This window comes from Agelaius phoeniceus, chromosome 1, assembly GCF_051311805.1.
Source record: "Agelaius phoeniceus isolate bAgePho1 chromosome 1, bAgePho1.hap1, whole genome shotgun sequence".
NCBI lineage: Eukaryota > Metazoa > Chordata > Aves > Passeriformes > Icteridae > Agelaius > Agelaius phoeniceus.
The window spans coordinates 46447222-46735579 of NC_135265.1; the positions used below are offsets into that span (position 1 = coordinate 46447222).

Here is a 288358-nt window from a genome sequence, read left to right on the forward strand (position 1 = left end):
AATGGGAGATGGAGGCAGTAAACCTCTAAAGGGATCTGGAATTACATCTAGTGGGTCATCTCTCCAGCTTCCTGTTGCACCAGCTAGAAGGTGCTTTGAGAGTCTCTGCTTCTCCTGACATGACAAAATGGCCCCCGTGCCACCCATGTGTGACAGCCGGGAGAATCACACGAGCTGGGAGTTTAACTATGTGTTTTCTTTCCCTAAAATAACATTCACTGGTGCTCTGCATCCTGCAGACCTGGGAAATAAAACAGATTAATCTTTGCTAGTATTATTTAAATTTTATTCCTATGGATTATCTTTCCACAGAGCCATAAGCCTTTGAAAATTTGGTCCCAATGTAACTTGCCTATGAAGTCAATTAGCTCCTAAAATGACAACACATTAGAAAGAACTCAGAAGCTGATATAGAAATACCTTGTTTTATTAAGCCTAGCCAATTTTCTGTCAACAAAAATTATGCTTCTGAAGTGATGTGGAACAAGAATCAAACATGAAAGCATACAAGTATCCACTTTTGAGCCCTTGAACAGCTATAAGAATCCACTTCTTCTTGGTATTTCTGCTACACAGAATGAATTTTCATTACGTGAAGTATCTATTATCTAATGAATAAAAAAACCTGCATTATGCATTAAAGTGTAGTATGAACAAAAGTGCTGGAAAAACTTACATTACTTCATGGTGAATTTTTGTGGCAGAAATGGTACTTTTATGGACTTCTGCAGCACAGATGATGTGCCACCAACCATACTACTGAGTTTGCAGTCAAACTTCAACTAGACTTCTAAACCACAGAAAAAAATAATTCCATTAATAAGCATGTGCTAATCAGGGAACACATATTTTTTTTCATCAGGATATTATGCTCCGGATCCTTGGTTGTGTTTGAGGAAAGCTGTTCCCAAATCCTGGGTGGTTCATATGGAGTCCAAATTGAAGACACAGAGATCAAAAATGGCATAAACTGACCAAAATACCAAGTCCAGGTTTAAAGATGTCAGGCCACCCCTGCTCTGGAAGGAAAGAATTGTGTATTCATCCAGCTGTAAGCACAAAATTCACATAGTACATGCTCTGCATGCTCTGGGGAGCCTCTGAATTCCAGGACCTCCCTGATGGCTTTGGTCTTCTCTTTATAGCACTTTAGAGGAACTTTGTTAAAATACATACCTTCATCTCCCAAGGAAAGAGGTCTTTTAAGCCTTGAAAGATCCATCTGTTGTTTGAGCCTTTGAGGATGGTGTCCCACATCCATGTTGTGTTCTGCTCCCTTGGTAGCTGGCTGTGCCTTTCCTACTGGCAGCAAACTGGACAGGAGGGTTTGCCAACACATTGGAATTTACCACGAGGTGTGCCACGCTTAATCCCAGCCAGTCCACTCCAGTTTTGTGCACCAGGAGGTAGGGCCAAGTACTCTCCAGCTGTGCCCTGTCCTGGAAAGGCAGCCTTAATGGCAAGGTAGTCCTACAATGTGCTAGGCTAAACACAGAGATGGTTAGTAGCATGAAGTATTTTGGCCTCTGTCAGCTGTAAGAAATAAAAGCAATTTAGGTGTTTGAGGAACGGTGGCAACAGCTTGGACTACACAAAGAGCACCTTGGATTACACCTTGGACTACACAAAGATCAAGCACAAAGGCCGAGAATGGCACAGCTCCAACAGAAAGAGGAGTGGCTGGGTCATGGCTGGGTCAAGAGCTTTTAACCTCAGGTAGCACATGTGCAGATGTGCATGGAGCAGTGCTGTTAGCACTGAGCTCTGAAGAGGTGAAAGTAGCCATAAAGAAGAGGAAAATGTTTATAGAAACCAAAGAGTTGGGGCTGAATCTTCTGTGCTAATAAATCCATAAATTTCCACAGGAGCACTAGTCATGAAGAGTGGGAGTTTGGAAGAGTGCCTGTGGCTGTGGAAATAATTGATATTTTCAGTGAGATGGCCAGAGCAAAACAAAACAAAAAAATCCATTTGAGCTGTCTAAAACCTGTTTTTAGAAAGAAAAAAGAGAAGGTCAGTGTAGGGCTGGTTTCCTCTCTGGGCTCCAGGGTTATTCCCCATACTGAGGAGGATGCAGGTGGTCAGAAGGCTGCTCCTTTTCACCTCCAAAGGTCTATGGTTCAGGCCCTCTCTGCAGTAGGGATGGAGCATACTGAACCACCCCCAGAGCAAGGAAAATGAGCAGGAGATACATGAAAGGCCCCATCCACTCTTTCTGCCTCGTGCTGTAAGTTCTGTGAAGAGATGCACAGGGGAACAAGGTGACTACCACCAAGGAGAAGTGATCCAGAGAGCAGGCATCCTTGGGTGCCTGATTTTTGGTCCAGGATGTGGTTAAAAGTCACGTGAAGAAAAGCCTGGGGAAGGGGTTGGGGCATGGGTTGAGGAAGCACTTGAGGAAGAACCGTGGCACAAGGTCAGGCTCCAGAGAGGTAGATGGGAAATGTGGGGTTACTCTGTGGGATGGAGTGGATGCAAGATGATCTGAAACACTCAAGACAGTGTGGGCAGAGACAGTGTGGGCCCAGTTTTTGGCAGTGGGCTATAAATTGGTTGTGGTGGAGGGACAAAAAAAGGGGAAATTTAAAGCATTGGAAAGTGGAGTGAGACTGAAATGGGTAAATACTCATTGGCTCAGACAAGGTGAGAAGAATTGGGTGCTTTTCCAGCAAGGGTAGCTGAGTGTCAGGTTTTGGTCCAAATATTCAAGCACATTTTGCTCTGCATATTCAAGTCTTTTTAACTTGAGTGAAAGAATTTCAACAGAAAAGACAGTATCCAAAAATATCCTAAAGCTCAATAGTGAAGTTTCCTTTCAGAACTGCAAATCAGACAGAGAAGGCCCTGGAGCTCAGCATTCCCTTATCCCTAATATGTGTCCTCACACTTGGATGGCAAGTATGCATGTAAAGATATATGTAAGGATGTATTGGAGGGGAGAGGGAAGAAGGAGGTAAAAGTGGATTTCTTTACCAATAAATACTCCAATTGTCAAAGATTCTGTCAAATCACAGAAAGTGCAAAATAAAAATCTCTGGGCTGAAAATGTTACTGTGAGGTCCATTAAATACATCTGCTTTTTATGTTTTCGTATTTCCTGAAAATATTTGCTGAATTGTTTTTCCTGTCCTGACATTAAAATGAATGACTTCCTGATAGAAGTATTTTCTGAGACTAGAAGCACTGTATATTTCAACTAAATATTATTAACATCAGCCATGTAGAATACAGCACCAGGCCCCTGGCCCAAAGCACATACATAGAAACCCAGCCTCTTTAGAAAATCATGCAGAGGGAAAAAGCACAACCCCAATTTTGATTTAAGTGCCATAACTCTGGCTACCTGGCGTCTGTTCAAAGCAGTGTCTTGTTGCACCCAGTTCTCTCTGCCCGATAGCACAAGGCAGCTGCCCAGAGTGTGGGTGACAGTGGCACAGTCAGAAAACAGCTCCTGGAATTGTACAAATTCCTTCATTTCTTTCTCCTCCTGCCAAATTGTGGTAATTCAGATTATCATAAATGACTTCTTCCTAGGGAGTGCTGAAAACCCTCTCCAGCAAATATGATTTTGTACATTATGATCTGGTTTTATATAGCTTAATGAAATTTTTTAAATGGTTTTCAGGAGAAAAGCAAACACAAATAAGCTCTTCAAAATCCTCCTCAAATCCAAGTCTGTGCAACCTTAATTAGCAGCAATATATAATAGCACTGATTTTGAGCCTGTTGTGATTTTGTCCACACCATTGAAAACAACACAGTGCACTAGGGACCTAATCCCAGCCTGAAGGATGTCTAGTAGCATCATCTCATTTCCCAAGCCAGGCTAAGTGAAACCTGGATTTCCTGTCATAGATGGGTAGCAAAATGGATCTTAAATATTAGGGCCTCCCTTTCAATTAATCAAGTCATAATAAAGAATAGTCAGGTCTCATGAGTTTCTGTGACAATCTTTTTTTTCTTTTTCCCTGGCACCAGAAATGATCATGCACCATTTAAGTAGAGAGACCAGAGCACCTTTACAGCCCACACCTGCTGGAGGCTCCACTCCCAGAATGAGCTGGGCACCACTTAGACCATTCCACTCCCAGTACTCTCCCTCTGCTCCCACGGTCTGCTCTGAAGAGGAGGAGCCCTGTTTCTGTGCATGATCCTGTTTTTACCAGTGTGATAATTAAGATGGCAAGTCCTGGTTTTCAAAAAAAATCCCACTGACTTGAGAAGTAGCCAATAAAAAAAAAAAAAATCTGTTTATTTCCTGTATCCTACTCAGATCAGTCTGAAAATGAAACACTATGCAAGCACAAAAAGTTATTATGGGACTTGCAGCCTCCAGCTATTCTGACCTCACTGGATGCCTTACAAGCATCTATTGTTCTTGGAAATAGTCTGAGATGTGCTTTCCAGAGAGATTATTATATATTCTTGCTACAAGGAGGGAAAAATTTTCTGATACTGTGTCACGTCATTTCTTCAGTAGTATTTGGATGCAACAGACTGTGGAAATGTGACAGAGAAGAAAACAAACCTGTTATATGACTAATAGTGCTGAACCACTATGGACCCAAGAGCCTGTATTTTACTTAAGGCTGACTGACTCCACCTCCATGCTCCTTGCCAGCTCTCAGTACCTGTACTCTCCAAAGCAGTACACCTTTCTAAAGCCAAAGCCCCTTTGTTGATTGCAGAAGATAAATCCTTCCTCACCTGCCTCCTCTCAGCAGCTGCACTTGCATCCTCCAGGATGGCTGACTCCATCTCCAGCTGCAGAGCTGCTCCTGCAAAGGGTGAGTCCCCTGCTGTCACTGTGCCCTGGCAAACCCTGGGAGAGGGGCAGAAGCTTTCGTGCAGACCTCACCAAGGCCTGATTTCAGCCTTCTGTTTGTGGTGGGGAGGGTTGCTCCTGTGGTTGGCCTATATGTGGGAACATGTAGCAGATGCTGCCAGTGGGATGCTCTCTGAAAGCTCGTGCAGAGCATTTCACACAGCCAGCCAAAAGCTTGCTCTGAGAGACAGTATCCAAATATTTAAAAATGGGCTATGACTGCACACCACAAGATCCAGCACTATGATAGGCCAATTTCAGTGACCTTGAAAGAATAAGGTTTGATCCCTCATAATGCTGTGTGGGTTGCTGATTTATAAACAAGCTTTCACACCTGCTAGAACTAAAGATGGAACAATTTTCCTTTTGAGAACTGGCTTTTGGGGAAAGGAAAAAAACTCCTCAAAGAAGGTGGGTATTATCTTGGTTAAGAAGGGCCAGGAGCTAGATCCAGGCAACCCAGTGTTATTCTGTGGTGAGAACAAAGGTTTGCTCCCCACCTCCCTGATGATTCTCACAAAGAAAACACCTATTTCCAGTGGTTGCAACAGGCCACCAGACAGCAGCATTCCGTGGAGTTATTGAAAGCAGTAGGGCCAGAAAAAGGCAGCAAACAGCAGGAGACAGGGCTGCTTTCTCCTTCACACCAGAACTTCAGCTGTTTGTACTGGATCCCACCTCTCCCACACACCCTGTTCAGAGATGGGCAGCAGAATGCTCTCAGCAGTGGTCCTGGTTGTTCCCACCAGGCTGGTGTTCGCAGGATGGATGAAGAAATGCTACAGGCTCCTCTTGCCTGGTTAGATTTAATCTAGAGAAGAGATGGCACATATTGTATCATAGTGGATTATGATTTAACCAGCAGGTCATGCTGAGATTTTATATTCTGGATAATAGCTAAATGCTTTTGAAGTCTTGTAATCTCACACAGAGCAGAGGTGGAAAGCGAAAAACAAGAAAGTGGCAAAACATAGCAAAGGAAATCACAGTCTCTATAACACAATAACAGCAACTCTCCCTCAGATTTTGTTTTTGTGTTTCTTTTAGGCCACAGGTCAGAAGAGCTTGAAGAAATCACAACAGGCTCCTACAGGAGAAAATCAGGCAGAGAGGGAAAGCGAACCAGACCAAAGAGGGTATGGAAGGGTGGGGTGGGTCTTGCCAAACCTGTATGTGAGAAAATGGAGCAAATGTCTATTTATTCTGCCCATGTGAATCTCAGGACACAACACGCTGTGAGGGTGGGCATATGGTTGGCAGCTGCTGGGGAGAGATGATGACTTTAAAACAGAAATATTTGCATCAAAGCAAAGGCACTGCAGCCGAGGCAGGAGTTATGCCCTGGCTAATCTCAGCTCAATCTCAAATGGGAAAGCCAAAAGGACAAGAACCCAGTGCCTCCCTTAGAGACTGTTCACAGACAGGGGGATTTTAAAAATAAAATTTTAAAAATTTAAAATAAATTTTAAAATTAAAATAAATAAATAATAAAATAAGACAAAATCCAGGCCTTGATAAGAACAGGGAGAGAAGCAGGTTTAGGGTAACTGAGTGGGAATAATGAGTGGCCTGATTTGTTTCCTCCAACAGACTGTTTTTGAGTGTCTATGAAGACAAAGTAACCCATGTCTCCCATCCCAGGGTGCTTGAGGTAGAATGAATCCCCTTAACCTGCAGCACTACAGAGTACGGGGACCCCTCACTGGTTCAAAACACTTAATACAAAATGTCTTGAAAAGCCTTTATGGACACTCCAAACTGATCTGCATCACTAATAAGACATTATGAACTTTTATAGCTTCTCTTCTAAGACAAAAGGCCATAAAATGGTCCCTCACAGAACCCCTGTGAGATCAGCAGACATTATAATCTTTATTTTATTGAAATAGGAACAGGCAGGGAGAGGGCATGGGCTGCTTCAGAATTCACATCCATGTGATAATTAGGTGTCACAAACATAATGAGGAAAAATGACAGGAAATTAAGGACCTACACCAGTGCTTTAAAACTCAAAGTGTCTGGGCAAAATAGCTTTTTTTATTTTTTCTGTAAGTCTCTGACACAGAAGAGATGTCCCATACCCAAAAGACCTTAACCAAAAGATGTTATGCTAACAGCAGCCTGCTTACATGAGCAAGCCCATCAGCACTGACATGAGATTGCAGCCTTCTGCCCTGGCTGAGAGATCACTGATCTAAGCCTCCCTTTTCCAGGTGACAATGACCACTACTCTACATTAGACATTTCCACATTATTTTCACCCCACCCATGCTGTACTGAGAGTCAAGAGGCACAAATGAGCTTCACCATCCAAAATGTAGGACCTTTAATGGACTAAGTCCCTTGCTGTTGCTCTGACACAATGCAAAATTAAGCTTCACGTGATATTCAGCAGCAAGAGAGGTGAAAGGAGAATGACCGAAATACCTTGACAATGAAAGCCCCCTCCTGCTCTGAGGTCACTTTGGAGCTGAGGGAGGGCATGAATATTCACAAATATTTTAATTAAAATTCCTCTGATTCTATGAGTCAGGTAGAGGAGTTTATAGTCTGCCGTGCTGGAACTGAAGGTTATTGGCCTGTGAGTAGTCAAGGTGCCTCAGAGACACAGGAGTAAGAGCTAAAGCTCAGCAAGCCATTTGCAACTAATATTTTTTATGATGAGTTTCACCTTTATCTGACAACTCTCTATAAATTTGCATCATTCTCTAATTTATTCATTATTTAGGTTCAATAGGAACATCAGCAAACAGTGTCTTCCCTGTAGAGCAGTCCATTATAAATTATAATATGCAATATTTGCTATATCCATCTATTTCCCTTTCTATTCCCTGGTAAGTGGAGTGAGGTAACAAAACCGAACAGTGTAAATTTTACAAGAATACGTACTATTCGGAATTCACTGATGGTCAGTACTTTAACATGTCTGTTTAAAATTCACTTGGCAAGCCCCTGTTCTTGTAGAGTTTGAATATACAAATAAATGCAGAAGTCAAACACAGAAGGACTGCTGAACTCAATCAAATCAAAACTGACTTTCAAATTCAAATTATTACATACTTTTCTTTTTTTCCATTTTCCTACTCAGCCAACTCTGCTGAGTAGAAAGAAAGTACTACATACAGCAACTTCAAGTTCAGAATCATCTCATGAATTTTTTCCAGACTACAGACTCTCCAGGCATGTCAACAAACTGTGGTCTGTCCACTGGCTCACCTACACAAGCCACACTATCTGCTGTGAGGATGGATGTGTCCTACCATGAGGTATGTGCAAGGACATGCCTGGAGGCTGAAAGTGAGCTTGGGAAACCGGTGGCTTTCCAGATGGTTGTGACATACTCTGCACTCTCAGGCAGTAGCAAGCCCCATGTATCTGTGATAGATGAGTAATGTGATGATTGACTCTCACAATTAATGGACAAATATCATGTATATAGGTTAAGAAAAGTTTATAGACTTATAGTTATGTTGTACCCCCTCGCATGGTTATCAAGGGACAAGGGGAGTTGGGACATCTGGGAGGGCTGGCTTGTCACTACAGCAACACCTGACCTCCAATGAGGATTTGAGGAAGAGATCTCCACCACTGGACAGCGAAGAAGAGGTTGATGGACAGAACTTTGGGAGGGGTTAAAGGGTAAAAAGGATAAAACCTGCATTGAGAAGGGGCTGAGCGCATGGTGGGGAAAATCTTGTGCTCCCAGCACTGTAACCTTTTTTCTTTATTCAGTCTTTTGTTGTATTTTTGATAAGGTTTAATAAATCTTCCTAAACTATGAAAAGTGAGTAGCTATCTCTCACGTCCTGATACCTTCCTGTATTTGCACTGTAACTTCCCTGTTACTACACTGCACACTGGATTTCAAACATTCCCATGTGAACGATGTCATCCACCCAAGCTCACAATTGGGCACCAGGGCGATGTTAAGTCCTTTTAACTACAAGGAAATATTTAGCAGGGCAGGGTCTTCCCTGCATGAGCCTAGAAAGGCTGAATCTTCTTCTATAATGCAAATTTATATGCACCATTTTGCTCCAAAGAACTCCTGAAGTAAAAGCAGTTATTGTGGATAAATATTGTATGTTCTTGGTTAGCTGTAATTTGTACAAATGTTCCTCTGCCTTGAGATCTTGAGGCAGAAGGTAGAAAAAAGAGAGAAATATAAAGCGTAGTACTGTGAAAAATGTGTATTTTATGATTGGCTTTTCGCAAATATTAAAATGAATATTATATGTGTTGTGTTAGAAAGTAATGTATTTATTCTCTTAAGTAGTGTGTTAAATATAGTTTTAGGTTGTAACAAAATGTTAAAATAGAAACTATGCTATGTAGGGTACTTTTTTTCTAAAGAAAGGACTTGCACTGAGATAGCAGCCACAGGACACCTTAATCTTTCAGAGAAAAAGAATTTATTGCTCCATTATCAGGAGAAACGAACTTCTTCCTGCCTCACTCAGGCAGGACGACACCGTTAGGATTATGAGGAAGAAGTTGAGGATGACCAGACAGAATACTGTCCTTGAATGGAATTTATGCATCATGTATGAAGTGTATGAATATGCAACAGGTTATTGTTTTTAAGGGTTAATCCTCTGTTAAAGTGTGTCCATTTTTGGGCTCGTGCTGCCCAGAAAAAGGTACCTGGATGTCTGTAACTCTTTGTTGCTATTGTCTCATATTGTCCTAATTCAAATTGTCCAAATTATTATTATTCAAATTGTATTACTATTTTAATAGCCATTTTATTACTATTAAACTTTTAAAATTTTAAAAACAAGTGATTGGCATTTTTCACAGTCCTTTTTTTCCAAAACAACTACGCTTTTGAAATTAGTCACACAGATCCTAATCCAGTGCCTGTACTACCTCAGCTGAAATTCGGAGATTTTGTTTAATTGAGTGACTTGAAAGCCCAGCTGCTATTTTAAAATCAAAGCAAAACCATGTAGTGGTCTCCAGCACGGCCCAGCACCTGTGTAATTGTGATCACAGGACACCAATTTTTTTCCACTGCTGTAGCATAATGTAGTTTCATAGACAGACTCAGCTCCTTTGTGCTTCAGCGTGAGGAGTAATGACTGCTCACTGGAGGCCAGATTTCACACACCTTGAGCTATCCCCACTGGTTTCAGGCTGTCACTGTAAGTTCCTCCACCTCCTGGTAGGGCTTGCATCAGCACATGTGCTCCAAGCGTGTTTGCTGGGTGAGGCTGAAGATCAGAAGTAGCAGTCACGGCAGAGCTGTCTGCAAACACCGCTTTGGGGAGGAAATGTTGGAGTGGAGATGTCAAAAAGTGATGAGCCTTACGAATATTTTTATCTCACGCCGCAAACGGAATGCTGGCACAATGGAGATGCTTTCACAGTAACTCCAAGAAGCCTGCATGACAAAAGTCTTTGTTGCCATGTGAGCTATCAAAGCTCCCTCTGTGTTTAAAAAAAAGCGTTACAAAATTTTTAGTGTTGTTGAGTTGCTTGGGTTCATTCACTCATTCCCCTGCACTTGTGGCCCTTTGAATTCTCTTTCCACCAAAACATTCAGGCTTAATATTCCCAAAATAGCTGTCAGCAGGAAATGTTAGGAGTTTTCAGTCTGAGAAATAACAGGGCCGTCTGTTGATCTGAATCACCGAGGGTGGGATTTTCAGTCTGTGTGTTGCTGAAGAGGAGGAGGGAGAGACAGCTGTGAAACAAGCGCCTCTTCCAGCAGCTCCCTGAGGGGTTTTGCAGCCGCCTTCGTGAGGGTGGAGGTGGCTGCAAACCCTCTCAAGTTACTCACTGTGGCTCTCAAGCACACTGTGAGACGAGTAAACTGTGCACTCGTTATGAGCAGAAAGCCCTCTGCACCTCCTGAGCAAAAATAAATAAATAAATAAATAAATAAATAAATAAATAAATAAATAAATAAATAAGCTAACAAAGAGGAACTGAGATCAGGTCATTCTTGGACTCTACAGGCAACCTGCTCCTGTACCTGCTGATGCTAGAGAAAATACTCTTTTGGACTTCACCATGGTTTGAAACAAGCCTTGAATGTTCATTTGTCTCTTTTGCTTTGGAAAATAACTAATGGCATGTGATCTTTACTTGTCAGCAAATCTGCTTTTCCCATGTGCTCTTGAAGCTGGTCTCAGCCATCCAGAGTTTCTGAACTAATAAGTATGGCACCAGCATCTCCTTCCTTGCCTTAGCTCACTCTCTCCCTCCAGCAAAAAAGGTGCTTGCCATAATAAGTCTTCTCCAAAAGTGAAAATTTTTGCTTTGTGGGAATCTGAATAAATGTGTTCTTCACCTTTAACTCACACGGCTCACCATTCCCAACTCATGGCAGAGATCTAGTTAAAAAGTGGTGAATGGGGCAGGAGCGAGCTGCCAGCTGCTCTGCAGCCCAGGGATTGAGGTGCCATGTGTGGTCTCAGAGTCACACTCGGACATGGTGCTGGCTGGCACCGCTAAACCCCTCCTCCCACTGAGGCTGTGGTGTCCTGTCAGTCAGCATTTACAAGGTGTTGTCACACTCCAACGCAGTGTACCTGGAAAAACCTAACCTTATAGATTTGTGCTGTGACCCACTACAAGCTCCTGGAAATAAAGCCATTCCCAGTTATTATCTTGGCACTGTTTCACTGCTCACCACAAGTGCTTCCCACGTTTCTGAGCATAACAGTCACCTTCTCATGCACCCCATCACCTTATTGAAACCAGACACGGGTCAGATATGGCAATGATTAGCACGATGCATTCCCCTTCCCAGACTTAGCACCTCAGCCCGAGCAAGAAGCACTCAGTTGCCTGCCAGAGCTGAATTAATCAGAGGGGAGATTGCAAGACAGTCAGATAGCAGTCAGCTCAGCAAAGGAAGGAACAGACTGTGCCTGAGTCGTTGTGTGCCTGATAATAGAAGTTTCCAGCTTCATGAGGAATGTAGGAGAGGATGGACGTCATTCTAAGCCTCAGAGAAAACAGAGTGAGAGGTACATAAACACCTCAGCAAAAAACACTGAGTGCTTACAGTCATCAGTGACTTGGTGATCTGTATCTCGGTTTATTAGGTGAGCCCCAAGATCACTCATGGCTGCATTCCCCTTGGCAGGGCAAAGCAGCATCCTGAATCTCATTCATGGATGGGAGCACATTCAGAGCACAATACTGGACTTCCAGGCACTTTCCATGTGCCATGCTTTCCCTCTCTGGGGTATAAGGTTTCTCCAGATGAGTGAGCAGCAAGGCTCCTGCTAACTGCGTGTACATCTTAATGATCACGCGGAATGGTAATTAGGTGCACATACATTGCAGAAAATTATCTTTGTTAATTAGAGAAGGATGTTAGACATCAGCAATGCTATTTTCCGCTAAAACTTTCCCATTATATACAACAGAAGTTTAGTTATGCTAGGCATATCAGATTCAAGAAGGTAATGTAACCTGTTACATATTCATAAAGGGCTAATCTTGCAAGGAATAGAGATTCCTCCTCAGAGGCCTTGTTACAAGGGCTTTATACAGGGGAGGACTATGGCCAAGTGCAGTGGCAGTGCTCAGGAAAAGTTCACATGTGGCGGAAAACAGGACTGCCCACACCACTGGGAAAGCCCTACTGACATTAGTGCCCAGGCTCTGTGAACCCCCACAAAAACCATCACCACTTACATGGGAGTAGGTCACAGGTGTGGACAAGATGTTCCAAACTTAACATGGTTACCCTTGAGCATGCCATGTTTCTGTGCCCTGTTTAAGAGCAGGAATAACTCAATGAAGATGCATCATCATTTAGCCATACTGCAGGAGATTCCCACTAATTCTTCCTCCTGAAGGATCCAGGTGTGTAGAGAGAAACAGAATTACGTTTAGATACTTCATTCAGCACAGAGCACTCCAAGGAACTCAGAGATCCCAGTGCAGAAGAAGCTGAAGTGCACAAGTTTGGATTGAGCCCAAGAAAGAAATATTACTTGTGTAAAGTCTTTCTCCAGGTGTTGGAAGGAAAGAGCTTTTGAAAACAGCAGATAGTATCTGGGTATTTCCTCCACTGCCACCATCTGAGTCCTTCCAAAAGAGATACCAGATGGAGTCTTCTCCAGTAGACAATCCCTGGAGAAGGCGGAGAAATTATCTGCTCCCTACTACCCAGGAAGAGCCAGAAGGGAGCAAGGATTGTTCTTGTAACATCTATCCTCCTCTGCTCCCTACATAAGTTAGTCCCTCTCTTAGTGCTCACTGTAACCACCCCCAGTTTGTGATCTTCATCCACCTCTGCCTCTCCAGAAACTCCAACATTTCTTTGGAAAAGGTGCCATTAAACAGCAGCACCAAGATGGGTGAATTACCTCAGCTCTGTGCTGGGATGAAAGAGCCTGAAGCATCACGGTCCACTTGCCAGGCTTGGCTCAGAGCATGGTATTGAAGATTTCCCAGCAGTTACTTCTGGAGATCAGAAGGGCTGGAGAGCTGAGAAGACCAAGGGATTGCTGTTTCTTGCAGGACAACTCTTCCCACAGCATGCCGAGAAGAAAGCAGTATTTATAGCTTGTGGGACAGAGCGTCAAGGTCAGCCGGGGTCTGGCTTGTACTCAGCCTGCCCACAGCTTCTCTCCCTGCTCAAAAAGCCCTGAAAAGCCCTAGGAATCCAGCCAGACTGTGCTTCAGAGGTACAGCCCAGGCGCTGGAAACCCGCACAGATGGTGTCTTTGGAGAGCAGGCTGTATCTGAATGCAAGCTGAGCAAAGAAAGGAAACGTCCCTGCGTGGGGTCTGGTGGACTCATTGTATTGCCAGTCACTATTCTCTCTGACTTTGCTTCTGCTCCCAGGTTGATATATCCAATATTAATGAGGCATTTATACTCCATCATGGAGCCCTCTAAGAACACAAATATACTCCTAATGGAGCGTGCTGTTAAATTAATTATTATTATTTTAATTTTTGGTTTGGGTTATTTTGGGGGGGAGGATGATGTCTAGCAGGGCTTTTTTTCTCCCCTCTGGAGCAATACAGCAAACAGCAGCAGGCTGGATATTTTGTGCTGCCCACAGTCTGGCTAATCATCAGGGCTGGCTCTAAGTAAGCAGGAGCATGTGCTTGCACAATATCATGTGCTTCTCAGAATAATTTGGGAATATCAGTGACATGGGAAGTGACAAAAGTATCGGTGACACTGGGACAAAGAGAAATTAACTGTGAGCTGGTGAAAACCACAAAAGGAAATACATTTTCCACTCTAATGTTCCTTCCTGAGTCAAGTGTCCGAGCCATGGAGTTTGTTGACCTGCAGCATTTGTTTTCACAGATGCTAAAATACAATCATAGCCAAACATATCATGTTACACATGTGTGGTGGCTGCCATTTCACCACTGTGGGTGGGTACTTGCCCCCCTACACTGAGATGAAGAACCACTACATCAGTTCATCCCATGTGACAGAGAAGGCAGTTCTCACTCCTCTAAATACTAAAGGAGCATGAGTCTTAGGGAGAAATAGCAGGGGTAAATACTCCTCTCAGAAGAGTGGAGCTGGAAAGAGAGCTCAGGCTCAAGAGGGCTTATTTCATGTAAGCAAATATTAAAGAAAGCCCCCAGTTTTCATGCATGCACTATGGAAGAAGCAGGAAACAATATGGACCTAGAGGCATTTCTGGCCACAACAACGCAGAGATTTTAAAACACACAGGCTCATGTGTTCACAGACCCTAGCTGGAGATCCTCCTGGCCAAAGAGACTGTCAGGGATGTGGAGAATTATTTCCTTTCAGTTTTGCATTATGACCTTGCGAGTCTTTAACACTAGGATTTCAATAATGTTATCTAGTGAGGAAAAGAGAGTGCAAAGTTCAAACAGGCTGGAATATCACGGATGATTTATACTCTGCTTGCCAAGACTCTCACTCTTGCAGCACGCTCCTCCAGAAGGCAGCAGCAGCAGCCAGTTTGTGCATCTGATTTGGTGGGGTTTAGAGGTGGGGACAAAGGATCATCTGTGCATCTTTCCATACCAAGCCTGCTATTACCTGCCTGCTCAGGATGTTATCATTGCTCTCTTAGGAAGCATGCCTGGACTACAGAGGAGGCATGAACTGCATTAATTCTGCCCAGCACCTGTGTGTTCAGTACTCCTTAGTGCTAATATTTACTGTGCATAATTGTATCACAGCAGTGGACACTGAACATGCCAGCAGCTGTGCAGGGAATACTTGGAGACACAGCTCTTAAGGGAAGGGAGGAGTTTCCAGATTGAAAGCCAGAAATTTTGGAACAGATAGGTTAGTGCACAAATCAGTTCACCACAAACTGTCATTAGATTTAAGAGATGGAGGGGACTTCAGCGCTATCTAAAGATTTATTTGATGTTGAAATGGAGTTAAATATTTCTTTATAGCTGTGATGACTTCTTGTTTTCCCCCATTGTTTTTTGGTTTTTTTCTTTAATAGAAGTGTGCTTTTTGAACTATGAGTCATTGCAAGAGGTGGAGCTGGTGGAAACTCTATCAGAGGAGTAACAGAAACCAGCATGAGCCCTGCTGAGGAATGCTCGTGGTCTCAACATGGAGAGCAAACCACGAGACAATTCCATTTTTCTCTCCTGTCTCCATCAGCTCAGGCTGTGGGGTCTGCTCCTCCCACTGGGGACTTTGGCCAAAATCCCAGACATATGGTAGCTGTGGGGGGTCCCCCACAGCACATCCTCACACTGCTTTTTTCAGGACCAACTGAGTTCTCATCAGAGCTGGCTGTGTTGCCCCTGAAAATCCTCAGATGAGTAGCAAAACTTTTTTCCCGTGTGATTTCCAACAAAAATAATTTGTCTGCACCCATACACAGCACACCATCACCTCCCTCCAGCAGATCTGAACTGGAAGATTTCTGACCCAGCACAGAGCAGGGTCCCAGGTGCTGGTGGGGTCAAGAGCACTGCCAAGGTGCCATGGCAGCCCCTTGCAGCTGCTGTCCTGCCATGTCCTCAGTGCCATCAGCCCCTTTGCAGGCAGGTGCCCGGCACGATGCTCAGCCCAAGCTGTGCTCTAGGGCTTTTTTCTCCCTCACTGCAGGCAGCATGGTAATCTAATAAGCAAACTGATGTTTTGAAGGCTACAACGTCAGCAGAGGGAATGTAGTAGCAAGGAGGGGAAAGTGTTATGCCAGTGAGCAGCTTTCACTGCGTGATGTGAGGCAGGGAACGCTTCCAGAGGAAAAATGCCACTCCCAGCTAAAAATAAAGTCAGCCCAGGAAGGCTAAATCCAACAGCCTGTCTGCTGCTAACTGAAGCAGCACTAGCTGAGAGAAAAGATATTGATCAGCTTCTGCAAGGAGGTAACAGAATGCCTTCTGCATTTGAATACATTTCATATTTACTAGTTTGTGATGGAGTAAAAATTGTGAGGACTTGGCTGTTTTGACAGCCGGATGAGATCTTTTCATGCAAATAGTAGAGTTGAAAGCTCGAGACGACACCTATCTAAAGGGAATGATTTCCTACCTGAGAGATGGAGACTCTGGGTTCAGAAACCCGAGTTCTGCTTCATCCTGCAAGGATGGAATGCAGGTGCTTTACTCTCTCCTGAGACTGATGCAGGATTTCCCTCTAGCCCCCCACCTCCACTGCATGGAAAACCAGGACTTGCCTGCCTTGGTGTGGTGGAGGCTACAGGGTGTCCTCCTTCCAAAAAGAACTCTCTGAAGGCATTAAAACCTGCTTTCAGTGCACAGCCATTATTGAAATAGTGACAGCATCACCCTTTCGCAGGCTTCTCAGGGACAGTGACAATCTCACTCTTCATAAATGCCACTCAGGGGGGAACTTAAAAGGCAAAAATCTGTGAGAGACGTTTATTATGCAAACAAGCCGAAAATAGCTGATGTACACATTGCATTGGAATGAATACATGACCAAAATCACTCTGGGGACCTCCCTGTCACTTAATAGCCACTCAAAGTTATGTCCTCAAAGTTTATGGAGCCATTAGCAGTTCCCAAGTGCGTTCTGGCTCTCCACTCATTTGGGAGCTTTATGAAATACCTACAGTGCAAGGTCCTGTGTACACCTGCAGCTTTCGTGGACTGCCTGTAATGACACTCACAACAGTGAGGGGCCATCAGACTTCTACATACAGAGAGCCAAGTGACAGAAAGGAGCAAGGAGACTACATCATATCTGCACAAAGGACAGAGCTTCCTTTTATGTTTAGCAGCTTGTGTCGGATATTCACATCCTATTTTATCCCAGAAAAGCCCTTAAAGAAAACCGCTGTTGTGGTAGAAATCAGCACCACAAAATTCACCAGAAACGATGCACCTGTTTCCGTGCACTCCCTCTGACAGCGCAGGGTGCTGTGAACAGGAGAGGCTCCTTGAAGAGAACAATTTGCAGCGAGATTACTGCTAAGCCTTTTTCAGAAACACAGACATTTCCTAGGGCAAAAGAGGTTCCTGGTACAAAAGGTGTAGGGAACCTTTTGTCATGATAATCTCAGTCATTTTCGCAGCACACCAGATTCCCCGGCAGCGTGGCGAGTACAAGCACACGAGACTCGACGCCTGCTGGAGTTGTAGCAATGGGGAGAGAAAAGCTTAACACTCATGGCACTGTTCCCTGTATTCAAAGGCTCTCTCAGAGGAAACTGCCAGGAAAGCAAATATGGTTTTAAGCGGGGATGTCTCCAGAGACATAGGAATCTTTTTACTGGATGTTCTGAATACAGTTGCGAGTCTCAGAAATCCTGATAAGAAAGTTCCTGTTGAGATGTTCTGTTGAAGTTAAAATGTCTGTACGGAGCCACGGGAAATCAGCAAATAAAATGTGCATTAGAGACTCACGCTGCACATTTTCAAGTCTTTGGAGAATTATATTACATGCAGAAGAGGAAGAAGAATTTATGGAGATTTACAGAACTGGTAAACATATTTATTTTGATTATGAATATCATAACCATGTATGTTGTACACGAGTCCTAATCCATGCATTAAGCTGTGAGGATTTTGCTGTGTTTTTCTTGGCTGTTTATAAAAAATAAGAAAATTGCTTCATCGATTTGTGACCTCATCCCCTTTACTCAGCCATGACCCCTTTACTCACCTCCTGCATTCAGCTGTGACTCAGAGATTTCCAAAGCATGAGGACTCTCAGTTCCCAGGATCTACCTTTAATCCACCTCTAATTTTAATGAACCAGAAACAGAACAAGGAACAGAAAAAGGTGATTGAAAACCGTGTCAGCTTCTCCAGAGGTTCTCTGATGGCTGAGGACTAAGAAACCCAGCTAGAGCATAGCAGTCTGCTGCTGTCATGGTGCCTGCAACTCATTTTAGCACAGAAAACTCATTTTAGCACAGAAGCATCTTGTATTTCAAAAACGCGCTTTGGATGTGCCTCTAGTACATGAGGCAGATAGTGACACTCTCAAAGCGCTTGTATGCATGCCATTTTTATCTACTGTCATCAAAAATGTAAAAAGGGGACAGGAACAGGAAGAGATTTGGGGATTTCAGTATGTGCAAAATCAGTTTTATGCTTTGTTCATGAAGGGAGAAACTGACACAACTTCCAGGGCTGTGGGCTAGGTAGACGAAATCCAATGGATAGAATCACAGAACCATTAAGGCTGGAAAAGATCTCAAAGACCATCTTGTCCAACCTTGCCCTAGAGGGTAAGCCCAGGATCTGAGAGAAAGAACAAAACTGAGGTCACAGCCACAAGGCTTCTGCCTGCAGTGGCAGAGAAGGGAAGACAAGCAGGAAGGAGGCATTTACACCATGCAGTCCCGTGTTGAGGGTAATGTGGTGCTGCCTGCACCAGCTGCCTTCCCTTCCTTCCTCCTCCACCCTGTCCTGATCCCACCTTGGGCAAACCACTCCCTGTGCATCTGGGCAGCTTCATTCCAGTACAGGAACCTCTTCATGGCACAGGAGTGGGAAAGAAAGGGACAGCCAGTAACAAATCAAGGTCAAACAAGTGCAGGACAGCAGAAATCACTGAGATATTTGCAAATACACCAATGCAACTGTGGACTGCAAAATGTATGGCGTAAAAACCAGGCCTTGCTTCATCAAACTGGTTTTTGGAGAAGAAAATGGACATTTGTGGGGAAAGGAATGCAAATTATGAAATAAAGGTGAAATAGGATTAAAATACTATGTATTTGTACATATTTTTGCAGAGATGGGACAACAGAGGACTTTGCTAGTCCCTGAGGAGGCTGGCTTTCCCTCTGAGGCACAGGAAATTGATGCAAACAGGAAACTGTGAGCAGCTCTGTCATCACAAAGGTATAAAAAACTGCTTTGGCCTGGCCCTGATCTATATAATGACACATCTATATGGTCCAGATAAGACAATCCAGAGGCAGTGACTTTGCTCTAATGTGGCCACCTGATTAATATGTCTGCAGTTAGCAGGACACAGGGGCCAATAAAGGCAGTGAGTGGGAAGGAGATAAGCAAGGGTGCAGCAATATGTTTGCTCAGGTGTTAGCATGACAAACATTTTACACCTGCAGCCTTCCTTTGTTTTTAATAAATTCCTCTCTCATTCGCTGAAGGTTCAGGTCTCCACTGCTGCCTCTTCAGAGAAGCAAATAAATGGCTTTTCTAGCATCAGGAACAGGCAAAACAGCTGGAGAGGCTCATTTATGTGCCCCATAGGCATTCCATCACCAGGGAGCCAGGCAGCCTGAGAGACATCTCATGGGCCAGAACTAATACAGGAATGGGAATTTCTGGGGTAAACTCTGCCTCATTTTATGAGCCAGTCTCTCATTCAATCCACGCCAGTAAAACCCCTCAGCATGGTAGAGTTGACATCTGGGAGAAGCTGTGCTGCCTCCAGTCCCAGTGACTGATGGGAGCCCTGGGCAATAAAGATCCCCGAAAATGAGACTAGTGGCTTTATGCTTTCTTATATTTTGTTTTCAGGGGATTTCCTAAAATGGAAACATTATCTTATTAATTCTTCAGCCACAACAATCCTGGAGAAGATTTTTGGCTTATTGAAAATAATGTGGTATGTCAGGCAGTGCCTAGTTAGGATCAAATAAACTCTATTTAAAAAAACTAAGTTGATAGAAAATAAAACCTGATTTTCTAGATCCTTTATGTACTTTAGAATCACTTAGCATCACAATTGTGGTATAATAAGTGGTGTAAAATTTACTAGGCTTTTTAAAATTGTTTCCCTTTTGTATCAATGCAAAAGTCTGCAGCTGCCAAGAAAAGAAAACTGGACCACAATAAATATCCTGTATCTCTGTGGGACCCAACTCTGCTGTGGACCTCCTCTCTTCCTGAAGTCCACCTGAAACTTTTTAAGATTTCAAGGTAGACTGGACCTCACTTGCTTCTCCATTCTGGGGAGGATAAAGAAGCAGGAGAGGGAATGATTAACTCTGGCTCACTGAGGCTTCAGGAAATGCCAAAGACAAAGCATGCATCTGCAAGTGAGTAGGCTTTGGACAGCCCATAGGAAGGGATCATGGATGACTTGTTATCAGGCTGCTCCCCAGCAGCATTCCTTCCTCCCTGACAGAGAAACTGTGTAAGGCCTGGCCAATGTGGGGGACAGACTGACAGTCCCATCAGCAGCAGCTGAGTGGGAGGGCAAAAGAAACACTAAATCAAAAATCTTCAGAAAGGACTTGGGGAAGACTAAATTTTTAATCTTAAAAATGCAAGAAGATTTAGGTTAACACAATTTCTCTTCTCCCTATCATCTTTTGAGTAAGTTCAGTGAGATCCTGTCCCTGGTTCTGACAGGAAGATTTATACTGATTTTGGTGGGGATCTACAGTGTCCCCTCTGCATGCTCAGACTTTGTGTCTGCTGTACTTCTGGCATGACTGAAGACTGTGCGCCCTCAGTGAGGGCAATCTGGTGCAACAGCCATACCCAGCTCAGGATCTGGTTCTGCCTTTCTTAATTGCCTTTTGTGACTTCACAAAAATTCTAGCAAAACTGAGCACAAAAATGAAAGAGTGTGAAGAAGCAATTTAAACTCCAACATCTGCTGCAGCTTTCAGCAAGATGTTAACAAAAAAACTTACAGCAGGATCTAATCTCTCCTTCCCTCCCCTTCCACCCAAGAGGCTGCCTTTGCTCTGTATCCCATGCAGGACAGTGACCAGGGCAATCCATCCTGCTCTTGGCAGCTGTGGCCCCATAGGAGCAGTGGTCATTGCAAGCTCTGGGTATGTGCCTGCATGCCTCTGCTTTGATGTGAGTGCTTAGAACTAGCTTCCATCCATCCTGATTTGCTGTTGGTGTGAATTCAGAAAGGAGCGACGTGACCAAGAGATGATACAGGGCTAATTTAGTGAACTGGGAATGAAAGCAGTGAAAGAAACAGGAGAGGAGAAGAGAGTTTCTCCCACAACAGTGAGAGCTTCACAGCAAAATCTGGGACATCTGGCCAGGACGTGGTTTCATCAACAGAGATACCAGCAGCACAGCCTGAGCTTCCCAGCAGCTGGAAAACACAGCGTGTATCCCTGGTTCTGTGTGTCCCTCTGACAGCTCACTCTGCAGCCCCACGGCTACATCTGCCCTCCTATTGTTTTCCATGCTCAGGAGATCAGTCTCACAGAGATAGGCCTGTCCTCACTTCACAGTGCAGTCGTGCCCATGGATCCATTCAAGATCTGGCCTTTCATACTGGCTCTTATTCAATTGTATAATTTCTTCTAAACAAAGCCACCCATACTGCTGGGGGAAGGGCAAGCAAAATGTGCCTTTACTCTGCAGATAGATAGAAAACAGAACAGGATTCCCCACTAAGTTATGAAAATGCCCAGAGGTTCTGACCAGAAGAGATCAGAGTCATGGTGTGTGTGCACAGTGCCCAGTCCCCGGTGAAAGGCTGTCAGTGCTCTGGAGATCTTTCCAACACCTATTCCAGCCTGGATAAGGCAGCCAGGCACACTGCATGGGCTGCAGCTTCTGTAGTACCTGGGACTGGGGTCTGTGCTTCAGTAAGATACTATTTAAAGCCAGAGAAACTTTAAGGCTGGATAACAGGGTTTACCAAAATACAGCATGTATTTACCATGCATGGCATGGTAAGCCTTGAAGGGCATGCCATGTTTTTCCCAAGTGTCTTAACAGCCTGCAACCAAGACATCATCTGTCTTCTACCCAAGCCTCCTGGAAAAATGACCACCTGGTTTCACCAGCCTCTTTCTTGGATGTTGAGATGAGAATGGAAGAATTTTGGCAGATCAGGCGCTGAGCTTTCCCCAGTGGATTTTCAGGACATGACACTGCAGTTCTGGTCCCTTCTTTATCTAGCTTTGCATGTGTGAGTGTGTCTGAGAGACAGAGATGTGTCTGCATGTGTTCAGCAAACAGATAGCTTTAATTCACCTATTTCCATATCAATCATGGCAGAGGCTGCAATTGCCAGGCAGCTGCAGTGGATGTGAATGGCTTGCAGCAACACATCTGCAGGGGAGCAGCTGGGCTGGGTGTTGCTGGGCTGGATGCTGCCCCAGTGCCAGTGCAGACACCTGCAGGTCCCCTCCGGGTGTCCCTGCACAGAAAAGCAGTGGCTGCAGGGTAGGCAGGGCACAAAGACAGAGCTGGAGGTGATGAGCACCTTCACAGAAAAAGGGGGCTCTGATTTGGGATCACCAGGGTGGGCAGCAGAGAGGTTCATCCACCTTCTGGCTGTGCTGCAGCTACATCTCTTCAGGGCCAAACCCTTCAACAGCCACTCGGGGTGTCTGAGATTATGCAAAAGCTGTGTTCACGAAAAAGCAGAAATATCTGGTCCAGGGTCCACCATCTCAAAGCAGACATCACAGAGTGACCCCAAAAGAGCACAGCATCCTCGCAGAAGACATGACATGCTCGCTTTACAGCTACACACCTTTGCAGCACTCATCCCCTGAAGTGAGGCTGAGGATCAGATCTCCATAATTGGGTTTTTATACAGTAAGAGGATATTCTTCAAGTGGTGCAATCAAATTCCAGCTCAAAAGAACATGTACAAAGAAATAAGTAATCTTCCCAGTGTTTACATTCATTACACTGAGTAACTCTGCACTGGGCACTTCTAAGACCTAAGTTTTGAAGGGCAAACACAATTTGACTGGGTTTGTTCTACTGGAAGAAAGAAAACAGTTTGGGCAAATTAACAAACCTTAAGCCTCAGCTGAGATCTAAAATTAGGTTTTAAAGTGAAAAAAAAAAAAAAGGAAAGATCCAAGCAATTATTTTGTCTCATTTATTGTTGATTGCCTCTGTCTTTCCAAACCTCAGGTTGTTCTGGAAGCAGAACTAATAGGAAATATATCTTTAAAAAGCTTATTGAATTTATGAAGAAGACAAAATTCAACTGAAGATTGCAAGTCCCTGCAATAAAATTCAGTAAAATCAGAATAAAAATTGACCCAATTTCTTTTTTTTTTTTACAAAAGATGGCCCAATTCTACTGCAAAATTCAGATCTGAGGAGAGATTTTGGATACTGTAAATGTGCTAGCTTTGCAGTCAAAATTCACTGTATCTTATTACCAAAAACAGAGCGGTCACAAAGTTTTGACCTCGATCAGCAGGTTAAATTCCTTTTCAAGGGCTACAAAGTCCTTGAGGGATCTTGGCAGCTGGGGATACCAGGGGTCTGCATCTGATTCTTCTGGTTCTCTGCTGTTTTTGTCAGAAGTAATTTCCCCTTCATTTTCTGCAGTGGGGCAGGCTCATAGCCCATGCAGTTACAGGTAGCACGAGCAGACCTGACTTTGATAGATTCTCCCTGGGTGAGATGAAAGGAAGGGAACGCTCACCAGGTGATGCTATCATTATCAGCCAGCTGCCAGAATCATAGGGGCACATTGCACTGGACTTTCAACTCCCAGCAGAGAGCACGGGTAGTTTTCCCATGTATAATCTGTGACTCACATGCAATGAGTCACTCCTAACAAATAAAGTTTTTTTCAGTGGCAGCAACACCACCCCATTACTCTCCTGAGCACAACAGCAAGATAGTGAAGCCAGCCTAATTACCTCTTCCCCCCAGCCAGTGATCACTCACTGGATCTGAAATGACTCACAGCCGGCCTTTGATCCTCACCAGTCCTGCACACACTGCCTTCCCCAGAGCTGCACAAAGGGCCTGGCTGGCTTGTGACACTCTAACCAGGCCTACAGGGACAGGTGGTGGGGACACAGGTTGTCCCTGTCCCCTGGCTGTGTGTGGTGGGGATGTTTTGGTGCAAACTAAAAGCACCTCCCCACCATCAGACCTGGGTGTGGACAGGTGATGGGTGGGTGCAGCTGTGGAAGGCAGGAGGAAGAAATAAGGCTGCTTCCAGTCTCTCTTGGCACAAACTCACCACTTCACCTTTGCAAGCTGCCACAACCATGGCAACGAGGACAGATGATACACTGAAAATGAAATGGATTCGAGGTCCAGCATCAAAGGGGAGCAGTTTCTACCCGTGCTGCTCTCAGAAGGCAAGGCTCCACAGTAAATCTGTGGTTTGCCTCCTGAAAGCCCCTGGGCAGTGCTCAGCCAGTCTGATCTAGACAACAAGGGATATTCCTGTCCTTGGGTTTAGGGATCCTTTGCTTTTCTAATCTAGGGGAGGGTTTGGGGCAAACAAGGCAAAGCTCACGTGCCCCTGGGCTCTCTCCTCCCATATGCCCTGCAAAATAGCAGCACTGGAGCCTAAGATCACACAGCTGCTGGATAGCATGACTGGTGTCAAATGTCCCCTCCCTTCATAATCTTTAATAACTTCACACAGCTGTGATCTTTGTTTTTTCATCCATTCATCAACCAGTTGTGCATGAAGAAGACAAATGAAGGTGCTATTGCCCCTCACTTGCACTGACCCTCAATATCTGTACCCCGAGCAAACTTCACAAAGGTCAGTGAGGAAAAGCAGACCTGAACACAAGGGAAATCTAGAGGACTAGGGAGGGAGGAAGCCCTCATTGCCTACAGGATAGGTCCTTCTGTACAGCAGTGTTCCTCTGTGGGTTAATGAAGGATGCTCTCTGTCATTGCATTACAAAGCTGGCTTTTCACTAGCCCTGAGCTGGGGAGCATTGGAGGAGGTCCTCATGCAAGTGCTCCTATGCAGAAGTTCAGGGCTGCATCCTGCTGTACCTTCAGTGCTGAGAGGAGCACAGCTCAAGGTTAGCCTGCAGCCTTGCTGCAGAGGGGAATTTGGGACATGACTCAGGGATTCTGCATCAGCTAGTCCTCTCCCCCTCTCTGCCCAAAGCAGCATCTTCAGTTTCAGGAGCCTTTGAGCAGGTGCCCAGCAAATCCAGGATTGAAAACGGTACAGCAAGGAAGACCTGGAAGACATCAGGGAAGAGGAGCACATGCTGCAGTTCACCTGTACACCCCCAGACTCCCCTGTAGAACAGGGCACCCCACACACACAGAGCAGGCTGGGGGAAGAGTAGGCCTTATTGTGATCAGGAGACATGGTGATGAAAGGCATCTGCTCGTGTCTGTAGCTGTGTGCCATCTTTTCAGACAGGATGTTATTGTCTTTTGTATTCTGACTTTGAGACTCTGTCCGATTTTTTCTGAACAGCAGCATCGCGATTAATTGCAAAGCACTGTGTGGGAGTACCAATTAGCACTTTCACTGAATGGCACTAGGATATATTTAAAACCCTTTATGGGGTTCTGCATATTTTTAACTCTTGGAAGAAACTTTGTTTCCAGGGAAGCACATTGCTGATGAGACCAGCTCTGTAAATAACAGCAAACCCAGCTTTTTCAAGGTGGGAATAATTTGATACTCAGAGTGAGGAGGAAGCACAGAGCTTCACAGCGTATTTGTGTTAGTGCCAACCTCCCCAGGAGCACAGAATGTAGCACTGTGGAGCAATATTTACTCTCTGAAAGCAGAAACATACCTATATGCTATGGCAGATGCACAATTTTTAAAGAACAATTTAGCTGATATTGAATCTAGCTTCTGCTGTGAAAATTAACTAAGTACTTTGGACACTTAAGTTTTACAGTTTCTAGCTGAAAGAAATACTGCTTCCTTTGAAAAGCTGAACTAACTCTCATCTGTCTCTCTGGGTTTGGAAGAGGCTGCTGAGAAAGCCAGGAGACAAATGTTGCGAGATGCCACAACTAAGCTGTAAGTATGACAACTCTTGTGCTTCTCTCAAAGTCCTGACTCCACAGACCTTTACAGAACAAGCTCAGCTCTCTAGAGAGAAAATTTTGTTTTTTTCTCTCAGTTTCAGAGAAAGGTTTAAAAGTGCTGGGGCAAAAAGCTCAAGAACTAGAAAGTAAATGAAAGTAAATGAAAACATGATTATCACCTTGGTTTTGAAGGCATATAGTAGGTAGACTCCTCAGTGTTAATCCTCAAAGCTGAGTGTGACCCTATGACTTTCAACACCCTTACATATGGAAGGATCATCACTTCAGGAGAGCTGGGCTCCTCACAGTGCCCATCCCAAAGCTGCCCCCTCATCCCTGCTGTGAGAGGAGCCTGGCTCCTGGGATATCCTGCCTCCCTCCCCACACAAGCTCTGCCACAGCACTTGGGCACGGGCTGCACGTGAGGAAAAAAGCAGCACATGATTCTCAGCTGTGGCACGGGAAATCAAAAGTGCAGGGAAACAGCATAAAGGGACACTGAAACAGGGATGAGAGACAGGACAAGCCACATATTATTATTATTATTAACACACCAGGCTAATTCAAAGGATGTATTGGTTTTGTGTTTTTTCTCCTAATGAGAAGTCAACTGCCACTGGATTTTTAATTTTGTGCATCAGAGCCCTCGTTACCATCTAGAAGAGGAGACCTTTATAACAGGGTCTTGCTGTTGTCACATTCAAGGCAACAACACTCAAAGGCTGGTGTGAGCAACATTTCTCCTGGGTGCCATGCAAGGCATCCTGATGAGCTGAGCGTGACAGAGGCGTCACTCCCTTGCTGGAGAGCTGTTACCACTGCTGTGCTACTGCTCTGCCATGTGGGTTTGTTGCCCCTCCTTGCCCCAGGCTCAGCATTGCTGCTTGAATTTAGTGGGGTGGGACAACGGAGAGTAAACACCAAAGATTCACTAATTAAGGATGGGACCAGCAGGTAAATCTATCCCTATCAACCCAGAGGTGCAGCCTGGTAATTTTCTGGGCAGCATGCAGAGAGCATCAGGGCTCTGGCAGGCTGCAATCACCTTAACCTGTCAGAGAGTTAGCTCACATTGCTAACAGGCTGCAGCCCTCCTGGAGCTCTAACTTACAGTGACTGCACTGCCAGTGATGGCACCTGAGCACTGCCAAACCTAGACTGGACCTTGTTTACTGGATCCAGTCATGCTTTGGGATCGTGGTGGTCTCCTGTCTGCAGAGTGAACTGAGGGAAAAAACCCCACAGCCTCAGAGAAGGGCATGAAAATCTCTCAGAAAAGCAGTATTTGCACTGGTTGAACTACCACCTTTGGGCTTCATGAAAAGTTGGGATGGATGAAGGTTCAATGCAGTGGCAGAAGGAATAGACTGGAAAGAGGGCAAATAGAAAATAGGAAGTGGTCAGGCAAAAAAAGGGAGAGGGTGAGGGAGGATCATGCCACTAACAGGAAAATGTAACTGGAGCTGGAAAGCATCACCAGTGTACAACCACAATCTCAATCATTCTCATTTACTTCAACATTTTTTTTGTTGCTCCATCACAGTTGCTGTCCTGTTCCAAAACTTAGCAGTTCCTGTAAAAAAAAAAAAAAGTGTTTAGGCTGACTGACAGGGTTTTTTTAACTAGAAAATGTGGATTTTGGTCTAGACTGCCTGGAGACAAGCATTTCAGAAAGCACTCCTTTTTCCTCTCCAATCCTTCCTGAACCCCAGCTCTGCCTACTTGATGGGCTCTGCATCATGGCACCTGCCAGAAAGATGGTAACACAGGTTAGGTTACATTTCTGCTCAATCAGCCCTTTGGTTCTGGGAGAGAAACAAAAGTAAAGAGAAAAATTAACATGAAGATCCCTGCTATCTCAAGTGCTATCTCAGGAGTCACAGAATGATCAACGCTGATTTTTTGTGACTGCTGCCCTCAGCCCGGGCTGCACTGGAGCCCAGAGCCTGGGCACAGAGCATCACTACAGCACACTCACCTCTCCTGCAGCCAGACAGGCTGTCCTGAGCTCTCCCATCCCCCAAACCCTCCTTTCCTCAGAAACTGAGTATAATAAATTCCTGCTCTGCCTGAGCAAAGATCAACCTCGGGATTCACACCATTAAATGATAAAGTGTAGGAAATTAAACTTTGTTCCCCGGGAGCTTGTTCTGCCCTGTCTCTCTGCTGTTCCCAAAAGGGCAAGTTCAAAAAAGTAGAAAAAGCAGCACAGTGAGCTCAGCTGCATTTCTCTGCTCTAGATGCTGCCCCAGAGTACTCAGGGAGAGCTGACTCCCCAGGGCAGTCTGCCTGACCCAGAGTATCCACAGCACTCCCATCTCCAAGCTGCTCCTGGCACTCCTAATGGAGGAGGACTGGGAAAACTGGTGTCACAGACCAGGCTTCCTCATCCATTCCTTCATCCCTGTCCTCAGAAGGGAGTTTTCCTTTCTCCAGGAGGAGCTGGCTGTGCAGGTCACATTAAGGCACTCAGGCAGGGAGCAGAGAGGGGATGCCCTGGCTCTCCCAGGGGGTCTCTAGGCGTGCAGCAGGCTGAGATTAACCCAAATGACCCCGTGTTCCCAGGAGATGTGAGTCACAGTGAGTCAGCTCCCATGAGACCGCCCTTTCCACTCTCAGCTGCATAAGAACCACTCTATTATTGATGGCAAGCTTAATGAGGGGGCGGGAGCAGCCATGGAAAACAATCACACTCCTCAGAGGGGCACAGCAGCCTTCAGTGCTCACACTCACTCGTCTTCCTCTCTGCCCCCAGAGAGACATGGTGTGTATCCCAAGGAGATTTCTGAGCAGGGCTGCTCCTCGTGAAAGCTGCTCCTCCAAGGGGAAATGTTTCAGGATGCAGGATGACCAGCTTTCCCCTCTTCCACCCGCAAACTAACTGGGACAGGACCTGCCACCTCTGACAGGACCTGTCACCTCTGACCCACCATCATCCTTTTTCCAGCCTGCAACAAGTTTGTGATTTCTCCTAGTGAAAGAGGGGAAAATCACCTAGGCCAGGCTCCAAAGAAGCACACCATTGACCCTGCTGTGGCTCAGGGGAAGTGATGAACCCACAGGAATTGATTAGGCTGCTCAGGAGCACAGCAGGCTTGATCTTAGATCCACATGCAGCACAGATATTTTTGGGGAGAGGAGGGGCCAGCCTGGTCTGGGTTTTTTAAGGTTGTATTTCTGCCTGGTTTAGCAAATATTAGTCTATTTGTGTCGATGGCAATCCAGCTGCCCCGGTTTGGCCTCTCTCACCTGGAAGCAAAAGTCAGCTAGCTCAGTGTCTATGAGATTGTGGAGTAAATTTGAAAAGATAGAGAAATTGCTGTTTATGACCCTGCTTGGGTTTTCCAGGCGGGCCAGCAGATTTTCCTTGTGGTGGCTGCCGTGGCACACTGCAGAGCCTTTTCCTTCAGAAGCACAGCAGTTTAAATTGGAGTTAGACTTACAGCACCTGCCAAGTTCAACATGCCTCTGAGACAAACACAGCTCTGTCCGTGAGAGGCACCCGACTGCTGGGGCTGTGCAAAGGCCAGCTCAGCTATGGAAAACATCAGGGAGAGGACTTGGCTGCCCCAAAGTGCAACTGTAATGTAGACATAAACTTTTCAAGGAAGGGTTGCTGGAAGGGCAGAGAGAAATGTGAAATACAGGCCCAGCTATTTTATTTTTATTTTTATTATTATTATTAGTGCAAGAGTTCATTCACAGTTCCCCTAAGCTGCACACAGACCTTGCTCTGTGTGCTGGCTGTCCCTGTGCCAGGACTGCTCTGCCCTTTCCAGAACTCACACCACATGTCCTAAAGCTGGACCCCATCTCACTCTGTCCCTGTCCCCACCAAGCTGCATTCCCAGCAAGAAGGGACAGAGAAAAACTGGGACCCATAGGCTCTCCAGGATCTCTGAGCTGCCTCTCCTGGGTGCCACTGGAGAAAAATTGAAGCATCCTGGGCAACATCCTGATCCAGGAGTTTGGGGGACGATCCTTCAAAAGTTGGTCTGAGCAGCATTGATTCCTTCCTTGATGTTTCAGGGAAAGAGTGAGAGCACCCCAACCTCCCATCCAGAACCAGCATCCTGGTGGAGAGCATCAGAAGATACAGGACCTGCAGCAGTGCATGGAGAAGAGCAGCTTGCTGCCCCAACCCATTCCTACTCCTGTTTCTCTCATGGGAATGACAAAGGTTTGCCTTCTTTATCTTTAGAGCCTGCAGTAGCCCACACGGGAGAGCCAAGCTCCCATCCTCCACACAAGGCTAGGATCTGTGGTTAAAACAACCTGGCCATTTATAAACCCATTCTGCCAGCCTCATTATCTGTCCCAATTAGCTGGCAGCTCCCACCAGGGAAGGTGTCCATGAGCAAAAGAGAGCCATTCCTCTCCAGGCAGAAAACATTTAAAAGAGGCCCTTCACAGCCACACAGTGTGGGGATCCCCAAAATCTGATGCCAGAAGAAAGAGCAGAAACCATGGGTGATGGCCTATAGGTCTTTTTGTGAGTCCTTTACATTTTAGTCCTCTGGAAGCAGCAGCACAAGGGCCTGATTAACAAAAATGAATATAAAAGCTCCTTGTGCCACAGTAAAAGATGAAGCTGAAAGGAGGACTTTTTCCAGACTGGTGCATGAATTAGCCCTACAGCCTGGAGAGAGGGATGGAGTGAAAAGGGTTCTGCTGCCAATGCTAAATCTGTTGCAAGGAGCAGTTTTAGGAACACAGTGGCAGCTTTGACCCCTTATTCTCACTCCCAGGACTGTGTTAACAAGCTCAGCCCTAAATCCTTCAACATTCTCTGTGTGAGCAGATCACCACTCCCAGGCAAAACCCATTTGATCTCACTGGCCCTCCTGGGGTTGGTCAGGGAACAGGTCATGGTCAGAAGAGACAGAGAGGCTGGGAAGGGAAAGGAAGGGGAAATGGGTGTGGAAACCTTTGGGCAAAGTGCAGTTGAGGCCATGCCCATTCAGGTGCCATAAGTGTACCAGGGACTTAATGAAATGCAGAAGTGATGGAGTTGAACTGCTGGGCAAGTGCCTTTGGACAAAATGGCCTGGCTTTTGAAAACTCTGACTCAAAGAAACTGGGATTCTCCTTGAAAATGCATCCACGTCTAGAAAAGTTTCCTAAGGTCCTTACCTGGATCTGGTCTTGACTGACTTGTCTTTCTTGTCCTCCTCTGCATTGTTTTGCCAGGAAAGACATCAGAGCAGCTTCACAGTTTGAACACTGCTCTGCCCAGGTCCAAGCAGGAGCAAGGTAGATCTGTGTCTTGCATCCCAGCTGAGTGCCCCAGCTGTTCAATATTTTTCTGCATTTCTTGCCTCCTTCTTTTTCTTTCCCTGCCATCCAGCACCCAAGAAATCCATCTGATTTTCCTTATTTTCTCTGTCCCTGGAATTCATTCTCAGTCCAGTAGATCCAGCTGAATTGTTCACTGAAATCATTATCATTAATCCAGCCTATTTGCTGAGCCAGCCCTGATGGGCAAATATATTTTTCATTCCTAAGTATTTGCCAAAATAACCTGGGTGAGCCATTTAGCCTGGGGCCATTCACAGTAGCTATTTGTGTTCCTTTCCATTAAAACTCATCTCTTCCATAATGGCCAGTACAAGTCCTGTGTAGTGTCAAAACCCCACCTGGCTGCTGTTTTGAGCACCTTGATGCTGGGCACAAGCCCCTAAACCATTTCTGCCTTAGCAGCCTTTCTGTGCTGCCAGAATGGCACAACAAAACTTGGCAGAGTGCAGCACTGGAGGCAGGGCTGTAACTCCCCAAATTAATGCCTTTTCTCTTGATAAATATTACTTTTTTTTTTTTATTCATTCTCCCCAGTCATAACTTTTCCTGGCCATGGACACCAGAGTTACGTGGATTTTCTGTTTGCTTCTTCAAAAGTGCACATGCATATGGGTGGAGAAATTGTACAGAATGCCAAAGATTATATTTTTGCAAGTGTTGTAGTAGTTCTATGGTTACGGTCACAGAGAGCAGAGGAAATGCAGACGTTCAGCAAAGTGGCCACAGCAGCTGGAACTGAGCCTCTGTGCATGAGAGTGGGGTGTATTTAACACAGGCAGCCACAGGCTCAGGGATCTCTTTCAAAATATAACCCAAGCACAGTGTTGAAGCCTAATCTGTTGGGAGAGTAATTTCTGGGGAGGGCTGTTAAAAACTACACATTGTTCTGTTTGCTTATTTCCATTTCCCAAACCCTGGTAAGAATGTGCAGTGTCCTCAGATGCACAGAACCCTTTAGTCACTCTGTAGATCATTGGTATTTGCTAACAATGCAATATGTGTTTAATATAAATTAAGCTGTTAGCTATGCGTGCATATTGCAATTTGAAGGATTCACCCCCTGTCACATATGGGTCTGTTAGTAATTTATTTGTTGTAAACCCTGACAAGTTAAAAAGCTCTCAGCTACTCAGTCAAGTTTTTATCAAAAATACTGACACTTAACCCAGAAGATTATAAGCTAAGCCCAGCCCAGGCCCCACAAACATAAATAAAATTCAACTTCTGAGATGTGTAGTGTTTAAAAGGAGCCCTGGATTAGCCAGACAACACTAACTTCATTCCTTCAGACTCCACAATCATGAGGATCCAAGTCTGTGTCTGTTCTTACAAGCAGCATGACAGAGGAGAAAAACTGCTTGAAACCTCTTTCAAATTTATGCCCAAGAAGCCAAAGCTGATTACACCAGATATACATTTGGCCCATAAACTGCTGAAAAGCAAATAAGAAGTTATTTTCTTAGCTTACAAGACAGAGGATGTAGCCTTGGACAGAGCCATGGTCAGCACTAAAGCCATACCTCCCCTGCATCTCCTCTGCTATCTTTTCCCTTCTGCTGTCTGCCACAGTCATCTTTGGATCATGCAGCCTGTCTCTGACCATCTTCTTCCACCATCTTTTGATTAAAAAATGATCATCAGCCTCCCATGTAGCATTGGTGGCAGGATGCAGGCAGGCAGGTCCTCTGGAGCTGCCAACCTACCTGCAGCTCACAATGATTTATTTTCTATCCATACCTTGACAGTGTTCCTGTGCCTGGCCAGAGAGGACTCTGCTTTCCCTGTGCCTCTGTCAGGGCTGTAAAGCAAACAATAAAAATACTGTGTGTCAAGACATCAGATTTAGGGTGTTCTGCCTGTAAATTTTTTAGCCTCTAGTAATGAGTTTTTGCAAACAGGCGATAAAATGTGTTTGCACCCTCCGTTTTAGGTAAAAACGATGCACAATAAGCACACCTGAGGAGAAAAAAGATATTGTTCCACAGCTTGATATATTCATCGTTTTACACCTACACACTGCATTAAATGTGTTGCCATCAATCAGCTGGGAAATGCTTTAGGTGTGAAGAGTGCCATGTTTTAGAGAACCAAAGGATGTGCTGCAGAGCCTTTCATCATGAGGATGAGGACACTGCTCTGGGAAATGGTTGTTTCTAAAGATAAAGCCCCATGGATCAAAATTCAACCCAAGAAAAAACAGTAAAATTATACTGATGCTATGAAACGGCCCTGGAGCAGCTCCCAGAAACACCATTAACAAAGGAATTGCACAAAGCCTCCACTTGCTGCTCTGCATGCTGTTCCTCACCTTGCTCTCCCTCTACCCCCACATGGGCAGGAGCCCAGCTGACACAAGCAGTGATTCTGTCCAGCTCAAAAGACAAATTTGCATCATGAGGAGTCTCATAAGTAAAGGGAGAACTCTACCACAAGGCCTATATTTTTTGGATGAATGAGCCAGTCTTGAAATTTGTAGTTGTTAAAGTTTGATGGCTAGGGCTCATATTTGCATGAAAATTGTACCAGCTTTGTGCACCAGATCTCCAGGCAATTTTACTTAAAACTTGGATGTTAATACAAGCTAGGAATACATCTATGAGGAGAATCAAATCCTGTTCAACCTGACCTTGGATGTTTCCAGGGGTAGGGCATTCACCACTTCTCTGGGCAATCTTTCCATTGTTTTACCGCCCTTATTGTAATAAACTCTTCTTTATATCTGGTCTGAATCTACCTTTCTCTAGATTAAAACCATTACCCCTTGTTCTATTGCTGCTGGCCCAAGTGAAAAAGTTTATCCCCATCTTTCTTATCAGAAAGCACCCCCTCAGGTACTGGAGGGCTGCTATAAGGTCTCACCAGGTCCTTCTCTTGTCCAGACTGAGCAATCCCCACTCTGTCAGCCCATCCTCACAGGAGATGTGCTCCAGCCCTCTGATCATTCCCGTGGCTGTCTTCTGGATTCATTCCAACAGGTCCAAGTCTTTCCTGTCCTGAGGAGTCCAGCACTCCTTCCACCCTGGTTACACTATGCTGAGCAGGTATTGCTAGAAGAAAACAAAAAATTAATATGATATGGCCTTCTCTAGGTATGGTTCTGATGTAAATCTGAATCAAGGAGAGCTTGTGGAGCCTGATAGTCTGAATCCAGAAACACAAAGCAAAGCAGTCAGCTTTGGATGGACACAGGGCAGGCGGAGAAGACAGCCAGCACAGATTTCCTGCCACTGCTGTACATTGACTCCTACTTAAAACACATGATTTTTAAATAAGAGATCTCAGGAATACATGGGAATCATGCAACCTCAGCCCCAGGTTGCCAGCACCATTTCTGCCTCTGTCCTGGATTGCCAAGCAAATTGTATTCTATTTGCCATCTGTACGGCAGTTGCCTTCTGTTAAGAGGGCAGTTTTCCTTATCTCTTCCACAACCACTCCTCCCTCTGGGGAGACATCTGCTGATAACAGGCTATTGAATGTCACTGCATGACTGATAAGAACTACAGCATCCCATTGTGAGATGCTCTGCCCAGAGGGACGAGCCAAGCATTCCTACCTGGATATAATCTTGAGCTTCTGGAACACCAGCACTGATTCTCCACTGGATTTCCCAGAGGAACAGCTGCCTCTTCCACTGCATCTTCAGAGGAAAACTGCACCCTTCTACAGGATCACTGCTCCAACAGAACCACACCTGACACTCCAGGAGCACTGCAGCCACAATTCCAACTGGACTGTTACCAACGCCCTGACCAACAGGGTGTCAGGTCATGTTCTCACTCTGTCAGTGCTGTTTTGATTTACTGTATTGTTTATTTTATCCTTTTATTTTCTTCCCTATTAAAGAACTGTTATTTCCTGCTCCCATATTTTTTGCCTGAGAGCCCCTTAATTTACAATTTATAACAATTTGGGGGGTGGGGTGCAGTTTACATTTTCCATTTCAGAGGAGGCTCCTGCCTTCCTTAGCAGACACCTGTCTTTCCAAACCAAGACAGCTTCTGACCACTGCAGTGTGAGGAACCTCCTCACTGCCTGCCCCATGGGCACATGGATGCTTCCAGATGTACAGAGTGGGGCTAGGGATGAGGAGTGCCATGGGAAGGGGCCAGCATCTTCTGGGAGGAACAGATGGTCTCAGCCTTCCCATGGCAGCTGCAGTTGCACCTGTTCAGAAATTGCTGCAAAGTGCCAATTTTCATTATGCAGAGCACTGAAAACTTGTCTGTTGGAAACCACATTTCATCATAAGCTACACAAACTTGATCTTGAATGGCAACCGGGTGATTAAATGAAACTCTATTAGCCTGGGTCTATTTTTGTATCACATTTTAACCACCTTCTCATTTTTACACCTGAGCAATTTTCATGCAGACCATCTCCCTGCTGCAAACACATGGGAAGCTGAGCCCAGCAGACTAACACAGGGGAAAGTTACAAGATTTAAAGAGGATTTGTGCCTGTCCCTCTCTCTCTGCAGAAATCCTGCCTGGGGACCAAGCCCAGCTTTGTTTGAGGGTAGGGTCAGATGACTGCACTGTCAGAAATTGCCATGCTTTCTTGCTGAAATACGGTATCAGTGCACACTGGTCACCTTGGAAAAAAAATTACTTGAAAGAGGTTATTCTCACAGGAACAAAACTCACCTTGCTGCCTGCTCTCTCTGCTCACTTCCAGGCAGTGATCTGCAACCAACTGCAGGAACAGGAGGGGCCGGTGAAGGAAGGGAATTGAATGCTTAAACACTTGGCTGCATACTATGAAATGTTTTACATGTAAAATAGGTTAAGGAATATCACAAGGAGGAGTGAATATGGAACAGCAGGTTCATGATTACTGATATTGGTCTAACATGCATTCCTGATAAAGTCAAAACACACAGGAAAACAGCATCTTAAGGAAAAAGAAAAGCTCAGATCAGATTTTTGGGTATTTTAAGGACTTCTAAGCCTTGTAAAGAATTATGATTAGCCTGAATGACAGCATTCAAAGCACCAGGAGAGCTCAGTGAAGCAAATCACACTGAACTAAAATTAGCAGCAGCATCTAAAATTCAGCCATCTACTTGGCATACACACACAATGCTTCCCTGGCCCCAGACCCATCACATCACTCAGCCTTCCCAGTGCCATCAGCTCCTTGCTTTCAAAAGCACTGCTGAGTGAATTGTTGATGTTCACATGCAGCCTGCACCTGTCTGGAGGCAGAGAGCCCAATTGTTAGACACAGGTTGGATTTTTTTTTCCTTAATGTTTCCTCCAAGGTTTATTTGCTGATTGTTTTCCAGGCAGCTAGAATTCAACATGTAAAAGTGGGGACTGTCTGTCAGTGAAAGGATGGGAAAAAATGGAGATAATGGATGAGATCATATGTCTAGAAATAAGCTGGAGTCTCACATGGCTTGAAAAGGACATGGACCATGTCCTGAGAAGAGCAAGGAGGGATTTACCATGGTTCACAGGCTATGGGGCAGTAAGATAAGAGTTAAAGTCTACTTCTAGGGGGTCTTGGCAGACAGAATCAGTGTGGAAATAAAGGTTTGTTGCTATCCCCTAGATCCTGTGTGTTGCATCCATTTGTGCATAGCATACACCGGACTCACCCTACACATCTTTTCAGCTGTAGGCTCACTATTTCCATTTGATGCCTGCAGTCCCACATGCGCACAGGTCAAGCTCTGAGCCATGCTTAGGCACTCACTGCCCTTACCCAGAGCCACATTCTTGCACCTAGGATCTGGAGGAACTGGTGTGATTGTGCTACAGACTCATTTGCCTGTAGTAATCCCAAAGCCAGCTTTTGGAAGTTGGAAACTTTGAGCCCAATCCATGGATTAGCTAAGAGTCAGCAGTGTAGATGGAAAGTATTCAGGTGAAGGGATCCAGTGCTTGTCACCTTGCAGAGTGCTTAGTTTTGAGGGCCAACTCCTCCTTGGGATCATGAAAAGGATGACACAGGGCATTAGGACAGAGTGGCAATCTTCCTTCCTGTGCAGCATTCATTTCCATCTATACAAAACCCCTCAGAAACTGATGGATTCAATGATCTTGGAGGTCTTTCCTACCTAAATGATTCTGCAAATCTATGATTCTATGAAATACTGGGAAATGCTGAATGTGCTTGGGGCTTTTTTTCTGAAGAAACAGTAGGGTGGGAAATATCTCCCATGGCTCATATCACAAAATCTTCATATGCATAACCAAAGACCAAGAGAGTTTCAGGTGCAATACAAGCCCCATGTCCCTTAACTACACTGATGTAAATAAGGGACATGTAGAAGCATCCCCATTTACCTTTTGCAAGGGTTTTTCACTTGTTTCCATGAGCATTTCACATCAGGTAAAACACTGGACTGGAGAGGACACCAGACTTCCCTAATACAGTAATTTCCATGCTACTATTTTTTCTGACAGCCTTGATCTTCTGATGTCTCACGGTGAAGTTTCTTCTCACCCATATCCCCTTTCTGCACAGATATGTGCTACCTGCATCCTAGTGATAAGGCATATTCACAGGCTTTCCTGGATACAGCCTTTAAACAGGAACTACAATCAAAAGGATGCATTTGGGTGCTAATGGAGCCTGCCGTGGACCACCTGGTGGAAAAAGACAGAATTTATGAACAAGGAGCAGTGGAAGCTGCGAGATGAGAGAGGGTGAGGAAAGGAGGAGGTCCAGATGCTGGTCTGGCTTGGGACAACAGCCACCCATGTGCTTTGTTTACTTGATCTCTCTGTGTCCTCAGGCTCCATTTTAGGTTCTGCAAAAGCCCTTTCCTGATACCATCTGCCACTGAACAAAAAGGAATTTGTCCTGCTCCCAAGCTCCTCCAGAACAGCTTCCCAACCCTCCTGCATCAGGCCCACCACCCTATTTTATGCATCCTCCCATCTCCTTGGGGTGGTTCACAGACCATCACCAGTGCTGACCTTTCCTACTCACCTTACCCCAGCTGGAGACAGGCAGTGACCTGAGGCCCTTTTTAGTCACCAGGTTTCCATTACTACCCTTGTGCTAAGTCATGACAAGCCAGCACTGACTTCCAAAAAAACTTCCTGCCCTGATAGCAATCTTACCCTGCCATTCCATGGAACAGGAAATATAGACACACATCATTGGGACCACCAAATTAGAAATCTTTGGCGTGCAAGTAGCAGGTAGGATCCTCAAATGCTGATAAGCCAGCAAAAGTAAAGTGGGGGAGGACAGCACTTGCTTGGAGCACATAAACACTGGTTCAGAAACAGGCATAAAAAGCAGTTTGAGGCATGATCATTCAGGCTGTTAGTGCTATGTTTTGCCTGCCTAACATTTTGCATGATAAACAAATGCTGAAAGTTTCCTGAAATGCTTGGAGATGACTATTATTTGCAGCAGATCTCAAATGCAGCAGGTAAGAGCCCTCAGGCTAACGCCATGCCTTTTTCTAGACTTGCACACTGCTATCCCAATTTTGTCTCTAGATAAAGCACTAAAAATGAATAACTTTTGCTCCCCCTCATTCTTTTCCTTACTTCTCTTCCCCCTGCTCACTTGAGTTTGCCACAGGAACCTTCTAGCACTGAGCCAAAACACCCACGGCAAACCAGTGCCCTTTTTTAGGGATGCTGGGATCCCACAGTGCTTGAACACCACTGCCACATACTGCACTGCAGGTACTGGGGACTCAGGGAAGAGGAAAGCAAGGGGGAGGAAGACAAAAGCAAAGGACAGAAGATGAGGAACAAGGACTTTGTCATGGCAGCTATTCTTGGGCCTGGCTTGAGGGATGTTGTTTGCCATTGGGAAACTGCACACAAAAAAACTTCCCCTGCAGGAATGTCAAGAGGGTTATGAACACTTGGGACTTGACAAACATTTCCATAACTTTTCCACAACACTTTTTCTTCCACATACACACATGCAATGAAATGCTGTGTTTTTCCACAGAAGCCCTGCCTGATCTTTAGCCCAAAATGGAGGCAAACGGGAGCAGAGCCTAGATATGAACAGCCACTCACAGCATTCCCTAACTTCTGATCAATGGACTCCATAACTGCAGGAGCCCTCTTTTCCAGTTTGTATGTGTCAGGATGTTGATTCACATACATACATGGACACACACAATGCAAGTTTTCAGCCACCACCAGCATGCAGAGCACTGCTGGGAGCAGGGAAGCCACGAAGGTTGTGCAAGCCAGACAGCAAACTACAGAGCAGAGAGATAAGACATCTCCCAGGCAGAACAGAACCACACCCATCATCTGAGTCATGGAGATAGGGTACCCAAGCAATAATATCAATGGTTTTGCTCTGGTGAGGCTTCTGGGAGGTTTGGGAAGAGGCAGCAGAGTTACACTGGACACAAGTACAGAGCAACAGTTACTGCTGCCATCTTCCTAAACCTTTCCAAATGGACCAACCATTAGATATGTCCTCTCAAATCAATTTACTGGGTTAGCAGGCAATGAAGGAATGAGCTTCCCCCTCTGCTCTGCATGCTTAAAGAGAGGGTAACATTGCCCAGAAACATGTTACCTGACCAGACTAGGCACTCATCATGCATCAGCCTCTGGCAGATTGCAGCCTCCCAGATTTGTATGAAGATACAGGTATTTTTCCTGCTTTTAGGGAAGGACTGCCAACAGTTTCTTTTGCAAATATCCTCTCTGGTAGCAGCAGGCCACCCAAGTGCCATGGCAGAGTTAGTTTCCTGCCTGGATGAGCACAAATTTAACAATCAGGAGAAGGTTTTGCAAAAGGCCCTTTGGTGGTTTTTGCTGCTTAGGAACAAGGGGCAGATAAGCCTGACTACAAGTTTTGCATAGACCATTTTCAGATTTTTCTCTCTAGCCACACAGACTTTTGCCTGAGGCATTGTTACTTAAAAAAAAAAAAAAAAAAAAAAAAAGCCAAACTTAATCTGCTCCACAGATTTGTTGGCAAGATATGGATCTTACAGTTAATTCTGTCTGAGTACTTGTTAGACACACTTATGTACATGCATGTTTTTATTTACAAAAGACTGGCACGCCCATGTCTGGCTCACTTCATAGCCTTTGTTCCAGAGACCTGGTAGGGCTTCCTAAAAACAGGATCCCCTGTTAAAACCTAATATTCCATTTGCAAATAATGAGGTTTAATTTTGCTTTTGATAGATACTTGGAGGAGTAGATCTTGACTGTTTTGAGTCTTCACAGCTCATGAACACAGGAGAGGTGTCAACACAGATAAGAGAAGCATGCTTTTAAGTCAGAGCAAATGCTCACAGAAAATGCACTGCATTCTTCCAGCCTGGTAACCCCTGAGTGCACTGAGCTGCTCTGTTTACTCTGGAAAGGAGTGACTCCCCTCTGTGCAAGAGTTAGACAGAGGCTCATAGAACTGGCAAAGTTATTTGTTACAAATAATTTTAGAGATTTCAGCCTTCAACATTGACAGTTTGTTTGCAAGCAAGGCTCGTTTTTACACAGACCTCTCTTCATTGCTAACCTCTCCTGGCAAACAAATTTCAGCCTCCCAATTGTTTGCATGCTGTGCCCATTTGCTGTTATTAGTTCTGTGGAGAGTGGTGGACTCCAGGTTCCTACATGAAGAGTGAATTCCCTCTGGTCTAAGCAGAAGGAGGGAGCCCAGCCTCGATCAGCATTGCCCTGGCAGGAAGCACACCATGCCTGGACAAATTACTTATCCACCACCTCCTCCACTGTAAGACTACCAGGTCTGCTGGAAACTCCAAGACACTGAGGAGACACTGGTTATGTTGTGATAGATGCTTATGGTATTTTTGGCAGGTGAATAATTTATTTGCTGGAAACTAAAAAAAAAATAAAAAAAATAAAAAAATAAAAACTGCTGTTTCAGGGTAGCCAAAGTTGTTTGTAAATTTAGGCAACCCCACTCTTCATGGAGTATTTGAACTAAAATTTAGCAAGCCAACCAGACTGAGAGCAAACTGTTCCAGTTGCTGCTGAGATGAGAAGGTTACAATTCCCAATCACAATTCACTGTCCCAGCATTTCCCCACCCTAAGGGAAATTATCACACTGACCTTTTTCATCCACTTTAAACAGATTGTTTGATTACTTCCAAACTCAAACCTGTAAACTCTCCAACTTAATAATTAAAAAAAAAAAAAGACAATATAGTACTATTAAAAAGATTTTAAAAAATTTGCTGCATGTTTAATCACTGCACAATTCAAAGTTACACAGGTATTGTAAAGTTACACAGCAATAACAACTGATGGCAAGGATGTGGGGAAAAAGTTATGACAGCTGGGGAGGAGAGGAGAGGAGAGGAGAGGAGAGGAGAGGAGAGGAGAGGAGAGGAGAGGAGAGGAGAGGAGAGGAGAGGAGAGGAGAGGAGAGGAGAGGAGAGGAGAGGAGAGGAGAGGAGAGGAGAGGAGAGGAGAGGAGAGGAGAGGAGAGGAGAGGAGAGGAGAGGAGAGGAGAGGAGAGGAGAGGAGAGGAGAGGAGAGGAGAGGAGAGGAGAGGAGAGGAGAGGAGAGGAGAGGAGAGGAGAGGAGAGGAGAGGAGAGGAGAGGAGAGGAGAGGAGAGGAGAGGAGTAAAAAATTTGGACCAACAGCTGAAATAAGTCATCAAGGTCAACAGCTGAAACAGGGATTTAAGAAGAGAGCAGGCAAGTTCGTGGAAGAGAAATACCTTGGGTGTTACTAAAACATAGAAAGCACGTTTGATTGAGGAAATCCCTGAAGATAGTTGAAGGCGAGGAGCACTCTCAGGAAATGCATACTTGACATGCTCAAAGGCTTCCTCAGGCACCCACATCTGGCCACTGCTGGAAGCAGGGCACAGCACTAAGCAGATGCTTGGTCTGGCACTAGAGAGATACTTGACACCTGGCTAAACAGATGTGGTGGGCAGCCTACCCACCTGAGGAGCAGGATGCATAATTCAAATCTCTGTGTCAGCTCCAGATGAGGAAGTCTGATGAAGAGACAATTCATGTGGGTAGTAAGGATGTAGGGCTAGACTGTGGGATGAAGAGGGGCAAGGTGGTAAGGGACCTTGAGCACTACCTGTTACATATACACCCATTGCATAGTCAAGCAGTGCTTTTTCAGAGGGTCTTTAAAGACCACAGAGCAAGGTTCACTGTGAGAACAAGTGATGCCAATATGTGAGGAATATAAGCTGATGACAAGTCTGTTTTCTACATCTCCTCCCAAGGATACAAGTGTCCCTGTGATCAAGTAGCATTTGCTAATACATGCTTCCAAAGAAGCACTTTTCTAGTCCTTAGAACCTCCCCTAACAGTTTTACAAAAGTAACATCACCTCCACTTTTTAAGGTCAAAAAGACTAGTTTTTTCTTTTAACAAAGGCTGTTGGAGCAAGTGGGATAAGTGACAGCATCTAGACTTGATCTGCATCATTAATACTGACTTCTAAAGAAGGCAGTTCACACAGGACAAGTGACAGGATCAAATATATTGTTTAGGCAGGCACAAGAAGAATAACCATCCATCTTCCCTGCATCCTGAAGCTCTCCAGAGTGTGTAAATGACAACACTTTCATGTCACTAGATCAGCCAGTTGGAACAGTCCTGGGACCACTTTTTTCAGCAGTTAGTATGGCTTGTGCACAATCTCCCTGTAGGGGAATCACAAGGTCTTTTTCTAGACGTGCTAAGAGAACTAAAGCATCATCTCTCAGAAATCCTGTGGTGACTCAGGTAGATTTGCATACACTATTGGCCCCTGCTGGGTAAATTTTGGCTGCTGGAATGTATGTTGTTGGCCACACGTAATAAACAAAATCTGTTTTCCTATGGCATGGTGGAATAGAGTTTTAAGAGTACCAGGAGTATGTTGAGCCCTTGATGTCCTATTTAACTTCTGTCTGGCACTGGCAAACAATTAAATTATCACAGATGTGAGGGCAGATGAGGAGAGGTGAAAGGTTTGGTAGGAACTGCAGGTTCATCTCAGTATGTGTCCAAGTCATGGAGATTTAGTTTTTGAAAAACATTTGGGATTTGCACAGACAAACTTTGATTGGTCTGCATCTTGCACTGAGCTACCAAAAGCCAGGTGCCATGTTGAAACATAAGCTGAACAAAGCCCACGGGTCAAGCACTGGTCCTGGGAGCAGCTTGCCAAGTCAGCCTCATGTCCAGCCTTTCCAAGGTATCTGAGTTCACTGCCATTGCAAAACTGCTGTCCTAAGCCATTAGTAATGCCTGTCTTAACTGAGAGACCTGTGAGCTCAGCACAAATCACAAAACCACAAATCACATTTCTGTTGTGATTTCTGTAGGAGAGTATATATCCCCCCATGCCAATTTGTACAGACCATTCATGTTTGTCTTTGCCCAGGAATTGTACCCAGAGCTGAATCAACAAGGATTGGCATAGCAAAGGATGTGTGCACCCAGCACCAGGCCCAAAAACTCTCTTGTACTGCAGGCATGAGATCTTCCCTCACCTTGCACACTGAGGGTTTGAAAACTTCCCCTCTCCACATCTGATTTTCCTTCATTAGCAGTGTCTAAAGTGCTGCAAGGTGCAGCACTGACCCTTTCTCCCCCATGGAGATGGGGTGTGGTGGTGTGGAAGCCCATGGGGACAGGGCTGTATAAATTAGACCCTCTCTCTTGCTTCAGGGAATGGGCTGAAGGGGTCTCTTTGTTCCTGAGAGGACCGTCCCTGCTGGTGGCAAGAGCCCTTCAGGCAGATGCTGTGGGCAAGCTCTTTCTGCAGCAGCATTAATGGTGAGCCTTGCCCACAGGGATCCCAACTCATTTGCTGCATGTCAGCTCCTGGGGCTCATTCACTAAGAATTCACTAATCTATAGGGTAGGTTTTTCCAGTCAGAAACCCTAACAGCTAGAGATAAATTAAAGCCAGAATTGGAGCTGGACCAAGAATATTTGAGTAATCCATCCAGCCTAAGCAAGATCCCCCAAGACAGAAAATCTCAGCAAAGAGATTATAAAAGAAATTAAGCCCAGGCACCACAGTTGTGATGGTGGGATGGCCCAGCAGAAATGAGAAAACATCAGAGGCTATAAAGCCCACTACTTCTTCTGGCTGCTGTAAGTGCAAGTCAAAGTATAAGGCAACTTCAGCGGTGAATAGAACTTCTTTTAGAAATAGAAAAATGGCATCTTTTGGGACTTACGGTTTATTTCTTGTGGCTCTATCCTACAGCATCTTCTGCTGTTGCCTGTCCCTGAGTACCTGGCAGAGGAAAGCTAATGAACCCCAAGCATGAAAGTGCAAGCTCAGACTGAGCTGCAGCCTCTTCGTTGTATTTCCCTGTTACCACTGAGTATGATGATACCAATCCTGTCCTCAGAGGGAAACACACAGGAAAAAATGTACCTGCCATGGGCTTAGAGCTACATCCAGGTACTGGAATGCCCACAGATCCTTGCAGTGGTGTTTCTCACAGGCTAAAACCACATTACAAGTGTCTGACCAAGGTGTCAGGGACATTTGCCAGGTAGCAGAGCTGGGATTTTACAGGCCATTTCTTGGCTCAGCCCTGCTTTGCCTCTTGTGCAATAGTGATGTTCTTGAGGTCAGAGCTTTTATCTCCATCATGTAACTCCACTGACATGACTGCTCTGACTCTCAGTTTGGGTTCTTTCCACATTAAGAGGGTACATTGCTGAGGACCAGGGCTGGCCAACACACTTTCATCTCCCCCAAAGGCATCGCTGGCTAACAGCATGCAGCACACTTCCCATCACAAATCCCACAAAAAGCTGGAGCAGCTTTGTCTCTTGCTTGCACACAGACACATCACAGCCTAATGCAGTGACTACACAGGACAAGTAAATTTCTAGCAAAAATGCCTTTAACTGTCCTTACTAGAGCACTGCCTTGAGGCTTGGGCATATAGGAAGGTGAATAAGCATAGAAAGCATGAGAAATCTGAGTGCAGGCAAAGGGGACTTGTATCAGAAATAAGTGGGAGAGAATTAGGACTGCCAAGCTTTTAAGAGGAATTGGAATTTAATGAAGTGATTGAACAAAGAAATTGAAAGCCTCCTTTGCCTCCTGTAAGGGTCGAATGGATCTGAGCAATACTCAGCTTGGCTGCATTACAGGGTTGTTATTTAATTTTAAAGAACTTGGAAGCTTTCAATGTGCTTCATAATTCTATTGACATTTATGATTTGAGATACTTAATCTTGAAAACACAAACACAATGCTGATCTGTCTCATACCCAAGAGAACTGGGAATCAGTGTCTGCAGCTTTTAAATACAGCCATTCTAGGATCTGCCTGCCACAGCCCAGCCTTTACCTTGCTCTGATGATTCCAAGCAGGGACCTTGTGCTTTGCAAATATGAATTATTCAATCCTGAATAATTTTTTTACTTTAAAACCACTTTGATTCATATTTACGTTGCAAGGCTGGGATTCAGGTCTTGCTCCTGGAGAAAGCCCCTGCCCTTTTCCTGCTGTGTTTGGGGTGGGACACTTATAATCCTAGCTGGGATGAGTGGAGACATGGCCACATCATCTACACATCAGCAGCAGAGCTGGTGCAGCTTGTTTTTAGACTCCTGACTCCATGGACAACCTATGGACATGACATCCCAGGTTAATTCCTGGCTGTCTTAGGGCATCTGCAAAGCTACAGCTGAGCCTCTGTGTGTGTTGGGGGGTGTGCACATAAACACACACTTGTTGTGCATTGTACAGCTGGCACTGGCTGGTTTCTTCTGGCTCATTCTCTCTCTCTAGGCAAAGGATCCCACAGAAACCGTGAGAAATATTAAGTCTCATATTAGGACCAATATCCAATTCATATATTTCAAAGCTCAAGTCTGTTCACATGTGAGGGCAGATGTTGCCAGTAATCGTGTATTAAAATGGAAGAATATATGTATCGAGCCTGAAATTAATTAGGATCTGATTCTGCTCTCATTAACAGGCATGAAATTCCCATTGACTAAACAGGACGTTATACCCTTACAATGGACTTTGGTCCTTAATTTTCACACCACGAAATTGGCACCGACATTTCAAAGGCATTAAAGTAGCAGAAAGCTTGACCCTTTGTCTTTGCTACCAAATGTATTTTCAGAGTATGACCAATTTGTAAAGCTGAACATTACACTCCTTAGTTAGTGAATGAAGAGCCCTTTGAAGATCAAAAATGCTATTATTATTTCCATATTTTTGCCAAACCAAAGTTCCCATGCTGAAGCCATCTGTGTCAAATGCAAAGTGTTACCTCCAATACTTTCTGTCTGAGCAGAGCATTCCCATGTGCCCTGGTTGTTCTGTTTCCACGTCTGGTTTCAACATCATTTTGTGAAGATGCAGTCAACAAAGTGGCACTGCTTCAGGGACAATGGGAGGTGCAGCTGGACAGGATGGCAAAGCAAGCTCTAATTTGGATTTCACAATCACGTTCGGGAGCAGAAACCCAACAGCCATCTCAGGTGTCAGCAGAGATGGAGGGTGTGCTGGAAGTGAGGCAGTGGATCACTGGTGCTCTGGGATGGGTGGGCTTGAGGCAAGGAGGGTTGGGGGGGACCAGGGAGCAACAACCAAAGATGAGAGAAAAAAACAGCAGCAAAAAAACTTTTTCTCAACTGCCTTGCACTCAGCACAGTGCCTGGCTGGTGGTGGGTTACAGTGTGAGTAGAGCAAGGGAAAGCAGATGAATTGCAGATTTGGAGCAAGTGGAAACCTCAAGAGCCTCATGCTTTGCAAAGGGATACGAGACTCCCTTTTGTGGGCTGCTTTGCTGAAAATCCTCCCCTCTGAGCTCCCACAGCCGCCCTGCATGCCCGTACAGTCAAAGGGCTGTAGCCAGAGGGGGGCTGGAAATAATCTAGAGAACAGCAAAATCCACAGGAATTTTTCCATTGATTTTAGTGCATTTTTGATCAGACCCTGGGTGAAGCAGAACTCGCATGTTTGATACCAAACTCTTCTGTCTCCAGAGAGAAAGAGGAGGGTTGGGTAGAAAAATGGGAAGTATAGGAGTTGAAGCTGTCTCTCCTTTTTTTTTTCCTTTTCTGTAAAGCTTCTGCTGTTTCACAAACTAGCGGGTGCAGAGGAAAAGGGGGACGAAAAGGGCCAAATCACTCTGTGGAGGAAGAATCTGCAGTGCTGAGATGAGGAAAGTCTGCCCTTTGTGAGACAGTATTTCTGATCTGCAGGCGTACAAAGCCTTCATAATTGCTGGAGTCATTACTTGCAGTAGATGGCAGAGAGACATGACAGGTACTGCAGGACACATAATAAGCTGGAATGAGCAGTGATATTAATCCAATACCATCAAAGATCGGGCTCATCACAGGAACCCATTTAGAGTCCACAACAGCAGCCCTGATATTGCTAAGGAATATGTTTCATCTAAGTGCAGACCTCAGTTCAGTCCACGGCCGTACATTTGTTATTTCCTCCTCTGCTCCCAGATGCTGTAGCTACAATTTATCCACCCCAGTTTATCCCATCCACGGATCTGTGGCACTGTTCGTTAGAGCCTGGATTCCCGGCTTTTATTTCACTACCTAAACTACCTCCCCTAATGAGGAGGCTGCTAACAGCCTTACATAGTGTATGAAAAGATTGACTTATCTTCCAGCCCAGCTTCTGAGGCTGCAGGTGCTGAGCTGCTCTGGTGCACTTAGGGGCTGTAAGCTGAGTTTCAGTTGTCAAATATTTTCTATTTATCATGATTCCCAGATGGAGCATCAGTGAACACTCCAGAATACCCTCTGACTTCCACAGCATGCCAGGTAAGGAGAATATGTTGAGACTGAAGGCACGGCTGAAGCTGGGGATAATTTTTCCTCCAGCAGCCCCATGACAGCTTTCAGCACAGGAATGACAGCTAGGGATTTATGGCTAAGTTGCTGAGTCCGAGCAGCCAGACACCTTACTCAGGGTGCTTTTGTAGGGTTGGGAGACACAGGAAACAGCTGCCGAAACAGCATGGGAGGATGTGTTTAGTCAAAGTTTTGTGAAAGATATTCCTGAAGGTTTATTAAATTCAAATTTGACTGTACAATTTATGGCCACTAAGCCTGATACAAGAGTTCCTGCAGGCAGACGTAGGCAAGAGCTGGAGCTGAGCTGCGTTTGACTTCAGTGGTTATTGTGCCCAATTTTGTGTTGAGCATTTAACCTGTTCTTTATTTTTAGCACTTGAGTTTTGCACTGTGATCTCTCTGAACTTTGCTCCTTTGATAGTAACTAGAGTGCTCCATGCAAACAAAACAGGAGAATAAAGCAACCACAGCTTTTAACTGCTGCTGTAGGGGAAGCTGTGAGACACAGCAAAAGACATGTGAATTTTTACCAAAGAATTTAATTAGCTGATTGCTTATTTAGAAAATATAACAGCATGACCAAATAGCCCCAGCATTCAGAGATTTGGTAGCAAAGGCCTGGTTTGGATATACAAATATACCACAGCACTGTAAAACCAAAACAGCACATGTTTGCTACATTTCTGGAATATAATGCATTTTCCTTCTCAAAAAGCAGAGTGACAAATTCCATGGACTGAAATTAGCTTCCCATCTAGTTTTGTGGCTCTTCCATTTATTGGCTCTTGTCAAGGCAAACTTGTTCAATCAGGGTTCAACTCTGCCTTGTAAACTTGATTAATTTATACTTCTCATATAAGGACAGATAAGGGACTGCTGTTTGTGCTGGGGAAGCACGAGCCACGCTTTGATCTTCAGATACCAGTTCCCTCCTTCTGCTGTAAAGTGCAACTCCATCTCCTTACCTGTGATTAATGCGCTCACACCTCCGAAAACCTGCAGCACGTCGAGTGTCAAGTGAATTTTCAGGAGATTTACAACAATGCTTTGTGTTAAAAATAAAGTCTTGGTCTCTATGATGCTTAACCTTCTGCAATCCTCTGTTCAACATTCCTATACAGTTAAAAGGGAAACCCTGGTGTTCCCAGACTGAAGACATCAGCCTGTAACTAAGATAAGATGGTAATGATTTATAAAGGTGTACATAAATCTATATAAGGTTATAGATTACTGGCAGGGTCCACCCATCTGATCAGTCATTTCCACAGCTGCCTGAGAGTTTGTGCCCAGCTACCAGCAGCAATGCTGCCTTGGCAACAGTGGATGGTAACGTGCTCCACTTGCACCTAGTCTAAATGAGCTTCCAAAGTTTTCTCCAGCCGTAATAGAGGGAGAACATGACACCACGTTGGAACCACACAACCATACAAGAGGGGACTTGATCACTTACTGCTCCAGATCAGTTTTTTTACTTAAAAATTTAAATTTCTTTTGCAGGGCAAAGTTAGGATTTTTTTTTCAATTGGTTTAATCTGTATCATTTTTGCAGCAGCACACAAAGATTTCTTTCAAATGTTCCCTAGAATGCTTTTCATCCTTGAATTGCTGAAATAAACACTCCATCTTAAAGGACTGTGTATTCCTTGAGCTCAGAGGAGCTGAGCTTTTATTCAGTGGTAGCAGTGCCATTGGCACTGCAATTAGAAGACGTCTTCAGTTGGATCATCAGAATTATGATATTCTGCACAATTTCAGATAGAGGTCCACAATGCACCTTAATTTCCAGGAAACTGTTTGCTTTATTATAATTATTTCCTTATTTCAGTATTCAAGACTTACATAATGGCTTTCCAGGAGCAGTGTGTGCATTTAAATCTGTAAGGAGATATAGCATCCCTCCTCCAAACAGCAATGTCTTGCTGCCTGACCTCTACCATGCTTGTAAATCCCATGTCTCTCCAGAGCTCACGTTACCCTGTGAAAGGTGGGAACAATCAGTAGCCACAAATGAAAGCTCAAAGGCCTCTGTCATGTACTCATATATCTCATTATCACTCTCAGAGGAGAGGAAGATATACGCAGATGACCCCTTACATTTCAGAATCCAGTACAATGTGCTTCCTAAAGCATTCATCCAGAAAGACTTTCTCTACCATCCTCATGAAGGGCTGCCCACGAGCTCTGGAACTGATGGGAGCCCATCTTTTGCATTTTGGGTGCACCCGGAGAACCAAGTGAACATTGTTACCCTGCAGTGATCAAAACCTACTCATAGTTTCTGAGTCACAGATAAAAACTAAGATCTAACAGTTAAAGCTATCTAAGTCCCCATTCCTCCTGACCCTGACACCTGATAAAATGCTTGGGGAAATAGGATCAGAACTCAGATAAACAATCCACACCACAAGCAAGGACTTGCCTTTCCAACTCACCCTTACTGCTCCAGACCACTCAAGCTGCCAAGGCTTTCAGAATCCTCTGCCATGCCATCTCAGCCACCATCTCTAAATGAAAGCTTTGCCTGCCATCCTGGTGCTAATAGATCCAGACTACTACCTGGCAAGCACAGAAGCTGGCTTAAAACCTGGAGGCCCGTCAGTTGGTCAATAGCCATTTACACTTTTTTAACCATTTGCTACTTTGTCCAGCTTCTGTCAACTTGGAAGGTCCTGCCTCCACTGCAGTGAGGGGCTCTCCCCTTCTTTCCCTCAGGTATGGCAAGCTCTGATCCTAGGGAGCTCAGGCCTCCATCCCTGCCCATTTCGACGACACCACAAGTGCAGCACAATTTTAGTTTTTTGCTGTACCAGCTTCCTGTATACAAACTACATCCTGGTGTGGCCCCTGGAGCTGAATGGTGTGAGAGCACAAGGCACATCCATCAGCCCCAGGAAGTGCTGGTGGGAAAGCTCATTGCATGGGGAACAGGTTAGAACACTCCATCAAAAAAGCAGGAGCAGCAGGAGAGAGGCAGTAAGGGAGAGAGGAAAGAGTGAGGGGGTACAGGTTAAAATTGGCAGTGAATTGCATTTGGAAGTTGCAACACAGGTCCTCCTATTTTGCAGGGGCTCACACTTGTCCTTGAAACCTCTACTTCTACCTGCATACACATTAAACACATCCAAGTCATAGCAAATCTTGCCAGAAAGTGCAGTATTGGGAAGACAAGAGGCATTAGGAAATTCAATCCAAAATTAATTGTTTCAAGTCCCACAAAGGGAGCTGCTTTTTGGGGCTTTTTTCCCAGTGTTGAAACATTAATTTTCATCTTAAGAAGTATTTAATTCCTTTCAACACGTCTTTCTGAGATGGCATTTTTCATTTGAAAAGCATCCCAAGTTACAAGCAAAAAGGCTAGGCACCCCAAAATAAATATTTTCCAAATAAAGTGCTACAGGTCAACCCAAAATGATTTTTCTGGTCTTGTATTTTCCCAGAGAGCTTAATAAAACCTTAGGAATTTGATTCAAGATCCAAATTCTTTTAGGCCAGCTGGTGCCCAGACAAGCCCCTTTTTTTTCCAAGCTCTATTTGCACAGGATGTTTTCACCACCAGATTTGTGCTTAGTGCTATCAGCTACTCTGGATTTATCACATGTAAAGTATTTTATCCTGGAAGAACACAAGAAATTCCATCAATCTGCAGGCCTCCTAACATGTACTGGCTTCACAAGAGGACTCGGTCACAAGTACTATAGGATATAGGGAGAGCCAAGAGGATATTTTGGACAGAATACAGAGCAGTGGAAATAACTGGCATTTTTACATGCCAGAAGGCAAAAGTGTCAAGTCTGTGGCTGTTTTGTGGCACCAGGCACAGTGAAAGGTCCCCTACAAGCCTGCTGAACCTTCTATTGGGGACAAATGTGGCTCTGACTCTGCCACGACCTCAAGACAACCTCTTCCATTCACACTTCCCCATGTAACATCTGCCAGACTTTTCTACCTCAGTGATGTTGGGATGTTTTTAAAGCAAGTTCTCAGATATCATATCCATGGGAGGAGGAAGAGGGGAGTTAATTGCATTTCTTTAAAAATTAAGGAAGTTAGGCTTATCTCTTTGCCTGCATATGGGGAGCTGTGTGTCCTGGATGAGTGAGCTGACGCGAGATGGTTTCTAGGCAACTTCTGCAAGTCATGTTGGAACAGGAATATGAATTAAAAACAAAACCCAAACAAGTCAAAACTAGCAGCAGCTACTCCCTGAAAAACCAGTCTTGACTGACTCGTAGGGTTCATGTAAGGCCTTTTGTGGAATTAATATTTCTTTACTCCTAGGGACAAAGAACCTGGCATCCCTGTGCCAGCATCTATTGTGAGACACATGATAAGCAGAAAACACACATAGCTTGTGTGTGATAAGAGGCCTGTCATGCCACGTCATTGTGATGATATTACTTGATTGCTGAAATTCCATAACATAAGTGTTCCAGGAACCTCAATCTGAGTAAATCCAGAAGCTACAAAACAGTGTCAATAACTCTGGTTCTTTCCTCTTTTCCAAAGAATTTTGCTTTGTATTTATCAACTCACCATACTTGTGTTTGGGTTTTTTTTGTTTAAGGAATTGGTAAAGTTTAGGCAAAAAGAAGTGTTCTTGGAAGCTGCCTTTATTTGTTTCTTTTCTCTGTAGTACAAAAATGAGGAGGACATCTCTTCTTCTTGGATTATCCTGCAGTATTAGGAATTGATCACTGTACCTTTTAATCTCAGCTCACATTTCAGAATTAAGGTAAGCTGATCCCCTTCCACTCAAAAGTAATTCTTCCCGCATCTTCCCCACTTTATTCAACTACAAAGGGTCCAGACAAAACATAACCTCACTCATGTAAATCCAGAGTTGCACCATTTTTCCAGTGTCAGAGTAAAATTTAGTCCTCAGTGCCACAGAAGAAAATTAATGGTTTCACAGCCCACATTTTCTGAGCCAGCATAACAAAGAGTTTAGGATGCAGTGTTTACAGCCTTTTCCCTTAAGTTATGGAGGATAAGGAATGCCTTACAGAGATTTTAATTTTCAGGATGCCGTTCTGCTCCTGCAGTTGCCAGTGTGATTGAAAAGCTACTGCCAAAGTCTGAACTCAACTGAGACTGGGGAATTTGTGTTGTCAATAAAGTTCAGAGCAGGTATTTTAAAAGACAGAATCTCCACTATTATTTCAAAGCATGCATTCAGGTTTCAAGGAGGGAAATACCAAAATCAAGTGTATAATAATCAGACCATCAAAGCAGTTTCATTTAAAAAGCAACCTTTTCTATCCTCAAAGTTTGTATGGCGCTGTTTTTCTGACTCTCCACCACATAAGTAGGTAGCAAGATGTGACACTTAACAGATTTTGTTGTCCATATGAAGTTAGGGCAAATCAAAGTTATAGTAAGAAAACAAAACCTCAAAGCCCTGAAGAAATGATTGACCAACACAACTGCTGGGATTTCTTCCAAAGCTAGGTTACATATGGACCCAACACTGACTTTAGCAGTGGTGTTTTGTCTTCTAAGAACCCAGAGCAGCATTCTAGATGCTTCAAATTGTTCCACGTGTATCCAGCCCCCGATCCTTCCCAGCTCCTGACAGATGTCCGGTGACTGAGCACTCCTGGGTCACCAGTGGAAGCAGACTCGCCTCTAGGGACCAGGCTGTGCTGGCTCAATAACTCTGGTGGTGACACGCTCTGGCTCCTTCACCTCTGGCTGGCAGGAGTGCTAGGCTGCCCTGCCACAGGCATCCTGTGCAGCAGGACCCAACCCTGCTGGTTGTTTCTGTGGCTGCTCCTGTCAAGGCTGGCTAGCTTTTGCCAGCCCAAACACAATCACACCAGCACGTCATTCCCGTGCAGTTGGCCTCAGTATCTGGTGTGAGATAGGCCCTAATACTGCTGAGTGACAATACACAGATGTACTTTTTTAATCCCTTCCAGATTTCTTCATGCCTGCTTTCTTCAGAGTTCCTGGGACTTGCTTGGACCTCCGAGACTCCAGCCTAAGTGAAGCTGAGGCAGAGAGTGGGACTGGCCCCCTTTGTCCTTCAGTCTTCCCATGTGTCCCCAAACCAACAACTCTGCTGCCTTCAGTAAATACTGTGGCCTGCTGTCATCACTGAAAAGCTCACTGCCTGACCTGCCTGCAGACAGAAAGGAGCCTATATAAGTAATGGAGGAGGAAAAATTAGCAATAAGGCTGTGCTGTGACACAAATTATAGGCAGTAATGATAGCAGAGCCATCCATGGTGTAATTTGTAGTGACACAGCACTGTCAGGCTCTGCACCTTACTGAGGGATAAACACCTAGACCACATGAAGTTACTCACAGTGTTAGATCTGAAGCATGTTACTTTTTCAGAGGCTCCTCCACTTCTCACTGCCTTTTATCAACTCTCAACTATCCAGAAGATACAACAAGGGAAACTTCAGGTGAGGCCTTGGATTAGTCAGAGAGGTTGCTTCAGAACGAGGAAAGACAATTTCTCCTCTCAAGGATTCAGGCTACTGCCCTAGTTAGACTTACAAACAGCTCTTGGAAGCCCAGAACAGGAAAAACACAAAAACCAGATGTCGCTTATTGTAGTTCTGACTCATAATGAAGGACACCAATTAGGTTTTCAGAGTACTATTATTATTACTATTGTTGTAATTGGTAATTGTTGTTGTTACTGTTATTGTTGTTCTTATTACTACTTCTACTATTAGTTGGTGGTATCCAACATTGCTCACATATTAAAGAAGATAAGTGCTGTTCTCCATTATTTTTTCAGATTTTAGTGTTTTCCAACGGCACTAGCTTAGCCAAAACGAAAATTTAGCATCAGAGTCGATGGATCTATGGCTGGTGTAGCCTTCACCCTTCCCCTGCTATCTACTAGTCCCTACTGCTGGATGAAGGACTGAACCACAAGATCACCCAGCATGACAGAAGTCACACGTTTATAGATGTTCCCTTTGCTCACGGTGGATCCCCACAGCCCTGGCCAGCACAAGGGAAAATCATACATGTGATAACGTTGGAAGATGCTCTTGGGAAAGTTCAAATGGGAGAGTCATGTTTTGCAAAATTAAACCTCAAACCATGGATGACTCATATCCAGATCTCATCATATCTGTATCCCAACAGTCCAGGGAAAGAGACTTGAAACAAGAGGTCTTAGTTTACCTCTCAAAAAGGTCCTAGTTTACCTCTCCAATGTGAGGAAATACATGGACAAGTGTATCAACAATTACTAGATTTGTTTCAGAAACCTTTGGTGGTTTTAAGAATTTTAAAGGTTTGGTCAACCATGAAAGGCCTTTTCCATACCCTCCAAGAAGCTACCCAGACCTTTGTCAGTTCTGTTGCATGAAGGGGGAGTCTGACCCCAAGGCATGGTGGTGCTGCATGGGTCTCACTGTTTCAAGGATTTCACAGAAGAAGATGGCTGAGGTTCATTTATTAGGTCTATTGGCCACCTGTAACATTTTCAGGATTCTCTGTCATGACATAAGCAAGTGCAATTATATTGCAAATTAGAAATCACCATGTTGAATTTCAGAGTAAATGTTTACTATTTGTTCCTGCCTTCTTCAGGAATAAGGGAGATCTACTTTTAAAGTAATTTATCTTCTTGATCTTTGAAGTTTGTCTCCTTTAGACACCTGAGGACATTGCAAGACACAGGCACATCTGTTTCTGGAATCCAAATTTACAGACAGCTTGCTCTGTCTCATTGTATGTATGAATCTCTGTGCAGTAAAAACACTATTGTGTTATGCATACACACAGAATGATATGTAGTTGGTGGTTTAATCTGAAGCCTTAAATCAAAACCATAAGAGATATCAAGATCTCAGTTCTGCAGGCTCACATTGCATGGGACTTCGGCATAATTTTACAACATTTTCCCTGAAGGGTTGCTCTTAATATCATTTTTCTAAATGAAAATTGTGAGCAAAGTAGAGTAGACAAGGGCTTGATTAACTTCTGGAACATGGTGCCAAATTTTCAGCAGAATCAGAGTTAAAATAGCAAGAGAGGAAAGATGAATCATAGAATAATTTTATTTGGAAAAGACCTCTAAGATTGAGTCCAGCCATTAACCTAACACTGTCAGGTCCATCACGTCCCTATGCATCTATGCATCTTTTAAATACCTGCTGGGATGATGACTCATCCGCTTCACTGGGCAGCCTGTTCCAATGCTTTACAACCCTTTCCATGAAGAAATTTTTCCAAATATCCAATTTAAAGATCCCCTGGTGCTACCTGATGCTATTTCCTCTTGTCCTATTGCTTGGTACCTGAGAGAAGAGGCCAACTCCCTCCCTCTTCCTTTCAGAAAGTTGTAGAGAGTGACAAGGCCTCCCCTGAGACTCCTTTTCTCCAGGCTAAACAATCCCAGTTCCCTCAGCCACTTCTCATCAGACCTGTGCTCCAGACCCTCCTCCAGCTTCATAGTCCATCTCTGGACATGCTCTAGCACTTCAATGTCTTTCTTGTAGTGAGGAGTCCAAAACTGAACACCATATTTGAGGTGTTGGCCTTGGGACTGTGCCATTGCACAAGCACTTCAGCCCATGGTACAAGTTAAACTTCATGGAGTGATGGCAGCAGCTGCCAGCAGAGTTATCTGATCATCAGAATAAACATGTAGCCCTGGTGTGAAGACCCCGTGTAAGCCCATGGGCTCTCAGTGTATCCTGCTATATCCCAGAAAACAGCCAAGCTTGTGTCTGCACAAAACAGCTCAGTCCACATGCAATGCCTTCAGCAATTAGCTTTTACACGTTAATTATCTATTTTTACTGTCATCAGTCCGCTTCATTACAGATTTTTTGCTCTTTCATGGCTCAAATCTTAGCAAGGCACCTACTTGTCTTTTTGTGGATGAGAAAGTAAGCAGCCTGTCTTGATCACTTAGAGCATAGCACTAGGTGAGGAGTCCCAGGGGGAATTACTGCTTTGCTACTGCTGTCTCCACTGAGAGACAGAGAGGAGCAGAAGTTCAGGCAAAACACCATTTTATGATGTTTTGAGCAACTAAGCCTCAAAAGGTCTGCAAAACACTTCCAGGCAAGATAGAGATGGGTGACCATACTGTCACCTCTGAGAGGTTCTGAGCTGTTCAGTGTCACTTTCTGAGGTGAGTTGGACTGCAAGAAGGAAATTCCTGTAAGAGTGTGAATAGCGATTAATTAGATATCTTCTTGCCCTTCCATATCAAACCAACATAAGAATCCCAAAAAAATTTTTAAGGCTGAAGGATTGGGCAACTAAGAAGTATAAAAATGTATTGCTTTAAAAATGTTTCATTTTCATTATACATGGATTTTTCTAGAAGAATCCCACTGAAATTCACTAAAATCTACTACTCCAGGTTTACACCACTGGGATCAAAATCTGGTCCCCCTCCATAGGGAGGGCTCATTAAGGTGTCTGTGATGACAATCACAATGTACGGGGCCTTCTTCTCTTAATAACTCTTTAGTATCAGATTTTTGAAGCATTCCAGAGACCTGAAAGATGACCAGAGCTGCCTGGAGCTGCAAAGGAAGCCAAATTCACAGTCCCATCTTATCTCAAAGTCAACTGCTTCTGCCCAGTGAAGTGTCTGTGGTTTCATTTAGAGTAAAGGCATCTGCAGGTAAATTGCTCTCTGCTCAGTCTAATGGACCAATTTCAGTTTTCATTTCTGAGTGCATAAATCTTGGGCTCCCTTTTCTGACAACACTGGGCATTTCAGTCTAAGAAATTTCACCCAACAAGCTCAGGACCCTGAAAGTTTTCCTCACTTGGTCTCTCCTTTTGGAATCATAGATTTGATCTTAGTGTGAAAGCAGTGTCTCAAGAGGCACAGCAAACTTAAAGCAGATGTCAGAAGCTTGCCCACATGAGACATTTCAAAATGGAAGGTGCAACACACCAGCATCATCTGTCTGCAGCCTGACTCTGCCTTTGGAATTGTGCAGTCAGTTGAGAGCCAGAATGGGCCCAAAGTGGCTTGGCTTGGTGCAGGACACAAACAAGGAAGGAAAGGGAAGACTGAAAAACATCTACCATGTGGGCTTCTGCTTTTATCATCTGCAAAAGAACGCCCTTTTTCTAACAGCTGTTTTTTTGCAAAAGGCTTTTGCTGCAAAGATATTCTTAAAAAGCTTTTCATGAAGCACTTTCAGTAATTCAACAGATGATACCAGGAAGAGGTAAAATACTTTTATGCCACTGTTTCTGTCCCTTCCTTGTGTCTCTCTGCTCTGGTGGCTGACACTACCAGCGTGCAGAAGGAGCACCACCATCCTGCACTGAGCAGCACAAATGCTGAGCTTTCTGAGACACACAGGCGCTGTTGTTTTCCCCAGCAAGAGGGTTATACGTGTGGATATATGCAAAAAGGAAAGGTTTGTTTGCTACTGCTGATTCCGTGAGACAAATGTAACACAAAAGAGAGATCACAAACAAAGCAGACAGATACTGTGGGCTGCAGAACCCCACTGATACCTGTGCAAAATGTTGTTGTTTATCCAGGCTGGATGGCTGCACTTTGAAACTCAATTCCATGCTTTAAAAGGGGGGCTCACTTTGCTCTCTGCATTTCTGTTTTCTGACCTTGATGCTGGAAGGAGGGCAGAGCAATTAGTCGCTTTTCCACACCAGTACTTGTCAAAATAAGAAAGCCAAATAAGCAGCAAGTGAACAGCTGTTCTTTAAAAAACCAGCTGGGATGGGGCTGGGGGGAAAAGAAGGTACCTCAGCAGGGTGTTCAAAGGTCTTGCATCTGATAGATCAATTAAGGCTAAATTCAAAGACAGGTATTTAAAGACTAAAATAATTTCAGAAATTAAGGCTTGAATTGTTAGCACCTATCATAAGACATTTGTATGAAGATCATATATGAGCAATCAAGAAGCATTCATCATTGGAAAGTAAAGGGAGAGCTCCCTCCTCTCCACTGAACTGCCAAGGAGGTTCCAGGAGTGCTCTTCTAATGGAACACAGAGCAGAATGTTTGAGGCTGCAAGTTAGCTGCAGAGGACATGATTTGTAAACTTGTCTGTTGTATTCAGGCTAGAGATTAGACAAGAACTCAATTATAGGCCTCATTGCAACAGTGATGGTACAGCAGGAATCTGGTTGCTATGCAGATGTGGAGGCTCTGTCCACTGCTCTGGAATGTGCATGGGGAGTTAAGTGCAGAACAAGGAGCTGGTCACCTTGAGGAACGGAAATAAGAGAGCAATAACCAGAAAGTACGGAAGAAATCCCAGGCAGTAGAAGACAGGTCAGCATTTGGGAGCCCTCAAACTACGTGGTGTGTCTCAGTCCAGCTCCCTGTGCCTGACCTTCATGGTCAGTGATGCTGAAATGAGAGGGCCATTCCCTGTTAGAGTGCCTCTTTCTTGGGACACGCTTCAGCTCTACGGTTCTGTCTGTATACACTTCTGTGGAGGAGGAGACTGTGAGTTCACAAAGGCACCCTGTGAACTGCAGAGAATGGTCTTGTCAACACCTGTCCTTCCAAACCCTCACTCCCACAGTGCTTTTTTTCAAGTTTATTTAAAACTCCCTTTCACGTAAGTGGCAATCTCCCTTCCCTCCCTCCTACAGGTTAGGTAAAAAGGGGCAGGAGGTCCTTTTCCATATTGATTTGTTTTCCTGACCTTTCAGATACATGCAGAGAAGATCAGCAAAAAGGCACTGGAAAATGAGAAGAACAAAAGCACAGGGCTTGTGCTCATTCAAAGAAGTAAGACAAACATGAGATTTAGCATTGGGTACAAAATAAACTGTCTTCTGAGGAAAAGAAGAAGCTGCCTGTGCAGAGAAGGGACTATGAGGAGTAACACTCTGCACTGCAACACTGATGGAGCAAGCCATGACAATGGAGAATAAGCCTTCAGAGGGCTGTCATCTTTTCAGGGTTTTTTTTCCCCTCTTTAATTTTTTTTAAGGAATTTAATTTAAATAGATAAATTCTCCTTTTGAACAGAAGAAAATTAGAGAAATTATTTTTACATCTTTACGATTATTTTGACAATATTTACACCCTGCTATTAAGCTGGTCCTCACCACAGTGCACTGTGTGTGTGGCACCCTCATGTGTGGATTTGGTTAGACATAAAGCAGACACCCTGATTGCTGAAACTCCCCCAACATTTTCTCACAGTGGCTTGACCAAATTCTAAGATGGGCAGTAACCTTTTTTTACTTGCTTAATTCCTCCCATGTGTCCAGTAAGATTTGATTCTCCTCTTCCCTGCTATATCTTGTAGCACTGCTTTGCCTTGCTGTATTCCATGCTAAAAGCAGACATAGCACAGCAATGAACAGAGAAGTTGCTACAAAGCCTTTACCAACCTCACAGCGACATGGTGGGGATTAATTAATTGCTTATTCAGATATTTCATTTCCTAATGTTATAAATAGTACAATCATAATAAAAACCGATTTTTACATTACCAAAAGCAGTTACTGAAATCCCCAGCAAAGACAATACAAGCTTCCTACTAACAAAAAAATCCGAGACTGTATTCCAATCTCACCCCTGCTGGGAGACACAAAAAAATTAACCCAGGCTAAGTTTTACAGTCAGTAAGTTCTATCTCATTAAAGGCCAGTATAACATTCCCTTCCATAATTATACTGAAACAAATTAGGATAATTTTAATTCTGAAAAGAAGAATTTAAGGAATTCATCCATTTATATGGCATTGATAATCCACTTTCCATTCATGTATTTTGTTAATTCAGAGTAAGTTTTTCTCAGCCACTCTGCATAAGCAAATCCTCACTCTAAAGCTACCACCTCCTTTCACAGATACTCATCAGCAGTTTTTCTAAGTTCAGTAACCTTGTGGATTTATGAAGCTAGGAATGGGCGATGATTTCTTCAAATCCTCAGACCTCTGGGAGTCAGATCTCAGCACCAGAGAGATGAAGGAACTGAAGAGGAGATTCCCATATCCTCTTGCTCAAGATGTTACATAGGGTTGCTCAAACCATACTCCAGAGGCAGCAACCCTTGATGTCTGTCAAGCACAGAACAGTCAGGCTGCAGGTCCCCCAGTGCCATTCCCTCTCCCACTTCACTCATGAACAGTGCTCAGAGGCAGCAGAGATCAATCTCACCCTGCAAAATTACTTCTTCATGCACAACATCCATCCTAAAGGAATCCTCCATGGAGCATTTATCTTCATATGGTGGGATGAGATGCAAGATTGAGACTTCTGTCCAATTTTTATACCAAGAATACCTGCCAGGTCTTCAGGACCTCCCTGTGGGAACAACTTCATTGTTTCAGAGATAGAAAAACTCTGCTAAGTTTCAAACCCTCTCCAAGTTGTGACTAACCCACTCCGCTATTGCAGTGCTACCAGGGAGGTCTGCTGGAAGACTCCAGCATGCACGCAGAGAACCCACAAGTGGGAAACCTAAGCAGAGTACCCTGACATGCAAAGAGCCCACGATCAATTCAAAACAACCAAAACAATCCTTTGTTTTTGCCCCCAGGCGCTGAAATTCTCTCTGAGAGTGGCATTCTTTTCAAAGAAGAGCAATCAGATATAATAAATCTTTCCAGTGCTGAAGCTGATGCCTGGGCCCACGATGGGATGTGCAGGGATGAATTCACCTGTGAGGAGAACACCTCTGTTCCCTGTGGGCTCACATCAGGGTGATGTGCTGAGCATGGCTGCAGCTCCTCTGGCTGAATGTGGAGGCAGCACCCTAAAGAAGGAAAGCAGCATGGCTTTGTGCGCAGTTAAATCTGCCTTGCCACCAGGGATGTGTTTAAGATACAGGGGGTCCTGAGGCTACATGCCACTGATGTATTTTGAAGTGAGAGCAGATCTATTCACTGCTAAGCAAACCTTTACAAATATGTTAGTGTACCCTGCATTAGCCATGGGAGGTGTTCAGGAGGCTACAAAAGAGCATTCATTAGAGATGCTCAGTGGTGAGGAACTGAAGCACACGTGCATTCTGCTGAGAGAGGAACAAACACACTGCTCAGAGCAGGTTTGTAGATATATATACACTACTATAAAGTGCACATACCGCAGTGTTGAGTCCTTTTCAGCTTCTTTGTTCTAGCTTTCCTTGCATTTTCTCCTTCCTTTACTCTCATTCCTTATCCCTAATTGCTCCTCTGTCTTTATCTCACTTTTTCCTTCCCACCTCCAGCTGCAAGGTCGTTCTTCTGCCTAGGTCCCAGCAGTGCTAGGAATACAACAGCAGCTATTCTGACACTTCACTACCTCCATAGCCCTCTCTGGCAGGACCCAGACACTTTCAGACACACAGGCCTCAGTACATATCAACTCCACACATTACCTGTACTCTGTTTACTGACTGGCCACCTAAAAGCTCTATTTTACTTCTCCCTAGATAGATAAAGAGGCACTGTAGGGTGATGCATCCCAATCTCATTGCCCTCTGGAGTGATCTTACTTACACTGGCTGTAGGTATTGTAGCTCTGGTGATATTCCTGAACCAGCCACCTCAGTTAGATTTCCCTTCATTTAAGGGCACCCAGAATAAATCTGGGCTTCACACCCTGCCACCCTGAGGTACTCCTTGTACTTGAGGTTGATGTATTTTTTGATAACTTACTCTAAGGATAAATATGGATTAAATGAAGCTGTACACATGCAGTCTGTACTGGTTTCAGTCTTTCCTAGCTATGGAGAAGCTCACAGCCACACTCAACTGCATTAAAAAAAAAAATCTATGAATTCATAATCTGTGAATTTTTGAGGATGGGGAACAATTACTGTACAATGCTTTCCATGTATTACACAAACTCCTGAAGCCACCCAACTGGCAAGACAATGAAAGAATAAACATTTTGCAATAAAGTTAATTTTATTTGAAACCAAAGAGTCACATGTGCTCTCCTTTTAGCCTTAAGGACAGCAGTAAAACTAATGCCTTTTCCAGAACCACTGCTATTAAAAAAGAGGTGAGGGAGTGCTTTGTTTTTTTAGCTGTCAGAAAGATACATTCACTTTTAATACATGTCTATGCTACTCTACCATTATACAGGGGAGTTTCATTTTGTGAAACTGGTGATGTAGAATTTGCCTTTTATGGATTATATGGCCTGTCATCTCTACTGTTAATCTAGATATTAACAGAGAAGGCATAAGCACAATAAAAATCTGTTTCTGTAAACTTGTTCCACATTCATGACACCACTCTACAAAATTACTGCTGGGTGTGGAGCCCTTTTGCTTATTATCCTTGGCATAAAAAATACTCCAACAACTAAATTAACTTAGATTCTCTGATAGAGAGACAAACATATGAGTTTGTCCTTCAGGACAAACTCATGTACTAGGCTAGGTGTCAGGACGGTGACATATTGTGCTTTTTCTTTTCCTGGTTTAACAAAGAGCTAATGACAGTTTTGCACTGTTCATGTCTGCAGTTTTGCACAACTTGAGGCTGAAGCCCCAGAGTGACTGGAACTGCTGGTACAGCCTGTTCCAAGTGTATAGATTCATGAGGACAACTCTTGTGAGAGCAGAGAGACCCAGATGAAGCAAACTAACATCCTTCAACAGGCATGAAAACCTGTGGGCTATACCTATCACCCTCCTCATGCATTCTCCTATTAATAGCCCACTACCATCAGGGCCCAGCATGCAATATCAGAGAAAAGGAATGTGCTCCTTTTTGGAAAAGGCTGGCAGCTAGTGTGTTCCCTGCCCAGCTTCTCTGAGCTTCTTGTGGTGCTGTACTCTATCTGAGCAAGGGCAAATTTTGCAGCCCCCTTCATTGGTTTGAAAGGGTGTGCAGCAGATGAATTAGGTAGAAATAAAACATGGATACACTGTGGTGGGATGGTTGCAGTAGATACTGACTTTCATGCCTTCTGCAATCGGATATTCTCCTGGGCAGCTGCAGTTGGACACTGCTCTCCTAAGGCAAGAAAAAGGCATTCCCTGAAGACATGAGCTTTGGCTTCTTGCCAGGACAACAGGATCTGCTTGATTAGACAGAGGTGTTTTGCCCACAACTTGCAGGACATTACATCTGCTTTGTTGAAAATCTAAGTCCTTTATTTAGGTCTGACCTTTGTTTGACCAAGTCAAAAGCTCCATTGTCTTCAAGTAGCATGTAATAAAGCTTCTTAGTCTTTTAACACATTCAGGAGCATGAAGTTCATTGAATTTCAGTATTTTACAAAAATCTCTGGATAGTGAACCACAGTTTGCTCCGTTCTGAGCTCCCCGTAGTAATTTGTTTCAGATCTTGAAAAATGTTTACCAAATTTAAAATTGTTCAGAATCCTTTTCACCTTTCTTTATAAAGGGTGGAAGTTTTCTACATTTTTGTGTTGTTTATGAGTATCAATTGCAGCATTGATTCCTCCCATTCTATCATGCAGAGTGAACACAGACACCTTAATAATTCTTCAAGGCTTATTACCAGAAACCACTTCTTAATTTTGTTCTACAAAATATATATGTATTGCTTGCTGTGTGTTGGCCTCTGGTCAAAGAAAATAATAAATGAGCACAATACGTTCAAGAGATGAGAGAAGAGAGATCTTTGGGATGTGAAAGTATTACAATGATAAAAATTTCAAAACCTTGTTCCACTTGCCCCAGCCCCTCCAAACCACATCCCCGTCCTGCCTTCCAGGATATCACCAGTCCTGGAGGCTGGGAGAAGCCAAACAAATGACAGCTGCTGAACTCCAGCTTCTGCAAACAGTCCAAGGACAATCTGCTCCTTTCCAGATCGCTTCCAGGGGGAAAAGCCCCCTTCAGTTTTTAAGTGTACATTTGGTATTTGCCAAAAGACCAAATACAGTCCAGAGCTTTAAAATTATACTGTGGCATTCAAAAGGGTGTTTCCTGGCCATGATGATTTATGGTGCTGCATCAGTGATCAGAGCCCTCTTTGAAGAAACAAGGTGAAGCCAAGTGGCTTTGTCAGGAAATGAAATGCTCTGCTGAATTATCCCAGCCTATGTGGATGAGTGCTGCTGGCTGCCAAGGCAGGATCTCTCATCCATTGGGTGTTCAGAGGTGTTCAGTGGACACTAAAGCCAGAGGAGGTGGAAGGACACATCCTGTGCTATGCTCACTCAGAAACAGAACAGGCACATGCATCCTAACCACACTGCCAAGAGGTAACAACAGATACAAGAAAATGGTTTCACCAGGACTTCTGGAAAAAAATATGTACCCCAGCAAAGTCTTAAACACTGAAGACAAAACTGCAGTGTAGTCAGCAGACTCCATAAATCCAAAATACAGGAAATCCCAGGACTGAGAGTATAGCAAAAATATCCTCACTTACCTGGGTGGAGAAAAAGCATGGGGAGAGCCGCCAAAGTTTCAGCCGAGAGGTGAAGCTGGGCTGAGGAAAGAGCCTTCCCCCAGGCATTTGTATCTCACTGAAGAACAACCCAGACATATTTTCAGAAGACATCAGACTTCAAAAACATCCACTGGCTTCTGCAAAACAGAAATTCTAGCCTTGAGCAGTTCCCTGCATGATGCCAAACACCTGGTGTTGGTGTAGACCCTGCCCTGATGTTACCAACTAGGCAAGAAGGGGCATCTTCTTAAAGCCTATCTGCCTTCTTAAACAAAAAAGCATTTGAACATCTGGATTCTGGCTCAAAAAAATCCACTGACCAATCTCTGCATTTTAACAACATAGTATAACAGAGTATGCATTTTGAGAAGCTGGGGGTATTTTTCAAATGAATGGTCCCTATCTAAAACCTTATGCAAGCAGACTTAAATTCTGTATAGCACTTGTAGGCCATCTGGAAGGTAAACAGCTACACAGACACAAGCAGCCTACCCCAAAGTTATGGCAATAAGAGATAATGATCCTGGCTGCAGAGGCAAAATACTATTCTTGCCACCATCTTTTTAAAGACTTCTCTCAGCTATAAATCTTCTCCTGTCACCCGGCCTCTCTGTCCTCATGTTTACACAGGTGTAAACCCAGGAATAAATTCATCATAGTTGGTAATGGGAATTTTCCTCCTTTCTCAAACAGTGGAGTGGCATTTTACCAACTCGATGGCAAGGTCACTTTGTTAGCTGGCAAAAAAAAAGAAAAGGTTCTCTCAGAACAATATGAGACTGTGCTTTGGCCCACATGTCTTCCAGCACTCAGTGCCACTGCAGAAGGAAACAGCAGCACATGGCCAGATGGTCAGCACATTAGTGTGGTGCCAGGGGGAAACATCTGGAGCATGCCCAGCCCTCTCACTCATCCCCTCCCTGATTCCTACAGCCTGTACCCAACCATAAAAACAGCAGGCACTGCCTACGCATGAGGCAACAAAGCCTTAGGAGAGGTGAGAAAAATTATGTGATGACTAAAAGAGGCACTGTGGACTCCAGCGCTGTGGGTGCAGTTCAGCCCCCAGTTTTGCACAACTTCCCACACTGCAGAGGTGGTAGGAGGCTCAGGAATCCTACAATGTTTTTTTGTAATTAAATTGTGCTGCACAGTGAGCTTTTGCTATAACAGGTCTGGTTGACTTGCCATGCACAGCAATCTGTTCAGAAGCCACCTCAGCATGAAAAATGACTGGAAAAAATACATCTAGAATTCATCTTAAGGTGAGTATTTTTACTCTCCATCCTATTCTATCTGCCTTTTTCTATCTCTTTTATGCCAACACAGACTGTAAAAGGCTCGTCTGGGTCTTTGACTTCTGGTTCCTGTGCTGTATGTCTTATGTTGACATCCCCAGGTGAGAGCAGCAAGAGGGGTAGAAGCAGATGACTTTTTCAAGTTTTGTGGGGGTTTTAAACAGATGTGAAACCCTTTATGGATGGTATTATATGCTTTTTCTTCCAAGGTCCTAAGGACCTTTTAAAAGCAAGAAGTAGCCAAAGGAGAGGAATGATTTCTGTTCAAATGAAGCAAAGTTTTAAATAAAGGAAACGAGATTTGCAGACCAATTCCCCAAACAACGTCTGGGCTCAGCCAGGTTTGCCAAATGGGCAGACACCTCAGATTCTTGTGAGCTTTGAGGCAGCCATAAGAGGAGAAAAGGCTCATGTTAGGTCATCCACTGTGCTGATAATTATGAAGGCTGTCAGTATTTCTCCAGTCTCCTCATCCAAACAGAGATGTGAGTGGGAAGGAAGAGCAAAGAAGCAGCCATGAGCAATGTGTGTTCCCAGAAGGAGTAAGGGGTGCAGTTAGGAATTTGAGGATGCTGCAGTGAGGCTTTAGCAGGCTTTGGGAAAATTTGCTACAGCTCCAATAGCCAGGTGGAGAGCACAGGGTCTGATTCTGTCTGTCAGGAGGCCAGAAAGCACTGTATTTGTGCTTCTTTTTCAGATAGTAATAGCAGCGCCAGTAAGTGCTGGTAGGACTGTCAGAGGAAAGGCTGTCATAGAAAGGCCAGGGATGGCCCTCAGTCTCATAAAATCTATCCCAATGGGAGCAAATAGGACTCTTTCACTATTCACACTGCAATGCAAAAGTCTGTTGTTAAGCTGCTCATCCCATCTCTATTTATAAAAAGGGGAAGAACAACAGAGTTTAGGGTTGAGGACAAGAAGGGGAAGACCCTACACTATATTAGTTTTGTGTATCCTGACTACAATGGAAGACTAGGGTCACTGCTGTAGAAATTTGGGATGGGGAAAACCTTCCTTGGGTGGGTAAGTCCCGCTAACCTCTTTTCATTTGAACCTGTCATCCAAAAAGAAATGATACACCACCAAGCAGGTGTTTTCAGCAGAGACGGGGAGATCCCAAACTCCCTCAAAACACTGCACCTTAAACACAGAGAAGTGCTCTCCTGTGTCCACCACCAGCCAGTTCCTCACTAGGACCAAAATGAGTAACCACTGCTGAACACAACTCCTGCATGCCTGACTTTAACAAGACTTCAATAATGCCTCTGCACCAAGACACACTCTGACTTTGAAGTCAGGGCTCTTCCAGACCTGGACCTACCACAAAGGATTGCAGGGCAGTGAACTGTGGGACCTCTCCAACATTCCTTGCCTCTCTGCTGCACTGCAGATGAAGTGCAATGCACTGAGTTTGGTGCCAGATCCCACCTTCTGCAAGCTCAACAGACACAACCCCGGAGAGACACCTCCACTGGAAAACACACAAGGCAGGGTAGAAGCATGCCACAGATACTCCTTTTTTCTTCCCCCCATGCCTTTCCAGACTCTGTACATGACACATAGAGCTAATCATGATTGCATCCTTTGAGAGCCAATCAGTGATTTGCATTCTTTCTGTGATTATCCCATCACCTGCACAACGCAGATAATTCCGTGGGCCTGCTGGTGCCGTTCAGCAGCTACGTCCCCAGGTTATAAAGTGAAGTGCTGAGTGGAAAATTTTAATGACTAGGGGCTGGTAAAATCTTAAATTGATGGCAATATATGGTGAAGTCACTTAAATAGTGTGAAATGCCCTTCTGGCTGGAAAGGGCTGGATGAAACTGTGGTTGATAAGTCGTTAAATTACATCCCATGGCTGGCTGCTTGTCTTGGGAAGGTACTGAATGATAAGTGCGCAAATTATCATTACTGCACAGAGAGAAACTATTTCCAGCAGAGATGATTTGATAAAAGAGAAGTTATTTATCATGATTAAAACTGGTACATTTGTACTTCCCCACATTGAACAGATCCTGAACTGGCAATCATCCTCCTGAAAGGTACCTCAGCCTGATTTAAAGGGTTTTATGACTTTTTTAATGGATGGGGTCTTCTCTCATGGAGAAAGAAGACTTTAATGTCTAAATTGCTGTATTTCTCAGAATTATTTCCTCTTTCATTGCAAGCAGCTTGATTCCATCCTTTTTCTTCACACCCTTTCATCATATTTGACTTTTCCTAAAAAGACCTCAAAGAAACATTCTTTCAGAAATAAGGAGTAAACAGGCTGCTATATACAATAGTAGCAGGAGAGAGCTTTGCCTTCTGCACATTCATTTTGGGCCCTGCAAGAGACAGAAAATACTTAAATTAATTTTCAGTGGTTGGCTGCTCATCAATGGAGGGCATGAGGTGGTAAAGTCACTTTTGTTGCAAGAGGTGGATTCAGCCAGGTCCAGCTATCACAGCTGGCAGACAACCATTGGCCACCACCCAGAAATGGCCTTCTGAACCTCTCAGGAGGTAACTCAAATGGACTTCATATGAGCTCCTATGAGCTATCATATGAAATACAAGCTCCCCACACAGTTCTACAGGGTAGCACAGCTATGCTGGGCAAGGTGAAGCAAGCAGAATTCAGTGAGTTCAATGGATAAATGAAGGGTGCTGTTCTCCAGTACTGTTATTGGCAGGATCTTTAACATCAGGTCAGTTAGGTGGGACTATCTATGGAATACCAGGACTGCCAATAGAAGGTGGTGAGATCCATCTCTAGCACCATTATACAGCACTCCTTGTATGGGGAAGTGCCCAATCATACTGCCAAACCATTCCCTTTACCATCCTTGAGGCCACAAGGGGCTTGGTCCTATTTTCTTCCTTGCAGGATAATGTTAAGCTGATAGTCCACCAGGATAGCTAAACATGGCTCAGCCAGGAGACAAGAATAAATGCTACACCTTCAGTGGGATTGCCAAACGTGCACAGAGTTTGGGAAATCTAATTTGCTGGACTAAAACCCCTTTCCAGTATTTCTTGAAGTGCTCTGAGGAACCCATCATTGTTGATATCTTGGCATTAACTTAGGTGTTTGCTGTCTCCTATTAGTTCAGCAGTGGCTGGTTTAAGCTTGATTATCAAATCACCTAATCTAACTTCCTGTCTGATACGGCCCAAGGAATAATACACTTGATACATTTACCCCTCTGCAGTTCAGCCAAGCTTACTTCTATCTGACTACAGTTCCCCTTCCAACACAGTCTCAGACTTGCCCTGAAGTCTTCCAGACTGGTGGTTCAGTACCAGTGTAGGCATCTCAAGAAAAGTACCATTTTAAAAGGGGAGAGAAATTCCATCCATAACTATATCATGACAATGCTGCCATACTTACAGCACCAGTGCTTTCCAAAGCCCTGCTAGCACATCACCAAAGGGAAAAAAAAAATGTCACTTTGCTCTGACATGATCCCTTCTGGCAAGATGCACATCCAAGGACCTGGAAAACTTTTTCTCCTCTTGTATTGCAGGAGTTGAAATGCAACTACAGATTACTCCTTTCAGCATTTTTTTCTTTCTCTCTCTGTTTGTTCATTTATTTATATTTCAATCCAATTCTCTGCCCACAAAACTTTGAAATTCTTTAAGATTTTCTGAACTCTCAGAACAGGTTAAGCCCCAACAACAGTTTATTCACAGGGAGCATGTTCAACAAGACAAGCTTAAAAGAGTTGAAATTAAAGATCAATTAGATAACCAAAACATTTTTCTTTAAATCAGCATGCTTGCTAGACAAACAGGCACAGGGCAGCAGTAGGACTTCATAACTAACATCTCACAGGGCTCCTCTCTCTGCCCTGACAGGAGACAACATGGAATACTTGTCTACAGCTGCACTTCAGTATCAAACTCAGATCTATCATGCCTCAGCAGAGTTGTGTCTTCTCTATCCAGGAACAAATTCGGCCAAGACTCTTCACTGAGTGTAGCGCAGATAGCCCTGAGCAAAATTCAGTCCTGTCAAAATGTCTGTTTTCCATCTCCATTAAAAAATCATGTCCCAGTGTATAATCACGCAACTGGCAGAATGTGGATCTGCTTTAGCATGCAACTCATCAGAGACCCGCTCCTTCTGTCCTGACCTCTTTTACTTACAGCAAAGACCAGATCTCTCAGCTCATCACCGGCATACCTGGGGCTTGTGCAAGAGCAGGACACCATCACCAAGAGCCTTCAGTGTTATATGGACTAAAGAATAAAGTGGTACCTGGGCCTTGCTGCCCTTACAGACATCACCAGGAAAGGGGGTAGATCCTAAGAGAAGAAGTTGCTATAGGGACATTTTTGTTGATTTCTTTGCTTTGGGGAAGCCCACCTGCTTTAAGGCAATTCACCTTCCTTAAGGTAAGAAAAGTTAAATGAGAGAGAAAATACTTGAGAGCTGTCACAGACTAGATTAAGTCCTTGTGTTCAACAAAGATTGCATGTAGTGGTGAATAAAAACAAGTGGGTGAGCTCACCTGTTCACTGTCTCTCAAAAGAGACCACATTCTGTATTGTCTAAATCAGGTTTGGAACAGCACTGTTTACCTCTTTCCCTGTTAGCCTTGGGAAAGAAAAGCCAGAAAAGCCAGAAAAACACAGCTCTGGACAGAAGACAATAACCCAATAACCCAGCTGTCCTTTGGTACTTCACCTGGGCATCTCCTCATCCATCACCATCACCACGTTGGATGGGAAGAATAAAAATAAATGGCAAAACACAGAAGCTTCTCCAAAACTGTAATTTTCCTCCTCCACTGGCTTAAATGAACAAATACTTTATCATAGTATGGCCTCCTTAAAAAGACAAGACTCAGAAATATTAAGATAACTCCAGAGTTAGAAGAGTGATTGGAAAATACACCTAGGTCTGGTTGAGAAAACTACTCCCCTGCATGCTCAACTTGACATTTGTTTAGAGGACTGGCCCTGGATGAAAGAACATGTTTAAAATAACACATCTGTATAACTGGCTTCCTACCTTGGTGTTTTAAAGTTGAAAGGGTCCTTTCATGAACTCATAAAGGAGATATGACTCTGGTTTCCAACAGTATCACTAAGTGTAACTGCTGTCAGCTATTTATGTCTGGTGAATATACATGCAGCAAATAACCTAAAACTGCAAACTATACACCATGAGTAGCAGTTTCTGTGTTCATGCCCTAATAAAAAATCCTGTGCTTCATTTATGTCTGGTCCAACTTTTCTGGTCCAACTGATCTCCCTTGTAGTAACTCAGGGCAGAGATGGCAAACAAACTAATACCTGCCCCAATCTGCTAAGATTGCCTTTTCAAGACCCCAGAGCAACAGGGCAATTCTTGGCTGCCCTCTGCATTAGTATTTCTGTCCCCATGTGGAATGAAAGTGACTTTTCATTGTCTTGACTCATGGAGATGGAGAGCAAGGGCCTTGATCTCTGCCCAGGTGTCCACAGTGTTACCTGCAATAGAGGGAATGCCACTGAGCGAGAAGCACTGAGTATGCAAGAGTACGCCCTCAAAAAGATTAAGAAAGGCCATATTGCATCAAAAAAAGGGTTTGTTTAGCCCAGTAGCCTCTCTCTGACAGTGGTCAAGCAGATGTTTAGAAAGAACTGAAGCACATTTTGTGTACAAGGATTTTTCCCTTATATGCCCTCACATCTTCTGCTTGTAAACAGCTTAGGCACCCTGTGGGTCTCAGGTTATATTTTAGGCACCAGTAGATCCTTCATCCCCACTTCTATGCTGAATTTTGCTAAAACCATATCCGCCCAGGGCTGCCATAGCAATCGCTGGCTGTAGCTCCATGAGCCATTTCTGCTGTCACTGAGTACTGGAAGGTGAAACTGAGGACTATGTTCCACCATTTCAGGGAATCCAAAAAGACCAAGTTTACAGGCTGAAGTAGCTGATCAAGAATGAGCCAAACAAAAGGGACCTGCTACTTATCTTGTCAATTTATTATCTCTCCATTCTGCCAGTGGACCTTTGCTGAGCACCCACAGTCTCGTGCTGATGTCCATGTTCCTCCAGGCCTTTCTCTTCCCCTATAGCACCTTGTGTCAGCCTGCAAGGTCCTGAGCATAGAGAGAAATGTAGTTGTAGTCCAAGAGTCTAACAAGCTTCTGGTATGCTTCTGGAAAATGTTAACTACTGATAGACATCTTTAGTCTGTGCTAATAAAGTGTGCACAGCTGTCTAAAACTCACCCATACTCTGCTAGGAAATTTACTTGAGATGGTTAACAACCAGCATCTAAATATCAGTTACTTTGTTGTACAGGAAAAGCATGTGGGTACTTAAGATATTGATGAACTGGACTATAAGCAGATTATCCCCAATGCTGTGAGTAGAGACTAATTTCCCAGTAGAAAAAGCCTTTTGAAATACAAGACAAAATGCCAATCTATTTACTAGTCACACATACTCGAAACATTTGGCTTATTTTGCTCCCTGCTACCGACTCAGCCTTCAAATGATACAGAACTAAGAAGAATGTCTTGCATTTAAACAATACGTAACTTTCAGATGATCTGCATCTCAAGATCAGAAATCTGGGATTTGGTGGAAAAGTAAACACTTTCATGCAGTTCCACAGTGTATCCAAATTCCCTCTAGAGTCTAAAAACACAGAGACTTTTTCCTTGGAGATGACTGCTTCAGGGCAGGAGGATTTCTCCTGTAGACTGATGGAGTAATCCAGGACCTTCTAGCTATAGCTTGAGGGCCTCTTATTTTATTCACATATGAAATTCCCTTTGATTTTTGTATGACAAAGAGAACATGCAGCATGAAACCCTTACTGGAGGGACCTCATTACTTTTGACCATTGAAATACAATGGCCAAAAGAAAAAAATAAAATAAAACTGGAAGGAAGTTGTGGAAAACCCCTAGTGCAATTCTAAACATGCAAAAGTCTCTGTTAGAAGAGATCTCTCAAATGCTTTAGAATTTAGGGGCATTGCCTCTTCTTTGGGCAACTCACAGCTCACCCTTGGCTAGATATAGGAGGATCACCCAGGCCATGGATTCAGCACCCATGTTCATGAGGTCACACACTGGCCACTCAGACCAGGTTCTACCCTTCCTGAAACTCTGCTGCTGTGCAAAGAAAATTTCGAGAGTTCAGGGCCAAAGAGAGCACACAGCTCTGGCCTCTCCAGTTACAATCTCTGCATTTGATGGGACAAAGTTTCTGGTGTTAGGACCGGTTCTGTGTTTTAGCAAGTGGCCCTTTAATTTAAAAGAACAGGTACTGGAGCAGGACCCAAAGTACTGTGCTCTACAATGGTACAGCCACTTTTGAATAAGAGGCAGATGTCCAAGGGCCGTCACAGGCCAAAGGCCAAATGCTGCTAGAAAGGCACAGAAATCACACAGGGAGGGCTGGGCAGAGGAAAGTCTGACCTGGGGAATTTAATGGCAAAGCTCAAAGAGTCTGCTCCAAAATTAACTGAAGACATGGGGAACATTTTCACCCATGTCTTTAGGTTAAGGTTTGGGAGACATTTCAGGAAAATGTATCAGCACATAATCCAATTGAAGCTGATGACATTTAATCACATCCTTAATTCTGACCTCACACTTACATACAGACTTGTATAGGAGGCCAACAGCAGCATTCTCACTAACTTTCACTTTTCAAACTTTCCAGATGATCAGATCCTTACATCACCAGGATTGCCTAATGGGGCTGAACAATACACAGGTTGTCTGTCTAGACATAAATCTATTACATGGGAAAAAAAAGAGGGGGAAAAAAAGGAGAGACAGGGAAAAATGAAATTCTTTAAATTCATTTTCACATCCCTTTCATACTTTCAAATAATGTAATTTCACAGCTGATTTTGGGTTCTGGGTTTGGTTTTGCCAACAAAAGCAGATATATGACATTTAAAGCCATTTAAAGGGCCCCTCTGAGGCAAAACTTGAACTGCTATGCTGGGCTGCCATCCCAGAGGATCGGGCTCGCTGGCGGAGCAGGTGGTGTGTGGGTCATCCACGCCTGTGTGACAAACTGTGATAATTGGATTGTTTGAGGAGCGGGGGAGGGATGTGACCGCTGTGTACAAACCTCAGAAGGGAATTAAAAGCAAGTCTGCATCCCAGTTAATAGTGCTCTATAAAAATGCAAAGTGGCTAATGATAAGCAAAGGAAGTTCCATTAAGCCATGTGCCTGGCGCAAAGGGGCATCATTGACCCCGCAAAGGATATTTGCTGGGAACAGTCAGGCAGCAGAAACAGGTGCAGAAATAAAAGCAAACTAATGGCTTGTTTTAAACTTCCCAATCTGCAATGTTAATGAACATGCAGGCCAGGGACAGCCAAAGAGTCTAAAGTGGCCAAAGCATGATTTTTCCTACCCATTAAAGTCACAGGCATGCTCCAAACCAGAGGAAAACTGGGAAATGGCTTTCCTAGCACTAGCCATTCATTAACCCTGCACAGCAGTATGCTGTACCAATAGCTTGCTGAGATTATTCGGGGTGGAGTGGGATGGAGGGCAGGGAAGGAACACAGGGAAAAAAGTTCCCCTCAGCCCCATGCACCATCAAGCTGCAATGTGGTCAGTGGGGAAAGGAACTCTCGTTGGGCTGATAATGAGCTGTCCTCATTATAAGCTCAGATGCCAGAGTGAACAACACCCTCTTAATAATGCACACATCACTATGACAACCACAGAGTTTGATACCTGAGGACAACTTTATTGTGCTTGTGAAATTTCCTTATTTTAAAAACAGTATTTATAGGTATCAGACATTGAGTTGCCATGTACAGTCTCCTCCTCATCTCTTTGCCCTCCTTGTTTCCAAGGCAGGATCAGCCAAAGTGTTTATGTGCAGCTCCTAAGGTTAGCAAACTGCTGTCAAGTATCAGCGCCAGAGTCTGCTGACATAATTATCCTGCTAGCCCATACATAATTAGTAAAGCTAAGCCCAAACTATATTAATACCAGGATTAATTATGGTGGAAGCATAAACAAGGATATTAATGCTATGAAAGTAGCAGTACGGCTATTCGACAGCCCATATGCTTGTCTGTAGGACCACTAGGGATTGTGTTGAATCGGGAGCTGTGCGGTGCCCTGACTGTAATGAGAAATGAGAAAACTGCTGAAAAATTGATGCCGCCTGCAGATTGCACAATCCGCTGAACAGCAGGGGGTCGGCTTCTTACATCTCCCACTCTCGGTACAATATGCTAATTTCTGCATGCATACGAGTGTAAAAGGAAAGAAGAAAAGATTTCACAAAAGGAAAAAAATGCAAATGACAACCACAAAGATCACTGCAGAGAAATCCATGAGCTTTATATGGATTAACTGTGTTGGAGCTAGTGCTCGTCTGAGTTTAACTCTTTCTGTCCTAGACCCATTGGCAGGTCCTTTTTGTGGTGCAGAGGAATACTTGCAGCTCCTTTGTGGGAAGGAGTGGGGGGGAGGGAGGGCAGCAGGGAGCCAAAAGGATGGAAAGGATCTTTTTTGCTCTTTTCCATGCTCTTTTCCACTCCTCTTGCTTTAACATTGACAAGGAGATAAGGGTCTGGAAGCAGAGAAAAATGGACTGGGAGGGGAGTTGAGACAAGGAGACTAATGAAATGTTGGTAGTGTTTGAGAGAAGACCACTACAGCCCAGTCTGGTCCAGCTTTGAGTATGGGGAGCAACTGGTAACAGACCCTCCTTGGTCCTTCAATCTCGGGTCGGCTGTCTGTTTTCTGCCCCAAGATGCGTGGGATGGTTCTGCAGCAGCCCGTGCTCTGAAGAATGAGTCTGGACTCTTCACTTTTTCGGTCTTCAGGTTGTTCATTATTTCTTATCTACAAGATTTTCTTTCTGCCCAGCCGAGGTCCGCTCAGCACGGCAGCCACAAGCACTCTGACCGCCCCCGAGGCGGTGTCGTCCTTTTATACTACAAACTACATATATCATATTTACTTTTAATTCCCAATACCTATCACCTATGTTAGACAGTGCATTTCTACTCTAAACCAATCCCCAAGTGCCAACATCACAGCAGAAAATGGAGAACAAGAAGAAAGAAGAAGGACTAGACACGCCCTGATTCCTCCATCTTGTCCCCATAACCCCTACACCAAAATTCCCAAAATCTGCATTTTCACCCTGTGAACACCTTGTTATTACACCATTCAAACCTGTGTGGCTTTCACATCCCCATGCCAAGCTGGCAATTCACTGGAAGGATCAAAATCAAGCCACCAGGTGTTCCAGGCAGCATGCCAGGGTCTCCAGGCTCCCCAACGGGGTTCTTGGCAACTCTGGACATCCGGGGGGATGTGCTGAGTTCCCACACTTCAAGAGCTCCTCTAACTCCCGGTGCCCCTCAGAGAATGACTTTGCAGTGAGTGGCCAGGAAGGTCTTCCTAAAAACGAGCTACAAAATCCTCATCAAGAAAACATTTTCCCCATGATCATTTTCTACTTTGGATTCCCCACCTCTTCCTCCCAGGCAAAAGAAGCATGTGTGCTTTTGGCATGACGAGCCCATCTCTCTGCTGGGGACAGCCGATGTGCCGGTGGTCTTGTGGCTCCCCAGCATGCCCGGAACACACAGCACGCCTGCAGACGTGCGGGCTCCAGCCGTGCCCAGACAATCCTGCTGCCATTTGCATTCACCTTGCTCCTAGAGAGAGCCTAACCCTGCCTCAGCCTGTCCTCTTTGCTGCCCACAGGACCCAAAGGAATTGCCTCAAGCACAGTTCCAGCAAGCAAACTGGCCCCTCTCTCTTGCATATAGTGCTGACATTGTAGGATAAAACCCATGGATGCCAATCCTTTCAAAGATAATGGAGTGGTGAGTGTTCATACAATCCTACTCTTCCTTTGGGTGCTCCCGGTGGAGGCCACCCACCCAATGGTTTAAGCCCCTCACTCATGCAGCAGAACAGGAAGGCAAAGAGCATCTTCTTCCCAGCCTGCAGGGGGGGGAAATATCTATGTTTCTGTAATAAGAAAAATCAAAGCCTTAATTCTTTTCCAATAATTAAAGAGATTAGTTGCTCTCTCTTCAGTAGCAGCAGGAGCAGCAGCAGGTGCTGTTACGCTCAGTCCAATGTGTGCATAATGTGGCTTCTGTAAGCAATTGCTGTGTCCAAGCATAAACAGAAACCTCAGGAAATATTTGTCATTAAAAAGTTGCCACTGGACCTGTGTAATAGAATAAGAGCCTGGCAAAAAGAAATTTTTTGTTTATTTGTTTTAAATAGTTCTGGCAAGAATTTAGCACTCCTGGAAAAAATATTACTGCTCTGGCAGCCCAGAGCACAAAGACCAAAATGCCTGTCCCACATCCAGCAGGAAGAGAGATGTGCATCTTAGGATGCTTTGACCTGGACAGACATTTGTAGTGAAAAGAAGAGGTAACAGAGTAGAAAAATATGAAGAAGTCCATCCTCCCTCTCCATCTGAACGTGGCAAAGACTGAGAAAGAAGGAGGACAAGTATTTTGGGGGCTTTTTTAATGGCATAAATTTACCACCGGAAAGTGGGACAACAACCAGTGAACACCCTGCAGATTTCAGCAGCTATCTGAATCTTCAACCCCCAATTGAAAAATATTTCTATCCCACTGTAAAGACTCCTATCACCTTCTGAGTGTACTTCCATCCACTAACCTTCTGTCTCAATATGTCAACTCCCCTCCTCCTCCAAGCCTCTTTAACCCCAGCATTGCTTACATTGATTGCTGATTTGTTTTCTTCATTGAGACTTATCAACTTGATTTTAACCTTTGAATCTGTGATTGCTGTGATTGCTCATTTGTTGACAGGAATACTCCGTGCAGGAATTCTTCCTGCACGGAGTATTCCTGTCAACAAATGAGATCTAGTCTTTTTACTGATCTGGTGCTGGAACCTGTAAATGCGGGAGAGTTCTCACCTGGGAGACCTTCACAGCAGATCCTCATTCCCATAGGGCTGGATAATGCCTGCTGCTGACGTACAGAGTTAGATCACCTAACTCAGCAAGCCAGAACAGCTCTCACCCAGGTCACACAATAATTGTACCCAATTGTCCAAGACCGTCTGACTCTGTAGCAATAGGAGTAATAGCAATAATTGATGAAGAAGAGCAGCTGGAAAGCAATGAGAAACATGCATTTCTTGTCGTTTCTCAAATACTTCTGCTTGAAGATAAACAAGGGCATTGGTACAAAGAGCAGCCATTCCCTTAGTATTTGTGCAAGAAAAGTGAAAAGTCTCTTTAGGTAGATGTTCAAATAGCAAACAAATAAGTAAATAAAGTATGAGTTGTTGTTGAGTAGTCATCAGTTGGAATAGCAATAAATATTTAAAAACAACATTTCTACTGTATTTGATCAACTCTGCCATTACAATAACCATTCTGAAGTCACACAAAGTCTAGGATGGCACTAAAATTTCTTTTTCTATTGCTCTGTTTGCAGCAGCCTGATACACTAAGAATATGAATGCCAGGCTTTAACCTTGTTGAAGTTAAAAGGTGTTTGGAGAAAGAAGGAAGCAGTGTGTTTCCAGCAGAAAGACTGTCCCCCTAAATGACAGAGTAGCACAAGAAGACACTACCATGAACATCATAAGAGGGAAAACCCACGACAAAAAATCCAGTCTGGCAGTAATTTAGAGCTGCTATGTTTCAGGAAACAAAAGCTGCCTGCTCCTGAGATCCCCCAGCCAAAGCTGTTAGCCAGGCCTCGCCAGCTGAAGAAAATGTGGGGAGAGAACAGAGCAGAGAAAAATACCAGAGTCAAATGGGGCAAGTGAGAACCCAGGGGCCAGGTGTGCTGGTAACACCCGTGGGGCACACAGCCACACATGGCAGTGGCACCAGGGGCACACAGCAGATCTCATCCCCCACACAGCTCAGCAGTGCCTGTGCCAAAGCCACCACAATCAGCTGAACTACGTCAGATTAAAACAGCTCATTAAAGTGGCCTCTCAGACTTATAATGAAGGTTTCTCCTTTATATGAGCTAAACTGGCACCCCTGGACTGTACAGCCATTTGATTTGAAACAGAAACAATGCCTAATTCTCCTATCTGCGATGGTGTGGCTGACGAGCAGTTTAATTTTGGCTCCTACTCCAATTTAGTACTGTGGCAGCAAATTTCAGTTTGTCATTTTTACTTCTCCTTTGCTTTTTTCCATCCCTGCACAGTAAAACCAACCTGACTTTTTTATTATTTAAACTTGGATTAGGTCATTAGCATAGTCAAAAACCCAGCACCACAAGCTATCAAGTTGAAGGAGAAGCACAGATGCAGGGACAGAAGGCCTGAAACTAAACATCGCTAAAACAGGGGCTGAGAAGAAAGTAGGGGGAGCCACACATCATCAGAGTGTTCTAGAAACACCAAATACTGTTTCCACTGGGGAAACTAGTATTTTAAAATCTGCAGCAGGGCAATGAAGGACTTATTTTCATGAGGGCATGTCCATTTGAATTTGTGCTGAGCTCAGGAGGACCAGGTGAGTTTGCATAATTAACAACCTGACTGTGCAACCTGAATGCAAATGCAGATCCCAGTGAAGTCAACAGGAAATTGTTGTGTGTGAAGAAAACAAGGATCGTATATGAGCTTCATATGTGACAGTGATGGATTCTGCCATAAAAATATTTAAAGAATGGTGATATTTCTTTCTTTTCTTTTTTTAAAAGCTTCTGAGGAATTTGTGATGGCAATCAAGTACAGAAAGTCAGTGACCATTCCCATGACAGCACCATGCTGCTGGTGCAAAAAACACTCATAAATAAGACTTTGCAGAGCAGCTGTGCTGCCATAAGACCCACTGAAGGTTTTGAAGGAGAAAAAGATGGCAAGATCCCCTTCTGGAGGCTGTGGCAACAACTTGAGCCATGTGGAGACACAAGCCCTACCTTAGATGTGCTAATGTTCTGGCTCCCATCCAGGGAAGCAATGGTACCACCAAGCCTCCCCTGCCCTCTCTCTTGCCTGGAAAGTTGTGTAGTGCTGCTGCACGCCCTGTCAGACAGACACCCCTTGCTGCTGCAGCCCAGGGAAGCCCTGCATGGCATGGGGATGTGTGGATGTGCACAATATGCTTCTGCCTGTCACTTGGCTGTGGTGGTGCTTTGAGTTGTGCAGGGTTTTTTTTCTGGATAAAAGGAGATCCGCAAACATAAGTCCTGGTTGCTACCCTGGGTTGCGTGCAAGCCCTCTGAGCAGGACTGATCTGTCACAGTGGGCAGTTCTCTCTCTGATGTGACCCAAAGTAATTAAACGTGGCCCAGCAGGCTGGTGCCTCCCTCCCCCATCTTTCCTCTCTCGTCTCGCTCTGTTTGCTGGCATTTACCCAAAACAACAGTGACTGATGGCTCTGAGAGGGCTGTCACTGTTTTCCTTGCCATGATATGCCGATTGATCCGGTGGCGTCTGCCAACTCATCAGCACTTACTCTAATTCCCTGCCTCCAGGTCTGGGGTTTTTTTCCTTCCATTCCCCTTCCCTTCCCCAGGCAATAATTGCTGGGAAGTAGAACTCCTCTTTGACCAGCCCAGTGAGATCCAATTTCCACCACATCAGTGCTCAACTTTGGGAGGGCTTGTAGCCACACACTGACCTTAATCAAGGATGTTCAGCAGAGGGGCAGTCATTTAGCTCAACCCACTTGGGCTCCAACACCAGGAACCTTCCTCAACTTTAATTAATGGTATGACCCTAAATATCTCATTTCTCCCCCCAAATGAGGCATGGGGGAGAACCACAGCAACCACCAAGATGGAGTTATACTCTGGGATTGCAACAGTTGCACCAATGTCTATTGTCAAGAGACTGGGCATGGCCTTTTTACAGTGCATGAGTGAACTGTTGCAAGAGGCACCTGCTCTAGCTTCAGAGGTGTGAAGTGGGTCTGACCTGAGTCAGTTCAGAGTGTGCAAGAGAGTGTGAGCAGCTGCCAACAAACTTCCCTGGTAGCAAAGCAATCATCAGCACTGGAGCCAAAAGAACAACCACCACCGTGGACATGCTGCTTTTCATGTGGTCAGTTTATTATAGGTGAAGCCTTAGACCTGCAAGTTACATAAGCAGTATGGGAGCTGCTCTGCCCTAGAGAGAGGGAATGACTTTCACCTTCTCACTAAACATCTAGAAAACTATTTTGGTCCAGGTCTTTCTTTTTCAGTCCCCATTTATCCGTATGACCAGCCTATCAACTTCAGCTGAAAATATCTGACCTTCCCGATGACAAGCATTTACACATCATCAACTGGATATTCAATTATCTTGAGAGCACATTAAACATGCTGGGATTTGGGAGGAATACTGCAGCACCAATTTTCTGCCTATAGGGAGCTCTGTTTTTCCAGTGGGGAGGAAATCAGGGTGCTTGGTGATGTGTCCTCTGCTGCTTTTGGCTCTTCCTCCTCTGCCATGATGCCACATGGAGAGGAGGCAAGAAGGTGAGGTCACATCTGGCTGCCACGCTTCAAGCCTGCTGGGGGTTTTCACCAAGTACCATGAGCAGCAGCAGCAGATGCACTCAGGAGCTGCATGTGGCCCCTCAGCTGCACTTTTGTCACCCGGCATGGCAGCTCATGTTGAAAGGAACAGTCAGCTGTGCCATTTCCTTCAGGCTGAGAATGCTCCATGAAATCTGAACCTCACGTTTCCTCCAGATGCTCCACTGCTGCTGCTGAGGCAGGCGTGGCAGATGCAGCCCCAGGAGCCTCACACAGCCCCACAGGCGTCTTGCAGGCTCCAGGCTGGCAGACCCCAAGTGCAGCTCACACTCTGGGGCCAGGGGCCATCTGGGCTGGGCACAGATGAGCTGGAAAGGCAGACTGTCTTGCCTTTAAGGACCACATGGAGGTCTTGGATAGCATTCAGGAGAGCTCCTGATCAGCACCACTCTACAATGAGCTTTTTGATGAAAGTTTGAATTCTGAAGCAAATATATAGCGATATACTTTGAGGGGATGCAGGAGAGAAATGGATCTTCTCCTTTCTCATAGAGTTTTTTGGCTCTTAGACTAAGCTGACCCACATGCAGAGAGCCCCCAAAAGAGGTGGAGGGTCCTGCCCTTATCCCAGCATCTGTATTGCCTCTGTCCTGCTAGTGCATGGCAGTGAGATCACACAGAGCAAGGACCCAATCCACCTGGACACTACTCCCACCAAAAAGCAGTGATGGCTTTTCAACTGAGTCAGTCCTGACAGTCTCCCTCATCCCAAATGAATGTTGCTCTAGAAGAATAGAGACAGGGAGAGGCAAGAAAAATCTTCCACGTGCAAAACTTGGAAGAGGAGGAAGCACAGAGCTTTTAAAGAAATCTAGCCATACTTATCCAAATATTTCCTTTTTTAGTTACCACCCTTTCACAATCTAACAACTCAAGTGGTAAATGTTTCTTAGGATTGCTTGTGTGATCTCCTTATCTAGTGATCAAAAGTGTCCTAAGATGGTATCAGTTTCACCTGAGGGGAAACAAACCTTCAATTTATTTTCTACAGCTAAGGGAGAGGCTGCATTTTTTACAAAATTCCCAAAGAGTACTTGGAGACATCCCTGGTCTGGTTAGATTACAAGACAAACACTTTGTTCAGAGCCAGAAGAAGAACTCTGCTGACTCCCAAAAAATAATACAGGAATAATGAATAGCAAATGTAGGTCAGATGCTCAGCTAAGAAAAATGATCATTGCTTGTCAGCCCTTTGCAGAGCTCAGGTGGTTTACACCAGAAAGGAGCAAGGTTTCTCACTCTATCTGAGGATATCTATAGAGGATTTCTTATTTGCCAGGGTGGCGTAAAGCTGTTATTGACGTGAATTTCAGATGCCTGCTCCACTCATGATTAATGAGGCCACAAGTGAGTTATATTAGTCATCCTGGCATGACTGACACTTGGATTTTTACTGTGTCATACCACTGCCTCTTGTTTATGCCACGGAATCTACAGGCACAAGCCCTAAATCTGAGACTTTATTAAAGTCTTCTTTTTTAATGCCTTGATCTATATTGCTGTCGTGGTTTGAGAGGAAGTTTTCTGGGATAAGCTGTGGTCACACCAATGGGTGCTCAGATTTGAATATTGGCACCTGGTGTGGCCACTGGGGACATTGGATTTGCCTCTGTGAACACAGGGGTTAAAAAGCAGAGCACTCCCAGGGGAAGCTCTCTTGGGTTCTGGTGAGGGAAGCAGGTCAGGCCTCCCCTGGCCCAGCTGCTGCCGCTGGGCGGGGAAGGGGAAGCCATGTGGCTGGTGAGGTAGGCCTGGCCCTGAGGGTGGAAGGGTGGAAACAGAGAAGCACCAGGAGGCATCGGGCAGCCCCCCCCAGGAGACAGAGAGAGAGAGAGAGCGAGCCTGTGCCACCTTGAAATTTGGTATCATGTGCTGGCAGCACAGCCCGGCCAGCGGAGAATGGGGGCGGGGGGGGGGGGATGCAGCGAGAAGGTGTCCGGCCGCTTGTGGGAGCTTTGGGCGGGCAGAGCCCGAGCTTCTAACCCTTTTTTGGACAATGAAAACTTTGCAGAACATTAACCTTTCCTAGAAGAGAGATAGAGTGGAAGATGAAGAAGGCAATGGCCAAGTGTGATGAAGGTCTGGGCAAGTGAAAGATGCCAGGAGAGAAGAATCTTAGGTGGGAAGAGATGATAGAGTGGTTTTAACTGGACTCTTCTTGTTATAGCCATGGATAGAACCATGTTTCCTGTGACACAGAGACTGCATCCAGGGGGAGGCAATGGCTCAGAGCCAAGAGGGTTCAGTGTTGGTACCCCTCGGCACCAGGGGGTGAAATTTGGAGGGGAAAGGTGTCCCAAAAGTGAGACTGTGCTCTTTTTGGAACGGGACAAAGCATCCTTAAAAGACAACCCTAGAAGCAGCTCTGGTCCATGTGCAGTGGTGAGAGCACTGGACATGGAAGGAAGAGGTCACGATGGCAGATGTTCTCTGGGCGGTGCCATGAGTGACATGGAAACACATGAGGGGAAGCCTATGGCACAAGAAGGACTCCTCTCCTCTTGATGAACTGAGAATTGATTGTCTGAAGGGTGGTGCTGGACCAAGAGTTGAAATTTGGGGGATGGATGTATTGGAATTTGGTGGGGGAAGGAGGAAATGTATTTGTAAGGTTTTCATTTTTCCCGTGTGTTCCTTTTTACATATAGTTGTAGTGTAGTTAATAAAGTTTTCTTTATTTCTAAGTGGGGGCCTGCTTTGCTTATTCCTGGTCACATCTCACAGCAGAAACCAAGAAGAGTGTATTTTCATGGGGGTGCTGGCATTGCGCCAGCGTCAAACGATGACAACTGCTAATTTGTCTTAGCAGAGACCTGGATGGGAAAATAAATATAAATGGTGCATTTTAAAATGTCTAAGTGTCTCCCTAAAACAGCAGTTCTATCAGTCATCTTGACTTTTTCAAATCTTATGTTTTCCAGCCTGCTGCAATTGGAAACCCTTGCTGTGTTCCTCTGGAAATCCTCAGACATGCAGTAGCAGGAAGTCTTCTTTTCAAGCACTTATAATGATATATATTGATAATTGTTTCTTACGAATGTCACTTTTCAGGGGATTTAATATTGTGCATACTGCAAAACCAGCAAACAAACTAGTTAATTGATTGGATGGTTGATTTTTGAGTGGAAGTAGGATTTTTTATTTGAAAAAGAAATTTTTGCTCTTGGCCAGAGCATGTACAGAAGCTTAAAGGAAATTGTCTGAGGCATGAAATCTCAGCTATATGTTCACATTTACAAGTAGATAAATTTGTTCTAATTAGAGTTGAGATTTCCAGCTACCTAATCCCAGGGGACTTCACAACCAAAAAGTTGTTCTCAAAGAAAAGCCTTCCCAAGCAACCAGGGCTAAGCACTGAGGTGATCAAAGGTGAAAAGTTAGATTAAGCACATGGGTATATGAGGGTATAAATATGTACATGTGTGCATATCAAATACCAATATAAATCTGAGAATCAATTCAAGTTAACATTTAAAAGCTTGGCTCCACAGGAAAACTACAGTGCTATAAACCTAAGTGTGAATCTAAACACTTCCAAGCACTCAGGCACTGTCCTCTGTGGATATCCTTGCTCGGGGTGTACTGCGTTGTGAGAAGCTGCTAACATTTCTCCTCCACAGCCAGTTCTTAACTCTGTACCTCAACTCTAAAAGACAGTTTAAGTGATCTAAACCACAGGCAGAAAATATCTATTTATTTACACCAGCTGCTTCATTTCCACCATGACATGGAGTTAGTTAAGGCTGAATTGAAAAGTGACCACAGGTATCCCAGGAGATAGCTCAATAAATGTATATTGCACTCACAGCCACAAACTCGTTTTCACTCAGGTGATTGTGCCCAGGAGAGTGGGTCTGAGAACACTCTTGACATTTTCATTCCATTGGCTGAAGGGAGAGGCTGAAAAAAGAGGTTGAAAAAAGAGGCTGAAAAAAGAGGCTGAAAAAAGCCTGAGGAGATGGAAGTCATGTAAAAGCTGCTTCCAACTGTGTGTAAAATGTTTAGCGACTCTGGTGTCATAACAATTCGACACTGAGCTGGCAGTGTGTGCCTGTGTGCCACTTTCACAAGAGGCAAAGTACAGCTTTCCTTGAATTGCCAAGCCCACTCCAGTGATCAGGTATTACTGAAGAGGTGACAGAGGCTGGGACCGCAGGGCTGGTTTGTTTTCAGAGGTAGTAGGGATGTTTTACCCAGTTCCAAGTTAATGACATCTGCTTGGACTCAGAGCCTCATGAGGCTCTTACTCCTGTATATTATTTACAGTGTGCTGCTTTTCCAGGGGCAAATGTCTTAAAGATTTTGTAGTTGATTTTTTTTATAGAGAAACAGCTCTAGCATGTAGAATAATCTCAGTGAAATGAAGGCTGGAAATAGAGGCGAGAAGGGTTAGAAGAAGAGCAGATTGGAAAATATCAAGCGTAGCTAATAAAGTAAAGTGTCCAGATGATTTATTTTCTTTCTTTCACTGATGTTTTTGACAACAGTTAAATATCAAAAAAGGACATAGACCAAAACTTCTGATACAAACAGTTCCTTCCTGCTCCTCTACTAAACTTCAGGGAAGTTCAGATCCAAATTTTGCAGCTTCCTCCTTTTTGATATTAAATAAAAAATCCTAGCATTTGCCAACAGTTACATTCCTCAGCAAATCCATCTGCTGCTGTGCTGTTTCCATGGAGGTTGAGATCATCAGCTTTTGCACTATTTTGATGCCCATGCACATTTTCTGCAAGTTGAAGGCACACCTGAGAAACTGTAATGACCCTCTCTTCAGAAAATATTTTGTAGCTCCGTACGTGACCTACACCCTACAAGGCCCACTGCAATGCTGAGTCTCAAATCAGTCACTGTCACAGTCAAATCAGTGGCAAGGAGTTTAGCTAACAACTTAGCCTTTGTTAATATGCAAGCACATAATGATTTTAGGAATTAACTTCTAAATCTGTATACTTCCCACCTATTCTCATTGTCAGGAGAGGACAAAAGACTCAAGATGCCAAAAAGCTGCTGTGGGCTGTCCCTTCCTCCCAGGTTTGTTTATTGTGTACTTCAGGGAATGGTCAGCCTGCTGTCATGGCCACTGGCACCCCTGTCCTGCTCCACTCAGCCCCCTCTGGAGCTCACTTCCCCCTCAATTTTGTCAGCATAACTGCACATGAAAGGGCTCTCTAACCCAACTGCTGAAGTGATGAGAGTTACTAAAATAAACATAGTACTGGAAGTGTTGAGGCTGACCCAGATTACTGTGACAGAACTGGGTTAGGGAGCACCTCCAACCTGCAGTTATGGTGGCAGATACAAAGCAGAGATGATGTTTAGCAGAAAAGGAAAAGGACAGCTGGAACACAGGAGTGCCCTGAAACTGGGTTCATCTGAGGCCAGAAAAGCACATTAACCCCTGCTTTAAGCAGTGCCTGCTGTCAAGAGAGCATCTCATTTCTTAGCTCTGTGAACACTTTCCTATGGCACAAGCATTCAAGGAGAGTTTTCAGTGATAATGGCAGCAAAGCTAAAACAAGCCACAAAGAGGAAGAGGGACAATGAGAAGCTGGTTAGAAGTGAAGGTTGTCCTTGTTTTATTATCTACTCAAAAGACTCTTCTGAATTATTTACAAGTAAGAGAGAAAAGCCCTCTTCTTCTTCCAAAACTTTAGAAGGAGATGAGTTGTTCTTTTCAAACCAACAGAAGCTCCAGGCTAGTGATGAACTCTGCCATCTCAGCCAACACCTGTGAACTGAAGTCCATCCCTCACTCCACATTAGCATATTCCCCTCTCCTTGCACTTCTTATAGCAACCACTTGAGTCAATGAATGTTAGACCATTTCACATCTCTGGGCCTGACTCTGGTCATGTGTTAGAATAGATTATTACAAAGAGAGGGACAATTATTACAGAGAAAATAAGCTTTCAGTTTATTGGAAACCCTTTTCTGTGACAGGTTGTAAATCAAATGGTATCAGAAGTAAATGTTTTTTTACAGAAAGGGACAAAAGGACAAAGCCTCTGCACTTTCTAATTTGGGATAAGGCTGGGTGGAAGAGCAGGAAAACTGGCACTGGAAAGTAACCAGCCACCCATAAGGGGAAACTATATGTCTTTGTGGAGAGAGGGCATGTGTCAGATCCATCCCAGAGGTCAAACTTGGGAAAAAAAGAAAAAAAAAGGAAGACAAGACAGAAAGACTAGCTCTATTTTTCAAGAGCATCTGGAGCTTTCCTGGAAGGGTGCTTCTTATGAGAGGAGTGTCTTGCTCAGCCCGATTCAAGGGAAGTGACAACAGGCAGGAAATGTGGTCAGGAAAAAATCTTCATCAGCACTGGAATACAATCAAAACATGAAATTAAGAGGAAGATATATGCATTTGGTAAACAGGTTGTATTAGTGTAACAAAACCCCGCAATGTTCTGGACATCACCCACTGATGACTTCTCTGCTGTTCCTCATGAATAATGAGTACATATGGTCATACAAAGCACTCATTTAATAGCAACTGCAGACCAGTTTGAGGGTGTTGGTTCTGTAGTCACCCCTGGAAAGACTGGGATCTGAGTCATATCATAACAGGGTCACTACGCTGTAACTGCTTAAAAGCACCTCTCATTCTTGGCAGCACTCCCTCAGGTCTCGACTTTATGATTCAGGTCATGAGAGCAAGGTGATCAGAGATATTAATAGACATTACATCCAGCTGGAAGATGGAAAGCTGACTGCACACATGAACATCTCCCTTGAGTGAGTTTTGTCTCTGCGCTTGGTGAAAGGACTGAAGTGCAAGGGAGAGAACGTCATTCTCATTCCCAGCAAGATTTTATTGATTTACTTCATATAATGTAGTTCAATAATTTATCCCCCAAACAGAGGAAACTCCAGCTCCATATAAATAGGTATTAATCTCATGTAAATTACTGACAAGTCTTAATTAAGCAATAAGATGGAACAGCCCATATAGTCTGATTAACGGCACACCCAGGACACGAACCAGGGCACAGGGAGGCACAGGGCAAAATAAAGGGCTTCCAGTCCATTCGTGGCATGAAATCAATCAGCAGAGCTGTAAACCCAAACACATCCTCAGGGTATTGTCATAGTCAAGGGCTTGACTGTTGCTCCAGCCTTGACCATGCAACTTCCAGGAGTTTAAAAGAAAACATGCCAGAAACTGAGTCTCTCCAATTCTTCCAAAGCAGCAGACTACATGATTGCATTGCTGTTTGAATCTTTCTTACCCATCCAAATACAATATGCCACTAACTGCACGAGAATCATGGGAGAAGGTCTATAATGTGAGAAACTCACCGTGCAGAGACATGCCTTTGCAAATCCCTGGGACAGGCTCCTCAGTGCAAGCCAGAAACAATTCTGCACATTTTAGGGGGCATCGTTCCGATTTTGTTTATGGCGCTGTAAATTAGGAGGGACTCTATGGAGGTCAACAGAACTAAAAGACTGTGAAATTGATGTGAGGGAAAGAAAGTGGGAAAAAAAGCTCCATATGTTTCTCTCCCTGCACACTAGTGTCAGAGTCTGCTTCCTGGTTTATCAAAGCATGCTATAGCCCTTTCTATCTCCCACTAGAGAAGTACACTATTAGCATACAGCTGCACCTCTTAGCAGAGCAAAACCAGAAAGAACCAGAGTTTTGGTGGAGTGGGGGTTTTCTGTTGTTTTGTGGGGTTTTTTTCACAACAGGCAATACAAAATACACAGAAGAGGGAGACGTGACAAAGCTGATTCTCAGCTACAGTAATTCAGTTCATTTAGTCAGTGGAATTACACTGGCTTACTGTAGATCATCAATTCACCTCAGTCTGCCCCCACTCCTCCTTCTCTCTGGGTCCAGAGAGGGTGAAAGCAAGCACTGAAGAGAAAACAGCATACAAGGCTAAAGAAATTCAAGTGGCAGACAACTTTGTGGAATGAGAATGCATCAATATTTAACAGAGCAAAGACTACATGCCAGAAACGGAAAAGGGAGACAAAGGACATTCCAATAAAATTGGGAGAAGTTTCCAATAAATAAGGCATTGCAGCTAAACGGTTCTGAACTGAAGGGGAAAACATAGGTTTAAGTGAGTAAATGAGCGAGTCCCACTCTACTCTACATGCTGAGATTATGGGTTCATAATAATGTGAGCCCATTGATCACAGGTTCCCATTCCCTCCTTGCTCAGGATCTTCCTAGTCTCCTGCATCCTGGGGTTCTGCATGCCTCCATTCCCACTGTTGTCCCTTTGGCCCTCCCACCACCAAAGGGGCTGCCTAGCATCTCCTTTTGGCTTTTTTTTCCTTTCCTCCTATGTCCCTTCACCACTGATTTTGTGGGTTGTGCTTTATAAAGGTGGGAGGAAGGAAAGAACCATTGGCCATTGATTACTGTCACTAAGGACTTCTGCCCCAAGGATAACAGTCCTTGCTGATTAAAGTCCTTGCTGATGGCTGTGGCCATCAAATCACTGTCTAGCTTAATAATACTCTTCCTGTGTGCTCTGTTCACCCTTCTAATCCAACTGAAGAAGCCCAGAGCAGGCAGGAAACTTTGACATCAAAAATCAAATCTTTTACAGGACTGTTACGAATAAAGCATTGGTTGAGAACAATTTCTGTGAATCAAATATGGTTGGTTATTACTTGGGGCAGCTGAAGGAACAACCAGGTCAGTTGTTCCATCATAACCTGCCTCAGAGAGCAGAAAGCTCTAGCTGAGGTGAGGTGAGCAGGCAGAAGTCAGCAACCTCCTCAGACACCTCCACCGAATCTAACAGACAGCAGAAGTCAGTGGGTCCTGGACATGTCAGGATGCCCTACTAATTTTTCTCCTAACTTCAGCACTTTGGGGGCTTTCACCCAAACACCAGAATAATTAGACCTATTTTTTTCTTTCATTCTGCACTTCAGCTACCCTCCCTGCACACATGCATAGATACACCACACCCCCACTCTCCATCTGAGCTGCTGGCAGCCCAGCTATGTCCAGGCTAGCAAAGCCCCCTAGGGCAGATGTAATAAAGCCAGTGCTTTGGATAGTGCACCTTTTAGTCTGGTTCACTGATATGAATGAACTCTGTCAGGAAAAAAAAGTGTTTGTTTTTATGCTTCATGTTGGTTTAACTACAGCTACCATAAAAATATAGCTGAAATTGTCACAGCAGAATCACACCCTGACTGACAATGAAATACCAGCCAACGTCTCCAGCATAAATCTTGCATAAAGTACCAAGGTTTAATTTCCAGGGCAAAGGGAAGCAGGCAGACCTGGTAGGCAAGAATTTAAATGAAAAGAAAGGAAAGGAAAGGCACCTAAAAGAGAAAACAATTCTAATATTAAATAGATATTCATTCATGTACATTAGCAGATAGTGCTGCATCCCATTAGCAGCCACTCTCAAAAGTATGAATTTTTCTGGTTAAGGCCTCTGGATAAAGCTGCCAATTGTTGAATGGAAAAAGCTCCAATGAAAATATTTCATTTTGGCAGAGACAAGGCCACCTACAAGGCTTTCGTTTCCCTTTTTTCTCCTCGTTCTCCCTCTTCCAACCCCCTTGCAGCCATTATTTTACTAGCAGCAGCTGTGATTGTCTGAGATATGCAGAGAAGCATAAGACCATCCAGTGCCTCATGCCAATGCTGTTAGTTCAGGAATATTACAGGATTATTTTTAAGATGTTCCTCCTCCTGTATGCAAGGCTGGAATTGAAAAAAAAAGGAACTTAAGAGGATTTTCATGCAGCATGTTTGTTATTCATTTTGTTGTTGCCACAGCATGTGGGATTTGTGTGCATTTAAGATAGCAATTTAACTGTGTTCCCTTCATTTCATTACTTGTGTTTGCCAGCTGATGGGATGCCAAGGTGAAGTAACTGAATCAAAGAAGATTTAAAGTAAATACCATTTAGAATTTGGGGCAAACAGTGTAATACTAGTGAGGTGGCTGGAGAGGAGAGGAGAGGAGAGGAGAGGAGAGGAGAGGAGAGGAGAGGAGAGGAGAGGAGAGGAGAGGAGAGGAGAGGAGAGGAGAGGAGAGGAGAGGAGAGGAGAGGAGAGGAGAGGAGAGGAGAGGAGAGGAGAGGAGAGGAGAGGAGAGGAGAGGAGAGGAGAGGAGAGGAGAGGAGAGGAGAGGAGAGGAGAGGAGAGGAGAGGAGAGGAGAGGAGAGGGTATAATGTGCTGTTTTAATAGAGGGTGCCTCTACAAAAGACTAATGATGGGAGAAAACAGCTGTCCTTACAAAAATCATCACAAATTTTGCCAGAGACTTCTGTTGTCATCAGTCTCTCCTTTCAGAGGACTGCTGCACTCAGGTTTTATTTTGTTCCATCTTTTACTGTGTTCTGAAAAACATTCCAATCATTAGTTTCCTTAGAAAGATTACTAAAATAAACTGCATGGTGCCGTAGATGTTTTTGTTGTTGTTCTATTTGCTTTGTCTCTTTACCAGATAGGCCTTATCAGTGCATGACCTTGAGATTTTGTCTTTCATCCTCCCAGATTTTTTTCTTTACAGGTACAAGGAATGTAAAGACTAATGCCTAGATGCTTGGTGTATAAGCACTGACTGCTTACTCTGTGCCCTTCCCTCCTTGTTTTGGAGAGCTCTAGTAAGACCATTTGTTATTCACAAGGGGCAGCCATGTGACATTACTTTCACTGTTTTCTAGCCAGGTAGATGAAACCACCTACTATCACATACCTATTTAAAACTTCATTCTTTGAAGAGAGTGTATAGTAGTAAAAGTTTTAGAGAAAGGAATGAGATACTGTGTTCCAGAAAATATTGAAATAATTTGGTTCTTGAAGAGCTGACTTCTATCAGGAATTGTCACTAAGTGCATTTTGGGCACTTCAAGGCTACAGCCAATTATTTTCACTCTTTTAAATAATGAAACAATATTTTGTCTGGGAAACACAGTATTGTGGAGAATTCAGAAAGTTATCTCTTTATAACTCCCTCCTTCCTCCATCCAGATTTTGGAAATGAGAATATTTATTAACAGTGGCAAATTGGAAAAGATACGGCCCGGTGAAGGGGAAAAGCCATTGCTACTCCTTGCAAAAATCTTTTCTGAACAGTTTCAAAACTCATGGACCTGCCAAGACAGCCTTAATTTGAAAGGAAAGGAACTGCAGCTTCTGGGATCAGATAAATGCCCTGTAAAGCATGAAGAGCTGAGCTACCATGCAAAGGCCTGATTTCAAAATGGCTCACGTGGTGCCCTCCAAACCTTTCTGCCTTCTGAGTCCCTGCTCCCAATACTGGGTTTAGCCATAAAACAGCCCCAGAGAGCTGGACCCCCATTTTACAGCTGGAGGGGAAGCACAAAGGCTGAGAGCAGGGAGGAGATGGATGCAGATCTCCCAAGTACTAGGTTGGTGTCTCAACCACAAGTGAAACCCCACCTCCCAGACCCCTCTGGGCGGCACGTCCCACCTGACAGTCACAGCTGTCACTGTGCCACGGTGCCACCAGCTGTGCCCAGCCTGCAGCTGTGCCAATGTACCTGCCCCTCTGCCAGCAAGGGACACCACAGCAGGGAACACAGGGGCAGCAGGGGCTTCGGCACATGGTGGGAGTCAAAGACACCGCCAGGATCCCCGGAGTGTTTGTGTGTTGGTTGCTAGCAAATGTTTGAGTCCCAGCAGTGACACAGGCACAGCTGCTGTCACCCACACCGCTCAGGGTAATGTAGGCTATGACACAACCACACCTGGGCTCTTCAGACTTCTGGCCATCCCTCCTGAGTCGCAGCCCAGGGGCACTGGACAACATGCTAGGAGACCTGGCTGCATGTGGCTTCAGACAGGTCATTCCACTTCTGTGCTTCTATTGTTCAAACTTTTACAGCTTTAATAATTACTCATACATTATCGCTGAATCTTTTTGTTCTCCTGTTTACAGTACAGCTTACAAGGATGCTGTGTATTGCTCTCAAGTAGTTTCACTTTTTTAACCTCTACTGTTTACAAAAAGCCACTTAAAAGGCTGAAAATAAAATTTCTTTATTGATTTTTCTTCTTTTTCCATTTGGTGAACATTGATTTTTTTTCCTTGTGTTTTTAATGGAGCTTGAAATTAACATGAATCTGTTTGTTCAGATCCCTGTTTGAATTAGTACAGTTTTAGTAATAAAGTTAGGTAGCTGTTACCTTGGAAACAGAGCTCTCTTTTAGCAAACACTTTAACTAACATTAGGCACTACACAAACAGAAGTAGTAAAATCAAATTCCTCAATAAGAGATTGCTGGATGTTGGTATCAGTATTTACCTTCAGCCCAGAACATGCCACCTGCCTGATGGTGATTGTATAAAGAAAGCATCAACTCAGGGGCTTTGGCTGTTTCACAATCTTCACGTTTTTGCAAGTGCTTTTTTTCCCTTCCCATCGACTAGTGCCATGTTGTCAGTCAGCATTAAGGATTCCCTGCTTCTCACTATCCCTTAATTGCCAAGCTAATCTGAACTACTTGGCTTAGCTGTGTGATCCTGTAAAGGTGCAGGCATACTGTGTGTACCTCTGATTCCACAGCAGTATAATATCCAAGGCACTGGGCACGATTGTCACGGCAAGACGGCCATGGGGAGCCGATGATTAGTGGCAGGGATGTACTGTGCTACTGCAAATACACAGGTTTGAACAGTAGCCCACGTACCCAGAAATGTATTAGGCCTTATCTTCTGCACAAGTGCAGGAGGGAGCCTCAAGACAAAGATACTGAAATGTATGTGACAGTTCAGAGAGCAGTGGCACAAACACAGAGGCAGAATATGTCCCATAGCCAACACCAAAAAGTAGCTGTCCATATACAACAACTTCACTAGACAAAACAAGAAATAGAGCAGGCTGAACCAGCTGTGTTAAGCTTTATTGCCTGAAAATTGTTATTTACACCAATTAGATAATATTCCGTTTTCTCAATTTCTCTAGTTTCCAGTAACATCCAGTTGGTGCACCAGGATAGTGCACTACCCCTCTTCCTTCTCTCTCCCAAAAGAAAAATTATTTAACAAAGACTAAAAATCCTCTGGAAGAGCAGAATTGTTTCAACACCTCCTTCAGAGGTATGATTCATGTATGTGTGACTTTCTTTCACCATGAGGCTAAAGGTGTCTCAGCAATGCTTGCTCAGATTCCAATTAAAAATAAATAAAAATAAAATGCTGAAGGAGAGATGACATGCTGTTCTGCTGAGGTTTGTTGTTTTATGATTGTTTCTGGCTTCCAGGATCACCTTCAAAAAATCCAAAACTTGTAGCTTTGCAAAAATACCAACTGGCAGGTTGCTTATTTAGCTCCATGTATCTCTTGTGGACAGGCAGCAGAACAATGAAGAGGAAAAGATAATGCTTAGTGTAACCTCAGCATTAACATATGCAGCATAATAGATGAGTAGCCACCACATTTGAAGAGCAGTTCATGGAGCAAAGCAGAAATGATGTGTGTGCAGGATATAATTACAGCAGTAATGTAATAATATTCCATGTTAGATTATTAGGGGTCTATTCTGCCCTTGACATGCCTACATAACTCTCATTAATGGTAATTGAGGTTATGCACGTGAATCAGCAACTGAGCAAATCACTAAATTAATTACATGTAAAGTACCTGTTTCATTTTTTTAAACCTGCTGATATGTTTGGTTGGTGCAAATGCCTATAGTCCAGAAATGAACTGCCATAGAGAGGAGGAGAAGGGATGGGGAAAAGACTACCCAGATTTTAAAACTCCATTAAATAAAATTAAGTTTTGAAAAATAGGCAAGGGATGGTGGGACTATTAATTCCTAGATAGGCCTTCCTGTACATTCTTCAGAAACCCTAGGATTCTGAATAAGCTAGGAGAGACTCTTGCTTTTCTGTAGCACCTCCTGCAGAGAACTGGAGCTTTGGTTATCTGGAGCTCTAGTAAACAAAGGTGTTAAACACTGGCTCTGCAGGCAAAGGCGGCAGCTTTTGTGAGTGCAGCCATAAGAGCAATGACAGGCTTGGATAAGGCAACAGCTACTATTTTTTTTTTTCTGCTTGGCAGTCACAACCCCCACTTTCTGTCCAGGAACGCTTTGATCAAACAGATGTGATGACAAGGATCTGTGTGATGACAAAGTCTTTGCATATGGTGGGAGAAGTTTGGGCTTGAAATTCAAAGCGGGTGTTTCACTGAAGGGTCTCATTCTGCCAACATTTATCCCAGAGTTTGAAGGGTGGAGATTGTTATACAAGAAACTGATTCAACCTTCTCTCATTCTTTCTTTGTTTCATTTTTGGTTTAAGCACCAAGGGCTCTTGATATTTCAGTACTCCTGAGCTGCTGAAATGGGGTGCAAAGAACAGAAAGGGCTTCCTGGAGAAAACAGGGTGGTGAGGAGCAGTAAATACCCTCCATCATCTGCATCTCTAGTATTGCCCCCTTCTGATGTTGCAATTAGAGCAGAGCTGGGCTGTCAGCCTTTTCCACAGTCGGAACCCCCTGGAATCCCCTTCTCAGCTGGGCAGAATCTAGAAGGGATTCCCCCACCCATTTAGCAACCTGAGAAGGCCCAGATGGTCATAAAACTCTGCCACCTGTTTGTAGTCCCCCACTGGGAGGAGGGACAACTGCCCCACACTGAGACTTCCTGAAATAGAGCAATATACCCACGATACAACCAACAGAGCCCCCCTTGCTCTAGATTAGAAAGGATGCCTGAGCTTTTAAACCTCTATTTCACATGAAGTAAACAGCCTCTCTGGTTTCATCTGGAGCTCTCTGAAAGAGCAGCTTCTGGAGTGGCTTTAGTTACTGGGAGCTCTGCTGTCCACGCAGATAGTTTGGGGCCCAGCTCCCTGTGTGTGCAGGGTGGCCCTGGAGCATGTTGGCTGTGCTTAGCCATGTAAAGAGGCCTGCCTTCAAAGAGTTACACTTTATAGGATCACTGCCTGCCAGACAGACAAAGAAGAACTTAAGTTTCACGTCAAGACAGTGTGGACACAGCTGCTGAAGTAAGGCGAAGCTAACCCTGGTCAGCTGCACAGCAGATGGGCTTGCCAATTTAATTATCAGTAGCATTACTTTCTGTAATTCTTAATATATATTTATGCCCATTTATTTGCAATAATATGCACTTAGGAGTATCTTGTCATCACTGGGAATATAAAGAGGGCCAATCAGAGGAATATGCAAGGTGAGCAGTCACCTTGGCAGAGAAAGCAGAGTGGTAAAATTCCAGCTTTCAGTGAGATCTCGGTGAGATCTCACCTCGGTGGCTGTGGCATCATCCCTGGCCTGCAGTGGTTCAGTGGCAAAGGCACAGCTGCTCCCACAGGTCCGATTCCTTGTGAGCTGTGAGGAGCAGTGATGGCCCTGCTGTCTTAGTGTCTGGCTTGCCACTGTCTCCCTCACTCACAGATGAAGACAGACAGCCTGTACAGAAATCATGCTTCCCAGCAGCAGGGAAAGAAAAGTGGAACAGAATAAAGATATCTAGAGACAATATCATGTTTCTTCCTCCTCTCTCCCTGCTCTTTGGTAGGTATCTCAGTGTTTTCTGGGTGAAATAGCATCAACAGGACTGTAGCAGCCAACTGTGGGGCTGGGAAAGCTGTGCTCAATGCCTCAAAATGCTCAAGAGACATGGTGCTTAAAGAAAGTGCTCTGCTGAAGCAATTGGAGGTTGTCATGGAGAAAGGACTGGTCTTTGCCACGGAAAGCTAAAAAGCTAGCACCTAAAAAACTAATGAGAGTACAGAGAACAGATGCTGAGATACCAAGAAAAGATTTTTGATGCTTAACTTCAGACATCTATGTTTAATAATACAGATGTACTTATTTGCTTGAGAAACAAAATGGCTTGTTCATCCCTTGCTTTCATTCACTTAAGTCTACAGGTATCTCCAAAAAGCATTCAAGGTTATGGGACTGATATTTTAAGAAGGAACCTTGGACATAGGACAAGAAGGACCTTGTGGACATAGGACTGGCTTTTTTCCTACATCTACCTTCCTAAGTGTTCAGCTCAAAATCTCAGTGTCTGCTCACTTCTATTTAAAAATACAATTACAAAACAAAGAGAAAACAGCATGTGAAAATGCTCATTGGCAGGTTTCATCATGTTTTGCTAAGGACAGCTATCTTACTGTTCTCATTTCAAAAAGGACTGGGCTGGCACTCAAGAGAAGCTGTGAGTAGTCAGGCAGCCGCCAGATTCATTTAAATGAGCTGTTCCATATCATGTGCAAGTTTCATCACCTGATGTGTGCATGGATCCTATTCCCATAAGAGGTCAGATTCAGAGATATCAGAGCATCTTATCACCTCCAGAATGATTTTATGTCTCCAGCATGATTTTATGTCTCCAGCACATACAGCCTTTTTTAGACGGCACCTATGCGTCCAGGCTCTGTAAGTATACATGGTCTAATGATTAAATATCCAGGTATCAAACATCCAGTACTTGGAAATTTTACTCTGCAATTCCACAAATATTGATTAATTGACCTGAAATCTTCTGCACTTTATAGCATATTAGAAATCACACCTTGCTAGGGCCACTGCTTTTGCATTACCAATTGCACTTCAGCCTAAATATTCAACTACAGTTTGTTCTGCTTAATAAAATTCTGGGCACATCTGTGCCGGGAGATAAGTGATAAATAATGTGTACAGATAACAGGTCAAGGCACTGCAAACAGACCCAGCCAAATCAAAGAGAACTTGCAAGATTCAGATATTGATGATACTCAAGTTTCAACAGTAGCACACAGAATTCTGCTATGCTCCCTCACACCCATGAGGCTGTTACAGAGGCTCCTGCTGAAGCCAATGGAGACTTTTCAGTTAAATAAGTTTCCAACTGTGTGTATTATAATTGCAAGATACAGCCCATAACCAGTACCCTACCTCAGAAAGGAGTCTCTTTTCCACTATGGCTTTTCTTCATTGAATTTTAAATGTCTTGCTAAGCTCCATTTTAGGTCTTTTTACTGGGTGCTCCACAGACAGTCCCCCATTCTCTTTGCAGTTAATCTCTCACCCATCCCTAACCAAGATGAGGGGCCTCACTTTGCCTTACCCATCGGTTAGGTCACTAACCCTGGGTCGTGGTGGTCAGTGGCCAGAGCAGTGTGCAAGCCCTGGTGTGCCTCATCCCCATCCTCATCCTCATCCTGGGGCTCACCAGCCTTGAGGCCCTGACACGCTGGGCTCCAGCTCCTAATGGCACCAACCCATGGTGGCACAGTGCACGGCAAGAGCCAGCAAAGGTAGAACAGTGGGAACTGGGAGTGCAGCAGGTGCCCCCACAGAGCAGCCCTCAACAAGCAGCCACTGCTGACAACTTGGGACAAGACCTGAGGGAATGGCCTGAAGTTGCCAGGAGAGGTTTAGACTGGATATTAGAAAAAGGTTCTTCACTCGAATGGTGGCTGGGGGCTGGAACAGGCTCCCCAGGGAAGCGGTCACAGCTTCCAAACCAGGCAGAGTTCAGGAAACGTTTGGACAATGCTCTTGGGCACATGGTGTGATTCTCAGGGTGTCCTGTGCAGGGCCAGGAGTCGGACCCGATGATCCTTCCAACTCAGAATGTTCTGTGCTGCTGTGATTCTGTGAACCAAAGAGCACAGCTTTTGCACCAGAGGAAAGCATCGCTGCTCTAACTTGTCCCTTGCAGCACTTTGCTCCTCACTCATCCCAAATCAAGCACGAACCCGAGCTGCAGGTGTTACCCTAGCTATGATGTAGGAGGCGAAGGGAAGGAGAAAAAGGGAATACAGGGGGAAATAGAGAAACCCAAACAGAATAACCCTGCCAACCGCGGCCCAGCGCCGTGCGCTGGCAGGGCAGGGCAGGGCAGGGCAGGGCAGGCCCGGGCGGTGCGGCGGGCGCGGTACCGCGGGCGGGCAGCGCCGCCGAGCGCTCCCGGAGCCGCCACAGCCCCGCGGGACCGGCCCGGCCCTGCTGCCGAGCCTGAGGCGCGGCCGCCACCTGCTGCCGGCCGGAGGCAGCGCCGGGAAGGAGCGGCCCGGCCAGGCCCGGCTGCGCGGCCTCCTGCCTCGCCTGGGGAGGCACAGCCTCGGCGAGCCCTCGGGAAGAGTTTGCAAAATCCGTCTCTGACGCTGTGCTCGACCCCGACTCATTTCAGGCGTAAATAAAGGCAGAGTCTGGCTACAAGGCGAGAGCAAACCTGGTGTCTCTTGCCAAGGAAATCATGAAAAACCCCAAATGGCACCAGCAATTGGTCATGAGCATCTGGAACTGGCCAGTGGAATACCCCTAGAACAGAGCAAACTCCACTACTTCTTGCTATTCTATCCCCTTTCTTTTGCTTTTTACATGCTAATAATACTCGTTCTGCAGAACAGATGCCAGGCTGAAGCAAGTAACAGCACATCACTGTAATGTCCCATCACATGCTCTCTCTTAAACGTTTGATGTCTCTGCCATTCCCAAGGAGGCACCAAGGCTCTTCAGGAAGGGATTTCTTTCTTCTGTGTTGGTGGTAATAAATTGATGACAGACAAATAATTATCACCATTGCAGTCAAAGAGTAGACAGAGGCTGTTTAGGAGTGAGTGATGAGCTGGAGTATGGGAAGAGCCAAGACTAGGAGAGAAGTTTCTCTCTCAATCCTCCTCTGGTAACAAGATGTAAATGCTATTGCCCCTCACTGCTTTGTTCACAGGATACAGACCTGTGGGGTTTAGAAAAATGAAATAAGGCTAGAGAGGATGCTTACTTGGTTAGAAAATATTTATTCCTCTGTACCATTATTGATTACCTTTAGGTGTGAATAGCAATGGCATTCTTATCCTCCAAATGTTCATTCTAGTCAATAACAAAATTAATTTGTATACCAACAAATCCACAGCTATCCAGGAGGCAAATGAGCTCAGTAGATAATAGATGGGAGAGTTTTGTCAAAAGGGAGAGGGTAGAAAGAAGACTGCCCATAAGAATTATTGATAAAAGAATTATATGTTTAGAGAATCCAATTCTCTGTCTTGAAGCACTTTATACATTCAGTCCTCAGCGATAACTGCAACCATTTCAATAATCACTGTTTGCTGAAGGAAATTGATTTTAAAATCTCCCTGATTCATTTACAAATCACTATTATATTTTTGTACTAAAGTAGCACCCCAGAGTCTGTGGCTCACATTAGGGCACCACTAATGTAAGTGCCATGCAAACTTGTGATGCAAGACTAAGAAAATGGCTTTCTAAACCTCAGAGTTCAACAAGATTCATGGGTATGTATTTGTGCATGTGGTACTGAATGACTGCACTAAAGTCAACACCTAAGACAAAAGCATTTATTTATTAGAACCTACATAGGCTCTTAAGCACTGAAAGGTGACTTTAAAAAGCTTGCATCCACACATAAAAGTCTCTGACTCACTCAAGCCCCAAATTCAGCTGGTGTTGCAGCCATTGTGGACTCTGAACTCCCTAGAGGTGCAGAGGAGCTGGGGAAATTGATAAGAGTGCAACTCACAGGCATGATTGGCCTCTGTCTGTGCCAAGCCAAAGCTGAGGGAGAAGAGAGCAACACAGGAGGTTTGCAGAGGTACAACACCTTAGACCAGTGAGTTTGAGAAGCAGTCTCACATTGCAAATGCTCACTCATGCTGGTTCTGCTCAGGAGGTGCAGTGAACAGCCCCTTCACTCCTTGCAAGGCAGATTTGCTGCATGATGTGCTAGCTTCTGTGCTGGGGCTGTTAGAGGTAGGAAGAAAAGAGCAAACAGCCCAAGAGATACATGAAAAAATATACTGAGGCACACACGATTCAAATACATTGCCACCAGAAAGTGCCAATATGGAAAATAAGATATTAGGAAGCACTGTTGCACAGGAAATGTGCAGGAAACGATCACAGTTGCTGTGTCTAAATAACAAGATTTACCTTCCTTTCAATTTCAGTATTGTCTAGTGGGCAGAATGAATGAAACTGCATTTCAGGGTCAAGAAAGGGTACTGCCACAGACAGTACCCACAGGAAAGAGAAAAGGGGTGTGTTGAGCAATGCAAAGCACAAAGCAGAAGCAATGACGTGGGGGAAATCTGTCCTCAGACAAAAGCCTTTGCCAAGGCAGTGCACCTCAAGTTGAAACTCTGGGGGCACATGGGTTCTGGAGCAGTGACCTGGAGGTGCACTTTACCCTCTCCCCCTGCCCACCATATACAACCACAGCAGAAGCTGGGGAATACACACACAGAATGCACAACATGGACATTTGGATGTCCAAGTGTTGGAACCCAGGACATTCCTCTGACTGCCCTGGAGGACTCGAGACCCTGGCGAGGGGCTCAGAGACCTTGGCATGGAATCAAAAACACCTGTGCCTTTGATTTTAACCATGGAAACAATTACCAACTTTGTGCAAAGAATTACAAGCCATAAGGGTTTGAGTAGAATGATAATGAATTTATCACAGGGTGAAAAAGTAGAATTTTGGGGATTTAGAATGGGGGTTCAAGAGGCAGACGGAGGAATCTGGGAGTGTCCTGTCCTTCTTCTTCTCCTTCTTGTCCTCCATCTTCTGCTGTGATGGTGGCACTTTTGGATTGGTTTAGAGTAGAGACAAACTGCCTAACATAGGTGATAGGTATTGGAAAATTATTGTAAATAAAGTACACGTAGTTTTTCGTATAAAAAGATAACACCGCCCTGAGGGCAGTCAGTGTGCCTCAACCCAACCTGCTGGACAGAACTCCACAGGTCTGAAAAAGAATGTTTTAGATAAAAGAAAATAAAAAACCTTGAGAACCAGAGCCGAGGAATCCCATCTTCTTCTTTGAACACAGGGTGGGGAAAAACAACTTTTTAATACCTTGGGAGCCTTTCCAACAACAGCAAACCTGACAGACAAGGAACATAGCCATGTGACCTGGATGCACCAGAGTATCTGTGTTGTTTGTCCATTTACCTCCAAAATATGTGAAGGACAAGTCTTGAGCAAAAGAAATGAACAAACACAGCAAAAGCTACTCTGGACTCTGATCCAAAGCCCAGGGCAATCAAGAGAAATCCTCTTGGGCAAACCACATGCAGTACCCACAGCTGCAGTGCACATGAACATCTCTAACAAGGAAATGGCAAAAATACATAGAATAATGGGTATTTTAAAGCATCCTGACAAGCATTTCACCATTATGAAAAACAACTGATAACATCTTTCACCCTGAAGGATGCAGTAGTAGCCAAATATTTAGTGGCCAAATATCCAGTTATAGAACTACCAGATTTCATGGTATAAGTGGAATGTTTTCCATGTCTCAGCTTCTAGAAGCATTATGTGAGTGTGCAAAAAGCCCAGCTTTATTCTGGTTTTGGTTTTATTTTTACTTCAGTTTTTATTCTCCATGTAGCTGTAGAGAAAAACTCAAAAGTCATGAATGCTGAAAGGCCAAATTCAAACTCAAATTTATAGTATATAAATACATATATATCTATACACACACACACACACACATGTATACATACCACTTCATGGTTTGACAATGAATTTTTTAGAATCTAAGGGCTTGGCAATACTGTGATCATCAGTGGCCAGGCGTGGCCTTTGGGGATAAAAACACATATGGTTATTTAGCTGAACACAAAGGTACTACCAGTCGCAAACGTGACAGCAACAAATTCTTGGCTGCTAGAAACTGGCATGGTTCCACAGAGTTTCAGAGATCAGCAGCTGGGTCATGAACTAAATCCAGAAATCAGGGAAAATAGAAAATCCTGGGAATGCAGACTTTTCAGCTTGCTTCACACCCCTCCATCTTTTGTTAAGCATTTTTTTTCCTTTTTGGCATTTGCACAGAAAACATGTCAGTGTGTCTTTTACAGCACTCCAAGGAAGAAAATTCAAGCTGCTCTGCCTGATATTAAAAGATGTGGCATTTGGTAATATTTGGATGCAATCCAACTGCTAAACTGCTGAACTGCAGTTTGTAATGCAAGCACATCTTGAAGGGAAAGCAGCAAAAGAGATGAAAATGGAATTTATCAACAGGAATAAAAGAACATGTGAGCAGAAAGCAGCAGGAGGCATATCCAGTGTCTGAGGATGGAAAGAAGGATACCAAGCACATTAGCAGTCGCATTAGTTTATTTAAACACAGCCACATAATGAAGCTGAGCATCAGCACCATAATAAATTGGAACAGAGGAATGAGCTTTGGAGTGAGGGAGTGAGGGAGTGAGAGTGAGTGAGTGAGTACATAGCAAGTGGCCAAATGTGTCATGGCATGTGGAATGAGAGTGACCCACCTGGAACATGTTAGATGCCAAATAGCACTGCCTGCTACTTACTCAAGTGACAAAAAGGAAGTTGCAATATATAAGATTAATACACTTTACAAGAAACAAATTCTCATGCCATTAAAAAGATCATAGTCTGGTCACAAAAAATTCATAGTAGTGTAACCCACAAGTATTTAGCTGTTGAACAAGTCCATCTGCATTGCATATATTCAAGTGTTAGTATTTAAAGGTTGGGATATCAACCTTTGGCTGATACCTTTTCCCAGATACTGTCAGTTTAAATCTGACTCTTGCCATCACTATAGCATGTTTTTGCTTTTGAAAGGGATGGTGAGGTTCTAGGAACATGACATCAGCCTTTCTAATAAGAGAACCATCGAAAGCAGAACTGGAAGGGACCTTGCAAGGTCATCTAGTCCGGCCCTCTGCCCTAAGGCAGGATCAATTATACCAAATCATTCCTGACAGAAGTTTGTCTAACCTGTTCTTGAAAACGTCTGGCAATGAAGATCCCACAACCTCCCCAGGCAATCTGTTTCAATATTTCACTACTGTTACAGATGGAAAGCCTGTCCTAATGTCTTCCTTAAATCTCTTTGGCTACAATTTAAATCCTTTCATTCTTTTTGTATTCCCAGAGGACACAGAGAACAATTTGCAACTTCCCTCTTTGCAGCAATATGTCTGAACACTGGTATCAATTCCTATTCCCTTCCCTGCATCTCCTTTCTCTAGTTGTACTATCCACTTCTTTCAGTCTTACAGTTCACATTTTCTAGACTCCTGATCAATACCACTGCTTTCTGTTGGAATTTCCAATTGGCCTGTATCTTTCTTTTTTGAAATATAGTGCACAAAAGTAGACACATCACTCCAGCTAAGTTCTGAAGCAGAGGATAATTAAGTAAGATTATTTCTCATTTCTTCTCCATGACACATTAATTTTTAGAGCTGAAATTCCATTAGCTTTCCTCATACCATGGACTGTGTTCAGTGTTTAATTCAGAGCAGTCACAAATCCCCTCCTGCAGAATAATGACCACTGAGTAAGAAGCTCCCATTATTTATGTATACTGTTGGCTATAGAAATTCAGTGGCAAGATCCTGGAGTGTCCCACACTTAACTACTTTGAATTTAAACCCACTCACCTGAGACTACCTTGTTCAGGTTTAGTAAGGAGCTCAGTATCTATCAGTGTCATTTCACTGAAAGCAATGCAGTAATATCAGTAAATAATTTACTCCAAGTTGCCCATCCATTTTAGAGGAATTCAGCAGTGGTTCTTCCTATTAGTACCGTGTTTAGTATATTCAGTGTGAAATAATCTGAAGCACAGTGATGTCAGTTTAGAGGAGTTGGAGCAGCTTAAAATACAGAAAATTATACATGAAAATTGTAGCTCAGAGGGGTCCCAATTAGATGAAAGGTCTCCAATCTACCTGTATCCTGATGACCATAATGCCCAGGGAGAGGAAAGCTCTTTAAATCACACCCAATAATACCCAAAATTATGACAAAATGGGAATGGCATGCTATCAGCTCTTTAGTTACTTGTCCAGAAGGGAAGTTCAGTCTCTATTAACTTCTGTAACATATGGAATTATATTTGTCCTATTATATAATCTTGAAATGTGCTATAAGAAACCAGCTAGCTTCTCTTTCTGCTGTACAGGCAGATCCTGCTCTTTAGCAGCTGGAGTAATTTGCAGACACAGTGTGAAGAAGACAGGACAAGGTTCCTCAGTGAATGGGGCCTAAACAACCCAAAAATACACTGTCGTAAGAAAAGGCTTAACTCTACAAGTGCTGGACTGGTTTGTCACTTGAAGTAGAATTACAGGCTATCCATCCACTGTTTATAAGCATATGCAGCATTTAAATGAAATGTCAAAATTGCTGTAAATTTACCCCTCCTCTAGTTTTGATTTTTACCAAGTATTTTAAGCAATTTGGAATGATTAAAAATTTACATTGGAATACTGAGTAGCTCAGAGGGACAAGTCTTCTAACTCACATCAAACTCAGATACGTAATTCCCACAGGTGCCTTTGAAAATCCCTATTTTCAGTGTTGTTTTCCATTGGATAAACAGCTCAAACATCACTGGCTTTTTGCACAAAGTTCATCTGCCTGAAATAATTTATGAAAATCATAAAATTGATTTAAGCTCTTCTCAGTGCTCCATAAATTTTATGTAGCCCTTAAATTATAAAGCTGCTGCTTCTGCAGCACTCATCAGAACAATGCCTAATCTCTTCTCTCAAGACAGTTGGCTTGTCAGAGGAGAAAAGAAGGGACTCAGGCAGCTGAATTGTTTGTTTCAATTTAACAGGGCAGAATAAAACAGCCTAGATGCCAGGGCTCTAGTTCCAGTGAGACTGTGTGCATGAAGGTTTTATTGCAAAAATAAGTTGTTCTAACCTTCCCCTGCCTTTCCTTGGTTTTAAACCAGAAAATAGCTTTCATTGATTTCACAGGGACTCTTTTTGCACACATCATCAGGTTTGTGATACTTGAGATGTTCCCTGCCTAATTTATAATCAGTGTGTTCTTGTTCTGATGTAAGACAATAAAATTCCACATCTGCCCAATTACACATAGGTGTAAAAATGCTGTGCAAACCTCACTTCATCCTTATCAGATAGTCCCTCTCAGACCAAAGCTGTGTGAGAACAGGTTGAGTTTTTTCTTTTACTAGGGTTTCATGTAGGCTTTTTGCTTCTACTAAAATCAGAGTTTTTAGGACTGTTAAATTTTTTTTTTAATCTCTTACCTTCTTCAGCGAAGATTGAAAGCATTTTTGGCACTGTATAAAACACAAGGTCAAAATAAAGTCCTAGCATAGAGTAACTGTGACTGAATCTACTCCTTTACTCTTACATTTGGCCCAGTAACATATCAAAAATGTAGACTGCTTTAATAAGATTTTGGCTCCTGCTAGCTGACTCAGATTAACAGTACTCTGCTTTTTCTGGTTAAGTCTCATGTGGAGTAGCCCAGTCTTCAGAGGCAGAGTTGTCTGGACTTTATTAGACTCACCCTTTTTGGTGTTTCATCCTGGGGCTCCAGAGTCAGCAGCTGCTACAGTCTTTTCCTTGGCGCTAACATTCCAGCTCCCTCCACTCTCCTGGTAACACTCCCTCATCTGTCATTCACACAGTCATCATCTTTAAGGGATGCATTTCAGCCTTTCTATACTCACGCTTTTCTCCCACGTAACCCTGTGAGTTTCATCCTTCCTCATAGGCTGTTTTTGCTCAGAGGTATACAAACCATCTGTGCCTCTAATACAATGTTCTTAAATAGCCTCCAGGCAGATCTCTATGGTTTTTAAGTACTTCTCTTTGCCCTTCAGCCTGCTGTTAACCATTTTCCTCATAGTTTTATAATCTGCCCTTTTAAAGTTCGTTGTTAGTGTGCTGTCCCTAAGGGAACAACTCTTTCATGATATCAAAACTAAAAGTGTGCAGTGATCACCGTTAACCTACAGAGGCTTGACAACACCTTCCTCTAATAACTTCTGCCTCTTACAAGGTAGCTCCCACTTGCCCACGGCCTTAACTAATCAGGCATGGCACTGAGGACTGCCACCAGAGTCAAGGAAAAGGAATCCTTTGCCATATGGATTGGAATGGCACCAAAGCCACTTCTGATAAGAGGGAAAGACCTGATTTACCAGCTGTTGCTTTATCTTCAACAGAAAATACACTAACAGTGAGGTAAATAACAGTAAAATTCAATCTTGTGTCATTTGCCTGGCTGGTCCCATTCATTTTCCCCAGGAGGAAATTACTTCCCAGAGGCTGCCTCTGAGATTTTATAGGTTCTCAATATCTTGAGGAAGTCTACAGGAGGTTGCAGTCACATCTAACCCTATGGTGTGTCTCCCCTGGTTTTAATGGCTATCTTTGTGACTGCTGCCTGTGAAATGCTCTCAAGGAACTGGGGCAGAAGGGAAGGTCGACAACATGAAAAATGTCTTTGCAGATTGGTACCTTGCTCTAGGAATGGGAATAAAGGGATGATACTGAAGCACACAAGCCTTTCTGTTTGCTGAATGCACAAAGGATTGATTTATGGCATCCTGCCACAGGACAGGCCTATAGGTTATTAACCAGCCTCAATGGACAAACACTCGCTGAGGCTGCACATCATACCTCGTGTGCCGCACAAAAGGTAATGACTCATCTGCAGGCAAGCCTGATGTCCTTGAGAAGGCAGTTGGCTCTGCACAGCCAAGTGAAGCATTACTTAGTTAATACACTACAGCATAAGGGAAACAATCAGCTGAAACGATGACATTGCTGCTTCCTGCTTCATTTTAAATCTGCAGCTTCCTAACAGGATTATATGCTGAAGCACTGTAAAAAAGGACATTAAGTCCAGTGATGAAACTTAAAAATGTGCAATTAAAACCGCTAAATACAGGCTTCTTGTGCTCAGTGTCTGCAAAACACAGCCTTTGATCCTCCAAATGATAGGAAAAGTGCTAGACAAAACAAACTATCAGAATATAATTCTGATTCATCCCTTCCTCTTTAGCCCAATGAGATGAACTTTTTCAGTACAACAAATCTGCTTTTATTTCAGAAATACAATCAATGGTATGAACTTCTGGGCCATCTGCCCACACATGCATTTTCTTGTTTATTCTATCTATCAAGAATGCAGCATTCTTGATGATTCACCTTGATTCCTATCATTTAGAGAAAAATCCTGGTTCTTCAAAAGAAATTAAGGTGACAGAGCATCTCACCTCTCCTACTGACATCCAAGTACCTTTGCAGCATAAAAAGCCTCCATTATAAGCATCTGCTGCTGCAATGCTACTACAGTTCACCAGATTTGTTGCACTTCACTTCTCAGCTAATACCATCAATAAATGTTTTAGTCTTAATGAACTAGGAAATTTCAAGTATTTTATTAATAGAAACAGTACAAGATTCCCATATGAGGTAATAGGCTACATCTGACCAAGATTCCTGTATTGGGTAACAATCTTCAGCTACTCTCACCTCGCTCCTCCTTCACTGCTCTCACATTTAACTCAGCAAACTCCATGAGAAAATAAAGGCATATACATTCTCCACTACAGGAGGGGAAGAGGACAGGGAATGTGGGCAAGCAAGAGCAAGAGAAAAAGAAAACCCAGGAAAATTGTCCTTTTCTGTCCTAGCCTCATGTTCCATGTACTTAGCTTTGGCTTCCCCTTTTTAAGAAACTTGTGATTATTATTTTCCCATGGCCCATTAGAACAGGTGATTGCTTAAGAGTTTCAGATTTCTTTCCTAAATGAACAAGTAATTGTTCTCTTTAACCACAGGTTTCATGGGAGTCGATAGTGTGTGTGATTTTCCTGGTGTGTCATGGTAAAAACACTGAATTTTCACATGACTACCTGATTACAATGTTTTTGTGCATCACTCACACCTCTTAATAAATCTATTCAATTAGTTATTGGCGGGTGAACTGGGAGTGAAATACAATGAATATAAAGGTCTCCTCCTGGTCAGAGCACTTCAAATCAGTCAGAATGAAGGAAACTGGGTTTCCATATCCACCTTTCTTTCCCTTGCTGTGTTGCCTAAACAACATACCTTTTAATTTATTATTTCCAAGTACACTCAATCCATTTATTTGCATTCCAGACATCTGTCATCGAGGTTGTAGAGCAAGAAACATGATTAACCAAAAGTACCACACTCAATAACTAAAAGTACTGCACTCAATACTTTAAGGTAACCCTCCCTTTACTGGCCTTGAGTCTCCTGAGTCTTTCACTAAAAATGGTAACTTTTGTTTAAATGCAATTGCTATCCAGAATCAAACAAGATCACAATCTTATTTTGAACAGGCCAGATCAACTGCGTATTTGAGGGATTTTCTAATTTTAAGGTAAAACCACATTCCCCCTGGCCCTTGGCAAGCATTTACCTCAATAGCCATGTCTCCTAAACTGCCTCACAGCTCAAGTTATGAGCTTCCAGGCTGTGCAAGAAAAATGTATGCAAATATATTTCTGTACTGACAAACAGAACCAGAAAAGTTTAGGTAAGCAGCCAATGGTTAATTCATTCTTTCAGATGAGTCTCAGCAAGTCAGAGTATTTACTCCATTGTTGACATATCCCCAAATATTCCTTTTGTACACTGGAATGCTACAAGATTACTCATGGGTGTGTATGTATGCATTGGTATATATTTTTAATGGATTCAAACAAGTTTTAAGTATGCAAAATAAGTGGAAATACTAATTCCTGGGAACCTTTGGTTCTGTACTTTTTCTTTAAATTTATTTTTCTTTTATACGTAGAGATTACAGACAAATTATGTATTTACAAATGTAGCATGTCCTCATGGGAATAATCAGATTGTCCCACAGGACCTCTCTCACAATTCTAATATGAAACCAGTGCAACAAGACTTTAATATCCATTTATAGGTCTGGTTTCAATTTTCTAAAAGGACAACAGATATATTCATTTTCAAAATCAGGGTAACATGTACTCACACAAACAGTGCAAAACAGTGTGCAGAGTTGCATCTGATATTATGCTGCAGGAAGCTGGTGTGTAGGGAAACAGGCAGCAGGTACAGGAGGCTCCAATATCAGGAGGCAAAAAAAAAAAAATCTCATTTCATGTACTGAAATTTTTATTAAAATATCTTTGGACCACTTAAAAGAAAGCATAATTTATCATTTACTACCAGATGAACAAACTAAAACCAGCTGTTTCACACAGCAACTTGAAATTTGCTCCTCGATGAAGCTTTACAGGCCAAGTAATTTCAAATGTCCTGTCACACAGCAGAACTGGTTTCATATGGTTACAGAACACACCATACATCCAAATAATTTCAAAGTCACAAGTGACACTCCTACCACGTTGTTCTCCAAAATGCCATCAGCTCTCAGGGTTATTTCTGTCCTGTTACAGAAAAGATGCTGAAATGGACACTTTCTTTCTACCCCCCTCTGCCCAAGATTTTTACTCTCCCTTTTTAAGACCTGGGGGTCAGAAGCAAAACCAGAGGGTCTTGCCCCAGGTTCATGGAGGCAGAAGATGCATTTAAAATGAGACAACACTTACACAGGCCTCTCTTTCATTCCCGCTAGCTACTGAGAAGCTGAGGCAGTGCAAGGCAGAAGCTCCTCTTTGTTTTGGTCTCTGGGCCAGGGAGGACTTTCTCTCTTTCTCCTCTGACCTTTTTTCATTGCTGTCACCTGGGCTGGCCAGCCATGGCACCACAGTGGGAAAACCAGAACAGCCCCTGCTCCATACTGTCACTCCAGCCCCCCAGCAGCGCTCAGCTGCAGTGGGGAGGGCGTGGAGCCTGGGCTGCCCTGGGCATCTGCCTGGCATCTTCTGCTGAGGAGGAGGCCAAGTCCCCCCAGGAGTTCCAGCCACTGACCAGTTCCAGCTGCCACTGGATGGAGCTGCTCTGCTGCCAGGAGAGAGACCTTGTCCAGTGATGTGGATGGAGCAAACCGATCAGCAGCATTTGACTGGTTTTGGAGTCCAGGTTTCTTTTTGTTTTGTCCTTGTTCCTCGTTGGTTGTTGTTTGGAGAAGAGGGACTGTCATAATCACAGAGCTTCAGATCCTGTGGTGGCTTTTTCCCTTTGTTCTCTCTCCAGCACATGGTTAGGAGAAGGGGCTTCTCCACCAGATTGCCTTTGTCCCCTGAACTACGTGGTCTTCTTTGGAGGCCAACATTTTTGAGGAGGGGTTTCTCTGCCATCTTGTCTTCTTTGTTTCCAAGCAGTCCATGGGATTCAGCACCTTTGTATCTAGTGATGATTACTGTTATCCTGCCTGTTGCTGTTTCAATTTTTAGTATCTTTAATTTTTTCACTTATATGTCCTTGCTTTCATCTCTGCTTATCAGTGAAAGGGAAGCAGTTAAAACTAAAAGGGGCAGTAACTCATTTTGGAGTGTCTGCCCCAGAAACTGTCTTAAACCAAGAAACACACACCTATAATGTTTCTTGGCTTAAATTCCCTGTTTACAACTTCCTCCCTACTTGAAGAATACTAAATTAATGCTTTTCCACAGCTTAAAGATGAAATACAGTTTTTAAACAGGCTGTCTGAGATCCCAAATAATTGTGAACGTGTAAGTAGTTAACTGGAACAAATATACTTTAAAAAAAAACCCCAAAACACAATCAAACCACTGAGCCCATCAGTGTTAAAACCAAAGTGCACAATCTTCAATGGTTTAGGCTACTTTAGCATTAGTTGATACCATCAACTAGAATCAAAATCTTTATACCTTGCTATTACAACCAATTCAAATGAATTTGATGCTTCTTAGACTGCATTCACCAAACAAAGGATCAAGACTACATGAATTTAGCAAATGCAGCCTCATTTCCTACAAGGCTCTGCAAGAGCTAATCTTGCAAATCACAAATGTAAAGGCTGTGTAAACTTTTGTTAAGCTGTGAGACAGAAAACTTCAGTCTCTGTTTCACAGCAATGAAGTGTCTCTCTTTTCAATGTCAATAATAACAGGTAAAAACCATAACTGTCAACTAAGGCTACTCAATATAGACGAAATACATTTTAGTAATGGAGGGCATTTTAAAATTGACTGAAAATTTGTAAGCTAAATATATACAGGTATAATTTGCTACTCATTTGTGACCTCAAATAGCTTTTACATACATGGTTAAATTCTCCTTTAAAATTAAGACATGACATACAGTTCCAACTAACTGCAAAGACTTAGCTCATGCTAATTTTATACATTATTTCTCTAGTTGGACTATAGCAAAGTAAGAGAAGACTCAGACACCATGCTTCAATTCCTACAAAAGCCCTCAATGTTATCCAGGTCTCTAGACAGGCAAGTTAAGCATAAAAAAATACAACCCCTAATCATCATTTTCCTCATCATCAAATGAAAGAAGACTGCTGTTTTTCACTTGCTTAGCTGTACTCTGAGAAGTAGTTGCTTCCCCCTTGGTTTTCTTTGCTTCTTTCATCTTCTTACTTGAACTTACATTGAAGTCCAAACACTTCTCTGATGAACGTTTGGCTGGTTTCCTGAACATAATTTTTCCATCAGCAGGTTCTGGTTCATCATCTGTAATAAAGAGAGTAAAGTCAGAACTCATCTGCATATGTTCACAAACACATACAGACCTTGAACCAAAATCAGTAAGGCCTCTGAGAGAATACAACAATCATGAAAATATACATTTGGCCATAAACTCTGTATCAATGAATGGCCTTCATGTACACACACCTGCTTTATGTCAGCAAGCCCTTGAAGAAAATCCTCCTGCAGTTCCTATTGAAATGGGGTTTCACTAACCAGAGCTCTAACTTAGAAGAGATTGTGAGCAGTTCTGTGAGCAGAATGAGAGCTCTTCCCTCACATTCCATTCACATCCGCTTACCAAAAGGGAGAGGACAACTTCATAGGATCCTCTCACTCTGCTTCAGTATTTGTAAAATTTATGACAACAAATGCATTTATTTCAGAATTATAGCATCTCTTTGAATAACAAAATGGCACATATACAAGAAAAACTTTTTTCCCTAATATATTCTGTCCTGTTGAGACAGCTGAAAAGATCACATGGCAATAAAGGTCCCCTTTTTTATCGTAATGGATGAAAGTTTCAGGGTTTCTTTGTATCTGCAACATCACCCAACTATTCCAACTGACCAATTTTGCTCTAGTGCATGCAGAGGAGCAGACAACAATCTTGAAAACAGGAGAAGTCCCTTCCATGATTATCAGGCAGAATGGGAAAGCTACTGCATAAGTAACAGCATCAGGGCAGTATTTCTGGAAGATAAAGTGTAATGTAAAGTTGTGAATCAGACACAAAGGTTCATGCTGCAGTAGTTTGCAATTTTTATAATGTATCTGTGACAGAATGTTAAGGAGCTGTAGGTTCTGTGCAAGATATTTTTCCTAAATTACTTTTGTGAAATTCATTACTCAACAGAAATGTGTTTGACAAGATTATGTGCTGTTTAATTAAAACCAATAAATAACTTTTCTCTTTAGCACAAATTCTTTCCTTGGTATATCAGCACTACAGCAAAAGACTTAACGTTTCAGTGTTATCTACACAGCACTGGGTGAAACTCTCTTCAGTGCATTCTCAAAACAATACAACTAATAAATCTGGTACCTTAAGGGTTGTGTGGTACAAATGAAGACATCAACTTAGAATGCCTTAAGTTTCAGAGACCCTCTTAAAGAAGAAACCTAGCTTGAAAAACTAGGCAAGTCTGTCAATAGCTTCTACGGAATGCATCCTTCCAAAAGGTGCATATGGTGATGAGCTGGAGCACAAGTCCTGAGGGAGCTGGGGTTGTCCAGCCTGGAGAAAAGGAGCTCTGGGAGGCCTCATCTCTCTCTGCAACTGCCTGAAAGGTGGCTGTAGTGAGATAGGCATCAGTCTCTTCTCCCAAGTAACAAGCAATAGGACAAGAAATGGCAACATGAGGAAGTTTAGATTGCATACCAAGAAAAATTTCTTCACTGTGAGAGTGCTCAGGCACTGGAACAAGTTGTCCAGGCAAGTAGTGGAAACATCATCTCTTGCAGTGCTGAAAGAACTCGTGTCACTTGGGGACATGGTTTAGTGGCAACAAAGCAGTGCAAGGTTAGTAAGTGGGCCTCCATGGACCCTAGATGTCTTTTCCAAACCAAACAATACCTTGATTCTATGATTCTACACTAGTTTATGAGAAAATACTACTGCAGAAAATAACCAGGTTTGGGGAAAAATACTTCATTCTTGGCACATTAAAAAAGCATTACCATTACAAGGAATTAGCAGCAATAATAAACTGTAGTTATGAAAAGCATAGTTCTCAATGGATTCATTGTGAACTCTGCACAGAGAGCTTAAGTGTTTAGATGCTGTACATGTGATACAGAAGTTTATGAAGTGCCTACAGTAAATTTTGGGAGGGAAATAGAACTCCTGAAAGCATATTACACCTAATGAATCAGAATACACTATGCATCCTTTTTCTCAGAAACTGGGCCTCCATTTTTGGGCTAAGAAGTTTAATAGCAAATGATTCCTCTTACTAATTATTGCATAACTACAGTGTTTATTTGGAAATAGAGATCTTTTAATTTAAACAAGGTCTGAGGCCCAATTAAGCCAAATTCTGAAAAAAAAATCTATCTATAAGATAGTCCCTTATGTGCAGACACAACTGCCTATGTGCTGTATACAGTATCCATACTGCTGTGGAAATGACACAATCAGCTACTGGATAAGCATGAGGAGCAGAAAAATCAAAGCCCCACTGGATACTCTTTAACAAATGGATTACTACATTTTCTTAAGAGTGGTAAATTTGAAAACCCAACTTCTAAAAATATAGTTCAAAGTATATCCATAAAAGAAAAGAGATAAACAGCTACATAGTTTTAATCCATGGAAAAAGAGAGGACAGAAATTTTAATTTTACTCACAATTGGCCTGCTACCCACATTGTGAACTGCCAAAATAATTTCATTTTGCCAACCAGATGGAGAAACTGATAAGTATCTTTGCAATATGAATTTCAACTTGTAATAAGCTAAGGGCACAAACAGCAAAGCTCAAAAACTCCACCAAAATGGCAACTGGCTCAGCTCTGACCTCCAGGGCTACAATACTATTCGCAGGTCATTCCATATCAAAGGAAATTATTTTAGCTCTTGGCCTGCTTAAACACTGTCAAAATTTCATTATATGCTCAAGGACATTCCTTTCAGCAGGAAGCCCGGGCCAGCTTCAGAGAGCAGTGTGTGCCAGCAGTACTTGACAAAGAATGAAGCAGATAAGGAAACACAGTAGGCCTGGCCTACATGTGGAGAGAGCGAGGACAGACCATGCTTTTTGAAAAAATTTGATGAGGCAGTTCAAGGAATTTGTGTTGATGTGTTAAGATTGTCTTTTTCAGCTGGTAAAATGACTTCACTTTATCCTTTGTAATTTCACCAGGTTCTTATGTGTCAGCTATCTTTTTTGCTCGCATCAAAGACCTACAAAAAACTGACTTGTATTAAGCAATGCAAAAAAAAAAAAAAAGACTAAAGAAACAATCTCAGTGTTTTTTTTAAAAACAGATTCCCAATAAAAGACTCTGTTAGTATTATGAATTATGGAAAGTGGGATTTCTGAAACACATGAAGTAAAATACATAAAGGCACTACAGGAGAAATAATAAAATCCACTTCTCAAAAATGAGTCAAAAACTACACTAGCAGTTCAAATTCCCATTGTTCTTAGTCATTGCTGCTTTTTACCTGGCTCACAAACCACTGGCTGACCTGCATGAGCACAGTCAGATGTTGAGCCGAAAACTTACTTCACAAGTGACATCAATTTAAGAGACCACAAAATCAGAAATTTCTTCTTTTCTAATTATTTCAAGGTATATATTAAAATAAAAGTAGAAATGAGAGCCTGAAAATGAAATACCGCTCCTCAGTTTGGAGGGATTTTTATTTAGTAGTCATTTGTGTAGTTAGCAGCAACACTTTTCAGCAGTTTCTGTCCACATATGCCAATGAGGCAACAACAGGAAACACAAATGCCACTAAACTGTCAGGAGCAACAGGAGGAACAGTGGAACCCATATATGTCTATTCAAAGATAGGAGGGTAAGAAGGAAATTACAATAACCTGGCAAATTTCTTAATGGTTTCTAAGGTTAGAAGTTCAGGTCAGTCATTTCAGATGCTCCTTCCAATGCTTTCTGGCCATCCATTCTCCATCCATGCCTTTGGAAGCATTTACTCCAGGAATTCAGCACACTTGTGGTTTGAAGATAGGAAAGGTCACTCTTACTCCATAGTTAGTTTAAATTGTTTATGAGAACACTTGGGAAAATTTTCTTTACTTAAATACTGCAAAGTTAGCTTTGATTTAGGTTCCTGCTATTTCACATATATGTGAAATATTTCACATTTCACAGAGCAGCATTACCTCTGTGAGATGTATCTGATACATCAGCTGCTTAAATCAGAGGAGCCTGTGCTTATTCAGAAAGGGCTCCAATAGCCAAGAGAGCAGGGACTGTATTCTCCTTGCCTCTTCCCTCTACTGTCCTTCCCCAGAAGCCAGCATATAGAATGAAACAAGAAAAATATTCTAAGGCTTTGAACAAGAAAGGATACCTTTTGCCAAATTTGGTCATCTGCATATGTCAGTGTGTCCCAGAGGCCATATGAAGTAGAAAAGCAGTAGAAAAAAAAATCTATAGATTTTTTTATAGACTGTAATGAATGCTGAGATAAACTATCTTGCAGTAATTCACATATTTTCTTTTGTGCAAATTTCATTTTTCATAAGACCATTTTTCTTTGTCTCTGAACCAACAGTGACACATTTAAAATTATGCATAAAACACTAAGCAAAATCACTGCTGATACACAAACTACTTCTTTTTTAAAAGTCTCTGAGTCTCTGCTCTATGGAGAAAAATGATTCAATATAGAAGTGTGTTTTCTCATATAAGAAAGGTTTGGTCATAAATAAAAAAGATCCCTGTGACTCTACTTGCAAAAGCCAACAGAAAAGCTAGGATTTGCTCTGCTTTAGGAAGCAATTAAGTGCAGCTAGGACATTAATCAAGTGGGTTTACCAAATTAATGCAAAAATGTTACTCATCTATAAAAGAAAATCAAGTCATAGGAACATCTGTCTAAAAGTAAAAATAAACAAAACCAAAATGAACAAAAGCTGTAGCCGTGTCCATGGTTATAGAAGATGGTTAAATGGTTATAGAAGAAAACAAAGGTGAAAGTATGTAAATGAGATATGGAAAATTCTGGAGTAATATCCTAAACCTGAAGACAAGGTCCTTCAAATGAAGACAATCACTACAATATAAGAGAAGAGATGGCAGAACCTCAAAACTGAGTGCTTCACGGGTTCTGAAAAACTGTCTGTATCACAACAGATAGTTAGTAACACATTTCTAAGGATCTATCAAAGTGCCTCACCATTGATGCATGCTGGAAAGGAAGATTATCAGTTGGGAAATTTACTTTCCTATTACCTTTTTAGCTTCATGTAATTTCACTAATGATCTGATTTGGGACTATATAATAAGGTCTAGTAGCTATTAAATTAATTTGACTTTCAACTCTGGGATTAAAATCAAAGTAACATGAAATGCAACCAAATCATGCAGCACCAAACATTCTTTATACTTCCCATTTTCAGAATTGAGAGCCAAAAAAAAATAAACTCTCAGGTTACTCAAAACTCTCTTTATTAAGCTGGAAGTAAACAGCTGTCTAAATACCTGTCTCAGACTAGAAATCAAAATTTAAATCTAGAGATCAGACTGACAGTGCAAAAATGGCCCAAAATGCAAAAAAAGCCTTCAGCAAGTTCTAGCATAGTCACGCTCACCTCCCTTCATTGGAAATTTCACACTGGGTTCTCTCCATAGCAGAGGAACACAGTAGTGTGCACAGTGCTTACCCTGTTTATTCCCATGGGCCATAAAAAGGAAAAGAACACGAAGACCTCATATGAACTGCAAAGATGAATGAATAGTAACACAATAATGCAGAACAGAGGGCAGCAGTCCCCAACACTCCTGCTACCTACTTCTGTGGATTTTTTCCTCCAAATGCAAGCTATTACTGAAGGACTGAAGGGGTAATAAGCAGAGGTGACAAAGTTCTACAGGGACTCAATACTGCCATCCTCACTACTTACAATTATGTCTTAGGAATGTCTTTTTCCACCAAGTAAGTTCAGTCACTCTATTCAAATACACTTCCATTTCACACTGTGTATTCAGCTTGGTAGCTCTTTTGGACTTTTTTCACAGCATGGACTCCACCTCAATAGATTCTCATGGACAACTACTTCTTTTAGCCAGCCTTACAAAATCATTTTTCCTCCTACTGTGATCACTCAAAGTTCAAGTTGCTTATATGAAAAGGAAGCCAATGCTCAGAAAGAATCATGATATTTCTTTCCAATAAGTTGAAACTTCTCCCAATACTAGGAGGGTGAAAAGAAATTTTGTGATGATTTAAAAACTGCGACACCAAACATCTATATGCATTACATTTCAATAACAAGACACCAGGAAGTAAGCCCAAAGCTGAGCATATATTCTCAGAGGAGTTCAAGTCATATACCTGCTTAGACCTAACAAATACAGATCTATCTACAAAAAATAGGACGTGCTTTATTTAGTTTCAAGCTAACCTACGTTATTAAAAATTAAGATTTCTCATCAATCTGCTTTTCAAAAAATATAAGATTTTCAACATATTTTCTCCCACTTCTGTTACTGACTTCTCCATTTATACCATTTGAATTTTAACATATACATCTACACAGAGACACCATGAACCTGAATTTTCAAATCCAAATGGCAGACAAAGAGAGAGGCTAAGGATGTCATATTGACAGCCACGTGCTAGGCCTCACAGTGTGCTCTAAATTCAATTGGCAGCTTTTGTAAATAGCCATAATGGCTAACCACAGAAGATGTCCAGTTTCTATGATTCACCTTCCTATTTTATACTTGTGGGGTTTCAGTTTCTATATTCTTAATTGTCAAGACATTTCCACGAGAGACAACAGTAGCTACATTCAATTTGTCAGGTCTTCTGTCAGCAAAAGATAAAGCTACATTTCATCACACCCTGTGTGATGATTGAAGCTTCTGGACACTCAAAGCACTTATGTCAATCACACCTGAATGATGAATAGAGAGAAATTCTTAACACAACTGTATCCATCAACTGTAGTTTCTCATCCTTATTGTAAAACTGCAGCAGCCCCTCCCACACCACTTCCATCTTCCCATTCTGTGTAATTCTTTGTGGCAGAGTGTCCTAGGGTGACTTTATGATGTTTGCATCCCCAATCCTCTGCTGTTTATGCTGGGTATTACACTATGTGCCTTCAAGACTGGTTCTGAGAGCAAAGGCAGAGAGAAGGAGCATGGAGTTTGTAATCAGAAACTGCACCGCTCCTCTACATGCTCTGCTGGATTGTTTTGTTTGGGCACAGATGGAGCAGAACAGGACCCTTCTTTGCTTTTTAGTTAGTTTAGCTAGCTGAGCAGGGAAGTCTTCCCTGAACTGTCTTTTCTTTTCCTTTTCTTGGAACTGTTCAAACCTGCTCTGGACTGGGGCCCCAAGGAGCATTGAGAGTCTGCACTTTGTGGCCATGGGGCCATTCTCTGGGCAGCGGCCATTCCCAGTGCCAGAGGAAATTATAACAGAGCGACCACCCCAGGAGAGACTTTCTGAATTTGCCATCTCTTCAGAGCGGTGAATAAGTTTTGTCATCTGATATTGTTCATTTTTTGTGCTGGGGAGTGCTTTACCTGTTAAATAAACAGGTTTTTTCCACTTCTGTCCAAGGAAATTTTTCCCAAACCGGCTGGGGGAAGGGGCTGCATGAGTTTGCTTTCTGGGGGTGGGGTGGGGGGGCCCTTTTGGAGGTTTTCTCCCAAATTTGCCCTAAATCAGGACACAGAAAAACATTTTTTTTCTGGACCTTGCTGGTTTTTGGCACTATTGTATCATCTGTTTATCTTGCTTAGTGCATTTGCAAGCCACAACACATACTGGGGTTGATTTTAAGCAAGTAATCACATGGAGCAGTCAGGTAAGTGAACATGTTCCCAAGCCACACATCTGCAATTCTTTCCACAGACCTGAATCCCTCTACCCTGACAACCTCTTTCATGAACTCATACAATTACCTTTTAAACATCCACTCCATTGTCAAATTTGACTGAACTACTCAATGAGTTAAAAAATGATCACAGGTGATGTCAAAAGGCTGTGCACTGGAATAATACAACAAAAAAGTTAATTTACAAAAATACAAAAAGAATTAATTTAAGGGAGTATTTAGAGGGAGGATGGTGCACAATCAAGAAGCACAGAACTACATCATTATAAAAAGCCAGAGAGCCTGAATATGTACTTAACGACTTGAGATTAGCAACCAGAAGTGCAAATTATTTAGGTGAAAAATTCAGAACTAATCAAAGGTAGTATTAAACAGTAGAAAGCTGAGCAAGTATCAGACCCGCTTTTGTGGGTTATCTCTTTGACTACACAAAGCAAGAAATTAGTAGTTTGAAATTCACCTGATTCTTTTGACTTTAAGGCCTCTTTGATTTGCTGTTTAATTTTCATTGCTTCTTCTGCAGTCAAGTCTCCTTTTTTCAGTGTCACCACTTGAGGCTGCTCATCTTCCTTGTCACTGCCGTTGTCACTGTCATCGTCGGCAAGTGGAAGCTGCTCTCTCTGGACAAGAGAGAAATAAAAGCCATCCTGATCATCATTCCAGCTGTGGCCCAGTACTCTTTGGTTTCACTTTTACAGAAAGGTTACTGAGGAGACTTGGCACAGCTGCCAGTGCCAGGCCCTCCCAAAACACGCTATCCAAAGGACACTCCAATCCTATCACTGAGACATGGCTTCTCATTGAAAACATTAGCATGGGAGTATGGGCTTCTTCAATTAGAGACCAGAAGGAACTTGGAAAGCAAGAAATTAACTCCTTTTCTTTGCCATCTTGACTGTGCAGCACTGTCTGCTATGCAACACTAAGAAAAGCTTTAAATGCAAGGCTCCAAACTTGAACCTTCTATGCTGTACTGAAAGCAGCACAAAGGGAAATGTGGGTCTATGGCAGCTGGGTTATTAAACCTGGCTAAATAAATCACTGTAAGCAGCACTGACACAAGGAATATCATACTCCTGTTTCTGCTCTCTCAAACTTGTGCACTGGGACAGAAGAATCAATTTGGTAATTTTTGGGGTTTTTTTTAAATAAACCTTCTGGCATGGAAACCTCAGTGCAGCAACCTGAAGTTTGGCAATATTAGAAGACCTGAAAACTTTATATTGTAAGGAAAAGTATAGATAGTATTACTGTAATCTATTGAATATGTATATATATAAAAAACGAGAAGTTCATTTCTTTAGGTATCCTGTAAAATCCTATTTAGAGGGAAACACATGCAAAATCACATTGGAAGCAGAAAAAAAAGTGTGCCTCAGGAAAGGCTGCCCTTTAACCCCCTACCTTTCCAGCCACCACAACACAGTTCATGACCACGGACCTCCAGCAAGATGCTTTAGGAGTCCCTCCCTTTTCTTTAGGGAGGGACCTTAAAGATCATCCAGTTCCAGCCCCTCGCCGTGGACAGGGCACCTCCCACTAGGCCAGGCTGCTCAGCGTCCCATCCAACCTGGCTTTAAACAGTTCCAGAGACGGGGCATCCCCAGTGCCCTTAGGCAGCCTGTCTCACCACCCTCTAAGAATTTTTTTTCTATGTATCGAACATAAATTTCTCCTCTTCCAGTTCGAACTCACGTTAACTCCTTTACAGTAATTTTTTTACCGCACTTTTGTAACATTTTTTCCGTACCACGCCCCTCCTCCACCGCCCTGGGCTTTTTAAAGTCCCGTTCAAGCCCGGACACCACGGCTGCTCGCCCCGTGCCCCCACAAGGCCTCTCAGGCACGGAGAGGCTGAAGCGGCTGCTCCGCAAGGCCGCCACAGCAGCCTTGCAGTTGTCTTGATCCTCCAAGACAAAGCAAAACCAAGTTACACGTAGGATTTCAGTCAGTTTAAGCGAGTAACTACGGCTCCCCCTTGCATTACAAACGCTGCTTCCCCACAGCCCACAACGCGAGCGGGCGGGGACGGGCGGGCACCAAAGCTCGGGAAGCGGGCGCTGCCGCCTCCCACCCGCGGGCCAGGGCGTTACCTTGGTGTCCACCGTGGGGCCCTCCCGATACCCGACCCGCCGCTTGAAGCGGCTGAGGAAGGCGGGCTCGGCCGGCCGCACGTAGGACACCTGGTTCCTCTTGCTCATGGCCGCCGCCGCCGCCGCGCGCGCTTCCGGGGGGGGTGCGCCACGCGCTCTCCGTTCCAGGGCTCCCGGCCAATGGCGGGGCACGCGCGCGCCGGTGGAAATGGTGGCGCCCGCGCTGGGCTCGGGCAGGGGGCGGGGCCGCGGCGCTGAGCGCCAAATTCGAAGGCGCCGCCATTTTGGAGCGGCGGGCGGGCGGGAGTCGCCGGGCTTGGAGTGACCATGGCTCCCGGCGAGAAAGGTCAGGGGGAACGGCCGGGAAGGGGCTTGGGGATGTGCCCGCGGTTCGGGGAGCAGGGGGATTGAGGGACGGCTGTTCCCGGGAGAGCCGCGCTGTGCCGTGCCCTGGCGGGGAATCACCCGCGTGGGAGAAGAACCAGTGGGGCCGGGTGCCAAGGGGCTCGGTGTCTCCCGGGGTTCCGTCCTGCGCTGCCCCGCTGGTGTCGGGGTACCTGGGAGTCGGCCTTTTCCCAGAATTGCAGAATAAGCTGAGTCCGAAGGGACCCCAAGGAGCATCGAGTCCAACTCCCGGCCCTGCACAGCCCCATCCCCAGCAATCATACCGTGGGCCCGGGAGCATTGTCCGAATGCTTCCTGAACTCTGCCAGGCTGGTGCTGTGACCACTTCCTTGGGGTGCCTGTTCAGTGCCCAGCCAGCCTCTGAGTAAAGAGCCTTTTTCCAACCCAAACCTCCGCTGACTCAAATTCAGGCTATTCCCAGGGCTGTGCAAGTACCTATCAGTCTGATTTCAGTTTTTAACTGCACCACTTTCCTTGATAACTTGTTTAATTGAAGAATAAATTGCTTAATTAGAAGCTAAAATATTTCTCATATGTTGAGTAAATCAAAACAGCGCATAAAAAGCTCACGCAGCAGCAGGATGTTTAGGTAGTGTGAACGTCAAAGAGAAGGTAGGCATCTTTGCAGATCATTGTTCGTTCTGCTGTTAAAGGTGATCCTCTTACAAAAAAAACTGTGTGCTTATAAAGATTTTGTAAATACTTTATTATTGGAATGTTTTAAGGCATTGTCTTTCATTGTTGCTTATTTTCCAAATACAGTTTTGTTATTTTGTTAATGTTTTGACTATATTATGGACTTTGATGTCAGCTTAAGTAAAAAATAAGTCCCTTAATCTACCTATGGGGTAATATGTGCTGTCTCCTTGAAATCTGAAGCTGCACAAAATGAGCCTCACTCACAGAATCCATGAGGTTGGAAAAGACCTCTGAGATCATGGAGTCCAAACTATGACTGTCCAGCACCTTGTCAACCAGGCCATGGCACTGAGTGCCATTCCAGACACCTCCAGGCATGGTGACTCCAGTACCTCCCTGGGCAGCCCATTCCAAAGTCTAATTAGCCTTTCAGTGAAGATATTCCTCTTGATGTCCAACTTGAACCTCCTCTGGCACAGCTTGAGGCTGTGTCCTGTCCTGTCACCTGGGAGAAGAGTCTGACCCCAGCCTCCTTCCAGGCAGTTGTAGAGTGATATGGTCTCCCAGAGCCTCCTTTTTGCCAGAATAAACAAATGGCACATTGATAAGTGTGTGCACATTCACATTAAGGGAATGAAGGTTTCACTTCCTCTGTAACAAACTGAAATCTTTCTGCCAAAGGAAGATATTTACCAAATATTTTCATGCAGTTCTGTTCATGCACAAAACAGGTATTTATAAGGCTCTCCATTTATTTCCCTCTGTACTGCTTACAGTATTTTCTATTTAAGTCAGGAGTTTTGAGCAGTAATTTTAATTTTTGTGTGTCTCTTTTTTCTTTTATAGGAGGTCTGCGTGACTCTTCAATATCTTTGCAGAACTCATCTAGGTAAAATAATATTGGCCAGTTCCCATATTTTATTAATCACATTGCACAGAAACAAAACCTAGCATAACTCTGTGAGATAAAGTTTTTTCTTTCAATCTTTACCTGCCTAAGATTGCTGCCTTTCTCTCCTAATATCCTTAGAGGCTTTTAAAAAAATGTATTCATAACGAAACTGTTACACCGACATGTTGGGTTCCTCTTGGAATGCTGCCACGCAATAAATTTTCATTTGTCCACTAATTCTGCAGCTGCACTTTAGAGTTTATATGAAGAAATATCTCACTAGGAACTTCAGTCCTGTGAGGAAGCCCTAAACTAAAACAAAAACCAAAAAGCCCTCTTCCAAGTGTAAACTGTGCCACAAGTCAGAATTATGAAAGCACATTTGGCAAACTAATTTGGCGTGTCTTAGGGAAAATGTTATACTGGATTTTTCTCAGGTGCTGCATATGTTCTCAGCCCTTTCCTCTGCCACTACCCAACTGCACATTTCATTCATGAAGACCCTTCCCCACTTTCAGAACTGTTCTCCTCTTTTTACCAAAAGTAAAAATAGCAGTTAAAACACCCTCCTGCTAAAACCTTTGGAAAAGAATGAAGTAAAGTAAATCCAAGTTTCCTACCACTTCATGTAAGAATTTAATTCTTTACTATTTTATTGGTGTATTGGTATTTATGGCAGAACTCTTCAGAGCCTTGATGGAAGTCATGCACAGTTACTTATTAAAGCTGATAAATGTGATGAAATTGGTTAAAGATGTTTTTGATGCAGGCACTTGCTATCCTTTATTTGATTCATTGATCAAGAATTTATTATTTTTCCCCTTCTTGTGAACACCAAATAAAAATGCTGACAACTTTTTTGCTGGACCATAGCACTATCTGATCCATTATTCCATTAAAGCTTCCAGGAGTAAGAAGGGCATCTCCTGTTCACTGTGCAATGTATTCTTTTAGAGCTAAAGCTAGGTGCCACAGCAATGAATTGCATGTAACTGCATGTTCTTTGTTTTTTAAATCTGCTACATTTTTACCTCTGTTGATTTCGTCTACAAGTAGCATGATTTTCAGACAGACCTTTGTAAGGCTTCATATGCTTCATCTGATGGTTGCAATTGAATTTTATCAGACAGCTGATCTATTTGGAAGTAATCTAATGCATAAACATTTATTTAGTGTTGAAGGTGATGCTATCAAAGTCTTTGTACGGGTGCGCCCCCCTTCAGACAGCACGGCATTAACCGATGGGGATCATGGCCTGTGTTTATCTGTGCTTTCATCAAACACCATCCGCCTGCACTCAAAGCCTGAGCCTAAGATCTTCACTTTTGATTGTGTTGCAAATATGGAAACAACACAGGTAATCATTTCCAGAATCTCATAACTACTGCTATTTTCACCCAAGTTTTGGCAACTATTATGCTAAGCTTTTCTAAAGATATAGTGCATCATCATCAGGTCTAATTTTTTGCAGTGGTCAGATTGGAAATATGTTGTTACAGTATACAATGCAGCACTAAATTCTGTTCTCTAACAGTTTTGATGAGATATTTTTTTAGCTGTTAATTTCTTTAATTGTAGTTTGAATTAAAATTGAAGGTTCTGTTTGTAAACATTATGGTAATGCCATTGAGACAAATGTATAAAAATAACTGGCAGTCAGTAGCTGATATTAAGATGTGATTTCACAGAATCACAGAATATGCTGAGTTGGAAGGGACTCAACAAGGATCATCAAGTTCAACTCTTGGCCCTGCACATTTGTACTTAAGGAACTTCAGAGTTTATATTCTATTTATTTACTTCTACTTTTGCCTTTTAAATGGATGCATTGCTCACCTGGGACAAGTAATACTGGAAAGAAAATCCTTCAATTTAATTTCTGTAATATGGTGATTGACATTCTGAACGTAATTTTAATTCTGCTAGGACTCCCAATTCCATTTAAATTCTGTTAAAAAAACAAACAAAAAAAAACCTCCCAAAAACCTCACCTGCTCTAGGCTATTACTTGTAGCTAGGCTCTTCTTGCAGATCTAAGAGAAAAATGTGAAGACAGATGAGACTAAGTTGTGCAGCTCTGCTGAATGTGCCATTGTGCAGTGGCAAAAGTTGAAAGCTAGATTTTTTTAAGTGTCACAGGCACCTGGCCTACGGATGATATAAACTGTGTAACATAATCAAAACCGCTGGATCAAAATTATTACTATGTATTTGGGAGCTGTTACTATGATGCTGAATTTTATTATTTTTCTTTGAGTTTATCGAGGAATACAATTTTTTCAGAGCGAGTGATTTATGTCACAAAGACTTAGGATGTATCATTTTACTGTGAGAATTCCAGGGCTCATCATACATGTCTACCCTTAAGGAATGCATCTATTATATACTATAAAGTTATGGCATAGGAAACACTGGTATAACAGATACTTAAACAGGTGGTGCCAAGTGCTTTCTCTTTCCCTTGTCCCCAGGAGTCTGTGTTCTCGAGTGTGGCTAAAAACATTGTTGAATCTTGTATGAATGGCTACAATGGAACCATCTTTGCATAGTAAGTGATTTTGTAGCAATTACAGTCATTTCATAGCAATGGTGACACTTAAGGAGATCCTGCTAATAAGCAGTTGGGGTTTTAAGAGCCAGAGCCTGCCTGATGTTACAGTGAACTTTAAAAGTGTTTCCTTGCTGCAGCACAGCATAAGGAATGTTCTTGCAGTATTGGATGGTACTCCTTGCCCCTCTTGTGGAGGAATCGCTATGTAGGTGTTATGCTTTTAACACTTAAGGCTAATAATGCCCATGTAAACCCATTTCAGTCTTACTATTATTATTTATTTTAAAAGTGGGAAGAGAAAGCCAGTGGTTTTAGAAGTTACTGTACTGTTCAAGAGAAAGCTAGTGGTTTTCAGTATGTCCATGGTAAAATGAAATGAAATTTGTTTTAACTTGACATTTGGTCAGCTCAACTCTTCAGTGACTCTTGGCTGCCTGTGGGAAAACCCATGAATGATAATTTTAAGTTTTAGAATATTTTTAAGGTAGAAATATATCCATGACTAGTAATATGAATATCACTATAGTAACTTAATAATTTTTCATTTTGAAAACTGAGGAAGCACTTTGGTCAGAAAATGCTGACTTAAAGGGCTAATCTAATCAAAATCTTACTGGGGCATTTTTAGTGTAGCACAGCTTTTGCAAAACTATGAAGTCCACTTTGTTACAACATACAAATGTGGAAAAATGAAGTGAAATTGCCCTGAAGTTTCTCTAGCATGATTAATAACTACATTAGAAAAAAAATCTCAAAAAGAAAAAATTACTTTAAAGTCAGATATATCCTTATATCCAAATATATCCTGAGTGACATAAAACTCTAAAGATTGACCCAAAAATTAGTTTTATGTATATATTTGAACACCTTCATTTTAATGCTAATTTCCCTTTCCAACAGAAATGAGGAAGGAAATGGTGGGTGGTAGGGGAGACAAATTGGGATTTATCTAATGGGATTTCTTGGTAAAATTTGCAGTTCTATTTTTATACCTTTTTAGCTGACTGATTTCTCAGCTTGCTTCTCTATCCTTATCTTCAGTTTAGAAAATTTTTTGTTTGCTTGTTTTAAGCTTTGACTTTTCCTTAAAAGTTGCAGATAATTGAAAAATTCAGATTAAAGTTTAGTCACACTTTTCTTTTTCTTTTTGTTAGTGGCCAGACTGGGTCAGGAAAAACCTTTACTATGATGGGTAAGTGCATGAGAGATTAATCTTTCAGTGGTTTCTTAATTTTTTTTTGTCTTGAGATGTATTCCTCATGTCAGCCACTACTCTTGAGTACTACTAATTAATTATTTTTCTAATTAAAAAAATCTCTTTAGGACCATCTGATTCTGATAATTTCACTCACAGTCTGAGAGGTGTAATTCCACGGAGCTTTGAATACTTATTTTTTCTAATTGAGCGGGAAAAGGAAAAGGTACATTTATTTTATAATTATTACTGCAGTAATGTCTCACAGTAAAGATTAGCTAGGGTTGGTAAATTGGTGTGCAGCCGTTAACTTACCAAGATTATTGCCTGAAATGTATTAATGAGAAATGCTTGCATCTAGTACTCTACCAAATTATAGTACAGTTTCTTCAGACACAAGCGTGCTCATATTTTGAGTCTAAAAATGCATCTAGGTTTCTGGATGTTGGGTGTCACCTGGGCACCAGGAATGTCTAGTGTGCAGAATATATATGCAATCTAATAGCTTTAGGTACATGTGAAAAGAGACTTGCTGCCATACAATGACAGACTTCATTAAACCAATCTGTTTATAGTGTAAATTACTGTGTTTTTCAGGCTGGCAGTGGAAAGAGTTTTCTCTGCAAATGCTCATTTATTGAAATCTACAATGAACAGATATTTGACTTGCTAGATTCTGCTTCAGCTGGACTCTTTCTCAGAGAACACATCAAGAAGGGAGTCTTTGTTGATGGTGCTGTTGAACAGGTGGTGTCATCTGCTGCTGAAGCATACCAGGTATTTTTTGGCACTTTTTAATGCTGGACTATTAATCTTAAATCTTACATGGCAAATATTCCTCTTGGATTAAAGCGCATTTTTTTGCTTATTTTTGTCTGTAATGCTTTCTCCCCCCCTTTCTCCCTACTTCAAAACACAGTGTAAAAAAAGCTGTTTAAGTCAATGCTTCCTGACTATCCCATACCTGTAAGAAATCAAAAAGGTTTGGAATACCTGAATGGCAATTACAGAAATCTTTCCCCAATGCTTGCCCTACACATCTCTGAAATAGCAGGAAATGTAGTTTTCTGTGGCTAAGTGGGCTCCATGTGTTCCAGAATTGTCAGGTTTATTTCTCCATGAATGATACACATACAGATAGTACTTGTGTGACTTTAATTTTTTTTTAAATTATTCTTGTGTGTACTGCTTTCAAACAGCAGTGGCACTTTTGGAGAAAAGAAGTGAATATTATAACAAGTTCTGCTACTAAGCTTGACTGCAGCTGTATCTTTTTTGCTTTTAAAATACTTATATTGGAGAACAGTAAAAAAAGTCCTTGTCCTTGAGATTTTTAAAATCTGTTGCATGGAATTGTGCCTATGGCTGCTCATGTCACCTGTGTGTGAAGTACAGTCTGACACAGCTGAAATTGTGATTTTTTTTCATGCTTAGGTATTAACCACGGGCTGGAGAAACCGTCGTGTGGCATCGACCTCCATGAACAGAGAATCCTCCAGATCCCATGCAGTTTTCACTATCACAGTGGAATCCATGGAGAAAAACAACGAGGTTGTTAACATTCGGTCCTCCCTGCTCAACCTGGTTGACTTGGCAGGATCTGAGAGACAGAAAGACACTCATACAGAAGGACTGAGGTTAAAGGTTGGTTCTGTAGGATCTGTGGCATCTTTCTCCTTTCAGATGCAGTGCCCTGTTCCTTCCACCAAATCCATTCACTCTTATTCCCTCCTCTTTTCCAGGAAGCAGGCAACATCAATCGATCACTAAGCTGCCTGGCCCAAGTAATCACAGCACTTGTTGATGTGGGCAATGGCAAACAGAGACACGTTTGTTACCGGGATTCCAAGCTCACTTTTCTGCTACGGGTAATGTATATCCTCTGGATTTTACCTGCTACCTGGGATGTAGAAAAATATATCTCATTGGGCTTTTTAACTATTAAAAGCTGAATTCCAGTGCATTAAAGTTGTTTCATTACTGGGCAAGTGGAAAAAAGATTGAAAATTACCTTTTTAGCCTAAGCAGATTTCTGATCAATCCATTGCTGTTAACTGAAGACAAATCTATTTATTTTCATAAGCAACTGCTACATACATATTTGGAAATTTTAATGAAAAAAAAGCACATTTTCATCCTTATAATTTGGGAAATAATGTGCATCAAAGTGTAGTATTTAGACGTGTTGATACATTTGCTGTGATTTCCAGAATTAGTGTATGTGGGCTTAGGTTTGGTCTAGTGTCAAAGATCAGTTAGATTTAGTCTCCTGCCTGAGAGCTTATAGGCTCTTTTCAAAATGAACACAAAACAAAGACATAAGCAGTCAAAGATTTGTTGCACTCACCAAAATTCTGTGAAGTGTGCATGAATGGCTGTAGTATATTTTTGTAGTATAATATAGTATTTGTACACATAGAATATTTGTATTACAACACAGTACTGTGATCAAAGCAAGATTTCTCAGTGTTCCATCCCATTCTGTGTAGACTGATGAAACTCTGAGGAATTATGTTCTTCCAATGCAACCCAAAATACATAAAAATTGGAAGAGAATTACAACTTTGTAATCTATTACTTAAGTGGTTATTTTTTTGAGGTGTCTATACTGCAAAGAAGTCCACAAACATAAGCTTCACTACTACAGAGCCAGAATGCCATCAAGGCTTGTGGACTATTCTGTAGTACCAGACTATTAGTCCTTAGCTTCTCTTGAGATTTGAGAGCTACTTATTTAACAGCACAGAAATGCTGTGCATGTAAAAGGGAGAGTATCCTTGGTCAAGAATCTGTTGGTTTGTGATTTTGTTTGATAGTTGCAACCAGAAGGAACATAGGTTGGAACAACTAACTGATGATGTTGAAAGTAGTGTAACCACAAATCTGTAATTACCAAAATTATTTTTGCAGTTGTTTAGAATTTTTTCCTCTCCCTGCTGTTCAGGTGAATAAAGTATCTCCATATAGTCTGGGTTTTGAAGCCACAAATAAAATCTTTATTTAAGATCCTTTATACCCATATTTGAAATAAAATCTAAGAAACTTACCTTCTATGTGGATATTTGTTAAACTAAATTATTTCTGCAATTTGTTCAAAATTATGCATAGTATCTTTTAGGAGATGGCTTTGTATTGTCACTAAAAGCATGCAAATAAAACTAACTTCCATGTTTCTAAATAGGATTCTCTTGGTGGTAATGCAAAAACATGTATAATTGCCAACGTTCACCCAGGATCCAAATGTTTTGGTGAAACACTGTCCACTCTTAATTTTGCTCAGAGAGCAAAGTTGATTAAAAACAAGGTAAGAAAGTTACTTAATGTCTTTATTGTAGCAAGAGACACTTGTCATCTGAGGTACATATCTGCAAGCAAGGTAGCTTCACCGAAGTACTCCTGTGCTTTCACTAATTTAAGTTGATTTCGCTTATTCGAAAACAATAATTTGCATTGTGGTTTTTTTAAAGACAAATTGTTTTTGAAAAGGGCTTTTTTGCTCTTGGTTCAGAATAAAGGACAACAGCTGGACACTAAGTAATGGCTGCACACAGCTCTTATTCATTGCTTGCTCTCAGAGCACTTCATTAGAAAGGAAAAAGTAAATCTATAAAAATGCAAATTGACAAAAAACGTTCTGATTCAATGTTGTTTCTGTTCACTTGTTCTATATTAATTCTAGTGCCCAAAATGTAATTTTTCATGAGTGGTGTGTAAAAGCATGCTGTCATTTAGCTGAAACTGTCTCTGATGTATACTGCTTTGTTGGTGAAGAAGGTCCAGACAAAATTCTGCAAAAACATTACATTTTTTAACATCTAATTCTATCTGAAGTGCAACTTGCTGATCTCTCAGTGAATGGAATTTTGCTTTTTCAAGGAATTCTTCCTTTTCTAAGATGGAGGGAGTGCTCAGTAATTTTACTGGTTTGCATTCTTTGAGTTTTCTCTTATCATTTAAGATTTTTATTTACACCTTTTCCTAATTTTCTCCTATTTATAAAAGGCTGTAGTAAATGAAGATACACAAGGAAATGTGAACCAGCTGCAAGCTGAGGTCAAGAAGTTGAAAGAGCAGCTTGCTAAACTAACTTCAGTGCCATCTGTGTGCAGTATTTCTGTATCACAAGGTAAGATTTGGATGTGAGGGAGAATTTGCTACTTCTGTAACCCAGAAGGTTGGGGGCCTTCATTAATTTTCTGAATTAATGTTTCTGTAGGGAATGACCTACAGGGGTCACATTTTGCTTACGGATCCTATTTCCTGTACTTGTATCTGCTACCTTGCAGAAATTGTTCATGTGGTTTTATTTTCTTTCTCATGATTTTGGGTACTGGACTATGGTTATATTATATGACACCTAGATATTCTTCCACTTCTTAAGATATATGCTGCCTAATCCTTTAAGTAACCAAAAGTTTGCATGTGATTCCTTGTACATTTCAGTCAGAGGGAAGGCACAATGTTCTTTTTAAGCTCAGGGCAGGATTTTCTTCCCACTTTTCCTTTTTTGCCCCTTCCAGAAGAACCTAAAAGGGATGCTTACTTCCAACAGACATTTGATTTCAATATAAGGTGGAAATAGAGTTTTTAGGTAATCTTCCATAAGCTTCTCATTAGGCCATTTTATCTGCAATACAGATCTCAGCAGAGCTTCCCAGTCTGTTTCTCACTGAAATGCACTGCTTGATAATGTTTGATTGTAAGGCAGTAAACTTTGTCTTGTAACTCCTACTGTTTTTGTGAGTCAACTCTTTCCTGACCTTGCCAAGAAATAGAAGATAGAGCAGAAGTTATGACAGAAGCTAGAAAGCCTTGTCTAATATAAAGCAACTGGGCTTGAGTTTTCCCAAGGAAAAAGTACTTCTATGTTAGCATACAAGTTCAGCCAGTAAAAACAAGTCAGAGATGAGGTAGGACACTGAATCATGGTTCATAAACATATGAATATTGACAGAGGGCTCAATGTTTAGACCCATGATAGAATTCTGAGGGAAAACAAGTGATGATGGTTAAACACTGAGGAAGAGTTTTGAGAAGAACCGAATATATCAGAGCTGTGTTTGTTCTGTGCAGTTAAATTATGTTTGCAATACTCAATCACAGAAATACAAAATCTGCTTTCTGTGTGTTTCAGAAACATGATGGCATTTTAAAATATATTAAATCATGATAATGTAGTTATCATGCACATAGATACTATGGTGATTAGTATTCCATAAATAAGTAGACTTGCCTGTATTAGAACATTCAGACATGCTATTTTGAATTAATTTCTAAGTGGATTATTAAGCCCTCTTAATCCCTTGTGTGGACACTTTCCTTCCAGATTAAGCCACTAATTGTCCACATAATTCAAGCTTATTTTCCTAAACTTCCTTCTCATAAACCAGTCAGTCCACTTTTAATATGTACAAACTGTACTAATAATGGCTTAGTGTTATCAAATTAATTTCAGAGGGATTTTGCATTTTATAGATATGCTTAGCTGAACAGACTGATTCTTTTACTTTTATTAAAGTCCATTCCAAGGCTGTTTGATGCTTGAACAACTTTGTTAATTATACAATTATGTAAATTAGCTCTGTTCTTTATCAGCACTTGCAGGTGACTCGGAATGACTGTCTAAACAGTGTGCCCCTGGGTATGGCACATGATCTTTGTGGAAGAATTACACTGTTTAAAGAATTTATTTGAATTTACTTTGCACAATTGTCATGTTATAAATGTAGAAAAACCTGTCTAAGTGGTATTTTAATGAATATTGCATTTGTTTCTTTGACTTCCCCTACAGATGCTGTTGAAAAAGGGAAGAACAACATAAATTACATGAACAACTTTCTTGAAGCAATGTTGTTCTGGGAGAAATCAGAAGGTGAAAAGAAGGTAAGAAAACACTGATATTTCTAAGTGCATTCAGTGTACTTTCTGGTGAGAGACCAGTGAGCATATTGAAGCTGACTCTCTTAAAGATTTTCCTTTATTTTGAATAAAAATAGTCTGTCCAAAGATAACAAAGTTTGGTAACAAGGGAATTTAGTCAAATGACATTTAAGGTAGCATCTACAGTGGTTAAGGACAATGGCTTAGTAGTGGACTTGGCAGTGGTGGATTAGTGGTTGGATGTGATGATCATAAAAGTCTTTTCCAACTGAAATAATTCTGTTTCTATTCTGTCTTTCAAATTCTGACAAGCCATAGGATAACTTTGATAGTGTATTTAATTTTAGGGAGTGGGGGCTTTATTGGGGTTTTCTAATTTAAAAAAATTGAACAGAACAAGCTTCTGTTTTACTGAATTTGGAGTGTTTTAATCAACAGTGTGTTTTTTTGAGCAAATTCCCCAGTCATTCTCATTTTATTGTTCTTTGGTGATGGTATAGTACTGAAACAGACAAAATGGATTTTTTTTTTTCCTAAAGAAAATTAACTGAAACAGGCACTCTAGTGATGTGCATCTGAGGTTCTTAACAGAATACTTACTCTACTAGATCACATTGGAGTTTCTAAGTACAATTTTTGCAACACGTGTACGTTTAGTTCTTGATATGAGCTGGTGCTCTACAAATCTGCTAAAAATGATAGTTTGTGTATTTACAAAATTACTGTTAACTGAGATTTTGCATGATTTGTCTGCCTGGCATATGTATGTAAGATGTGCACCTTAAAAATTCACTAATCTGTCTATGTACTTTCTAAGAATTTATTAGAAAAAGTGGCACAGCTAGAAGAGCTGTGTGCCAAGAAGGAAAAATTTGTTCAGTCCAATAAAATGATTGTTAAATTCCGGGAACACCATATTGTTCGCTTGGAGAGGTTGCATAAAGAAGCTGGTGGAATGTTATTGCCAAAAGAGCAAGATGATCTCCTCAGTGACTTGAGGGAGGAAGTGCAGATACTCAGAGAACAGGTAAAGTCTTTGTTTTTTCTTTTCTGGAACAGTTTGGTTTTATTTTGTGAGATAGCTCACGTGTTGTAGTCCTGTGATGGGTGAATAGGGGCTTTTTAGGAAGTTCAAGCAGAAAAGCAGAGGATGGGTGGTGGGTTCCCTTATAGAAGCATCTCAAACACATGGGGCTTCCCTATGGGAGAGACAATGGCTGGGTTTAGAGTTTGAGTTTGCCTAAGAGGAGAGTTTAGTAGGAGTGATGTTGTGATGGGAGCTTGCCACAGGCCACCTGATCTGGGTTAGGCAGAGGACCAGATTTCTTTTCAGCAACTCAAGGAAGTCTCCAAATCACTAATCCTCATTCAGATGGCAGACCTTAAGCTCTGTGACATCAGTTGAAAGGGAAAGACAGCAGGATGGCAATAATGCTGTGGGTTTTGAAAGATAATACACATGCCAGGTAGACATATAAAGGGGCATGTGGTCCTGGAGCTGTTTGAAGAACAGCTTTGGGTTATTCAGGTGTCTGCTAGGTGTGGTATCATTTGTGAGGCAGTTATGAAGAGCAAAGAAACACAAGAGAGAAGGCAAATTCTTGAAAAGCAATTTCCTCCAACACAAAGAGGGAAGAGGAGTAAATGTCTTGGCAGAGTAGCATAAATCTGTAGCTCATAATTGAGCTTCAAAGGAAAGGGAGGAGGAAAAGAAACAAAGTTCAGGACAGTCCTTTATTGACTACAGAAACATTACTATGGCTTGCAAGGAAGACGCCATTACTGTGGTGTTGAGAAAGCCAAAGTTTAAAATTAAAATGGAAAAGGGTATCAAGAGCAGCAAGAAAAGCATCCTACTGCTTTATTACCAGTAAAAGAGTAATCACGTAAGATGTAAATTCACTGTCTTGAGAATGGATTCCAAGGCAGTAAGAAAACTAACCAAAGAAAAACTGAGTAGTTATAACCACTGTGGGAAGCGCCTCTTTTCCTTTTCTATTACAGTTTAATCCTTATTAAAGGTAGTAGAGTAACAGCTAGATAGCTATAGCATTGTCTGGAAAATAAAAACTGTTGAATAAAATATTGATTACCACAGATGGAGCAACACCCACGAATTGCAAAGTATGCCATGGAGAACCATAATCTCAGAGAGGAGAATAAAAAACTTCGTTCTTTACAATCAGTTAAAAAGGCCCAAGAAATTGATGCTCAGACCATTGCAGAGCTAGAAAAAGCTTTTTTGGAAGCTTCAGCCACAGAGAAAAGTACTAAAGGTAAAAATATGCTAATGTTTTCCAGATCAATGTGCTTACTGTGTTTCTGCTGTGTGCAGCATAGTGTTGAAAATGTCTGTCTTGATGTATTTTTGCCTTCCTCAAAGTGGTACCTGAAGACTGATAAAACAATTTCACTTAATTGTATTCATGTTGGCCTTCCAGCAATAGGGAATTTTGATTTGCATTTTGTGAAACTCATCTATAATCTCATTTTGTGCCCCTTAGTTATCATGAAGACTGCAGTAATATTAATTATTACTGGTTTTCATGTGGACTGTTGCCAGTACCTATTTTTGTCAATTTCAATTGCTGCTGTGCTGTTCAAAAGCTGACAAACACTTTCATTCTAGTGAAACTTTAGGTATTTGAGCTTCTGTGTGATTTCAGAGGGTCTGTGTTTGTTCTTTAGGTCACCGCTTACATTCCAGCACCATGTCAGTGGAAGGCAACTCGCTGGCATCTGTGGAAAGGCTGAAAGCTCATCTGCTGCAGACCCAAGCTGAACTGGCATCTTCAAAGCAAGAATATGAAGAATTTAAAGAGCTAACCAAGTGAGACAAAGCAGTATTGAAATATCTGTAATTAAGTGGTTTTAAGTCATTATTCATATCGATTTTCAAAAGACTCAGATCCTGATTATACTGACTAGGCTGGTTCTTTGCATGTAAGAAAGGGCCAGCTTGAGGATAATGGTATGCACACACAGGGTATGTTCCTGTTGAACTTGCTAATTCCCAGTCTAGGGAACAGCCATCATTGAAGCTGAAGGTATATCTGCACTGCTGCAGGTTTCCTTGTCTTTTCCAAAGCCACTCTTGATAGCAAGATGCAGAAAAATGCTTCACACCATGCAGGAGATGGACATACCCTTTAATTCTGGTAGTCACCTCCTTAACAGCACTGGGAGAGTTTGGCTTAGTTTCCATGCAGAGCAGATGTTCAGTAATTGAAATATTACAGGTGGAGGTACTGACAGGAAGTAGGAGTTGATGGGAGAATGAGAGGGGTATTTGGGGGTTTGGTTTTTTGCAACAATAATTTTTAACATAAAAGTCTGCAAGTTTGAATCAATATAAATGTAGAATCCAAGCACCCGAGAAAACTCTGGATGACCTGTTGGTTAATTTTTTATCTCAATTTCAAAGATTTTTAAGAAGGCAATAAAACTGTTATCTTGAGACTTGTTATGGGAACAAAGGTTTAATTCAAATCAGAGCCAAGACATGGTGTCAGTAGTACATTTATATCCATTATATCCATAAACATGAGGTAAGGCTCTACTTTGCCCTTATTAATGTAGTAAAGAATTTACTGTCATTGTTCTCCTAGAGGGCATCACAAGATAATGGGAATGGCCTTACTAATACCTTCAGTGTTCATATGCATGTGAATAATACATTACTTCACTTGATTAACCCCATTTCTGAAAAATTCAGATCTTGTAACTGCAGATAGAAGAAAAATAACATTTCCAGCAAATGTAATGCAAACCTGGAAGGCAAAAGGGACCTGATATTTTTAAAATTTATTTTAATTGTACCTAACAATTGCTTTCTGTTGTTTTCAGTGAAACTAAAGTGTAATTCTAAAAGCATCAGGCACAATTTTGCCTCCCCACTTCTATTTTTACAAAGTAGCTTTTAAATCCTTTTTGTTCTTTTAGGCAATTGTGCAAATCTGTATTTTTATTGTTAGGTTTCTGTGTAGCAAATCCTATGAACTTTATAAATAATAGTATTATGATCTACTGAGATTATCAATTCAGCAGTCCATCAATTGTTCCATATCATTAATTGCAGTAATCTCTTTATATTTTTATATAGTGATTACTTTATTTTTCTGCCCATTAAATAGATTTTTATTTTATGTATTGCATGTTTTGTGAATGTCTTACTTTCTTGTTAGTATGTATACACATTATTATCAATTACCAACATTGGTGGAGTGCAGTCAAACAGAAATGTGTTTTTCAGCCTTTGGAGTCACTAAATTTCACTAAACTTAAACTTGTTTCCAGTTTCAGAGTAACTGAAACTTTACATACAGGTTACATATGCTGTAGCTGAATAAAAGTAGAGTAAAATAGCCATTTCATAAAAACAACATATGCTAATTTTTCTGCTGTCCAGTTGCAGTCAGAACTTCTACTCTGTTCCCTAAGTTTTGCTGCAGATGCCAAGAGCATGAGGGAAAATGATTGCATTAAACTGCCAAGAGATTAAATAGCATGTTTCCATTTGTGCATAGACTTTGACCCTACCATTATGACAGTAATGGCAACTATCACAGTAAAGCATGTAGTTCTGCAAAATACCTAGTGAAAATTATTCCTAAATTTGTGCTCAACTGTTGGATTTCAGCTAAAGGGCAAAATAATCTTAACAGAGCAGCACTTTGAAAAAAAAAAGTCTTTAAAGGATTTTCTTTAATCCTGGCAAGCTCCAGTTTAGACTTCTCATATAACTGGATAACATTTTTAAAGCTTAAAACCATATTGGTATGGGTGATATCACTTTCTCATAAAAGGAACTGCAGAGCTCTCAGCTTATTTCTTACTATGTAACGGATTTTTTTTCTGACATGTTTAGTTATCCATCTGCTTGCTTCATTATGCAGGCACAAATAAGCTCCTTAGCTTTTTAATTTTTTAGATGTTATTTTTTACTTTTTAATACAGCAGTAGTGGCTTTCTTCTCAAAATAATGCATTTTGGTGTTTGGGTAAAAGTTCAGCTGCAGTTTGCTCATTGGCAATACTGTAGTGTATCCTTACTGATAGGAAGGCATACTCATGGAGTCATTTTGACAGTAGCAAAATACTTCCTAACAGGAAAAAACAGATGGAACTGGAATCAGAGCTGCAATCCCTTCAGAAAGCCAACCAACATCTTGAAAACATTCTGGAGGCAACCAAAGCACACAAGCGCCAAGAAGTCTCTCAGCTCCATAAGCTACATAGAGAAAACCTTAAGGTATGAGAATAAGTTTATTTAAGGCCACACATACTTACTCCTGAGTTGTGCAAGAGTACAGACTGTCCTTTGTGTGATCTCTTAGCCTAACTAGTTTTCTGGAATGTTTTCCATATGCGATAAACCAAATAGGCTACTTTTTGTTCTGGAGTTTTAACTGAATGACTGCTACTGTCATCAGATGACAAATCTGAAGAAGTAATAGTAATTCAGAACTAGCCACTTTAAGTATTTTATTTAATTATTCTGCCTGTAGAATTCAAAAAATACAATACCAGACAAAGTTTTAATTTCATTTTACAGTTAAAATAAAGGCTGCTTTGTAATCTTTGTAACAGAGCATAACCACTCCAACTAGAGCTTACCAGCTAAGGTCTCGTCTTGTGCCACGAATAAGCCCAGATTATAATTTTGAAGATTTTCAGCATTGTGAAGAGATGATGGATGACATTCTAAAAGAGCCAGTTCCTCCAGAGATAAGTGAACAAGCATGTGAAGCCATTGCTGAGGAGCTCAAAATAGCACAGGTGAATGTTCTGAATAGAAAGTGAAGTGTATGTGCAACTTAAAAAGCAGGCTTTGCCCTGAAGTACCTCCCCTGCACCAAGTGCATTTTGATTTGCATGGGAAACTGAAGCCCCTCATTAATACTTAACACTAAATAGTTCTCTATACATTGTACTTGAAAGAGGATTTACAACAAAAATACTGAAAGTGATTTGAAGGTTGAATATCATAATTAGTTTGTTGCAGGATGTCCATACTTTTTTCTATTTAAACCTGATAACTTGTCTCTGAGGAATCCTCTTTATAAGTTGACAGCTACATTTGGAACAGTATATAAGCTTAATATATAATACTGCATTATTTGAAGAAACCTGCCAAATAATGCTTTTCCACCATTATACATTGTCTTGTATCTTTTCTAGTGGGCAGGGAAGGTCTTTTGTCACATAGAAGAATACTACATATTTATCTGAACTACTCTCTAGAAGCTGGAGCCAACTTCAGTGCATGAAAAACCCTGGCACAGCAGCCAAAACCTCTCTTTGATGCTTACCATAGTACAGAGATCCTGTAAGAAGTTTAACTAGTCTATGTTTTGACTAATTTCTTTTTAAAGCCTTATTTTTCCAAGATAAACATGTGTCTGAAAGCTAAGTGTTTTTTGGATTCAGTCCTTGTATTCACTGATGGATTTTCTTGTGTTTTGGTAGTTAAGTTAGAAATAGGAGAAATCAGCTACTTAAGATACTAGTTGATTTTTTGAGTGTTCTGTTTTCTGTTGGTTCAGGTCAGAAAAAAAGAAACTTGTTGACTTTCTATATTTAATAAACACAGACTGCCATATGGCATGTGAAAAAAAGTGCAAGATGGGTGCTCTAATTTTGAGTGTCTGTTGTGTCACAGGAGCAACTGAGCACAATGCAGACAAAGCTGGATGAAGAAGAAAGCAAGAATATGAAACTCCAGCAGCATATTAATAAACTGGAGCATCACTCTGCACAAATACAGGAGGTGAGAGAACAATGTAATATAGGGCTCATGTAACTATCCTACAGTCATACTGCTCTGTTGTCTGGTGAGGTCCTGCAAGGTTACTCGCATTTTGACAAATTTACATAGCATCATAACTCAGGGCTGTGCAGGAAGATAAGGATTTAAAATCATGGAATAGTTTGGTTTGGTTTAAAGGTCATCTAATCCAACCCCCCTGGAGTTGGAGTAAGCAGAGAAGGTTCATATAATGTAACACTGCAGTTTTGAGTTTGGTTTTGTTGTTTTAAATCTTGTGAATCCAAGCCTGCTTGAGCTTAAAAATAAGCAAATAAACACTGTTGTGGTTGGGTTTGGCCAACTTCATGATTTCTGGAAAACAGCTATAGCAACGAGGAGATTTTAAATTTTGGAATGCTGAAAAAATTCATCTCAGTCAGAACTACCTATCAGTAAGTCTTTCTTAATTGCTAGGATTGGTTTATCATAGAAAAGGAAATAAGGCCTGTATTCTTTCCACATCAGTCTCACTTGTGATATCTGTGATATCAGCTCCTAAGCTGTGGGTTCCTTTTAAATGAACTTTTTAGATAAAGTAATGTCTTCAGTTATATATATTATTTTTTCCTTGGACTTTGAGGAATTTCAGAGTCACCAAATACTGAATTTAAAGAAAAATGTGTTTATAATCAGTTGATGAAATGCTTTAATACATCATTATATTATTGTTACAGTGTGTGGCCTACCCCACTCCCACACTTCCTTCTATTTAAAAGATTTTACTTTTCTTTTCAAGCTTCTTTCATCTGAAAGGAATGAGTGGAGTAAAGAGCGCCAGGAGCTCCTTGAACAGATAAAATCACTTGAAAAGCAGCTTCAGGAAAGTCAAAACAATGCTGATTGTAAGTCTTTGTAATACTAAAATTTCATTAAAAGTTTGGAAGTGTCTTACTGTTTTAAATCAACAATAGCACATGCTGAGTAACTATTTGGCATGTTAGACATTCTGGTTTGATTTTTTTTTTTCTTATAAAGAAAGCAATTTTTAATACTTGCATATCATCTTTGCCTAGTCTTGCACAATATCCAATATTCAAAATGGTTCTGTCTTTGAATGTGGAGGAGGTACAGGATACAGTATTTAAAATGAAAATGTTAAATAAAAACAAAGGATTAAACCTCTATTGTCTATGGAAATTACAGTGATATTGTCTGGAATGCTTTTGATTCACCTTTTAAGTCAGTGTTTTGTTGACTCTTTCCGATCATGAAGCCTTTTTGTGTGTGACTTTTGAGATTAATTCCACTGAAAACATGCAGAGCTTTGTGATCCCAACAGGATCTGTAGCATTCTGTGTCCTATATCTAGCACAGTTTTCCAAATAACATGTAAATTATTTTGGGGTTTTTTGACAGTATTGACAAGTGAAGTCCATGACTTGCGCATTGTCCTGCAGTCTGCAGACAAGGAGCTGTCTGATGTAAAACTGGAATATAATGCCTTTAGGGAAAAGCAAGAGAGAGAAATAAGTCAGCTTTCTGGTAGACATATGGATGTACAGTTCCAGCTGGACAGTGTCAGGTATGTTGGCAGTTTGGTACAATGCCTTGTCATCCCTTCTGGATGCATCCAGCGATTTAGTCATCCTCTCCTGTGTGTGAACTTACACTTCACATGTTTTCTTTAAAGTTGCTGGTTTGTGTTTGTCCTTTGTTTGTTTGTTGGGGGGTGTTTGGTTGTTTGGGTTGTTTGATTGGGGTTTGTTTGCTCTGTTCTTTCATGCCTATTTCAGACAACATGGTGGAATTATTAGAAAGAAAACAAAATGTGCCTGCCTTAATTTTGCTTTCCTATATAATTTTCTCATTAAATAGGATATATCTATAAACTTGCTGCTCTCCAAAATTTAAGTGGACAGTTTGTCAGTTTGGTCACATGAAGCCGGTGACGTAATGACACCGCTCTAAATTACAAGCAGAAAGAAATCACAAAAAATAACTGAAGTTTGAGTATCAAAGCCAGAAAAGCTCATTGCCTTGTCTGCAATAATTGCAATTATCATCAGGAGAGGATAATCAGTATGATTTTTAATCACTAATGTGATTTAGTTATGTTGGGTTTTGTTGCTGTTTTGTTTAGTTTGTTTTGTTGTGCTTTGGTTTTATGTTTTGGGTTTGTTTTTTATTCCTGGAAAACTTCACTCATTTTGTGTGCAGCTCATGTCTTAGCTGAAGTAATTTTTTGAATGAGGCATTGTAAGACCAGGAACCTGGAACTGAAATTAAATGCTGTGGTTGTATTGGTGCATTCTGTGTCAGCAGAAATACTGTTTGGAGAGTATTCTTTCCCTCTGTATATTATTTGAATATTTTAAAATACAGTTGATTGGAGTATTTTTATAAGGACACAAACCCTTACTAGATTATTTGGTCTGGGTTTTTTTATGAAGGCTAGAACATGAAAAGATTCTTGAAGAAAAGGCAAGCCTGCAGGATGACTACGACAATTTGCAGGAGGTGGCCAAGTTTGAGACAGACCAGCTGAAGCAACAACTTGAGGAGGGGAAGCAAGAAGCAGAAGCAATGAAAACTGAGCTGAGTGTAAGACAGTCAAGGATTTTAAAGGACTTGATTGTACAGAACCCAGACTGCCTAATTTCTATTATTGTATCACTGATAACATTCCACAGTAGTAATAGGTTTCTTAGTGATTTCATTTGGAAGATGTACCCAAATTCTTTTTCCAAACTTAGTGCAAGATTTTTGCAACCACACGCTATCAGAAATACCCAGTAACACCATGAATAGTAAGTTTTTAGGCTGAAGAAATTGCTCTGGAAATGTTGAGGGAGATGGATTAATTACTAAAGGAATAAGATGCTTCTTTGGAAAAGAATCTTGACATTGAAATGCTGAGATGACCTTTTATCTCAGGGCTAGCCAAGACTAGCCTAATTATTCTATCTTTACAAAGCAGTTTCTTAAAAATTTTCATAGTGGATGTGATCTTGTTAAAATGATCTATGGCTTGTGGTGGATCACTATGCTGCAATTTAGTTGATACTGTCCTTGAAAGCTTGTCAGACTGCAGTGACTGCAAAACAGCAGCAAGGTTGCTCAAGGGATTTTGCAAATAATTTTGCCTGTGTTTCTGCAGGGTATGTGGTGCCTGCTCGGCAAGTTTGATATAAATTTTCCTTGTTAGTGTTTAAGAGAATGCTGACAGATTGAATATTATTGATTTAAACTCTGTATATTTCAATATTTTGAACAAATACAGAAATTTAAAATGCCCCTAAATTAATCTACAATTGAAAATTCTAAATTTTCCCTTCACAGCCTTGGATATTGAGGAACATCATAGCTATATGAAACTATTATTAATGGCAGGTGAAAAGATTTGATTACTTAATAGAAATAAGACTTTACTTTTGAATGTCTTCACGACAAACTAAAGATCTTCCAGTTTCCAGTTAAGGTTTTCTGGGGTGGTTGGGTTTTTTCAGTCATCTTAAGGATTTGTTTAGATTTTTATTTTGTTAAATTGCTTTAGATACCTTATATTGTAACTTCTTATAGCAAACATATATTTTGATATTCTAGAACCTTTTGCAGCTTCTGAAAACAGAAAAAGAACATAATGAAAAACTAACATTACAATTACAAGAAGACAAAGAAAACAATTCAAGGTAAGCTTTAATTAGCAGTAGGGTTTATTTTCATCCGCCCTCATTGGTGCTATATGTTATATTCAGATGGGGATCCTATTTGTAGAGGTGTTTTCTCCAGATGGGTTTTTTATTTCATCCAAATCAGAACAGCAATTCATTTTTATTTAAAGTAATTTCATTGTATAGTTTTTCATGTCAAAGATAAAATTCTGCCACTGGTAGCAGTGTAAGGCTAGTAACTAAAGTATTAGACTTTTGTATAGCACTTGGGAAGGTGATAACTGAAGAACTTAAAAAAATTAAGTGCAAATAAAATAAACTCATATCACTTTGTTCTTCTTAAAATTTCTCTTACATTTCTAGTGAGAAATATAATCAAAACATGTTTTTATTTTTACCAGGGAGCTGTTGAAAGTACTTGAAAAGGGACAGGTGGAGAAACCATTTTCACAATTGGAAACACAGTGTGAGCAGCAGGTACAACAGCAGATTTGAATATGTGAATTGTGTGTTCGTGGCTTTCCTTGGGCATTAATAACAAATTTCATTGGTGTACTGACTGTTAGCTTGATCACTAGCAAAATAAATGTAGAGTGCTCAGGCTACATACTGTTTTGTTAAGCTACTGGTTAATTTTTTTAGGTAAGGTTAAAAACTTACTTTTTTTTTTCATGACTTGGTGCTTTATAAAATACACCAAAGGCAGGGAAGACATTCCTTCATAAATATGATTTCCTCTAGGAAGCAAAACTGAGGACATTGGAACAGGAGCTGGCTGCTGCTGAAGAGACTATTGCTTCTTTGAAGAAGACAAATGATACAGATAAGGTTTGGGCTTATTTCTGTGTCTGATACACACTCTTGTGGGTAACTATGTTCTGTAATAGAGATGAAAGACCAGAGCCTTCCTGTGCTGCTCAGTAATTTTGTGCTTTTAGGCAATCCTGGCTATATAGCCAAGTAAAATAAATCCTACTTTTTCCTAGCACAGACTTGGTAGGGAGGTAGGAAACTGGCATGCATTCAGAGAAAAGACAAGCTGACTGAAAGTTAAACAAAAACCAAAAATGAAGGTAAAACTGTCTACTGGGCAAAACATTCAATGCCTAAACAATGCATAATTCCCCAGATGATTAATAGAGCCTTCCACTCAGGGCTCTGCTGTAATGGGCAGATGGAAAAGGTAAGGTCTTGTAAGAATGTGATTGTGTGTCACATTATTAGTAAAATCAAAGCACTTCTTTACACCAAGACTGTTGTAGTATGAAAACTGAGTTCCCCTAGTGCAAGCATATGTGCTGTCTATAAAACAGGCACAAGAAATCACATGGTGTGTTTACTGCCTGACATGATGCAACGATAAGTATTGCTTTTTCCATCATAAACCCAAAAATCTGACATGCATAAGGTCAGAATCACCTGGTATTGTCAGTGCAGTGGTGTTTCTTTTTCCATTACAAACAAACATACCCTTAAATTATAGTAGTTCTGTTCTCCTATTAGTAAAGCATTACTAAGACTAAATCAGCAGGCCAGTCTTCTCTTCTAAGGAACACTGCAGGATATTTAGCTCTTTCTTTAAGTGCTTAGAACAAAAGCCAGTGATTTAGCAATGAATTTTCTGTCTATTTTTATATGTGCAGTTTGAGGACTCATTTTCACCTGATTGATTAATGTTTAGGATTGACAAATTATATACCAAAAAAGTCCAGTTATACATTATATGGATTTTATATGTATTTTATCAGGATTAATTTTTTTATGTTGCAGGAAGTTGTAACTGACTTGATGAGACAGATCCAGGAGCTGAGGTCTTCAATTAATCATAAAACTGAGTCCATAGATGGGCTGACAAGAGAGCTCGAGGATATAAATGTATGTTCTGTCATTTTGAAGGACGTGGTATCGTTCTTTAGAAGGGGATGCAATGGCATGTCTTATCACAGGTCTCAAACAGTATAACTTGCTGCAGTGTTTTAGAAGGAAACTTCTTTGTTTTGACATGTTGAAATCTTCTGAACATTTTATGCCTAAGGCTGTCTCAAAAAGTGAACCCTCTCCATGTGGTGGGTAAAAAGCTGCGTCTCTAAAGGGACCTATTCACATACTGTAAACTCCTCTCAGCTGACAGTCACATTTAGATTTTCTCAGAAATTGGCAATTTAAGACCTCAGCAATTGAAGCTGAATTGTAAATTTATTTTTTATGGAGTGAATTTTTATGTTGCTGGTATTACTATGTTCTACATCTGAAAACAAGTATAAAGAACTAAAACTGTGTATTTGAATAACTATGAATAAATATGATGCCTCTGCTTTATTAAAATAGGCCTGGTTTGAAAATTGATAGAGAAACCAACAGAATGCTTTACATAATATATTATGTGTGAACTATGAATGCCAAAGGTTCTAGAGAAGAAAAATGTTGATGAGACAGATTTCTAAATAAGGCTATCTCTTTAATAATGGTTTTAGTGGGTAATATGTATTGTGGTGGCTAATTCACGTTAATAATCTTTTTATATCATTCTGACAACTAATCTCTACAAACAGTTTGTATAATTTAGCAAGTAAAATATATAATTCTGGTTTTAGTCATTGTCACTAATTTCTAAATGTAATTGCCATCAAAAGATTTGTGATCTACATTTATTTGGCTTCTGTTTGCCAACTTTACCTGATAACATGTTTTTCTAAAATATTTTAAATCTGATTGAATGCTTTTTGTAGTACAAGTATAATATTGTTCTGGCTGCAAAAGAAGAAAGCACAGGAATCATAGAAGATCAGGAAAAGAAGATTGAAGAACTGAAGGAAGCCTTGGAAGGAAGAGAAATAGCTGATAACATTGAGGTAAAAACATTAATGTTGGTATCTTATGATTATTTGTTCAACCAGACCAATTGGATGTGGTTTTGCTTAAAATGCTCATGTAAAACTTAACCTCATTTTAGTTCAAACTACAGCTAGTTAAGCTGTTCGTAAAAGAATTTTTCTTGAGATACCTGACAAATTCTGTTAAATTACCATGTTACTTGACATAAATATTTTATAAGCTACTTCATAAAAGCCTATGCTAAGAGCCTGGTTTAATTTTGTTAAGGCCACTAAGGAATCATCAGCTGAATTTAATGGCAGCTTTAGATGATGCAGCTGAGAAATTAAAATACATAGAAGAATATATTATGTTCCACAGTGTCTCTTCCCTCACTGCACTATATTCAGCAATATCTTTTCTTTACTCATAATTTTAACTAAAAGCTCCACCTGCTGGAAACTGATCTAGGGCACACATATGATTCAAATGTGGTTTTGCTTTTTAATATTGTATCTTTCTTTAACTCTGTCTTTTCCATTACTGCTGTCACCATTATTTTGTTGAACATGTCAAGCAGTCACAAATACTAGCACCTCCTTACGTGTAATTCGTACAAGATCATCTGTGATTAGATTTGCTAGTCCAATCAGATAGCACCAATAAAGTCTTCCAGGGAGGTGTGTGTTTCTCAAAGGACATTAAACATAATCATAACCTGTTTTAAAATAAACAGATTGTGTTCATAATCATATCTAAAAGTGACATTCTGAAACCCAAAGCTGAGTTGTCTTGCAAATGGATTACTTAGGGGCTTTTGGCTTTTTTTAACTTAGTGCCAGTTCCTGTTTCAATGTTATCCTTGGGTATATCTGGCTCCTGATAAAATTATAGTGTTTCTCCTTTACTTTATACTTCAGTTACTAATTTCATCATGCGTTCTTAACTGGAAAAGAACTAATCTGAGGTGGCATTTAAAATACTAGATGAAGTTTCTCCTTATGTGTTAGCACATCTTTAGGTATGATGCCCCATCAGATAGGGTGGGAGTATAGATCCTAGAATAGATGCAAAGGTATCTGTGGAATATCAGTGCACTAAAAAAAGCTGTTATCACTTCAGTGTGATTAAAATCTATGCATTCTTTTCTGGTTTCTTTTGAAGTACATATTTTAAAATAGTGACTAATTCTAAAGATCTTCCACTAGAATCTTAATTGTCACTATACTGGGGAAAAGTTCTCATTTTTGTTCTGTAACCAAGACCAAGGATATGAAAATATGCTAAAATAAATTTATAGATAAATGCTTGCTACAATTAATGATGAAAAAGTAGAAGGAAAAAGGAGATGCTTGTAGCTGTTAGCAATCGCAGCACCAATGACAAAACATCTTGAAACAACTGACTTAGAGCAATAACTTTAACATTTCTTTTTTCACACATCCCACGACTTAAAACAGAGGGACCTTCTGTGTGAAGAATTGCGTCATACTGCTGATCAGCTGATCAGTCTGACAGAGGCCTCTAAGAAACACCATGCATTGCTCCAGTGTGCACAGGAAGACATAGCAAAGAAAGAAGCTGTAATCCAGGAACTCAGGGAACAGGTAAAACAAAGAAATATTCACAGTTAGCTCATTGAGAGGGAGCTATGGTCAATTGTAGCCTCTGAAAAAGGTTTCACTTGTCATTTTAGAGCATCTGGTACATAGTCCTCTTGGTGAAGAGAAATGCTCCTTCTTGTAAAAGGAAAGTAGTAGCTCAGAAACTTCTGAACAAAGATTAGGTAACTTTTAATGCTTTGGAACTGTTGTCTAGAGATCACAAAAATGTGTACTCTGATAGCAGAGTAAAATTATCAGTATCTGTAAGAGCAGAGCAACCTCAGGTTATCAGCAGTGTAACCTAGGGGATTACTTTTTCCTCTGCTTAACACTTCTCCACAAACAGTATCATTGTGCAATAGAGATAACTGCTGAGCTCTGTAAATTATGCAGTGGTTTGGAGCTGCTGCAGACTAAATAGCTATATTAAACCTTTGTACAAATTATAGCTCTAGTTGTCACAACTATCATAGTGCTAAGTAATATATTTGTGTTGGCAAAGACTCTAATAAGTTGTTTTTTGGAAGAGGAGTTCTTTTGTCAAGTCACCATATTCTCTTGGGGAAACTGATCAAATCTATATCACTAAAATCTTTGTATCAAATGAAGTTTTGACCAGTAACGTTTGCCAACCAAGTTCATAATAGCTTTTTTCTGTGTTAGCATGCCCTTTGAAAGGTAGATTGTGTTAGCAAGGCAAAAAAAAATCAAATACTAACAAGAACAAAATTCAGATCAACTACAAAGTAGTTAAAAGTATAGATGCTTTCAAAAATGCTTTCAAAAATGCTAGCCTACAACTATTGAGAGTTTAACAGTGATTGAACTAAATACAGAAGAGTTATAAAAAGTGAAGTCTTTGTTAATCTAAAATAACTTGTGTTGTACTTAAGCTTCCTCAAAATATAGATCTGAGTGCTATTTTGTTTCCTATTTTATGAGTATTATGAGTTACTTTAATTCTTCCTGTGTTTCTAATAGTTAGACAAAATGACAGTGGAACTGGAGAACAGGAAGAGTGAATATGAACTGAAAATGAAGCAAATAGATTGCTTTGTGGACTCATCTTCAGTAACATTTCCTCAGGTATGGCATTTGAGAGAAACATTTTCACACGTTTTGTAATTATTGATGATTTGTCTGCCAAAAATTTATTAATTTATGTCTCCAATGAAGTATTAAAACATGTAATCAATACATAGGGAAAACAGTCCTTTACTAATAGTTTGTATGTTTGGTTTTTTTCATTTGCCAGTGTCCTAAAACTCCTCCTAATTTTGATGTGAATTTGGCCAAGCTTTTGGAAACTCATGAGCAAGAAATAGCTGATCGCAGGGCCTCTGCAATAAATCTGGAGCACCTTGTGCATGAACTGAATGAAGAACGAAGAGCAAAAAATGAAGAAATTCTAAGGCTGAAGGTACTATGAGTTAATCTTTGCTGGCAATTTGCAAGGTCAAAATGAGACAGACTGAAGAGTTCAGTTTTTTTAGTGAGCTCTGCTTTAGTAGTATGTCCATTAAAGCAGGAAGGCAGTTTTTGGTTTTCCCTTTACCTAGGCTGGGAACAAGTGGTGACAACTTGCTTGGGATGTCTGTAAATCTCATTTTCCCAAGGACTGTGCCGGTTTCTGTTCATGAATGTCAAATGGTAACATCACTTTTGCTGCTGAAACAGTTCTCAATATTTGCTGCTGAAACTATTCTCAGTAAAGTTTCTAATACAACTATAGATGGAAGGGTGATGCAGATATTTGCCAGGGAACCATGCCTGTTTTCTGAGAATTATTTTTTGTCTTCTATTCTACTCAAAAACAAGTTCAGCTAGAAATGAAAATAGGAATTGCAATTTGGTCTTCAAATAAAATGGTTTGGATTTCACTTGCTTAGGAACAATTAAATGAACTGGAGAACTTGCGTCTGGAAATGCAGGTATTGGTGGAGAACAACAGGAGTTTACAGAGCCTTGTAGAAGCTCAGAGACCAAGCAAAAACAGGTAAAGTAAAATAAAACACAAAAAAAATCTCTCTTAACTTGAAATATTTAAGATAAAGTTTACAGGTTTTATTTGAAGTATAGTCTTATGTTGTTTGCCTATTTAGAGACTGACTCAAGCTTTTCTATGAAGATTTTTTACTGGCTTGTAAATTTTATAACCCTTAAATCACAAGTTCTTAAATGCAATAAAGTTTTATAAAGGAAATGGAAACAATGTAAAATCATTATGTTCATTGTAATTCCTGGGTATTATATATTGCCGTGTCACTTGTGTAGATAAGGAATGTCCAAATAAATGCAACACAAGTTTCAATATAGACATAAATGAACTTTTAAAGCCTCCAGTATACAATTAGCCTTTGGTCTATTCAAACCACAACTCCTTTTAGTTAAAGGAGCAGGGAATTCTTAGTGCATATCCAAATTATATTCCAAAGTCCCAAATCAGGAATCCAACAAGTGAGGAACATAAAAATAATCCTTTTATTGTGGAAAAAATTGGTCTAGAAAACCTATATAAACTGAAAACAAAGCCACAGAATCCAGTGTTCCATGGCAATGTAACCATTGTTGTTTGACTCTGATTTCCATTTCAATTCAACAATTTCAACACAATTTCAAATGTCTGTTGCAAACTAAGCAGAACACCTTAGAAACAGCATCATTGTTCAGTAACCTACCTGATCTATTCACAAGATTTTAAGTTTATGAAAACAGTGGTTTTATTGTAATATGATGCAATTATAAAACTCTTAACCAATGGCATACTGTATGGCACACAAGTGAATTATTTTAGTTGTATGTGTTTTCTTATTTCCATCCATGTTGATTAAAAACTACCAAAATAAAAATTAGTGAAGTCTTTTGAATACAAGAAGCTTTTACCTTCTTAACTTGCCAAGACCACTAAGCAGTGATCCTGTAGGAAGTCTTCTGCAGTCTCCATACACATGAACACTGTGAAATAATAAAATATGTACTTCCATCCCAAAGCTGTTCTTGTAGTTTAACCCCAGCCAGCAGCCAGGCCCCACACAGCCACTCACTCACTCCCCAGCAGTGGGATCAGGGACAGAATCGGGAGAGCAAAACCCAGAAAACTTGTGCATTGAGATAAAGGCAGTTTACCAGGGAAAGTGAAAGTCACACACACATACAAGCAAAGCAAACCAAGGGATTTATTCAGTGTTTCCCATGGGCAGGCAGGTGTTCAGCCATCTCCAGGAGAGCAGGGGCCCATCACACACAACACTGACTTGGGAAGACAAGCACCATCACTCCAAACATCCCCTCTTCCTCCTTTTCTCCCCACTTTATTATACACTGAGCATGATGTCACATGGTCTGGAATGTCCCTTTGGTCACTTTGGTCTCCTGTCCTGGCTGTGTCTCCTCCCAGCCTCCCACACAGCCCCAGCTTCCCAGCCAGTGTGGCAGTATGGAAGGCAGGAGAAGCCCTGCTCAGCAGTAAGAAACAGATCTCTATATTATCATCCCTGTGTTCAGCACAAATCCAAAACACAGCCTCCTAATGGCTGCTGTGAAGATGATTCATTCTACCCCAGCCAAAACCAGCACAGCTATCTAACAAACATAAATTGCATATTTATTACATTTGTAGTTGTTTCCATTAAAACATTAATTTCTTTATACTCTGATGAAAGAAAATGTGTTCAGAAGTTTAAACCCTTCCATAGTTTTTTATGATATTTTTGAGTATGAACAGTATTTTGAGTATGAACATGTGTGAAAACTGCACACACTTACTGGTTTCATCTGGATAACATGTTCTTACAACTGGCTTCCTCTGTTTGTGAGAAACTTTTTTTCTCATTCTTGAATTTCATAGTGATCAGAAACATCTTGATGTTCAGTACCTTAAAGAGAAAGAGGAAGAGATTGCTGAAGAGCGACTTGCCAAGGTATATTATCCTTCTCATGTCAGTTGCTGTTGACCTGCTGTGAAGTATTAATGTGATTTTTTTTGTTGATTTGGTTTGATTTTTTTTGTTTTCATAGCAGCAAAACGAACACCAATTTCTAGTGAATTCTAAGAGGCACAGCCTGAGACTTATCTCTTAGGATTTCTATCTTGGCCTAACACCAGTGAACTGGGTGTCAGATTGCACAATTAGCAAAAACAGATTCAGATTGCTAAATCTGACTCATCCCCAGAGTTGGAAAGTGAAGATTGTGCCACTTGCTAATGTCAGGGCTCTGTCAAAGGGAAGTGAATGTCACAGCAGAGGTTTCCATGAATGTCCAAGACAGAAGAACCCCCTGTTAGAGCTCTGCTGTGTGTGTGTGGGCAGAGAGACACCGCTGTGAGTCAGCTGTGCTGACATGAAATGGGAAATAAGTGCCTACAGCAAAGAGATGAACTTAAAGTGAATATTAGGGATGTGAACTACTGGGCAGCAGGATGATCTGGAATGAGATATGTAGCATCAATTAAGTAACAGATATTTTTAAACATATATATATATATGTGTGTGTATTCAACATTAAGACTGCATCTAATGTTTTTGAACTTTTCCAGAATAAAGCAGTGGAAGAAATGCTGAAAATCAAAGCAGAGTAAGTCTAAGTATTGTTCCTTGAACTGGAAGCTAGTATTAAACTAATTAATGACAGAAAAAAAGATACATTTAAGCAATAGAAGTCCAAGATCTGAAATGACAAAAGACATAATTTGAAAGTATTTACACTTCTGCAAGATACCTTGAGTTCTTACTCTTTCTCATCAGTAGGTGGTAGTAGCACCTATTACTAGATAGCATTATATCAGGACAATACTTTAAAGGGTAGAACCATAAAAACTTGAATTGGAAGGGATGTTTTTAATTGTTTAAAGTTATTTATATGCAGTGAATTGTAATAGCATTCCTTTTCAAATTAAATTGAAATACTGTTCATTTCTTTATTAATATTGCAAATGTTTTATAATTTTAAACAAAATGTAATTATTTGGGGTTTATGCTATTTGTTTAAATTTCTGTGGCTCAGCTTGAAAAATTAATTTTTTTTTTTATTATAGGCTTCCTAAATAGTGTTTGCACTTTTGGGCAAGTAGTCCTCAAAACTCAAGTGTTTTGTACCTTGGGTGGATAATAGCAAAGAAAGAAAATACTGAATCAGTAGATAAAAATTACTTTGGAAATGTCTGTCCTGCTGTTCTTTTCCTAATCTGTACTGCTTCAGGATTTATTGTGGCTGAATCTCCTAACACAAGAGTTATTTTCATTTGATGGAATGCTTTCTATGCAAGTAACTTCTTTTAAGGAGGAAGGTAGTTCTTATGCACATGGTAATTTCAAAAGTAATTTGCATTAAATTTTCCAGAAACCCTAGTCTGGAAATTAGGGATTATTTTGCTATTTGATGCACTGATTTTGCATTCCTGTCTGATCTCTGAAACATACTTCATAGCAGTGCTACAATGTGTCCTACAGGCAAATAATGGACAGAGGGAAAACATTCTTTTCTCATCAAGAAAACATCTTTCCAAATGCAGCAAATGAATACTGTTCACAGAGCAGTTCTTAAACACCATGCTTCAGTAAAACAAACTGGTGACAGAAATTTCATGTATGCAATATTTGAATTGATCTGCAAAATTACTCAAGTTCATGGAAGCAATAGACAGGCTGCTAAGTTTGATGGCACAGTTTAATATCCTGTGATCTCATCTGCTGAAAATGTTTTAATTCTGTCAGAAGTGGTACTCATTCTCTTTCCAGGCCAACCAAGCAGGCTCAGACCATCTGAAGTGCTCAGAGATGTTTCTGAGCAATGAGGCTGTCAGGGGGGAAAAGCCACAGACAAACAAGCATTTTATCGAGGGAACCTGTAGAGCAGCTGAGTTTAGCTGGAAAATTTACATTCCTTAGGTGAATTAATTGAAAGTGTTCTTGTAGGTGAAGCTTCTGTTTTCAATCATGAGTGGAGTTGTATATCCAGGATTGCAAACAGCACAGTTCCCAAAGAGAAGAGCAGCTCCAAAACACTTCCTAGTTGATAGTCTCAAACACAAGAACTGTGAAGCAGAATGAATTTTTTCCTTTCTTTACCACTAAATTCTAAGGGAAATACAGTATCTCAAAATAATGCTTTTAAAGGAGCTTCCCTCCATGTCCAAGACTGACTTAGGAATTCAGTTGTATGACATTTTTGTTGGTTTTTAATGTTTTATGATTCTTTTATATTGGCAGATTAGAAGAGACCAAAAATATCCTCAAAATCCAAGAGAAAAGCTGTCGTGAAATGACTTTGGAGATGGAACGAACAAGGACATTGGAGCTCAAAGCATTTAATGAGAAAGAAGAAATTAGATCAAAACTGGAGGAAGCATATGAAGAAAAAGACAGGATTGAAAAGGTTACATAGACATAATTTTTTTGTTGTCTTCACAGCAGAATCTTATTTAGCAGAGGTACAGCTGGTTTGTTTTGCAGTTTAGCTACTGAAAGTCTGGATACAGAAATCACTTAGTAGTACAAATCAAATGGTGCTCCTTTTTTGCCTTTTAGAGGAATATAACATAGTGTCTAAGGAGACATAAGACAAACATATATTTCCTGAGTGAACCAACTCTTGCATCATATGTTACAACAAACCTGAATGTTAGTATGATAATAGCTCTAAGAATTGCTTCTGAAAAGAGAAGGAGAGGCTACTGCTAAGAGGTACACAATGTATTTATTACTACAGGAAATAAAATTGCTGAGGAAGCAAGTTGACTCGCTTGCTGAGGAGAATGGGAAATTACTTGGTCATCAAAACCTGAACCAGAAGATTCAGTATCTTGTGAAACTGAAGAAAGATTATGCTAAACTTACAGAGGTAAGTTGCAGAGTAGATTACAGATGTAGTAATGGCCTGACATAGCAAAGAGCTAAGCTTTGAGAATGAAGACTAAAATTCCTGCTCTTCTGTGGGAGAGGAACAGAGATACCTTTGATCTCCATTTTACTTCCTCAAGTAGATAGTGTATAAAACACTTGAATAACTCAGCATCACAACAAGATACTGCTTGTGTAAAAATAACAAAGTGAGGATAATTTCCTTAATATATCCATGTTTTTTCTCTGTTTTACAGGAGACTGAAAAGCTACGAGTTGAAAACATTTTTTTGAAAGAATCAAAAAAATGTGACATTTGTAGACAAAATCAGCGGTAATGACCCAAATAAAACTGCAGAGCCATATATTTGAAGTGTACAGAATAAGCAAAAGTCAGTTGTCAAATCTGACTTTTGCTGTGGTTCTGGAATAATCAAGTATTCTAGTTTGTAGATTTTTTGCTGGTAATAACTCTAAGTGAATATTGTTATTCCAGCTCTGTGGGCAGCTTTCAATAAAATTTTAACACCTTTTTGTAATTTTTTTTCAATTTAAAAACCTGATTTTTATAGATACTAGGTAGATACTTCCTTGAAACTTCTGTACCTTGCCAAGGAAAAGCTTTCTCCCTGGGAACACACCTGGATTTTTCTCTCCCTTTGTACTTTTATTCAGGTTCCTACTACTTCTGAAATGCTACATTTTCCATCAGAGCCAAAATTCAAAAAGCACAATTTCTTTGTGTTTGTTTTTTTTTAGTTAAACATAGAATGATTTTCCTGTGTTGCTTAAAAATAATTTTCATATTAAACTTTGTTCAATAAAGCATAAATGTGAATTTAGTAACAGGCTTGTAAATAGTACTATAAATACTTTTTTTTTTTTGTTTCTGTTCTTTCTTTATTTGAAAATAAAATACTTTTCAAACCTGTTTTCTGTTAGTATAGACTTTGAGCTCTATATTAACACTATAGGATTCTGAGGGTTTTGCAACCCTTTTTCTTATCAAAGAAGTGAAAAATGTTAGGAAAGAAGATGTGAAAATATGCAGAAAATTTTACAGGAGTACACCATAAGTTCATTTAATTGCACTTAAAGATTTATTGCAAATAACTGAAATGCTTATTAGTGGAACACAAAATGTTGATTTCTATAGCAATATCAAACTAGGGTGTTTTCTGCTTTCTGGGTAATTCATACAATAATAGTTTTGACCACAAGCACTGGGGCAAAAGGGAATAAAGAGGAAATATGTGTCTGGTAAAGGGTAGAATATACCTAATGATTTACTACATTATTTGGCTGAGGGAAAGAAGACTTTCCACTACCTTACCTATTTTAAGCTGCAGATTTGTTTGCACTTGAGATGTGGAGAAATAAAAAGCTGACCTTAAAGGGAAGATGTGCTGGGGTGTGAGTAGAGATCAGAACTAGCACGGATGAGGAGCACACAGGTCGAGAGGGGCTAAACAAGGGTGTTTTTATTTGTGACTGCCCTGTTCTAGGTTTACAAGTATTAATTTCCTGTCTGTTTCTGGACTATCGTCATGTCGGCAGCGGCTTCTGCCCTTTGTCTGTGTTGTACCCCGGCCCCGTGCTTCCCTGCTTGTTCCCATAAATCCTTTGTACACAAGTGAAAACGGCCCACGGGCCCTTCCGCCGCTGGGGCCCGCCCGCCCGCGCGGGGCGGCGCTGGCGCTGCGCGGGGCCGCCGGGGCCGGGCCGGGCCGGGCCGGGCCGGGCAATGCGGGCAGGGGCCGGGGCGGCAGCGGCGGCTGCCGCGGGGGGCCTGGGGGCGGCGGCGGCCGCCGCGGCGAAGCTGGCGCTGGGCCCGGGCGGGGAGGCGGCCGACGGCTCGGTAAGGAAGGAGCGGGAGGCACTCGGCACCGGGTCTTGCGCTGCTCGTCGCGGCGGTGGAGGGGAAGGAGCGCGCTGGTTCTTCCTGCGGCGCTCCAAGGGGCTGCCCTGGATTTGCAGGGAAAGGCGGGCGGCCTCGGCGGGCGGAGCCGTGACTCAGCCCCGGGGAAGCCCAGCCTTGCGGGGCTGAGTAAGGCGCGGTGCCGACGTAAACAGCGCGGGGCGGGCAGCGGGGCTGCCGGGTGTGAGGGGAACGAGCGTGGTACGGGAATGCCCCGAACCAAGCCCAGCTCTGGGAGCTCATATCCAGCCCTTCCACGTCAGTGTTACTTTAAAGCAGGATGTTAGTATGAGCATCAAATGCTTGTTCTCAGCCCACTGTTTTGCTGATGGCAGCGCCCTTCTCTCATTTATTCTCTCTCAGCTCGGCCCTGAGCAGAGCAGAGAGGTGCAGCCCTTGATTTCCTCTTGCTTCTCTTTGGGTGTTCATGATCTTTATCTGGGTCGCGTTTCACAAAGCTCCGCGTGCTTGAGGTTACATGGGAGTGCTGGCCCTTCAGCTCAGAGGCGGTGTCCTTACCTCCAGCAGTGACCCTGCCACAGCCACGGCAGAGGGGGACATGGGCACCAGGCTGTGTGTGAGTGGGGACGGGAGGAAGGCAGCATGCATGTATCCTAAAAGCACTTTGGGGATGTTCATCTAGGCATGGGTTGTCACTCACATGGCAAATGTACAAAAGGGAGACCACAAGGGAAGGTAGAGCTGAAACAAATCCAGCCTTGCACAAGGGAAAAAAAAAAAAAAAGAAGAAATTGACATGTGTGATTATTAGAGAGAGTTAAAAAGGCAAAACCTCAGTACCTGCCAATCCTGTTGATCCCTTCTGAGATCTCCGAAAGGAGAAATAAAAAAAAAATCCTGATACTCTTCACTGTGCCCAAAAATCACAAATTGTGCTCTGTACTGAGAGAATGGCAGAGCATGAAATTACTGAAAATGCTGACAGCATCTTTTCTCAGTATTTTTCTCTGTTGAAATTTATAAAAATATTGCCCATTTTTGGGGTGGTAGGGGTGGGAGGAGGTTGGTACTTCTTTTTTTTTTAATGTGCTATGACAAAGTATCATGTCGTTGATGTGAAGTGTTGCCAGAAGGTCAAGAGAGATTATCCCTCCCCTCTACTCAGCCCCAGTGAGGCCACACCTGGTGTTTTGGGTTGAGTTCGGAGCTCTCCACTGCAAAAGAAGAGATGGAGCTACTGAGAGTCCAGCAAAGGCTCATAAAGATGATGAAGGGATCAGAGCATCTTTTTTGTGAGGAGAGGCTGAAAGAGCTGGGACTGTTCCTCCTGGAGAAGAGAAGGTTCAGGGGGATCTTTTCAATGCGTAGAAGTACCTGCAGGGAGGGCGCACAAAGGATGGAACCAAGCTCATTCCAGTGGTGCCCAGTAACTAGACCAGAGGCAAAGGGCATGTACGGGAATGGGCAGTTCCTTCTGAACATCCAGAAACTGTGAGGGTGACCAGGCACTGGCTGGCCCAGGTTGCCCAGGGATGTGGTAGAGTCTCCATCCTTGGAGATACTCATGTACTGCCTGGACATGGACCTGGCCAATCTGCTGGAGTGATGAGGTTGGACCAGATGAACTCTGGAGATCCCTTTCAATCTCTGCCATGCTGTGTTTCTTTTTTGTGGGCAGATTGGTTTATTTTGGTTTTCAGGTCCACTCCAGGTGACAATTATTAATCATCTTAGCTGTAAAACTAGCCAAGTTTTATGTAAATGCCATAATCTTCCTAGTAGCTTAAATTGCACAGGACTGTAGATGCATAAGTATTTCAGTGCACATATGTGGCAAAGGCATTTCTGCAGAGCAGCCACAAGGTGACAGAGATTTAAGGGGTTTTGTGTTGGAGGAAGAGCTACAGAAATCCCAAAATAAGTGAGATAGCAGCCATCACTTGTGCAGTGTGGAACACGGCAGCAAAAAATGTATTGACACTTCTAAGAGCTGATGATGCAGGGTAGCAGGATACTCCATGGCACCACAGGGATGGATTTCCTGGCCACAAGGATGTGTTGTGGTCTGAAAGCCTGAGAGCAGTGTGACCAGGAAGGGTCATTGCACTTGAACAAAAGTTTTTCTTTGCTTTCTCCGCTCCCCTGCCAATCTTCATCTAAAATTACTTCTGCCACTTCAGGAGTGATTCTAGATTATCTGAAATGTACACTGAAATTAATCTTTGCTTAGAAAAGCAATCAGAACAGTAATCCTTGACTCACTGGGGTGGCTCAGCTAAGTCCTTAGCAGGGGAGGAATTTATCTCCCTTCTTCCTTGTAGGGAACACGTGGGGATGTTCCTATCTGTCTGTCTGCGTACCATTGCAGTGACCACTCTGCTGCCCTGGGCACAGAGAAACTTGACCTTTCTCTGATAAACTTTCCTTCTGGGCATGTGCCACCTGCAGCTGGTTTCCCTGGCTCTGCATCAGGAGATCAGAAGAAGCCGTGGGTTCTGGGTCACTTTTGAAGGTGGCATAGTTGCTGTGACGGTGGGAGCCAGCTTTGCTTCGTCACCAGTAGTCTCAGACTAGCTCAAGTCTGGCCAGATCTCTGGAGGTCTCTAGTCCAACCTTTGTGTACACATGATCTTCTCCAGTTAAGTTTTAAGTACTTAGAAGGTCTGAGAGCCCATGACCTTTGTTCCATACTTCACTTGTTGCCTCTTGTCATATCCTAATGGACCTTGGAGAAGAGCTTGGGCTCTATCCCTCTACACCCTCAGGCTAATGGTTGAAGGCAGTAACAAGATTTCTTAAGGCTATTTTTTTTTTTTTACCTCAGCAGCATGGGTCTCTTTCTGCTCCAGAAATACACTGGAGTTAGGTGAAACACAGAGAATTGTTTTCCCCTCTCATCCCCACTCCCAAGTCTGCTTACTCACTAGAGGTGTGTGGATGTACGTAACTCCCTGAGGAAAGTCAAACTGCCAGGTCATACAGGCAGAGAGTGAAACTGGGAGGCAAACCCCATTCTGTGGTGAGCCCTAACAGAGCAGATGTTTTCTTCCTCAGAGGAGCACTAGTAGCTAGGCATAGTTGTCCCTCTTACCCATCCACACAGGGTTTGCCTGTCAGTGGGATGTCAGTGGGAAAACAAACTGATTCACTGGTGGGAATCATTCTGAATCTTTACTGTTGTCCTGATTAGTTGCAACCTTTGTCCTGAAAAGTTGGCAACCTTTGCCACAACTGGGGCAAAATGAGGCCACATGAGGCCACACACCTGCACCATCCCTCACTGGAGTGAGATTAGTCTCAGAGAGCTTGTGCCAGCCACCTAGCATGGATTTGCTTTGCATTGTTTTCCTTTTAGCTTTGTACTTACCATATCACTTGCTTCAGAAAACTGTGGGCTCCCCCACTGCTTGCAATTAGTAATTTCTTCTTCTGAGTGGGAGCAGGACACAGTTGGTGGACGCTGTTGATTTGGGCAGCTGGCAGGAGGACACTGCAGCCATTCCCACAGGGCAGGTGCCACCTCTGAGCTGTGGCCTCAAACCTGCATTTCTGTCTGCCTCAAGATGGATCCCACTGTGGACTGAAAGGTGGCAGGCTATGAAGCTCTGATTGCTACGGCCATAGACAAAGCTTTGCTTTCACTTGTCACTGTGAGAGTTGGGATCTGCCTGCCTGTGATCTCCCTTGGGGTCTTCACATCAACTACATGGTACCCAGGGGCTGGGGAGATGGCCTCAGCTGCTTAAACAGGGAAGGGGTGGAAGGCACTGAATGGTGCTGGATTTTTAGGTGCAACTGTGCCCTTTTTTCAAACTGAGGCAGTTACACATCTGGTCAGGTTGTCTAAGGAGGGAGATCTTTCTTGAGGCCCTTGAATTCAAAATTGGATTTATTGCTACTAAATGTTAGAACAGAGACCCCATCAGTAAACTTCCCTGCTCTCCAGTGAGTAAAACAAGGCAAAAGCCACTCCTGGTGCAAAACAAGGCATGAAGCCACTCAGCTTGCTCTTTCCTCCCAGAGATCCTGCTCTACCCTCACTGCAGCAGTAGGGCAGGCCAGGTCCTGGGAGCTCATAAGGACCAGTGCTTTGGGCCGCCCAGGTCCTGGCTCACATTCACAGCTGGGTTCTGGAGCACACACAGTGCCAGCATGTACATCTCTGGTGTTTGTCAGACTGAATTTGACCCTTTTCCATACATCAGGTGGTAAGTGAGGGGCATTTATGGGCATTGTGTGTGGCACCACTTCGTGAACTGGAGAGCTTTCTGCAGGTTGGCTTCTGGCATGGCAGCTGCTGCACATTATCCCAGCACTTCTCAGGTTGTCGTGTGAGGCTGGGCTTGCAGCAGGACATGGCAGGCTCACAGTCTGTCCAGAGCTGTTTCCTTGTTTTCATTTCCTTCTGTGATTTAATATATTCATCTTTGTGTAATACCAGCCAGCCATAATTCAGTTTTAAAAGCCCACACCATTAGGTTTGGCTCCAAAGTGTGCATGAATTATTGAGGTTGAATAAGTAGGGGGTGAAAATACACAGAATTTTCCATTTTGTTCTGCAGCTGCCAGTGTTGCTTCGCCTCAGCTGTGTTGGCCTGGTGTTTGTGTGCAATGCAGTGATGTGGACAGTCTTCACAAAAGCCTTACGACTCTCCTCCTCCTCAGCTGCTGCCTCTGTGACAACAACAGCCTCCAACTTCATCTTTTCGGTGAGTAGACCCCTTCCCCAGACACTGAAGCCTGAGTAGCACAGCCAGGTGAGAATGCCCACGCTGGTTGTAACTCATCTCCCAGTGCAACCAGCATCTCTGGCCACAAAGGGAGAGTGGGAAATGATTGTGTCAGGCATCAGCTGCTCTGATAGCTGTGGTGGAACTTTCCTGGGTGGTGCAGGAAGAAGGGGGCTGCTGCATGCCTTGCAGCAGCAACACAGTTTACTGAAGTTTTCTGATTGCCAGTGGGAGCTGGGGCTGGGAGCTTTGCTTCATTTTGCTTTTCCTTTGCAGCACCTCACTTGTGACAAGCCAGAGTCATCCTAGCTGAGTCTGAAGATGCAGCATCTCTAGTGACAGCAAGAGAGTCTTTGACCCGCAGGTTTTTTTCCACATGCTTTTTTGCTCTTTACAGCAGTCCACCTTGTTTCTGTGCTCCAGCTGGCAGACAGCTCATGGTGGTGTCCAGTAATCAACAATCATAATAAATGCCCAGTCAGTGGGAAATTTGGCTCCTGAAAAGTGCTGGGAAGGCAGCAAAGCACATGTGCATCTGTCAAATTCTGCTTGGGGACCACAGTATGGCTGTGCTTCCAGGCTGCTGGTGGAGTTGGTCATCTCCACCATCATCTTCAGCAGCCATTCCTGTTGGCCATCCCAGTAGGAGTTTCCTCAACCAGGTCTTTTCCAGGGCTGTCTCTCCCAGAAGTCCTCACAGCTCTGGCAGCACAAGAGGCCTTGGGGCAGCTCAGCCCAGCAAAGCTTTGTGTCTCTCTTTTCCTTCAGGCTGTCCTGGGAAGATTGCTCTTCGGGGAGACATGGACACCTCTGTGGTGGGTCGGCCTCGCCATGACAGTCTGCGGGCTCATGCTGCTGCACACGGCTGCGCCCCAGCTGGTGCCAGTCCCAGCGGAGAAGAAGGAATGGTAGCTGCTGCAGGGGCCACGGTGCCATGCTGCCTCTCTGCAGCCTGTCTCATGACAGCACCCCCAGTCCCCACCGGCCTCTCAACACGTCGACCACCGAGGTGCTAACCCCTGCTCAGTGCTCATCTGCTGACTTGCAAAATCACGTTGGTCACATCTTTCCTGGTGGTGGTATGGTGGCAGTGACAGCTCGGAGGGAGCTGGTCAACTCTGAGTCAGTATTGTGAAAATCAGGGCCAGAGGCTTATCAGCCACTCCTCCTCTTCGCACCCTGTGGCTGTGGAGCTTTCCTAGTTAGGGGAATGCTGAAAGTAAATATAGTGGCTGTGGAAGGTGCTTGTACATCAGTATTTTTCCATGAAAGGACCTATCCCAAAATAGAAGAGCAATCAGAATTAGATGCTGAAGGCAGCTGTTATTTCTGCTCTGCTGTTCCTGACTTTTTGTCTCTTGAAATGGTTCTATGCCCACTGCTACCTATAAGGCTGTAGAGACTTTCATTAATTCCTTCAGCTTCCTCTATCAGTCACATACACCCTTGAACTTGGCATTTGTATCTGACTTCTAGAATTTTCACTTACCCATTCCTGACATGTTAGTCACTGTAAGGTTGCTGCTCTTTCCTTTAAACCCTTACCCAGAATAGGGTTTTGATCACCATTCCTGCTTTGTGTAGGTTAAACTAATTTTGGGACAGTTCAACAGGCAACCTGCTTCCACTTGGAGTGTCCATGTTCAATACATCCCTCATCCCCACTCAAGTTGAAAATTGCTTTAATGTTTGGTAAAAGGAAGTTTCTCAAGTTTCTCATGTTTTTTCTACACTTCTGGATGATGCTTATTCCCATTGATGTAATGTGATCAACCAGATCACTGGTATCTGCTAAATTTTGCATCAGTGATTACTCCACGTGTCAGTTTGGTGAATGTGTCATGAATCATCATTTGTAAGGCACTGACCTAATTCCCCTTCCCCCTTCTTTTTTTTCTTCCTTGGAAATTCTTCAGTTGGAATTAACAAATATAATCATGCCTATAAATGTATGCATCATGGTGGTGATATTGCTTGCTTGCTCTGGGCTTGCCAGGTTGTCTCTGTCATCTTGTAATGACAGAAGGTGAGTCACGGTTGTGGCATGTGCAGAAAACCTAAGGAACTGTGAGCATCTGTATCTGAACCTGTCAGGTCTGTCATGACTGGCAGATCTGTGCTGTGTCAAGTGGGTAAAATAGACTTGGATGGAAATGCCACTGGAGTTGAGTTTGTGCCTTCTTTGAATCAGAAGAGTCACTGTCTCCCAGAAGAGGCCAAGAGCCATTTTTTCTGTTCCCTGCCATTCTAGCTCACCACATCTGGCAGGCATGTCTCAGGAGGGGCAAAGCCTTTGCCTCTCCCCCTCAATATGCTCTCAGGTCTTCCTGTCAAAGAGGGGAGCTGCGTATGTGGTGGGAGAGAGGGCAGAGTGCTCTGAGTGTCTTCCCTCCCTGCCACCGTGGGTCTTTGAACCTGGGGAGCTCTCTGGGTGGCAGCAGTGGAAGCTGGGACCTGACACAGGGACCTCATAGGTCTGCAGACATGACAGCCAAGAGCCATGCATTTCTAAGTACATCAGGTCTCCTTAGATCTTCATAGATAATGGAAAATTAATGAAGCCTGATTTATTTGCCCTTGTTATTAACCCTCAGCCAGCTGTAAGCCATGGCTGCCTTCGTGCAAACGGCAGTAGAAGGACCAGGCACTCTGGTTAATTTGGCTGTTGTCCCATTTCCTAATAAACCATTTGGAAAGCTTTTTAACGTGGACTATCTCAAAACTGACGTTTCTTTATTACAGTCATTGTTGGAGGTCAGGGTTTAGGAAGTGTTTCTTCGAAGTGGAATGTGTGCAGAAGGTGTGAGCAGCACTTTGCTTTGTGGTGTTCCCTTTAAGGGTGAATATAAACCAGGGCTGTAAATTCTCTCATAAATACTTGAAGGTGGAAACAGAAGGAAGTTTTTCACCAATTCCCATGGTAAGGAAAGACAGCCAGTCAGGGTTCATTTTATGGCAGAATCCCACCCTTCTTGTGTACACAAGAGTTTGGCCATGTCTGCCAGTGGAGCCACAGCTACAAGAAAAACTGTAATCACTGTGTGGCAAAGCAGTGTACTTCTGGTAAACCATATGAGATCATCCAAAATGTGGCTGAAGGTAATTTAAAAAAACGGGGATTTCCAATATAAAACTGTGTCCAAAGCTCAGTGTCTGATTTTTTTTTATTTTTAGATATTTTAGATCTCAAACACACACACACACACACACACACACACAATAAAGCAATGTGAGAATAACAAATGAGCTGTGTTTGGCAAGTCAGTGGTTCAGATGTGGTGGACCTTATAAGGTGGCTGAGAAGATCATGGCCAACTCCAAGACTTTGGTTAACCAGGGCAGAAGATGGGTTACCTTTATGTGGGAACTACAGCAGTGTGCATACGTGAAGTTTTTGCTCAGTTGAGGTGAGGTATTATTAGAGAAGAGTCTTGGGCACATATTTCCAGCCAAATTCCAGCAAAATCTCACAGAAACACAGTGCTGTATCTACAGCAGTGGTGGGTAGGGACAAAGCCATGGATGTTGTCTGTCTGGGCTTGTGCAAAGCATTGGACACTGTCCTGCACAACATCCTTGTCTCTAAATTGGAGACATGGATTTGATCCCAGGCACACCTACAAGCTGGGCAGAGACATGACTGACAGCAGACTTGTGGCAAAGGACTTTTGGGTGGTGGCTGACCAGAAACTCAACATGAGCCAGCAGTGTGGGCTCACAGCCCAGAAAGCCAAACAAATCCTGGGCTGCATCTAAAGGAGTGTGGCCAGCAGGTGGAGGGAGGTGATTCTGTCCCTCTGCTCTGCTCTCTGAGACCCCACCTGTGGTGCTGCATCCAACTCTGGTGCCCCTGATGTAGGAGGAACATCCAACTGTTGGAGCAAGTCCAGGAGGCCACAAAATTCATAAGGAGACTGGAGCACCTGCCCTAGAAAGACAGACTGAGAAAGTTGGGGCTGTTCAGCCTGGAGAAGAGAAGGTTGTGGAGAGACCTCATAGCAACCTTCCAGTATCTGAAGGAGGCCTACAGAGAAACCAGAGAGGGACTGTTCATCAGGAACTGCAGTGATAGGACAGGGAGTAATGGGGACAAATTGAAAGAGGGGATTTAACTTAGATAAAAGGGAAAAAAATCCTACTGGAAGAGGTTGCCCAGAGAAGCTGTGGATGCCCCATCCCTGGCACTCTTCAAGGCCAGGTTGGATGGAGCTCTGAGCAGCCTGGTCTAGTGGAAGGTGTCCCTGGTCCTGATAGGGTGTTTGGAGCTAGATGATCTTTAAGGTCCCTTTCAACACAAACCACTCCATGATTCTCTCACCTCCCTAGTGCTGGTTGTAATGAGTCTTTCCTGCACCTACCTCTCATTCTCAAACACAACACTTCGTTTTTCAGCATCTTATTCATCATCAGGCATGGCCATACCATGTCATACTTTTAAAGAGTAGAAGAAGCAGGTGCATGGTTAACAGGAAGGCTCACAATGACACTCAGGAAGATTCAAAGAAGAATATTTGAATTAATGGTGGGAAGCAGAAACAGAAAAATGTATAAATAAGCAAAAAATGTTGTATAAACAGGATCGAGGAGTATTGTATTCTAAGGTAAACAGTGTCTCATATACCTTTACAAGGAACAAAGCCAAATGCAATTACAGTTTCAGTTGAACCATAAACCATAATTTGACTGATTAGATAAGGAAAGATACATAAAAACTTTTAAATGTCCCTGTTGTCATTGACAAGGAGTCACTGAAAATTTGTACAGCATCTCAGTCACAACATATATTGAAATCCCTTGAAGGATGGTATGTTTGCCTAGGTGATAATTATTTGAAGTACATGCAATAAATAAGTTTGGTAGCTTGTTCTACCAAGTTTGGTATATTCAAAATTTTCAAGGAATTTGACTCAATGCCCTCTGCTGACCCTTCAGAGACCCTAAATGATCACATTGCAAGAGTGTCCCACATGCACACATAATTACACAATCTTACAAGCAGTGGGGTGTTTTTGAAGAAGGAAGTTCTGTGACACAACATGCCAGAAGAGTGGCTCTGACCTTGTCTGGCACAGAAAAAAACATGAAATTAGGAATAAATGGGTACTAATCCTGATGTGTTCGGGGTGCTCTTCTGCAGAAGAGCAGCAGCAAACCTTCATTTTGGGGATCTGAGAGGTGCAGAGGGAAGTTGCACAATATGGGCACTTATCTACAGCAAGTGGTGTGGTGCCTGCAGCTCACTTGGTCTTGGAGAAAAATCTGGGGTGAGCTCAGGTGAGTGGGAAAAGCCTTCCCAGGAGAACCAGGGCTTTGCCCCTAAAAATCAAGTGTGTGGAGTGTTGTACCACATGACTTTCTAATGGAAAGAATTGAAGAAGACAACATTCCTGAGAATGTTCCTTCCTGAGAACAGAACAAAGTACTTTAGACTGTAAAATAACACCTTCTAGCTTTAGGCAGATGGCTGTTGGGCTGTGTGTTTCAGTGCCCTTTCTAAGGCAAGTCTCTTTCCAGCTATTTAACACCAAAAAAAAGGTCAGCAACTTGCTTGTAAAATCTGAGATGGGGTCCTGGGCCATGGGCAGAGAGTAGGGGGAAGCCCTGTGGGTGGGCAGGGGCAGCCAGTCCCAGTGGGGCTTTCAGAGTCCTAACATAGTCAATGGTTCTACCTGGAGTGTTTTATCCAGTGCTGGACCCCCAAATTCATGAGAGGTGTAGGAAACTGATCTGTCTCAAGGATTCCAAGATGGCATCGGGCTAGGAGGAGAGAGGGATGTGGACTGGTTGGAGACAAGGAAGGCTTGGGCTGACCCAATTAGCCTTGGAAAGGAGTTCCAGAGGCAGCACAGAAATGGCCAGTACCAAACAAGGTAACAGACACAGGTTGTCTCTTAGGACTTTCAAGCTGGCCATCAGGGGAAAAAATGTCACTAGGAGGTTAGTTGCCTATACAGGCAGCTGGGTCTCTGCCCATGGAGGTTTTCAAGACTCAGCTAGACAAAACCTCAAGTGACTCAATCTAGTGTTGGTGACCATCCCGTCTGGGCAGACAGATGGATTTCCTGTGACCTAGGGGCCAATTTCATGAATGCCATCATCTATAACTGGAAACTGGTTTGACCTTCTGCCTCCATGTTTAGTAGTTCCCATTAAATCCCGCTGTGCCACAGAAAGGAGGCTCCCCCTTAAGGCACCATGCATGCCAGAGGCTTGTACTCTTGCAGTGCTAGCCATGGCTCCCAGGGCTGGGCAGGGCTGACCAGCTGCAGCTCCCCAGCATGGGGTGCCCGGAGGGATGACTGGGAAGCCTGGACCTTGTGTTGCTCCATCCCCTGGCTGTGTGCAGCACCACAGTGACCCATGGCCAGCAACAGCACTTGGCACACACAGGGGACTGTTTGCCCTTGGAGCAGCCAACCAGCCAGCCATGCTATTCACTCTCCAACCAAGTTTTTCGGTTTCTGACTGCTTAATAACATTATTCGTTGTTTCAATTTTCCCTTGAGGTTTAAGGAAGGGTGTCTTTGAGTGGCTGTACTAATTGCCAAGATTCCCTAAGCAGCTCCCTTCATGCCCTTGAAGTCCTGAGGGATTGCTGGGTTAAAGCCTGAGGAACTCCTGGGTGGGGCCTCCCACTCCCATTTTGATGGGGGGAGATGATGCACACCCTGCTTAGCCCCTGCACAGGTTTTGCAGAACACAGAGGCTCCACTGCACCCTGAGGGGATAAATCCATGACAATGGAAATAAGTGAGAGGGAAGGGCTGCTAGGAGTGGTAGTAGGTGGGGTGCTGTAGATGGTGCCACCACTTTTTGTACATTTTGAACCTGTTGCTCAGTCTTGTTTTCCTCAGAGGTCACTGTGAGACTGTGAGTTGCAGTTGCCTGTGGGAGTCGGGGCTGGGGCTCGGCCGTGTGAGCAGCTCAGGGCCTCCCTTGGCACAAGCAGAGCATCTCTGGTTTTGCAGCGAGAGGTGAGAGTTGGACAGCTCTGCTTGGCACTGGGACCTGCAGTGTGCAATGTCTGAACAGCAGCCAGGGCTTTGACCCTAATTGCTTTCAGTAAATTAAGGCAACACTTAAGGAGAAATGGGCAGTGCCCCAGGGAAAGATGAGGCATTACAAATATATTTTCCGACGCCAGTTGACTGTTTCCTCATCCAGATAGGAGGTAATTAAGTGACTTCTTCCCTTCAGGACACTCCAGTGTCAGGCAATCACAAGCATGATTCTGCTAGGAACCAGTGTTGCATGAAAATGCTTCCTAGAAAACCCTGGTAGTCATGGAGTAGAGCATCATGAGCTGCTGTGAAGGACAATAGCCTGGATGCTGTGACAAGGGGTCAGTGGGAATACTCTGGCTTGATTGCTTTTCAGGGCAAATAGCCACAGATCCCTTGGCTCAGTCAGTCCTGCCATACCTGGAGACTGCCACTTGATGGATGCATTCAGGGATGAGACAAAACCTTTGTACCTGCTGTGGTTTTGGTCTGCTCTGGTGCAGCACTGTGCAGGATCATCTCCTCCCTGCAACCTTTGGTCTAGGAAGTTTCTCCCTTCCCACCACGTGACAATTTCAGTTGCAACACTGGCTGGAGGGAATGCAGCATGGCTCATTCCCTGTAGTCTGCAGACCATGTACATCTTGATGTATCTAGACACACACCCACACAGACAGGTGGGAGAAGCTGTTACACCTCCCCTGCAGAAAGAAATGTTACTCGAAGACACTGGCATGCAAGTTTCTGTTTTCTCACTTAGACATTTACAACCTAACACATATCCTGTAGGTGGGAAGGTATTCTTTCAGTATTTTCCTTGTTCACTGGAGCTGTTTTTAATACATGGATAAACTATTTTATCCCTGATTCAATATTTGCCTGTTGATTTCCTTGCCCTTACCATTTATTTTTTGCAGCCCTCTTTTGCTTTATTTTTCCTCGTACCTTTTCATATTGTTTGCTTTAGGTGTAGGCTGTGGGTATGTGTTCACACTGCAATCAGTCAGTGTGGTCATACATGCAAGCAAGTTCATGGGTCAGTGGCAGTAGGGTGGATACAGCCCTGGAATAACTACACCCACCCACTTGTTGGACCCTTTTCAAACACACACTGTAGGTTATGGGATGGCATAGTGAGGGGGGTCCTTCTCCCCATTTCAGGTTTCTTGATGGGATGAAGGTGTGAGGAGGGAGTTAGCAGGCTAGGGCCATTCAGACTGCAAAAGAGACCATGGTGCTTTGTAATAGGGGCTGAGAAGACCCTAAGTTGCATGGAGAAAGTAAGCTAGAATAATGGAGAAGGTGAGCTGTCAATTGTCTCCTCTGCCACAAGGATGGGGGCCACAAGGGAAGCCAGCAAGCGTCAAAGCCAAAGGAGCTTCCTCTTCTTGCAGTGTGTCATTTGGATGAGGAACTCCTGCCTGCAGGAAGCAGCAGAGGCTAGCTGGCTCATCAGGTTCAAAAAGTGGGCAAATATTTTTAAAACATGACAAATTCTAGAGTGTTTTGCCGAGAAGCAGAAGTACCTCATGTTGAGTTGTCTTAGACTAATACATAATATCTTGGCACTGGAGCATGCATATTTCAGTGTTTCCAGTGCAACAGTTGTACTAGAACTGAGCATCAAGAAGTCATAGTACTGAAATTCCAGGTTCAGCCTTCACACGTTGTTGCTCCATATATCTAGACTGATATTGCAATTTTGCCTTTTGCACCTTTGCCAGGAAAGGGATCTTTAAAAATATTTTAACATCATAGAATTTTGGCTTGCTCTTAAAGCAGCTCTCTCTTTTGTCAGTGGTCTAAAACCTCAGTTTTTGGGCCCACAGAACGTCTCTTTCAGGGCAGGAGAGTGTTTTGCCTGAGTAGCTGTAAGTCTACGTTTGATATATGTGGAGGAATGGTCGCTGTTTGATGTCTGTCTTTGCCTTCTTCAGGAGCAGAACCCTTGGGTGGTGCTGGGTTGGGCACAGGGTGATAACAGTTTTCATTCCTTCTGCAGGTAAATGTCCAAAGTCAGTCACCTATATCCCTAACTTAGGTCCAAAAATCCTCTTTCAGCATTTAGTTGGAAGGAAGGAGTTGGGCTTCCATGACTCTTGTGTGTCCCTTACAACTCAGGATTGTCTATGACTTCACGATGCTGTGAAACAGTGGAATTTCCATAATAATTATACTGGCATCAATCACTTCTCTGGTATTTGCCTGTGAGAAACTCATTACCAGGTACCTGGGGCCAGATGACTTGGAATCAGTTAAGATCTGGACTTGGCCATCTTTCATCAACCCCTGACGTCCGAATGCCTACCACAAGCTGGCTCATGTTGGATTAGAAGTGAATCTGCCTGCTGGATACACGGGATGCCCTTTGGGCACAGACCACTGTCATGGTCCATGGTCGAAGTATGTGAGTGAGAAGTGATCAAATCAATGCTCCTTTCAGAGTAACAGCAGCACTGGCACACCAGGAGCATTGTGTGGATGTGATGTGTCTCAATACTAGGACATTCCTAAAGACTGAGGTACATCTTAATGAAATTGTGAGAGCAGGACCTACGTAGCACCTCAAATCCAGCTCAAATGAGATGGACCAGATCCTCAGCTGTTCTTCTGTGCTCTTTTTGTCTTGGACACCCCCAAGATTTCTCACTACTTATCACTCCCTAGGCCGTGATTCAGGCAGGACTCAACACCTACTAGGTGGTGCACGTGGGAGCAGTCCTGCAGTGGTCAGTGGAGGACATCTTCTCACCGTGGTGCCATCAGGATCCAGACAGGGGCTGTGTCCATGTGTTCCGTGCCACATGCACTGCTCACCCTCTGACACCTCAGAGCAACCCCGTGGGGAGGCTGACAGGATGAGTTCACCCTTCCAGAGCACCGAAAAGGAAACCATTTGATCTCTTATTTATTTTGAGTGTTACTCTGACTAGACATAGGAAAAAAACCCGACAAAACAAAATCAACTTAAAGCCTCGGGTGTTTATAAAAAATGTAGCTCGGTAAATTGCTGCTATAAAGGGCAGCTTCTCATGGGGTTGCAAATGAATGAAAACATTAAGCTAAGGATTTGTCTTTCGTATTTGGCATCGATACCTGTGGTCATGCTCTGGAAGTTTGACTTGTTTTGTCATTTTTGATACACAAAATAAACAAAACCTGAGACAAAAGGCAAGCTTGCAAATAGGGGAGCAGCCAGTGGGGAATTTTATTTTATTTGTTTGCATTTTATTACCTTCTTGTGACAGCTAATAAGGTGACCTTGCAACAGACAGATGTAGATAAGGCTCACCGCCTCTGTGGTCTTATTTTGCAAGCTGGGAAGTAAGTTGCTGAAATTATTGGGAATAGGGAGATTGCCTGTGGGGGAAAAAATCTTCTCCTACTGTTAATTAAAAGAGTATAGTTTTGTGAGAAAGATTGAAGTGATTAACTGTTGTAACTGTTTGGGGGTAAAAAAATGAAATTAAAATGGGCTTTTTCATTGCTTCACCAAGAAGAAAAAAGCCATGGAGCTGAACCATAGCCAGCCACTCTGATCAGCAAAGACAGGAGGTTTACCTGTAAAAAGATAGAGATCACCTGCTGACAACATGAAAAAACTTGAAACCACATCTTTTAAAAACATTCCTGTAGTTTAAGCTGAAATTCCTCTTCTCAGACCTTGCCAACAACTCCTGGAGAGTATTAGAGTTCAATGGCCTTTCCTGGCAGGGCAGGCTGGTACGAGCCAGGGGCGGGAGGTTGTGTTGGGAGTGTGGTACCATGCGCCAAGTTTAGTTTTGTTGAATTGAGATACTACCAGTGTGTAGAGAAAGATAATGGGAACAGGCTAGAGCAGCAGCTGCACAAAGCAAAAGGAGAACTGAAACCATGCCCCAGTGGCCAAACCTCCCCCCCAGAAAAGGTCAGCCACCTTCCAAGATGGAGTAAGTTCAAAGGTGGCAGGGCAGAACCCACATCCATATAATTTTTACAATCTTTCCTTGAACTCTGAGGTTTAAAGTGAGGATCAGGACAAGCACACTGTTGAAATCAAAGTTTTGCAAAACTCTACAGGACTGGAAGTATGACTGTCCCTGGTGAATACATGCCCTGCTTCCCTTGCTCACCCTCCAGCACAAATATAGAACATTTTTTTCAGAAGCAAAGTGTTACCAACATAAATCTGTTCCTGTTTGCAAAAATCTGTAATTTTGCTGTAGGACTATTGTGTCAACACAATTTAAGATGCCTCCAACCAAGCATAGAATGATGTATAAAACAGGTTGAGACTGGATTAGGAAACTACTGTCAGTGACTTCAGCTGATGTGGATTACTCTTGCTGCAGTTAAGTGAAAACCAGTAAGATACATCATAAATGTTCAGATTACACGCATTACTGGTTATGTTGTTGTACTGACATTCCGTGTGTACTTCACTTCATCCCATACTGCTCCTAAACAAAAATGTCTTTCACCCCCTAGGAGGAAGGAAATGCAGAATAAAAGGGGCACGGAAAGGTAAATCAGGGCTGCAGCGTTTTTGTCAATAGTGAAATACGCAATTGCCAGCGCATTGTCTGGGGCTGAATGCTGAGTGATTCTCCGTCTGCTGAGAACATTGGTGGTTCCAATGTTCTTGTTCATCTTCAGATGTCCAGTGAGATTAGGGATGTGTGCTGAACCCTCGGTGCCCTGTGGTGCCCTAGTCATGCTCTCAAGCAAGGACACCCAACACACACCTGCCAGCAAGCAGTGACATGCTCGGAGGGTGGTATCTGCTAACTCAGCTCCACATTTGCACCAAGGGAAACTGTCCTCCCAAAAGGAAATACCTGCTTACCCAAACCAGTGGAGAAAAGTCGGTGCCTTTGAAGGCTTCCACAGGGAGATCTTCTTTAGGAAGAACCCACATTTAGATGGGGCAGCCTTGAAAACAGAATTCTACCTTACTGAACCTTGGGCTGCTCCCATTGAGGGAGGCATCAGGAGGCTGAGGCTGCTCCCACAGCTGAGCCATCTCTAAGTTTCTGGGTGCCTGGGGACATTTGTATCTCTTTCTGGACACTGTGCCCGTGTCACTGGTGGCCTGTATACCACCAGCTCTCCTCTCTGTGCTGTAGGCTCATCTCTCCATCTCTGGTTGCCCTGAGGACCAGGGTGGCAGTGAGGCATGTGGGGTTCAACCATGTCCTGGCAGAGACCTTTGGCAGAGCTGCAAACAAAGAGCAGCCAGAAAACAGCTCCTGTTCCATCACATTTCTTTCTCCTCCTGGACATAGTCTGATTCTCCTCTTTCCCACTCAGTGCTCCCACTGGGCTGTGTCCCTTGAAGTCCACCTCATCCTGTGAGGAGGGGGCCAGTGCTAGGATCCTTCAGCTTTCCAACCCACATGTTTAAATGCTGGATTTTAGCCCACGGCTTCAAGTATTTCTGTCCCAAATGTGATGACAGAAACCTCATTAACTTATAAGCATGTTAGACTGGTCCTAATGGGGAATTCTGTTCTCCTAAGGATTAAATGTTTGTGTGCTTCCTTGTAAAGTTAGCCCTGGAGTTGCAGTCCTGGTGACCTGGATATTAGGGCATAGGTGAATTCTTGTTACTCACCTAGCCCATGATTTTACTGTTTGTCAGTGAAGGGTCTGTCCACTTGTCATCTGATTATGCAAATTCACCTTCCATGTGAGTCGGGATTTAAGTTTCGCTGTTTTTCAGGGTCTGACTATGTGCAGAGGGAGTTGTAGTTTTTTTTTCTTCCACAGGAACTTCCTTTCTCGAAACACCACCCCTTGGCAGTGGACCTGCTGACACCTCAGAGCAAGACACAGATAAAAAGGGCAGTCTGTCTTCTTTCTCCACACTCAGAAGCAAGTGGCAGAGACTGCTCAGGAGTTTGGAAGCTGCTGGCACTGCAAGCATCTCGGGTAGAAACTCTGACAAGAACCATGTTCAGCAACACTGGTGAGTTTTTAATGCTTGACATATGTTAGGTGTGAAGTTTGGCAAGTCTCCTGCAGGGAGGATTGCAGCTCCAGAGGTTCTCAGCTCTCTGATTGCCATGGGTGACACCTTGAGGAAAGAAGTTTTGATGCTCACAGGGGATTAGTTTGCTCTGGCTTTGCAAATTCTGTTTTTGACAGATTGGTAAACTAACTGCAAGACACATCTCATTTTTCATCACTGTTCTTCAACCTGTAGACATCTGTTCTGCCAGTGACAATGGGAAAGAAATGCAGCTCTTTTAAACTTGTTCCACATCAATGTTAAAATAATTTCTTTCTTTCAGGCTACTTTATCATGTAGATTATTGCTCCTTAGTGATGGCTGATAGCATCTGAAGTTTCAAAATAACCGAAAGGAGGATTTCTTTGGGCTTGAGCTCTGTCCCATGGCTGTCCTGCCTGCCCTGTTGTCAGGAGATCCTGCACCTACCTAGAAAGGTGCCTGGGTCACTCCTGCAGCAGCTGCTGAACCAGCACCACTGGCCAGCCCAGCCCAGCCTCAGAATGCCCAGAACCCCTGGGGTTTGGGATGTAACTGAGCAGATGCACATGTGGGCTGGGTGGTGCCCACAGCAGAGCTGGGAGCAGGTCTCCATGGCTTTCAGGAGGGGAGGGGTGTTTTAACACCGCTCTGAGCCCTCCAGTTTTAAACCTCTATACTCTTGAGTGCGGATGAGTTGAAATTTTCCAAGTCCTGGACTGCAGCATCTTTGGGATGTGATCTCACATCTCTGGGATGTGCATGAGTGTTTGCCTGGAGGCTGGGCAAAAATCAGGAGGAAGTGCAGGTATACAAATTATGCTCTGTCTTGAAAAACTACAGTTCTCATTCCCATTCTCTTCTGTCCTTCTGAGCAGCCCTTGTTCCCACTGAAGCCAGACATACTATAAATACCCTGGTCCATATTGATAGGGTTATAAACCCCATCACCTCCTCATCATAAGGGAAAGAAGGCCCCACATACTTACAGTGACAAGGTCTCATATGTCCATCTTTGATCACTGTTCTCTTGAAGCTCTGAACATCTCTCCAGGCAGGCAGTGATGCAATGGGGCTTGTGGGTTAGTGTAGAAAGGAGTTCTATAAAGGATAAATCATGGAACTAGGTGACAAAATACTGCCTTGATTTTTTTTTCTATTAAAAAAGAAAAGAAATCTGACAGGATTTGAGGTTTGGGCTTGCTTCTGGCCCGGCCCAGGAATGAGCACAAACAGAACTGCCTCTCACAGCCTGAGCCTCTGTCCTCCATGCTCTAGGTATACTCAGCTCTTCTGTAAATCGTGAATTTCCGTGTTGGCACACCAAGGTGCCTGCAGGCAGCCAGACTCAGGGTGTGTGGGGGCCCAGCTCCATGGGCAGGAAGCAGGGCAGGAAGACAAAAGCAGCAGGTGAGGGCTGCCCAGGGAAGGCAAGCTGCGGCCAAGCCCCCTGGGATGTGGTGATGGGTGCGCCACTGGCTCACTCTGAGGCATTCCTTGGCACAGGACGCCGTGCCAGTCAGGTCACAGGGTATCACAGGTGTGTTTGCACAGGAATAAATGCAGCACAACTGACGGGCAGTGCTGAGTGGAGACAGGTCTTTGGCACAGTGCTCAGGCCATGCTCTAGGGCAGCTGTTGTCAGTGAATCTTCCCTGCATCCTCAACAGCACTGGTGATGTCCAGAAATGGGATGGATATGCAGTCCCTAAGTTAAGAAATGCTGGATGAATGGATTTCCTTGGGCCCTTTCCCACAGCTATCCTATGTGTTCAACTCTCATATCCCTTTGCATCCCTCTCCCAGGGCCAAGAATTTTTGGGATCTTCTCAGCCCAGCGCCAGGGTTTTCCATAAAGAACAAGGTTGAGCAACTTTAGTGTTTGGAGATTTCTTAATGCTGAGGAAGACGCACTTCCTCTTTGTCCTCAGGAGGGTTAAGCAGCTAGCTCCAGCTGAAATTTTTTGATATAAATGCACACACACCCCATTGCGCAAAATGTCAGCTCAAGGCTGGCTACTGGCATGCAGCAAGCAAACAAAAAAGCACTCAAATATTAAGCTGGTTAACAAAAGATGCTGGTCAATTTTAAGTCTATTTGTTGTGCCAGTTATATCTGGTATGTAATGAAGATAAATATGGTTTATATATTTACGAAGAAGAAATACACAGAGATAGGGTGGGGATCCAGAGGTGGTCAGTTCTGTTTACTCAGGGCTGCAGTCGCTGCGCAGCACAGGTTGCAGTAGGAAGCGTGCTGCTGATTTCAGCCTGCCCTGACACTAGCCCTGCATGTGGCATCTCCCATGCCACACCAGCTACCAGCAGATTCCAGCCTCTTCTGTGTTAGGGATGGTTCTTGTTGATAATAACATGGTTGCCAGGTACCATGCAAATCTGTCAAGACATTTGGTGAATTAATCTCTTCAACCATTATGCTTTTGACTTGCTAATATCAAAGGTTACCGTAACCCGTTTTTGCCTCTCCCACATCTTCATCTGAATCACTCATGAGAAGAGTGCTTATGAGGTATTGTTACTCCCTGCTGTTCACACAGAATTCATCCTTTGAGGATATTTAATGAGCAGGTACAAGACATAAATGCTCCCGAAGAAATACAGCTCAGCCACATTCCAGCATGCTCTGGCTTTTCTTGTCACAACTGGGCAGGCTGCCAAAGCCTGATGCAGTGACCCCCAAATCTCCATCATCATTCAAAGCTGAGGGCTTTCTTTTTGCTCAGGTGTATCACTGGGTTGTGCCTCTCGAAGTTCCACTCCTATGCCACAGCCCTGAACCACGAACCACTGGGCACAGAGATGCTGAGGCTTTTCCTGGCCCTGATCCCATCCAGAGCTGCAGGAGAGGAGGCAGTCATTTTCAATATTGTGTCTTTTAAAATTTTATTTTATTTTATATTGTATTTTGCTAGATCTCTTGTTACTCTAGATATTTTGATGACTCACAGGGCCGCATTAAGAAGAAGAAAACTATCTTTACTGAGAAAATCACCATCTCTTCTTTCTCCTTTCTCCTTGTCTCCTGATGTTTTTCCAGAGAGCGGTCTGAAAGTCACTGGGGTTGACTTTCTGAAGAGCCAGAACACGCGGCAGCACCACACGGATGGGTACAACATCCAGAGCCTGGTGGTGAGGCGCGGGCAGCCCTTCCAGGTGCAGGTCAGCCTCAGCAGGGAGCTCAGGGCTGCCGACAAGCTGACCCTGCGCTTTGGCATCGGTAAGCAGGGGTCCCTCTGCGCCCACCAGGCAAAGCCAGAGAGCCCCAGGAGCATCCAGCTGCCTCTTCTTGGCACTGCACAGGCATTGCAGACCTGTGCAACCCTCACACATATTGTCTTGGGTATGTTTCCAGGTGAAAATCCAATGAAAAACAATGGGAGCCTGCTGTCGCTGAAACCGGAGCGGGAGGATTTCAATGGGTGGAAAATCTCCATGGTTGAGAGGAAAGGCAAAGAGGTAAAGCTTGTGGGCAAGGGGCCCAATGCCCAGTACCAAGGCCATCAGAAGCTACAGAGCAAAGCATCCTCATGTCCCTGTCCTGCTTCCCTTGGTTCTGTGATTTTAGATGGGCAGCAGCCTTGTCCTGCTTATTTCATTGCTCCCCCCATGCACAGGCAGGCTTTGCCTTATCCCATTGCCTTCCCCTCTTTCCCCACAGGGATCTGCATGGCCCCCAGCTTTGCCACTCGTGCCAGTTCTGTGGCACCATGTTTGTGCCATGCATGTGGCCATGGTGGGGTGTCCCTCATGCTGTCTCTCCTTGTTGTCTCCTCAGTGCCTGCTGTCTGTCACCAGCTCGCCCAATGCCCCTGTGGGAAAATACAACCTGCATGTGAAGACTGGCAGTAACATTTACAGGCCTGAAAATGGTGTCATCTACCTTTTGTTCAATCCTTGGTGTGAAGGTGAGTGGTCCTGCAACTGGGAGTGATAATTACTCCTACCAGGGATTGTCCCAGATGGATTTTTGCCTCATATTTTCCCTATTCTCCTTTCTTACATACATTGCTTTTTCCCCATAAAACACTGTAAGCAGCATCCTCGTGGAGACAGTGGGAAGCTGAGCAATAGCAACAAGCCAGCTCCTCACTGGATATTCTCCAGTGCCAGGACATAGAGGGACATCTATCTGTCACATCTGTTTGCACCTCTGTATCATCCCTCTCTGTTTCCCTGAGCCAGCCAAAGATTAACTGAGAGAACTGGGTTGGCTTAAGATCCAGAAAATATAACCAGAATAAAAAATTGTGTGGTTGGTGGGCATCAGTTCCCCAGTTCTCTCTGTTGTATACCTAGTACTCCACAGTGTTCAGAAATAAGATTTTGGCAATAATAGAAGAGTGGTCACATAGCAATGGACCTACAAGGGGAAATTAAAGATTAGCCTTATTGGAAATTCTTTTATGATAGGAGCAAAAAAATGGGAATGCTGCATGGTCATCTGTTTGTGTGAATGTTGCAGATCCTTGGTTACCCCAGTTTAGCTTTTCATGGAAGATTTCATACAGGGTGTGCAAACCACTTGACATCTGAGGGATTTTTTTCTGCAGATGATGTTGTCTACATGGCCAATGATGCAGAGAAGGAGGAATATGTGCTCAATGACACTGGCACCATCTATGTTGGGTCTGCGTACAGCATCTACGACAGGCCCTGGAATTTCGGGCAGGTAAAACACAGCTGTCTTGTCAGCCCTATTACCCTTCTTCATCCCTTCAGCATGGAGCCCATGAGTAGCTCAAAGTGCTGGAGTAACCTGTGTGCCTACGTGTGTTCCCCACCCACAGCTGGAGAATGGGATTTAGCGGCACATGTATAGTCAGATGATGTGACCCCCTGGTAAAGGATGTGGAAACTGGGGACAGGATATTTCTGATTGAAAAAATTCCCATAAGGGAATTCCTGCTCTCATGCAACTGTAGGTGCTGTTCATCAGCTAATGAGACATGGAGAGGGCTGATGGGGAAAAAAAAATCTGATTTACCTGTTGTATCATAGTTGGGAATAAAGAGGGTAAAATTACTGGCAGAGGTTATCACCTTTCAAGTGATGCCTTCACTGACAGCTGTGGGCAGGACACAATCAGCCACTCTCTCAGGAAAGGTGTTCCTGCGCGCTGCCTCTGAGATAACTCCAGAGGAGTGGAATGTCAAATTGGTTTGGGCTAGAGATAAGAGGTAGATGCCAGAGCAGATTTATTTTCACCCTGTACAAAGCACACAGGCACCAAGCATGGTATATCCCACGCTATCCAGACAGAAATCCCCAGCAAAAACCATTCAAATCTGGGTTTTTTCTGTTTTGTTTTGTTTTGTTTTATAAGTCTACAATTTTTGCAGGCTATCTGCAGAGTATGTGTCTGCAGGACATACATAGCCCAAAGGTACTCACACTGATGCCTTTACACTAAAGGGGCCAAAGGGCATAATCTGTAGGGCTGTTCCTATCCTAATATTTATCCTGCTGTTAAGCAATGAGAATTGATATTGATATTCTGACAAGCTTCATTGGATCATATGTTTGACATCTTTCTGAACTGGACCTCAGGGAGCTTTATCAGCAATTGCTAATTAGGAATCTTTGTTGTAATAATTAGCATTTACGTACCTTTCTTTTTTTCCAAGGTTCATTTTGTGCCTATGTCAATAGACTAAATATCAGTAGAGATCTTAAATTTTCATTACTCTTGTGAGTAATTTGCAGAGTTGCAGGGAGATGACGTTGGTGACTTTTGTGCACAGGAGTAAAGATTGCTGGATCAGGTTCCAACTGTTTTTGTATGACACTCGAGACAGCCTTTTGTCTTACAAGGCTGGGTTTCACTTTAGCCCTTGTTTGGAGAGAACAGCTTTGGGAAGACCCACAGCCTTGGAAATTCAATATAACAAGCAAATTCTGTTTTAGAGCAGCATATAAAAATATCTCTGTTTTCTCCCCAAAACAGTTTGAGGAATTTATCTTGGATGCCTGCATGTATCTGCTGGACAAAAGCAAGCTCAGCCTGGCTCAGAGAAGGGATCCTGCACATGTGTCCAGAGCCATGTCTGCTTTGGTAAGCCTCTCCCAGTGAAGTGCTTTGCCTCTTCATATCTTCCCTTGTCCTTACTTGCTCTTCTTTCCCTGGGACCATGAACACCATTTCAGGAGGCATCTGAATGGGATTCTTTTGGGAAAGTGCAAGCAAAAAGACAGAGGCATTTTGGGGTGGAGGGAAGAGGCAACCCAAAATATAGCACGTTCCCATCTCCAGAGTTTGCAGCTGCCCCAGTGGTTGTCCTGCCTCATCAGCTGTGTTGGTGGGGCCAAGACAAGGGTGTGTTTTGGGTGGGTAGTTACTCTCTGTGCTGGGACCCTTTTGGAGGCCTGTGGCTTAAGACACAGGATGCAGAGTTAATTTTTACTGCCCTGAGCAGAATTTACACCTCTCTCTAGATATCCAGGTGGAATTTCTAACCAGGGGAGCCCCCAGCCAGGACCAGCAGCCTTGATGGGTTCCACATGGCTGTGGAGTACCAGGGAAGCCACAGGGCAGGCACAGACCCTGGGGTTTAAGCCTCATTCAGCCTCATCCCTTAATTTTTCTCTGTGTGTGTGTGGCCACAGGTTAATGCCAACGATGACAGCGGAGTCCTGCTGGGGAACTGGTCAGGGAACTACGTCAGTGGAACATCCCCTATGGATTGGATTGGGAGTGTGATGATTTTGCAGAAGTACTACAAAACCAAGAAGCCGGTGCGTTATGGCCAGTGCTGGGTCTTCGCAGGAGTCCTCAACACAGGTGAGCAGTGAACAGTGACCTGCCTCCCTTCTCTGACACCCCAATTACTGTGCTAGTAAGCCAAATTACTGTGCCTCTGAGCAACAGAGGGGCCAGGGTCTGTCTGTAAGGAGAGGCTGAGGGATCCAGCACTGCTCAGCCAGAAGAGAAGGCTTTGGGGGTCTGATCCTTGTGTGTAAATACCTGACAGGAAGGAGTGGGGTGCAGACAGGCTCTTCTCATTGGCACCCAACAACAAGAGCAGAGGTGATAGGCACAGCCTGAAACATGGGAGGTTCTGCTGTCTGAACCTGAGAAAACAGTTTTTTTCACTGTGAGAATGACCAAGCACTGGCACAGAGAGGTTATGGAATCTACATCTTGGAGATGTTCAAAAGCCATCTGGACACAGTCCTGAGCACCTGCTCTAGAGGAGTCTGGGTGGGCAGAGGGGTCAGGGGAGAGGATGCCCTCCAGGCTGAGGGATTTTGTGACCCTGTGTTTGTCTGTCTGTGCTGCAGTCATGCGTTGCCTGGGGGTGCCATGCCGCTGTGTGAGCACCTTCGACGCGGCCCACGACACGGAGGAGAACCTGAGGGTTGATGTTTACCTGAACGACAAAGGAGAAAAGCTGAACTCGTTGTCCTTCGACTCTGTCTGGTACTGCCAAGTGGGGCTAACAATTTCTGAAAGGCCCTGTGCTGCCTTGCAGTGCCCCATTTCCCAGCCCCAGCAATTCCTTTGAGAATTTCCCTACTGCTTGGGGTTTGTTGCCCAGGAGAGAGAGAGAGAAAGCCAGGGGTTTCACAGGGTTACCTACAAGTACCCATTAAATTTGTCCTTACTAAAGGATTAAGGGAGGAGACCATGACTCTTCAGGCTGTAACAACTCACACCTTTTCTTTCCAACCCAAATGCACACAGGAACTTCCACGTGTGGAATGATGCCTGGATGAAGAGAACAGACATACCAAATGGGTTTAGTGGCTGGCAGGCAATTGATTCAACCCCTCAGGAGCAAAGTCAAGGTAGGATTTGCCTAGAAAGGCTCTTCTGCAAGTCCTGAGGGAGGCAGGGACATTTTGTGTGTAAAACATGCTTCCCAGTCAGCAAACCAGGTACTCCTCACACACAACTTCATGCACCAGGGCAGTGACACTGTAAAACAGCAGGTCTCACTCCTGCCCCCTCAGCCCAGAATGGAAGGAACAGCATTTCTTGGCAGGCACAAACCCAACTGTGTGGGAATGTGAATTTTGTTTCAGAGGTTAGAGGACATCTAACTCATTGGGGTCATGATCCTGCTCATGGGTAGATGACAGGAGTGACCACCAAAACTCCCTGCACAGGTTCAGGGAATTTGAAGGTGGAACAAAACCAAAAGGATAATCCTCAGGGAAATGCAAAAAGTGGAATATTGCCTAGAGATCAAACAGAGATGTCTGGATGCAGCCGACTTAATAACCTGATACTGAAATTGGCTAAGGAAGAAACTTTCTAACACAATTTTGAAGCATTAGAAAGCAGACATTCCTTATTGCAGCATGCTGAACACCCAGAGGGTATTCCCTCTGATTGGGTGTATCATGAAATTTTACAACAAGGTATTTATTCCATCATGATCATACATATTCATTAGAGTGTACTTTATGGCTAATACATAAACATCGCTTCTTCTAGAACTAATTTGCTTGCATCTCCCTCTTACTGAAAGGTCTTTTATGGTTCTTGGGGGTCGTCTGAAGGGGTCCCTGGTGGTTGTACTCACCAAGTACCCCCGGCCTTACAGATGACCTTGCCTGGAACTTCTCTTAGGGCACGTGCTGTTGTTTCTTGTCACATAACATTGACACAAAAGCCACTATATTCCTCATTATCTGTTTATGCACTGGTTCCAGCTATGTTTAGCATCCTGTGGGCCTACTTTTACATCATTTTATTTATGTCTTTAAAGCACACTGCCTGTGTTTCAACAAGGGACTGTTATGTTCCATTCCTTTTATCAAACCCAGCTGTGGCTTTCTAACCTTAAAATTATCTAAGTAAGGGGAAACGTGCAAAAGCTCCTACCAGACCTTGGTCATCTATAAAAAATTCCCAAGCAGCTGTGGGATAAATGAGAGGGTTTGGAGTTCATCACTGAGTTGGAGGGCTGTTTACTGCTAAGCATCAACTGCCATGGCCACAGATTCCTGCTTGAATGTTGTCTGAGTGTGGAGCAAAAACTGGAGCCACAGCAGGTGTTTGGAAAGCCAGCTGGAATTGAATGCCCTTTCCAGGTCGTTTCCAGTGTGGGCCCTGCCCGGTGAAGGCTGTGCGGGAAGGAGATGTGTACCTGCCCTACGACGCCAAGTTCGTGTACGCGGAGGTGAACGCTGACAGGGTCTACTGGGTGGTCAAGAAGGTGAACGGCAAGGATAAATACTTCAAGGTCGGCACAGAGACCCAAGCCATCGGCAAGAACATCAGCACAAAAGCCGTGGGGCAGAACAGGCGGGTAGACATCACCAAGGAGTACAAGTACCCCGAAGGTAACTGCCCCCATCCTCTGACACAGTGCCAAAGAGGAGACCCCCACCTTGCAGGTCACCCCACAGCACGTGTTTTTCCAGGAGAAAACTGCAGGAGTAGCTGTAGTGGCAAACTCGGCCTAAGGCCTGGAGACCCTCGGGAGGCAGCGCTGCTCCTGGGCATCCTCATGCCCGCAGTGACACCTATAGGCTGCTCCTCAGGGACACGAGCAAGCCTCCAGACAGTGAAAGAAATGGGCTGAATGATGGACCTAGTGTCACACTGACCTTGGCTTTATTTTTTCATTTCTTCATTTTGCCTTTCCATTCCCCCAAACCATTTTGGAAAACAAAAATCCCACATTTCCTTCCCACAGTTCTCAAGATCCAGCCATGTTGTCCTAGATTGTTAAAACCTTCTCAGTGAGGAGGGCAAAAGTATCAGGCTGAAATATTTAAGAGTATCCATCCTCTAAATTGTCTCTTCCAGGAAATTCTTCCAGGCCAGAATGCTACAGCTAGATTTGGTGGTAGCAAAAACCAAGAAGTTGTCCTAAGCAGAGGCTGGAGGTGCTCTGACATCCTCTCTGCTTATCAGCAGAAGCATAAATAAGGGGAAGATAGCTCTGGGTGAGGAGACTGAGATACAGCTGTCACCCATATTTCTCTTCATCCAGGCTCCAAAGAGGAAAGGATGTCCATGCAAAGAGCTTACAGCTTCCTACGCCCTTCGGGGTTGATGCCTCGTTCAGGCTATGCTTCTACTATACGGACAATAGGTGCCAACGCCGAGCCTTTGGTCCCCAAGGAGCCAGTCACCAAGACTGGACTCCACCTGGAGATAGCCAATACAGAACCTTTGCATCCTGGCAATCCCCTGGAAATGGCCATCACAGTGAAGATCTCTGCTCCTGGGAACTGGACCGTTGACCTTATTGGCTCCTGCCAGCTGCAGTACTATACTGGAAATGTTCAGGCCAATCTTGGAACTATCAAGGAGACCATCACTCTTGAAGGCCCATCTGGTAAGCACAGAAAGATTGCTGTGTTCTGTAGTCTAATTTACTGTGGCAGTCTGGGGTTTGTACTGGCTCCACTATAGACCAGTGTAGGCCCTGTACTCTGTGAAGAGCAGAAATTGCCTGCCTAGAACCTACCTCTCTCTTCACTGCATTTGAAGTCTCACTTACAGACTGGGATCCCTCCGTAGCAGGGACCAAAACATGAAGGCCCTGCTGCAGCTTCAAGGAGGTGATTGGGAATACATCACTGTGGGCAGAGGTTTTCATGGCATGAGCAAGGTGTGCTGAAGCATCTCCCTCCTGTCCTCACTGTCTGAACATCAAAGATGTCACCACAGGCTTTGTGTGCATCCATGTGGATCATATCCCTCACAGGATTTAGATGGCTTGAAATTTCAGCCTTTTTTTGTCCTTCTGTTTGCCACTCTAATTTGGGTGGTGGTGATGCCAGTGAGTGTTATTTTCTGAATTCTTTGCCCAAGCAAATTCCCACTTCATGACTGCCTGCCTGGCTGATCCCTGGAGCTGTTTGCTGCAGTGCTCTGCACATCTTTGAGTAACCTAGCTTGTATTTTTGATCCTAAGCCATGTAACTGAAATTTGCTAAACAAGAGATTAATGAATAATAAATAATTAACAACCCTTGTTGATTCCTAGCATGAATCACTCTCAAAAAAAAAAAAAAAGAAAAAAAAAAAGAAAAAAAAAATCTTTGCTGTTGATGAGCACTGAGTGTTTTCACTCATATACTGTTGTTGTCAAAATGCAGCAGGGCAGGACACAAAGGTAGCTCCTTTCCATGGGCTGCATGTGCCAGGTACCACCCACTCAGCCAGGGCTTCCCCCGCAGGGACTGAAGGGAAAGCAGGATGGTCTCAGCAAATACGGCTCATGCCACATCCTGCCGACTTTGCCACCCAGTTCCTGGGCATGTGGTGAAACACCAAGCTGTGTTTTCTTTCCTGCAGAGATGCAGATCCCCCTGAAAATAGCACCTGATGCATACATGAAGACACTGTCCTCTGTGGAAGATGAAGTCCTTATCCTTGTCACCGCCATTGCCGAGGTCAAGGAGACCAATGACAAACTCACCAAGGAGACCTCAATGAGATTCCAGTATCCCCCCATCACTGTCCAGGTGAGGCAGCTGCCAGCTGGGCTCTGGGAGGACAAGGGTTAAAGCTCGGCTCACTGCAGCACCAGGTGGTGCTAGCATTCCCAGGGGGATCTCCCAAACAGCTGCCTCCTAGCATGCTCAGTTCTTGGCATCTTATTTGGCTATTCAACATTCATTTGAAGGTTGAAAGCGGCCATGAAATCAAAGTTTTATTACTGCCCCATCTAAAAGGGGAAGGCAGAGGCTGCTGGAGGGAAGGGGATGGGAGAGGGCAGTTTGTACAGGGCCCATCTCCAAGCCCACAGCTCTTCCTCCTGAAGCAAAAATGTGCTGAGAAACCATCTGGGAAAACACAGTGCTTTGGGTGGGTGGAAAGGATATGAAGGGGTTGTCCCCTATCATGCTGGTGGTGAGCAAACCTGCAGCAGCTCTGACATCTTTATTACCCCCCTAATCCCCAATCTTTGGGTTTGTTTCTCTCTTTCCTCCTCTGCTAGATGCCAGAAACAGCCAGTCTGTACAATGACTTCAACTGTGCATTCATCTTCAAGAACAAGCTGAATGTGACCCTGGAAAACTGCAAGCTGCTGGTGGAGGGCTTGGGCATATTTAAGATGACAACATTTGAGCTGGGGTAAGGAGATGAGCCAATGAAATGACCATGGCAGGACTCTGCTCTGCTTCTTCTTTTTTTTAAATATCCTTGAAGAAGTGGTTAGGGGATTTGCAGGAAGAGGGGCCTTTGCCAGCTGTGTTTGAAACTGCACCACATTTGACCAGAAAGACCCACACAGCAGCTGACAGGCTCAGGGCAGATGGGCATGACAGGGACTCCCCCCATGCTCCTGCTGTGCTGCCCAACAAGGGTGAGCACAGCTACTTCATTCAGAGCTGAATTTGGTGTTTCAGCAGTACAGGGAACTCTGGGGAAGGTCCCCAGGATCACTGGGACCACCAGGCAGTACCACCATGCCAGGTCCCATTTGCTGCAAACTGGTCATGGGGGAAGGGGAATACCCACCCTAAACACATGCAGTGACTATTTCTTTAAGAGAAATTATTCAAAAGTGGCAAATAACCCAAATTAATGATGGGACTATTTTGGTTTTTCCTTTGTCCTCAGGGATATAATGCCTGGCAGGATCATGAAGTCTGAAATAGTATGCACTCCGACAAGACTAGGAGAGAAGAAAATCGTAGCCAAGCTGATCTCCAACCAGATCAAAGGGATCTCTGCAGAGAAGGGCATCTTCATCACTGAGTAGGATCAGTGCCTTGGCAGTGTGCAAATGTTGGCCTTGCTAAATGTATCTCATCACTGGGCACTTCTTGCCTTCTTGATTGCTGCACAGTGCTTCTAAAGTAAAGAGCAAAAATGCCATAAAGCTAAGGGAATTAAACTGCCTTAAGGGCACAGTTGCATTGATTGTAGTTAATTGTGATTCAATAAAGATGGTGAAAATTGACTGTGTGATTTGCTTTGGTGATATTGTCACATTGGGATGGCTCTGGACCCACAAGGGGAAGTTCTCATCTCAGACCAGGGATTGGAGCTTGTGTTGGTACCAGCTTCAGCCAGAGATGGGTGTGAGCCTGGGAGGGGCAGCAGTGCTGTGGTCCTACATAGAGGGAGACACACAGGGACTTCACTGCACAAAGGGCTGCTGTGCAGCTCAAGGAACATTTCAAGTAAATCCCTCCTAGGTAATTCCCTCTCCTCCCAGCTGACCATCTGGGGAATGTACCAGCACATGCCTTTCCTTGACTTTAGAGTTCAGAAAGAGCAAACCCAGCACATTCTCCCCAAACACCATTTTTCGTACATCTTCCTATCCCACTTCTTTTGGGGGTTTTCAGGCATTTTTGGAAGAGGCATTTTTTGCCATCTCCAGCAGCATTCATTACTAGTACTCCCCTAGAAATGTACAACCTCTATTCTTCCCCTTCCACCCTGAACGCTGCTGGACTACAGGAAGAACCTCGATGGCAGTGTACACCTGGAGCTCTTCCAGCTATAATCACACTGGAAAAGACAACAGCTGTGCACAGCTGGAGTCCACCTCTGCACTGCACACCCCAGCAACTCCTGAGCCCACCTTTAGCAAGGGATTTCCTTGTCCCAGCATGGCCAGCAGCAGAGTGGCAGTGGGTTTGACAGCATTTCCAAAGTAAAGAGGAAATCAGGTCACACAGTAGTACAGGGAGTAATTTATCTGTTTATTTAAAAGGCAAATGCTCAAGCATTAAGGCAGTGGAGCGGAAAAAAGAAATAGTGACTACATCTGGTAATGTGCCAGCCCATAAAAAGGGAAGAGGGAAAAAAAGGACATTAAAAGGCCAAAAGGTTTTAACCACTCTTCTGCATTTCAAAGATTTGGGGAACTCCCAGACAAGCATGCATGTGGCTGCCAGGCCACAGAAGGGGGTCAAGGCTGCCCAGACCCCTGCTGCCCCTCTGCCCAGTGTTGTGTCACTCCACAGCATCACAGGGTCCCCAAAAGGCCACCTCCTGTGGTGGCACAGCAGGGAGTGGCAGCTCCTCTCCAGAGGCAGAGCAGGTGCATGGTCCATGCACATCACGTCCGCAGAGCAGGGAGGAGCAGGTGGTGCTTGGCAGATGAAGTATTAGTTCTTTAAAAAGTACAGCAGTGACCAAAGGCACAAAAGGAGTTACAAACAGCAAAAAATGCATTTTTTCATGAGATGTAAATTCCCTATTTGCATAGAAAACCTGCTGTGGAAGACACCAGGTGAGAAGTACGAGAACATTTTCCACATATGCCACAGCTCTGTCCACCACATATTAACACCTCATGTCAGAGCAGTGATGGGATCTTCAGCAGACCATGTCCCACTGAGCAGTGCAGGGGGAGCATTCTCCCTAGCCCCATAAATTCAGGGCACTAAAAGCAGGCTCTCCAGGATGTCTTTCCTGGGACCTGGTGAGCCAGCCAGGACCACAGCAGCATGGTCTGAACATGAAGGCATCCCCTAACAAAGGGCAAGAAGTGTACAGAGGGAAGGGAAGGTAAACAGTGAGCTTAGCTTCAATTCCATGTAAATCATGTTTGGTCTCAAGTTACCAGTCAATCCTTAAAGAAGAAGGTTTATACAAAAGCTGTGGATAAAAGATTTTTCCAACTTGTGAAGACTTGTGATTTCTGACAGCTGTCATACTACATTGAGACAAGAAGGAGATACACCAGGGGGTACTGGGACTTTGGGAGAGGCCAAGGGAGACTGACAGCCAAGAAACACCAGAACTGATTTCCTAGGCAGAGGAAGTCACCCTGCCATGTCTTGAGGGCACCACAGCTGGAGCTGGCTGTCCATGCTCTGTGTAAGGCCCAGGGACACGTCCCTGTCTCATTCAGATTGTAACTGGAGGAGAGGAGATGACTGCTCTGGCTCTTACCCTCCTCTTCACACTGCTTTTCTGTTTCCCCTATTAAAAAAAAAAACAAACCCAAAAATGCCAGCACCTGAGGAACAACAGGAGAGGTGGGAAACAGAACAAATGACAAATGTTCTCATGATGAAGAGAACCAGGTTTGAAGGTGGAGGAGAAATTTGGCTGCCTCCATCCATGCCTACCCAAAGCCATGTCCCAGAGTAGGGTCCCTGTCCTGAGAAGCAACGCTGGAACACGGGTTCTCTCCCAAGCTGACATCCCCATATGCCTGCCTCAAGGTGATTTTCAGCCATGGACTAGTTCCTCCCTGTAGCACCATTCCCACTGCAGACACACCACCAGAGGCAGGGGTGTTACCTGGATGCAGAAGTGGAGCAGCAGGGCAAAATTAGAAAACATGAGCTAAAAAGGGCACTCTTCCCTTTCAACATGGCCATTCCTGCCTAAGGAAATCCCTTACAGACCTGTGTATGTCCCTGACATCCCTCTCCTGTGGGATGCTGACAGGGAGGAACATAGGCTAGTGCAGAGGAGGAGCTTCTTCCCTCAGCACCCTGCTGCACAGGGCAAAGACACTCAAGACCTCATGACTAAATGACATGAGAGGAGATCTCATTTCCCTTCAAATGGGTGGTGTTTCCCTTTAACCCAAAGGTTATAAATATGCAATTCCTAATGATGTTCTGTAGATCTGTTTTTCACTGACGAAGAGACGTCCAGAGGGAACAGGGAATGGGACAACTATTCAGAAATACCTCCTGGATTTTGGTGAAGCTGTGCTCTTAACAGCCAAGGCACTCTATTTGTTCCCACTACTTTGCCAGATAAAAGGATTGCTGTGGCAGAGGACAAGGCCAGGAGAGAATCTCATCCCTCCACAGCAGCCCTGAATGTCACACAATCAATGCACATAAAGATGCTTTCCAAGGGGTTAAAAATAAACATTAAAAAAATCTTGCACAAATTCCATTTGATATTACTCCTATAAATAATAAAGACTTCATATAGGTCTTTCACAATACCATGCTTTCATCCCAAAAACTCCTTTCTCTTCCTTTTGAGAGGAAGCAGTTATCTTTGGTTCAGGTTAAGGGGAGGGGGAGATAAAAGCAAGCATGTTCTGTGGAGGGAAACCAGTAGCATATTTCTAGACTCCTGCAAATTTAATGACAATTAATCTAAGGGATATGACAGAAGAGGAACAAAAACACAAATGAAGAACAGTCTAAATTAAAACTAGCCTGACATCTGGAGGATGCCAAGTGTTTTCAGTGCATCTGAATGCAGCAGCTGGCAACACCTCTGCAGGACTTTGCTGCAACTACTGCCTCCTGCAGTGGTGCCCTCTTTGAGTGACAGGTGTTCCTTCTACAGGGTCACCAGCATTCCCCAGGGACTGGCTGCAAAATCAGTGAAAGGAAACCTGGAGTAATGGCACGTACAATGTTAGACACAGTTAGATTAGGAGGCTCTACTAATTCTCCACCAACTCTAGCTACCAAGGAAAGAGAAACATCTAAATTAGACAAGTCAAACAGAGAGGTAGTACCTCCATCACAGGGTGCTCACATCACCCTCTCTTTCACTGCAAAAATACAAAAATAGCCCTGGGACCTGGCCTAGACTGCTTCCCTGCTCCCTGGGCTGCAGAGCTCAGCCAGGCAGCTCCCACTCCACACATCTTACATGAACCACAGCCCTGGGGAAAAGCTTCCCCCCACCAGCACCAGCAGCTCAGCATCCCAGCCAACACTTGCTCCTTCTTGGCTGCTCTGGCCATGGGTCAATGCTCCCGCCAGCTCCATCACAAGCCCACCACCACCTCTGACAAGCACCACCAGTCCTGGGCACTCTCACAAGCACAGAAGGTAAAAATTAACTCCTGGAGATATTTCAGAGCCCAAAGAAATCACACCCAGGGTGAGCTCATCCATAGCCCTGCATCCCACCTCTGCTAAGACCAGTGCATTAGCAACATTCGTAACCCACAAGCAGCACGCATGGCATGGGATGGGTTAAAGAGGATGCATTTTCCAGAAAACCTTCAGAGCTGGCTAATCTTGCCATCACACATTTAGTCTTCCAAAGGGCTGTAAGAACAAAAGATTAGCCAGACTCCCTAGGATGGCACATTTCTGGGAACTGGAACCAATCTATCTGACAATTATAAACTGTCCTTAAATGCCATGTAAGAAAAGACCAATAAAGCAGCTGACACAGGTCTGAAAGGAGCTTATGAACCCCATCACTTATGAAGCTCTCTCTGGAGATTTGCATTGCTTCTGCTAGTGCTGTAGCGTCTGCTCCAGACCAATACTCCTGAATTTTTTAACGCACCAGAAAGTATGTTAACAAACAACTCTTAAATCTCCAGCACAAGTAATTATTAAAAAAAAAAAAAACCACCTGAAAGCTTCTCCTGGAGGAGAAGAACGCTTTGCTTATTCACGCAACATTTGGATGGCAACATCTCGAGCCAGAAACTGCTCAATTTCTTCTTGGGTCATTATTTCAGACGCAGGAGCTGCTTCAGCAGGCGCTGGGCTCTCGCAGTTCAGGTTTGAGAAAGGGTTGAACCAACCCAGGGAGAAGGCACCTCCAAATGCCAGCTTCATTCCTTCCCAGCCGCTGATCTTCTCCCACGTTGGCTTTTGGTTTTTGAGTCGCTCAATACCCTGCAAGAAGAGAAGAGTTTATGGTCATCTCACGCCTACAGCAGGTGTTGGAGCACCAAGCACTGTAGCACATGCAGAACTGCCTACCTATAGCTAGGTTGATGCTATTCCAGTTTGAGTGAACTAATGGGGAACTGTGTCTGTGTCTGTATGAAGACAGACACTCTGCATTACTGAGAGTTTCATCTCCACATTTAACAGCAAAACCCTCACATCAGATCTAATTCATGGACAGTCTGAATCTTGCTGACGTATTTTGGAATCAGTTGATTTTTAGGGTACAGGGATGGCTTCTGAAAAGCCAGTGTTTTGGGAAACATGGACCTCTTCTCACACAGCTTTTCAAATCCTTCCAAGGAGTGACAAAATACAGTTACAACTTAAGAGTTTCACCTTGTTTGGGCATTGTTTTGCAATAGTTCAGACACAGCCAAAATACTGCACCTTTTCCCAGCAATCAGGATTTTACCACTGCCACACCTAGGCTAGTCACTAGAAGTTCACTCTGTGCCAGTTAAGAGCAAATATTTAAGAACACAACTTCGATTTACCAAATTGTCAAAGACAAATCACAATGCAAGCCAGATAACCTGCTGGGAGTTGAGAAAATCTGTACAGGTTATTGTGGAGGCTTCAAAATGGGACTGGAGCCTTGGTCAGTCAATATTCTGATTCATCCTCCCTCCAAGAATGTCACTTTTAGTAAAGCAAACATTTTGATTGCACTTAATAAACAGATCCATCAAATTTGGGCAGGGATATTTTTTTCCTGATAGGCTTCTCCCCATAGAAATAGGGAACTAAGATTTATTTTCTTAATGATTTTTTTAAGGCTACCACTGTGTGAAATAGGGCACGATTTTTTTATGCCCAGCTTCTGTATCATGTAAGAGAGGAGTCAGATCTGCAGCTGTGTATGATCCACTTGTGATGATATACAGAAAGTCTGTTCTTAGAGAAGCAAGAATACTGGGATCCAAGTTTTGAGAAACTCAAGGGAAGGAAAAAAAAAGTGCAAATTGGGTTAAAACTGTAAGAAAGAACAGTTTTAGAAGAGCTAGAAGAACAGTACACTTCTCACATTCTAATTCTACAGATTTTTCTTGACAACACACAAAACATTCAGAGCTTTGCAGTGAGGGGAAAGGAATACACACAGCAGCTCAGCAGCACCACAGCTGCACTAGTTGTCAGCCTCACAAATAAGACAACAGCAGCAGCTCAGTTTGCAGTAACGTTGAGTCAGCAGAGCAGACCCAGGAGAAAGCACACCATAAACCAAAGCGCTGCGTGCAAAGCTTTTCTGAACTTCATTCCTTCATTCATGCCCCGTTTCTGGTGCTGACTTAAGAGAAACTCAGCAGTCAACGTGCAGAAAGGAACGACGCAATACCAAATCGGAATTCCTCAGGGCTGTAATTTGGGAAAAAATCAGGCCCTGAAGGATTTAGAATGCTAAACACAGGCCTGTGGCACCTCACCCTGCTCCCAAGCTTGCAAATGTACCATTTCAAGTGCTCTAGGGAGAATCCCCTGCAGCCTCTGGTGCCTTGGGATGGCACAATTTGTGTGCCACAGCCAGGACCTGACCTTACCTCCCTGCTGGGCAAGATGGAGAGGAGCAGAGTTTGTGCACAGCAGACCCTTGGCAAAGTGTTCTAGCACTACCATGAGCTTTTCCTCCAGGATACTGCATTTCCAGCACCCAGTGGCTGTGCAGCCAGGGGGCAGAAGCTCTGGCAGCCTAAAGCAGGAGAGCACCTTTGGCTGTGCGCTGTTCCTTAGCCAACTGCAGAGGTTTCCTTGTGTGTTAGTAACAAACTGGCTGGAGCACGGCTGGAGCACTTACTGTGTGAGCATCTGGAAAGAAGGAAAACAAGCAGCACAGAGCAGGAGGAGAGACAGACATCAGGCATTTAAACCCTTCCCTGAGAGCACAAGCTTCAACCCTGCCCGCAGTCATTTGTGTAATCCGCTTCAATCCCTGCTGCCATCTAGACTGGGAATACAAATTTGGAACATTTCTGGGCAGCAACCCCTCATTCCCTTCCCCCAAAAAACACTGCTCACCTGCTCCTATCAGCAGCTGCTAACCAAGGCAAGGTCAGGCTGAGGTTATGCTAATGCCAATTAGGGAGTAGTTCATCAGAACAGCCAGGGGCATACTTTCTCTCTCCCAACCTGACCTCACTAATCCTTCACAGCATGTATTCAAAATAAACAGAAGTTTTATAATTGTATCTTGATCTAATTTTGGCTGCTGGCCACATGGTCAGTAGGGCATGAGGTTATGCCTTAAAAAGAATCTAAGGGTGAGGGAAGGAATGCACAGCTGTTGAAGACATTTAACTACTATTTAATTAAACTTTTTAAAAAGAAATATATTTACATAAATCTCTCACCATTATTTTACAAAGTGAGAATTTTGTATATTGAATTAAACCAACACCTCTTTCTCTTTCCCATCATGCAGCTATTCCACTTAATTAAAAAAAATTGCTTAGAAAGCATCATCTTTCCCTGTTTCAAATTACATAATTTTGAACCAATACTGAAAAGACATACAGTGAGAAATATAAGATACTGGACATTCCTCTTTAAGTAAAAGGCACAACATCGCAAACATGGGGACAGTTAGACAAGTTGACCTGTGACCACTGTGACGCTGTAGAATAATACCCATTTCTTCAATTAGTGCCCTTGGTATCTCCTCCTGCCCAGTGCCAGAGGAGGATGGTGGGCTGCATGGTCTGACCCAGAAGCAATCTGTAGGACAGCTCTTGAATGTTAGAAGAAATGCATTAACGTCTTTCAATGCACTTTTAAGATGTGAAAGGAAAGAGCAAACCAAAAAGACAAGCATTGAGACAAATTGATGGTTAAGGAGAAGACACAGGAAGCATTGCCATTAGAAAATCATGATTAAGGCAGAAATTCTTTTACAGCAGCTCCTTCACACATTTCTGCACGGAGCACCACTTAGTTTTTTAAAACAGAAGTGCTCTGATTGAGTTTGTCCTTCAATTTCTCTTGGCCACACTAAAACAGAACCAGCACCTGAAATCAGGTAGTCCTGACCAAGAAAATACTTCCCATCAGCAAACCAGTAAGTCTGCCTTTCTCATACTAATACTGACTTACTTTTAGTACCATTCAAATTGCATCAAACAAAGTCGTACAGCACAAGAAAACCCGAAGGCCCAGGTTATCACCACACACAGGACAGTGGCATTTCTGTGATGGTGCCTCATTTAAAAGACAAAACACACGGCTTGATCTCAGTACTATATAATGCTGTTTAACAATCTGCATCTGGTTTGAAACAAGAAAAACACAGTAGTTGCACATTTTTCCACAATGGTCAAAAGGCCAGAACAATATAATTAATCTCCCTCCAGAACACATAGTCAATAAGGGTAATTAAAGTAAGCCCAAACTGGAACGTAAAATTTGTGATCAAAACAATTTTTGAAGCAGTGAACTACAGAGAGATGCATTCATTAGTTAATTGCCTAGGTGACTAAAGCCTCTCCCTTCAATATATTCTGATTTTGCATCAAGGCAGCTTTAGGGCCAGATTCTCTGCCAGTTCAAATTATCACCTGCACATGTCTCACTGGCTGGACTGACCACGGCCCAAGATCCAGCTTAACCATTAAGGGAGCATTCTCTGAGAAACACCATCACATACTCAAACCAGAGTTACAGCTTCTCCCAGCTGCTGAAATAAACCACTGATTAACAGATCAGTATATTATCAATTAACTCACTTTTCAACTTAGAAGTTGAACACACAAGTTAATTAACTTTTACATGCTTCTGCCTGCTTGCATACAGAAGTGAAAGTTCAGAAAACCATTACAGATTTTTCCCAAGATTTGGAACAAAGAAAGAAAGAAAGAACAGCAAACAAGTTTTTGGAAAAGTTTTATTGCATTTGTTTTCCATATGGAAGCATTAACAGATTGAAAAGATGCAGCATTCACATTACTTCCAAAATGAGACATCCATTAAATTTCTCCTTCCCTGATTTCCCTCCCTTCCCCCGTGGCTTTGAAGCAGTCTAAGCAGGTCAGTTTCCAAAAAAATATTTTAAGCCAAGGAAAGAAAAGATTCCTTGGAAGTCACAGATGCAGCTGATTTGTGTATTTCCTCTGTTTGCAATTCATTTAATGAGCCCATGGGAGCTGTGAATCAAAAATATAAATAAAATTCCTGCCTGAACACAAGATGTTGTAATTAACATTAACAGTTGGAATTATTAATGGTTTAGCTCTACCTGTTTTTGGAATGCATTCTGTCCCTCCCACTTTTCATCACCACACAGTTCATAACATCATGCATGCTCCTTACCATAAATATTTCCCAATTTCAAACCCTTACACATATATGTGCGTGTGCTTACACACATACACATGTATGCATAAACAGGAGAAAAGATTTACAAAGCTCTAAACCAGGGCAAAGCTAACAATATAGAATCAACCACCCTGGAACATTTACACATCCCATCAATATTAGTCTTTATAGTAATCTGGGCATTCATGTCAGTTTTTCACTTTAACACTGTTTTGCAGGCATTGCTCTAACAAGTCATTTACCAAGACAAACACACATCAAAAAACATGATTCTGCTATTCTAAACACTTGAAAATTAGCTTTCTTTCTTTCCTGGAAGTGTAAGGCATGTAATAATCCAAAGAGTCTTCTAAATCTGCCACAGTTATCCTACAGGGGCAACAATTTCCTGCACACAAGGGAGGGAACAGATAAAATAATGCCAGAAAGATGGAATCAGTTCTGTGGCTGGAAGGAAAAAGGAGGGTGGAGTGAGAATTGGTTTGGCAACTTTGAAGTACTTTAACTGTTTGTGATCACCAGGTCAATTGGCTCACTTGCTGTGCTGCCTTCTGGTCTTGCACCTTTTGGTACATGAAGGTGCTGCTCCCCTGTTCAAGTTCACTTATGAAAGAGCAATGTGCTCCTTCAGGAAGTCCAAAGGTGTCTGTGTAGGGCTGTTGGCACTCACAGGTCATCCACAGAGCTCATCACAGTCAGGAGACAGCATGAGAATTTACTCAGAAGAGGTGGGTCATAACAGAGAAGAGAGGATTCCCTTCACATTAGTTATGCCATACAGAAAGCAAAGAGAAACAAATGCCAGTAAAGTTAATGTGATAAAAAAGGAAAAAAAAAGAAAAAGGGAAAAAAAAAAAAAAGCAGCAGTTTCAGCCAGAGATATAGAATTATCTAAAATGGTGGAACACAGGGTTTTTTTTTCCTCTGCAATTATCAGCCATTTAATAGACATAAAAAAGTTCATTTTGCTTTTTGTTTTAAACATTCATGGAAAATTTGTAACAGTAGTGCTGTAATATGTTTCTATTTTAGTGGAAATGCTGGTCAGGAATTCCTCAGACCACATATTGGTATGGGTCTGCTTTTCCTTGGTCTGGTGTTGCGAATGGGCTAAGCCATGCTATAGAGAACGGATGGCCAAATACTGCTTTCATGTTCATCCATTTTGTTTTTTTAGCCCATCTTCTCTCTTCCTTTTTCAACTGTTCTATTCCCTGAAAACAGAAATATGACATTTTCAGTCAAATACTCAGGTTTTGTAGCTCTGGATTCGGGGAAAGGTCTCCTCTCAGTTACCCCTCATCCGAAGGACAGAGTAAGAAAATACAAATGCATCTGTACTGCCTTTCCTTTTCTTCTCTCTGCTTTATATTAAAAAATACTAAAGCTAGAAACTGTTCCTTGGAAATAAAATTTGCTTCCATTTTCTTCAGACCTACATACTTCAGAACCATTTTAAGCTCTGCCATCCAATTGCCTCTGATGTCAATAAAAAAAACCCCACCACTTAAAACCAAACAAAAAGTATGTGCTTTAATGGCTGAATGCATTATGTGCTAACCAGATGGAAAAGTTTTAGAAGAAACCATTACAAGCTTGCAGACAAAAACAAAAAAAAAAAAAAAAGGACCAAAAACCCCACAAACCCAAAGATAATCTCTGTAATGCTCTCAGATTCACCAAGCAAGTTCAGGAAGTGCCCATGGCTCAGTGTAGCTGAGTCTACCTGGTGCCTCTTCATGTGTCATTAGAATCACTGCTAAAACATGCATGGGCTGACAGCAGGGAGAGAGGGTTAAATAAGATACTGATTTGAAGAAATCATTGGCATTGTTTAGTAAAGGTTAGAGGCAGAACAAAAATAAGCTGTCAAGCAATCAGCTGAAACATTCACTAGTTAAACATTAAAAAGAAAATAAAAACCCATATTGTGTCTGAAGCCCAGGAAGTGAATTTAGTCTTTCAGGAAAGCCATTTATGCTTGCTATAGAAGCCCAATGAGTAAGAGCAGTCACTGGAGAGCATCACTCTCCCACGGGCAGCAGCAGCTGGCAGATCACCCAGTTCCTTGACTCTGCAACTTTTGCAAGGCAAGGTTCCTCCTGACCTACATGTGTCTCCCATGCTACACAGAAATGCAATGCAATACATCTGTGTGCCTCACATCACTGACGTTGGGAGCTCTGATGAACAGAACATGGGGCAGCTGCAGGAGTTGTGCTGGTCCCTGGTAATGTCACCTCCAGAGACAACAGCAAAATGCCAGGGTTCTGGGTCCCTTCAGGCAGAGAGGAACCATCCTGGCAGGACAGCACACTCAAATTGAGGAATGAAGTCTCCCAGTGACTGGAAGAGAAAGGTGAAAAAAGGGCAACATACGGCCCTGTCTCTAAAATGCAAATTAGAACACTGTAAGAGAGCACACCAAGAAGCACTTCACCTGGAAATATTCCTCTGCTCAAAACAGATTGCTTTCATACAGCTAGCTCAATGCTAGCAAACCAACAATGAGACATTCCATAGAGCAGAATCCTTACTGGTACATATTAAAAAAACACCCAAAAATAAAAACCCACAACCCAGTGGGGGAGACCATATTTCATTCCTTTATTTTAGAATGTGGCATTGTTCCTTTAACATCTACGAGTCCCCAGAACTACACTGGAAGGGAAAATCTGGGGACTTATTTGGGTGCCCAGCTGTAGGAAGCAGTTTCTAAAAATTCTTGACAGGTTCCAAAGATAGAGAAATTCAAATGATGATTTCACAGGCAGCATTGCCAATTTACACACTTTCTGCTGAACACAAGCTCAGCAGGATCTGTACCACTCTGTACTTCTTCCTGGGGCTCTCCCCATCAGAAAGCACAGTGAAGTCTTCCTCTGAACACACACAGGTGGAACATCAGCCTCTTGCAGAAGCCAAGCATTAAGGAAAGCACTGCAAACAAAGGCTCAGAACAATGGGCTTGTACAGCATATAATGCCAGTCACAGCTCTCTGACAGCAGCAAAAACATCTACTCTAGCTTCAACTGGCCATGGGCAAACAAGGAGAAAGAAACCTAAAGGAGGCAGGGGAGGAAAGAAGAGCTGTCCCTCTTTTAAGACTATCACGTCTCTCCAGCCACTCTGGTTAATTCAATTACCTGAGCATGCTTGGTGAAGAGTGCAAGTATTCACAAGTGTGGCAACACCCCCAGGAGTCACCAGCTCCATCTTTGCAGAAGTGAGCAATACATGGATTTAGGACTGCAATATTACTATATCATCTCTACTATGCCATCTTCAAATCAGAGATGGCTTGGTGGATTTGCAGCAGACTGTATCCAGCAGTTTCCATGAGCCTACTCCATTCCCTTTTCTTTTTCCTTCTGGCAAGAGTGTTTGAACTGCTGAACAGGTAGCTAAGGCTGGAAAATCTTCTAGCCTAAAAGAAGTGTGCGTGTGTGTTCCTCCCCCAACTTCTCATCTTGGCTTTCCAGCCTTTCCAGCACATAAATCTGTGAATAGTGACAACCAGGACACACAGCTGAATTTCAGACAATACTGATGTAAAAGCACTTCATTAAAGGAGAAAGGTTCTCCAATCCACAGGGACAAATACTCTCTACAGAGTAACCCCAGCTACCTATGCCTACCTCATGGGAGCTACTGTCAACACAGCACTCCAGCCAATACACAGGGTACTGTGTCCCACAGGAACCCTCAGAGAGCAAAATCCAGCACTGTGCTAGCTCAGCTTTATTACACTGCATCTCTCCTCAGAGGGTACATGGGTCTCCCTGTGCCATGAGGCAAAACCCTGTAGCCCTGTAGACACTGTTTCTACAAATGGTGAGAGACAGGGTAAAGGAGAGAGTGAGACACCCACCGTTTCATCAGTGCAGATGGAGTGTACTTGGGTCCCAAACATAACTGAGGTGAAGATGAGAAATAGGAGAGCTTCAAAACACAAGAGGATGAGTAGAATCACTGTAGTTGGTGGAGAGAAGGAACTACATTCTGTGAAGACAAAACAATGGAGTTGGAAGGATAGACACCAAGTAATGCAGCTGCTGCAAAACACCCACTAAGCCATGAATTTCCCATACCCAAACTATCAATTAATTATATGAACAACATTCCCAGAAAGATACACAGGGAAGCTCTGACATTCAACCATAAAATGATCACTCCCTCAAATTTCAAAAAAAGTGAAAAAGCCCACCAAAACCCCTGCAACACTTCAAGATTGCGACTTTCTTTTCCACTTTGGTGTTTCCCCAGCATACCAACTAGGATGCCATTCTCCTCCATTTCACATGGAGGTTCTTTCTTAAATCTTAGACTTAACAGATTTTCCACAGTGATAAGTCCATTAAAAATCTCAAGCTGGCAGTCAGGACATGAGCATATGTAGCACCAACATAAAACCAGGGTGTGCTTCCTTTCATAACTGTTCTAAGCTGTAACTAAAAGAAGGTCAGATTAAACCAAGTTCCTATTCTTCCTCATACTCAACAGTGCAACCTCAAGCAAGAGCTGAAAAAAGAAACCCAAGAAGGTAATTAGAAAGGAGGAGCAGAAGAAATTAATGTTATAGGGCCAAAGTCATAGTTGAGTGCTGCAAAGTTACAGTTGAGTGCTGTAAGTGCCAGAACATCTCCAGATTTTTCCAAAATCTAAGACTCTCACCAAAAGCCTGTATTTTTCTAATGAGATCTTAGACTTAAACAGATAATCAGGAACTAACACAATCTGCACAAACACAAGGCAGCTGGAACAGCACATCCATCTCCTAACAGCTTTGCTCTGCCACCTAAACCTGGGACAGGTAGGGAAGTGCTTTCCCCACAGAAACAGGCTCTGAGAAAGGACATAAGGGATATATCTTTTAATGTATCCTTCCTTTATGGCCCTGGCCACTGCAGTCAAATGCAGATGTTCTCAGTGACTGCTGGCAGCTGTTTTACAAAGTTTTGAAGTGCAGAACAACCTTTTCAAATTCAATTCACATGTGTATCCTCTGCAGTACTATGATCTAAAACCAGTCATGATATTGAGACTACTACTGCAATCCCAAGGGAAAAAAACCCTCCTCTTTTTCCAAAAAAACTCACAGGCAGTACACACGTGCACACACGTTCTTTGATACCTTGCTGTTCAACTCAGCATTACATTAAGGGTTTCCCATATCCATTTGTGGTTTTAGGAACATACACAGACTGACTTTGTGAAAATGTACTCACTGACTACTTCAGAGTGAATGCTGAGGTTTTTGGTTTCACTTTTTTGAGCTGCTTGGGCTCTGGTTTTGGTTTGTTTGGTTTATGTTTTTCTGAGGAAAAGAATTGTTTGTTCTTGCAAGGGTGGATTTTTGGATACGAGCAGCATGTTTTCCTGGCAGTCTTGCAAGAATGATTCACAGTACCCTTTTAAAAAAAGCATACACATTCTTCTTATCTTTTGCTAGCATTCAGGAAATTAGTGCTGTGTTCATGCCAACAGTAGGTTATTGCACACATATTCCTTAGGTGTCTTTACATATCAGCTTTTTCCTAGGCACTATCAGGTGTAAGTTAAAAGAGGACTTTTCAGGACAGAGATTCCAGCAGCTCAAAAAGAATTATGAAGTCCTAGGAATGATCATTAAAAAGACAAAAAAAATTAAAAAATAGAGATAGCATAGCAGAACGTTGGTAACGTTCTTCTGAAATAAGCCAACTGCATTTTAAGTTCTTATTCAAAGGATAATCTGTTATTTTAATAAGGTATTTTGTTTATACTCACTTGTCCAGTCTTCTTCAAAGCAGTACAAGAAGTGAAATCCCACCATGATTAGGGCATGCAGGGAAATCAGTGCTATATACATCTGAAAAATGAAGGATGTAATACAGGTATCAAGTGAGTTCAAAGACCAAAATGCTTTATCTTCCCAACACTTTATTTAAAAGCACAGTGCTAAGATTTCAAAATAAAACCAAACCACAAAACAACTCCAAAAACTATCAAGCTCTCCCATCTCCCCTGAAAAAGCACTGTGAAGCTGGCAAACAGCATGACTACATAGACTCATTCTCTCCTTTGAACAGCTCTGAGTGAACGCAAGGCAGGTGCTGAATCCAACAGCAGCTGAATCCAAAGCCCAGCCTCCTGTGTCCCAGAGTGGCCTTCCACACAGCTCACTGCCCTTAGCTCAGCTCAGCACTGCACAACCTTCAGAGAACAGTAACACTGATCAAGGTATCCAGTTGCCAAAGCCTACATCCTTGCTCTTGACAGCACGACAGTTTCCCAGAGAAACAACAGTCATTTTCTTTTAACCAGAAAATGCACTTTGTTTTCCAGTATGAGGGTCAGAAAAATTACTTTATTTTTTTTTAGAAGTACTTTCTCTGAGGCAGGCACTAGCATAGAAAGTTTCTCTCATGCCTTAATACTTCATACTTAATAATTTTTGGTTTAAACGAGGTCTTAGCTTTGTAAGAAAAACTGTATGTAACAAAAAGTTAGAACAAAAGCTATGTGCAATGTCACACATAGATTATAATTTACTAAGGGGTAAAAAAGTTACTCTTCTGAACCTACAAACTCTGACAAAGATAGGAGTATAGCAGAAGTGAGATTTTGTAACAAGAAACACCTCTGGAAGCAATAAAAGGCAATAGTGGAGCATTCTGGTTTTCCTTGCAAGTTGAGCATGTTGCTGCTCTTTCACTTCCTCATGTATTAAAAAGAATATTCAATAACAAAACCAGCAACCCTTATTTTGTTTCTCTCAACCAGATTAAGTCTTAAATACAGTCTGCTAGAAAGTGGATATCAAGTTCTAATAGTAACTGAAATCCTTTTGAGAGGACTAGAACACCTAGCTCACTTCTCAAGGTTTAAAAAAAACCTGTTTGCTCATAGGAAAGAAATAGGATTCATTTTGTTCTGTAATCCACATCTTTGCAAACCCCACCATAGAACACTAGGCCTGTCATTTAACGGAAAATCTCCTCCTTTCTGCTTGGTAATATGAGAACATACTTCCTCAAACCTACAGATGTCTCAGAAGATTTATTAATAAAACAGAGCATCACTGAGACTCAGCCTTGTAATGTTCACACTACTCCCACGGGATATTTGCAGTTCACTTTGATGAAACACTTTTCAAACCTTCCAGAAATATCCACTGTTCAAGTTTGTACTCCTGTTTTCTTACTCATGATGCTACAGATATAGTACAAAAAGTCAAGCACCTCCATGGTTTTCAAGTACAAAAATAAACCACTTGCAATTAAAAGGTGGATAATTCTTATCCAAGGGGATGCAGACTTCCCACTCCTTCTTTGAGATGTGGCAACAGCTCTTATTACATGATCCCACACAGATACTTGTACAACTATAATGTTTAGGAACCCTACATATGGCCTGGGATCCTACCAGCCAGTGTTTGATGTAAAAGGATGGCCCCTCCCTCAAAGAGCTCAGCACCACAATACACTACTCACATTACAAAATAGGTGCTGAACAACCATCAATGCAAACCTCAAAAACCCCTGACAAATGCTTCCTGTGATGCCTCTTCCTATTGCTGTGGATGGATGGTGGGGGGGGAGGTGTTTCCTAATTAGTGAAACAGAAGCCCACAGCAGGTCCCCATAAAGTTCTTCCAAAACACGAAGGAAGAGAACACCAGCCCTGGGAGCTGCTTCACCAGACTAGGCACTACATTTCAGCACTTCCCACTGGACAACCTCAATCATCACCTGTGAAATACTTACTGTAAACAGTACAAAGTACTTCTGGTTATTCTCTCCCACACAGTTATTGACCCACGGGCAGTGATGGTCCATTTTCCGAATGCACCTCTTGCAAACACTGAAAGAACACAGGTCTTCGTTAACAGCACTTTTCATTCCAAGAACACAGGATTTTACAGGGATTTGGGGGACAAAGAATTTCAGCTAAAGAACCAAAGGCCAAATCTGAACATAAAAGAATTTACTTGCCACCATATTTATATTTGTGGTTTGCTTACTTGACTAAGCCTGTTCAAAATGAATCATACAATACCAAACCACCATTGCAAAAATTAATGCCACACACCAATGGTTCTTTCCAAAACATGGTTTGAACAATACATTCAGACAGATGGAAAAAAAAATCTGTGATTTTTTTTAGTTTTAATCTATTTGGCCTGTAAAAACGTCCACAGATTAAAACTAAACATAAATCACAAATATACAAAAGGTAGTAATGAATAAAGATACTTCTCAGAGTTGCTAACAACAAACTCAGGTTTATTTGCCAACATTTGCTGGTAGCAGGAACTTGCAATCAAATAAGGCATTAGGAAAGATTCTTGACATCAAGCAGAAAATAGCTGTGGCAGTCAGTCAGGAAGATGGTACCACAATAGACATTCAAGGTGAAATTAGATGTTAAAGTACTTCACAAAACCAGACTAATGAAATCAAAATTCAAATTCTTGCCAATGTGCAAATTGTGGCTGGAAGTCAAATAATTAAAACGTTATTACTTTATATATTACTCTGAACATCATTCTCTTGCTTAGTCAGTGACTGCTTCAACACACATAATAAAGGAAGCCTTTTTCTCTGCTGCTTTCTCATATGATAGGAGACGAAAGCCAGTCAGTCTCCTGATACCACATTGTACAAACAAGCACAGAAATCAAATATGAAAAAACACAAAACCCCAAAGCAAACAAACAATAGACCCAGAAAGGAAAGAGCCATTCCAGAACAATTCTGGCAGCAATTAAACAGAAAGGACTAAGTGCTCTGCTAATTTTATTTTTCTTCTTATAACAAAAAGCATCTTGGCCTCAATATAAATAATAAACTTCAACACCCAAACACTTAAGGGAAACTCAAACAAAAACATAAATATGTTCTTATCAGCATGTATGATAAATAATAGAAAATCTCTGTCAGAACAGCCTTTCACTCACTTTAATTGGTGGAAGGGGATAATCCCCAAGGATATGGGCTATGCCTGAAAAACAAATGAGTTGCTATAGGCCTGATCCTAAATGAAAGTCCAGGCAAGCACATCAGGAGCTCCTTCTCCTCAGGCAAACATGGGTGCCGTACTATCTGTCAGCCCATGTCCAGTGGGAAACAAGAAAAAGCCACCTTTTGCCAGAACAAGCAGCTTAAAATTATTTGGAGCTACATGGGGTCTAAAATCAGCAGGCACAGTAAAAGCAATTTATCTGCCAGCTAATGTACTTTGTAAGACAAGTATCTCTCATTGTGATTAAAAAAAAGGAAGGGGTAAGGTGAGGAAGATGGTGAAGGAGGAGGATGCCTCCCTGTGTGCAGGTGTGCACACCCTTCCCTTGGGCTCGGGAGAGGGCAGTACCCAACCAACCCTCCAAGTGCTCCTACTTCCCCAGAGGGACAACCTGAAACAGCCATGGCACAGATGTGAAAGAGGCAGGAGAGGAGACTGGGAGGGGAGTTTTATTCCATGTACACGTACCAAAAACAGTTGGATGACAGGGAGAACAGGAAGCTAGCTGGTGGAAAAGGAAACACAGAAACCACAACTAAACACTACAGGGAGCAGGGATTGCCCATAGTCAGACACTTCCCCCATTCAACCACCCAGCTTCCAAATGCTGGCAGGACTAGTTTAGTGGGCACAGGGGACTCACTAAATAGCACATCCATCAAAAACACCCTGGTCCCTCTGGCACACAGCTAGCAGGATCTCCTGCTGATGCATACATTCAACCTTGGTGTCTTAAAGTCTAATAAATCTCCTAGGCCACAAAAAAGAACTGTCTGACTGAAGATTCTCAATAGCATCAGTGGTGAGTGGATCACCTTCCCAAATCTTAATGTCTAAAACCTTATCTTAAAGGACAGAAAAAAGGACCACAGCGACAAGGTTTTGTGTTTAGCCAGAGTCAGTCCTTTTCATTTACACTGTGAGTCATCACCAAGACAGCATTTTAGATGCGAAGTTTCATTCATAATTGAAAAGCTGTCAGAGGGGATTTTACAGTAGCATTAATAAGTGATAGGCATGACCACATTGCTCCTGCTGAATAACCAACTCCCGATTTTCATTAAAATTTAAAAAATAACGAAAGCCAACAAAAAATAAAAACATCTGCAAACTGAAGCTCTGAAAACAAATATAAAAAAAAGCAAATAGCAGGACAAGTTTGCTCAGCTCATTAGCACATATTTCCCTCCCCACAAGACCACTGCACGAATCAGCACTAGCCCAGATGCGAGCTCTCTCTGTATGTATTGGTTTTTGAGTAGGTAAGGAAGTGACACCAGTGCAAACTTATTAACTACTTACTGGAAAGCAGGTTCGCTTGCTTTAAAAGCAGAAGAGAATTTTAGGAAGTAGTTATTTTTTTGCTCACTGCCTTTAGTACTAAAAAGCTCACTACCAGTTACTGTCTTCCGGGAAGTTTATCCTACCAGAAAAAGAAAGGACATGACAGATCAGTAGGCATACTGATCTATCACACAGCACAAAAACAAAGTCACAGCACTCAATGAAAATGTGGAAGTCTGAACTCTTAAAAATACATATACGGTTACCTGCACTTCAGTTTTAACTTAAATACCACTTCTAAATAGAATACATAGTTTGACAAATGGGTTTGTGGATAAAAACAAAAATGGAAAAGACACTGACCCTTTGGGAGACGTTTTATGGATTTCTATGCATTTTGGTATAGAATGTCTCTTTTCAAGTCATGTTTACATGAAAATTTATGGAATGTCAGTTAGAAGTCTGGAACCAAGGCAGCACTCAAAAATTGCAAGTGTTTCTCACTTTGCACAAAGTAGCCCTGGCCTCCTATATATGAACATTTGTCAGAAAAGGTATGAGATTTCTTGTGAGAAGCTTAAATGTGTCTGGTACTATTGGCAACAGAATTTGCATGCCAATCCCTCAACTGACCCACTGCAGTGTCAGACTGCTATAACAAGGCACAATGGTGAATAATTCTTGAGGTCTTGATGCGACAGCCCTCCTCAGAACAGACTTTACCTGCAGTGATGTGCTCTGTCAGGTTTGATGCTACAACACTTTGGGCACTTGTAAACCACCTGTCCTGGCTTTAGCTGTAAACTCTCGATGAACTCTTTTGTGGCATTACCTTTGGGTACAGCACCCTGCAGGAAAAAAAAAAAAAAACCAAACCAGGAGATTAACTTGTGCACTTTGTGGCTGCTAAGAACAGGATGACTTAAAACTATGGGAGGGGCAGAAAGAAAAAGAAATAAAAGTTTTCCTAAGATCAACAGAACAGAGTTTTAAGAAGAGCAAGAAGATTCAGAAAAGAAATTTAAATGTGGTCTTAAAATATGGAACCACATACTTACACATAATTTTGGTGGGGCTCTTGTTGTTTTTTTTTTTTTTTAAATCAATAAACCTCCACTTAAGCAATTAGTCTTTTGTAGTCCTACAGTAACCTTAAAATATTTAAGAATCCTCATCCCTCTTTGCACATCAACAAATTTATCATGCCAGTGTTTCCTAACACACAGAAAACTGCAGATGTTTTATGCCAGTAGAAGCAGCTTCTTCAGAAGTATTATTGTGTACATTAAGAGTTGCTGGTAAATAACTCATGTATTTATAGTTATGCTTCCACTGTGTATTTGCTATTTAAATTGGGGGTTAACATTCAAACAGTGAACACTACGAATTGTCACACCTGAATAAGACCAGGTAAAAAATTCTCAGCTGTGCAATTTCCACTTCAAAGTATATCTTTAAATAGATAACATATTGCTGCTACAGGAGCCCAAGTTCATGAGTTTACAGTTTTTATAGGGACAAAAACTTGCTCACAAAAAAAAACCCCAAAAAAACCAACAAAACAACAAACAAACCAAAGAAACCCCCCCTGCTAAAAAAAAAAAAGAGCACCATGAAAGATGGTGTATGAAAACACTGCTAGTACATTGGCACAATTTACTTCTGTGAATTTAAGGCTTTTTAAATTGAAATAAAAACAGAGATGCAATATTTCAATAGATTTCTGATGGAAGAGTCACCTTTCAATACATCTATACAACCTCCTAAGAGCAATAAACAGGAGTGATACATGAGTGAGAGAACTGCACATCAAACCGGTAGTGTGAGACTTTTTAAAGCAATCTTTGGGGGCTTTTTCCCCACAAAAACCACCCAACAGGCCTGACTAATTTAAAAATTACCAAACCAATTTCCACAAAATTGCTACAACTCATGTTCTCTCTCTTCAGTATGCAGCAAAGCTCAAAACTTTAGGAATGTTTTTAGCAAGGATCCACTGGAAGAAGTTTTTAGAAGGACCCACTGAAATGCAGACACCCGCTATCAATTGTGAAGAACTGAGTTGTTAATTTATTTATAATAAGAATTCTTCTTGTTTGCCTCAGCAGTGCTTTTTGTTTCATTCTCATCCTACATATGCCTCTAGTTCCCCATGTCCTAGAAGCTTCCTTAATCCCAGACTCACTTTCTGCCAGATGTTAGTGCATCCCTTCTCTGTATCTTCCATCCTGCATTTTATTTAGCTGAATTCCTCATTATAAAAATGAAACAAAATCCCACTGGCTCTCCATCCACATACATAAATCCCACCTCACACAAGGAATTAACATATCTTTTCCCAATTACTCTCAACAGAAATCGTATCTGCTTCTCCAACACTGCTCCAACTAGCCCATTTCAAAATACAGCTTTTGTTTCACAAGAAACAAAACTTGCTAACTCTGCAAAGTTAGGTCCCTAAGCATAAAAATCACACAACATACAATAATTAACAACCATCCTTAGGATACAAACTATCTAACAAACTGCTGCAACCCTCCATTCTCAAGTCCAGAAGTTTCAGAGGCTGAAGTACTGCTTACACTTCTGCCCAGCAGCAGTAGCATGCAATCCAACAGTCTTTACCACAAATTGTGAGAATACCCCAAATCAAGCCATTTCTGCAGTGCTGGGGCTTCTGGAAGAGCTACAATATAAGAAACAACAATTGTACTGAAGTCTCAACATCACCTAACAAGGTTTCAAGGGGGAAATAACATTTGGAAGGGACAGAGTTATCAGAGGCACACCACCACTCCCAACAGCAGCAAGAACATTTGTGAGGAAGGAGAAGTCTAAGCTTGCCTTTCCTTCCACTAACTAGTGAAGATGGGGTTTTGAACTGAGTCTACTGTCCAGAGGTTATTAAGGAAAATAAACCATCACAGGCCATTCAGAATTAGCATCATGGTGCTAAACTTTACCTTGTCGCAAACTGAAAGATGAGAGAGCAGCAGATCTGATCTCTCAAAGCAATGTCCTAAGGATACATACAAAGGGATCTCACAGCTCTGATGCTCCCCAACTTGCCTAAGTACTGCCATCTCATGCTCAGACCGTATTTATTTCAGCATCGTCCAATACACTCAACAAAATCAGTAGAATGAGACATGGTAACACAGCTTTTCAAAACAACACATATTCTGCTCTATTCTGCTGAAGCAATACTTGCCAAGGCAGACAACCAAAACCAGCTTTTCCAGCTTTCCTATTTGTCAAGACACAACAAGCCACAAACACAAGATCTGCCACTGGGGAGAAAACAGCATTGGAGAGAAACACTCTCCTTCCCAGTGCAGAAAGAGGAGCTGCTCACACACCAGGAATCTAACGCTGGGTCCCTGACTTTGCATCCGACTTGAGTGGGACGAAAAATTAGCATACCATATCAGCAGCCTCACTCAGCAGGCTGACACACAAAAGTTATTTAAATCTGCCACTCACTCGGCAACTGAGTTACCCAACATCTAGCAGACAAGAAAAACACCGCCTGTTTCTTTCCGAGACACACGGAGAGAGGTGGATACTTACTGGATCTGTCAGCATAGCACGAAAATGTGAAGCCAAAGCGAGGAAAGCCAAGGTGTTGAACAGTGTGCCATTGATGACACTATAAACATAATCTCTCGATGGAACTAGCATGACAAGAAGGACTACAAAGTCGGCATAGAACACCAGCATCCAGGTAACGACAGCACATGCAATACCACAGCCATCTCGAATAAACCACATTGTTCCCAGGGAAGCGCGGCTAGGAGGTGGAACACACTTTTCCGGCTGGAGGTATTCAGGTGTCCTTTCAATATCTCTGAAGCGGTGGACTGGAGTAATCATCATAGGCTATTATGTCCATACTTGCATCTGAAAGAGAGTCAGAAACAGTGCTCACTGCTCTGCCAGACATCCAGACCTCTGTTCACATAACGGCACGGTCATCGCATGGGAAAATTGCAGAAAGTGAGATGAAAAAGCAAAAAAGGTAAATAAATCAAACATAAAATAATGGATTGGGAAACCACACTCTTGCGCTTATCGGAACACTCCTTACTCAGAAGACTCTAAGTGCTTTTAAGAAGTGCTTAATTACACACTAGGTCTACCTGTGTGCCACCTCCACCTCCCTAAGTGGAAGGCAACAAGTATTTTAATGAAGAAAAAGTCATCAGGTAGGAGCCAACAGGAGCGGCCACAACAGGAACTGAAGCAAGAAGTCAGCACTGTTACATGAGGGGAGAAAAGTCCTGTCACAGCTGGCAGGGTCCCCTTTTTTCTGCTTCATATCTGAGGAAGGGAAGGGTCTTTCCTACACATACTGGGAAACTTAGCAAGTGGATGAGGTTTCCTTCCTCCTTACCCACTGACTCCCAGCTTTGGGGTAAAAGTGCAAAAATAAACAGCAGTACAGTCAGATTTGCAGGAACTGATTAAGAAGCAACCCAGGAAATATCTTGACAGGAACTTCTAGTCTTGGCTGGAGGATGTTATTTCCCAACAACAGCTCTTTCCCACTCTCACCTCCTCCTCTGGCCTTACATCCCTTGGAAGTCTTCTGCTTTGCCATGCCTCTCCCACCACCTTTGCTCCATCCCTCAATAGCATTTGTTTTGCTTCCCATATTCCAGCCAACTCCACTCTACTGTAGCAAGAGGACCAACACTGACATTGCCCTGTCCTCTCCTCTCCAGCTCTGCAGACACCTTGTCAATCCAGAGAGTAAGAGCCATCTTGGAACCAGGAATAGTAATGCTCCAGGTATGCACCAGGATTGTGTTTCAGTGTAACTCCCACCAAATGTAGGCATTAGAGAAAACAGAGAGGGTGCTCCTAAGTCTTTGGCAAGGCATCAATCCATCTGCACTCACTCCATCCACCACTCAATGCTGGAGCACACCTGGAATGGTACACTTTGAAAGCAGCTCTTTACCCACCCAGCAACCTCTTCCAAACACACTTCTACTCAGAGTATTTGCTTAGGGCTCTAAATGTTTCATAACACTACACCCTCTAAAGACCCACCTTCTACAAAAATGGCTGCAATAATTCTACTACTAAATACACTGAATTGCAGATCCCTGAATGGAAGGTATCAGCTTCCTGCTATTTCAAAATGTAAGGCTTATTCTCATGGCTTTGCAAAACAAGAGTGTTCATTATGCCATTTAAATTCAGAGAAAATGTTCACTGCTAATTATTTTTTCAGTCAAGAAAGTTCACCCTAAAGCTCTTTTTGTCATTAATTGTTTAAAAATGGATATATTTTACATAAAACATAGTAAAAGAACTGCAGAAATCCCTAGGACTTCAAACTTTTCTCCAAATCTTATGGCTAAATTCTGCCAAGTACAAGAAGAAAGCTCTACTCTGCCTAACACCAGCCTAAATGGAGATGCTGCTTCCCCTATCTCAACAGGGAAGGAGGTGATAGTTTACTTTTCAGCTGTTCTTTTAAGAAGACCAAATTCATAAGAGGACAATCATTCTTTCACAGTCAAAGAATAAGGTTATTAATGAGCAGGGTGATTAATTACATCCAAGCACAAACCTTTGTGCACCTGACTGCAAGTGACACAAAGAGAGGTACTGGAACTGCTGAGAAGCAGTGAGAAGCAAAAGCCAGGAGCACAAACCTCCTAGGTGCACAGAAGCAGATGAACTAGATAATTTACAGTATTTGTTTTCTAGCACAACTCTTATAAATAAACTAGGAGAATTAGGTATTTTCTTATCTTTCACTTTGAACATTTAGTATGCTGCCAAGCAAGTTTAAGGTGGTTTATGAATCTGAAGAAAGTCACGTGAATTAATGTTAAAGCATATCAGTCTTGTATTTATACACACATCCCACAGAACAGAAATATCAAGATGATAATGTCCTTGTGAGGATGTCATTTACTTTGACAAGAAAAAAGCCCACAACAAAAAACCCACTCCTCATTCACAAAATTCACATAACACGTTGTAATTACTCTGTATTTTAACCACAGCTATAATTTAGCCTCGTGATTTCTGATATTTAGGAAGACAAGCTATGTAATTTTTGTAAATAGCGATTACCCAAACAATCTGGCAGTCTAAGTTCAGATACCTACTAGTATATGCATACCTTTTCTCCCTTTTTTCACAACTGCTGTAAGGACAACTATGTATTCAAACATTCACACAGACTTAACAAGTATTTCAAAGACTTAGTTCTTCCACTCCCTCACTCCCTCAAGAAAACAGGTTAACCTTCACTGTGTTGTTTAACAATCTTATTAAAATTGCTGTGCTTGTTTGCCAGCTCAAAATAAAACTGACATAATTAAAGACTCACACCTGACAACACTGTTTAGTTGACAAGAACATCACATTACACTAAAAAGTAAGAAAAACTGTAATTTAGTGTTCAACTTTCAATTGAAAGTTTAAGCTTGACACATCAGGTACAGTAACAAGCTGGGACAGTCCTGAACACAGACTCTCAGGATTTTTTGCCTAGACTCTGAGCCTTTTCCCCCCACTAAGGTTTTGTATCCCAAAGCAAAGGAATCAAACAGTCACAGGAAAAGCAAACTCCTATTTAAGAAAGGAATCCGTTTGACAAGTCACCTTAAGGTCAGTATGAGCAAAGGCTGACTGAAAGCTGAACAAATACTCAGTGATTAAGCTGTGGGTTTAGTCCTGAACAGCACACTTCAGCAGTGAAATAAAAATTAATCTCTTTTGCAAGTGCAGGAAGTAGCTTCACTCCAATAATAGTTTCACTCCAATAAAAGTCCTACAGCTCTCTCTCAGAGAGAATAATAATAATAATAATAATAATAATAATAATAATAATAATAATAATAATAATAATAATAATAATAATAATTTATTACGCTAAACTGGGGAAAAATTAAGAAAAACCTATTGCTGTGTAACTGTCTAAGGAGAAACTGGAAGGAGCCCTGAGGCCCCCTCAGTCTGAAAGTCTGGAGACTCAATTCTGCAGGGAGTTAAGAGGACAGAGCACAGGCCCCTGATTGTGGCTAGAGGAAAATTTTATTATTTAATGTACTCTGCCATTTAATGCTCGCTTTAGAGGCCTCATTAGACAACCAAATAAATCAGTACATAAACACCATACACTGTTTTGAGAAATACATATGTGTTTTAGTGTTCATTATCTTAAGAGTCAAGCTATAGGAGCTTAAAGTCTCAGCTTCTCTCCTACATGACCTGGTTAGTGAGGTTTTTTTTAATTCCTTGCTCTTATATATACAAACATCTGTTTTGGTTTATGTTATCCAGTTTGGTATTTTCAGATAAATAATACAACAACCAAAAAAAAAAGGTTGTAGCAGGGTGGAAGCAGTAACTTGCCCTAACTGGTTCGCCCTTCAATCATGCTGCATACGAACTTAATTTATAATACAGATGGAATATGTCAGCTCCTCCTGCTCTGGAGCAAACAATATGTAAACAATGTAGGCAAAGGGCTTAAGGACTTAATCTTGGTGTCAGGCTACAAGAGAGGCCACTAGGTAAATGTGAGATACAATGACAACACACACATCAATTCAGCTTAATGACATGACAGAGCAAAGATCTTTTCTTGTTTTTTTTGTCTGGAAGGCATTTGGCAATACAGGAACAACCAAAAAACATGTAATACATAAGTTAGAAATGTAAACAAAAATGAAAATCTACTTCCTGCTACAATGAACACTTAAAATATGCTACGACACCCTATATAAACTGTCTTTTTACTTGCCATAAGCCATGTAAAAAAAAATCTGGTTTTTAATTGCCTGTGACAGCTAAAGAATTTGCTAAGAATGTACAAACAAATGATATGGGCCTTCACCCAGTAAGTGCCTGAAAGCTACCTGAGGTTCTGATGTAAAACTTACAGCAAGCTTAAAACCACCATCACTGTGAACCTGCTGATTTTCATGTAATTATTCATGTTAGTGAAGTCAAGCACATGGGTATGACTTGCAGAACTACAGCATTACTATGTACATTGCAACCATTTCCTCTATTACAAGTCCATTAACACTGAACTCGAGGAAGAGGTTACATTTTCATTGTGTCATATGAACTAGGTGAATTTCAAGTTCTGCCAACTACATGAAAACAATACTGAGGGGAAAAAAAAGAATAAAAAGAAGAGAGATCAGGGCAGATGGCAGACCTTTTTTAGGTTTTCAGTTTGGTTTTTAATTTACTTTAAAGAAATACTTCCAAAGAGCTTTTATGACACACAGAGTACCTTGAGAGCTGACAAACAATACTAAAGTTAATTTTTTATCATCAAAAGGAAGCAGACATACATAACTAGGCTTACTATATTCACGACAGCTAAGGCAAGCAATCTAGATCCACAGGACAGATGTCCTTTTAAACAAAATCAGTCAGCTCCAGACAGACAGAAACTGCAGAAGAATTAATTTTTAAGTTTATTTCATTTTTTCTGCACATAAAACTGAATAGATTAAAACACTGCATATTTAAATCTTCCTTTGCAAGAGACATAAGAGAAGGTGAGTTTCCTAACTAAAAGGGCTTTTACCTATGCTTCTCCTGCCACATTTCCATGCAACCAAAATCTAACAAGCTTGTGAAAACTTGCCAAAGCACAGATAATAAGAAAATATCAGTATTTATATGTATTTTTCTAATGGCTCCTGCAAGGCCTAAAAAGCTTTTTCTGATCTGCAGGAGTGCAACAAAAGAGGCCAGCTATGCTGAGAATTTTTGGCAGTCTCCTGCAGATTCATCCAGATATCCATTGGCATGGCAGTTTCCAACCTCTGGTTTACAAATCCTGGAGGGTCAACGGGACACATCTAACAAGTCTGTGAAAGGCAGCTAAAAAAAGCAAACCTATTATTAGCAGGCTCAAATTTGCTACGGAGAGCTGTACTTCCATTGGCATATTTTCGGGACTCCACACGTGGTTAAAAATACCAAACAAACAGCAAACACAACAAACCCCACCCCAACTGGGGCTGAAAACCCAAAGGGGCAGAAACCTCCTGTTGGGTTACAATGGCAAAGGCAGCAGGGAAGGAGCGGGCACGGAAGTTAACGCTGTGCTTACGGGACACCCGATGAGTCAGATCGAACTATCACAGGGCAAAGTCGGCGCTGCCAGCCCTCCTCCAGGGGCAGGGAACAGGACTGTGCCTACCACAGATACTTATTCACTTTTCTCCCGGAAATTCAGGAGTATAGTTACAGCCTAAATATTACATTACCAGCTATGCATCTGCCTTTAGCAAAAGGCTCACAAACATCTCAAGAGTCTCCTGAATCTTTTGACTCCTGAAGTCAGGCAATGGCAACACTTTCAGTTCCCATACTCAAGAAAAATGGTGTAAAGAAATCTTTAAAAAATTACAAGGCTTAAAATATATTTATGTTTCCTGAGGGTAAAAGCACAGGCTTGGATTACCTCCCTTAAAAAGGGGAATAGAGAGCAAGTTAAACCAGATGATAACCAATTTATAACATTTTTCTATACATAAAGGGAGTAAATGGCTGCAATACAATGCTTTACAGTAATTGTTTACAAAAGTGTTTATAACATCAACTATTTTGATGTTATTTTTTAATTTTAATTTCTTACTTCAAAGATGCCACACATGAACAAGACCTTAGTAAATATGGCTCATGCTAAAATCATACTTTCATTATTTTTATTAGAAGCATCTTATTAGAGGGGAAGATTTAATTGAAGTCATGCCTTCCTGAAGAACACATTTGAATAGGAGAGCAAATACACAGAGGAAACTTCTCCCTAAGGAGAGAAAGGGGAGGGGGAAATTACATCAAAGATGTCTGTCATATCTAGAAACTCCATCCTGAGGGTTTGGATCAGACTGCACCTCAAAAAACATGCAGCCACATAAGGCACAAACCCCTCAGTCCTCCTCTAATTTACATCAGTGTAGATAAGAAGCAACTTCAACAGTGCCAGAGGAATTCCATGAAAGGAAAATAAGGCCATGTTTTCTGAATTACAAATACAGGGGATTCCCTATCCTGATGCTTGTGGCATGCAGTCTCTCAGGGGGGATGGGAACAGCTCCCTGGTTAATGTCTGTATCATTTCTGTTTAACTAATGGACATGTATCGTATAAATAAATTATAATGCAATAAAGACTGACCTAAGAGTCTGAGTTATCTGGTGATTGCACCCCCACCAAAAGGCCTGTCAGCTGCCAGCCTGAGCAAAGGAGAGCAAAGACAATGTAGTTACTGTCCAAGGTACAAAAACACTGGACCACTATGGATGAGTGACAAAATTGGGGCAACATGTAGAAACAGGGCACAAATCACAAGGGCATCAAGACTGAGGTCAGACTTGGATCTGACTTGGACTAATCACAGTCAGTGATCTTAATAAGTCTTTCATCAGAGATAGAAGGTACTTTATAAAACTGTCATTAAGTAATGAACCATTACAAAATAACTGGTCAGTTTTTAACTATCAGAGCTGCAATGGCAACAGAGATATTCTGTTACTTCAATCTCACAGTTTCCCAATAAACCAAATACACACAAGCTACTTAACCCACGTCAAAAGAGAAATACTAATCCTGAACATACCATCCTTGTTGCATTGCCACCTATCTAAAGTTAAGCACTGGAAGGAAAGAGCAATCGTGCAGGAGACTGCACCAGGAAATAGAAAACAACAGATGGGGATGTCATGCTTTCCCACAGCACTGCAGTTATCCTGAATGCACAGCCTTATGAGAGACAAAACAGGAGAAGCTGTCCTGGTCTTCTAGACAGCTCTGCAATTTACATGCTGACTCAGGACCTAAAACAGCAAGCCACTGGATTAGGAGAACGTAAATTCTCAATTTGTCCTTTATCAACTTTTTTTTTTTTTTAACAAAGACAAAAAATAAAGGGAAAGGCTTATCTATAAAACTGGTATTATTTTTAGTTTCAATTTAAAAAACCACACAACTTTCATGGCATAAGGAATATGTTTTGCAGAGCAGGAAAGAGCTGCAGCTTTAAAGTTTTAATCATAATAAGAAGCTGGCAGAAACCCTCTAGTCTAAAAACATATTTTAACTACTATCTTTCAAGGCAGAAAGAGCACTTTAACTACCAGACATAGGTTTGCACTCAAGATGGTCTATCGCAGGATTTGGCTCTCACCTGCTTTTGCTACAGCTCCCTCTTCACAAGCATGAACAAGTCACTCACTCTCTGATTTTATTCCCCTGCCTGTAGTATATTATTCTGCCTTGCCACATATGGGTAAGTAAAGATGTAGGTATAAAGGCTGTAAGGCATTTAGATTTCAAATCTACATACTACACCTAAGCAGATCCCTAAGCCAACTACAGAAAGTACACAGGGCATACATTAAAATAGCACATTAAAAACACAGGGACCAAACAATTATCACCTCTATCCTGCAAAGTTAAAATCACAACTGGAAGAAACATATGCTGCTATTTCAGAGAACTGGAAAAACCTGCAGGTTCAAAGTTGCTGTAGGTTAAAGCTTTTGAAACATAGCAAAGAAGATCTGAGTTGGCAAACTAAGCATTTCTTGTTTTGCTCACTTTAGCACTGGCAAGCAGCAGGGATCCTTGGGATCCTTACTGCCATAAAAAATAGTTCTGTGTGTAAACCTTAATTTTCTTTTGAAATACAGAGTTCAAGACAAGACCAGCTACCATATATAATATCTCCCTTATCTATTCTGTACTGTATTGGACATCTGTAATTCAAGTGGGCACTGCAAAGAACAAAGAATGCATATCACATTACCTACCTTTATCATCTGCTACAGTCCTCTCTGCAATCTATGGTAAGGTACTACTGCCCTCCCACTAAGCCCACATATGTCTTTTTTTACCTTTTTTTTTTCCAAGAGTGTAGTATTTTACACTACCTTTACTCACTCACACTGTTTCAGCTTCAGCCCACTTGTTTTAACTTCTGCATGCTGCACCACACTTAAGATTGGTCACCCCTGTCAATTCTGCATTATTGCAAAACTTACAGCTGAACATGACAAGCACACCATCCACCACCAGCCCAGGAGCAGGAACATCAATAAAGGCCTTGCATTTCCTCTCATTCAACATTCCTCTGTTGTCAAAGGACCTTAACAGTGAGTCTTCTGTGTCCTTTTTTTACTTGCTGTTTTACTTGCTCCTGGAATAGCGCTTCCCAACATTTTTCTAACTGAACTCTGCTGCTGTACCCTTCCCTCTCATTTCCTTACCTTTCCATACCTATCCTCTCTTTCTTTTTTCCCCCTCCTCTTGCACTTCTACCTCTTCTCCTGTAACAGCACGGGTTCTGTACGGTCACCCTGGTGGTGCAAAGAGAGATATGGGGTCATAAGGCTAGACAAATCTCTCACTCCAGTCTCCAGAAGCACTCTCAAGCAGCCCCCAAGCTGGGGGCACAGCCAGAAGCAGGCGACAGGAGTTAACACACCAGTGCTCCCATGCAGTGAGCCAGCACCCAGCTGCACCTTGCCTCTAACACCTTGCACCTCACTAGCAGGGAACTGCTGCCATATGGGGAGGTCTTTGGCACCCACACCCTGCAAACAAGCTGGCTCACGTTTCTGGACTCCCTCTCAAAAGGACAATGTGTGAAGTGTTACTGGCAGACTTGCTGCACTGCAGCTCCAGGCAAGGGCTATCTTCTTTCCTTATTGCCTGCACTAACCCGGGAAACACACAGCTTCAATTAGGAAAGCTTTAACTTCTTGTTTTCTTGAACACAACCCAAAGCTTCAGATCAGTTACATGCACAGGTTAAATATGATGTTCCAGGTACAATTGGTCACATTTAGTTTCCTTCAACCAGCTAAGCGGAGGATGGGGGAAATAAAAACTGACAACAAGCTATTCTGTTGTGTCATGTTTTACATTATCTGCTGTCTTCTGTCAGGAAGGCAGAAAAACTGTATTCCTGAATATTGCCCTAAGAAAAAGGTCATGTCTACACTGCAGAGGCATCAGAGAAAAGCATAAGCTCAGCCAACTAACATCTGCAGAGACTGGCTGAGCTACAGCCAGTCCATTTTCAGACTGACACCACTGTGGGTGCCCATCTAGTCTCCTCTACAGGAGAGATGCCCTGTCACAGCTGTATGGGAAATGTCTGCACAGTAAAACTGGCTCCATGAGCAAGTCTTCCTGAAATAATGCAACACACAGGTTTAAACTGCATGGACTATGCAGCACTGCTAGCTCCTGTTCTGCTGGAGGCGCACAGCAATCCACCCATTGAGAAAAGTAAATTCATATTAGGTAAGAAAAAGCAATTCACCAAAGCTGAGCTACCATTGCCCAGGATACACACACACTGCTGAAGACTGTCAGCTGTTCCCCTTCGCTGACGCAAAGGAAACTGCCCAGAAAAAACACATAACTACTTGGGCACAGCAGACCTGCATCTGCTGAGGAATTAGGCATTCATCTTCTTGCAACCTACTCCCATTATCTGGATTAAATTACATTTGTGTACAACCAAACAAGCAATTTCAAACTGAAATAGACACCCTTGCCTGTAACTATATCACCTTAAATGAAAATTAAAAGGAAGCAGAAACATACATGAGAATACCCAATAGATGTTATTTCTATGGATCCTAAATGCCACAACAAATTTTGGGGTTTAGGCAGACCCTGATATTTGCCCTTTCATAAACCTATAAACACACAAGAGTTTCTGGGCCGCACCTTGTAAATCTCAATGAACATTCAGTCAGACACAACTTACTACCAGCAGCAGGTCCCTCTGGTGTGACAAACACTATTGCATCAGTGAGGCAGCACCAAGAGCTACGCTGACAGAGTCATGGCCTTTGAAGGAGTGCATCTTTATTGCACATGCGTTTTTAAAAAGATGTAAGAATGGCGTGGCTCCCCTTATGATGACTCTTATCACTGAAATGCCTGTAACGCTAGGCAAAAGACTTATCTGTCTTTCAATAAGCAAAGGAAAATATGGTCCTCACTAATGCCTTGCTATGTACACCACAAGACACCCAATGCAGTCACTCACCGTAAGTCACCAGTCCCTCCCCTCTCTGTGATTCCACCGTATCACAACAACCATCCAAATTTGGGCTCCTTTCCTACAGATCTGATATTCCACACACACCTTTGCTGTGCCAGGAGTCTGGCACACTGTCGCTCTCTCTCATGCTGAATAACACAGTTTAGCTTTTCTTAATCGGGATCAAAGGAAAGACACCTAAACGAACTTTGCTGTCCATCCCACATCCCTCAATGGTACACACCAAGTGGAAAGCCCATCAGGGACCAGACTGCTGCCCCCTCCTCCCCAAGGCCTGTTTTCTTGATTATTTTCTTGAAGACTATTTTCTAATGAGCCATCGTGAACTCTTGCTTCTTCTTAAAAATTTACCTTACAGAACAACTCCAGTAGCACTCAGAAGCTGCCGTTCTACACCAGTCCGGATCGCTTGTTACTGCCACGTAAAACTCACCATCCATTTCAACTAAACCCGCCACAGCACAGCACAGCGCCATGCTTTCGCCAGGGATTCCTGCCGATCCCGGGGGCGCACCTGGCCGATGGGGCCATGGGACAGCCGCAGCCACACGCCTGGTGACCAGAGCCACCTCGGAAGCGACAGGGTCAGCTCCACGCGCTGTCCAGCTGCTCCCATCGCTGCAACGCATTAGCAAATTATAGGACCACTGCAATCCACCGACAGGTCACAGGACCCCGACGAAATCGCTGGAGGGTCCGACTTTAAATTTCCTGCCGAGGGGACTCGACGCTGCTCCGAAAGGCCGCGGAGCAGACCTAAACCGCGTACTTAGCACGCTATCATTTAACGCGTTCAGCTTCCCAGTATTTAAAGCCCAGCGCTGGAAGGCGGCGAGGTGAGAGCGGGAGCCCTCCGCCCGTTTCCCGACCGATGCCCACAGGTCCCGGGGACGCCGCTGCGGGACACGACCCGCCGCCCGGCCGTGGCCCGGGGGCCCCGCCGAGGGACGCGGAGCCCCGCGCGGCCCTTGGGCGGCCGCGCCACCCCCGGGGCTCCCGCACGTACGGCCGAGGGGCCGCGCGGGCCGGGGACACCAGGGACAGCGGCGGGGCCGGGGGGCGGCTGGTGCAGCGGCGCAGGCGGCGGCGGGATGCCGTCCACCGGCGGCCCGCTGCCGGCTCCCAGCTCTCTGCTCCCAGTTCCCGCTCCCGCCCCGCTCCGCCGGCGCACACACCTGCCCGCCCCCCAGCACCCCCCGCCCCGCGCTGTCAGTCGCACCCACCTACCCCAGTGGCCGCCGCCGCCGCCGCGGGTCCGGCGCGCCCCGCCGCCCCCGCGCCGGCAGCGGCACGGCACGGCACCGCACCCCCCCTTCCGCCGGCCGCCCGCCCGCCCCTTGCGCGGAGGTGGAGCGGCCGCCGGGAGGAACCAGGAAGTGAACGGCGGCGGCGGCGGGAGGCAGCGCGTCCCGGCCCTGCCCTTCCCCGCCCCGCCAAGGGCTCCCCGGCCCACGGACGGCACCGGCGGCTGGGCCCATGCGGCTGCGGCCCGCCTGTGCCCACTGCGCGTTAACGGCCCGGGCGTGCCGATCCCTGGGGGGAAATGCGGGTTTTGTGAGGAAAAACCCCACACTTTTTGGTTTTGGCATGGAAACAGATGGTTCTGCCTCAGCGGGCACCTCTGAGCCCCAGGCGGGTTCAGGGTAGTTTTGATTTGCAGGTATCCAGAATCTGTTGGCACCCAAGGGGGAGTCGTACAGTGCAGAGCAGTGAGGATGTTTGGGGGACTGGAGTATCATTCTTACGAGGAAAAGCTGAGGGAGTTGGGCCTGTTCAGTCTCGAGAAGAGACTACTGAGAGGGGGCATCTTTAATATGCATAAATGTCTCAAAGGAGGGGCGAGTGGGTGTGCCAAAGAGATGGAGCCGGGCTCCTCTCAGTGGTCCCAAGCACTAGGATGCCGTGGGCAGAAACTGATGCACACGAAGTTCCACCTGAACATGAGGAAGAACTTCTTTACTGTGTGAGTGACACTGGAAGAAGTTGTCCAGAGAGGTTGTAGAGTCTGCCTCACTGGAGATACTCAAGAACAATCCTGTGCCATGTGCTCTAGGACAGCCCTGCTTGAGCAGGGAGGTTGGACCAGATGACCCACAGTGGTCCATTCCAACCATACCCGTTCTGTGATTCTGTGACAGAGCTTCCACTGCAGGTGGCATGTTCAGGGCCAGAGCAAGGGCTGAGTTTCTCCCAGTCCTCATCTCAACTCATAAGCCCTCCATTATTTTTTTTGTCTCCTCTGCCCAGCTGAGAGCAAGAGATCAGCAAACAGCTTTCATGGGTGCCTGGTGTTTAGCCAGTGTAAAACCATGACGTGAGCCAACATACATCATTCATTTACCACAATGAAATTAAAAGATAGTGCTTTTCCTTTGTTAAAAAAAAAAAACAAAACAAAACAAAAAAACAACCAAACATACAAACCCAAGAAACAAGTGGCATCCTTTTTTGTATGATAAGCTTCACTACTGCCTTGTGCTGGAATTGGAATGTCCTCAAAAGTGCTCTTTAGGGCAGAGGTTGCCTTCTGCCCTCCCTGAGGAAAAATGAGCCAAACCTGGGGTCCTCCCACCTTTAAAAAACTGCTGTTTGCATGTGAGCAAGATTTGCTAGCTGAGCCTCTGGACTGTGCAAGAATTTGACTAACATTAGGTAGACTCCAAGCTGGGGGGCAGAAGTGGGAAAAAAAATTGACACATCACTCTTTCCTAGCAATTGTACCTGTTAGCTGCTGTGGGCAAAGGCATGAGAGTCAGGAACTAAGATGAGAGCCAGAATGTCATCTCCCTATGCTCTCAGTGGAAATCATGGGGTGCATCTGCATTAACCCTGCAAAACAGTGTTACATCAAGAATTCACTCACATCTTCAGAGAGTTTCTGACTTCTTCTTGTTTGGTTCACACTGTGCAACATGAGGACACAAGTATCGCACTGCAAGTCAAATGAAGGCTTAGGCTGTGCTGGACAGCAGCACTGGCAGATGCTGTTCTAGAGAGAACATACAAACCAGGGCTCTCTCATGCATGGGCACTGCCTTTGTCTGGCACTCCCGTGGGCCAGCAAGGAGGTGGGAGTGGGGGAGGACAAGCTAGCCAAGTTCCCAGCTCTGCCAGGCTCCACTGCTGGCTCTGCCCACCAAGAAGCAGTATGCAATCCCCATACAATCCTAGTGTGCAGAAATGTGGCACCTTTCAGATGCAGGTAAGCTGTGGGAAGAGTCCCAAAAATGCATCCACTCTGCCCTGACTGCTGATTGATAAGCCTGCCAATGGGACCAGACCAAGCTAAAACTTCCAAAACCATCCATCACTCTTGAAGTTTGCTTCCACTGCATCATGCCACCTGTTCAAGTAGGCACAGCCAGGAATGCTTTGTACATTTGATTGAACAAGGAGTTGTGGAAAGATGCATAAACTCTGGCAGTGTGCTGAGTAATCCTTGGGAGCCATGGATCATTTTTAGCCAAGCAAGCATCAGCATGAAGTCAAGATAGCATCTTTTAAAATACTCTGAAAATTATCACACAGGAGCTGTGCAAAAAAGCATGCAAACTTACATTAATGACTGTTATGAAATTTTCAATTAAGGCTGTCAAAAAAACCCAACCCTTAATTATTGTTTTAATATATAGTGCAAGTTTTTAATCACATTTCCCACGCCACTTCCCAGCAATATCTGGCAGAGGACCAAGATATGAAAAATCTGTACTTTATGATTGGCTTTTTGCAAATATTAAAATGAATATTATATATGTTGTGTTAGAAAATAATGCTGTATTAATTCTCTTAAGTAGTGTGTTAAATATAGTTTTAGGTTGTAAGAAATGTTAAAATAGAAACTATGCTATGTAGGATACTTTTTTTAAAGAAAGGACTCGCAGTGAGATAGCAGCCACAGGACACCTAAATATTTCAGAGAAAAAGAATTTATTGCCCTCTTATCAGAAGAAACGAACTTCTTCCCTCCTCGAAGGCGCTGTTAGGATTCAGAGGAAGAAGTTGACGATGACCAGACAGAATCCTGTCTTTGAATGGAGTTTATGCATCATGTATGAAGTGTATGAATATGCAACAGGCTGTTGTTTTTAAGGGTTAATCCTTTGTTAACGGGTGCCCTTTTTCGGGCTCGTGCTGCCCAGAGAAAGGTACCCGGACGTCCGTAACTCTTTGTTTCTATTGTCTCAAATTGTCCTAATTCCAATTGTCCAAATTATTATTACGCTAATTGTATTAGTATTTTGACAACCACTTTATTATAATTTAACTTTTAAAATTTTAAAAACAAGTGATTGGCGTTTTCCACAATCATAATCTCCTAAGGAAAGCATTTGGTTTCTTCCCTGCCCCCGCACCAACCTTCCCAGCTGCACCTCGCTTGGACCTTTCTGAGGTTAAAAACTCCGCAAGGAAAATGAGGAAACGCAGAGAACTATGACTACAAGATCCATTTCTGTGCACCAGGATATTTCCACAGCCTCCTGGAGGAGCTTTTGGCAGAAAGCGGCAGCTCTGTTTTTACCGCGAGGGTCAGCTTCTTGGACGGGACGTTTTCCGGGATGCGGGGTGCCCAGTGGGTACCGCGTCCAGAGCGGTACGTGAAAGGCTTCTGTGGCTTCCCGGGTGCACCCCGCGCTTGGCCACCAGGCAAGGGGAGGCCTCGCTGTGAGGTGGCGGTGCCGGCTGGGCGGGGGGAACACCAGCTCTGGAGAGCCGGCAGCTTCCCCCCGGCGGGCGGGCAGGAAGGCAGGGAGGAAGCGGGCACTGCGCAGGTGCGGGCGGGAGGCGGCGGGAATGGCGTCCGTGATGCTGAGCGAGGCGGAGAAGCTCTACATCGTGCACGGCGTGCAGGTACCGGGGCGGGCGCCGGGCGGCAGGGAGCGAGCTAGGCTGGGGAAGAGAGAGGGAGGGAGCCCTGCCCCGTTGTGTCTGGTGGCGAACCTCTGGAGTTATCACAGCACACCGAGCATCGGGACGGGAAGCAGGCTGAGAACGGGACGTGGATTTGTTTTCACAGAATCACATCATATGCTGAGTTGGAAGGAAGCCACAAGGTTCACCCACTCCTGGCCATGCACAGAGCACCCCAAGAGCCGCACCACGTGCTTGAGACCATTGTCCAAATGCTTCTTGGGCTCTGCCGAGCTTGGTGTTGTGACCACTTCCCTGGAGAGCATTTTCCAGTGCCCAGCCACCCTCTGGGTCAAAAACCTTTTCCCGATGTCCAGTCTATGCCTCCCCTGACTCAACTTCAGGCCTTGTCACTGGTCACCACAGAGATCAGTGCCTGCCCTTCCTCTTCCTCTCATGAGGAAGTTGGAGAGTGCAGTGAGGTAGCGAGGTGTCTCCTCTCCCCTCAAGTCTCCTCCAGGCCGTACAGACCAAGCGACCTCAGCATCTCTTCAAACGACTTCCCCTCAAGGCCCTTCACCATCTTCATTGCCCTCTTTTGGATGATCTCTAAGATATCAATATCCTTCTGTCCCCATTTGCTCCTCTTTCCTTGCCTTCCCTGACTCTTTCTCAAGTTATTGCCATTGGATAGAGTTTTAGCCTGTAATTTAGCAAAGGAACATGAGTGGACAAAGGAGGAAGAGTGAAGGGGGCTTGAGGAGAAGCCCCAAAGGTAAAAGAGCTGTATTCTTACTGAAATTTCTTGAAAAACAACCTGGTTTTATGGGAATGAGCTATCAGAGGATGTATAATGCCCATTTGTGGAATACAAATGGATGAAAGCATTTGGAAGGCTGGTGTATTATTTTTGTCTGTTGGGGTGCTAATTACTGATGTAAAAGTACAGAACTTGTCTATGCCAGGACAGAGCTGGGTTGCATTAGGTAAAGTACCATTTAAAGCCAAGATCTTTACAGTTTTGAAATATGAAGCTTTCTTTTGGGAATTAGAGAGGCTTGGTGCAATTCATGTCTGCCTGCCGATTACTTGTTCCAAGCTCTACCTAAATGAGATATAAATGAAAAAGTATAGTTGGTTCTTTTGTATTCCATGGTGAAACTACAAGCTGTTGCTTTTAGATCATTTTTTACTGCTGCATTTGGTATAGGAGAAGGAAAGTTTAAAGTCACAGTTTTTGGTTTGTGGTGGGGTTTTTTTGTTTGTTTGTTTTGTTTTGTTTTTACTTTTCATTACTGATTCCCTTAGCAATATGTTGGTTGTCATACTTAGGAAGACCTTCGTGTAGATGGTCGAGGCTGTGAAGACTACAGATGTGCAGAAGTAGAAACAGATGTTGTATCAAACACAAGTGGATCTGCAAGAGTAAAGCTGGTAGGTAAATTTCTTAGGAATTGGGTACCTTGCTGATGAAATTGCTTGTTCATGTGACTAGTTAATCTGATGCTATTTGTAGATAGGTTTGTGTGTGCAATAACATATATGGGTATAGCAGTAACTGAAACTATGGGATATGGAAATAATGGCAGGATGTATCATTAGTTCAGGCTGGCTTGAGCTGGATTTACTATAAAGTGCCTGGACAGTCTGAACTAATCTAATATTTAATCTTGAAAACTGAAGTCACTGTTGTGCCTAGTTTCTGGGAGGGGCAAAAATTTCTATTCCTTTAAAATGAAGCAAAATTATTTCTGACGTTTTGACTGAAGAAGAAGAAGAAGGTAAATGTACTGAACATGAAGGTTCTGCAGAAAGAGCTGTTTACAGAGCCAAAATGACAGAAGTAGTCTTGGATATTAAGAGTCTTTTTAAACTAGAGATAGGTAACATGTATGATAATTGTTTGAAGAATCTTCTTACACTTAATATTGTCCTTCTAAAGCCTTTTGTTTTTTTCAATAAATGTTATTTTAAGTTCACTCTGATAGAACGATCTGATAACTGAAATGTAGAAATGTCAGCTTACCACAGACATTTAAATTAAACAAATAGTTCTGTAATTATAATTCCAGTTGTGTGATGTGTTTTTGTTTTAATAGGGAGAAACTGATATCTTGGTAGGCATAAAAGCTGAAATGGGGACACCGAAGTTGGAGAAACCAGATGAAGGTTACCTGGAATTTTTTGTTGACTGGTTAGTATACTAGAAAAGAATGAAATAGATCTAATATTTGGAATAAATGACTAATCACGTCTTGCCATTCTTCAGAAGTTTATGCCTTCATTCCACTAACCTCCTCTAGGGGTTTGAGTAATAGAAACAAGTTATTTTACTGTTTCAGTAGCAGTGAATGTAGAGAAATTTTCTGCTGGTCTTGCAAATCCAAAAGAAGCAAATCAGCAGGAGTTAAAGAATGAAAAAAGATTAAATAAAACAATCCCAAATTACATAGCATCACTGCAGCTGGAAAAGGGTAATGGTTCAAGTACACACACTTGGAACCAGACTTCATGACTAAAATGTCTGGCTGTTGTTTTTACCATGATAAAATAGAGAAAATCTCTTTCAAAAAAAGTAAGTTGGAAGAGAAGAATTGACCACTACAGTACTTAAACTTTACTTGAAGGTTTGCTTACTTTGTTTGTGAAAGCAATGGAAACAGTTTGAAGTGTGTTTAGTACAAAACTTCAAAAAAAAAAGAAAAACCCCCAGTGTAAATTTCAGATGCAAAAACTAATTAGAAATTTTAGTTACATATTTATGAGTGAATCCATGTTTCATTAATTAAAAGGGTGTTTGTTTTTAATCAGATTTCTTGCATTTGCTACAAATGGACTGTTGTTTATCCTTACGGTCTTGACAGTGTTTGAATTATGGAAGAAGCTAGAAGCAAACTGAGAACTTGTTTTCAGGTTTGCTCTGAGATAGCACAGTGACATCTCAGTGTTAGTCTAAATTGTCTGCAGCCTGAGACTACAGTATCCATGTCTTGCAGACTTACCCAAAATTGATCTTTATGATTTAAATTGCTTTGGGTACTTCTCATAAAAGCCTTGGCATTGTCAAGTTGGCTGCTTTGCATGTGACATCTCTTTTCATTTTTATTAAAAACAAAAAAATGTTTCTACTCTGACATTAAGCAATATACCATTGTCAAAGCTACAGTATGAGAGCTACTAAGTGTATACCTGCTAATCTTTCTGACCTAATTGTCTGTATCTGCCTTAACATTGGTGTGGAAAGTTATGTTTTAAAGGAAAGCACTCACCTGTGAATTGATAGTTTGTTTACAATTGCTGTTCAAAAAATATCAGATGGGAAGATGATCTTGAATGTGATCCTGCTGTTAGAACTTATGTATGAAGTGTCTTAAATGCTACATGTTTATTGGTTTGCGGTTTTTTTCTGGTTGTCTCTATATGAAAAAAGTCCACTGACAGCAGGGACATTTCTTTCCTAAAAAAAGTGGTCTGTGGACATATGGCAATTCTGTGATACTTGTGTATGGAAATAGATATTAGAAAAACTTCAACTCATTAGATTAATGTTCAGTTGTATTTTCTGTTAATCTCTGCTTCATGGGATGGGAGGGAGATGTGGATCAATCTTTGGGAGTCGGATTTAGTCAGTTCAGGAAATAAGTAATCTTTAATTTCTGTGACAACAGGATCCAAGGGCCTGAACCTTAGAGGATTGTAGTCACTTGTCACATGCTTGTGGCACGGGGAAAGGTGTTCTTTAGCTTCCAGATAGATGCAAAAGACAGAAGGTGAAGTGGAGGCAGCTTCCCTCTGTCAAGGGGAACGAGCTGCTGTCAGTACCCTGATGCCTTGCCAGACTGCCACTGGGTGGTAGTAACTGAGCAGAATTCCATACCCTGAATCTTCTGGTGAAGTTCCTGTGTGTTCTATTTGGCTTTTATATTTTTGAAGTTAATAATAAAAACTCAGACTGCAGTGATTACTATCTTAAAATGCTCATTTCCCGAAACTTTTGTGGTTTCTTTTACTGATGAAAGTAATCATTTGCTGGATCATGTGTATAATTCTCTGCTCCAAACTTCTGTTTCTCTTTATTCTGCTCTGAGTCCTTTACCTGAAATCTGAGGAGCACACTTACTCCCATTTTGAGACAGACTTTAATGCGAATCTCTGGAGGGGATGATTTTTGGGGCACTGGTTTGTGATCCTAGAAATTAATTATCATAAAACAAGTCTATGTCCTAATATGTGTGGTATTCTTACTGCCTTTCATCACTGGAAAAGACATTCATCCTGGCCCTTGATGCTGAAAGACTGCTATGTCTAATTGTATCACATTTGAGTTTTCTGGCTGATCTGATTTATCACTTTCAAACTGTAAGAAATAGAAACAACCAGAAAAGCAGACATCTGAATTCCTTGAATGCATCAGATTTTGTTTGTGGAATTAGGGAAACAAGGAATGTATTTGTCCAGATCTGACCATCTGTAGATTACAGTGTATTAATGGCCTGAGCAATAAGTGAGAAATGTGCAACTGTTGCAACAGAAAGATTTTGACTGGCAACAGGAGGAGTTTTGAAATTCAGTAGAGATCTGTGGTAGAAGCATTGTTATGCTTTAAGAGGAATCTCTGATAGTTAGGCAATGTGGCACTGAAATTATTTTCATAGTCTTGAAAGTTACATGCTGCTTTGGCATAGAAATTCTGTACCACTACTAAATTCTTTCTGTTCACCATAAGCAAAGTTTTTGTCATTTTCTAGTCTGTTAAGACATCCTCTTTCCAAATTTTGTGCAGTATAAGTTACTGCAATAGTCTGTAGGCATTAGGTGGCAGTATTTACCAAATAGTTACAATCATATCCTGCTAGCCTTGCTTCTTTATTTCATTTTGATTGCAAGGAAATGAAGTGTTAAAATGATAATGGAAATAAGATGCAGTGAAATGTATAGTGATATTCCAATTGCGTCTTAGGTTCTTTCTACTCACTGTCAAAGAAAGCATCCAATCTTAATCAAAAAATACAACATTTGATAAAACTTTGTGTTTAGAAATAATAATGAGGCATAGATTGAAATTTGCATAATTCTTGCAACTTGCCATAGGGATCATAATGCTTTCATAACTATGGCTTAAACAGAATGATCTTGTTAACTTGCATAAAAGCTGCTTCCATGGATAAGTGCTTGTTTAATACAACCTGAAGACCTGACTCAGCACTGAGTTATACTTAAATCAGATCCTATCTCATAAAATTGGTGCCTAATAACCCTGAATAATATTGTGTGTCACACTTCCAATGCTTTTCGTGTGGAAAATATAGTTTGGAAGTGTAGATCAGTGCTTAATTGGCAGTAATGTTTCTTTTTCTTTTTAAGCATGTATAGTGCTATCTCTTTCTAGTAGCAACAAATAACTTCTGTAAAATCCAGTAGTTCTTCCTGACAAAGAAAACTCTGTCTTGCAGAGTTTTCATCAACTCTGCAAAACAAGAAGTTGGGAGAGTTACTGTGAGGTAAGAATAATAGTAGATAATTATATGTAAGCTTATAGATTTTGCAGTATTATTGGCACAGCTCACTTGGTGGTTTAAGTCACACCTTGATAACGTGAATCTTTAGTTGTTTGGGTTTGGGGTTTTTTTAAGTGAAGGGATTATATTCCAAGACTTTGTTTTCTGCTGGATTTTTGTATTCCTGGTGTTTTGTATCACCATATAGACACAAAACATACATGTCATGAAAAATTTGCCCTGTGACATGCCCTGTAGCAGTGCAGTGCCCCACCAGGAGAATATGGGGCGTGGCCATTACTGATTTTGAACAGACCAAAACTACTTCTGTGTAACCACTAACTTTGATATATTCTCTAATGAGAAATTAATTTGGTGGAGGTCTGACTGGTTTATTTTAAAACAAGATATGAAGTCCTGCTACAGGTCCACTGCTCGAGAATATTCTGGCCCTCTCTATAAACCAGAGGCTGGGTTTGGAATCTTTGCTCATTGTTTTGCTGTATATGCATCTCTGGACATTTATGCTCTATTTGATTGTTCTTTGGAGGCAAGGCATTTTTTGTTAGGTTTGGGGTGGGTTTTGTTTGGTTAGTTTGGTTTGGCTTTTGCTTGTTTTGGGGGGTTTTTTAGGTTTTGGTTTAGGTTTTTTGGGTTTTTTTGTTATGGTTTTTTGTTTGTTTTGTTTTGGTTTTAGGTTTTTGGGGTTTTTTTGTAGGCTTGTTTTCTTTTATTGTTAGAAGTTTTTAGCTGTGTACCAGACCCCAGCACCCAAGGACTTTGTTACGTGACTGCTCATAAATAGTTTGTTATGTTGGAATCAGGGAAGTGAAGACCAGACGCTTTGTCAGATCCCTTCAGGAGAAGATGTTTAGTTGCTGTTCCCCCTAAGCTGCAGAGAGTAATGACATGTTTTCTTTAAGGGGCTTGATAGCAGACAGTACACTCAGTAAAGAAATTGCCAATTAAGGTCAGGCAGTCATGTTACTTAGAAGAAATTAGTATTCTACTTGTCATGTCATCATATCTGTCTCCTCTTAGCCAGTCTCTTAATAATTGAACATTCAACTCTCACTAGGCTGTCTTGGTAGCTGTTGTGAACTTAATACAGATGTCTTTTTTTTTTTTTTTTTTTTAAAGTAGAAGTGATAGAAGGTGGCAGTGCTTAAGAAATAATCTCTGAGAGAATCCACCAAATTTTACTTTAACTGGGGAACTGAAGATAGTAGTGGAATTTAGTTAGTATTTGTAACAAAATGTCAGTATATTATCTGCATCAAAATCTTCTCTTATGCAAAATGGAAATAATTCCTTTTCAGATAGGATGCTTATTCTTGTACAAATAAATCCTTAGATACTTTTAATGCTTTATATTTAAGAAATATTCTTTGGGTACTTGCTGCTTCACAAGTGAAAGTATTCTTTTCTTTCTTTATCTAGTTCTTCAAATTCTCCTGAGTTGGAAGGCCGGGGAGGAGAAGAGCTTGGCACAGATATAGCAAATACACTATACAGAGTATTCAGCTGTGAGAACAGTGTAGACTTGAAATCCCTTTGTATTAATCCCAAAGAGCACTGCTGGGTTCTCTATGTGGATGTATTGGTAAGTACAGAAATGAAAACTAAGATTCAGCAAAATGTTTTTAAGGCAAAGACTGACTTAGCATAACCTTCTGTATTTCTTTGTTTAAAAAAAAGCTTCTCATTATGTGATATAATGTATCACAGCGTGGATGGCACTTATCTATCTACTTATAATAGTTAATCACTAATTTCAGCTTGCTTCTTTTCTGCTCTTGATGCTGGTGTTCTACTGCAGAACTAATAAAGCATTGAATACCCTGAATGTGTCTCAGATAAAAATCAGTGATCTTATACTGACAAGGAAATTGCCACTAAAGAAGGGTAAACTTTTTTTCCAAGCTGGATGTAACAGCAAATATATTGTTCAAGTGAATGTAAATTATCATGGGTGTATGTTAGCCCTAACAGAACTGTCCATCTCTCTGGTTCTTTGTACTCTTATCACAACTAATTCACTAAAGTAAAACAGAAACGTTTTTGGCAACAGCTAGGTTAGCTGAGGTGCTTTTTGATGAAGCTTGTATTTGTATATTAAACATAGAGGATAAACTGAGTATTTGTTCCCATGACAATAATGCACATTATATTTTATGTGTACAAATCTGATGAATGCGGCAGCTCAATTTCCAAATCTGCTGCATTTAAAGCACTCTGTCATGGGAATTTCAACAGAAGTCTGCAAGTCAGACTCTCCTGAACATTATTTCCAATTCTTATTGGTCCAAAGTTGAGTTTCTGTTTATCAAATTTGGAAGCGAAAATATGTTAAGGGATATTACAGGAATCCATTAGGGTCTGTGAAATAATGTGCAAAATGTTAAGCTGTACAGGCAGAAAATTAAATACAGGGGTTTGATGAACAACGCAGGAACATTTAGACTAAGACCTAAATAAATGTGAAAATTAGTTCACTAGGTATTTAAAATGCAGTAGCATTAGCCTAATTAGACTAGATATGGTACAACAGTCCAGCTACAAAATGATGGAATATGTACCTCTGCTGAGTGCTTTAACAGCCCAAGTCACTGGCTTATTGCAGTTTGGCAAGGTTTAATGGAGAATGAAGTGTTAGTTCTGAGAAATCACACTGGGGCCTTTAGTTACTAGGTAATTGCAAGCAGAGGTACAGAATATTAAATGCAGTGCTTATTTAAGCAACATGCTGCTAAATATTGCATAGGCACTGCATAAACAAAGACTTTCATAAAGCAGTCTGCTTCCCTGCCTGTGTGTGTGTGTGTGTATATATGTGTATATATATATATATACACACACTGTTCTGTATAGCTTTTTTTTTAGATATAGCTGGTCAATATCTGATTCTTTCTGGACTGATTTGTTGATTGTCCACAGTTACAGAGAAAAACAGCCTCCGTGTTTTCATGCTACTGATTGTATCAGAATTATGAACATCAGGGCATCAAGGCATCACTTTGTTATGTGAGGAATTTTACATTTACCTCTTTTTACAGTGCCAATAAAAAATCTGTTGCAGGTTCATAATTATGACTCTAAACTTGATGAGTCTTTTTGATGTTATATTTATTCTGCAGGGATTTTGTGTGTGAGCCATTGAAGAGCTGTTGGTACAGTTAGAACAAGATAGTGTTAACGTTTCTCTCTTACTCTGTTCTACCCCCAACTTTTTTTTTCCTCTGTATTTTCACTTTTTGGACATACTTGTAATATTTCCTTTTCTAAACAGTAGACATGTGATAGTGTGTGATCATATTACATGTGACAGTGTAGGTGCTTGACACCTACAGATTTTCCTGAAGCTGCTGTTGCTGAATCATTCCTATAGAATTCTACTTTTTATAGAGTGTGGTTTAAGGATGACACTTGGGCTAATAAAAGGAGCAACTCATATTATTTGTCATTTGAGGGAGACAGATTCTGAATATAAAAACAACACTCATAGAGAGTCCTTTGGGTGATATTTTCCTCCAGAATTCCTGGAAATCCTTTACATTGGTGTTTGCGTTGCATAGTTTAGATTGGAGGGAAAATAAACCTCAAATCTGTCATAAAGCTGAAAATACTGGTACCTTGCAGTCAGGTGTGAAGGTACTTGTCTGGAAGTCTCTCATTCCAAGAGACAAAGATCAGAAAGAATGTTATGAGCCTGGAAATACCCCATTCCTATGCAATTTAGCAATGTGCAGTTTGATTGAAACACCTATATTCAGCTCCTGTGTGTAAACAAAATTTGACACATGCAGCCTCAAAAGAGAAAATAATGTGTTTTGCAGTCAAGCAAAAGATTTATCAATTAAAAACATCTCTCAAATTTTTTCTGGTGGTCAGTGTACTTGAGAAATGCTATAATTCTGTACAGTCAGAATGGGAAAAAATAACTTCAGCCATGCACACCACAAAGATGCAGGCACATGGACAAATTGAGATACATGTGTCTAAGATGGAGAATATATACCTTGACCTTTCAGAATATATGCTTTGTTTTTTAATAATGGAAGGCATTCCACTTCTAAATAGTAGCTTATCAACATGGAGTACATCAGAGGCCTGTTCTCACCCTCTCTGTGTTTCCCTCAATTTCTTCCTATTCTAAGCAAGCCACTGATGTCAGAAATAAGGAGCTTTTAGGCATTTTTGAGTGGGTTTTGATATATATGTATATCCTTCTCCCCATAATTTGCCCCAGCAGCCTGCTGGGCTAAGCAAGGAGAATCAAAGTGTACAATCTCTTATCATTCCCTATCCAGTCACAGTAGATTGTGTGTCAGGAGGACAGGGTGCATTAGTTTCTCTTGAAATTTTTGCAGTTCACTATTGAGCACCTTCCAGGATTTCCTCGTCTTTTTTATTTCCCCCTCCCCTGCCCCCAGTCTGATTAAAAAAAAGTTAGGAATCTACTTTTGGAGGAAAAGCTTCTCTGAATAAGGTTGGATCAATAATGTGTTATCTTTTCTTTCCCATAACTTTTTCACTTCCATATCAGTAAATTAAAAGCAGAAAAGACCCCTCTCCCATAACTCACAGCTGTGGAGACTTTCTTAGTCCTAAAAATAATTAAATAAACGGGGGGGATGTCAGTACAAGGTGCTTGAGCTGAGAAAAGTGTTCATTTCTCTGTGGAGGAATTGTTGCACTGCGCTCTGTGCAGGCAGTGTTCCTTGCCTCTAGGAGCCACTGTAGTACAGATAAGGCTTTAGAACAGCAGCCTGAACACCAGCCTAGCAACAGTGCAGGCACATCCCATTATTGTGTTTTAATAACACAGATATTGTGGGGCTTATTGTGTTATCGAGTAAAATCCAATAATGACTGAAAGGGGCAAGTTAACCTCTCTGTATCCAGCAGCTGCTTGCAAAGAAATAATCTGATCACCTCTGTATTTAGCTTTTTATCCCAACTTTTTGTCATTCTTTTTACACTGTTCAGTCTGTCTTCATAAAAAGTAACTGTCTTTACAGAATATCTCGTTTATGATTTACTGCCTGTGCAGGAGTTTATCTCATCTTTAAATAAATTTTGAAGAACAATCAACGTAATCAGGATTGCAAAACATGTTTTGCTCTCATCATACAGCATAGATTTATGTCACAGAGAAGCATCCATATGTTCTTGCTGGAGTAGATCCGAATGCCTGCTCTGTATGCGTGTGTGTCCTCAGGAAATAGTACTGGCAGCTGGGAGCTGAGCTTGTCAGAGAAGTGACAGTAGGCTATGGACAGATACATCTCTGACTTGTCTGGCAGCCTGCAGAAGGTATTAGTGGTTTGGGGAGCCCTCCCTTTTTACCTTGTATGCAGTGCTGCTTTTCCCTTTGACTGCTGTTCTCCCAATCTTCACTGGAAGAAGCTGAGCTAGGCTCCCTCCAAACACCTCACTTGTTGATAACACTCATTTGCAAGACTTTGACATCAGGCTCTCCTTGGATCACTATCAGCTGTGAGATAAACCTGGCAATGACTCTTTCCCATAAAGAGAATAAATCATGATGTGCCTTCATAACTACACCTTGTATTACTTGCTTTCCATACCATGTTCTTGGTGACAGTGTGTGTTTCTTCTGTGAAAGCAATTCTCCCAGTTGGTTTTGTCCACCTGATATTTTTTAAAAAGGCTCCTCTTTGAAATGAAATATAGAAAATTGATTGGCTTAATTTAACACTAAAGAATTAATATGATGACTTTATAAAGGGTATTCTGGCCATAGTCTAGATCAGAACCTTAGCACAAGAAGATTAAGAACAGTGCTGGTTTCATTTCAGCTTCTATTATTACATTTTATCATTAATTTTATTATGAAGTGCATTAACTCTTCTATTTTGCATGTATAATACAGTTAGCTGAAATCTTTATTTCCTATCTGTTTCTTTTCATAGCTAGGCTTTAAAGACAACTTTGTTTTTTAAAAACCTGTTCTGGTAATTAATTTTCTTCCTTTTCAAGTAGGTTTAAATAAAATAAAGGCTTCATTTAAAGACACTAGCCTGATTTTCTTTTAAAGAGATTCTTCTTTTCTTCCCCAGTTATTGGAATGTGGTGGGAACATCTTTGATGCAATCTCTATTGCAGTGAAGGCAGCTCTCTTTAACACAAGGTAAAGCACAGATCTTATTTCATGTGGGTAGAAGCGGCATGGGAAGTGGAAGAGAACCATTCTCCATGAGCAAAACATTTTTAATGCTTAATTATTTAAATAAGTTCCCAAGACAGATACTTGCATTCAGATACAAAGCACTCATTTGCATGCAAGTACCATGAACTAATGTTATTTTAATTCAGTTTCTGATGATCAAGTGTCATATTGCATGTTATGCACAGTCATGTTCACAGTATAACTTTTGTTGTAGCCAGATCCACAAAAGTAGTGTTGACCAGGTGGTTTTGTTGCAAGTATTTGGAGTCCTTGGTGTTGATGCCTTGTGGGTTTGAAATAAGAAGTATTTATTGATGTGTGATGCTCTTGAATAAGAAGCCCTCTGTCAGCGTGACTGCTGATTTGTAATTAGCTCTGGTTTTCCACTTTTGATTTTGTTCTCATTATCTGTCAGCCTAGAGTTCTTTTTAAAATCAAGAGGAAAAATGTGGCAGTGAGAGATTGTGGGGAGGGGAAAACGATGTGTCTTTAAAAGAACTTTGCTCCATGCGTTATAATTCAAAGAATGGGAAAATACAATCTAGTAGAATGAATGATGCACGTCTTCTCTGTGTGTTTTTAATAGGACTCACTACTATTTTTTCTGTTGTTTTTATTTTCTTTATCTGTAGGTGAAAGGGAATACAGAGTTTTATAGCACCCTTGAGAAAAACAACCTAGTGAATAGCTTTGCTAGAAAACTTACATGGTAAAAATAGCTGGTACAGGTTTGCAACCTTGACTCCTAGAAGCAGAAATGTTTTAAAAGTGGCTCTCGAATTGTTCTTCAGCATTAATTAGAGATCTGCTAGTCACTAGTGTAGTTCTGGCTTGTTTATCGGGGAATCAAGGCACAGTACTAGATCTGGAAAAGTACATGCAAAAAGAAGAGGAAAATAAGCTTTTGAAGACAGGGAGTATATCAGGTTATAAACACTTCAAAAAGGATAAGGGGAGACTTATCCATCTGAGACAAGAAATTCTATGTGTTGCTGAAAAATTTCTCATGTTAATCAAATTCTCAGCAGTAACTTTTAACAGTAGATTGTTTTTATGACATTAAGAAATGCTTTTAGAAATGTAGTGGCTCACAAAGGAGTTGGCAGTACAGTAAAAAGAAGAAATGCTTGTATTTCTGTGTGTGAGTTGCCAGGATGCAAAAGCCATACAGTTAAAACAGTTACTACCATGTGAGTTGTTTTGCAGATCCACAGCTCATACTTTATATATAAGATAACTAGACCTTTTTTGTTACTTTAACCAAGAATAAAGAGAGATGATCATATAAAAAGTGGTGAATTAAATAGATGAATAAAAGAATGTGGACAACATGATGGAAGGTGTAATTATTTTAATGTTTCTTACTTATTTTTATTCCTCTGACAACTGTGTCCTTTATATAATCTTTAAGCTGAGGGCAAACATCACGAGTCTTGTTGAAGTTGAATATCATTTCAAAATGTGATACAGTAAGACACTGCCTATTGATTTTTTACCTTTGGAAACCTATCTTGTTGATTTGAGCAGGGAATGCTAGTACAGCTCATCTCATACAAGCTCAGAAAGTCAAGAGGTGAAATTCAAAGTGAAAACTTGTTGTCCTCATTCACTTTTTTCTCCCCCTTTCCCTTTGTAGCTACTGGGTTTTCTTTGGATTGAAGATAGCTGCCTGTTCTCTATAAAGTATTATTCTCCAAACAAGAAAATATGTCAGTTTGAAGATTGCTTCAGATTAAGTGTTCTGAACTGTGTTCTACATTTGACTCTTACTGGCTTTTCCTACTTTGCTTACAACCAAGTTTTTGTTCTAAGTGTTTTCAGATCTTTGCCAGCCTTGACTACAGCATTGGAACAAAGAGCAGGGAGCTCAAGGTGCTGTTGTTTCTTTGAAGCTACAAAATTTTAGATATTCAGATAGGCATTTGAAAAACTTCAGCTTCAATTTAAAATCTTGCTCTAAGCATTTTTGTAATATCTGTGGACCCATCTTGCTTTAGAGCTAAGTAAATCCAACATCACAATTTAAGGAATTTTGCTCAAGACTTAGGGGATTTAAATCTTTTGAATGCCTGACCTGACTTGTTCTCTCCCCTTCAGGCATGGAACAATGACAATAGAACTGGTCTAGGGGGAATATTTAAAACAAAACTCTTGCAGTTTTGTATTGTTCATTGAGTTCTAAAATCTACCATCAAGATCATGTGCACAAGATAGCAGATACCAAGCCTTCTTCTTACCCATGTCTCCCACATGTTTGAGGATGGAAGTAGATATTGCAAAATGTGCAGCTAGCTACTGTGTCAGGACATTAAACTTGGTCCCATGGAATGTGCCTGCTTGTAACCTGAGGCTGCAGAAAATAGGCAAGTTACAAAACCAACAAAGTTTATAACACAACAGCCTTGCAGACACCGAGGTTTTTGCTGCACAGCATGGTAGAGGCAGAACCAATGCCTGCTTGGAAGGGTGGAACTGGTTCTACACTTGTGAAATCTGCATCTGCACACAAAGAAAAGAGCACTGTTTGTTACAGGACTAAGTCTCGCTGTACAGATCTCTGCCCTGATTAGTTGTAGGAATCAAAATAGAAAAATAAAAGTTGCAAAGTAATTGTGTACAGCTATTTCTTAAGATAAATATTCACAAGCTAGGAGATGAAATCAACAGTGTTCTGGAGAAGCTTTGTGCTACATTCACTTTGCATAGTTTTTCTGTCCATATACCCCCTTTTTATGCAACTGTGATGCTTGTGTCTGATCTTTTTGCCTTTGCAGTATTTCTAATTTACACCTCTCTCATCTGTTCTTGGCCAAAAAAGCTCCTTGCAGGCATTTTTCAGATATTAATTCTGGCAACTTTTTCTTGCAGACAAACACTGCTCTGGTTTCAAAGCCATTTTATGTTGGAGTTAAAAATTGCTTAATCTCACAGATTTTCTTAAAATCTTGCTTTGTTTTTTAAACACTACTCTGGCACGTACACCTCTTCCCTGACTAGGCTGTTGTCCCGTGTTGTCCATTGTCCTGTGTAGCTTGAAGGTTAGTCACTTTGTGACTTTATTCCATCAACTTCTAATGGAATATTTTAAACTTGAAAATAGGCTTTGATGCATTTCTAATGAGTTGAAACATTTGGAGTTTCATTTCTGGAAAAAAGTGCACATCACAATTGTTCTGCTTACTCAAAGTCTTAGTTTCGAGTTGGCTCAGGCCAGTGTGCTTGCAGGGAATTTGTTGTCACTGGAGCAGGGTTAGCTGTTTTGATGTACTAGCCCCAGATAAATAAAATACTCTTCCAAGGATCAATCAAAATCACTTTGTGTTGGTGGGGGAAATGTTCATTAAATGAGTCCATATCTCCTCTTTTAAAAGAACAGATTTGTTACAGAGGGCATAAAAGAATGTAACCTCCAGAGTCTAGTTATAAAACACAATGCTACTGCAACAGCACTAACATAAAACCAGATTGTGGTTACTGAAGTTAGCTGTCTTGGGACACCTTGAAATACTTTGTTTTCAAGTGCAAATGTGTGAAAGAGAGAGTAGTGTGGGTGAGCACTGTGTGTGTTTTACTGACCAGTAATGCCAAGTCTCTCAGTCAGTACTCCATCCTAGAAGGCACCTGGATAAATGTGGGTGTATAAAATGCTGACACTCTTGGCAGCTTGAGATACCATCTTCTACTAAATTATTTTAAATTACTTAATTCACTATGCTAAGGAAACTGCCTTAAATCATCCTGTACAACTTCCATTAGATGGCTATCACAAATACAATGTATGTACGGCTGATAAGGAGCCATAAAGAGCCTGTCTGGCTCATTTGTGAGAGAGCTCATCATTCACAACTGAGAAGAAAGCATTTATTGGATTTCTGTGTGGGTTTTCATCACTTCTTCATCCTGATACGTTATACATTGCTTGCATACCTGTCCTTAGAACAGTAGAGTATCTTGCCAATCTTCTCATCTTGCTAGAGAAAGGATTTTACTAATGTCACCTTTTCTCTTCACCCCAAATCTCTTTAGTTGGTGCTATTCTTTCCTGAACAGCTTTACTACTTGTATTTGCTACTCATGTCACACCTTTGCCAAGCAATGCAATTGATGTAATGCTGACAACTTTACTGTTGTCTGCAAGTTTGGGAACCGCAGAACAAAAGGATTCAGTCTTGGTAATTTGTCTCCTGTGCATCTGTGACATTCTGGTGCATACAAAGAATTGTTCAGAACTGATTTGTGTAAATTCAAAACTAATTTCTCCCCATGTAATAGTGTGAAGAACAACTCAAATTTTAACTGTTTGAATGATGTAAATAGGATTATCTTATCCTAAATATCTTCCCACTTACAGTGTTTTCTTTGTAGTCTCAGGGAGTGAGTTGTTAATCCTTTGATCACATTCTGTACTGTTCTGCTAAACATTTTGCCTCATTTAGAAGAACAGGGACTTCCTGGACTTGTGACTGTATAACAACTGTATTTGTTGTGTGTTCTGGCAATGACTCTGCAACTTTGTTTCCACAGAATACCCAAAGTGCGTGTTCTGGAGGATGAGGAAGGCACCAAAGAGATTGAGCTGTCTGATGACCCTTATGATTGTATTCGACTCAACGTAGATGAGGTGCCCTGTATTGTCACACTAAGCAAAGTAAGTCTGACAAATTTCTGCCTTGAGACTGCAGTTCCTGTTAATTTCACTTGCCATTTATTTTTTCCCCTAATTTTCTGTAAATTAGAGTTACAGAAATAGGCAGTGTCCTCTATGTCTATATTTGTTTGTCTTTGGCCTCCTGATTAAGAACTTTTACTGAATAACATGTTTTTTTGCATCTCTGAATTGTAGGTTTCTAATTGATGCATTCTTAAAATGCATCTTCTTGCATGCAGAGGAGTTGTTTATTATTTTTCATCTGCTCCTTGCTTAAGATACAGAGCAGCAGATATCTCAGTGTGTTAAAACAAGAGGTCATGGTATTCAGGAGTGGAGATTGTGTGATCTGCCTGGAGTTGCATGCTGAGTATTTGTTGCTGAGGACAGAACTCCACTTTCATGGGTGCAATACCATCCCTTTCCATTCAATCAGGTTTTTGTCTTCCATATATAGCACACAGCTAACACAGTTGATTTTATGGGTGCTGCATTTTCCATTGCAAGTGTTAGTGATTGGCTTAGGCACCTGAGAGTTTGGTTTGCATTTCTCTTAAGCAATTTGCATAAATAGTAGAGGGACCATTGCTGAAATGAGGGCTCACCTGAGTCTTGGGATGTGTAATTTTCAGGTAGAGGGGACCAAAGTCTATACTTAGAGTTGCAGGAAAAGATGAATATGGAGTTTCATACCGATGAATGGATGGTAGAAAGGAAAAAAGTATGAAATAGTGACATGTTTATCTCACCTCTATTGTTTATGTACCCATCATTTGGGGTCAGAAGCTGTTTAAATCCTGTGCTTTTAAGTCAGTCTCTCTTTCCAAAGGCTACATGATTTTAGGATGTGAGGCTGTAGATAAGTAACAAAGCCACCATTCACAGTTTGATTTCTCAGTGGGGGAGCTTTGAGAGCTGCAGACTAATGCATTGTTTTGTCACTAACTTGCAGATTGGATATAGGCACGTGGTGGATGCTACCCTTCAGGAAGAAGCCTGTTCTTTGGCAAGCCTGCTTATTTCAGTGACCAGTAAAGGTGCCATCACTTCTATGAAGAAGGTGGGGAAAGGTAGCCTGGATCCTGAGAGTATTTTTGAAATGATGGAGGTAAGGAATGTTGAGCAGTTGCCTGTCTTGGATTGATACTGCATGAACTGGAGCTTGGGTGTACAGAAAGCTTCAGTAAGGGCTTTCAGAGCAGAGACCTTGGTGCTTTGATTTGGTGCACAAGGGACTTGGTGAAGGTCACAGGCAGTTCCTTTGAAACAGATTCTAATGTGAGTGGACACTGTCTAAACTTCTAGATGCTTGAAATATATGGTATTCACATTTGTTTCAGGCAAGTACTTCACAGCTGTAAGACAGTGAAGCTTAAGCTGAGAAACTTTGAGAGTATTTTTTAAGAACATGTTCCCCTTTATTGTGTCTTTTAAAGACTGAAAGAGCAAAACTTCTAATGTGGTAAAGTCCCTGTAAGAGTAGAGATGGTGTTTGGAATTGGTGGTGCATGGTGTTCTAGCACAACTCATTTGCTTTATGATAAATGTACTGTTCTCATTTTACTGTTGTTTTTCTTTGCTTCCTTATTGAGTTTACAATCTGTCCCTACTTCATAAAAATATTAGTATCTGGATATTTTCCACATTCATATAAGATCAATTTTAAACCCTTCTTCAGGCTCTTCTTAAATCTGTTCTCCAGTGTAAATTCTCATGCCTGAGTTTGGCCTTGAGCATGAGACAGAAATGGATATTGAACTTGAAAGTCAGAATGAAAATTATATAGTTCAAGCTGGCCCTGTTTCCTAGAGACAGGGGTGGCTAATTTCTGCATGGCTCTTGTCAGGAATGCTGAAGTTGGAGCCAAGTTTGACAACAGTTGGTCTCAAGAGGGAATTACTGAGTATATGGCACTTGACTGTGTCATGATGTCAATCCAGAGTGCTAATCCCAGTGGTACCAGTGGGCTTTTTATTTGCATTCACACATGCCTTTCATCCCCCTTACCTGGGTAGAGAGGTGTTATCTCTAATTCCTCTGCAGGAGTGAGAGATAAAACTGATCACACAAAAAACCCAAGATGTTTTTGTAAGGTCAGAGATTATCTGTTTGGTCCTGCCTTAAACTCAACATCCTGATTAGGATATCCTATTAGGATATAAGAAAAACAAAAAGGCCCGGGAATGCCCAGTGGAGGAGCTGAGTAACCTATGTCTGACACCTCTATTCCTGAATGATTTGGCTGCAGGTCAGAGGATGTTCAGTTTTTCCTCACTGATAGAGAAGAGACATTCTAGGACATATCTCTTAGGAAGGGAGTTTCATGGGAAAGAAGGGAGTTTCATAGGAAGGTTTTGGGAAGCTGCCAAAAGCATAAGGCTTTTTTTTTTTTTTTTTTTTTTTCTGAGTTTATGATCCAGTCCACTAGAGAGGCAAGCAGGAATATGATGGCAACAGTGTTGGGTCAATACCAAAGCTCTGCACAGTTCCCACTCACTTTAACCTGGGGTGAGTGATGTTGTCCTAGATTTGAGGAGAAGAAAGTTTATCAGGGATAAAAGGACTGCTGCAGTGATCTTTCTCCGAGTGCAGAGCTGTGACAGTTCTTGCTCTTGTGCTCCCCCCTGCCATTTATGTAGCCTGACTCATGGTCTCTAGGATTGACAGCTACCCTGATGCATCAAAGCTCTTCCCAATTTCCTTTGGTACCATTGCCCATATTCTGACACCTGACTCTTTAGTTAAAAATGTAGCTTATTTTCAGGTTTGTGCATGGTTTCGGTAATTGTCACCAGGAGGTGAAACAGAGTTTTGTGCCAGCTGTATGGCTGGACTGGACTTTGCTGCATAGATCAGGAGCCAATAAACTCATTTTAATATAGTCTGCCTTTGGCTCTCTAGGGGGCAGTGGGCTTTTTATTTCTGTTTGCAGTCAGTATTTCAGGTCACTTAGAGAGACCCTGGGAAAGCTCCAATGAGCACCACTACCTTAAGATCTTTATTTCACCACTGCCCAATGTTCCCCTGCCCTGTAGCTTGCACAGTATACTTGGGCATGTGGGACAAGTAGAGGTCAGTGCTGGAGCTAATCCTGTTGGGTTTTCACTGCTGGAGTTTATTTCTGTAAAGAAAACATTCTGTTAACTCCTTTAAGGTCCTTGGACAGGACAGAATTACACATCATATGAAGGATCTGCCCACAGAGTGACTTGGTGGTGCAGCCAGTGTGCATTTTGGGTTTCTCTGGCCACAGGACAGGGTGTTCAGCTGGCCTAAATTCACTCTGCTGATTCTGAACCCATTCAGAAGAATTTGGTGAACTTCTGTTGGTAGCCTGCTTTGCTGGTCAGGTGTCTCTTGTCCTCAGGCAGCTAGAACATTGCTTCATGCTCTGTGTGCTGGCTAATTTGAATGTGTGCTTGTGCCTGATGTGAATTTAATTTGTATTCCTGGGTGATCCAGCGATGCGCAGACCTGGTTTTAATGATTGTGGAATGCTTCTCTGATGAATGAGAGCACTGGCTTTGTGTGTATGTTTTTCCAAAACTTAATCAAGTTAAAATGAAACTTTCACCACCATTATTTTTCTAAATTAAAAGCATATTTTATGATACCAGCTGGTGTATATGAATCATCAAAGGGAAAATATTTGTCAGAAGGAAGTGTTCCGTAAGAGTTGTCTCCTTGCAAGTAAACATGTCTCAGGTTTGTTTTGCTTTCTTTGCTTTGCAGACAGGACAAAGAGTAGGCAAGTCACTTCACATAGCCCTTCAGAAGATTTTGGATGAAGAAGAGAATTTGGGGACTTCACGACCAAAAGTTGGATTTCTAGGATGAGTTTTTATTAAATGTTCAAAACTGTTTTTAATTGATTTTGCAATCTTGTCAGTTTGTATATAAAAAAAAGGTCTTTTTTTTTTTTTTCTTTGTTCCATCAGAGTCATCCTCCTGTCTAAGAGGCTTTCGAAATGTTACTAAGCATTAATAGTAATAAAAAAAGCTACAGTTAAATGCAAATAAGCAAATTTGAGGTGCTTTCCATACGGGTAACTGCTGGCACCCAGGAAGTGCAGCAGCAGCAGTTAATAATGCTGTTGCCTGGGAAGTGCTTGAGTCTGTTTTCCAGAGTGACTGGTGTACTTTCCACTTAATTCTGTTTGCATGTGTTTCACATCTGTAAACCAGCTGCTGTGTTCTAAAATGCATATGGGGCTGTCTTCTGTGCAGCACAAATGAGAGCAGCACTAGCTGTAAATTTTCCCTCAAATTACCTTACTATTCTTTGAATAAAATGTGGTTAGATTTTACTATAAATACAACATGGTCCCAAGTTCATAATTCATATTTTAAACCAAGATTTGTCTACAACTACCTCACAGGGGGAAGCAGGGGGGCAGGCACCAAACTATTCTCTTAGGTGACCAGTGACAGGACTTGAGGGAACAGCCTGAACTGTGTCAGGGAAAGTTTAGGTTGGAGATCAGGAAAAGGTTCCTCACCCAGAGGGTGGCTGGGCACTGGAACAGGCTCTCCCGTGAAGTAGCACCAAGCCTGACAGAGTTCAAGAGGTGTTTGGACAATGCTCTCAGACACATGGTGTGACTCTTGGTGTTCTGTACAGGAGCTGAGCTTTGATGATCCCAGTGAGTTCCTTCCAACTCTGGATATGCTATGACTTCCCTGCTCCCTGGAGCTCCACCTATCCCTTTTGCCAACAGCTGCAATAGTAACCCAGCCAAAACATCTCAATGTGGCTAAGGAGAAGGGACATGACCAAGGTAAATGGAAAACTAAGTTGGTCTTTAAGAGTTGGGTAATTCAGCTGGAAAAGCATAGTGGCTGTCAGTAATGATCCTTCACAGGGAAAAGCAGAGGATTACAGGTAAGGCATGGATACAAGTTGCATCACCAGGTGTGGATTCCCTCCCTACATCAATTGGATGGCCCAGCAAAGAGTAAGAGGTGTTTGGCTTGATAGGAAGAAACAACACATGGAAAAAGTCAAAGGAAGAATATGATTTTTAAGAAGCTGATATTTCATCTGCAAGTGTTAAGGATTGTTTTGAACAAACTTTATGGCAGAAATTACTACAATAATCCAGAAGTTATTTAGCTCCTACTCAACATTTTCCGACTTTTCTGTTTCCATTTTATAATATCAGATTAAGAATTTTCTTTTGACTGTAACATGTTTGGTGGGGAAAAGGGGAAGAATGGTTTTGCTGAAGGAAAGCTGTAGATACAGGACAGAACCTACTACAGGTCAAACTAATAATCATGATCACATTAAAACATATGGAGTGCTTAAGGTTCCCAAATCTTTTCAGTCCTTTTTCTAGAGCTCATACTAGTTATTCAAGGTGACTGCAGCAATACTGTGTATTTCTGGTATGTGCAGCCACTGTTGTAACAAGCAGTAGAACAAGCAGACAGGTTGTTAAAAAAAAAATCTCCCAAAATTTGCCCAAGGTTCGTATTTTGAAGGGTTGGGATTTTTTCAGTCCCTTAAGTAATGGTTTAGGTAGGTTGTAATGTTACTACACAGTAGTAGAGCCAAGAAGTGACACTGAGTGCACATATTGTCTTTTATCACTTCAGCAGAGTTATTTTGTGTGAGGCAAACACTAACCTGACATCAGCTTTACAGTAGCTGTGATCCACTCATTGCCATGCAAAGCTGCTTGTAAAAACATAGAAAGAAAGAAAGAAAACTGAAGGGAGAAAAAACCTTTAAAGGACCTTATACTTACCACAGGCAGGTTTTTTATCATTTATTATTTAATATTGCAGAAAATGGTTAATGTAAATGAGACTGCAAGTCTTGAACCTCAGCTATTCCCTGAATGTTTTATTGCAGATTTGTGGTTGGAGACCAAAAAGCTGCCCTGAGTTACACTCGGGGTGAATTTTGTAATATGAATAGTGTATTTCTACACAGCTTTCCAGCTGAAGGATGTCCAAGCATTTTGCAAGTTACATCACTTAAAGATGCTTCTTGTCCCTTCTCCAAATCCTTTTAATTTTAAATATATTTTTATGAGAGCTGGAGGTGGTGGTGGGAAAAGAAACATCACTGTGTTTCAAGTGTGCGAACTGACGCCTCTGCAGAGGGGAGTACGTTGCACTCCCTCCCCAGTTCTTAATAAGGACAGCCAATATTTAGCCCTCTGAGATCCAGGCTGTGTGCTCAGGAGAGACACTTGGTGCCAAGCACTTCCTCAGAGCAACCCTGTAAATTAACCTGGTGCCAGGGTCTGCAGTGCCTCCCCTACACGTGTGTGTCCTCCCCCTGGTCTTCTGTAGCTGGGTATGCAGGCACAGAGTGAATTGGGTGTCCCAAGGGGCCCAGTTCCTTCTGTGTCACTGCTTCCCATCTGTTGGCATGGAAAAACAGTGGTGAGGAGAGTGACCCCAGTTCAGATGGGGCCTGTTTCAACCACTGAGATATAAATAATGAGCCCAGCCAAAAGTATTACAGAGCTGCTAGTTGGTCTCAGCTGCCCCTGGAGGTTTGCTGCCACCAGCTCGTGTCCCAAAAGGGTAAACAAAGCTCTGACAAGGGTAAAAGGTCCTACAGCTCTCCCAGATGATACAGTATCTGCCAAGAAATCTGTGAGACTGTGGTTCTCAGGCATGCTAAGGGCCAATTTCTATTTTCTTAGCTCCCTTTAACCTCTCCCTTCTCTTCCAAACAAAAATAGCAGAATTTTAATAGAGATTTCAAGTCAGAATGCTCCTGTTCCCATCTGAGCTGGTGGAAAGTTCCATGTGTTGCTGTGCAGATACTGCCACGTTTTCATTGACTTGAGTCCAGTAGAACTAAGAGGAAACATCTGTGGAGTGGGATAGCTCTGTGTTTGTCCCAGAAATTAATTGCTTCTGCTGGGAGTGTCGAGAGGCTGAAAGCTGTGCACTAGAGATGAGGAGTCTAGAAACTCCTGCTAGGCTTCTACTCATGTTGCCTAGAAAGCACACACCTGCAATTTACCTGTTTCACAGGGACAGCATTCCCCTCAAAGCAGAAAAGGGCTAGGCTGTAGGTCAGTGGACCCAAGCCCAGGAATCCTGTCTGCCTATGTTTTACAGTTACAGTTCAACACTGTAATTGTGCAGTTTGGGGAGAAGAGGGGAGCTCATTCTGCCCTGGGGAGGCAATGGGGAGGAACATGGCTGTCCCACCTGCAGTCAGGCTTTAAAAGAAGCCTTCCTTCAGCACAGCGTGGTGTAAAGACAAATTGGTGTGAGCCAGAGCTCACTCACAGCTCCCGTGAGTGTGCAAGTCTCTCTTCAAGGGATTTGGCACCTTGATTTGACACAGACAATAGGGTGTTTCTGTATTTGTTTTGTAAGCAGCAGTTACCTGAGGCTTACCCACTTCTGCTAGGACTGCCTCCAGCTTTTCTTTTGAACTGCAGCAGATGCCACTGCCCTCCTCAGCAGCAGGGTGTTCTCCAGCCCTGCTGTGGCACTGGTTTACTTTGCCTGTGGTCAGTGGCCACTGTGGCACTCAGAGAGTTTGAGAAGCAAAGCTGTAACTGGTGAGACTGAGTGCTCCAGTCCTGACCCCAGAGCCTTGTTCTCCCTGTTCCTTTAACACACTGGGGAAAAATGCAAGAGCATGTTTGCAACTGGTACTGAATCTCTTCAGCCATCAGCCTCTCTGATTTCTCAGTGCTCCTCTTGTCTCCTAGTGCACTCCTGCCCCATTGCACTCCCTGCCCATGCAAGGCAGCTTTTCGTTCTAAGGCAAAATGTGGCTGCTCCTGATAGCTGTGCCTCACAGAGGCTTCTTTTCCTTTGTTCTTTTCTTTTTTCCTTCTTTTCCTTAGTTCTGCATTTCTAGCGATTTTCTTGGAGCTGCATTTCTAGCTATCCAGGAACAAAGATGTTTTTGCTGTTGCTGCAAAACATCATTAGAATCTCGAACATGCTGCTGATGACTCCCTGGTGATGGTTTAAGCCTCCATTTCATTTACTGGAACACTTTTTAATAGAGCTGTGGTTATCTCTCGAGCTCTGTGAACATCTCTGTTGCCATCCTGATCTCAAGATCTGGGTAAGATGAGCAGCACAGGCGTGGCTGAGTTTTCACGTCACACCACTTGTTGATGAGATTTGTTCTCCTTTATTTAGACAGAGATCATCATAGTTGCTGCAGCCCCTTAGCTTGTACCTTCAGAGGACTAAGAAGGATTCTCAGGCCCTTTCTGATTTCCTGCACCCAGCTGGCTGTGGCAGGGATCCCTCCCTTCCGGAGGAGCTCTCTCCCTGCTCCTTCTCTCCGTGTTTTGGCAAATGGTAAGTTTGCCTGTTTCCACAGCTGGAAACCTATGGGTTGAAAAGTCATGATTTAAGTCCTACCTCTCTTTCGTCGCTCCAGTGAAAGGCCAACTTTAACACAATGAGGCTTTTCAAGACCATGGATTGCTTTCTTTCTGCTGTCTGATCATGTAAACTTTTCTATAAATTCAAAAAATTAAGGAATTCATGAACCTGAAGTTGAAATTCTCACATAATCCACAATTCAGCATCCAAAGCAATCTAATACTCAAAAGTGAGAACAACATTAAATAAGTCTAAGCTGACAGATCTGCTGTCTACTTGCCAGTCTAAAAATACTGACCATCAAGTTCAGTGCTGACTTCACTTGAACTGATGCTGTGACAGGCAGTGGACCTAGACAGGAATTCCTCCAGAGTTTTGGTGTTAAATTTGGACACTTCACTACAGTTTTCCTTTGGCTGTTTGGACTTTGGGATCTGGCTGGGGGGCAACACAAAGCAGTGAAGACAGATTACCTCTAGCCTACAGGAGCTACAGTCTCCAAACAAAAGGCAATGTGAGTCCTTTGGTGCAGCTCCTTTGCAAGCAGAAGGATTTTAAGCAGCTGATATTACTTGAACTGAAGTGCTCCACATTTGCATCTGGTCTAAAGCCCAAGGATCTACTGTAGAATGGATCCTTCTGTGCTGTAGCCCTTGGTGTACGTGGGGTAGGGATGCGAGCCATGCTTGACATAGGATATGATGGGAAGGTTCCCTCCTTAGGCTCAGAGCCAGTTTCCTGAAGTTGATGCTGGGGATAACATTTTGGCAAAATCCTTGGTTTTCCCCATCATTGTCCTTACGAAAACCGCCCTTTCCTGAACTGTTACTGCATTTCTTCTCGATTGGTCTCCAAAACAATGATCCATAGATTTGGCTCTCTCCATTTTAACCTGTTCCCATGTTTATGCTGGTGGAAATCAGGAATGATGCCAGCACGAGTTCAGGCAGCGGCTAATGAATATCAGAGATTTTCTTGTGCTAGCCCCACTTCCTCACACAGTGTTTGTTACTTTCCACTGCTGTTTCTCTCCTGTTCCTCTTTGATGGTACTGGGGTGCCACTGACACGCGGATCCTACCTGTCGGAACCCAGGAAATTCCCCTGGCTGCCCTGGAGGACTCGAGCCCCTGCCCAGGGGGCTCAGAGAGCCCAAGACCCCTGTGCCTTTAATTTAGCCCTTGGAAAAAACAATTGCCAACCTTATATGAAGAATTACAAGACACAAAAGTTTAAGTAGAATGATAGTGAATTTATCAGAGGGTGAAAAATAGATTTTTGGGGTTTTTAGAATGGGGGTTCAGGGGCCAAGATGGAGGAATCTAGGCGTGTCCTGTCTTTCTCCTTCTTCTTCTTCTTGGCCTCCATCTTCTGCTGTGATGGTGGCACTTTTAGATTAGTTCAGAGTCGAAGCTCACTGTCATAACATAGGTAATAGGTATTGGAAAGTAATTGTAAACATTGTACATGTAGTTTTTAGTATAAAAAGATAACACCACCTCTGAGGTGGGTGGAGTCCCTCTCACTGTCTTGCTGAGCGGATCTCGGCTGGACAGGAGAAAGAATTTTATAGATAAGGAACAACAAACAACCTTGAGACTGAGAACTGAAGAGCTCTGACTCCTTCTTCAACTGCCGGGCTGGGAAAAGAGACTTTCTAACACATCTTGGGATCACTCTGACCAGCAAGAGTCCTGAGACCTACCCTTGCAGAGTGGATGTCACCAAATCACAGAACATTCCAAGCTGGAAAGGACCCACAAGGATCATCAAGTCTGGCTTTAAGTGAATGGCCTGTACAGGGACTGACAACCCTGGCATTTTTAGCACCAGGCTCTAATGCACTGAGCTGATCTCAAGGGAGCAGAGGTGTGAATCCCAGTGTGCTGCCCTAGCCATGGATCAGGCCCCCAAGCTTCAGGGTCCCAAAAGTAAAGACGCTTTTGGGCCTCCCCTTTGCACTCCTGCTGTCAGTGCTGGCGGGGCAGGCAGGAGCCTTCCCAGGGAGGAGGAGCTTCAGGCAAAGAGCTGGCATCGTTCAGCATTGGGGTGGCCTGCCTTTGAACTGGTGACTTAGCCCTGAAAGGCCAGCTCTGGTAATTGCCGATCTTGATAATGACCGTGTGAATGCTGTTATCCAGTCCACCCGGGCGCTTTCCAGCCATTATGCAGTGGTGCTGCCTCATTTCTTGGCTTGGCCACACCTGCTCTTTTCCTAGGAGCCAAAGCAAAACAGCCTCTGATCTTGCTGCCCATTTCCTTGCCTAGCTGGGCACAAAATCACAGGTCTGCATTGCTGCCAGGAGCATCCAGCTTCCTTTCATGGATTTATTCCAACTACTGTTTTGCTAACTGAAAGCCTTCCAAATTCAGCATCCCAGCCTACTTACTGGGTTTCCCAAAGCCACGTAAACTTTTCTGTCTGCTTCCCTGCAGCCCTGGAATGGTTTCCACAAGCATAGGTTCTTCTGCCCTCTTTTTTTCATCTCAAACCAGTTACTTTGCAATTAACAGGAGCTGCTCTCTCTCTAACCAGGAGTCTGGGCTTGAAACCAGGGAGTGAAGTGCCTTTACTGGGAAGTAAAATTTATAATTGCACAGATGTTAAAAATCATGGACAAAACCTTGGTTCCTTGGCGTAATTTTAGTATTTGCTGATGACTTCCAGTTCTATTAGTTCATCTAATAAAAAGGATTACCTCTACTCACTTCCCACACCTCTCTCACATAAAGAAGTGTGAATCATGAGGATCTCAAAAGCAAAGGAGCATTGAGAGCCCCATTATTTAACTGGAACTTCTGGCTTCAGCAGGAGCTTGGGCAGAGGATGGCTGTTCCCTTAAGCATCCTCATGCTGGATCCAATGCAGCAACACTTCAGCTTGCTCCCATCAGCTGGATGGGCCAGGCTTTATGAGCTTTTGTAATGTCAAGGATTTTTATTTTCAGTCTACACTGGACAGAATCGGAGCAAAGCCCCCTGTAGATAGTGTTACGGCTGGAGACAAGTGTTTTGAGTCTACTTGTTTTCATTTTTCTCATTTTTCAAGAAAAATGGTGGTGGCATCCAGCACAGGACCTGCTGGATGGTGCAGGGAGGGGTCTCCTTGGTGCAGACCTGTTCTTCAGGGACTAATGGAAAGCCACCCTGCCATTCTTGTTTCAGATGGGCAACACTCCAGCTGGTCCCAGGCTGGAAATCTGAGGTTAGGAATTGCTGTCAGACTCCACACCACAGCAATCTGTTTCATGGGCAGCAGTAAAGGGAGCATTTTGATTTTTTCTCCAGCTTGGCAGCACATGAATCAAAGCAAAGGCAGGAGAGTGTATCTGTAGCCAAGGAAAACTTGGAGGTACTGAGTTACCTACCAAAAGTAGGTAGTTTCGAGTTTCAAGGAAAACAAATGAGTTTTTGTGTAAGTGTCTGGCATCTCTTGGGCTCCATCCATCCCATTTTGGGATAGTCCAGGCAGGAGAACAGTAAATCCCCAAAATATGTATTTTCCAGTTTAAATTTGAGTGAGGGTTGGTGCACATGATAAAGAGCAGTGAAAATCAAACTGTTCCTCCTATGCTTCAAAAGCTTGGACTGTTCAGGTAGGACATCAGGGCAGGATTTTCCTTATTCAGCAGAAGTGTGAGGAAGGGTAACAGAGTGGTTGCCAAACTAACTCATTGGCAGCTCTTTTTCCAGTCACATCCCTGTTTATCTCAGATCTTTTATGCTCCTAGAACTCCAGAGTTTCACATTGTGCTGGGTGGCATCTTGCCTTAAATTATCAGAAGAGTTTTAAGGTTAATAGCTGATGTTTGGAGCACTTTGTTCTGCAAAATGCCCATCTTTCCTCCCTCCACATTAATTTCTTCCACTTGTTCAAACTGCTGCTGTTCCTCCTGTGGGGAAGGACTTACCTGCTTGAGTTGCAGCTGCTGAACAACCACACCACCCAAAAAACCAGGCAGTGGTCTTGGTTTAGGCTGCAGAGCTGCTCAGCACAGCCCAGCTGCTCTGAGAAGTCAGATCTGCAAAGGGGCCTTGAGGAGAATGGCTTTTTGTGGAACATGTGTCCCTGGTCCCAAGTCCCACTGGAGATCCTATGGAGAAGCAATGACAGCAGGATGACCCTACCAAAGCCACAGTGGGACTGCTTTTTAGAGGGTTAAGAGCCACCCTACACTCTGAGCAAGGAACTGGGGTGCTCAGTCCCCCCACCCGCTCCCTCTGCCGCTGTTGGTCCCTGGACATCCCTTGGGGCATCCCTGCTGAGGGGCAGGGGACAGGCGGGGGACAGGCGGCCCCTCTCTGCTCCCTCGGCCACCCAAGCGCTGTTTCACACCTGGCCTCGCTGTTGCCATCGCTGACACACGAGATCAAACTCGTGGCGTTGTGCTAAAAGCCACAGGAAATCCTTCCAGCTACACTCCCAGCCTTTCCTCATGTTTAGCTTAGCAGACTGTCGGTACATTCATTCCTCCTTTTTTGTAGCTTTTTTGTTTTGTTTGTTTTTTTCTTTTTTAACAAAAACAAGCGGCGTGCTAAGAACTGCAGCCCCCCTGGGAGGTGTTCAGCCTTGGCCGGAGCCGCCCGGGGCCGGGAGGCTGCGCTGGCCCGGGCTCAGCGGGAGCTCTCTGGGACAGCCATTCCCGCCTCCAGCCGCTGTCCGGGCGGCTGCGTGAGGGCAGAGCTGCTGCAGCTCCGCTCGCACCGGCATGGCGCTCCGGGCAGCCGGCCTCCTCCTCCTCCTCCTCCTCTGCCTCCTCTCCCTCGCCCAGCTCTCCGAGCAGCAGAACGGCAAAGCCCGGCAGAAACCGGCGGCTTCCAAGAAAGGTAAGGGGCAGCGGCAGCTTCCTTGCGAGAAAGGCTTGCAGGGCTTGGGGGGGCTGCAGTCAGCCCACTCGTCTGGGCATTTAACAGTGCTTTAGTGGAACTTCATTAAAAAACATCTAAAAACCTAATAAAGCGTCTTCCTCCCCCCTTCCTCCGTGGGAATGATTGTGCAGCTCTTCTGTAAAATAGTGAGGGTATTGAGACGGTTCAGGTGGGTCCCCACCTTGAATAAATTTGTTGGGACAGCTTAGTCTGAATTTCAGAGGGAACATGTTTTCCGTGCTCCCTCTAAGGTTCATTCCAAGCTTTTCATCTAATAAACTCTCCCTTTCTATAACCCCCTCACCCTTTCTCATTCATTTTTCAGAAGCAAGTAAGTGGCAGATGACAGGCAATTTTGGAGATAAGAGCAGGCACAAAATAGCCAAGCCATTAAGCATCAACAGGGTTCTTAGTTTAAAACCACTGGCCTCGGGTGTGTTTCACAGTGGACACGAGCTCTGACTACTCAGGCTTGCACACACAAAGATGCCTGGGTTTTCTATTCCCTAGTGGGTTTGTTTCTCCTTCTCTTCTCCTGTTTTCCTCCTGTCCCATCCTTGACTCAGTGCTCATTAGGTGCAGGGGAAGGCAGGTGAGGTGAGGAAGCAGCGTGTGAGCTTTGCCTGCCTGCCTGATGTGTCCGACCGCAGCCGCCTGGGCTTGGACCGCTCCTTCATTTCCTACTTGGAATGAAGTGGGGAGCAAGGAAGAAGCATCCCTGGAATTCACTTGGCCAGGCTGCTGTCTACACTCACCCAGTGGCTATTTTTGTCAGATTCCATCCTTGAGAAATTTCTGCCTTTTCTCCCATTAGATCTTTCTATGAATTCACAAACTTAGCTGCTTATTCCACATCTTATTCTGCAGGACATGGAATAACAGAGAAAACAGTCTGACTGTTTTCTTGAGCAAAAAGTACCCCCTTGGGCTCATATAGGGCACATACATGCACTGCACTCACTGGAGGTATCAGGAGAGAGACATTTCTTAAAGAAATCCTGTTTTTCTCTAGGTGTCATTGCAACTGCTGTTTGTAATTGATTAGTGACAAGAAGGTGGGAGAAAAATCTCCTATTTGACAGGAAAATTTGGCTCTGATTTAAAAGCTTTTGAGGAGGGTGTCTTGAAAATCAAGCCATCTGGACCAGCTGGTGGCAGGTTTTAGTCAATTTCATTTCAAAGGAGAGGTCATATTTTCTGTGGAGGAAAGGGAAAAACCCAGCAACTTGGCATTTTTTGATCAGTCCCATCCAGCCCCACAGGAACTCAGCTGCCCTGCTTGCACTGGAAACTTCCAGTATTTCTTGGTTAATATTTTTCAGATTTTTACCAATGCCTGAGGATAGGAAAAGAGGGAGAAAAGTGCTAAAAATCCCCTATGAAGCTCCTCTTCACCTACATCCAAGCCTGCCTGCCCAGCCACCAGAGGGGACAGGGCTCAGCCACTTCTGCTCTGAACAATGGCAGAATGGACCCATCTCATCTTCATCCAGGCATCCAGTACCCCCATCCTGGTTCCAGCCCTGCACTTTGCCTGGGAGGGTCAGGAATAGCAAAGCCACTGGAGGGTTGGTGTTTTTATTGGATTTTACTGGATTTTTTTTTTTTTAATCTATGCAACCAAACCACAAAAGTTAGAAAAGAAAGCACTGGTTTAAGCCAAGCTTTTTATGTTGGCTTTTTTAAAAAAATTTCTTTACTTTTTTTTTAATTACGGCTTATGTTTGGATCTGCTTCAGAATGAAAAATGATGCTATTTCAACATGAAAAAGCCAAACCACAGCATTTAGAAAATGCTGAGACAGCACATTCACTTTGCCTGCTGTTGTCTTTTTGCCCCTCAAAGTACTCCCTGGTTACTGTTTCAAATGCAGTAGCTCAGCAAACTCTCACTGAGCCCCAGTGTCTTGGGATACAGGTGGGATTTGCCCTTGACTGGCAGGTCTGGGGGTCTCATCCAAAAGAATGCCTGGGGGAGGCAGGCACTGGCATCCCTGCCTGGGCAGTGCTGACACCCCATGGCTGGAGGGTGCAGGCATCAGCCCTGAGGGGGCTCCCCTTGGTCACAGATGTGTTGGGGTGCTGGCATCATGGAAGGGAGCATCTTTGCATAGCTCTGACGTGTATTTCTGAGGTGATTTGAGATAGAAGTCAGAGTCTGGATGCTTAATTCAGTGGGTAGGGAGTAATTTGGGCTTCTTTTCTAATGCCACCTACTGCCCAAAATTTCAGTGTATTCTTGTCTGGGTGCTCTTCCCTGAAAATGCCTGTGAACATTTAGAGTGCTGTAAATCTAGTGTGGGTGGGTTCAGTCTCCTCCATTGATCCAAGGACAGACTGCAATATGGGACCTGACTGTTCCACTTCATACCTTTGAAGAAATGCCTGGTGTCAGAAGAAATACTGGTGGCCAGAGAGCTTTGATGACAAACATTGTGAACCAGAGCAATGCTCATTCCTCTGGGGGACAGAAAGCTGTTTGGATCTCCAGGCAAAGCTAAGAAACATGTATATATATCCAAATTTCATACAGGAATAGTTAAGACATTAAAATTAAGTACAGAGGGATCTGTTTGTTATTCAGCATACAATTAGAGTGAGCAAAAGTTCCCATTTTTAGCTTTAAATACATTCCTGGCCAGGGTTTCAAACCAACAGACTATTTTGACCCACACTTCTGTGAGTCTCCTTTTGATCTTGCCTCTGCCCATGCTTAATCCCGCTGCTCCTGGTCCTGCACAGGGACCCACTCCATCAGTATGCCAGCTGCCATCACAGAAAACCCAGACTGTAAACAGGCTTGATCCCAGGCTTCAGGAGGTGAGCCTTGAGGAAATGACAGCACTGAGACAAAAACCCATGGCAATAAAATAGACAACAATGTCTGTTGATATAGCCATGGTCCTCACTTTATAGCTGAAAGGTGGGTCAACCAGTCTTGGTTCTCTGTGAGATATCCCAGTGAATGCAGTGCTGTAGGAGCATCTTGTGGCCCAGGGTTTGGAAATGAGGTACTGAAAAGGGACAGGGCTCTTAGGTAGTTATCAAGGAGACATGTCCCCTCTCATGGCAGGGACCCTCAAGGTGGGAACCCACCAGCAAATCCAGCTGGAATTCCATAAGGAGCTGCCCCAGCAAGACTCATTGGCAGTGTCCTGCCATGGCCTTTGGATGTTACTTAAACCTTAGAACATTTGTTCTGCTGCAAGACAGGCTTGCATGGGGAAAAAAACCCATGATTAATTAGCCATTTCCCACAAAGTGTTTTCATCAAAGGCAGCAAAATAATATCTAGTGCCTCAGTGTTAAGTGAATCCATTAAAGTTAATTGGGCAATGAGTAAAGTAAAGTTAATTGAGCAATGAGTAATGCCCTCCTCCTGATGTGTCTGGCTTTCATGTTCATGGCACCATGTAATCTTGGGTTGGTGGTTTTGACCTGCACCCAGGCTCCTTCCCTACTTGCCTGCCTTGGTGCCTCAGCTCCTTGGCCCTCAAGGAAACTCTTCCTCCTGCATTCATGGGCAAACTGTCCCCTTTCCTTTCAGCCCAGGAGAACCACTAGATGCTTTCAACATGAGAATTACTAGATGCATACCTCAATGTCTGATCTCCCACCACCTTCAAGGTGTAAATGGTCCCTTTGCTTCTGTCTAGGAGAAATCCAAGTACTGATTAATAGCTGGTTGGAGCTGTTGCAGAAGCAGCACACCTAGCAAGATGTAGGCTTTAAGAGCCAGCTCTCCAGCCAAAGAGGTGTCTTCTCACAGCAGGAAAGCATCTCTGGACACTGTTTGGGTACCTGCACTGGGGGTGATGAAGGTAGAGATGAGGCAGAGGCAGCTGTGGTGATCCAAAGGATGGTGTGGTTGGTGGGCAGAGGCTGGTGGCTGGTGGTGCAGAGGCAGATCTAGTGGAGGTAGGATCTGCAGCCCTTCCAGCCCCTTCCTCCTGAGCATCAGCCTGGTGAGCAAAGTGCTTTCCTACTAACCCACCAATGACAGCAGACAAGAGGTGGGTGCAGCCAGGAGTGCACACAGAGAACATCACGTGTTAGGGTATTTAAGGGAAGCCAGGAGGGTGTGCTGTGACTAGAGCGAGAGCGAGAGAGAGAGAGTGTGTGCTTTTGAGGAATCTGAAAAAAATAAATCCTGTTCATCATTAGCTTCAAGTTGCCCACAAAACATTTGTGTGTGTCAGGACTGCTGTTCTGGCCGGGGTGTCCTCCTGCATTTTGGGAGCTTGACTCCAATGCAGCACATGCCTGATGACTCCTCTACACAGGGGTGCCAGAGACAAGCCTGCACGTTGCAGTGCTCGTGCATGTCACCTCTTCCCCAGCACTGCCAACCCAAAGGGTGACCCCTGCAGCTGGAAGATGCATGGGGTCCACAGTCCCAAAACCTGAACCAGGAAAACAAGGTTGTAATTGATAGTGGAACCAGGCTGGCAAGCAAACACGCACTCTGATGGATGTGCAAGGGGACACAGGTGCTGACTTTGTGGATTCCTTTTGTTTATCCTGCTCTGAGGGCAAAGAAACATGGAGTTTTGATGATAGGAACAGATTTGGTTGCTTCCCCTGGGATACAACCAATATTTGTGCTCTTTCTTTGATTTCTCCAACAGATGGTGTGAGCCTCAAAATGATTGAAGACCTGAAGGCCATGATTGACAACATCTCTCAGGAGGTTGCTCTACTGAAGGAAAAGCAAGCACTCCAGACAGGTAAGGGGCTTGCTGAAGAACGCACAACTTTTACTTTGAGAGAGGAGCTGCTCATAACTGGCTGCAGTTGCTCCACATGAGAGATGCCCGAGCAGCCCCCAGCAGCAAGCCCACCACGGGCAGAGAGGTTGGGAGATCAAAGCAGAGTGTGGGTCTCTGCAATTCCCCTGGACTGGTGAACCTCCTTGGGCAGTTAATGGCAGGAGCTGTGCAGTGTGGGGCCCCCCTCTTTATGTGCCTCCCATCTGGATATTCCTATGATGCTAAGCCAGATGTTCATTTTCGTTTATGAGGTGGAGGGATGGGATTTCGATTAGTCTGTGCTTTAACCAAATGTAGCTTACTCTTTTGTCAGACCCCAGTGAAATGGCAACCTGGTCTCTTCTACACACCATGGTATTGCCCAGGGCACTGCACTGCAGGGCAGTCCTGCTTCATTAAACATACACAGAGGACAGTCCCAAAATGTCCATCTTCCAGATGTGCTCCATAGTTATTCTGTGCAAACTCCACTGGCATCAGTAGGAGTAGGATTTGCAAAAGATGAAGCAGAAATGAGATGAAAATGCAAATTAAGGAGATTTTTCTCCTTAAAAGAAAAGGAACACAAGCAAAATCAAGGCTTTAGTTCCAAGCTCACATTCATTGAGAAGTAATTGGTTTGGATATTAATGTGTGGCTCTGATTAGGTATTGTTTGGCTACAGTACCCTGCACTCTTAAGGTTTAGAGATTAAAGAAAAGCAAAATAAATTGATAATCTTAAAACCAAAATCAGAGGCAAGTAGAAATTTCCTCTGAAGACCTCAAGCTATGCAAGCGCAACGCTTCTGATCAAAGCTTATTAAAAAAGACTTTTTTTTTCATCTTGCATAATTAAGATGATTTAATTGGTAGGCAGGCTTTTTCCCAAAACACTCCAACACCCGGCAGTACCCATGACAAACCATATTTCCAACAAACTCATCACAGAAAGAGTAGCATTGGCTGGGGAGGAGCAAGGCCAGAGGAAGGAGCATGAGGACCTTGTTGCGCCTCTGCTCCTGCACCAGCAGAGCCCAGAAGGGTGGCAGGGGCACCCTGAAAATCCATTTCACCCAGTGATTTGCAGAGGGGGAGGGCACGTCTCCATGACTGTCCCACCCTGCGTAGGAGGAAAAAGGGCCCTTGGAATCCTGTGCTGCTAAGGGTCACTGTTCTGCCTAAGAAATTAAGTTTGTAATTTGGCTGCTGCGTTTGCGGCTGCTGCCTCTTCCTGGGCACCATTTTTAAACCAAATTCTCTTTCTGTCTTTTTTATTCTGTTGGTGTGGTAACCTCTCAGTCTGCCTGAAAGGCACCAAAATTAATCTGAAATGCTTTCTGGCGTTTTCGGAGACCAAGACGTACCACGAGGCCAGCGAGAGCTGCATCTCCCAGGGCGGCACGCTGAGCGCGCCCCAGGGCGGCGAGGAGAACGACGCCCTCTACGACTACATGCGCAGGAGCATCGGCCCCGAGGCCGAGCTCTGGCTGGGCCTCAACGACATGGCCACGGAGGGCAGGTGGGTCGACATGACGGGCAGCCCCATCCGCTACAAGAACTGGGAGACTGAAATCACCACCCAGCCCGACGGCGGCAAGCTGGAAAACTGCGCGGCTTTGTCGGGGACCGCCAACGGCAAATGGTTCGACAAGAGGTGCCGAGAGCAGCTGCCCTACGTCTGCCAGTTCATGATCGTGTAGGGGCAGGGCCTCCCCCCTGCCCAGCCAGCCCAGAGCCCATCCTGGGCAGCGGGGTGATGGAGCTGTAGCTGTGTGTTTGCCTCCATGTCCATCCACACACCCTCATGCGCGTGTTCAGTAGAGTCACCCTTTGCAAAGAGAGTCGCTGCGGCTCGCTGCCGGGTCATAGAGCCCCAGAGCATTTCCTTTGGCCACACTCAGCCCTGTTTGCAGCTGCACTACTCTTCCTAAGGCACAATTTATAGATATATATTTTTTTACACAGGGAATTTATTAGGACAGCTCAGTTGTTCCAGCAAAGAACCAGTCCAGCCTGGCATACAGCTGCCTCGGCTGCCCAGGGCTGTCACTCTGCAGTGTCCTTTCCCATTTTGCTGAGCTTTCTTGGGACACCAGCATAGGCAGTTTCTGCTTTCTTCTCTTGTTTTGCTTCCCCATAAGCCCTGGCAGCAATTTGTGAGAGTTCCGTGTTCCTCACAGTGTTCCAGTTCAGCCTTGTGAGGATCAAGGTCCTGTCTCAGCAAGCAGAGGGAGCTACTCCTGCTTTGCATTGAGAGATGCAGTTTGGCTTATTTGGTAGGATACCAGCTGCTCAACTAGTCAAATTTCATGTAGGAATGAATTAGCAAGTTACAGGCATATTTGATCCTCTTCTCACCAGCCAGAAGCCAGTTTCACTGACTTCAGTGGGACAGTAAGACCCACTGCCAGGTCTTTTGAAAAAAAAAAAAAATCCCATCAAAAGCTTTAATTGTGCAGCAGTATCAAGGGGAAAGCAGCAAAGATTGGAGCATAGTTAGTCAACAATATTACTAGAAATAGAAGATGTGTGTATTACATAAATAACAGAAATGTAATACTCTTAGGGAGTATGTTGCTATATAAAAATAACTATACTGAAAACAAGCCCCAGGACGACTCACTCCAGCAGCTTCAGGAATGACCTGACCTGTTCATATGACCGGAATCTAGATGAACTCGTCCAGTCTTTGCTGGTTCTTGGCAAACATAAATCTGCTGAGCACTGTTGTGCCAATATAGTCATGCCCAGCTGAAGGTCTGACCTCAGTGATTTTTTCTGAAAAAAGGTTTAAAGTAAAACAAAACAAAACTAAACTAAAAAAAAGCAAAAACAAAACAAAACCAAACCAAAGCAAAACAAAACAGAAAAACTCCCCAGCAATGGTGGGAAAGAAGTGCAGGTCACCCTGGCAGCTTAACAGAGCTTTGCTGGCTGTTGGCTAAAAGGTATCAGTGGTTCTTTTCAGTCCAGTGCTTGGCAATAACCCCTCCAGTTTGGGTCACAGGCCCTACACTTCCAGGTTGGAGGTGTCAAGACAGGATCCTGCCCGTGGGACAGGTATTCCAGTTTGCTGCTTTGTTTAAAAGCAGCATGGTGGTGGGTCTTCCAAACCATCAAGTCTGAGCCAAGCTGGAATCACACACACACACACACACACAAATGCAGAGTGCATGCTTCTGAGGTTGTCACTATTGCCAAACTCTCCGCTGTTCAAATGACTATAAAATAAAAATATCTCTGTAGCTTGCTGAAGGAATGGAGTTGTGTCCATGTGATTGGATTGGCTTTCTTCTACTTGTCTTTCTCTTCAGAGCAGCTCCAGGGATATATCTGAAGGCTTGAGATAACAAAGGCAGAGGGGAAAAGCAGGAAATGAGAGCCTCCCACCCTGTAGTACGCTTTATAGGATTCTCCACCTCCTTCCCTGTTATCATCCCAGTCACATGTCATACACAGGATACAGGCAAGGAATCCTTTTATAGGAAAATATAGGAAAATAGGATTTCCTTCCTTTCCTCCCTTGCTGCTAGGAATTTTCATCCTGAAATACAAGCTAACCCAGAAGAAAGATCCCTCCCTCAGCCCTGTTTGGCAGCACTAGTGGTGCTGGGGGAGATGGCACCTCAGCTCCCAGCATGGAACCAGTCCTTCCTAGGCTGCCTCCCACCTCCTCCACTATGAGCAGAGCTGCAGAGGCACCAGGAGTCCCTCTTCTTCACCCACTGACGTGGTGATGTCTTCTCCCTCCTCTCCAGCATCCCATGTAGGAGAGAAGACCATCCATGTAGAAGACAGTGCCTCACACCAGTCAGTGAAGTTTCAACTGCTGCAGGACTGCATGTGAAGTTAGGTCTCTTTTGCACAGCCCTTCAGTGAGCTTTACTTTGGACCCTGCTCCTGATGTTTTCCAAGGCTCTGCTGTAGGTCATGATTACACCCTACAAGCCAGCTTGTCTCAATATAAATCCTCTAGTTCCTTTGGCAGATGTTCCCTCCATCATCCTCATGTTTTGAGATACACATGAAGGCAAAGCAGCAATGCTGGAAAGATTGCTGGCTTTAATTCTGACTAGTCATAAACCACAAGGTCTTAAAACACAAATGTGTGGTCAGAGAAGTAAACCGAGGGCTTTTATGGAAAGAGGAACAGTGGGAAAGCCATGGACCCTGCAATGCTGAGCTTCAGGGAAGTTGTAGGTGCTGGAGCTGGACCATCTTGGTATGGAGTGTGAATCTGAAAAACAGCCATGGAGATGGGTGCCAAAGGATATTCCCAGAGAGGACATGAAGAAGTCAATCTGTCAAATCTAAAAAATAACAAGTCGCTCTCGGCAGATTTCTAGCTCGTATCTGTCTTGCTCTCTGTTTTCACAAAGCTAAACTCCTGCCAGCACCATTCCTCATAGATGTTTTGCTCTTCTGAAGCTGGGAGGAGCACAGGGAAGGGTGGCTTTGCCCCTGCTGTACTTGTTGGATCTAGGATGACAAAGCTGACCTTGTAGTTTCCGTGCTACATTTGTAAGTTTCCTGTTATTCTTACAATCTTCTTCTTACTGTACAATATGAATTACAAATTTTCTTTGAAAAGCCAAAGAGGAGGAACTTTTAGAAGATTCCTCATCCTTCTTACCAGAGCAATGTTGCTTTATGTGTCCAACCCTGTGGTCACAGGGAATACCAGGATGGAGGGATTGAACAGGGCACAGCCACTGGCTGCCTCCATAGGGAAACTGTCCTGAGCACACGTGTTCCTCCTGCTGGGGGCCAGAAGAAGCATCACTTTTTGGATCTTCCATTAAATCCTTTGGCACTCAAGCCAGAGTGGAACATCTGCTGTCCATGAAGTGTGGTCCCAACCAAAGGCATGCAGACAAAAGGAAAGAAACCTCAACTCTTCCCCAAGGAAAAGGAAATGTGGAAGTGGCCATGTCTGAAACAATGTATTGTGATGCCTGCAATCCCTAATGAACCTCATGTTATTAAAAATAGAGGATGTTGTGTAAGACCTTGTGCCACTGGTGGCACTGCTCAGCTGCTTGTGGCTCTGTGATGCAGCAAAGATGCACATATGTAGAAATGTACATATATTTATATAAACAACAGAATTAAAGTTACTGGGTGAGCTACAGAAGGAGTTCCCTCAGCACTACGCCATCCACAGCTGACTTCAAAAGAGCTGTGCTAACCCACCCCACTGATGGCCTCCACCCTAATTGACCATGGTCCAGGAGTTCAGGACCTGCTCCAGGTCTTTGCCTGAAGGTCCAGGTAAAGACCAAATAGTTCAGAGTGAAATGGTTAACCATAAAACAGGTAATGCCTTTCTGAAGTCTCTCAGCACAAGGACCAGAACAGCACACTATTCACACACCCCAGCAGCCAGGTTGCTTTTGGCTTCAGTCAGTGAAAGGGCTGGGTAGGCAGAGGTGGGTAAGAATTTGGGAGCTGTGAGCCAAAAGCTTGTTTTGAGCCTTGGACACTTCTATGACACTGGGTAGTCCTAACAAGAAACCCAACCCCATGGCCCTGCTCCCTGTGCCTGCCCACCCAGCCCCGGTGTTTCTCAGACCAGAGGGTCTCTCCACATGAGGTGCACCCTCTCCCTGTCATCCTTTGCAAGGAACAGCCCCTCAGCACCTCTGCTCCTGCCTGGCACAGAGGGAACACACTTCCCACCTCTGTGGTTATAGAATGAGACCTCTGGTAGAATGAGCCTCAGAAAGGAGGGATCTCCTCTGCCCCTGAACCACTGAATCTTGTGATTCCTGTTGCCTTTACTGCTCACTGCTGCTCCTGTGCAAGCACTGAACTCCACTGCCAGTCTCTCTTTTGACAAATAAAATAAAAAGCTAAATTAAAGTTACATTTCTCCATCTCAGAAGACACCACAGACAGGGAAGAAGCACAGATTTGTGAGATTCAGCAAACAGAGCTAAACCAAAACACCTCTGGGAGCGTAAATATAAACCTGCTAGGGGAGGTCACTAAACTAATGGAGAGCATAAAAATAAACTCCTTGGGGATAAATGATAGGATATCAAGCTGTGGTGTACAAAACAAAACAAAAAAAAGAGATGGTTTATTGCTTTTATATATAGAAGAACTCAGAGGGAGTCCAAAGGTAGCAGCTGGGGACTGTTCCAAATACAGCTGAAAACAAATCACAGCCATTTTAGTCTCACACCCAGCAGCCTCTCCACTCTGTCCTGTGCTGTGCAGACAGGTCAGTGTCTGCAAAACGTCCCTGTGACTCCCCTGTCCTGCTGTGCTGGAGCCCGGGGCCATCCAAGCTGGCAGCAGCCACGAGGCACCCCAGGGCCTGCAGCATCTCTCCAGGAAGGAAGGAGAAACCCAAGATGCTGTGCTGCCAAGAGGTGAGGCCAGCTGCTGATCCCAGAACGTGGCTGCTCTCACCTCAGCCCTTCTAGAAAGCTGGCCCTGAGCCTGAGGCAGGGAACACAACACCTGAGCTGCTTGCCAGCCTGGCAATGGAGAGCATGTCTCAAGAAGCTGTGTTTAGAAAACACTGTTTGGGAAGCACAGCAGCTTGTAAAAGAAAATGCAGGAGGGAAAATAAAACCCACAACCTCTACTGCTTTGCAGCAATGCCCCATGGACAGCTTGGTTTCCCACTGCAGTGTCAGTAGCTTCTATTTCTATCACACCCATTAACAAGGATCCCAAAAGTGAGGTCTCTGCCATTCAATGGTTTACCCTGTTTCTGTGTTTCTCAGGGCCAGTGAGGCCATATCTGGAGTGCCAGGTCTAGTTTTGAGCTCCCCAGCCCAGGAGGGGCATGGACCTAGTGAAGTGAGTGCAGGGAAGTAGAAGGGATTTGGGGAACTGTTGTGTGAGCAGAGAACAAGAACTGAGACTGCCCAGCCTGGAGAGCAGAAGGCTCAGGGGATCTCAAATGCCTGATGGGGAGGGTGAAGACAGAGCCATGGGCACAAACTGAAATACAAGAAATTCTGCTTAAAGAGAAGAGAATCCTTTTTCTCTGTGAGGGTAGTCAGACCCTGGCCAGGTTGCTGAGAGGGGCTGTGGAGCCTCAATCCTTGGAGACACTCAAAGCCTGACTGGACATGTGGCCCTGGCCAATGGGACCTTGCTCTGAGCAGGAGGTGCTCAGATCTGGTGATCTCCAGAGGTCCCTTTCAACTTCTGTGCAAACACAGCCACTGAGCAAGGGATCCTACATAACTTATTCCTCTTCTGCAGTCACAGGAGAAAAACAGGGATTTCAGGAGCAGACAGCTGACCTCAGACACCTGATGGACAAGCTGTCATGTAAACGCCTTCCTACAGAACAAGGTTAGCCAGAAAGCCAATAAAATAATCCCTTGTGGGAAGTGATTTCTACACTGTAGTGCTGCCAGAGCTCTAGATACTAACTAGGTCTTGCTGCTCTGCCAAGTGTGATCAGCAGACAAGAGCTGAAACTTAGTTATTCAACCAGAAGGAAACTGGAAACAAACTCCACCAAATCACCAAAAAGAAAATGAAATATATATATATATATTTTAATATTAAATGTTCAATCCAAACACTCAGTTCAGGAGTGCACAGATGAAGATGTGAATTGGATCAACCACAGTGAAAGATTTGCTTTACTGTTAGAGCAGAAGAGTCCAAGGGCTGCTTGAATTTCATCTGGATTCATGTGCAATGTGGACATTGCTCTGTCACTGGGAAGGCATTGATCCAAAGCCCCTGAGTGTCAAGCCATGCTGACATTGGGGATCCAGGCCCAGGAGATGGGCAATGGCACAGGCCCCACCTGCCCGAGCACCGACACACAGGTGCTGCAACACACCTTTATCGAGGTAGCTCTCACACTTTGTTCTATAATACATCAGGGCAGAAAGCCAAACCCCTAAGTGACCTTAAACCAGTCAAATTTTAGGAAACACTCCAGGAATTGCACTGATTATAAACAGGGTTAAACAATTGATTCCATTGAAGGAATTGGAAGGAGCTGTGTGGGTGGGGTGCTGTGTATCTACAGCAAGTGACTGACAAGTTTTGTACCCAGCCTAGAAACTGAACTTGCTTTCAGAAAAGAAGAACAATAATTAGTGGGGTTTGTTCCTAAATTAAAATGTGTGCACCAAAAAAGAATGCAAACACGGCAAGTAGTTGTAGTGTATCACTGGAGAAAGGTAAACACTCCTGAAAGCATAGTACTAGGAAAAACTCACCGATAAAATATGGAGAGCTTGAAAACAGCCAGAAATCATCATTAACTTTGCCTTCTTTTAAACATTCAGAGAAATTGTTTGCCAGCCTCTATGAGTAGCCTATTTTTAAGCCTGCTGAAACTACAGACGTGGGTAGTGCTCACAGCCAGATATAAAACCACCTCATGACTTTGATCAGGTGATAAATGTCCATTAAAGAAGTAGAGCAGACAGCCCTGAAGGCCACACTGCAGCGAGCAAAGCAAATATTCAGCCTTTGGTTCATGTGCTAATGAGGGAGCTGGGATGACCCTGGAGGTTTTGAGTCTCAGGAACTGGCTGCATCGAGTGAGGCAGAGCTCAGTAGTGAGATATTGCCTTGTGGTCACCATCCTCTCACCTTCCCTGCAGGGCCAACAACACCACTCCTTTCCTGCTCTCCTTGCCCTTTCCCAGTGCCCTGAACTCACACTCCTTGGGAATTAAAGCTGATCGTTTCAGAGACAGGGACTTCAAGTTGCATTAAATTTGTGTATTAAAAAAAGCAAGAGACTTTATGGCTGTAAAGCTCTGGACCTTAAAATAGGATATACCAGAATGAGGTGGAATCACTCCAAAAGGAAATATAAAGGAAAAATCTCTAACCTCAGAACAAGCACTAAGTTTCAGCTTAATGATTAAATTTAAAATTGATACCTGAGCCTTCAAGAGTGAAGGGATGCACTGTTCTCATCATCTTTTTCTCCTTCGAGGTGGCAGGAAGGGGAATGTCTCTCCTTTGTTTTGCTCCTCAGTGACGGAAAGCCACCAAGTCATGACCTAAAGGACTGTGTGAATTGGTGGAGATGTTTCTGCTACAGTCAGTGTTTGTGAAGCAAGCACAGATTTTGTGAAGCATCTTGGGAAAAGGTCACTGGTAGAGATATGATCCACTGCACCATTCATGGAGCTGGGTTATTGTTCTGCAGCCTTCCACCTAATTTGGTGTATAATTAGGTGTTACTTATACAAGAGGTCATTCATGTCAAGAGAAGCAGTACTTTCCAGACTAATTTGAGTTTTTCCTACATATATTAATGCTTTCCCAAGTACCTCTCCAACTACTTGAGATGTCAACTACTTCAAGTACTGCCTCTTCATTCAGCACTGAAGCAGCTTTGTGGCTGTTCTGTGGTGAAACCTGAGGACCTTGCAGTAGCAAACTTCACACAGCAGCTTTACTGTATTCCAGTCAGGTTCAGGTGAGGCTAGAGTAAGAAATATATTGTAGACAGAGGTTTATAAGTATTTCACACCAACACTGAGAGAACACTCATCAAAAAATTAGGTTCTGGAGACCTCTGTCTTGAATTTTGTTGATTGGGAGTGTGGGGAGAAAGGCAGACAAGACATGAAAATACAACAGTAGGAAAAGAAAGGAGGGTGATGACAAAAATCCATCTTTCAGTGGTGTTTGGAGCAGATTCGTCGATGCATTGTTCAACCTCTGGAGCCTGAGTTGTCTTAGGTCCAGAAGTGCTCCTTTCCCAACCATAACTTGGGCACAGATTCCCCACAGGCTGTATTGGGAAGCACTCTTACAGAAATCCATCAACTCCTTTCAGCTGAAGCTGTATCTCGTCCTTTTACCCAAATGGGTGACCATAAAAACCTAAGAAGTGAGAGAATTTGACCTGCAGAACTGACCAGCCAAATGTATAAAATTTCAGAATACATAGGTATATGGCAAATTGCCCATTTCCCTAAGATGTTTGGCAAGCAAAAATATTGTCTTCTGAGATATTAGACACATACTTGAGCCCATATGCCCTGTTGTGATGGTTTAAGGTACTTAGAAATTTGTTTTTCAATAACCCAGAGAAGAGATATTAGAGAAAGATCTAATTGCTTGCTGGTTTTTTTATTGCTCTGAAAGATTAACCTATAAAATGTTCACCAAACAATCATACTGGAATATTTTATTAGGCCTTTGGTTACTTTTTAGGGTTTGCCTCTTGTTAAATAAACTCTCATTAACTTAAGGAAACTAACTTGGGAAAACATATTAACTGTTTATAAGCTTTTGAATGGGTAAAGCATTCAGCTGTGAAAGGAGTTAACAAGTATCTCAACAGGTTTGATTTGGCAGAAAGTAGAACAGTTGTAATTTACTATGCAAATGTGAAATCTAAAAAGATTCAAGCTGTTGAGCTAGCCCCTTACTAAAATGATAATTGTTATACAAAAATATTTATCACTGCGTTTTTCTTTAAAGCCCTCATTTCTGAGGATATCAGGGATGTTTTTCCAAGTAGCCTCACTGATAGTTTTCGTCCCATGGGAAGCTGCCATTGGATGTCCAGGTCTTCAAAGTTGAAAGCTTTAGGCTATCATGGCCCACAGTGCACATGCAGAATTTAGTATGAACAAAACTGTACTTAGCAGCTTAAACTGTAGAGCAGTAGGGGTTTTTTTCCCCTTTGAAATTAAGCCTGTATTGCAAAACAACACTTCTGTGCATTTGTTCCTGGGTTACTTTTTCCAGAAGCCAGCAATTAAATAAAAGTAGCATTCTGAGAGGAAAAACACACCACTAGTTTGCTTCTCCTTTATTTTAAAAAACCACACAGCACCTTTTAAATAAAAAGCATTTGCAATGATGAATTTGAAGCAGATGCTAAAACAATTTGGCTTAAGAGCCTGCAGTTCATACTCCTGAGACCAAGTGATGAATCTCATTTAAAGACAGGTTATCCTGTGCAGAAAACTAGATTTACAGATGTAATTAGCAACTGTTTTGCCACCATTAATCTCATGTAGGAAGGGAGGTGTCCATATGGGCTCTGTCTGCCATTTTTAGCCCTTAAGGTAAAGACCAGTATGGGATATTTTGGGATATTTTCCCCATCATGGCACGTGGCAAAGGTGATATAGATCACCTTCAGGCAAAACCATTCCCAAGGTTCCTGAGGAACACCCAAGCCTGTCCCCATTTAATTAAAGGAGGTGAAAGGGAAGTGCCCCCTTACCTCTCTCCATATTTACCCAAACCAACCCACCAGAGGATGCAGCCTCCAAAAGAAATGGCAACCAACAAGAGCAACCAACAACTGAAATTAAAATAAAAATTTAAATAAATTAACAATGTATTAAATTAAATATTAAAAGGAAACTAAGTATTAAATAGATGCAACTGGAAATTTTAAAAAAATCCTTTCAAAATTTTACTAAAACTAAATAAATAAATAAAAAAGGGAGCACACACTTTACATGAAACATTTATTGGTTCTAAACAATACTTTCTCAAATCAAATAACCTCCAGTTACAAAAAAAAAAAAAATACTTCTGTTGCAAAGATGACTGGATACTGCCAAAACATTTTATCTCATTTTCTTCTGAGAAAACACTTTTCAGAAAGTGAGGTCATTTTCTCTAGTTTCCTATCTCAAAAAAGTGCTGTGTGCTGAGCGAGTGCTGCTCTGTTGAAGTATCTTTGACAGGATGCATCATGGCAGTCCCTCTTCAGCTGTGAGTGACTGCAGCAGTTGTACCAGGACAAATGCACACATTTGTATAGAAAATGCACTCACAAATGGAGCAAGGAACAAAGCAGTTGCTGGGTCTTTGAAGATCCATCTTGCCCAGAAGCGTAAAGCCCGGTTTGTGTGCGGCAGTGTAGCAATTCCTTAAGACCAGAAATGGATACAGCCCAAACCACAAGAACCACCTTTTATGTGTTAAGTGTTGCTAATTGAAACAATTTGCCATGCTTCATTTATGTCGAAGAAACTTCTGGCACGTTGTTTCAAAGTCCTTGTAAAAGGACCGTTCCTTCCTCCAGGCTGGATCAGTTCTCCCTGCCACAATTCCTCAGTTTTAATGAAGATCACTAAGCTGGATGTAGAAAGATGTTTATACTCAAGAAATATATCCTCCACTTTGTTTTTGTTTTTAGCTTCAAAGTTTTTGGGGAGGCAGATTTGCTCCCACCTTTGTGTACATCAGAGTCTGCAGTTAGATGCTGGCTGGTGAAGGTGTGCACATGGATGAGTGATATCCAGTGTTTTGCTTTCTCCTTCCTCCCCCCAAAACATTCACAGACTTAAATATTTGCTCTGTCACACTCACAGGTACCCCAGCATAGTTTCTTCAGAGTAACATGATTTTGTCCCCCCCCCAGGGGCAAGGAGTTGAAGTCTGTTTGTCTGGTGTTTACAATAAAAATTACTTTCTCATTTCCTACAGGTGCTCTACAAATTTTTCTGTAATGCAACAAAAGAGTAACTTGGCTTTTGGTTCTATCTGGAAATGTAACTACACTATTCAGAAACAAGCTTAAAAATAAAGCAATTACTGAGTATTTTCATAGCTCATGATTGTCCAAACCTTACAAATTCAAGCCCAAGAAGCAAGAGGTATCTTTTCAGCTTTGCTGGTTTGGGCAACAAAACCCTGAGCTTCTCTTTGCTCTTTGGGCCAGGAGTTCTGCAACTGCTATCCTCCTATGGACACCCACCTTTCAATTAACAGCTAATCAGACTTAGAAATTCTCATTTTTAGATGAAGACCACTGCCAGGGAATTACTCCAGGATTTTTTTTACTCACATCTACATCTGTTTTAAGTGGCAGTTTTGGACAAGGCCTAGGGACTGAATGATCCTTGCCAGGTTTCCCAAGCTTTCCAAGAGGAGATCTCATTAATTAAGTTTAGGATCCATCCCCAGCAATTACTGGGATCCTCAGTAGTAAGGATTTCAAACATCATTTTCTATGTGCGTTAAACTTGCCCCAAAATAAATAAATTCATAAATAATAAAAATCCCCAAAAGAACAATCAGTCTGTACTGATTCCATGAGCTTATATTTAGAACAAAATGGGCTTCACACATTTCCATAAGGATCACTGCTGGGCTGAAGGACTGCTCATAAAATGTGCTATTATCCCTGAAAAGAAATTAATTTTGAATTCAATTTTATGTGTCAGTTGGGCATGGATAAATTACAAACATCTCAACCCTACTGAGAAGCCACTGAACTGTTTATTTTTATATGAAATCTACAAGTATTTTACAACCCTTCTCCTCAATGATCTGAACACATGGCTTTGAAAACAGTCATTAACAGCGTATCACTGGCTACACACGAATGAGGACATGCACAGAGAGCAGTTTATTTTCCCAGGGAACCAGGTTCCCTAGAAACCCCCTTCTATTGCCCAGGGTGATGGCATAGCTACCAACAGGGAGACACCAAAATACTTCATCCTGAGTTCACACACACACACACAAAGGAGATACATTAGTTACTCCAGCTGGCAGTAGCATTATCATTTATTTATTTAATAATAATAAAAAATTAAGTCACAACTTTCTCTTAATGCAAAACAAACTGAAATCTGTGCCTGAGCTCTTTCTTTACACACACCAAATAAGCATAGTGAAGGTCAACCTTAGATTGGGGACATCTATAAACTAAGGTTTATACTGTTGCATGAAAAGCTGAATTGGAGCACATAAAAGTATCAGTCAACAAGAATCATATTCTCATGATCAAGAGGCTGTGAACAAATGCCCAACCTCCTTTATGTTTTCTTCCTGTTGGTTACAAGGAACATGAACTAAAAATTTCATCTAAGGAACTGAAGAAGTTGAGCTAGAGGGATAAGAAAGCCTTGAATTTCTTTTACCGACTATTCAATAAAACAGAAGTGAGGAACATTGATCAGACAAATGCACAACTGGACTACTCTGATAAAATAGGTTTTGGCAATTCAGTTACCTGAGAAAAACTGATACCAGTATTGCAGAAATCTTTTTAAGTTCTCAAATGACATCAAAATCATCCAGTACACTTTGATTCCAGTGAGTAGCCAGAGATCTAGGGATACACATTTCTGTATTGAAAGTGATAAAAATGAGCAGGGAGGTACCTGGAACAATTAAAGGCACTTTTAGCTGGCATGTGTTTTGATAAATGCTACAGAAAACTGTGCCAGGTATGACATTATACTGATTTGTGTAGAGGTCCAAGCAGTATTAACACACTGTTAAATTCACACACTTGACCAAATAGTCAATGAGCAGTGCCAGCATAGTTAACACAGGAAGAAATCCACAGTTTTACTTAATGTAAACAGTAAGGTTTCTAATAAAGGCATTTTAGTTTTAAATATTATTATATGTTTAGCATCATTGCATGCAACACTTGTCTAAAAGGTTCATGTCACCTCTGTGTATCACTAGGCCAGAAACAGTCATGGTAAGGTTTTTGGAGGGAAATTCTCCAGTTGTTGAGTCTAGTGCTGCACACAAACATCCTCAGTAAACTGCACACCTGGACAAGGCAGATGTTCATAAATAAAAGGGAACTTCATTGCCACAAGGAATCTGGCCCTTGTGTTGTCAAAGGCACAGAAACTGAGGGGCATGCTAACTACAGCACTTAAATGAGACCTGATTTCAAAAGACACCTTTCAGGGGCAGCTAGACAACTGAAGTGTAAGTTCTGACAGAAGTCAAAAACTGTCCCCACCAACATAACAACATGGTCACTAAATTCAGAGTGATACACAAAAAAAAAAAAAAATTAAAACATCTAGGCTTTTCTTATGGATTCATTTTTTGCATTTCAGAGATACCAGGTGCTGTAAACAATTTTTTTTTACCCTGTATTGTAAACCTTAGTAACAGGTGAAGTGAAAAGCACTGGTAAACAGATGAATGGCCACATCATTATTTCTTTATTGAATCCTTACTCTCATTTGAACCGAAAGTGCAAGGTATTAGTAAAATGCGAATGTCCCAGGCACCTGAACAGAACCACAAATTGGTTTAGACTTTTGAAATTGTTTTTGTCAAAGAGCAAATAAAATAGTCTTTGGTGTAAGCTCACATGGTGGAATCCAAGTATAACAACATCAGCTGAAACTTAGAGAAAATCCATAACTTATCTTCTGAAGGAGAAGAGTCCAAGCTCAAATGATCACACTGATTTACAGGCACAGAGCTCTTCCTAGCAGCACACATGGTCTTTCACTACACTCACATAGCCACTGGCCTGCTAAATCTGATGGATTTTCAAGCTACAAGTGATGGAAAGGACGGTCAGATTTTAAATTTTTTGGATTTGGTCAGATATTAGCAGATCGCCTGGATGTGTGCAACCTGGAGCTGCCTTGAGACAGGGATGCAGTCTGCATCTGCTAGGAGTCACCAACCAACACTCAGATAAATAATGGCTTGTGACAGGAGGAAATACTGGACAGAACACTCTCCCCACTACCAGTGGCCAATTTTAAGCTGGTGGTTAGGAATTACCTTCCTGATGCCCATGTGGTAAAAAGCAGAAGCACACCTTTGGCACCTGTTTCACAACCAGTCCTGGAGAGTCCTGACTGGAATTGAGTTTGCTAGGTGCTCACTTTAAAACTGAAAGCTATCAACAGCTGAAGTTAAAAAAAAAAGGACAAAAAACAACTGAAAACACACAAATGAAACAAAACAAGATAAAAACACATTTAAAAATAACACTCCTCTTTAGTATGTTTTTGTCTTAGGCCACTGTCCTTACACCTGTGTTTCCACAGAAAACTGTGGCATAAAATTACCCCACTAAACCATCTTGTTCCTTATTTTCCAGCAAGGGTATGCCTGTATCTCCCTTATCCTTTTTATTTGCATCTCCATTGTCCTCTGACTGCCCTGATTTCTGATGAGCAAACGTGTAAGTGTCTTGGTCTATGTCCATCAGGGGCAGAGGCTCCTCCTCGGGGTTAGAAGAGCGTTTAATGTCTTTTTTGAAGGAGAATGGAGGTGGAGAAGGTGGCGTGCTACCAATGGGTCCATCAAAAGGCCGGTAGACATCGACTTCTGGAGAGACGGAGCCATTGGACTCCTTCAGCAAGTGTCCATAGACCACAGCATCATCAATAACTGCATAGACATGAGACTCATTGTTTTGCCTCCCTTTTCTGAATGAGCCTTTTCTTCCAGGCATCTGGGTATTCACGTTATCATTGTACACTCCCACCATGGGATTCTGGGTTTTCTTCTTCCTGTTACAGAGGTGAAATTGTTCACAGGTCAAAAACAACACGTCTGGTGTGCTGGAACTCAGTAACAACAGCTTCTGTCCACTCATCCCAAGCACACAGTGTCAGGCAGCCTACCTGGATTAAAGGTTTTACTTGCAATTTTGGGAGAAATAACTCTTGAGCCTAAATGTTCTTTTTTAACAGAGCAGAAAACAACTTCATGCTATTTGGTTACCCACTGCTGCTCTGCTGACCCTCAAGTTTGCAAGATTAACTCCAATGTTCTCCCAAGCACTGGGATTCTGGCTGTGCAGAAGTCCCACAATTTCCACAGGCATTTGTAAGACCCAGAGACCATTAGGTCCTCACAAAAACAAGGCTATGTTACTGAAGACAAGGTAGTGGGTCAAAATGAAAATCAAATTAATTTTTCTTAATTATGCTTTCCTGAATGACTGCCCCTAAATTGGAAAGAACAAAGGCTGAACTGAAGACTTTTAAGCCTGTGTTTGTGAAGTCTTTCCTGTGTGGCAGGAAAATGTGCCCCTAACTGCACTAGTCACCATATTGCATAAATTCATTCCAGCTCTACATCTTCAGGACCAACCACCTTGACAACACTGAGCATACATGTATGAGAAAGCCCAGGCTATCAATGACTCCAGACTCGGCTCGTATGAGTAATGCCATGCATGTAAGCTTTGCACAACCCACTTCTCTCCCCTAGGGCTCATCTCACAGAAAATTGTTCCCACTTGATGTGCAAACTCCAGAAGTTGCTGGAGGCTGTATGCATGAAAGAAAACTCTTAGTGTATCTGGATGAGTTCACATCTTGTTTGAACAAAGACTTGAGTGGAGTCATGCATGCAACAGCCACATTCATTGGGATTTCACATTGCAGGGACTGCTGAGGAAGTCCAACAAACACCTGACTCACAGTACACCCAAAAGCCTGCACTTAAGGCCAAGGTAAGCAGTGCTCTGCAGGTTGAAGTAATGTGACTCCAGAAACGCTGCTCTGCCTTTGAAGTTTGTCAATTTAGAGTAAAGAAGCATTCCTGGGGTCAACACTACTTCCACCATGTCCTCCTCATGCTTTAGACCTTGGTTCAAAGGATATCTACACATGAAACAGAGGGCCCAGCAGTTCTCCCAAAATGCTCTCTTGAACTGCTAAGTTACACATGCTGAATTATGAACTTACTTCTTCTTAACACAGCACACGGTCAGTCCAATCACTGTGAGAACTCCAGCGCCAGCCACCACAGCAAGTATGATTCCAAGGTCTGCAAACAGATAAGGAACAAGGACACTGAGCAAAAGAAGGAACACCCAGCCTTCTCCTAAAATCTGTCTGGGTTTGAACCCCTTTAAGAGCTTCTAAGCATAGCAGCTGCTGGCAGAGCAGGAGTTCCTAAGCCATGCCTGCCACAGGGCAACACAAGCCATTTCCAAGAGACTGGAGGCCAAGCAACAACAAGCTCCTGCTGTTGGCAGTGATGGACAACCAAAAAACCCAATCAACCCACCCACTTCCAAGAGTTTTTGATAGAGCTCATGCACTGCTAAACTTACCTAAAGCACCTCACATGTCTCTGGCTGAATAGGCAAGGAAGAGATGAAAGCACAGAAAGAAACAGAGAAGGACTCAAAAGAAGAAATAGTGGCATTTCCATAGATTCCCCTCAAAACCATCCTTTCCTCTGAAATACACAGGTTGTGTTGACCTGGGGTTTTCTAGGAGTCATAAAATTGATTAGGGAAGTCCATGCATGAGCAAAGAAAAATGCCGCTAGTTTCAAAAGAAGCACAGATTGAAAAAAAAAAAAAGATCAAAAAATTAGAAATTGCAAATGTGAAGCAAATTTACATAAGTAAAGCCTACCCTAAAAATGCCCCCTCATCTTTTCTTTAAAAACTGTTTATGTTCCAGGGAGATGAAAGAGAACAAGAAAACAGAATTTGCTGGTAGCAGTCAGGGCCCAATCTCCATTAAATGATCAGACCTGTCCTAGGGAGGATTTCTTGCTCATGTGAACACTGAGACTAATTGAGCTGCTAACAAGAAGTGAGGACTACTTGGATGAATAAGTTTGCATAATCAAATCCCAAGCTGTTCACTAGGTCTGTGACCCTGGAAGGGAAAAACATCACTTGATCTTATTATATATTCTGTCTATTATCTCCAATTAAAAAAGCTAAATTAATTTTTTAAAATGAAATCTAGTCTTACTACCTTGATCCTTGCCATTTCTTGCGTCAACGAAAGAAAACCCAGAAACACACCTTCCACCCCCCAAAAAACCATACCACATTAAAACCCCTCCTTCTTCACCAGCTCCTAGAAATATCCAGATGAAACTCTGGGAAGTTTTTGAGGGACAGACTTTTCCAAAGGCAGGAATCTACATCCAAGGAGGACCATCATCCATTACTGTTACCTCAAGGGAAAGCAAGGAAACAAGCAGAAAACAAACCACCACAACCTCACAGCACTCACCTAGCTGCTTGTCAGCCAAAGTCACCCAGAACTGCAAGGTCAGCTGTGTCTTATCCGCAGGCCTACAGTTGGAGACGTTCACCCAGAAGCTGTGGAGCATGTTCCGGGGCTGGGGCAGGAGCTCGTCCTCGCGGCGCACGATCTCCTCTGCTCCCGGCGCCTCCTCCTTGATGTTGACGTAGGCACGGCCCGTCTCACAGGCGATGCCCATGCGGTCCTTGGAGAACCTGAGGCGGGCAGTCTGCTTGCTGGGCACAGTGATGAACCAGGATATGGAAACGTAAGGAGGCAAACCATAAGGCGAGTTGGGAGTCTGCAAGTAAACTTTAGCTTGTGGATTTGGGCTCACGGTGAATATGCACTCATCTGTAGCAAAAGGGAAAGAATAAAAGAAAACTTAATTTTGATAATTATTGTCCTTTCCTAAATCAATGTTATCACAATAAACAAAGACATACCTGCAGAATTTGCCACAATCAACTATCCACTACCTGGAATACAATGTTCCTTTTCTCTTCCCAAAATAAACCACATCACTAGTTCAGATAAAGACTGATTCAAGAGTCTAGTCATAGAGTCATTGCTAAAGGATTGAACTCCTAATTTCTGTTCACCCATATGTGCTTTAATAAGCCTATTGAGAGATCTATCACTGTAGAACAAAGTAGTACAAAATCTACTACCTTACCTTTAATATGTGGCACAAAAGACATTTTCAAATCCTGAGGGATAGACTCATTGATGAATCCTTTACCAAATGGTTTTAAGGATATGGTGATATTATTCCTCATCTGAATCTTTTCAATAGATCCACCAGGACAGAATACACCAAGATTCAGCTCTGTCTCTGGGGTGGCACTAACAATGCTGTAACTGTAGCTCGTGTTGCACCTCTGCTCTGGGATGGGTTGCTGAAGTTTCAAGGATAGAGACGTAATTTCTACGTTGATCATATCAGTGGCCAAGAGCTTCCAATTAAACTTATGCAGTCGAATTGGCAATCGGGTAATAGCCTTGGGCACTGAAAGGGAATAAATCTTCTTCTGACACCAACGAATATCCATACAGCCTGCAAAAACAAAAACAAAACCCAAAGAGCTGAGTATTTCATGCAGAGGAAATAGCTGGGCACACGCAGAGTACTGCCAGGCTTGCATTACAGGCCAAGATAAGGATTTACCTAAGAAAATATCCTCTCTTAATAACCTTTATCCAAACGCATGTTGTTTGTATTTAAGTTTTTCCTTAATAGGTGCAGGACACCAAAGAAACAGACAGAAACATATTCAAAGGCCCTCACTCAAGATATACCTGCTGACTGGGGCACTGCTGCAGACCAGTCAAGGTACGGATACTTCAAATCTCTTTTCTACCTGTAGTTGGAAGCATCTGGGGAAATCCTACATCAAGGGGACATGCATGCAGAACAAGATGCCTTCCTGATGGCAACCTTGGTCCTGCATTTTCATGGGCAGATTTATGGGTCTCTGGCTCCGTTTCCATAATTCGCAGTGACTTAGGTGACTTCTATCTCTTCTCTTCTAGGAATAGAGTGACTTAGGAGACTTCTATCTCTTCTCTTCTAGGAATAACTACGCAGTTTCTATTCTTAAAGGTAGAACGATGTACTGAACAAGGTCACCTCCAGATTCATTGCACCCATCTCCCAGCTGGCCAACACCTGGTTTCCAACCTCAATTTAAAGCCAAAGCAAGGGAACAAGTTTGGTTGACCCCTGGGGAAAAACATGCAAAAGCATTCCCTAAGAAACAGGATTAAGCCACTTTTGTAGTACCTATGCCTTTTTCAGCTGTGATCCTCAGCTGGGACAAGTCCTTGCACAGGAAGGAGATCCTGTAGACAGCACCAGAGGTTAAAGTCAAGGCACGGTCGCAGGTGCGAGGATCCTTGCAGATCAGGCATATGGGCTCAGACATGAGGGGCGTGCGGCTGGGCCACCCTTCCAAGTGTATTGTCACAGTCATGTTCTTCTCCTTGCTCAGGTCAACCAAATGGGTGACATCTGCAACAAAAAAACACCCCAGAGCAATTACAGCCAAGAAGCATAGTGTGAAGCAGAACTTCCCTCACCTCTTCTTGGAACATCTGGAAGGAGAAAACAGAAGGAAAGAGGAAAAGAAAATGCAAGTGTAGCTCATAAAGGTTGACTGTCATGTGGATAGATAGATTTTGGATCCACGCAACATCCTGGTGCTGTTACTAAGTCACCTCTCTGACGTTAAAAAAAGCAAGCTGGCCTAGTGGAAGTGTCCCTGCCCATGGCGGGGCAGTTTGGAACTGGATCATCTTTAAGGTTCTTTCCAACCCAAACCGTTCAATGATTCTTCAAAGGACAGGGGGAGAAATAGAGTACCTATATACACACATATTCTATTACTACTCTTCATTTTCTGGTTTTAGCTTTAGCTACAGATCTCAGTCATACACAAAAGGTGAATAAAATAGCTTTCTCCTGTGTGGGAAATCAGGCAGACAAAAAGGCAAGTGGTCAAATGGACTTATCCAAGTCATTGGCACAACCAAGCATGTAACCTAGGACTCCCACCGCAAGGTTGTCATTTTTCACAATGTATTTTCCTGCAGCAGCTAAACACAGGAAGAGTTAGATCAAGAAGTTATTATGACTGAAAAGAGCCATATTTTCTTCTTATTTAATGACAAGCACCACAGACAGCTGTGGAAGCTTTGAGAATATGCAGATAGCAATGCATTTTTAATAAGAGCAATGTTGCAGATGGCAACCTGAGGGCTGAATTTGAATCTTTGATGGAACTTATATAACTACAAAATCAATCATGAAATCCTATAAAATCCCTAGAGAAACCACTGTTGTCTCTTAAATCCAAATGGTTTATTACTTGCATTTCATTCACGGAATGACAACCTGGTTTTGATTTTTTACATGATTATCGTCTTGTCTCCTGGCCATAAATATATTAAAATTATTTTTGCTTTCAAAAGAAGAAGGGAGATAAAGCTGATTAACTGAATATAATGTTTTCATTCTGTCTAGCTTCCGAGATGCAACACACAATAAATGTAAGCAAACACAATTTTGTTAACAGCAATTCTGTGAGGATTTGCTGTTCATAAACAGAGCCAGGCTACACAGACAAAGAAAGAACTGTAACCGTGAGATGCTACAGATCCTTTCTGGATATGTGACTTCAGCTCACAAGTCATTCAAACCTTATTCTCTCTAAAATTACCTGGAAACCGCTAAGTAGCTCCTGACACAGTGGCAGTCAAGTGTGTACTTTCCTCCACCTGCTCTTTTGCAGTAAGTGCACCTTGATTATTAACCTTCACCTTGAACTGAGGTCAGAGTTGCAAAGTCAGAGGCTAAATCACTAACTCCTTGGCTCATTACGTAGACAGGCCTTTTATTTCTGTTTTTAGAGAAATGCTCTGGTATTATAAGTCATTGTGCTAAACCAATCTGAATTTGGGGCTAGAAAACAGAAAAAAATTATTTTCTCAGTATAGAGAAAGAAATGTAAAGAACATCCAAGAATGGAGGGGATATTATTAGTACAACTTTTGTATTTAATGTGACTTCTTCACACTTGTTGATGTTCAACTTCCTCTAGGAAGCAAAATTAAAACTCAAAGGAAGAAAAGAAGGGAAGATGCATATCGATGCCATTACCAATACAGAGACAATTTTACATCTCTCAATTCACCAGTTAATAATACCACAGATCTTGCTATCTACCATGACAGCGGGTTTCACCTTGTTAGGAGCAACTGCTCACGCAAGGAACAAAAAACTGGGGTCACGCTTTAAAGAATGACCTTTAAAATGTTGAATCTCATGTCTGAAAGCAGAACTGTTAAAGGCATTTTTCAATTACATGATTCAGGTGCTGGAAATAGAAAGGAGTCTCCATTTATAAGTTACGGTGTAAAAAATACAGCAGCACTAAATAGTCCATTGCAAATTGCACATTTCAGCATTGCTGCTCGCCTTGCTGTACGTGTGGTCAGTGGTACCATGGGCAATAAAACAGGCCTCAGCATTGCTTGGCAATCTCCTTAAACTCATAGAGGGACCAAAGTACAAGGAAAATAACAAAAAAGAGTATTTATCTCCCTTGTGGTGCTCATGCCAGACATCTGAAAGCAACAAAAGAGGCAGGCAGGTACTTACTCTCATCAACCTGTGGGTGCTGAACAACAACTTGGAAGAGCAGGCGAAGAATGCCGGGGTTCTGGGCATCCTGATCACAGCCCTGCAGGGACATGTTGAAAGTGCCAGCAATATTGGCAGGCTGGCTGTCGCTCAGCTTGAACACCTCCGGGTTGCTGGGGGAGCCGGGGATGTAGTACTCCACCCTCTCCTCCTTCCTTTCGCAGTTGGAGAGGCTGTAGTTGTGGAAGAACACGCTTGCTCTCAGGCTGGGAGGAATCACAAACTGCCACGTCATCAGCTCATCTTCTGGAAAGCCCAGAGGGTAGTTAGGGGACATCAGGGTGATTGAAGACTCCCTCTTCAAAATGGATTCAATAATGCACAACCCTAAAACAGGGAGGGAATCACAACACATAAAATAAGTTCCAGTTACTGAAGACACACTGGCATATCTAGCACCCAAGAAGCAGAGTCTTTCTTTTGACAGAGAGATCACCCACTCCAGCTACAAGCTAGGTTATTACAAAACGCTTAGACTAAAACATATATTTGAGTTGATTCTTATGTCTTCAATTACAGAAAAGGTAAGGAATGTATTAATACTGCATTTGCAGTTTAGCAGGTTAACCTTTCAAGCACATGGACAGACAAGCCTTTATTATTGGCAAGGGCAAGATCCTAATTCCTACTTCTACATTTGGATTTGCAAGAGCAAACACACAGCCTGATAAGTGCTTCTGCTTCACTGGGTTTTGGGAAACAAAAGCTGCAAGCTTTTATAGCAGCATGTAGCTCTCTTTACAAAAACCTCCTAAATTTAACAAAAGCACACCAGCAAAGAGCCTCAGATAGGCATATTAAAACACAAATGTGAAACATGCAGGCTGCATAAGACACTTTATCCTTGGATGACTCTTGGCAGCGTGAAGTTGGGTACATAGAGATTATGGTCCCACTCTAGGACTCCAGTGATGATGTGCAAGTGTAAGGAGTGCCAGGAATTATACAAAACAGTCATGTTCTAGAAGCTTGAACCTGGACCAGGTTTCTTTTATAACTGATAGCAAAAGCACTAGAATTCAAGTACAGAGAAAGTTTTGTCATGAGATCACAAAGTAACCCACTGATTGCTGTATAATATTCCAGGTATTTTAGGAAGATTATTACACAACGGTTTATGTTACTGTGCAGGTTGAAACAGATAAATGTATTTATGCAGCCTCCTGTGCCTTCCAGGCACTGCTTCACCTTTTCCCACACTCCTCTCCTGAAGAGAGGTATTGGTTTGAGGCTCCAGAAGTTAAAGAAACTTTTAAAAATAAATAAATAAATAAATAAATAAACAAGCCAAACTACACAGCTCAACCAACAAAAAACTCTCTGGCTCATTCTAATTATACTACCTTGTCTCACCTAGCTGAATTCACAAAAACAAGAAAGCAAGTATGTTTAAGTTTTAGGAAGTTTAAAGAGATTTAAAATTATTAATGTACATCAAATACTTTGACTCTAGAAGAACACCATCTAACTAAACTAAAAATCATACAGCAATAGTTTCCAGAACAGATGAAGTGAAAGGGAGTTAGGGATAGCAGCACCAAAAATGGAAGGTTAGCTGTGAAGAAAGGTTGAAATAGATTCTGCTGCAATCTGCAGGAGGCAGCTGCACTACTCACGTTTTATGGAAGCCCTGCTGGCTATGTTGAAGCCTGAGGTGGTGAGAGGCAAGTGCCACGGGAGGTGCAGGGACATGACAACTCCTCCCAGCAGCTTGACGCGGGACACGGAGCCGTTCCTGCAGAAAGTGCCGATGTTGACCGTGGCATTATCAATAGAGCTGTTGATGTTGTAGCTAACGGCATCTGGGCATGTCTCTCCTGGTTCAATCTGCCTTAGCCAGGAGGTAGAAAATTTTAGTTCAAGTCCAGCTTTTGTACTTGCCTTCACGTCCCAGATGTAAGTCCTGTTAAGGCGAGGTAGCCCCGGTGGGTAAAGATGAACATCTCCAAAGGGACATGGGCCTGACACACAGTCTAAATGCAGAGAGAGAAGAGCTGTGATACACTCTGGAAAGCATTCCATTAAAAGGGGAGTTTGATACTTCCCCTTCCTTGCTATTATCACAATTTTCAGGTGGCATTCATGTTTTCTTCTATGTGCACTAAAAGACACTCCTCTAACATGGTCACAGGCTGTCTCCAAACAGGACTCCCAGCCCATAGAACAGACAGGATAAACCTGCTTTAGTCAGGCTGAGTAATAGGAGGGATTCATTGTTCCTAGTATTCCGCCTTGTTTGCTGAAGAATTTAGAAGGTACTTAGTGAATAGGGCAGAGTCTTAACAGGCAAAAGGGACAAATGCAGTGTCAAGAGAGCTAGAAATCACAGATCTAGAGAATCCATTTTATCCCACGTCCCCCAGAGAGTTCCGGGCAAATAATTAATCTTTAAATGTTTTACTCCTTGCCAGGAACTGTGTTTTTCTTCCCTTGGTGTCCAGATTAACAACAACAAATGTCACTGAAGGATTCTGAGGGGAAGCCAGAAAACTTTTATCTGAAAAATCCAAGCAATTGATTGACACTCAAAATAAGTAACTTTAATCCACGTCTAGGCTTTGACTTAAAAGAAGAAATATCACTAGTGTGTCTTGCAAATATATGAGATACAGTGAGCGTTGCTATCTGCATGAATCATATGAATAAAATTCCAAAACACTAAGAGAATTATTCTTGAACATCACCCCAAAAATAATGAAGATGTTACTAAAGACTGAATACCCAATGAAGTTTGGGATCTAGTTGAGAAGTAGCACGTGTTCATGCCATTAAAGAGTACATACACCAGGGATAACATTCAAAGCAGAAGTTTTAGTTACACTTCTGAATTTACAGTTTTTTTACTTCAATAACATTCATTAAAGATAAAGAAACATGTGCAGGTCTTCAATGTTTCTGTTGTCCTTATAGACACAACCAAGCTGTTCATCAAATACGTAATCTATTATTATAAGTGTTCAGAGGCTTTTGTCAGGAACAAAAAGATTCTTTGATCGGTTTATAAATTGTGGGAAAAGGAAAAGCAGCAAGGAATTAATGCAGCAAACTGCATTCTAGCTGTTTCCAGCACAGCCAAATCAACATTAATTCTGCCAGCTGCAATACAGACTTCTTCAGCTTGCATAGTTGTAGCAGTCATTCAAGGTTATTTATCAGTGCTCAAAGATTTCTTCTTACCTGAGATTATGGCAGATACTTTAATACAGCAGCAGGAAAAAAAGCATTTGGTTTTACCAGAGGAAAATTACTACTGGGGAAAAAATCAAAAATCTGTATCTTACCAATATTTTTCTGAATTTCTGTGATGAAATACTTCTCTGGAGTACCACAGGTGAAGGTAAAGGTCACATTGTCCCCAGGCTTTATCTTGAGTTCAGACATGATGACATATTTCATGCGGATTCGACAGTTTGCTTGAAGACCAGGTTTCAGTTTAATCGTAACTGTGGTGTTGTCCGCTTTATGAAGAGAGATTGTAAAGGAAGCTAAAAAAGAAAAAATACATAGAACAGAGGTGTTCTGTTACTAGCCATATGAGGAGCACCAGGCTCTCCACACAGCCCCACAGATGCCACAGTGTCCAAAGGAATATTAGCATCCACCTCTCAGGAGCCTCTGGTGCTGTACCAATAGAAAATGCCTCCTCTCTTCAGCACAGACAACATAAAAACATATTTACTGCATGTGCCCAGGAGAAGTGTACAGGGAATTTGTGCACAATCAGTTCTGCTCCAATTTACCCTCGCCAGTATCATTTACTTCACAATTAAAAAGTAGCTCAGCTATTCCTTCCAAATTGTTGTTCTCCTGATTTTTGTTTTCAGTTTGTTATTACACAGCCTGCTTCATTTCTGAAGGCACCCATCAAGTCACGACTCAATTCAGGAAGTTTATTCAGCAGTCAAACAAAAAAACAAGCTTCAGCTTTAATCACAGACAATGGTAAGAGATGAATTTCTGGGTATACCTCAACAGTTACTGCAGGCCAGATGAGGTATTCCAGCAATACCAAAAGCACAAATCAACAGATACTTTTAGGCGCAGTCATGGCCCTCTCCCACCCTCCCCACCCTTCACAACTCATTGCCTGAAGGTACAGGATGTCTGTGCAGTGCCCCTCACCAGCACAGAAGGCATCTGTGGCCTGGAACAGAGTGTGTGTGCTTGGACACTTCCTCTCTGTCTCTGACACAACCATCATTGATTCACAGCTTTTGGGAAATATTTCACCCAT

General features: G+C 42.8%; 8 protein-coding genes and 1 long non-coding RNA gene across 18 annotated transcripts in view; 5 read left to right on the forward strand and 4 right to left on the reverse strand.

The window, feature by feature from the left end:
- Positions 1-32962: 32962 nt before the first annotated feature.
- Positions 32963-108588, reverse strand: LOC143694074 (uncharacterized). The gene is made up of 3 exons (XR_013182243.1): positions 107322-108588; positions 34081-34268; positions 32963-33019 (listed from the first exon to the last, which is right to left on the reverse strand). It is a non-coding gene; the product is annotated as an uncharacterized LOC143694074 (long non-coding RNA).
- Positions 108589-110917: 2329 nt separating this feature from the next.
- Positions 110918-123191, reverse strand: KIAA1143 (KIAA1143 ortholog). Its single transcript, XM_054636512.2, has 3 exons — positions 123028-123191; positions 121395-121554; positions 110918-113373 (listed from the first exon to the last, which is right to left on the reverse strand). The coding sequence occupies exons 1-3, from the start codon at positions 123133-123135 to the stop codon at positions 113162-113164; spliced, it is 480 nt and encodes a 159-aa protein (XP_054492487.1). The 5' UTR covers positions 123136-123191; the 3' UTR covers positions 110918-113161.
- A 110-nt stretch (positions 123192-123301) lies between these two features.
- On the forward strand, positions 123302-157196 carry KIF15 (kinesin family member 15). Its single transcript, XM_077178074.1, has 35 exons — positions 123302-123373; positions 124918-124960; positions 126137-126320; positions 127435-127511; positions 128669-128706; positions 128838-128935; positions 129307-129486; positions 130144-130353; positions 130452-130577; positions 131891-132013; positions 132712-132835; positions 134501-134592; positions 135407-135616; positions 136688-136865; positions 137278-137419; positions 139698-139839; positions 140178-140366; positions 141250-141357; positions 142133-142238; positions 142753-142918; positions 143787-143937; positions 144940-145025; positions 145409-145484; positions 145749-145835; positions 146778-146882; positions 147737-147859; positions 149282-149428; positions 150407-150511; positions 150681-150845; positions 151315-151421; positions 153273-153345; positions 153963-154000; positions 155635-155800; positions 156134-156265; positions 156522-157196. The coding sequence occupies exons 1-35, from the start codon at positions 123355-123357 to the stop codon at positions 156600-156602; spliced, it is 4197 nt and encodes a 1398-aa protein (XP_077034189.1). The 5' UTR covers positions 123302-123354; the 3' UTR covers positions 156603-157196.
- A 764-nt stretch (positions 157197-157960) lies between these two features.
- On the forward strand, positions 157961-165032 carry TMEM42 (transmembrane protein 42). The gene is made up of 3 exons (XM_054637742.2): positions 157961-158122; positions 162706-162852; positions 163642-165032. Exons 1-3 carry the CDS (start codon positions 158009-158011, stop codon positions 163783-163785), a joined length of 405 nt encoding a protein of 134 aa, XP_054493717.2. The 5' UTR covers positions 157961-158008; the 3' UTR covers positions 163786-165032.
- Positions 165033-175541: 10509 nt separating this feature from the next.
- On the forward strand, positions 175542-188665 carry TGM4 (transglutaminase 4). Its single transcript, XM_054644565.2, has 14 exons — positions 175542-175821; positions 178901-179080; positions 179216-179319; positions 179639-179768; positions 180414-180532; positions 181808-181915; positions 182467-182641; positions 183142-183280; positions 183545-183648; positions 184900-185151; positions 185808-186155; positions 187121-187290; positions 187767-187903; positions 188393-188665. The coding sequence occupies exons 1-14, from the start codon at positions 175806-175808 to the stop codon at positions 188532-188534; spliced, it is 2124 nt and encodes a 707-aa protein (XP_054500540.2). The 5' UTR covers positions 175542-175805; the 3' UTR covers positions 188535-188665.
- Positions 188666-189465: 800 nt separating this feature from the next.
- ZDHHC3 (zDHHC palmitoyltransferase 3) lies at positions 189466-223462 on the reverse strand. 4 transcript variants are annotated; one of them, XM_054631112.2, is made up of 7 exons: positions 223311-223462; positions 211577-211906; positions 208730-208854; positions 205465-205561; positions 203486-203567; positions 201588-201718; positions 189466-193356 (listed from the first exon to the last, which is right to left on the reverse strand). In XM_054631112.2, the coding sequence occupies exons 2-7, from the start codon at positions 211880-211882 to the stop codon at positions 193123-193125; spliced, it is 975 nt and encodes a 324-aa protein (XP_054487087.1). In that variant the 5' UTR covers positions 211883-211906; positions 223311-223462; the 3' UTR covers positions 189466-193122. The 4 variants fall into 4 exon arrangements, with proteins under 4 accessions (XP_054487087.1, XP_054487092.1, XP_077034243.1 ...); XM_054631117.2 differs by having other exon boundaries at positions 223307-223455; XM_077178128.1 differs by lacking the exon at positions 223311-223462 and adding an exon at positions 222598-222771.
- Positions 223463-226776: 3314 nt separating this feature from the next.
- EXOSC7 (exosome component 7) lies at positions 226777-247589 on the forward strand. The gene is made up of 8 exons (XM_054641829.2): positions 226777-226931; positions 228264-228365; positions 229031-229125; positions 233870-234032; positions 238513-238583; positions 243147-243270; positions 244223-244378; positions 247003-247589. Exons 1-8 carry the CDS (start codon positions 226875-226877, stop codon positions 247105-247107), a joined length of 873 nt encoding a protein of 290 aa, XP_054497804.1. The 5' UTR covers positions 226777-226874; the 3' UTR covers positions 247108-247589.
- Positions 247590-256043: 8454 nt separating this feature from the next.
- On the forward strand, positions 256044-264472 carry CLEC3B (C-type lectin domain family 3 member B). The gene is made up of 3 exons (XM_054639092.2): positions 256044-256421; positions 261092-261190; positions 262513-264472. Exons 1-3 carry the CDS (start codon positions 256304-256306, stop codon positions 262911-262913), a joined length of 618 nt encoding a protein of 205 aa, XP_054495067.2. The 5' UTR covers positions 256044-256303; the 3' UTR covers positions 262914-264472.
- Positions 264473-274689: 10217 nt separating this feature from the next.
- CDCP1 (CUB domain containing protein 1) overlaps positions 274690-288358 on the reverse strand; it is a 25753-nt gene continuing 12084 nt past the window's right edge. The window contains exons 2-10 of one of the 7 annotated variants that reach the window (XR_013182260.1): positions 287406-287609; positions 285741-286097; positions 284083-284451; positions 281707-281934; positions 280600-280980; positions 279912-280277; positions 278987-279010; positions 278616-278697; positions 277376-277430 (exon numbers count right to left, since the gene is read on the reverse strand). Coding sequence is in view for 2 of the 7 variants with exons in the window: in XM_077178152.1 (XP_077034267.1) it covers positions 276980-277430; positions 278616-278697; positions 279912-280277; positions 280600-280980; positions 281707-281934; positions 284083-284451; positions 285741-286097; positions 287406-287609 (2438 nt within the window). In the remaining 5 variants the exon portion in view is untranslated. Of the gene's footprint in view, positions 277431-278614; positions 279204-279911; positions 280278-280599; positions 280981-281706; positions 281935-284082; positions 284452-285740; positions 286098-287405; positions 287610-288358 lie in introns of those variants that run through there. The other 6 variants (XR_013182259.1, XR_013182257.1, XM_077178152.1 and 3 more) reach the window with 6 other exon arrangements.

Excerpts from the sequence above, each read along its gene's own strand:
- CLEC3B (XM_054639092.2), top strand. The coding sequence starts at position 256,304 with ATGGCGCTCCGGGCAGCCGGCCTCCTCCTCCTCCTCCTCCTCTGCCTC. Across the intron at positions 256,422-261,091 it reads ACCGGCGGCTTCCAAGAAAG|ATGGTGTGAGCCTCAAAATG; the intron begins GTAAGGGGCAGC and ends TTTCTCCAACAG. Across the intron at positions 261,191-262,512 it reads AAAGCAAGCACTCCAGACAG|TCTGCCTGAAAGGCACCAAA; the intron begins GTAAGGGGCTTG and ends GTAACCTCTCAG.
- EXOSC7 (XM_054641829.2), top strand. The coding sequence starts at position 226,875 with ATGGCGTCCGTGATGCTGAGCGAGGCGGAGAAGCTCTACATCGTGCAC. Across the intron at positions 228,366-229,030 it reads GATCTGCAAGAGTAAAGCTG|GGAGAAACTGATATCTTGGT; the intron begins GTAGGTAAATTT and ends TTGTTTTAATAG. Across the intron at positions 238,584-243,146 it reads GCAGCTCTCTTTAACACAAG|AATACCCAAAGTGCGTGTTC; the intron begins GTAAAGCACAGA and ends TTGTTTCCACAG.
- ZDHHC3 (XM_054631112.2), bottom strand. The coding sequence starts at position 211,882 with ATGATGATTACTCCAGTCCACCGCTTCAGAGATATTGAAAGGACACCT. Across the intron at positions 205,562-208,729 it reads GACAGAGCACATCACTGCAG|TGTTTGCAAGAGGTGCATTC; the intron begins GTAAAGTCTGTT and ends GTGTTCTTTCAG. Across the intron at positions 201,719-203,485 it reads CTTTGAAGAAGACTGGACAA|AATGTAGTTCCTTCTCTCCA; the intron begins GTGAGTATAAAC and ends TTGTCTTCACAG.
- KIF15 (XM_077178074.1), top strand. Across the intron at positions 134,593-135,406 it reads AATCAGAAGGTGAAAAGAAG|AATTTATTAGAAAAAGTGGC; the intron begins GTAAGAAAACAC and ends GTACTTTCTAAG. Across the intron at positions 142,239-142,752 it reads AAGTCAAAACAATGCTGATT|TATTGACAAGTGAAGTCCAT; the intron begins GTAAGTCTTTGT and ends GTTTTTTGACAG.
- KIAA1143 (XM_054636512.2), bottom strand. The coding sequence starts at position 123,135 with ATGAGCAAGAGGAACCAGGTGTCCTACGTGCGGCCGGCCGAGCCCGCC. Across the intron at positions 121,555-123,027 it reads GCCCCACGGTGGACACCAAG|AGAGAGCAGCTTCCACTTGC; the intron begins GTAACGCCCTGG and ends TCTCTTGTCCAG. Across the intron at positions 113,374-121,394 it reads CTTAAAGTCAAAAGAATCAG|ATGATGAACCAGAACCTGCT; the intron begins GTGAATTTCAAA and ends TCTTTATTACAG.
- TGM4 (XM_054644565.2), top strand. Across the intron at positions 183,281-183,544 it reads TTGTCCTTCGACTCTGTCTG|GAACTTCCACGTGTGGAATG; the intron begins GTACTGCCAAGT and ends AAATGCACACAG. Across the intron at positions 185,152-185,807 it reads GGAGTACAAGTACCCCGAAG|GCTCCAAAGAGGAAAGGATG; the intron begins GTAACTGCCCCC and ends CTCTTCATCCAG.
- TMEM42 (XM_054637742.2), top strand. The coding sequence starts at position 158,009 with ATGCGGGCAGGGGCCGGGGCGGCAGCGGCGGCTGCCGCGGGGGGCCTG. Across the intron at positions 158,123-162,705 it reads GGGAGGCGGCCGACGGCTCG|CTGCCAGTGTTGCTTCGCCT; the intron begins GTAAGGAAGGAG and ends TTTGTTCTGCAG. Across the intron at positions 162,853-163,641 it reads CCTCCAACTTCATCTTTTCG|GCTGTCCTGGGAAGATTGCT; the intron begins GTGAGTAGACCC and ends CTTTTCCTTCAG.